Below are 211,289 nucleotides of genomic sequence, written 5' to 3'. Positions count from 1 at the left end.
GATTTAGGAAAATCAGCAGTTGACTTAAAATCTTACTAAACATGTTCACCAGCACTTCATCAGGTAGGTTGTGATCAAAAGAGTCTAGTTTTTCCTTTTACTTTAGTTTTAGTTAGCTAGCTATGCATAACAAAGAGGTGCCCTGATGCATATTCACATTAAAATATGTTCTGTTGGGAATCTGTATTCTCCTATAAACTTTGGCTCCTCTTCACAACACCTACAATTAACACTGGAGAACAATTGTCAGAGAAAGGTGAGCAAGATCTGACAAATGATATGGACTGCTGTGCCATTTGAGTAGAATGATCTCGTTGTAATGTTAAGGAAACCAGTTTGGCATGATGAGAGCTCTGTGACATGGTGCCCTACACTCCTGGAACAGCCATCAGAACATGGGTACACTGTGCTCAGTAAGAGAGGTACAGGCTCAGCAACAATTAATCAGGTAGTCTGTGGTGTTTAACAATGCTCGGTTCGGTACCTAGAGGTGTAAGGTGTACCAATCACTATCCCCTACACAATTACACCACCAGCAGCTTGAACTGTTGATACAGGACAGGATGGTTCTATGCGTTCATGCTGTTTACGTCAAAGTTTGACCCTAACATCCGAATGTTGCTGCAAAAACTGACACTCACCACACCAGGTTACATTTTTTCAGTGTTCTGTCAGGTTTTGGTGAGCCAGTGTGAGCTGTTTTCCTCAGTTTCCTGTTCTGATCTAACAGATGGAGCCCCGGTGTCGTCCTCTGCTGCTAAGCCTGATTCGGCAAGTTCGATGCCCTTCTACACACCTTTGTAATGAGTGGCTACTTGATGTACTGTTGCCTTCCTATCAGCAAATCAACAACCATGCCACATTCAAAGTCACGTACATCACATTTTATTCCCATCCTGATTCTCAGTTTGACCATGTCTAAATGCCTAAATGTATTAAATTGCTGCCATGTGAATGGCTGATTAGATGTCTGGATTAACGAGCAGCTGAGCAGGTGTACCTAATAAAGTGGTCCGTGAATGTAGGTTTATTCTTTGAATAAAACATGACTCCAAACAAAAGTATTTTCATCAGGTGTGTCTCCACTGTGGTGAATTCCTCTCACAGTGAAGTGACATCGTTACATAGAAGAGGCCAAAAGTTACATGAAAAAACAGTTTTTATTATCACATTTACAGCTCAGAAAATCAATGTTAGTGTAGAAGTTTTATTAATATCATTAAGTGAATGATAGGACTGTAATTACACTGTAATTACACTCTTTTTTTTTATATAAAGTACACATAAGCTTTATCTCCTAGCTAACAGACCCAGCTGTCCTATGCAATTTTATTTCTTTTCTTTTCTGGCCCCCTTATACTCCACCGACAACTGTCACACACTGATTTAGGATTATTTTTAAATCAGGAGCTGTCGAGGGTTGATGGGACGAGGATGGGATTTCTGTATCCCTGGAGGCCTTGTAAATCTGGACAGTTTACTACGGAGAGGGGGAGGAAATAGCCTCGCTCTCTCCTCGTACAAGCCCGTCAGTAATCCCACCACTTCCTCCTCTTCGCGGGAGGAGGCTCACGCCGTAATGCATTTTCTGTAACTAACAGCCGTTGTTTCCCGATTGTCACGCTCCCATCCCTTTCACTTGGAATGTGCGTGTATACTTGTGTGTGTAGCAGTAGGATAGGGTGTTAGGGTTTAGAGTTGGAGAAACGTAGAAAAGAAAAGAGAACGACTGTAGTGGAAGGTCTGGAAATGCAGTTAATATCAACACCAGACTCCTCCGTTAGAACCTCTTCCTCCTCCACACGGGCCTTTGCCCCATGACTGAGCCCTGCCAGCCGGGCGGGGTGCTGCAAATGTGGGCCTCCTGCTTCCGTCACGCTTGCCCCCTCTCTCTCTCTCTGTCTCAAAACACGAACACATGGGTGTCAAGTCCTCTTGTGCTGGCAGTGTCGAGCCCCTTTCAACAGCCTTTACTCCATTTAATTAGCCATGTCCCTTCATTTCTACACCGAGCACCCATTGCAGGCTGAAACACACACACACTCAGCACAGGATGGCACACTGAGCGCTTTTGGCAGCAGTCAAAGGGCAATCAATTCACAGTCATCTGTCTCAGTAACAATCTTCACAACCCTTCCTCACAGGTCTGAGTCAAGTAGCCCATGTGCTCCACAGCATTTAGAACCTGACTAGCAGCTCAAGTCCCTCACAGGAGAGCAACAGGTTTTGGGGAGCCGTGCCAGCATTAAGTGATGAGAGCATTGACTATAAAACTCACCTGCCTCTCTAATGCTGGTTTTAGCAGGACAGGCACCACTGCAGGAGAAAATAATCCATCATTTTGGAGCATCTTATAAGTCAAGCGGTTTGAGAGGGAGCTAGACCTCTTCTGGGCCCTGGTTTCAGTAAAGATCACCCATGAAGGGAGACTTTGGTCAGCCATAGGTCTTTTTAGACCACATCAGGACAGGGCTGTTTAATGGTTTAAGCAGAGCACCATTTGGGAGAACGTGGTTTAAAAATAAGGTTGAAACATCAACTTCCTCAAGAAGACAGCATCATGAATGGAGAGATTTTTTATTTCTTGGTGATTAGTCATTCATTAAGTTTTTTGCCTCTTTTTTTTTTGGCTTATGTTATAATAGATTTTTTTTAACTTGGACTTTCTAATAAAGGAACATTTTTGCAGTGCTAGAAAAGACATTGAGACACCTAGTTCAAAAGTCATAAATGACTTTGATCGCATTGGCACAGCTGGTGATTCAACGCTGAAATGTTTAATGGGTTATATCAGCTGATATATGATAGTGATGTTCATTGAGAGATCCTTTCCCCCCCTCGTGTTCACTTCCCTCCATGCACGGAGTCATTTATTAGTCTCCTGTGCGTCTGACTGTGTGACTGGTGAGCTGCGGGTGGGATTGGGAAGAGAGACATGAGCGATAAAGGAGTAACTGGAAGCTGGTGAGTGAGCGGGTGAAGGTCAGATCTCCAAGTCAAATTGGCTGCTACTCAGTGGTGACAGAATCCATGGTCACATGACTTACGGGTAATAATTAGCTTGCTGCTTAAGACTGTTTGTGCTGACAGGAAGTGAACGAGTTGGTGAACAAATCTGAAAGAACTGTTTAGATTAAACTATTTTCGCTGGGCCCCCCTTTGTTTTACAGAAAACAAACATGTTTTGCTCAATTGCGGTTTATTTCACACCATAAACATTTAGTAAACAATTAAGCAAATACAAGTAATCTGCAGGTAGTAATAAAATAAACTACTTACTCTTTTACACTACGTCCGCACCTACACGGGTATTTTTGAAAGCGCAGCTGTGTCGTCCACACGTAAACAGCGTTTCGAATCACCAAAAACAGAGATTTTTAAAACTCATTTTTTGCGTTTAGGTGTGGACAAGGAATACAGAGTTCCTCATGCAATGTTAAAGGTATGTGCCTTTTTTCACGTCAGCTGTGCACCACGTTATTGCTTACCTGAGAAGAATTGCAGAATGGCAGATAAACAGTATTTTGTCTCTATCTTCAGGTTTTACACTCTTACATATAAACACGCAGTTACTGTCCCTCTATTTAGAAAGGCAGAGGTTCACGGTTTAATTCTTTTACACGTAGTTGTTTTTTTCCTGTGTAATAATATTCAACATTGCTATCAATAATTTTTTTTTTTTAAATGCCTCTCTGTGCAAAATGGGTTTAAAAACATAAACAACTGTCTGTCCGTGATTTAGACAGGGGGAACAAATCGTGGCAGGATCAGCCTGATGTTATTTGTATCCCACTGCAACTTTACTGTATAAAGAGCTAACATCTCCAAAATGTCAGGAGTAGTTAGTCATTACAACAAGTGTTTGTGAACTAAAAATCAAGAATGTGGGATACTGTTTGTCTGTGATTTGAAGAGCCCAGCCCGTGCTCCCGACGAAGGAAAGACCAGTTCTGCAGGGGAGACCTACCTTGGCACTTGTGCAGGTGAAACCAAAGGGAAGATTTGCTTCACCATATTTTCTGGTCTTTGGCTTAGAATGAAGTTGGTTTGGAAACATATTCAGCTATGCTTCATCTCCTGCTTTGCGTTTGTGTGGGCGCCCCGTGCTAGCAGTGTCCAAGCGTTGTTTTGTTTTTTCTCTTTTCATGCCGCGCCCCCCCTGCAATGGCTCTGCGCCCCCCCAGGGGACAGGCCCCACACTTTGGGAAGGTCTGGATTCAAGGAATCATACAAACTTTATTCAGCATCACCATCATACACGGGGGGGGGGGGGGGGGGATGCTGCAGGACGAGGGCTTATCATCGTCTTAATAACAGAATCTAGCATGACTCAAAAATACAGCTTTTGCTATAAGTTATTGGTCTCATTTAAGGTGACGACATACACTTTTGTCAACTGCAAAACTTTACAATGAAACATTGGTGCAATCATTGTTTTGAATTGAATCTGGCTGTCATGCAGTAATGATAAAAATGAAAAAATAACTTCAAAATAAAGGTTGAACCGATGCTAGTTTGAGATTGTTCTTGAACACTGAAAGACTGATGTTTTCAGTTCGTTCATTTCAGTCTTTTAAACTAAATGGTGTATGACTTTACTGTTTACCGGTATATTTTGTTCCTGCAACGTCGATGTGGAGCACCCCTGATGTCGTACAATGAAACTGTAGTACTGTCTGCCAAAGCAAGACAACCAGAACACTATAAATAAATACTATATATACTGAATAAAACATACACAGTATGTGCAGAAATATATGCTCACAAGTTACTAATTAGAATAAGAGAGCCTTTTTCAGCTTTGGTTTTCAGAAGAGAATTTTTTATAGCTCACCTTTTTGAATTTTAATGAAGCTAAAAAAGATCTTTATAGCTCCACAGTCGCCTTGATTGACAGGGTGATGCCATCACATAAGACGTTGCAGCTGTTGCTTTGCTGACTGGAATTACTGAATCGTACCTCTTGACCATATTTATGTATTGAGGTAGTAAAATGTTTAGTGTTTGATGTTATTTGTTACTATCTTTTCCTTTATGCATGACAGTGAGATGCATTGCTGTTTGCTGCTAGTGCAATGCCTGTAAGCAAAGTTTTGTACAACACAGTTTGCAGATGGCCTCTAAATGCATCAAATGTAGGTAGCCATAAAGTTACTGTTCTGATAAGAAGACAGCTATAAGTGAAACACTCCTCAAACATCTGTATGTTCAAAGTGTGTGCAGAATTGGCTATACTTGATGATACAGGTCATAGGTCATTACATAATAGTTTTGAACACTGCAGTAAAAACAGCCCAGACACCCCAAAGAAAGCTTATCAACTAACTCAGCTCCTGCAATTATGTGTGATTACTAAACACGCTGTTTAACAAACACTTTTCCTTGTGCACCGCGATGAGTCATTCATCTCAAAAAGAATACACGGGTGACAATATAAAGCAAACATTTCCATCTCCACTCAGGAAAGTTTCTCTCATTTTCCTTTAATCATGACTCTAAAAGAAACAACAACAAATGCGGGGAGAATAAAAAGATAACCTCAATACTTCAAAGCTGTCTGCAATCCCATCTCCTCATAATCTCCTCACCAGTTTTGCCCAAGAGGTGATGGTTTTCAGTGTGTTTTCACTAAAATAGATCCAGGCTGACACCTGAGGAGGGGGGATCACTGCAAGTCCTCTGCAGGTTGTCGCAGGGCATCAGAGTGCCGCAGTCAGGGCTGAAGGGTAAAGGTTGAATGGTGTGAGAGGTAGCCTGTGACCCCCTGATTTGGCTCGGGTCTAACGGTCAAGCTCTCGGGGGGGAAACCCCTGCATGACCCAGCTCACCCTGTGTGCAGTGCCGCAGTGCCACCGACACACTGCCTGCACAAACACGAAGGAAGTAAAAGAGACAGAAGGCGTAAAGAGGTGAGGCAGATTTTGATGGGAGACAAAGGTTCGGCCGTGCGGGCCTACTGGGACTAATTCCGCTTTAGTTCAAGTCTAGGTTAAATGCGTTGGGAATGAGTCAATGCTGGCTGCAGAAAGTGTGACTAACAGAGCGGGTCAGTAACAGGGAGCCCTTTTCTGGCTCCTTTCTGACCAAAAAGAGGCTGAGGGGAGGGCCAGAGTGAAACAGATGAGATGAATCCATCATCGGCTCCATATTCTCACTCAGTCCTTAACGGTAACAAAGTGTACTTTGAGGGGATAGGCGAGTGGGGGAGCTGAGTGGAGCGTGGGATTGTGGAATAAACAAGAGATTTTAAAGATGTCATCCAGATTTATGGCAGACCTCTGAAATGGTAATTTTGAACATTTAGGTGGCTGCTCATTTGGGATAATTGTGCTTTTCCACAGGCATTTAAAAACGCATTACACAAAGTGAACCGATATACTCAGAAACGCTTTGCACACACCAAGTGCTTTTACTTGCGCTTGCAAAACTAACACTATTAACAGACAAATACTTAGCGGTGTTTCCACTCCAGCAAAGATCTTTTATAGAACTAGCAGGCAAATGACCCCAGGCACGATCTCATGTGCATGAAACCCTTGTTTGGTGTGTCAGTTACAACAAAATCACTAAAGTAACAGAGACAAATGTAACAAGCCGCCTCATGCATACAGATAAAAACACTCTTTTGTTATAGGTGGAGGAGTTTTAACACACAGAAGGACCCAGTAGAACCTGAATTGTTATTGGTCAAGCAGGCTAAACTATAAGCCTAAAGGATATGTTAGCTTTCTGTCAACAGTCACGTGGCTGCTACAGTTTATGAAGGCCCAGCTTGTGTCACAATCAGCTTGTCAGCTCACGGTTAGTGCAGCGTTCCAAAGAGATGTTCGTGTGCCCTCACTGTGAAACACTACACTACGATGCAAACACCCTTCCAGTGGACTACAAGCTGAAAAACATATAGCAGTAACAACTAGTCATCCATTCTATTTGCAGCTTTCAGCAAGTCGGTCCTTTCTGAGGGTTTGCAGACACATGATCACTAACCATGTGACATTAACTTGTCCTTCATTTTCGACATAAGACGATCTCTGTGACAATCTAGGATCAAGTGAATGTAGTGAAATCGTAAAAGCTTTTTCTTCAAAGTCAAAGTTTCCCTTTAAACATGTTGGTTGCATTGCTGAGGCACAGTTTCCCTAGCAACCGGTGGTTGTGTCACTTCCAGTGGACGTCTTGAGTAATGTGTGGATGACATATTTCCCTCTTTAAAAAAAGAGAACAAGAGATGACGTTTTATCAAACTCACGTTTCATATTTTATGAAATCGTAAAGTATTAGGAGTATGGCCATGGATTGGTGGTGGATACATCTTTTTAGTTGGTTCTATAGTGTAGTGGTAATCACATCTGCTTTACACGCAGAAGGTCCTGGGTTCGATCCCCAGTGGAGCCAATGACAATTTTCATAAGTCATACTAAACTATAACCAAAAAGGATTTGCTTACTTTCCTGTCGAAGGTGCTGTAGTTTCTGAATCCCAAGTGTGAAAAGTCCAACTTATACTTGTATGTGGTGCTCCACTACAAGATGCTATCCTACAGCTGTCTTCCTCTATGGAGAAATGTATAACATATATAAGAGACAACACTATTAAGGAGGTTGGCTGATTTAAGTAAGAGATGATGAATTTTGAAGAATGTTTTTGGTTGCAGGACGAGTTTCTATTGACTGATCCAAGACAGTGTTGCTAAACGTCTTTAGGGGAAACTGCATGTATAAAGTATATGCACACAGCACATCTGTTTAGTGCTGCAAGAAGTGAACTTGGTATGTGTTGTTGGCGTGTTCTGATTTTGCAGAAAGGCAAGAAGCAGATGCAATCATCACCACTTCCTTTAAAAGAAGGGAAAAGATGCAGGTTAGCCACTGTTTAAATAGAATATTAAAACACAATATGACAATATGCTCTCTCTCAATATTTTATGTATGTTGACAGTTTCTTGCATCTTTCTACACTCTGCTTAGACTGCTTTGCCTGAAGAATTGTAAAATATTATTATTTCTATAGTTGTTCTATAAATATTTACTATTACTGGTCAATGACAAATGGCAGTGGATTTTTTTAAGTGTTTTCCTTTAGTGAAAGTAGCATTACATGTCTATGTAAATGTCCTTAGGATGTACTCCAGTACATTTAACTTAAAGTGTTAAAGGTAAACATACTTAGTGTTCAATTGCTTAATATTAATGTAGATGTTTAAGGATAGTCTTATTTTAAATGTTTTATAGAATTTATTTTATCTACAGTATGAATTGCTGTAGTGAAACTGTAAAATGTGTGTCTAGCTCATTTCCTTCTTAATTAAAGGGGGGAAATGCCCTGATTCTGCTGGAGGTTTCTTCCTGTTAATAGGGAGTTTTATCTTCCCACTGTCAACAAGTGCTTGCTCATTGTTCAACAAATTGTTGGGGTTTTCTCACTATTATTAAAATGGCAAAAGCTTAGATGCTAAAAACAGGAACCGATTGGTGGTGGCCATCTTTTTATACAGTTTATGGTGCTGGCTAAGGGTGCAGACACAGAGATGGGCAGTTATAGCAAACAGCTGGTTAGCTTTGCTTATCATAAAGACTGTAAACAAGAGGACGTAGGAATCTACTGGAATTTAAAAAAAAATCACAAATTAAGACCTCTGAATGTCATTTATTTAAATGGATGTCAAAACAACAAAATGCAAATCACTTAAATTGACATTTTTTTTACAGAAGCACAAACTATGAAATAATAAAATCTACAGGATCTATCTGGGAAGCTGGGTGACTAACTCAGCGACCATCAAAACTGGTAAACCAAAAACTGCTAATTGTTTTTTGTTTTTGCACTCTTTGAGTCACAAAGGAATAAATGGGAGTTCTTTAAAAGTTTTACGCAGCATAAAAGAAATAAAACTCAAAGCAAAAAAACAGAGAAGTTTATAGCAGAATTTAAGCTGTGGTGTTACTGAATCTTTGCCTTTACATGCACCCAAACAGAGATCGGCTCCCCTCAAGGACAATGCAGCAGATAAGCACCTAGCCCCTCATTAACACTCTCAGCCCAAACAGCAGTGTGTTGCCTGGCTGGACAGCATTTCATCTAAAATGAAGCCAACATTTGTTGCTGCCTGCCACAGTCCCTGATCTTCAGCCTCTGGAACCCTCAAACAATTGTTTATTCATTTCAGGGAAGAAGACTGGACAAGGATGTGACTGCTACAGGAAGAGAAAGGAGAGCAGTGGACGAACATCCTTCACTTTTGTTTTCCATCTTTTGGCTTGCTGTTTTGTTTTTGTTTTGTTTTGTTTTTTGCATTTCCAGAAAAAATGCCAAAAACTAGGCTTGAAGCCGATTTTCTAAGCATACATTTGGGTGCATTCATATGCTTCCATGTGTTAATTGCACTGTGTGTGTGTCTGTTCATAAAAGGCGTCACGAGGAGAGGAGGGCATAAAGTGCAAGTGATGACAAAATGCATCCTGGCCTAACACCTCAGTGTTGGTGTGATTTGGAGACCTAGCGAGGCAGAGGTGTTAACAGAGGAAAAGCAGGTGGTAGGCTCCACTGTGTGTGTGTGTGTCTGTGTGCGTCAGTGCTGGGCCATGAAGGAAGAAACCCCACACGCTCAATTACACAATTTAAAAGATTCATAAAAAACTGTTGTGCAAAAATATTTCAGACGCCTGTTGTGTTCTGGATCGAATTTACTTAATTTACCATCACAGTCCTTCAGTTTTTAAATAACCGCAGAATCAGATTCACAGCAGTGTAACTGAATCAAAACAAGAGCTTGTTAAAAAGAGGGAAAACAAACCAATACAGCTGCCAACATAGTGCACATTTGCTTTATGTGATACTTTGTGTGCTAAAAATTACAATAAAGTTCACACTGTAGGAAAATTCAATTCCTTTTCTTAATTTTCTGGAACCATGCATGGATTACTTGCCTTTACACGCACCTCTACTAAAACCATTATATACCATTTTTAAATAGATAACCGTGCACAACAAAGTCATTAGCAATCCTAAACCTTTATGAAAGGTTTGGATTCTGCACGGCTAAGCGTAGACCATATAAAAAGCCAAAGCACAATACAATAAACTCACTATGTAGAAAGCTAGTCGTCACTTGATTTATGATTTGTTGTTGTGTTCATTTTGTAAGCATTCGTCCAATTTAAAGTGAAATATGTAATGAAGCTGGGCATGTTTGACAGTCTATAAAGCTCATAATACAACTCTGTTTTTCACAAGTACATAAAGCATTAGTAAATGATTTATTCCACTTTAGTAAAGCCATTTTTGACAGATTGAAGCGTATTAATACAACAAATATATGTATAGCCAGCAAAGAAAGCGTATATTTCTTGTCAATTGTCCCACTGGGGAGTGAACCCAGGACCTTCTGCATGAAAAGCAGATGTGATTACCACTCAATATAGAACCAGTACATAGAAATATCATCACCACCAAGACTTTGTATGTGAAGGCCAAAAAAAAAAGGAGAAAAACAAAAGAAAGTAGTTTGGGAGTGAATCACTAAAGGTCTGAACTTAAATCTGATTTACATGCTTTGGGGATGACCTTAAACAGTCTGTTCATGCTAGGATACTCTCAAGTATACCTGAAAGTTTTGATAGCCTTTCATTCACTTATTAAATGAAATCATCATTTAAAATCTGCTTTCTTTTTGTTTTATTTACTCAGGCTATCTTTGCCTTATATTAAAGTTGGATGATGTGAAATGTCAAAGTTCAACAAAGGACAAAAAAGAAAAACATTTTGACAGTGCTGGAAGTGAAGGATTAAAATTGAGTTTGAGAAGTAAGATGAAAGGAGTCCAGATTCAGCTTCAAGTGTTACTGAGGAGTTATTAATATTATTATTTTTTTATACATCCAACAGGCCTCTGTGAGAACAGCAGATAAAATAAGCTCGGGAACCACTCTCACAACTTACTGTATGAAAAGTAGTTTATGTTATGACAGTTTACTCTTCCCTTTGCAGTCTATTTAAACAGTTATGCACGGTATTCACATTATTGTGGAAAAACCAGAGATGGAGACCAATTTTGCCATTAGAGAGAGAGAAATCAGGTGCAAACATTGATCCCAGCCCAGCATTTTCCTCTTCCCACCTCTGTTCCCTACAGCTTTCTGCATTAACTGCATTAGGTTAGTCTGTGTTCTCAGGCATTTCAGAAAACAGCCATTTCCACAGGTGCAGTATGTCCCTGATGTAACATTATGGCCTTCAGAGGTGAGGTTGCAGGCAGGGGCAGAAAATAAACAGTAGTAAACAACAGTAGCAGTAGGGAGTGGGCTTCCCTGCTGTGTTGATTATTGGAGGGCTATAAACAGGCCTGATCCCCTCTGGGAGCTCTCCGAGTGGGAACGACTGTTGCTGACTGCCTACAGAGAGGCCAACAACATCTGGGCCTCAGCTCAGCTCATCATGCTCCCGTTGCTGTGCAAGACTCGGGTGTGCCTGTGCATCGGCGCTGGCGGGAAGGAATAAACACAGATAGCAGTAACAAGCAGTCAACACAACCTGAGGAAACAATGCTGCAGTTTTATGTAAAAATACCGTCCCGGACAAAAACTGGCTACAGAGAAGCAGGCACCATGTAAATTGACTGCGCAGGGTATTCTTATCACAGTAAATAAGACTGCAAAATTACAATAAAACCACCACCCAGGATAATGCAATCTGAAATTTTGGCACACAGAGCCGGGCTTCATTGTTCAGCATTCATCAAATCAGTGTTGGGACACACTGTGGGGTCGCAGTATCTCATTTCTAATAACAAACCAGCATGGGCCTGGAACAATAATCAACATTTGCATGAGTATTTACTTACACAGTAGAGACAAAAGGAGAGGGGGAAAGCAAATTTAGATTAAGAAGAAATACCGGAGCCTGACAATCAGTTTTCCAAGCAAGACAACATATGTGGCATCATGCTGGCAAAAACTGGTAATGTATAATCTTCTCTATGCATTCACTGATTGCATATTATCTGAGCTATATGATGCTTTCTGACCAGCTGAACACTCTCTCGGGGCTTTTAGTGGTAGAGGGGAGAAATGTGTTACTTTTCAATGCTTTTACCATTGGTTTAGTAGATGGTGCTATAGCACCATCTACTGGTGGAATGTTGCAATTCCAATACTACAATTGGAATGTTACAATTGTAGTATAAAAATTATAAACAAAAAGAACACAAACATCTTGGAATGCAGAAATAAAAACTGGCCCTTGGTTTTTTTTTGTATTTTATTGTCTCCTGGTGTCTTCATGCGTCTTCTGTTTTCTTAACGTTTTGACGGCTGAAGATTACACACAAAAAATTATCTTGCATCACACATTTGGTTGTTTCGCCTAATTAATAATGCTTTGTGTTGGTATTGTACTGCTTTAAATTATCAGTAAGGCCCAAAAAGGCGTTACATAAAGGTCCAGTTAGACATTTTTACACACCAAGTTAATCAATGAGAGATTTGGAAGCATTATGCTCTTTGTTAATATTTTTTGCTTATGGCTGGTTTTCTAGGAGAGTCCTGCAGCCATTGATACTGCACACCCATATAAAGGCTCAACCATGTCCATAGAATTTTAAATAGAGATGTGATATTGAATCAGATTTAAGACCACCAAGTCATCCCAAAAGAAAAGGGAAGCATTTCCCTGTTTTTGCCATTAACATCCATATAACCTATATGAAGAGTCGCCCCCTGCTGGATATTACAATACATGCCTGTTTTAGGCACATTTTCACTCACTTTCTACAAGTTGCATCTTTTACAGTCTGTGCACGTTATCACACAGCTAATCAGTGTGACTCTCAATATTATTTGGTGTCCTTTTCTTATATCAAAACATAAACATTTCTGCTGTTTAAACAAACAGTCTGTAACCTTTCTGAAGACCTATGTAGTGAACTTAGCACTACTAAATAGTTAAGGCCAGTGGTAAATAGCAAACGACTGGGATAAATGCAATAGTTGCAGGTAATTTCTGTGACCACATTAGCAGTAAATACTGTTGGTAGCTTCAGAGAGTTACCTAATATGAGAGCCATGGTTCAGATTGAGTAACATCACAAGTACTAGAGACTGTCAGCAAAAACAAATGCAGCTGCACATAGGTAATCGTCTGTGATATTGTTTCCCACTGATTGAATGTACTTGAGCTATTGTGAATAGAAAGTGGCTGCAGGTGCCTAGCAACCAAAACAAATCAGTGGAGCAGTTGTAAGATGACAATAACCAGGGGTGATAACCGTGGAACAGAGCAAGTCAATAAATAAAATCACAAATTTGTTTTCTTTGTTCCTCCAATTTATTATGAAAATGTACACGGGGATTAACGGTAGGACTTCTGGTAGCGAGCGCGAGCTCCAGGTCCACCGAACTTCTTGGACTCGCAGCGACGTGGATCGGCAACCAGCAGGGTCCTGTCATACTGGATCAGGATGTCCTTGATCTCCTTCTTGGAGGCCTCATCCACATCTGCAGTAAAACAAATACAGATTAGTCCAGATTAAGATTCAGAGTAATATGCAGTCTAGCCAAATGTTCTTCACTGGTTCGACTGTTTGCAGATTTCCATAACTGCAGTAACTTTTTCCTTGTGCTACGTTTCAATATTTATTATGAACTTGTTAGAACTACAGAATTTCCAGCTGTTTCATATCCACAATGCAACCCTGATCTTTCCTAGTCATCAAGAGACAGTTGTACATCAATACATACAAAAATCAGATCAATAAAAACTCATTTCTACTCTCACAGCTCCTTTATAAATGTGTGTTATGTCCAACAAAACCCATATTTAAAAAGTAGTAGTTACTGCAGAATGGACGAGTACTCAAGTATCTAAAGCAGAGAAATTTGCACACACGGGGGGAATTTTATTTTTAAAAATTTACCAGATGATAGAAGTCATCTTATTTTTGATTTCCTGCCCTGCTCATGTACTCTGTGAAGTGACTTAGAATAGATGCATATTTTTAGTGAAGTAGTGTGCCACTTCTAGATTGCTTCTGAAATACCTTCCTGTGAATCTCAAAAATAGTTCATGCTGACAATGACCTGCTCTAGTGAGCACAACACAGCAGTTCTATCTCACAGCTCAGCCCACTGCTTATGATCACGCAACAATTCCAATGCAAACAATTAAATAGTCAGTCTTAGTCCAGTTTTATGCAGCATAGAGCAAACACCAATAGCTCAGCAGTAGGCTAACCTACCATAGCATTCAAAAGCCTGGAGTTGTCAAATCAGAAAAGTTCTAATGTATTTAACTGTAACCAAATTTTCTGTACTGTGTTACGGTTTACGATTTTATTAAGAAGAAATGCACCATGGGATTATCAAATACTTTCCACTTCTCACCTATGTGTAGTACTCTGGAGTGACTCTAAACATGCCTATTTACAAAAGAGTGATGTTTGTACAAAAAAAAAAAAAAAAAAAAAAAAAACGTCATTACTTACACTTCTGATAGTATGCAACCAGGGACTTGGAGATGGCCTGGCGGATGGCTGAGAGAGAAGAACATGTCGATATTCAGAGCCTTTTTTCAACACTAATCATAAAACATCATGAGCAAAATTATAGAGAGGAAATACTTTGCTTACCATAGATCTGTGCGACGTGTCCACCACCCTTCACTCTGACTCTGATGTCCACTCCAGCAAAACGCTCCTTACCAAGCAAGAGCACTGGCTCCAAAAGCTTACAAAAAGAATCACATATTGATGTCAAATTTATGTCATTGATGTTTCTCAAAAGGAAATCCTTTCTATCGTTTTAAAACTGAATTTTAAAATTGTTGAATTCTACATATAGTATTCTAAAATATACACATGCAACTGTAAGTACCAAAAGCAACTCCAATGCAGCTAGATTTATGCTTAAATTAAAAATAAAATAAAATCAATCCCATATGTACAATGTCCAACATCAACTGCCTGAAGAAAGAGCTTTCACGCTCTACTGTGACATCATTTGATGTGCACAAAATTAAATAACGACCACTTACATCACTCATGTTCACCTCTCTTGTTAGGACTCACCTTGTACTGGAGCGTAGCAGGCTCCACCATCTCCAGGGGTCTGCCGTTCACCTTGATCAGGCCATTCCCCCTCTTGCAGTGGGCAACTGCTGTGGCAGTTTTCTGCAACAGAAAGTTCAGATGAATACCACTGAATTTAATATATTGTACTTTTGGGGGGGGGGGGGGGGGGGGGTTAATTTACAAAACTAAACTAAAACAAAGTAAGTTTCTTCAGCTTTAGTCAAATCTGTAAACATCAGGAGTTGATGCACGACTTCATCGGGTGGGGACAGGCTTCACAAACTGTTGTCGCTCAATTAAAGTAAAATATAAAAAAATAAAATGACACGAGAAAACCCACTGTGGAAAATGAACATGGCGAAGTAAATGAGTAAATCTATGGCACATACAAACGTGTTCAATCTGGTGATACACAATTGACGTAACGTTTAACTCTTAATTTCCGCTCATTTGTACGCATCGAGATTCAATTTAAAATCCAAGGTGACAGCAACTCCGCATTTCAAGGTGATGTGACGGATTAGCGATATTTAATGGTTTGGTTAAATACGTTCTATTTGACTGTATGAGGATAAACCTGAGCTAACTCTGTCATTCAGAACCCAAACTTAACACTAGCACCAGGGCTAGCGTGGTAAGCTAAAGAAAAGCAAAACCGTCCGGTGTGTAGCACCTACATCACATCGAACAGTAATTACAAGCTTCAATGAAAGTATTATTACTACTTAATGTTATAAATACCATATAAACTGGCTTATTTACTGCGGAATTGCAGTGTAAAATCAGAGGCCCACCACCTTTTAATATCAGCCATTACAGCTACGACTAGCAAGACAAGTTAGCCGCAACCCCACACGTGGATTAAATTGCACATTTTTACTCACTTTACGTCCAAACACCTGGACAGACTGCAGAGGGCCTTTAGCTGGCATGTTTCTGAAACACACAAAAGACAACACTTACATTAGAAACCGGTAAACAAGTATATTTTTCTATTATTTTGCCGGATCACTCTGAAGAACATACCGTCTTCAGCTAGGGTGCCGTACGAAGAGGCCGATGGGGTTTCACATGCGGAGGTTCAGGGGCTGCTGCACGACAATGCAAGCTGTTTTGAGATAGGGCTTGCGACAGTTGATCTCGCTTTACTACCATCTAATATTGAGCAGATCGGAGAGTTTCTGCTGTTGTTTCACAATGGCAGGGAACAGAATGTACATGTGTTTGGCGTTTGATCTCACGTGTTCCTGTGTTTGTAAATCTAAAAAAACAAAACAAAGGCAGTTTTAAATAGGGGTGGGTTTTTATAATCGATTCATCGATTAAAATCGATTCTGGCTTGGATAACGTAAAATCGATTCATTAAAATCCTGAATCGATTTTTTAATATAAATTTATTTTGTCCGAAATGCCAGAATCTCTGGTGACATCTCACAAAATTTCAAGAACCACCAAACAGTAAATGAGAGCAGGTACAGGGATTCTGCACATAGACTTAAACACACAGCGCGACCCGCGGATCAGAATCAGTTAGATGTCGCCTTTCTCACAGTCGGGGCTGAAAGCCGACAGCTCGCTGATCCGGGTCCGCGCTTTGTGTTCACGCCCTTTATGCGCTGATTCTAAAGCTGTTAGTTTGATCTCTCTCCAAACAATATTGACCGAATCAGCAGCAAAAGAAGATCCAAACGCTTCACATAAACATCGTCATGAATTCACTCTTTTACTGTTTTGCTTCCATTGCGATGCGCAGCTCTCTCTCTCTCCCTCTCTCCCCCCCCCCCCCCCCTCTCTCAACAGTTTCCCTTTCTTCATTATTCGCTTGCTTGTTACACAAGTCTACTGTTGCTTACAGCGCTGTCGGCCGCTGTTTTTTTCTCTTTTACATTCTTCCGAAAAGAAAACCTCATTTCTGCTGTTCAATACTGAACAAATTGAAACTTTTTAAAATTATTCAAAATGCAAAATGCTTAGCCATGTCTCTAATAAAACCGCTGTAACGTCAGAGGTAATGTTGATTAATTAATGGTTTTCTTTCGTTTTTGATGTACTGCAGAATATTTTTATAAAATACCAGGCCAGGAAAATCACCTTCATGTTTTTCTGTGTTTTATCTTCAGCTACTTTGACACAAAGGCATCTGCTGTGATGCTCACACCTTGGATAAAGTCTTGAGAGTGTCAGCTTCCTTTTTATAGATACAAAAATATGTAAATGTCCTGATCTGAATTATATCTCTGACTGTCAAAATTTCCCAGATTTAAATCGAATCGAATCGAATTAAATCGAATCGTGGATCGAATCGATTCGGGACCTTGTGAATCGGAATTGAATCGATTCTAGAAATCAGTGACGATACCCAGTCCTAGTTTTAAATATTGTCGCATGGACCTCTTGTATAATGCCGGGGGAAACAGGTATTCGGGGTGATATTTACTTTTCATCTTCCTTACATTTTTGTATCTCCTTCAACACTTTTCAACTTAGAAAACCCATTCAACCACCATTAGATTCATCTTCTTTTGGACATGTGTGCTTGTATTTTTCTCATTTTTAACTTTTATATATTTTTTAAATTATTCAACTTTATTCAGCAAAAATCTATAGTGTATTTCAATGGAAGAATCTTCAGATTCTCATTCGACTTACTCCTCTTTCAACTCCAACTACTTCCACATACCTTGACCGACAGATTCCATTCAAACTTTAAAATTAAGCCAAGACATTGAACTATTCAGCTTGTATTTATCTTTTATTATCCTCTTTACTTTTACTTCAGTTCCAGTTTAAGTTTCATGCTTTTTTCATCCGTTTCAGAGTCTATAATGGGTGTGTGTGGGACGGAATGTTGGAGGTTAGAATGAGACAGTTCAACTGCTAGAGTGGAAGCAGGGGAAAAATTGATCTTAAAATCTTCTCTTTCAACTGCTGCTGTGTCCACAGCATTCGGTCTATAGCCATCATTTTACCCTCAAAACGTAGCCATCATTGCCCTCTTTCATCCAATGTTGTTATTATTGTAGTAGATGTTATGGTTCTTTTATAAATGTCACCAACGCACAGCTTCCTCCATCCAACTCTTCCACAAAGTCCAATGTTAAAACGGCTCCCAAAATTTGTCTGAAAATCACAAGTACAGGCTGTCTTTACACTGTCACCACGTCCATATAATAAATCTGACAGACATGAGAACTCCTCGGGTGGGTATGGCGGATGCCCAGTCATTGCCTGTGCCTGTTCTGGTTCCCCGGGTGAGGGCAACTGTGACCTTGCTGACTCCTGCACCCATTTCAGTTCCTCGGGTGGGAGCAGCAGAGGTCCAGCTTGCTCCTGTGCTCCCAGGGTAAAGGTAGCCAGAACCCAGCAGTTTCTTTTATTGAAAAATTGCATCTCAATTTTATACTTTACAAAATCATCTCGGGGGCCAGATTAAACCTATTTGCAGGCCTGATCCGGCCCGCGGGCCATACGTTTCATACCCCTGCTTTAGCTAGAAAAGGACACTGGTTTTTCAGCAGGACTTGTAGAAACCAGAATGTAATTTAAAGGTGTAGATGGCAGCTGCAGCCAATTGACTGAATGTAAGAGCACTGGACATGAATTAGCACATTGTGGATCTCTCATCATTGCTGTGGCTTTGAAGTTGAGCAAAACTGATGGTAGAAGTTTCTTCTGAATTCTTCAATTCAGGGTTCTGAGTGCAACCCATTTGAACAAGCTACCCAGAATGCATTGCAGCGTGAGCCATGGCAGCATGTAAGTCAAATAATTAGTTTTTAAAAATACATATATAAAACAAAAACCATATGAACTATATAAAACACTGGTGCTTGTATATGTTGGTGATTGAGACTTGTATAGCGCAGAAAAAAACTATCTGAGAACCAGTCACATGGAACACATGGAATTATCATTGATTGTGGAGATTAAAATTAATGATATATTTTTATGTGGTTCAGCCACAACTCTACTAAAACCTCAGCCAGTAATAGGTAGGCCAACTTTTGGACCGTCCAGTTGTCTGTATGACTGCCGCAGTACGTACATCACAATTGCACACTATCAGAAAGTGCCAAACAGCCCTGGTGGAGTGAGGAGCTGTAAAGAGAAGCAGAGTGCTCTGTTTATATTCTAAAAGTGTTTTAAGCTTGTTTCAAAGATTCTGTACAGCAGCTTTAAATGTTTTCCAAAAGCACACATACACTTATCAGTGTTTCTCAAACTTTTTACAGTGTGATACCACCTGAGAAAATGTCAAGCTCTCCTAAGTACCACTATGAAAGCATGAAAGTCATAAATCTTACAACACAAAATTAGTATCTGCAGTAAAGATTTTTTCATACATTGTATACATTCTACCACAGGAAAAGTTGCCTCCATTTTTATATTCTTTTTTTTAATATTTTGTAATAATTTATTTGTAATAATTTATTCTGTTTTGGGAGTGTTTTTTATGTATCTGTATTATATTATACATACACATTAAAAGTGAATCTCTGTCTAAAAAATGCACTCAGTTTACTTTTTACTCACTATGAGCATCATTCATTATTCTCCCCCAGTAATTAAGGTTAGGATATGTTTTTTTTTTTTTCCAATCCATTCTTCTTTTGCAGCATTTAAATAACCTTGATCAGATTTGATGGTTTTGTTACAGACTTTTCAAAAAAAAGTGTTTTGCTTTTCTTTCACAAATGTGGGGATTAAATTGTGGGGATTAAAAGTAAAAAAGGGAAAGGGGTTCACCTTGGCACAGAAACTCCTCAGATGAAAACTGGCTCTTGTTGGCACAATCAGGGGAAGCAACGCAAAGCTACCTCCCCAGCTTGTCCAGTGTGGATGACCTAGGCAGGATGTTGGCACCTTGAGTTGTTGAAGGAAAACTAGCTGCTGGCTGCTAGCTTTTTTTCTACAATCTCCTGGATGTCTTGGAATATAATGCCTTTGTCCCATGGAAACCACTTCACAAGAGTGGGAGTCCTTTAAAATCTACAAATGAAGAGTGATCCCAGAAGAGGGGTGCATGCTGGTAACCTCAGCAGCTGCAAGATAGCTTTGTCCCCGATGCTCATCAGTCGCTTCTGCCACTGATCCCAAGATACAGTAGTCTGAATCAGAGTGTGACCCACAGCCCACCAACAAAATGAGAAAAAGGTGCAAAAGGTGCACCTTTAGGATTAGAACAGCAGCCACTTTCTCCAGCTGTGGAAGTGTGCCTACAAAGACCACGCTACTGTGGTTAGCACATCCTGCTGCTAATGAGGATGCACACACACACCGAAATACAAATTTTGCTCATCGTAGTGGTCGTTTGGTCATTAAATGGCCATTTCTGGCCACTAACACGCTATGTGTGGGAGTTTGTTTTTTTGTTTTTGTTTTTTTTATTCATCAAAAGAAGAAATAATGCCAAAAAGGCATCGTTACTGTTACTGGTGCTGACCTGCAATGATGAGTGAAAAAAATATGAATTTTTATCAATTACATGGTGAAAAAATTGGAACTTTATTGCTATTTTTCCTAAAAAGTTAGTAGTAATATGTAATTTGACTGGTATTTGAAGGCTGTAGTTTCTGAATTTGAAAAATATTTTAGTTTTCACAACAAGGACTGGTGCTAATTTAAAAAATAAAGTCGGGCAAAGTAGAAAAATTTTTGTTTTGTTTTTGCCTGTCCTGTTTGGTTCTTTAGCCATATTTGAATTTTATAACATTTTGTGAATGTAAACAACATGAACATGCTGAGAGAGTTTTTCTGTTTTTCTGTCACTGCACAAAAATATAATATCGCATAAAAATCATTGATACTGTTCATTATTCCCATACATGTAGCTGCAATGATGGTTAAAAATAAATCAGGTTGCATGTATTATTTCGGAAAACATATTATGATTTTCTCAATTTGTGAACAAACAAACAAGCTGCAAGATAGTTTGATCTATTTTGCTTTCCCTGCACAAAAATAACAATAGAAGATGATCAATGTTGACGTTAATCAATTACATGTCCCAGACTCTTCCATTAATCCAGTAGCATTTGTCTTCCAACAAGTGCAATGTACAAACAAACTGGTGTTTTAAGGGTTAAAGACGTAAAAAGTAATGACTGACAAACTCAGATGGTTAATTAATTAATTTTTGACACATTTATTTATTTATATCAAAATGTAATTACTTATTGACACATATAATTAATTCCTTAAAGGAATGAATTTATATCCTTCAAGAAAACAGATAAATAAGATCAAATAGCAAAACCATAAAATACAAAGAAGTGACACTGAGGTAATTATTGATTGATCCAATGAATGAAAAAGTCAAAGAAAAAAAACATCAAACACCAATTCAAACTGGAGCATCCCTGCAATCTATTTATCAATGTTACATTTCCCCCTTATGTGGTAGCCAGAATCCTCCAGCAGCAAAGCAGATGTAAAAGAAACTTGAAGTTAAATGCTCCTAAACTACTGCAAAAAGGAGGTCCGAATAAGTCTCCAATAAGAAATTTAAAATGACAGCATCAAGTGGGCCTTATTTGAACTTGTTTTGGTATAATGATAGATATGCTTCTGAATATTTGACAACCAGAGTAGATTAGAGCACTCTAGAGCACTAGAAATTTCTTCCTACATCGAAAGCCTCACCTTGTATTGAGAGAAATCCTCTTCAATATGGACAGTTCGGATGGTTTAAATAGTGTCAGATCTAGATTTGTTTCTGTCTTGCTGCTTTGTAGTGATGGGATTTCAACGGGGTGGCTGTAGCTCAGGTGGCAGAGCAGGTCAGCCACTAATCAGAAGGTTGGTGGTTCGATCCCAGGCTGCCTCCTGGCTGCATGCCAAATATCCTTGGGCAAGATACTAACCCCGTGTTTGCCTACTGGTGGCGCCAGTGTGTCCGGCAGCCTCGCCTCTGTCAGTGCGCCCCAGGGCAGCTGTGGCTACAATGTAGCTTGCTATCGCCAGTGTGTGAATGGGTGAATGACTGAATGTAGTGTAAAGCGCTTTGGGGTCCTATGGACTAGAAAAAGTGCTATACAAATGCAGGCCATTTACCATTTCCGGCTCTTTTTAGAGAACCGGCTCTTTCGGTTCGGCTCACTAAAAAGATGCGGCTCTTTCAGCTCCGAACCGGCTCTTCAGGTTGTTTTGTTGCTTTAATTAATTTATTATTAACAATAATATAAAATTATGCACAAAAGGAATTACTAATGTAAAAAAAAAGTGGTTTTATTTATATATGTTTATACATAAATATATGCGGTGGCCCCTAGAGACAAAACACGTACAAACTCCAAAACACATCCAAAACGCATGAACTTCCAAAACAGAGCTACCTAAATCACCTAAATTACACAATTGAAAGCATGAAAGCATATGTGTATTGTTTGTGTATTTATACACAAGCATTAATATGTAGTCAAATAATTTTTTTTTAAAAAGTTCATTTACCTGTTATTACCACACACCAAATCCAGTCGTTGGTACTTGCTGGCTTGTGTAGCCACTAGGTAACAAAAGCTCAACACTGCGCCTAGCATCCTGGAGCACTTCTGTTGTCTTTTGTACGTGTTTTGAGTTTTTACGTGCTTCTGAGTTTTTACGTGTTTTGGAGTTTGTACGTGCTTCAGAGTTTGTACGTGATTTGAAGTTTGTATGTGCTTTGTCTGTAGGGGCCACCGTAAATATACTTTTATTTACTCCACATAAAATGTAATAAATAAATCATATAATACAAAAATTAACTATTCACATTTCAACTTTTAACTATTTAGATTTTCAGCTTTTTCCTTTTACAAATTTAAAGTGAAACAACACAAAACACTACAAACCACAACACAATTAAATATAAATTATAATGTGAAAACAAAAAGAACATGCATATTCTCTGTCATATGGGCCTGCATGAATAAACTTTCTGAATCCTTTATCATCTGCAACTGAAAATAGTTGTGGATGATTACTATACCTTTCTAATGTGACGTTGTTGTCCCTGGCTCTTTCTCTCTCTCTCCCTCCTGCTCTGTTCCTGTGCTACTGAGTGTAACTACTGCCCCTCCCCCCTCTTCCCAGCGTAAAGCACAAGGCTCGCATGCGGAGTGAAGCGGGAAAAAAGTGCGAGAGAGAGGTTGAGAGAAAGAAAAGGAAAAAAAACACGGCTCGCGATAAGGAGTCGGCTCGCGTCGTTCACGTCAAAGAACCGGCTCTAAGAGCCATTTCGTTCGCGACTGACCCATCACTAATGTTCTGAGGAGTACAGCGTCTGTCTAAACAACAAAAAGCAGAAGAAGAAGAAGCACCATTTAGCTGCCAGTTAAAAAAGAAGGATCAGGACACGGTGTCAGAAAAGAAAATACAGTACTGTTCGTTTCTTCAGACGATAAGTGATAAGCTGTACCCAGTTCATAAAGCATGCAGATTGTTCATGTTGAGTCTAAGCAAGTCTCCTGATTATCTAGTAAACAACAGCACCCTCTGCTGTTCCTAAGGAAAATTGACAGAGTTTCAAGTGTAACGTCATTGCTGGTTCAGCTGGGGGCAAGGTTGCATCATTAACCACAAGCTGAAATCAGTGCAGAGCACTAAAGCATGACAGGTTACATCCAAAAACTGAAGCTTGGTGCCGCTCCTGCTTCGCTAAAACTCATTTTAAGCCTCTGATGAGTCGAACCACTGAGATCACGTGATCCAGCTTTGCTCGGGGTCGAGGAGCTAATGGGTCAGGGTATGGGAAAAAGGAAGTGGGGATCTTTTTGGACACCAAATATCCAACTGTAGTCCTTACACTAGAGACGGCTTTTGATCTGACCACAGGCTTGGACAGTGTTGACACAACCAAACTAGACCCCGCAGTTGGGGGCAGGAAACTGCGTCCCCTCTCCACTTTCTCATGATTGAACACTGATGTTGCAAAAGCACATGAAGTCTTCAATCAGGGTAAATAACTGCACTCGGATGCCTTCTCTTGAAGCCACGACAAAGAGAGAAACTTGTCAAGACACTCAAGTACACACACGCACACATCCTTTGGGGATGAAAGAAAAGTGTCAGCATCACGGCACAGTCTTACCCTTAAAGGAGGGAAGCAGTCGGGCCATTCCTGGGCCAGAGTAGGAGAGAAGACAGATAGCATCTTGGGAATCTGTATACAGTGATGTGAGTCATGTGTGCAGTGTGTAGTACCTACGTATGCCTAACATTTATCGCAGGGAGAGTGGTGTTTATAGTGTCGGACACAGGCGAGCAGGCACCTGGCTTCTTTTATTGTCAAAATGCGTACTCCCTTTGGGTCTGCTTGCTGATGAGCTGTTCAGGGGTGTCAAACATAAAGCGCAGGGGCCAGAATCGGTTCGGGAAAGACTCTAATCCAGCCCACTGGACAAAATAGTTTCAGTTTTTCTGCTATTTACTACAGAAAGTATCTATACCAAATAGAAAAAAGTGCGAAAAAAGCACTTTTTCTGTAATTTTACACATTTATCAAGTTTCACTGGTTCGGTCCACTTCAGACCAAAGTGGGCTGTATGCAGCCCGTGGTGTAAAATGACTTTGATGTGTCAGTTCTAGATGGATAATGAATTTGACTACTTTTAGTCTCTACTTCAGCGCTGCTGGCAGCATTCACAAATTCAGTCTACTGTGCTGTGTAGGAAGCTTCTTTATTCATGCATATTTCTACCTAATTTCACCTGCTTTGTTTGACAGCAGGGTTGTCACTATAGCCAGGTTTTTACTATGCTTGTGAGTTTTTTTTAAATGAGATATAAATACCCACTCATTCTTATATATGATAATATTGCAAATAATTGTGTAATTGCTTTTGTAAGCTTTTGTATAGTTTTAGTAACCTGGTGGTGGCTGTAGCTCAGGTGGCAGAGCAGATCAGCCACTAATCAGAAGGTCGGTGGTTCGATCCCAGGCTGCCTCCTAGCTGCATGCCACGTATCCTTAGGAAAGATACTAACCCCATGTTCGCCTACTGGTGGCGGTCAGAGGGCCCGGTGGCGCCAGTTTGTGAATGACTGAATGTAGTGTAAAGCGCTTTGGGGTCCTTAGGGACTGAGTAAAGCGCTATACAAATGCAGGCCATTTAACCACTTCCACAAACATGTATTTACTCCTGTTCTGTTTGAAAGGAGACGATCTTGCCATGCAATACTACGTTAAACGATTCCCTTAAACGAATCCGAGACCCTATCATTGTTGTTGTGTTTTTAGAAATCTCAGTAGAAACATAAGTGGAGAAAGTTTTGTGTGACAGATGGGTAGAATTGAATTTCCAACTGAAAGTTCAAGGCTGGAAATTAAAATATATGTTTGAAGGCTATAATTTCTAAATTAAAAAATATTTTGGTTTTCATGACAACGACTGGTGCTAGTTTAATAAATCAAGTTTGTCAATTTTATAGCCCTTTGGGAATATAAACAGGAGGTGGCCAATTTTGCCCATGAACAACCTGAGAGGGAGTTTTTCTTGTTATCTTCACTGCACAAAAATGTAATGATGCATATATAATTGTTTTGAAGGAAGGCTCAGAGGAGGTTGGAGGTTGTTACCATCATGGGTTCATCCGATCAGAATGAGAATGAACAGTCATCAATCACAGGTTTCTCCTTTTATTTGAATAATCAGTAGGGAAAGACACACATGGACTGCTGATTCACAAAGGAAACAAAGTGTGATTTAAGTCACTCTGGAACTCAAAACGTTACATGAACTCAGGAGACTCAAACAGAAACTCACCTCAGCTGCCGCCCCATGTGGGAGTGAAGAAAGAGTGAGCTATTTGCAAAAAGAAAATAGGGATTTTATGGTTTTTATCTCTTTGTAGATCATTACATTTATGTAATCTAACTGGTATTGAAAGGGTTAAAATTCTGAACTTGAATGAAATTTTGGTTTTAAGGACCAGAACTGATTCTTATTTAAAAAAATCAAGTCAATGAAAGTAGAAATATGTTTTAATATATTTGAATTTTATAGCATTTTGTGAATTTAAACAACAGGTTGGCCATTTTTGGCCACGAACAAGTCGAGTGGGAGTTTTTCTGTCACTGTGCAAAAATATATTAATGCATAAAAATCATTGATACTGTTAATTATTGATATAATTGTAGTTGCAGTGACGGTTACAAATAAATCAGGTTGCATGTATTACTTGGAAGAAAATGGGATTTTATGATTTTCTCTGTTTATGAATACTTACAAATGAACAAGCTGAGAGAAAGTTTGCTCTATTTCGCTTTCCCTGCACAAAAATAACAATAGAAAAAAAAAATCACTGTTGATGTTAATTGATTACACGTCCCAGACTCTGCTATTAATAATACAAGAAAATCCAGTAGCAATGCAAATATATGAAAGTGAGTTTTGAGGTTGTCTTCCAACAAGTGCATTGTACAAACAAACTGGTGTTTCAAGGTTTAAAAATGTAAAAAATAAAGGGTTTTTTATATTTATAAAAAGAACTGATGTTATAGTTTAAAAATGTATGCAGAAAAATAGCACAAAAACCCCACAAAAAAATTATAAAAATTACACACCTAATCTGTTGCTGGACACTTTTGGCCAAGAACAAGCTGAAAGGATAGTGATTTTGAAGAAACCCAGAGGGTTAGTTAATTAATTAAAGACACATTTATTTATTTATTTATTTATTTATTTAATTTAAAATGTAATTAATTATTGACACATATAATAAATTCCTTCAAGAAATGAATTCATGTCCTTCAAGAAGACAGACAAATACAGCAAAAAAGGAAAACCGTAAAACACAAAGGAGGCCAAATATGTAAAGAAATTCAAAGAAAGAACGATGTTACACTTTTCCCCTTCAAAAACAGGTGACACTGGTTAGCAATAGAGTCTGTGTCGGCCCTCTGACTACTTCAGCTGAGGGAACAACTCAGACCAGCTCATGTTTGCCATACCAAGTTCATCATCATCAAGACTAGACAAGCTAATATCCAACAATATCTTGTTCAGGTTGTCGTTCAAGGTATCTGAGACGAGGCCCTCTGTGATTGAGGGACTGGCTGGTGCGCCTCCTCCCCACAAAAGCTTTCTGGAGTAACTACTTGTGAAGCATCCGGTGGGTGACTCTGCTGGTCCGGTCACTCTGGACGGAGCGGATTTGAGAAGCTCAGTTGGGGAGTTAAACAGAGGCAAGTCTTTAAAGGGAGTGCTGCTGAAGCTGAAGGTGGTGTTGTCGTGTTGTGGAGTATCTGTGGGACCACCTGGTGTATGAACAGGAAAAACCATCAAACGGTAATTGAAACTGGAGCATCCCTGCAATCTATTTAACTATGTTACATTTCCCCCTCATGTGGTAGCCAGAACCCTCCAGCAGCAAAGCAAATGTAAAAGAAATTTGAAGCTAAAAGCTCCTAAACTACTGCAAAAAGGAGGTCTGAATAAGTCTCCAATAAGAAATTTAAAATGATAGTATCAAGTGGGCCTTATTTGAACTTGTTTTGGTATAATCATAGATATGCTTCTGAATAGTTGGGTAAAACAGACAACCAGAGTAAATTTCTAGAGCACTAGGAGCGTGATATTTCTTCCTACATCAACAGCCTCGCCTTCTGTTGAGAGAAATCCTCTTCAATATGGACAGTTCGGATGGTTTAAATAGTGTCAGATCTAAATTTGTTTCTGTCTTGCTGCTTTGGTGTGGGCCTAATCATGTAGTGTTTACACAAAGAAAAAAAAAAGGAAAAAGAAACAGGTGACACTGCTTAGCCATAGAATGTGTTTCGGCCCTCTGGCTATTTCAACTGAGGGATGAACTCAGACCAGCTGATGTTCGCCATACCAAGGTCGTCATCATCCAGACCAGAGAAGCTAACATCCACCAATATCTTGCTCAGGCTGTCGTTCATGGTATCCAAGACGAGGCCCTCTGTGATTGAGCGATTGGCTGCTGTGGAACTGCCTCCCTGCAGAAGCTCTCTGGAGCAGCTACTTTTGAGGCATTCGGTGGGCGACTCTGCTGGTCCGGTCACTCTGGAGGGAGCAGATGTGAGCAGCTCTCTTGGGGAGTTAAACAGAGGCAAGTCTTTAAAGGGAGTGCTGCTGAAGCTGAAGGTGGTGTAGTCGTGTTGTGGAGTATCTGTGGGACCACCTGGTGTATGACTAGGGCTGAAGTCCAGAATATTTTGACTTCCTTTGCCCACCGGGGTCACTTTAAAAGATGCAACATAAGAAGGTGGCTTGCTGGGGGTGGATGAGGTCAAATGGCTGCTACTTTTTATCGGGGTTTTGAATGAGAACTCCCTATCTGGGCTTTTCTGCCCATGCTTGTCTTCATCCAGCTCAATATGTGGATTGTCCTGGAATGTCGAAGCATCGGAGGCTACGCCAGAGTCAAAGAAATTACTTTCGTGGCAGAGGAGAACAGGCTCTTCATTCACAGAGAGAACCAAACGCTGTTTGCGCCGTGAGCTGCTGGCTTGTCTCTTTGGAGGAGCTTTGGGGGTCTCGCATTTAATTGGAACACATACCAGCTCCTCCTTCACTTCTACCTTAAAGTCCGTATTCTTCTGAGGAGATATCATCACAGCTGGGGAATCACTTTGTGTCACCTGTCAGACATGCAACCATTCCCATTAAAATCTTAGTGGTATGGGTGAAGTTCATACTCATCTCTATGCACATAATGTTGTCAATGTAAACTCTAGGGAGTTCCAAGAAATACTTGTTTTGAAAAGCAGTTTGCAACTTGCATAGCTTATGAAGTAAAACAACAACAACAACAACACATTTTAAAAAGCTGAAATATATGAGAAATTCATTACCTTCGGTGCTATGCGGACTCTCTTTGTTCCTCGTGAATTGTTCCCCTTCTGCTGGGAGCAGGGCGGAGGAAAAGGGGTAGAAGTGGATGGCAGGTAGACAGAAGGAGTGACGGGGAGCTGTATGGGCACCAAGTATGAATCGGTTCGAGGCAGAAGAGGTTTCATCTTTCTCTCTGAACACAGAAAACACAACAACATTGCACTACACATTTCCAAACTAAACAGCAGTTTGCCAACCTCTGATCTTTCTCAAGTCTCAAATTTATAAAACAACTCATACATTTCTTTTAACTCACCAGAGCTAGTTGGTGTTTTTCTTGCATCTGGAAGTGTCCTCTTTTGGTGCTGTGAAAAGTAAGATGAGACAGAAATTATATCAGTTAGGAGCCTTACTGTGCTGCCACCTAACAACACTGTAACTTGGCGTTCTGTCCAAAACTTGTCCCTTGATAGCTGACCCTACATCTTTACCCTCAGGAAAGGACTAAAAGGAAGTTTTATGATTGTATGGATACCAGACATTAGGAGAAACAAGTGCTCTTAAAGCACATTAGCCTTTCAGACTGACTTCAGCCTCTCTGCTTCCCTGCTGCTCTCGTCTCCTCCTGCAACAAAAACAGGTGTAGCTACACTGTGTAGGTTTGAAAGTCTGGTGACAAATAGATTCATGAACGTTCAGATTTTTCTGAGGTTGTGACTTGAAGATGGCTCCTGAAGAACTAAAAGAAAAGAAAAAGAAAGGGGCTAAATCAGTCTTACTTGATTAGCCAGTAAAAGCATTGGCACAGGAACAGTGGCAGTCACTGGATCACAGCCCGGCTACAGAGAGAGATGTGAAGTGAGATTAGGGGGAAAATAAGATGAAAAACAACATGAGGAATCTCAAAACACTCTCAAGGTGTCAGCCATGAAAAAAAAAATTGAAAAACAAGGATCCAAGCAAAATCATTATATAAACACAAGGTAAAACAATAAGCATTTAACAAGCATTCTTGCAACAAAACATTCAGGCCAAGTACCACAAATGTTCCCAGATATCACCAATGTAAAAGCAACGAGTCAGCTGCACTCACCTTGTACACATGATCAAGTGTGAGGCATCGATTGGCTTCAGGTCGGATAGTCCAGAAAGACTTTTTACCATCTGGAGACGTTTCACGAATGAACATGTCATGCACAGAGAGGTTATGGCGGATGGAATTCTGCAATTATAAATGAAAAAGTATTTGAAAACTGCTGCTTGCTGCAGAGCTGTGAACATATCACACTTTCAGCAGCTCTGAAGTACCTTCCAGCCTGGTTTGGCCACATCTCTATAGTAAGGGAAGTTGTCCTCAATCCACATGCAAATTTCTTTGAGGGTCATCCTCCTGTTCTTTCTGCTATTGATAGCAAACTGGATCATGACCATGTAGGAGTACGGTGGCCTCTCTGAAATGGGTTGCTGAGGAGCTTCTGCACTGGTATGTGTATCGTGTGCCTATATGACAAAAAACAAACAACAGTCAATAAATCTGACAGTGTAACTATTTTCTGTAATCAGACTACTATTGCTGTCATTATAAATCACAGTCATGACCAATTGGTTACGAAAGGGTGTTTAGGGAACATGTAGCAACATGTCTGGGGTTAATGTTGCCTTCAGACAAGTTTGTGTCGGCACATAAAAGGGGGGAAAAAGCAGGTGACAAGAAAAAGCTCTGAACCTCAAAAGTCTGTAAAGAGTTCTGGTTCTCCTTGCTGCTGAGCTGCTTTGTAGAGTTTGGCTCCAAGGCACATGTGCTCATCCTACCCAACCACTTAAGGTCGGTAAGGCTGTCGTCAAAGGGACCGCAGTTTACATCCTTATTCACTAGTAAAGTAAAAGGGGAAAAAACATTGTTGCTTAAACAGAGGAGGAGTTAAATACAGATTATCAAATCAGACAGAGAGAAAAACAAGCACTAAATTCCACACTTATACTTTAAGTATTATCCTAAACATTAATAAAAGAAATTTTTTTCCGTACATGGTTTAATTTCAGTTAGAAGTTTGTCACCTGGGAAACTGCGTGTAGTTTCAGCTTTGACTTTATGTCCTTCTGTACTCCTTGTAGCAGCCGCTTCAGCAGCAGACTGAGGATCAGCTCCATAGTCCCACTTGTTGCCACTCCCACTCAGAAGAATGAACTTGTTTGGGCCCTGGGCACCACATTCATTGCCTTTAGCTGTGAGGTCCCCAATAACGCTTTGAGCTTCTACTTTTTCGGGACTGACAACCACCTGAGTATCAGACTTGGATGGATGGTCCATGATGCGGATACCACCAGGAAAGCTCTGAACAGCAGCTGGTATTGACGGATCTTTGGAGCCTGATTCTCCAGGCTGTGAATCCGTCGCATTTTGATGAAAAGGCAGTTTTCTTCTTTTGAGAATCCGGGGTCTCGTCGGGCTCCGTCTCATGGTCAGATCATTGAAATGTGCCAAGTTGTTCAGAGGTATTCTGCACAAAAAACACAAACGAGCCTGAACAACGGAGATTAACTGTTACAACAAGAGTTAACAGTAACGGTAACGTTTAGCTGGGAGATGGAAATTATCAAGTCAGTTACTGGCGTTAGCCATCAAGTCCGTTCACAGCAATTCAGTCTAGATCAACTCGGAAAACTCACCGATTTAGCTCAAATACTGATCATAATAAAATACTAAGCATTTAACGCTAAACGGGTTAAATGTTATCTAGATAAAACTAAGGTCCGCACCTTATTTTTATATCGTCAACTCCTCACTTTAGCGGCTAATTTCCTTCGGTTAGTGACGATTTCCAGCTTGTAGAACAAAAGACGTTAGCCAATGTTTTTAACTGTATGAAACGTTGCCAGGATTATATTTATTAGCAATCAAGATGTTCGTATATAATAGCTACGACACTAGAGAATTTTTGTCTGGATAACCATTTTGACAATTAATGAAACATTACCATATAACTTACATTAAGGTTAAGTATTTTTCCCGATGTAACAAGTCAAAATATATTCTAGTGAAAACCTCAATAGACTCAAATGACAACTTCAGACATAATTTGCGGTAAAACATACAGCATCGCTGTACATTCACTCCAGACATACTGCGCTATCCTGGGAACCACAGAACCATCCTGTGACTACATTACAAACAAATAAATGTAATTAAAATATATTGATGTCGCGGTAAAATTGACAGTTTTACTACAGATTTAAAGTAACTTTTCCACACATGAAGTCTTGATTAGGTGATGAGATTAGAAATACTTTATGTATTCTATATTTAGGGAAATATTTTTGTTACACCTGTGAAAAGACTGATGATATAATAATCATAAGAAGAAGAATATTTGGCAGATGACTCTGCCAGACAGATGTATTCTATTATAGAGAGTGAAAGCATACGATATGAAAGATTTCCTGCATGTGTGTTTATGGCAGTGGAGTGAATCAGATATCCAGTTTCTAACTAATTCCAAAGCCAGCCTTCCTAATATGTTTCTTGACGCTTTCTTGATGTCACCAGGTCTCATGCTGGCCCCCCAGCAGACCACAGCAATGCTGACAGATTGGAAATCTCCAAGTTTTTGCTGCACACATTGAAGGATCTCAGCTTTCTGCGCTTCCCCATTTTATATACACTCTCTGTGCTGGTTTTCCAGTTCAGCCAGTTGTCGATGTGGGCGCTCAGGTACCTTTTACTCCCCTACCACATCACCATACTGAAGAGACAGGCCTCCCAGACGACGCCACGAAATCATCCAGGAGTGTTTTGGACATTATTTCATACATCATAGTTATTTCAGGAGTACTTTGTTCTGTTATCTCCCATTTATATTTTGTATAATAATAAAAGTGGGACCAAATGGGACCCAGTAAAATATAGCAGTGAGTGTTTTTGGTCTATGTGCTTTCCAGGAAGTTTAATGTTCTGAGGAGGACAGCGTCTGTCTAAACAACAAAAAGCAGAAGAAGAAGAAGCACCATTTAGCTGCCAGTTAAAAAAGAAGGACCAGGACACGGTGTCAGAAAAGAAAATACAGTACTGTTCGTTTCTTCAGACGATAAGTGATAAGCTGTACCCAGTTCATAAAGCATGCAGATTGTTCATGTTGAGTCTAAGCAAGTCTCCTGATTATCTAGTAAACAACGGCACCCTCTGCTGTTCCTAAAGAAAATTGACAGAGTTTCAAGTGTAACGTCATTGCTGGTTCAGCTGGGGGCAAGGTTGCATCATTAACCACAAGCTGAAATCAGTGCAGAGCACTAAAGCATGACAGGTTACATCCAAAAACTGAAGCTTGGTGCCGCTCCTGCTTCGCTAAAACTCATTTTAAGCCTCTGATGAGTCGAACCACTGAGATCACGTGATCCAGCTTTGCTCGGGGTCGAGGAGCTGATGGGTCAGGGTATGGGAAAAAGGAAGTGGGGATCTTTTTGGACACCAAATATCCAACTGTAGTCCTTACACTAGAGACGGCTTTTGATCTGACCACAGGCTTGGACAGTGTTGACACAACCAAACTAGACCCCGCAGTTGGGGGCAGGAAACTGCGTCCCCTCTCCACTTTCTCATGATTGAACACTGATGTTGCAAAAGCACATGAAGTCTTCAATCAGGGTAAATAACTGCACTCGGATGCCTTCTCTTGAAGCCACGACAAAGAGAGAAACTTGTCAAGACTCTCAAGTACACACACGCACACATCCTTTGGGGATGAAAGAAAAGTGTCAGCATCACGGCACAGTCTTACCCTTAAAGGAGGGAAGCAGTCGGGCCATTCCTGGGCCAGAGTAGGAGAGAAGACAGATAGCATCTTGGGAATCTGTATACAGTGATGTGAGTCATGTGTGCAGTGTGTAGTACCTACGTATGCCTAACATTTATCGCAGGGAGAGTGGTGTTTATAGTGTCGGACACAGGCGAGCAGGCACCTGGCTTCTTTTATTGTCAAAATGCGTACTCCCTTTGGGTCTGCTTGCTGATGAGCTGTTCAGGGGTGTCAAACATAAAGCGCAGGGGCCAGAATCGGTTCGGGAAAGACTCTAATCCAGCCCACTGGACAAAATAGTTTCAGTTTTTCTGCTATTTACTACAGAAAGTATCTATACCAAATAGAAAAAAGTGCGAAAAAAGCACTTTTTCTGTAATTTTACACATTTATCAAGTTTCACTGGTTCGGTCCACTTCAGACCAAAGTGGGCTGTATGCAGCCCGTGGTGTAAAATGACTTTGATGTGTCAGTTCTAGATGGATAATGAATTTGACTACTTTTAGTCTCTACTTCAGCGCTGCTGGCAGCATTCACAAATTCAGTCTACTGTGCTGCGTAGGAAGCTTCTTTATTCATGCATATTTCTACCTAATTTCACCTGCTTTGTTTGACAGCAGGGTTGTCACTATAGCCAGGTTTTTACTATGCTTGTGAGTTTTTTTTAAATGAGATATAAATACCCACTCATTCTTATATACGATAATATTGCAAATAATTGTGTAATTGCTATTTTTGTAATCTTTTGTATAGTTTTAGTAAACACTTCCACAAACTTATATTTTCTCCCTTTTCTAAAACAGACACCATCAAAATTGCGACGACATTATGCTGTTGTTGCTCAAACTTTAAAAATGACGTGATTCACAAACCAGTGGGTGGAGGGGCAGTGGCTAAATCATCAGCTTAAAACAAGCTTTAAAAATGACCCAAAAGGCACAGAAAACAAAGTTACAGTCCAGTGACAAATTAGGTGTGGCGAAGCCTTGCAGGCAGCTAGTGGTTGTAAGTGTTAGAGTGGGTACCGTCTGTCAGCTTAAACTATCTATCTCATTATAATGGATAAAGACTTAAGAATATTCTCAGTTTTTGTGGCCAAATGTAAACATGCTCTTTTTCTGCGGTAAATCTGTGCATTTTAATGTAAAAGTCTGTGGAGTGTGGGACCAGCCGCAGCACTTTTCTCTCCCTCTTAGACAACTAAACGCAGTAACCCTTCTTTCATTTTTTCTCAACCAAGATGTTTCTGCCATGTTTCAGTCCTGCTTCTCTAACAAAACGCATGAGAAATTAATGAGATTGTTCTCACAGCTACGAGGGTTAAAGATGGAAAAACCTATTTTAATTTAATGGTCATCAAACCACATTTTTATTTCTATATCTACCAAAGGGTCAAAACTCATCACTATGAGTGAAGATGTCTGTATGTGGCAAAGAGCTAAGGGGAAGATGACAGTCATGGTACTGCTGGGGATTGAACCCAGGACCTTCTGCGTGTAAAGCAGATGTGATAACCACTACACTACAGAACCAGATGGACTGCCAGCCATTGTTTTTACCTGATGAGTTGAATCCCATGCTGCTGATTCCTTATAAATATGTGGAAATATGTACATTCTGTGCTGCAGCTTGAAGGGGATGTTAAATGATCAAAAAAATAAAAATACTGTAAAATGCAACTTTAAATCCACCAGAAGTCATTTCAGAGCAGAATATTAAGAACAAAGTTATATGAAATGAATAAAGGCACACAGCAGGCGTTTGACACTTTCCCCCTAATGCTCTTGTGTTGACAAATTGAGCCTGCTTCTCTGAGGAGTCGTTATATGACAGACCTAGTCCAGAACCCAGTCTACCTTTCTATTTACCTTTCATTTTATGCGTGACAAGTCTGAAGACTTTATTAGCCAACAGATAAATCAAAGGGATGTAGCTATCGACTAGCAGTGCCAATATCTACAAAAGAGACAAACAGAGGAAACACTGAGTGGGAACCCGGAGCTGAATGACAAGCTTTCCGATATCCCTGTGTTTGTGTTATTGGTCTCAACAGCAACCCCCCATTACTGTCTGCATGCATGCTAAGACTCTTGAATTGTCCCTGATTTCCTGCTGTGTTCAGCAGTTCACGAAGGCAGACAGTCCTTCTGTGTTACTGTCAAATTCATTTTACAGTATCCAGACCACTCAACCATTTACATCCTGAGATTACTGCTTCGGGTAGAGATATTTTCAGCTTCGGCCAGAAAACTGAAAAACGTACACAATCACATCATAAGTTATTCTGTAAATACACAATAGATAAAAAAAAAATCACATCATAGATCTGAAGAGATCCAATCTCTTAAATCCCTCATGCACTCAGGGGTTGATTGCTTTAGAAGAGGTGCAGAGCTTGCAGAAGGAGGAGATTCTGCAGTCATCCAGTTAAAAGAGCCAGTAATAAATAAAGACCACACCATATATGTGCATTTCCTCTCCGTGGACTTATGGAAACACATCACCTGGAGGAGCAACCCCTTGACCTTGTCTTGTCACAGCACTCTGAGCATGAGACAACGTTCTCAGATTTACAGGGGAGGAGATGCTGCTCCTGGCTGGCCATAGTGTTTCATTTGACCATAATAGGCCTTGTAGTGGTTGAAAAAGTGTGTGCTGGTAATCAAAGTTTCCCTGAGCAGAAAGACAAGATTGACTAAAACCAAGTAGACGGAGAGAGGACTGGAGGGGCGCACAAAGGTTTTGTAAGGTATACAGAAGTACGGTTGTCATGGTGATGACGGGAAACTCTTTTGTGCTTACGAGGCAGAAAAGTGTCTCCCCCTGGGAAACAGATGTGAGGCCAATGAATCTGCTAGTCAAAAGAAATACAGCTAACCTTTTATATCCATAAATTGTAATTTCCCTCAGTGTTACGCTTACTCCCATATCTTCAGCTTATGTTCTGTTCCTTTCTCGCATTTCTAGGTTTACACAGAAGTTTTAATGTTATCTTGTTGCCCTGTTGCCTCATTTCGTGTCAGCACTTTCATCTGCTTTTAAATTAACCCCTAATGACTAACAAAGAGATTCTGAAATTCAAAAAATATAAAAATAAAACTGGACAAATCAAGCTTTTTTGAGCTTGTGTTTCACATGAAATTTAGCATTTCAGAGCAACATGCTGTATGCAAGAATTCTAAGAGCTGGAAAACAAGACCCTCGTTTAGTTTGGTCTGCTATTTTTAACCTTTTGCATTTTTACAGTAGGCTTGCACACGCGTCAGACTTTCCAATACACAACTAACGAATGGGCAACAGCACTTGCAGTATTTCTGTCACATTCAGACCTCTACTAAGAAACAACAATCCCAAGGTGGTGCACCAACGCACCACAAAGGGGGGATTTCCTGACAGTGGCACAAAGTCGCCCCTGTACCAAAATGGCTGCCTCCTCCTCCTTTCTGCCTCTCGTCGTGCCATGGCAGCAGTAAATATTGATGTCTGGCTGACTGGATAACAGCTCACAGCACTAAAATGTAGCCTGATATTGAACCCTGGTTTGGACTTGAGCCCCTTCTATTAATTTGGCTATTTCAGCATGCATTTACCACATAGCAGTGGGTCTCGCAGCTGTCCCATGCTCTGTCAACTTCCATCTGGCTTTGGAGTTGGAGCTGCAGTATAAGTCAGAATGCAGCCCAGCACTGTAATTTCTCCTCTCAGAATGCAATTTGTCGCCCAGCAGTAATAAGACTAGACCCAACCCAGCAACTCATTCACTTATATACATAAACGTGGCCAAGATGACCTGCTAAATTTCAAACCAAGCATCAGAATCGAAATCCAATAGAACACCTTTTAGATGTTGTGGAAGAAAAGATCCATTTGTTCAAACTGTGAGCTGTTATGTTGGGGATGTGTATTTAACCACAGTTTGTGAAATATCAGCTAAATACTACCTTCTTTTTGACATGCAGAAATTCCTCTGTATTACGCAAGACCTTTGAAATTTAGCAATTAAACGTGACTACAGACGAGGCCTGAATTTTGTGCTCTTATTCTGAAAGGGTGGAAAGTAATTGGTGATATAAATCATTTAAATCAAATAGATTTGTAGTGCTCATTTGATTATTTGTTCGGTGTTAAACTTTAATTCTAATTCTAATGCGTTCAAGTTAAAAGTTGTGACTTTTTTTCTTTCAGGAAAGGCTAAAATTTCAGAAATTTGTTGACTTCATTTAAATGAACAGCACTGTAACGTGGAATCAGATTTGGCTGATGAAAGCAAAATGTGCCCGTTCAGCTGACTCTAAAAGGCTGATCATGTATTTCAGACAGGCTTATTGTTTCCAGAGAAAGCTGAGGAGCTCACTTGAAAAGCTGAATTCACGCTGCTGATCTGGCATCAGCACGGGGACAAAACTGGCCAACATAACAACCTTTTTCATTCTCCATTTGTCTGTGCTGTCACGTAAAGCACCGGTACTTCCCCTCAATCAATCTCTCTCACTTGCACACGCTCAGTTCGCCCACACCGTCTTCACTATCACCCTCCTTCATCTCCTGCTCTTTCTCTGTGTGTGTGTGTTTGTGTCTGTCTGCGTGTGTGGGGGTGGACTTTGGTCAAGGTTCATGTGTGAGGCAGTGGGGTGAGAATGGGACCATGTGGGGTCTGGCTGACACTGGCAGTAATACATCCAGAGAGGGTCATCACAAGACAGCAAAGACTTCCTTATTCTACTTTTTCTTTTTCTTCTCCTCTCTGAAGTGTTTCTATCAGATGGGCTCTGAAACGCTGAAACAACGTCATGCAATACAATAATGAATATGATCACTGTCAGCAGCTGGGACCTCCTCATCCCTCTGTTTCTCGGCTCCCTCCAAAAGAACATGATAAGCGCTTGTTAGAACTCGTGCTTTCTTTCTGTCCAAAGCACATACAGCAGTTGCTTTCATTGCCATGCCACTGTCTTGTGTTTTGTGTATTTTTCCTTCACTATCTTAGTCTGTTTGTTGCAGTATTGTGCTCAGTCACTCCGTGTTCCAGGCTCCCAGGAGGGAAAGTAGACGAAGCTGGGAAGCTTTGATGGGAAAGTGGGCCAGCGCTCTCAGCCCTCCACTGGAGAGCTCCTTAAAAGGCCTGGAGAGATGATGTCGTGGACTCTTTCCTTTTCTCCCCTTGTGTTTTTTTTCCTCCCTCCTGCAGCAGCGGAGAAGCCCGGGAGCAGAGCGAAGGCTTTGGCCAAACTCATCATGCACATGAGTGAAACACACGACACTGATGACTTCACCGAGCTGAAATAAGGCTTCCATCCATCACAAGTCTGGAAAGGCTTGTTATGAAAGATAGGATTTCCCGGAGTGGGAGTTATTCTACCTTGTTGTACTCTGTTTGAACACTTTTTTGCTCTTTCTTTTTCTGTGTTACTAAATATTGTGGAAGTGCTGCAAAGTTCCCTTTATTTTCATGCAAAAGCAAAAATCGGGAGGAAATGATATACCATGAGAACAACGAGAGATGCAGAAGTAGGTTTTTGTAATTGGCTGTTGGTTAAGAATGAAACCTTATATTTAGACACTTTTTGCATACGTCGACTTGAACTGTTGCATCACACCAATCAGAATGCCCCAAAGACATTAAGCAGCAGATGTCTTGTCACGCAGCTGCCGGTCCTTATGTGTTTCAGCAAGCCACAGTAATTTTTTCCATCCTATCCTGTGCACTAGGGTTCAAGAACCACTTCGTGTACACAGTGCGTGGAAGGCAAAAAGCAGATCCCTGTGCCCCCGCTAACCCCTCACAGACCATCATCTCAGAGGCTTTTGCCAGGTGAGCTCGACTGAGACGCATCAGGCACGTGTGGGCGAGCTCTTCACCCTCTCCTCACAAGGCTTTAATCTACAAGCCATCTGCTGTTATCTGGGGAATGTTCTCCACACACTTCATGGACATATATGTACCAGCGCTTTGACGTCTTTGCTATTTTTAGCACCAGCCTGCCACTGGAGGTTGTTATGATGATGTCATGCAGGCTTTCAAAATAGATCTGATTGTTTATCTTGGGTTACACTTCCTGTCTTCTTTTCATGTCCTGTTTGTTTGTGTCTGTTTATCTGTCCAACTGCTCGTCTTGTTTTGCAGGGACTTGTTTTGCCGGTCTTGCGTCTTGAGTTTAATTGTACAGTCTTCTCAAAGCAAAGTTACTTTTTTCTTTGTTTTTTTTTAGATCAGATCTCCCTTGTTAATGTTAATTCTGTGTAAAATCCTATCTAGACTTCCAAAGAAATTTCGTTTAACGGAGCAGTTAAACATTTAGGGAAATACTCCTATTTGCTTTGCAGTAGGGAGGTCAATGTGAGCTAAAACACAAGATGAGATCACTGATGCCCTCACATTTGTGCAGTAGATATTGCTAATACTGTCAGCACTCACTTAGCTCCTATGCTCCAGCCAGAAGGGAGTAAGTGTAAATACGTAGCTGGAGCATAGACTGTATATAAAAGACAGATACAGCCATTCTTTCCAAAGACCAGCAGAAGACAACGTTTCCAGTTAGGAAATAAGGAAGAAAGACTCTTCCTCTTACTTTTTTTTTTTTTTTTTTTAAATTTGTGCACACATTTTGTGCTAGCTGAAAACAAAGACCTTCTAAGAAAAATTATTTGAAATGCCTTTGGGAACTTTTTTGGCAGTTATTTTACATAAATGAACATTAATTTACAGGAAATGGTCACTGTAGCATTAGCAACAGCTAATCATCTTGTATCTTTTGACGAAATATGGTCGCGATGTGTTGAATCATGGTGGCTACTTTCACCTTTTGCGTGCCTATGAGCTGAAGTTAGCCTAGACCCCAGTCACACAGGGGAAGGGAGACCAGCTGACGACCGTCTTGAGTTGCTAGGTAATCCCTTGCTCGCTATCACTCAGTGAAATCAGTTGCAAAGAGGCCAGAAACCACACTGAAATCTGTTTGGTCGCCTAGTTTCCAGCTTGTGTTGCACTCTTCATAGTTTCACTATGGCTTAGCGAGGTTTTTGTGACCAATTCGGCTAACGACAGTAAGTAACCTTCCACAACCACTCACCAACCAGTCAGGGAACACCTATTTTTTCCTAGCGACAAGTGGTTACCAGGGGAGGTGTGATTGGTTCCCCAGAGACTCCTCACAACCAGTCACAGAAAACTCATTTCTCTCCACTTCCACAGGTTGGGACCACTGACTGGTCCTTGCCTACCATAAAAACCTGTACGCCATTTATCTTCCATAAAACCAAAAGCTGACATTTTTTAATCCCAAAAAGTGAAACTATCCCTTTAATGTTCACTTCAAAGTATGGCTTAATTCAGGTGTCAGGATAAGGAGATCACCTACAGTGAACTGATAAAACCAGGCCGCACTAAAGTATGCTGATCGCATAAGGAAGTTGAATTATCCTGCTCTTTCTCCTTTGCATTTGGTGGATCCCAGTTAGGGAAAGTTACGTTGATTCTAAAAACACCACCACCATCCCCCATTTGCTCTATCCGTTCCGTGCAGTTACGACTAGATTGAGGCAGTCGAAAATACCACATGTGGTAAAAAGCATCAATCGTCACCTTGTCAGTTGCAGCACAGGCACACCTTGTGTGCGAGGCCCACGCCTAACAGATAACACAGCAGAATCGAACACTACAGAAGGTCACCACGATTGAAATGACACAGTTTCTATCAGCACAGTGCTCAGTGTATCCTGGACCTTGTACACAGCGTTCAAAATGCCTTTAATTTACATTCCTCTGGCTGCACTCTGGACTTGGGAGACTGGGACTGTGAATATTAGCACTAAAACTGCCTTAACCCAATTTATAGCTCACTCTAAATTTAAACTACATCACAGAGAGCATTTCAATCATCCGGCTCCTGCCGCTGCATCAAAAACTAAAGCCTGCCTGTATTTGCATGGTACGTAGAGGAAAACTCTCAGGGGACTTAAAATTAGATAATCTGTTCTCAAAAAAAATGTCTGATTTCTTCTTTCGCTGCTTTATTCATGAAAAAATCTTTTTTGCTGTGTTGCTGATCACATGTGGTATTTTTTTAAACTTGCCTCTTATGAGCAATAACTGATTGCACCAGCAGCTGAGCTAAAATGACAAATGCTTATCATATTTTTCTCTCCTGCAAGCTTTATTCTAGTGCCTGCAGGATGCTGCAGAACTTGGTGCTGATAATACTGTCAAATGGCTGCATAGAGGGTAATAATCATATGTGGGTGGCTTCACTGCAGCTGAGTAGCACAAGTAATACTTATCTATTTTGGGCTTCTGCTTGAGGGCTTTCTTTGTGAAGTGTGTGGATGGAGCATAAGTGAACATCATTTCTGTATTACAGGGGTGAGTTAAAAGCTAGATTTTCAGGCTGGACATATTTCTGGGCTTTAAATCATAATTATTAGATCCATTGTCTTGATTTAAAGGCCTTTACATTGTGTCTCAAGTGCAGTTTTATTCTTTGGCTGAAACATTCTGAGCAGAGGAATACCATGTTTATGTTATACTGGCCGAGTTAGATGACATTTCCAAAGTTAATTCCCTTGAAACAGCCTTTTGTCTGTGACAAATGAGACGATCTGTGACCTTTGACCTCGGAGAATGCACTCACTGGCCTTGCAAACCCTGACTGTCCACAGGGGTTGAGCTTAGTTCTCAGCGTGTAAGTGATATTTAAACCTGATAGGGCAGAGGCTTTAAAAGACTGAACGCAGCTCTCTTTTTCCGCTCATCCTGCTTCTCATCGAGGTGAATGGAAATAATGAGGGCGGTGGGTTGCTTCACAGCCTAAATCAAGAACTATACAACAGGATAACTAAAGCCCTAAAATAACTTAGTACTCCCATTGGACATAGGAACCCTTGAAGTCCTTGAAGTCATATGTAAAAGAAATAGAAACGTTAGTCTAAAGATACTTGCAAAAAAAAAAAGTTCTCTTCCTGGATTCAAACCTGCTCATCAGCCTTCCTGTTTGGAGTTTGTAGCCTTGGTTCATACGTAATTCTTATAATTATGTTGTATAATGTCTGTGAAGGTTCTCAGTCATTCAGGTCATCGTAGTCTGAGGAGCTTGAAAAGAAAAGCATCTGGACTTCTTTAAGTTGCTTGAAGACCTTTCACCTCTCATTCGAGAAGCTTCATCAGTTCTAAGGTCAAATGGTGGAGAGTCCCAGATTTAGACTGTTGCATGATCATATCATGTCGAAATGGACGAAACACAGCTTCTTAGGTCTTGGAAGATGCAGCAGGCTACTAAACAGTAAAACAGTATAAATATCTAGAATAAATACTAAAAATATATAAAAACTAAGTACTAAAATATAAATATGGATCTTAATGAATGTACAATATTGCAAAACAATGCACAACTGTCCTATGCAAGTGTATACGAACTATGACCATAGTTTTCTGTTCTTAGCTTACAGGAGCAGGACCAAGTTTTGCTGCCAAAGTCCAATTACTTCAAGGCTCAGTGTTCTGTGAATTCAGAGATGCTCTTCACCTTAGTTGTGACATGTGGTTATTTGATTTAACTTTGCCTTCCTATGTCCTATCTCTCAGAAGCCGCCTGGACAGATAAGTGCCACGCACTACAAACTAGGCTGCAGCCACCCTGGTGTTCAGTGATAACTGAACATTCAAAAAAGAATGCTAGCATCTTAAGCCAGATATTTGTCTCTGAAGGTGGTAGTTGAAGACCTGTAAAGACCTGTAGCTGAAATGAGAGTCAGTTGGATACAAACACAGATGTAAATGAATGCCAGTGTTTCATATTTACAAGAAGTGTCAGTGGGCTTGGTAACTGTTTGCTGACTGTTAGCTTTCTAAAGCTGTGTCATTGTCAACTAAAGCAACTTACACAAGAAATATAACCTAACTTTAAAGACTTTTTCAGACACTAAAGAGTCTGAAATCTGTTTTAACTGCTTCATGTGACAAATTTCAACTGCTGATGTCTCACTTTAGCTTGGCGCGCTGTCGAGCCTGACTCTGATCTCTTTCCTTGGAATTACTTCAGGAAAGAACCTCATCATGGCTAGATATGTGTGGGCATATGAGGGTTGTTATGAAAGACTTAGACTCCTTTAATACAGCTGTTGTTTGGCCTTTTTTAAAACCCTGCAGTTTGTTTCTTTACATCCTCCTCCAGATTCATCTGAATAAAGATGTAAAACATCTTCATCTTGCCGAACCATGATATGATATTTATTTCTGACAAGAGAAATTGATGGTCTCTTTTTTCCATGGTTTGCTTGGCTGGAATGATTCAAAGTAGCTTTTAGTACAAACCCATTACAGGCTTCACCACAGCTCCAGATTTTGGCCTATTATTAGCCTCTTTTCTCCAGGAAACAAGGTCACTCAAATAGCCTTGTCTTATTAGGCTGCCACTACTCATTTGGCCTTAAAGAGACATGCATTTCAGAATTACATGTGTATTCCTCACACACTAAATCTACTATTCATTTGCACATGTCTGACCTAATGCAGTCACCCTACGCTAGTTATCACAATCAAACACCCATTGTTATCATGCCAGTATAATGGTGTGGGACTGAAAGAGTGCAATCAAGTGATGTTCTGGCTGTATAGCCCCTGCTAAGTGAAAGCGACTGCCCTATTTCTGTCCAGGGTTAGTGCTCAGCTGTCGTCTGCGAGTAGATCACCTCATATACTCTCCCCAGCCCTGTACTACAATGCCCTGTACCGCAGTTTGGGGTCCAGGATGCATGTGGATGTTATTAGAGGCCATTGAAACTACAGGTGATAGCTCTCACAGTGCACTGGATCTGTGTGGCAAAAACTCTTAAGACGGCATAGAGAAGCTGCAACAAACTACTATGTACATTTCCATCTTGAGCCAGAATTGGAAATCATTAACCTTGAAGTGACTGAGTGAGGTCATCCATCACCCCAGCTGTATATGTTTATGCATGGAAGTGATTTTTTTTATATCATAAATTTAAAAATAATATATATATATATATATATATATATATATATATATATATATATATATATAGGTTTTAAACAATAATTTAATAAAAATGATTGAAACAAATGCATTTTGATAAGGTGTCAAAGGCACACTGTCTTACTAAATGTGAAAAAAAATGCACTAGAAAACTTTATATTATGTGTAATAGGCCAAGAAACAATGTAGAGTCATCTGAAAAAGAACATTTTCATAGACTCTAGACTTTGACTGAGCTTACAACACATTTTTGGTTTTGTTTTCTTAATTTTCAGCCATCTTGTTGGAGGTTTGCTGCTCTGTTTGCAATCCCAACGTTGCCCAAGCTAACAGATGGCCCCACATTTGACTCTAGAACTCCTCGGTGTATAATGGTACACAGAGGAGTTCATGGTCGACTACAAGGTGCCTAGTTTCTATGAGGTGTTTGTGCCGATGTGCTGTGTTCGGTCTTTGGCACGCAGGTCACTGCACTCCGGTCTCGTCTGTTCAAAAGACATTATTCCAGAAGTCTTGTGGTTTCTTTCAGATACAACTTTGTAAACGTAAGTCGTGTTGCTATTTTCATTTTAGAGAGAAGAGGCTTTCTCTTGGCAATGCATCCAAACAAGCCAAACTTGTTCAGTCTTTTTCTAATTGTAATGTCATGAACTTTTCCTGTTGAATGCTAACTGAGGTCTATAGAATGTGATATGTAGCTCTTGGATTTTTTTGTAGTTTCTTTTTGCATTGCCTGGCTTTGGGGGGGATTTGCAGGGATGTCCACTTCTGGGAATATTATGCTATTCTGATAACACACACACCTTAATGCTCCAGACTTGGCGCAAACTGTCAAAACCTCTGCTTTTATTGAGTTAGCCACGCTTGCTGATGTTCAGTTGATCAAGTGCATTTGGCTAGCAGCACCAGGCTGCTCCTCTTAATTAAGGGTATAACACAAACAAGCAGCATTGACAGCTGAGTATAAGGTCACACCATCTGACCACTGGCCAGTTACAGTCGCTGTAACAAGACAGTTACTGTCTTTATGAGAATGGTTTGAAATAATATGCACTCCCCCCCCGCCCCCGCCCTGTGACCCCACCTGCCTGTCACTCATCTGCCTTTTCTCTCACTTCGTTTTGCTGCCAGTTGCTTTCTGTTCATCCACTTCACTGTCTGACATGACTGGCCTTGAACTGAGCATGTGATCTCATTTTGCTCTGCCTGTAAATACTCTGACAGTTGAAGCCCCCACTGTGACACTGGATGGGAAGGTGAAGTTCTCCACATAGCTGACTTGCAGTAAAGTGTAGACCTGATCATCAGGGGTGCTGGGTCAGGTCCAGTCGTTGCCTAAAAACTTTTCAAAGAAAACTATTTTTGGATTTCAATATAATCAGACCTTTCATTGTCCACTGAGCTCGGCACTCTCTCCTTATTCCACAGGTTAGGACAAGCTTTTTCATCCACCGGTGACTAATTGCATCTGAAGAGCTGAGCAAGCACTATCAGTCTTCCTCAACATCATATTTTAGGCGTCTTAGGATAACATCAAAGCATGACTGTTTCTATCTACTCGGTAAAGCTGCTGTCTTCCCACAAGTTGGGAAAGGAGATGAGTGTGTTAGTATTGCAGGCGCCAACAACATGCTCTGGGTGACATACGAGCATAGGAGCATTATGTCTGGCTTTTCTCAGATGGGGCTGAGATGTCCGCACTTCACCAGACACCACTCAGTGAGTGCTGCTTGTCTAGGTCACTTGCACTGACATGCTGGTAGATATGACTGGTTACAGTTACTCTATGTGCAATAAAAAGAAACAGGATTTTCCATGTCTAATCTCATTAACTTATTCATTTATCAGTCACTTCTAGTCTGAACTGACACCAGTGACAAGTGGTCTTATTTTAAGTTTCTTATTACAGTTCAGTTTCCAGAAAACAATTTACTGCCACCAGCTCATTTAAAATATCTGGGACTGTGAGGAATCCTCTCTTTTGTTAGCAACACTTTGCAAGCCGTTGGAAACCGAGGCAACCAAATGATGTAAGTAGCGTTAAAAGTAAAATGTTTTCCTTTTCTTCCTTGAAGTAAGAGTTGTGGGCCGTCTCCATCATATTTTTCACTTCATAATGTGCTAAATGTTTTCAGTTAGTAACAGGTTAGAGCACCGGGCGGGTCACTTTAGCACCCAGAATCTGATTATGGCACCTGACTGTTGTAAGGCATGCAGGATGTGGTTAGGCATTGTTTTGCCAGGTGTGGCCTTTTCTGAGAAAGAAGTCTGAATACTGATCAAAAATCTTTCAGTATTAATGAGGTCTTCACAGATGTACTATGCATGCTAATGTATCTTCACATGCTATCATGGATGCTTGCACTAAAGTGAGCATATATTTAAAAAGAAAAGAAAAAAAAAGAAAAGAAACATTTGGCCTGAAATGTAAACACAAAATATCAAATAGAAGTTCACCAGAGAAGAACAAGTTTAGTTTAAGGAATAGATATCATTGTGCTTTCTTACTAACTGTATCATAGCTTTCTGCTACAGCTAGCAGCAGATTAGCTTTAGCATAAAAAAAATTCATCAGACATCGTGGGAACTAGGGACTAGGACACATAACAAATAACACATATTACATTTTCTTGCAAGCACCTCTAAGGCCTGATAGAGGCAGAGCTACTGCTGGTTGTTTCTTTGTTTTCTTTCTGTCTTTATGTTAAGCTAAGCCAACGAGGTGCTGGCTAACCTGGAATATACTCCATTACAGACACACACAGATAGCAAAAGACCTGATGGTCAAGCAGTCATTCCTGTTATACTTATTTGAAATCCACTTATGCGGCTTCATAATGTTTGATCTTGGACTGAGACACAAATCAGTCAGGAAGTGTATCTGGTATAAAAATCTGCCAAATCAAAACATGCAGACCTATTTGCCCTAGCAACCCCTTGTGAATAAGGGAGCAGCCAAAGTCCACTTGAAGTCTGCTGCCTGGGGCACAAGCATAGCTGGTGCATTGTAATGTAAATTCTTGCACAGTTATAAAAAAACAGACAGGCAGGCAGGCATCCGTACATAATCTTGCAACAATTATTTCTTTGGTTGTGAATTCTTCCTAAACCATCAGGAGTTGAACTACCTTAGCTGTATCAGATATTATGACACAATCACATTGGCTAGAAGTCAACAAGCATTTACGCACCCCAGTGCATAAATTTTCATTTTAATTTCACAGCCAGCAGCAAAAACAGGACAAACAATTATGTAGCATGAGCGTATATTTGTACATGTAAATTTAGCAGCCTGAGAGAAAGACTCAAATCAATCTTCTCCATAAATCTTTGTGTTTGTGTGTTTATATGAGCATGTTGCTCTAGTGTACACGGGAATTATTATAGGAACTGTAGGAACCTTTAGAATACCGTATGGCTGACATCAGGCTGGATAACATCCAACGCAGCCTGTCCAGTAACATATAAATACATACACACTTTTTTTGTTTTTGTTTTTTTTGGCCTGTCCCGTTTGGCTCTTTTGCCATCAGAATTGTTGTCTAAAGGCAAAGAAAGATGCCCAACGGATTTACTTTACCAAACTGACCATCCCAGCCTTGCCGTAATGGTCCATTTGATTCACCTTTTATTGTTTATTTTATTTTCACTTACTGAATACGGGACAGACTTGACTGGGGGAAAGAAGGGGAGAAAGAAAGAGGGAAAGAGAAACAGCTGAGAAGAGGGACGGGGGAAAAGGGCAAAAGACAAAAACCAACAGAACGGGCAGAGAAAAAAAATGCATATATCAATCACCTGGATCACCTGCTGAGAAAGAAAAAAGAAAGCAAGCAGAAGAGAACAAGAGTAATAGAATAAACAACATCACAATGATATATGGGAATATGACAGTAAATACTAAATATTAAACATTATTGTGCAGCACATAAGATCAACAGAACACAGTGTGCTTTGAGGTAGGAGCCAAAAAGGGTGTAGTTTGTGGGTGTGATCACCCGTGTGTACACCTGTGAGCATGGACGCGCTTGTTTTTTGTTTTTTTAAAAGGTTCCTTCATGTAATAATCTGCTAGAGGGTGTGGGGGGGCCACAGCCCCATCCTCCAGGGCGTGAAGCAGGTGTGGAGGAGATCAAAACTCCAGACATCCAGAGGCCCCCAGAACACAAGAGACCAAGGAAGACCAACAGAGGGGCAGCTGCGCCACTGTCCCGGAAAGAGCTGAGGAGAGTCCCAGATGAGGGCTCACTCAGCAGCCGCGGAGCAGAAGCCAGGGGGAGTTGCAGTGACGCGCCCGTGAGCTCCGCCGGCAGCCAGCTGCGCCTGAGTGACCGAGCCCCAGGCCGAGAGCACCCCACCTCCGAAGTGGCCCGAGCGAGCCCCAGGCTCCAGGCCCCGATAAGCGGCCGCCAAGGAGTGAGCCGGTGTGTACCTGGACGCCCATCCCCGGACACAAAGAACCACCAACGCACCGATGTCTGAGGGGGTCCGCCACTGGCAGGGGAAGTGGTGGTAGGGGGAGATAGGCCTCCAAACCTTGGAGGGCCTGAGATGTCCCCAGAGAGGTGGCGTCTGACACCCAACCTGACATATAGACACAGACATACAGGCACACACAGATACAAACATCCATTCCCACCCTCATGCTCTCATATGCACTTACTCCACACTCAACCAACGTGGAGACAGACATAAAGAGACGTTGTACACACGATCACACTCCCCAAGCGTACTCTACAAACCGGGTCTAGGTGCCCTCGCCCCTGGAGGGGGGAACTGCACCCAGACCCAGGTGGTGTTTCCCTTTTCCCTGCGGTGGGGGGAGGCAGACCGCCCCGACTCCGCAGCAGCAGGAAGGCTCCACACTCCAGACCGCAGTCGGACGGCCAACTCCTCCTCCTAGCCCCCCTGCTCCAGCAGGTCGCAGAGAACGGGGGTGAGAGAAGACTCCAAACCAAAGGTTTGGAGGTTTGGAGAAATACATACACACTTAAAGAGGCACACGCTCAGGTAAACAACCCTCGTCAACCTCTCCAGCTGTCTTTCCAGGACACTTGACTTGCACACCTCATCTGTTTCCACAAACCACAAACGGTTCACAGCGGAAATACTCAGTTAAAGCGGTAAACAAGCGCTTCCTCTCAGGGATAAGTCATAGATGCAGAGGGCCCTGACGCTGGTGTCGTGATGCTTGGAACACGCCTACACTGACACAACTTTGAGGTCCGTCGCCGGGTTTTAATCATGCACGTCTCAGTGGCCAGAGACAAACAGTGAGAGTGCACCATTGTAATTTTGTGGCATCAATACACTTGAATCACTCCCAGACAGTTTTATCCCCTCAAGGAGCAGAAACAGAAGCAAACAGTCATAGGAGATCAAAGTGAAGAGTAATGAAAGACAAGAGTTTGCCTGGCAAATATACAATGTGACAGCCCTCTTAGTCACATCTGCATGTGAAAGGTAATGCTGACAAATGATTTTTGTCTCAATAAAGGATTTACGACTCCTCTCACATCCCATTAATTATGATCAGCCGACACTGTGGCAAAAGTCATTTTACTGTTAGTCAATAAGCGCTCTGTGTCACTGGCATTACTGACATAAATACAGCTGCTGGGAGGGAGGGGGTATAGTAGGATACATAAACAGGATGCATTCAAGATATTTAGTGGTGTTAAGTGAAGGATGTGGATATACATTGAACAGTTTCCAGGCCTTCAGCGCGACATGGGGCCCCCTAACAGTGTAGCTGACGCTGTAGACTTTAAGTAGACTGTAAAAAAAAGAGACTAATGGCAAGAACATCCCTGAACGACCGACACTGGCTACAACGAAGAGCTAGCAAAGCAGCACAAAAGAGGAATCCTATTATTATTTCATCAGTTTCACACATTACATACACATTTTCAGTTCACAACACTCATTAAATACATTTCCCTACATTGAAAAAAGAAAAAAAAAAGTAGACTGTAGCAGGCAGATGCATGGCACTTATAAGAAGTTCAAATCAATTGATGCTTTTCCATTGTTTTGGTTTCAATACAAATTTAAACATGTTTGGCAAGACAAGCACAACCAAACCTACATCCATTTTGGACGTAGTAGTAAGTAGTAGCTGGAACCTAGCCCAGCTGTCATAGATTGCCATTCTATCACAGGGCTAACATAGACACAGGATGCCATCCACACCTATGACCAACTTAGAAATGCCAGTTAAGCTAACATGTATGTTTCTGACTGTGGGGGAACCTGGAGAACATGCGGACTCCACCCCGTCACATATTCAGAGCCTGGTGTTCATATGTTGACAGGGACTGGAAAAATTAATCTTACGAAACAATCTTTTCAAGCAACTGAACCAAAACCTCCAAGTAAGCACATTTTTTTGCTGTTTGTGCTGTCTGGAGCTCATAAACTCGCTGATGTATCACACAGATACACAAACACCTACACACAAGACTCTTATTACATTCAGAGCTGGAAGTGACCCACAGCGCTCGCCTTGTTCTGTCAGTCACTGTGAGGTCGGCTTTCCCTGCCAAACAGCAGCTTGCACATCACTTTCCCTGCAACCCTCCTGGTATCAGCAGACTGAAGCCAGTGGCCAGCAACTTCCTGACGCTGACGCTGTTGGTGTTCCATATCGCTCTGACTCATTAGAACCGTGCAGATTTCCCATGACATTTGTGTAACAGCTGAGCTGAGTGTCTTCTAAGTCCGGTTTACTGTGCTTTTAGGCAGTAAATGCTTCTGAAATGAAATAATATTGGGTTTACGTGTACACACTCCACACAATGGCTCACGGTGGCAGTTGTATAAATGTTTTGGTTCATGATTTTGCTTGAACAGATTGTTATTCAGGATGTCAACTTCAAGTTCAGTTGGAGGGGGGCACCTAATTACGCACAGAGATTATCTTTCTCATTTTTAATGTCTTTAAACAAAAAAAAAACATCATTAAGTGACACCTTGCTGTAAAGAAAACAAGAGCGACTGCATGCTTCATACCTACAACTTGATGGCAACACCGCACCCCCTGCTGAGTACACATGAATGTCTGCCAATAATAACACATGAGGGTGCCAAAAAAAACAAAACAAAATAAAAATCACATGCACTTTATGTACCACCCTGTTTTCACTCCAGATTGAACTGGACCACCCTGGTGCTTAAGTCTACTAACACTTCAAGTGTTCCCCATCAAATCATTGCAGGTACTCTGTAATAAGACGGCTTCCATTTCCCTTTGGGGAGCGATGTCTTTTTTATGACATGGAAACTAAACGCGTTACATCGTTGGAAAAGCCGTTTCGCGAATCTGGGTGGAAGAAAGGGGAAAATACCGCCAAATGAGAGTTTGTTTAGTTAGCATGTCAAAATTCCTTCCACTTCCTGAAATGAAAATAGCCACGTCTGTAAAAGTTCATTTGAACCACAACGTTGATAATGAAGCATAAAAAAAAAAGATCTTTGTACACAAATACATAAACTGAAGAGAGTCACAGTGTGACAGAAAGAAAAAAGTAATTAAAACTGTTTTTAAAACAGGGTAAAGGTCTTTGGCAGAGGGAAATACATATGAAGATGGAAAATGTTGTAAATCGATCCATTAAAAAATAAAGTGCAGAAGCATATGGGGAGCTGGATGGAGCACACGAAAAACTCTGAGTCGGTGTAGGTAGCAGATTTACAGGATGGCATATAGTGGGACATATAAGTGAGTGAGTGCATCTAAATGCATGCATTTGCCTTTGTAGGCTGCCTTGATTCAACAACATGATTTTCCTGTGTTTTTCCTTACTTTCCCAATTTCAAAATGTCTTTCAAAAATACGAGAATAAAGTACCTTTATTGTGCCACTTATACGCTAAAGGGCACAAATGCTTTCCACTGGGACACTACTCTCTGTTCCAGTTATATAATACTAAGGCAAGTTCCTTATCCAGCAGGGTAATTGCTGGGAGTATGTTACATTTTTTTCCTTATGTTATTATTATTAGTAGTAGTAAGCTGCTAATATATTAATATTATACTGTAATATTATAGATAAGGCTTCCCAGCAGTATATAATTACCAGCTATCAAGAGATTTTGTGTCAGCCAAATGTTATTACCACAGTTGCACAAAGAGGTAATAAATGAATGAACTGACTATATCAGTATACATACAGAAGTGATGATATTTTACATGATGTACAGATAACTGCAGATAAGAAAAGTGTGCCTTAAATCTTTCCACGCCCCTGGGATGGCTTTGGCACCAAATGTTTTGAAAGAACCACCCAGAAGAAAGGGGAAACACCTCCACCGAGACAGTCTGTTTAATTAGAACAATAAAATCATTTTACTTCCTGAAATAAAATAAAAAAACACATGACTTTGTACAATTGATGGTTCGTTTGAGTTACTGCTGATTGTAAGACAACATAAAAAGACTCAATCAACACTAATTCAGCACAAATACAGGACAAAAATAAATAACAGACCCAAGACTCTGCTATAACTTCATAGTGATGCTACTAGAATACAATGTATTTATGATATTCTTTCATTTTCATGCAACAGTCTCCATTAGGTCCGGGTATTTTGTAGCCACAGGGCAATGTCGTTACATTGTCACCGATTGGCAATGTTAAAAATGACAACTAAAATGCCATTTGCCCTCTCCATTATTGATAGATTTTGGGGGTTCAGGCCTGCCTAAAAATGTGAATTGAGCCCTCTGAGCTGATACACTTCTGCAACCATTATTTAAATCAAGTCAGAAAGTTCGGCAACGAAAAAGTAAACACCCATGATGCCATAAAGCCGCAATGTAAGTTATTGCAGCACAAGCTGAAGTTAATCATTTGGCTAGCTGTAGTTTAGCACTTCTGCAGCAATAGCAGTAACCAGCAGTAATGGAGAAGGGTACTGACGTTGGAACACATGGCTCTGTGGAGGTTACAGTTTGGAAAGTACCTTGTATGTCTTTTTGGAGCTAAAAAGAGGTCATTTATCTGGTTGTGCAACTACTCTATATGGACACATGTACTGGGCCACACCTCTTTTGAATTCAGATGCGCTCAGTCCCATTGCCACAGGTGTATAAAGCAATTCTGACTGCTTTTACGACATTTGTGCAAGAACAGGTCATTGCAAAGATTTACTGAATTTTGTGTGATCAAGTATAAGTCATATCAGTGAAAAGTTACAACTGCAGTGGCGCATAGTGCAGAGTTGCATACCTCCTGTGGCATTAATGTTAGCACAATGTGCACCAAGAAATTCATGGTATTCATAGGTTTCCAAGGATAGGCAGTTCCTGAAAGTGTAATGTGTAGGTGGCCAAGAACTTTTGCTTTCTTGTGTGGCAAAAACTAAAACTAATTAAATTCATCTGACATTAAATATTTAAATATATATTATGTATTTAAAGGAGAACTGATGGTATTTCAGATGAGATACGTGCTCTTTCCTGAGTATGAGAAGACAGGTGTGCCTGAAAGTTTTGGCTCACCTTCTGAAGTACCTTTAGTACAAAATGCTTTAAAAGAACCATCCACAAGAAGTGGAAAACATCTGCAAAGAGTATGTTTGTTTAGATAGCATAATAAAATCCTTCCTGCTTCCTCAAATGAAAAGAAAGGGTGACGTCTGTAAATCACAAGTTAATTGATATGATTGCTAGTTATAATACAACATTAAAAAAGACAGGACACACTGGAGAGATTATGTCTTATGTCTATGATGTATTGACAAAAGCAAGATGTTGTGGGTGCATGTGCCACCCCACTGAAAGAATCCTGGAAACGTCCCTGTTTCAGACCTCCTTTTCCTTTCCTTCACCAATGGCACGAAGAAGGTGGGAAGATTTGGTAGTTCTTACAGATAACACTGTTTTCTGCTGCAGGTACATTCACTGACATATGGTTTTAAGTTACTTCTGTGTTCCCAGCTATATCACAGCAAACAATAGCCTAGAGGTGGTCAAAAAATATTAGCTACTACACCTTAGAGAGCCTCTCTTTGAAACTTCTTGACACCCCGCAAAAGGTTATGCAATATTTTAAAGTAATTTTGTCTTATTTGGTGTGCACAGTCTATAAGGATTACCCTGCTTGCTCGCTCACTCACTCTGTTTTATAATCTGCTGATGATGACGTTATGCTGCAGTTCCTGGGCTTCAGTTCTCGCGAGGTTACGGGAATCCAGACGCTCTCTCTCTCTCTCTCTCTCAGTTCCCCCTCCTCCCCAGCCCTCCCTTCCCACGCCCCACTGCGCTGTGGGATAGTGGCACTATAAAGTATATCCTCTCTCGGCGAAAGATAAGAAGCCCGAGACAGGAGGGGGATGAAGATGGCGGACGCCAAGCAGAAGCGGAATGAACAGTTAAAGCGATGGCTTGGCTCGGAAACGGACCAGGAGCCTCCTGTTTTGAAAAAGAAAAAGACGAAGGTGAAGTTCGATGATGGCGCCGTGTTTCTGGCCGCCTGTTCGAGCGGCGATACCGAGGAGGTGCTCCGAATGCTTGACCGGGGCGCTGACATCAACTACGCCAATGTAGACGGTCTCACCGCCCTCCACCAGGTTTGTGTTAGCTTGCCGTGTGGGTTTATGTCAGCAGCCGGTACCATTAGACATAAATATCGACTGGCTGCTAGCAAAAGCTTACCCTGGTACACCTGTCAAATGGAAGCCATTCTCATCCCGTTGTTTACCTACCTAGCATACTCGTCCTTCTCGACGCAGAGAAGGGATGAATCCGTTGGCTTCCTCCTGAGGCTGTTTAACTGGTAAACCGCGCTAACTATGCAAACACTTGTCTGAGTATAAGTGGCAAGAAGCAGCAGAGTCAAACACCTAATTTACAGGGCTAATTCTACTTTATGCCTCCATAAACTAGCCTGAGTCTGTAGGTGCAGTCTAATTGCAGTACTGCTGCATTTTTCGATTTGAAACATTGGCTCGGTTTTATGTTGTAAATACAATCAAGCCAGACAAGTGTCTGTGTGGTCAATTTATTATTGTCGGATCCTATTTAGTGTGTTTGGAGCTTAATATAAATGGTGTTCGTGCAGAATGAACCCAGCAATAGATGGCTGCTACCTGGTTAGCAGTAAAAGTCGTTTTGTTGATAAACCCTCCTCCTTGACTGTGGCTACTCTCTGGAGAGGAAGCAGAAGCTACCTTGCTAACTAGCTTTAGATACAACGTCATTCAGATACAGGCTAATGTTACGATTGCGAAACAATGTTTGTTTGTCACTCTGACTTAAAAAATGCAGTCCCTCATTAATAGTGGGCATATTAGTTTAATTGCCAGGAAAGAATGAATGGTAACAGCGCAGTATTAGCCCAGCGGAGTGTCTGCTAACGTACTTTAGCATGCTAAGATAAATGTCGTTAGCTGTGTGGGGCTTTAGCTGAAGTTAATTCATTCATTAACTGACCTGAGAAACGGCGTCAGTGGTAAATTATGGGCCTCATAATTTTATGCTGTTTTGTGTATAGTTAATCGGAAACGCCTGTGTCGTTAGCGCTTTTGCTACACCGGGATGTTAACCGTGCCAAGCTAGTCATTTGCCCGCTAACTGGGGTAGCTACTTTCACTAGCATCTGTACTTCCACAGCCGATAAACTGAAAATGGCACCTCATCTTGATGGGTTTTAGGCTGTGTGAGGTAGTTTTAGTCCAAATGGGGTTTAAAGCCTGATTTAAAAGCTTTATAAACCACCATGGATCCAGTGATGGAAGTAGGTTGCTTGTTGGTGCAGTAAGCTTACTGAAAGTTGTGACCAGGTTAAGTCCAGTGAGGTGTGCAAAAGCTAGACTAGAATTAAAACGTAAATAACAAAGAACCTGGTCGTGTAATTTATGAATTTGTTTCTGTTGCTTCAGAGGTAGCTTTTACCATTAAAGAAGTACATTTATTTTAATATCGTTTTTCAGTTTGTGCTTATTGGATCAAGTGATTACGGGTATACTGTTAGCTTTTACAGTGACACTTTTATAAAGATATCTTGCTTATTTTGTACCAAGAACATTGTAGTTAAGTGTTTTACTTTTTGGTGGAAATAAGCAGGGTGAACGGTTTGGGGGATTTCCCCCTTCTGACTGCATGTTTCTGCCTCTGATAAATAATTTTTCATTCCCACTGGAAAATAAACTTTTATCCCCCCCTTCCAGGATTTTTGCAGTGTCTTGAAACAGTCAACAGTGCAAACATCAGTCCAATCAGAAACTGATCTCACTTTCAGTGCTTGTGAGGCTGCTGGGGTGAGATGATCAGGATCTGTTCCATTCCAGCTTTTCATTAAGCCAAACTGTAACGCTGGATATCTGGATCCAGAGAGTTGCAGAAAACATCAGAAATATTGTGTGCCAACCAGTTGGCTCTGTGTTGACATCAGAGTTCTCTCCAAAGGTGATTTGTGCAGCTTCTTCTTTCTTCTTGTTGAGTTGCGGCTCTGCACCAGGACTGTTCTCTGCAACATCCTGCAGTCGTTTGTCGCCTTTTGCGTGATGGCGCAACTGCTGTGATAGGCTGATGGAGAGGGGCAGAAGTATTTGGTTTAAAAAGATCAACCTTAACCTGACCTTCGTTCACAAGTTAGAACATGCTGTCGAACATATTACAGAGTCAGATAATTTCCACATGTTTATTAACACTCAAACTGGAAAGTCTGCTGCTGATCTCAGAAAATGAAGTCTCCTTCTTCCCTTTACAGAGACTTTATAGATTCAGGTAAAAGAGGGTGATGTGTTTTACATGATGAGCCACAGGGAAGCAGAAAAACTGTCATCAAAGCAGACCATTTCTCTTTGATTTGTAATGTACCATAGTGGAGTTTTTATTTATCCAATTTATTTTTTTTAATTGACAGCATTTTGTGCTGTTTACATTTCGGGTTATTTCATATTAAACATTGAAGCTAACATCCTCTGAAGAGGGAAACTGTGGTTGCCCCTCTATATTTTTTTATTATTTTTTTTATTTTTCTCTCCCTACGTATTGCATCCTGGAGTATTTTAATTTGAAGAAATAAAGGATAATGCTAGTGGAAACGAGCATTTGTTTATCTTGTTTGCACTAGCATGGATAGTGTTTACATGATGTAAGGATTTACAAAAATATTCACATTAAATGTTTTATACTTGCATAGATCTCCTGTGATGTCACTTCATTACTCATGTCCACATGTCTCGTCTTAGTAATTATGAGCACTGCTTTATGCACCACCTTGCTCCCATGGTGTGTTTGTTCTCCAAGACTTAGGCCACTGCACAGATTAAAAGTTTTAAAAGCAGGTTTTAAGGCATGGGTCATCAGCTTTATCTGTATGTGATTCATGCACGTTTTTGGGTTTTAGTTTTTTTGTTGTTGTTTTTTTTTTTTTTGTTTTTTTTTTCATTAATTAATCCTGCTGGTAAATTGACCTTTCTTCAAGATCGTAGTCTGCTTTAATGAAATCTGGAATTAGCATGAACCCCTCAATACAAACTCATTGGGTGGAAATGTTGCCTTTTTTTGGGCTGATGTCCAGAGATGAACTTGAGTGAGGAAAGAATTTGAAGTGCGGCTCTCCGGACATAACCATCTCTGGAGACGAGGTGTGTGTGTGTGTGTGTGTTAAAGGCCATGTGATCTCTAGGTTTGGTGTTTTACCAAGGAGCTGAGGAGGGGTGATGGAAGGTTAAACTGCTGTTAAGTTTCTTAAAGATGAGCTGAACAGTCAGTCGCCTCTTTTGTCTTAATGTCTTTGTGTGGCTTTTCTTGTTACATTTTAGATGGACCAAAAGAAAAAAATCCTTCCAGATAATAGCTATCCTCGTGAATGAGTGACCTCTCTCTTTGTTATGAAATGTGCCATGTTGCTGCATGAGGACTTGATCACTGGTGACCGGTGCAGGTTTATAAATACCACCACAGCCAACACAAGTTCTCCTAACTGGGTTTCAGTAGATGATACTAAGTTTGGGTATGACTCAGTCTGTAGCTTTGCTTTGTAGTTCAGCTCTAGTATAATCTCACATTTAGGCAAGAGGTTGTCTCTGTGAGTCATGAACCTTGTGTTTCTTTAAAAATGACCTGTTGCTGATGAACCTGTAAACACGTCAATGTCTTTTTGCAGACTTCTTAAGGTGATGCTTGAGCAGTGATGATGATGATCAATGATCTCACTATGACTGTGTACAAGCAAGAGCATCAAGGTGAAAAGTCACACTGTTGCCAGGCTCAGTCCAAAGGACTTTGAAGTTCAGTTGCAACACAAACATAAGGACCAACGTCACATATTTTCTTCTCACAAACCTCAAATATGCACATTTTGCAAGATTTAAAAATATTTACGCAACTCTTATTGCGATTACCATGCCGGACAAAGCGATATACCACCTCATGCAGATGTAAACAAATGGAGACTTTGTTGCAACAGCTTGCTGGGGTGTTGGCAATGCTTTGCACTGCAAAACAAAACAAAAATAAGAAGCTTGACTGAATCTGAGAAAATGGTTGGTGAGACAAGACCAGCATGGGTTGTTGTTCTTCAGTGAGAACTCGGTAGTATTTCTAACTACTAGTGTTCTAGATAATATTAGCCTTAAGGGCTAGAGTGTCAGTGATACTTGCTGTGGGACTTGAAGTGTATAGGCATTAACTTCATTTGAGGTTCATTCATTCATTCACTCTTCCTGAAGACACAATTGTAAATGTAAATATCAGACATGTTTGATATTATTTGGGTAAATCTTCTGAGTCTTTGAGCCATTCCAGAGATTTAAGACTGGTTCTTCAATTTATCACATTGTCAATATTTTTGTCCTGTTTCACCTCAAGGACCTTGGTGGGTACTGATATTTGGCACTCCTCTAGTCTATTAGAGAAACATTAGTGTTTCGATAGCTGATTTGAATTTGTAACGTGATTTACTGAGACAGATTGGTTCACCCAAAACACAGACTGCACGGATGCAGGTTGAGGGTAGAGAGGGGATGTTCCAGTGAACTAGGAATCCCTTAGACAAGCTGAGATTCCAGATCACATTGGCTAAATTCGTCCCAGAGCTGTCGCATTCCAAGTCCCGTCGTTCTAGCCCGTGCATTCCTCACATGACGGCCGCTGGAAACCATAGCAAAGAGGGAGCAGAGAAGACATTCCTCAGCTGTCACCTAAACCCCTCCCCTTCAGTCATTCCCTCTCTGGCTTGACTTTCCCTATACAATGCCAAAGCCCAGCTGACTGGTGCTCACTGAGCTCCACTGAAGCAATTAGAGTGGAGGGGCTTGTTGCTTCACACAACAAAATCTACCCGCTGACCTACACCTGAACTTTTTCTTTAGCGCTCAGGATCTCTGACCCCCCCCCCCCGACCAAGGTGACAGGATTCAGCTTAGCTTAACATGTCAGAGCTGGACATTACAATGCCCATGCTCTGTTGACATTACACACCCTCATTATTGCCCTAAAGTCTATGAACATTATCTTGCCTCGTCTCCATGACGACTCGAGGGTTGCTAGTCACTTGTGTTGGTGGATTTGCATGAACAGAGTGGGAGTTGCATAACAGACTGAACAGAGAGAGACTCTCTGGCGGTGCTTAGCAATTTGAAATACTCAGGCTCATGGATCTGTAATGGAACAGTTTCAGACTATGTAGTGGAAGATGATGATAATGTGAGGTGGCTGCGTTTCTTTTCATCCAGAGCAGCATCAGTCATTTTAACACATTACATAATTGCTGTGGATCTCACTGCAGTCCCAAACATGAGATTCTCAGCTGTGCCTGATGCTTGCAGTTGGCCACTGAGAGGAGGGCAAAAATGCCTTTGACACATTGCTGTCCTCCTGATAAGCACAGCATGTTATTCTGCTATAGAACCTAGGCCTTCTGTCTTTTTGGAAGAAGAAGGGACACCCCGTCATCTCATTTGGAGAGGTCTAGGATGGCTGCAATCTAAATACAGTGGGGCAAAAAAGTATTTAGTCAGCCACCGATTGTGCAAGTTCCCCCACCTAAAATGATGACAGAGGTCAGTAATTTGCACCAGAGGTACACTTCAACTGTGAGAGACAGAATGTGAAAAAAAAATCCATGAATCCACATGGTAGGATTTGTAAAGAATTTATTCGTAAATCAGGGTGGAAAATAAGTATTTGGTCAATAACAAAAATACAACTCAATACTTTGTAACATAACCTTTGTTGGCAATAACAGAGGTCAAACGTTTACTATAGGTCTCTACCAGGATTGCACACACAGTAGCTGGTATTTTGGCCCATTCCTCCATGCAGATCTTCTCGAGAGCAGTGATGTTTTGGGGCTGTCGCCGAGCAACACGGACTTTCAACTCCCGCCACAGATTTTCTATGGGGTTGAGGTCTGGAGACTGGCTAGGCCACTCCAGGACTTTCAAATGCTTCTTACGGAGCCACTCCTTTGTTGCCCGGGCGGTGTGTTTTGGATCATTGTCATGTTGGAAGACCCAGCCTCGTTTCATCTTCAAAGTTCTCACTGATGGAAGGAGGTTTTGGCTCAAAATCTCACGATACATGGCCCCATTCATTCTGTCCTTAACACGGATCAGTCGTCCTGTCCCCTTGGCAGAAAAACAGCCCCATAGCATGATGTTTCCACCCCCATGCTTCACAGTAGGTATGGTGTTCTTGGGATGCAACTCAGTATTCTTCTTCCTCCAAACACGACGAGTTGAGTTTATACCAAAAAGTTCTACTTTGGTTTCATCTGACCACATGACATTCTCCCAATCCTCTGCTGTATCATCCATGTGCTCTCTGGCAAACTTCAGACGGGCCTGGACATGCACTGGCTTCAGCAGCGGAACACGTCTGGCACTGCGGGATTTGATTCCCTGCCGTTGTAGTGTGTTACTGATGGTGACCTTTGTTACTTTGGTCCCAGCTCTCTGCAGGTCATTCACCAGGTCCCCCCGTGTGGTTCTGGGATCTTTGCTCACCGTTCTCATGATCATTTTGACCCCACGGGATGAGATCTTGCGTGGAGCCCCAGATCGAGGGAGATTATCAGTGGTCTTGTATGTCTTCCATTTTCTGATGATTGCTCCCACAGTTGATTTTTTCACACCAAGCTGCTTGCCTATTGTAGATTCACTCTTCCTAGTCTGGTGCAGGTCTACAATACTTTTTCTGGTGTCCTTCGAAAGCTCTTTGGTCTTGGCCATGGCGGAGTTTGGAGTCTGACTGTTTGAGGCTGTGGACAGGTGTCTTTTATACGGATGATGAGTTCAAACAGGTGCCATTCATACAGGTAACGAGTGGGGGACAGAAAAGCTTCTTACAGAAGACGTTACAGGTCTGTGAGAGCCAGAGATTTTCCTTGTTTGAGGTGACCAAATACTTATTTTCCACCCTGATTTACGAATAAATTCTTTACAAATCCTACCATGTGAATTCATGGATTTTTTTTTTTTTTCACATTCTGTCTCTCACAGTTGAAGTGTACCTCTGGTGCAAATTACTGACCTCTGTCATCATTTTAGGTGGGGGAACTTGCACAATCGGTGGCTGACTAAATACTTTTTTGCCCCACTGTATCTGGTCCCACATTTGACTTGTTTTTCTGTAGACTGTTTTCGATTCAAATTTATTTTAAAATGTGCTGATTTGGCTCTGATGCCGTCCCCATTCTGTGGTCTCATGTCCTACCTGCATAACTTTGCACATCACAACTGAAAGCTTATCTGCATCAAGCACAGAGCAACACATTCAGTCTCAAGCACCTATCGTGAGCTAGTGGAGCTATGCTGCTATTGATAAAGGTGCAATAAACATCATCTCTTGTTGAACTTCCATATCTAAGACAGTAGCTTCATTTCTGACAAGCATGCATAGTTTACCTGTTACACAAAAATGCCCAAATAATGCACTTTTTAAAGTGAAATCTATATTGATTATTAGTCTACTTAATTCCCGATTGTGTATCAGGCCTGTAGAAACCTTAAATGTCGATTTCTGCATTAAAGATCTTCCCTTTTCTGGTAGTCCACACGATAAAGGTCCAGGCTAGTGACTTACTAAGAGGCTCCTAATCCTCAAATACGCCCAGCTAGATGATCTGCCTGCATAATAACCTCTAGATCTGATGGCTGTTAGATAAAGACTATCTAGGATTACATATTTTGGTGATAAGCTGGAATGCACAGTGCTGTGAGTACTTCAACATATTGTGAGGTTTTGGAGGGGCTTTATAGCATGTTGTCTAAAAGCGTTAGAAAAATAAGCACAGATGACAAAGCAAAACCTTTGCATGTAATTTTAAGTAGAAGTGTGTTAAGATTTGGTACAGTATGTGAAGCGATTTTAAATGCATTGACATATACCTGACCATCAAAAGCAACACAATTGGGGTCCCTTTGAGTGCTAGGGATATCGTTTGCTGTTAGGTAGCTTTAGTGTATTATTATTATTATTATTATTATTATTTCTTGACTGGTTAAAAACTTAGCCTTCAGTGTGATTTGAATATTAAAGACAACAATCAAAATTACTTTAAAGTCCAACTGTTTGATATTTAATTCATTAATTTGTTGTGTACGACAGATGGCCTTGGGATATACAGGAAGCAGGATCTTGTGAGTGCAAACTTTGCGTGTAACACGTAACAATACATGGCACAAAGGGACTTTGATGTGTATAGGGGATGCTTGTTTGCTTAAACTCATTCACAAAACTAGTTCTAGCTAAAGAGTTACTGGGGGAATGAGAATATCATAAATAAACCCCATTCTAGAATGTTAGCTTAATTTAAACGTGTGTGTGTGTGTGTGTGTGTGTGTGTGCGCACGCCACAGTATTTAGGCTGAAACAGGTTCTTCCTACCCAGCAGTTGCAGCCCATTTTACAAGTCTGCTTTCAGGTCACTTTTCTTGTAAAAGGTTGCACAGGGCTTTGACGTTCTTTGTTATGGTTTCAGGGCAGACTTACAGGAGCTGCATAATCACTCATGCATTTCTAACATAATGCTGAATACATTAATTTAATAATTCATGGACATGAATGTAGACAGTCTAGTATTTATTTTTTTTTTTTTATTGTTCTTTGTTCAGCCCAAACAGTCTTCAGACTGTCGTTTTTGAATGTTTGACTGTGTCTTGTTGTTCCTAATCTTCATTCCTAATTGCTGCTCACTATAAGAGTTATATTTGTGTATAATTTCTAATTATACATCGCTGTTTAATATTTCAGAACATGGTCTAAAATCAAACAAGGAAACTGTACAGACCACATGAAAGACTGTATATTCTTATTTAGCCTCTGATTGCCATTTTTCGTAAATTTGATAAATGATTGTCTTCTCTGACAGCATTGCAGTCTTAGAAAGCCGACGAAATATAATTTCCTCATGAAGTTATTAACTACGTGAAGCAAAACGGGGACCGTGAGAGTAAACTGTAGCCACCCTTTGAGTCAAAGAGCTGACAAGAATTAGTGTGGTGCCTGACTACAATGAAAGGTGTTGAACTTGACACAGCAGGAACCAGCGCTTCATAACACTGTATGTTCGCGCGGGAGATAAATCTAAATTTAACCTTTGACATAGAACTGCAAGTATAAAGCTGAATTCCAGTCTGGAATGAATCACTGCAGCACCATTGTAACGAGAGCCTACTTGATTACTGAGTGTATATTGGAGTCCCGCAACATATTTTACTTGCGTATAATTGGCAGGTCTCTCCTTGTCAAGCTGGCCCTCCTTGCTGTTTCATTCAGCTTTTTTACCAACCCCATAATCATCAGCAGGAAGTCCCTGTGGTGTTTGCGCGCCAACACTTTGCAACACACCAGGTCATCTGCTGATTGTGACATGTCTATGATACTTTCATGTACACTGTATTGAGATAACATGTCTGGCTTAAAACTAAATGCCATGAATTGACATGAAAAGCATTTGTAGTTAGTAAATATATCAGGTCAGTGTATATGTTTAATTGTAATTGGTCATGTAGGGTTGCTCGAGTATGGCAAAAACTTTTGTCAATCTTTATACATTTGTTAAACTTGACTTGTCTTTTTGCAGGGGATAAATAAGGGGGTAATGGAGGGAGGCAGGGGGGTTGTCAAGTAGGGAGTTGGGCCTAGACTAGCTGGTGCTTTTTACCATAAAGCTCACTTGCAAAGACAACCGGCGACTCTAGGAGATGAAAAGCAGCTGCCAGCAACTGTTAATGATCCTTCCACAGGTTCATGTATGGAAAGCTTTTATGACTTTTATTTCCACATGGATTTTCTTGACCACGGATGGATTGATCTTCTTGACGATCTTTCCATTTGGACTTTCAGTACAGTGGCGAAGCATCTCGTTGTAAAGAGAAGAGGTGTGCTTTCTTTAAAACACAAGACAAAATGAGAGCTTTGTAGCAAAAATGAAGGCTAAAAAGTAAGTTTTATCCTGGTTATCTTGTTTTCATGATCGTTAAAGACCAACATTGTAACCTAAATGAAAATCTAATAAGGCATTACCTCACTGAGTTTGCATGAAACTGTTTGCCCTTTATAAGAACTGTAGGGCAGATGATTTATTTATTTATTTATTTGTATGCGTGTGCGGCTCTGACACTGCTGGGATGAGATGCCAGAGACCTCCCCGCCATAGGACCTGAAACAGAGAGACTTTGCTGAAGTAGTTTCGTTGAGCATCGCTGCAGGTTGCAACTGGTTCACCTGGGGTCGTAACTCAGCTGGATCGAATTCCTCAGCAGAGTAAACCTGCTGCCATGTTTGAGGATTGCTGCTTCGACCTTGCCCAAAAGTGCATTTCGTGTCAAACAAAATGTCTTATGTCACACATAAGTTTTTAGCCAGTTGTAATTATTGCATTGCTGAAAGCTGGCAGCACTGCTTTATAACAATGTAGGAAAATGAGACACTGATCTCAAACCAGAGGCTGCTATTTTTACCCATTTGCTTTTTCTAAGTGTTTTGATGAGGTCAGTGTTGCACTTTCTTTGATGGTTATTTAGCACCCTTAAAATTAGACCACATCTCCTTCACTGTATCATGAAAACATTTGAGAGGTTGATGATAAATAAAATGCAAGCTCGACTGCAGAACTGGTAAAGGATTTCGTCAGGTGCTTTAACAGATTAATGACCGCCACTTGCTTTTCTGTCTGCCCCCACTTTTTCAAACTGTGTATAGTATTTAGCTGCTGTGAAATGTTTTTGAGATGACTTCAGCTTGTGGTGTGTTTTTTTTTTTTTTTTTTTTGTTCCCACCCTGTGGCATATAGTGCTCGTTTTCTACTTAAGCCAGGTGGTCTTGGAGTGATCCCGCTGTTGTTTGCTTGGCGGCAGGCACACGTCTCATGCTGAGTGTTTTTTATGAGCTGTTGTTGAAGTGAAAACACCTGGACTCAGACACTATGAATTCCTCATTGTCTTACAGAACAGCGAGTACAATTAAGGCAGAGGCTGCATGTCCATTTGTTGTCTGTAAGGGTGAGGTTACATTCTTTCCATTTAGTCTCAAAATGGCTGCATCTTCAGCTAACAAAGGGAAAGCGGCCATTGGCCCATTAGACATCACCTGACTTTGACATGTCACCCTTGTTCTTTTATTTGGCACAATTATTACTCATTGTTGTTTTCAGGTATTACATAAAAACCTATTTCATGCCCACTAAATAGTCAAAGTTGCTGCCTTCACTTGTCTGCACCAGAAATGCTACTAGTTGTAATTGATTCATATTTTATTGATGTATGACAGCAGCTGTTTAGCATCGAGAAAGCAGCAACCTCCCTGTTTTCTGATTGGAAGGTGTAAACAAACATGTTGGGAAGTAAGACAGGTTATAGTCGAACTAATAGGCGTGCTTTTGCCTTAGTTGTAAAGAGTTGCGTGTCTGCTGTGTCAGCTGGCATATAACCACTCCATTGGAGAAATGACTACATCCTGCACCCACGCTCATCATGTAACTTCAGTGCTATATGTGCGTTAGTTCACCTGCATTAAATATACAATATGATTATTGATGAATGTGTTTTAATGGATTCAAAAATTGACAACACACACAAAGTTGAACTGAGTCTTAAATGTAACTCCATTAAGACTCCAACTCCATTGGGCTAAATTTTGGATGCTTTTTAATAAGACGGCTATTCTCAAACTTAAGAATCTGCGGACGGGCTCAAGAGCTCCTTTAATCATAACACTGATCACAAAACTTTTTTTTTTTCTCTTTTGCGTTTTCACTCATCTTAAACTCTGGAACTCACTGGACCTTAGAAATAGGTTATCAGAAATTAAACTTGGAGAATATATCGATTAAGTGTAACTGTACTCCTTTATACTTGGGTGGCATTGATTTTTCTTGTTAATGCTGATCCATGTGGCCATGAGATTGACTGAACCTGCTGTTTGCTGTGTTCTTGTGAATCAGCCCATGCAGGCCATATTTTCCCTGCAGCTAAATGTCAGTGACAGTAAATGGGCCTGGACCTTGAGAGTCTAAGTGCTTTGGCTAGTAATTTAAGTGATTCAAGATACGAGTATAGCCCCTGTGTATGCTCAGAGCTCATGCTTTGTTTTGGCATATTTCTTTCGTGTTCTTGTTTTGTCCCCCTGAAAACAAGAATTAATAGTGTGCCTGGTAAAGAAAAATGAATTGACTTTTACTGATGCAAAATACTAAATGTTGGTAAACGTGTAGCAGGATGAAATGTAATCTCTCCCTTTTGTTTTAAACTCCTTTTATTAAAGTATTTGTTTAAAATCAATTTCAGTTGATGGTGATGCAAGTGAGGGTGATACGTTGAAGTCACAAAAGTCATGCTAGCTTAACAAAAAGCCTGATTATAAAATAAGATTAGGTAAAACTTAATTAGTGCCTTCGAACTCAATTTAATTTCCTTGTTTTATGGAGCATAAATGTGAGGTCACGAAGTCCAATCAAGCTGCGATGTTAATAGACTGTAAAATTAATAATTAATGACCCAAAACCACTCAAGCTGCTGTATAGGGAACCAACAATTTATTACATTTTGGCACTACGAGCCAATAATTTCATGATCCTCTGTATAAAGATCCTGGGTCTTTTTAAGAGATCATATTCATTTGAAAAAATGTATTGCCTTTTATTTTGATGGTAAAGACCTAAGCAGTTATTTTAAATGCTCACATGTTGCGTGATGAATGTTTTCTGTTTTTAGTGAACGTGTGTAGTGTTGTCACACGTTTATCAGCTGCATGGGATGCATGTTTTTAAGAAAACTTCTCACTAACTATTAATCATTAATATGGCGACATTTAAATTAAAATTAGCATTCCTGTCCTGTTGATCTTTTTGTGTTTGAAAGAGAGTAAAAATGGATGCATCCGTTCTCTTAGAGGTGGTGATGGTCAGAGGGATCTGGGTGTTGGAGATTTCAGGCCAGAGAGGAACAGGAAGTGGCTGTTTATTTTTCTCATTTCCTCTTTGAGGCTCCGCTAGTGAGCTTGCTCCTTCCACTCCCTGTGCTTTTATCACTGACACCAGCCCATAACAGACATATGTGCGAACATGTACACTGCTACATGCACCATCGTGGTTCACAATTTCCCTTACAACAGGTTCTCAAATGGTTTCCTAGATGACTGAGGGCTTTGTTGGATCTGTGTATCAGTTTGTAATTTGGGACTCACTTGAGCAGAGATTATATAAGGAGAATGCACTGAAAGAATCTTCAGTAGAAATCAATGTCTTAGTAGAGCCAACAGGGAAACACATTAGCCCCTGTTGCACTGTGCATGTGCATAGTAGAGCTGGGCGATATGAGATTTTTTTCATATCACGATATGTTTTTTTCATTTCAGGCGATAACGATATCTATCACGATATAAGCCAAATAACTATATTTGTAAGATTTAAATGTGCCGTTGCTCACAAGTAAAATGTGAAATAATCAGCAGCTTGTTTTTATTTAAATATTTATTTCCCATAATAAGTTCAACAGGGTAGATGTACTTAAGGAACATGAGACTTTTTCAGATAAATAAAGGCAAATATTGCAAACTACACAAGGCAGCCACTAAAGCGTTTAAGTTTCAAAATAGAACAAACAAAACAGACTAAATTGTCAATTCCACTTAGAAACAAAATATTAATTCTAAAAATAAATCTTAGTTTGTTTTACAGAAGAACAGACAAAACTGACTAACTTTTGTCAATATCAAATAAACTGAGAACTAAAAGGAAATTCTCAATCTCTCCTTGTTGTATAGCTTAGCTTTTCAAACACTTTTAACAGTTACTTTAGTCTGACAAAAGCCGAATGACGAATTAGCGCTTCCAGTCAGAGACTGAGGCTACGTCCACACGTACACGGGTATTTTTGAAAACGGAGATTTTCCGTTTTCGTTTTAAAAAATAATCCCGTCCACACATAAAGGCAGAAATGAAGGAAAACGCTGCTATGAACATGCCAAAGCAGCAGGTGGAGCCAGATTCCTAACCGTGCAGAAATGTTGGCCAATCAGAAGTCTAGAAGCCTCTGTGGGAAAAAGTAAACAAAGCTGGGGCATAGAAGCAGAACCGAGTCGTATGTGTGGAGGGACAGTAACTGTGTGTATATGTAAGCATTTAAACACTGCAGAGAGTAGAATTAACAGTAACAGTATTGTAGAAATTAATTTCACCGAAACAATAACGTGGCGCACAGTGTGACGCATGCACCAGTTTATTGTATTTCCAGACTTGCTTTCGGCACAATTTACAGTGCACGCTACTCTGTTTTTTGTCAGACTTGAAATAGCCGAAATACCTTCACACTACGGAACTTCTATGGCTCTTCCGTTCGACAATCTCTCCGGCATTGGAACCATCATCTGTTTTCTCTTCAGTCACGCTCGGTTGATTTTTCTAGTCAGCACACTCATTTCCTCCATTACGCGCTGGCTCCATTACCCGCTGGCTGCTTCCCAAACAAACACACGGCTTGGCACTTGTGCTGTACGTAACAAGTCACGCGACGTGACGCTGCGGCTGTGATTGGTTCGGCTCTGCGCTACTGAATTTGGATTGGCTGACCTTTTTTTTTTTTTTTTTTTTTTTTTTTTTAAGAGGACAAGAGCGGCGAAGTCTATCGCGATAGCTTAATTTCTCTATCGAGTAAAAGTTATATCGCGATACATATCGTTATCGTTCTATCGCCCAGCTCTAGTGCATAGTAGAGGTTTCCTGGAGTTTCAGCTTTGCAGTGGTGGATGTTTCTCTCTATTCATTGTCATAAAAAGATATTTGGATTTTTTTTTAATTTTATTTCCTGGCTTGTATCCATAATGTGACTAGCATGACTTTTGCTCAGTGCTCCTGTGGGACAAGCAGAAATGCTGTTTGTGATCCCTGTAAGACCTTTTTTGTAAGGGTGCTTGCCAAAACCTTTCAAGCAGTTTTTAAATCAGATTTCATTGGAGAGACTATACGTGTACTTATTATGCGAGTTATCATTGAATTACTGATTCATTTTAAAATGGCCTTCAAAATAACTGCCTGGATCTCTTTTCAAGGTGGTTACTGGGGTGCAAGAGTTGCTTCTAGAAGGGCTTTGCCCCTTTATGAAATTTTTCTTGTGTACCTCAGTTCACCTTTTTTGTATCTTCAATAATCAAAAATGAAACTACCCACATAATATTTAGCTCATTTTGAGCCACTCCACTATAAATTTAGCCTTGCTATGTGGGATTGTGTAGTAGCTATTTTCTTTTTATTGCTACTCTGGTGATCCATATTTATACAAGTAGATTAGATGCATACAAGGCAGATGTACCCTTTCCATTTAACCTCTTAGGTTTGGAGCTTGGTGGTGTGAAGGATGACAAAGGACTGTTACATGGAAGGATGGTAATGTGGTTCAGTGCCTCTTCAGTCAACTGAGCAGTCTGTAGAGAAGCATCTACATAAAGGCTCTATTATATGGAAATATCAACAGAGGTCGCATCTCTCCATGGCTATCTGACCTCTACCTCTCCTCTCCCGTTGCCCGCTCTCGCCTTTAGACCCCTGACATGGAAACAAACTTGGCTCTCAAGTGAGGCTATTGTTGAAGCTTCTGAGCAAAAGCCCAGGCGATGCATACAGTTAGAATCTTGCGGGCATTTTTCCCCCTCTTCCACAATCCTGGTCTCTTTCCATGGGAATCCTGGGGCCATATATGGTTGTCCTCAGTAGCAGCAGCAGTTAGAGCACTGAAGGCGTGTGTGTGTGTGTGTGTGTGTGCGTGCATGTGTAGTTACAGCTCCCGACAGAGCTCATGTAGTGTAGGGACCCAGCTGGTCGCCCTGCGGTGCTTCATCCCTCCCCTTTGAACTCTCTGGCCTCCTGAACCCTGCCAATAGCACAGGAGCTGAAAGCTCTTTGTCTCAGACGTAAATACACACTGACATAAACACACACTTTCACATGTATACCGCTGTATTAAATAAAATGTCCTACTCCAATTTTCCCTAAAAATGCATATAATCTTTCTTTGCTCTCCGGTGTATTTAATTTTTAATATTCATCCCAACTCTTTGTCTGGGTTGATGCATGTTACTCTCTCACTCTCTCTTTCTCTCACACATGCAAATGCAGACACATGGGGCTCTCATACTTACATGCAGGCGGTAAGAAGGAATTCCTTTTGTGGAAGTGGATGTGTGCCTCTGAGCCGGTGACGTAGCCCATGAGGAGTGGCCAGAGTGCTGATGCCTGAACCCTCAAGGCTAGGAGTATTACTTATCTGGGAATTTCTCCACTGGTATGTTAGTCCAGGGCCTTGCTGCGTACTGGCTAGGTGGTAGCAGAGAGAAGTTGTGCTGTTCAAGGGGGAGGGAGACGAGTAAAGGAAGGAAGGCCAGCTTTGAGCTCCAGCTGAAGCCACTTTACTGTACATAGTGTTGCTTTATATAGGAGAAAGCTGATCTTTCCCTAATCAAGAAAGGAATTATATATTATTAAGCTTTTATTTTTTCCATGACTAACACAAATTTTTGAAAGCTATCAGGGCTCTTTCTCACCTGATTCATTTTATTTTGTATTTTTGTTTTTTAAAGCGTGTAGTGAGTGACTGAAGCCTTTTGTGGACTAAACCTTTTACACAGTTACCCAACCATCAGCGTAATAATCTTCTGTTTTACTGCTGTTGCAGTTCTTATTAACAGGGAAAAAGCAAATAGGGAAAAGTCCCTATGAAAACTGGCTGCAAGGTGTGTGACTTATCCTGAGCAATCTGGACATTGTTCCTAAACAGATATGCCACTGTTGCGTTGTGAAACACAATGCCATCGGCAAATAAAGGAATAGTTCTCCCTTATATGCATTGGCTAGATCAGTGTTTGATTATAGTAAAATGATCCCTTCATGGGTCATATGTATTCATATTAAATTACAAATTATGCTCATGGCAACATTATTTCATATGTTAACTGAGTGTGGATATCAGGTAATAGAGGCCTTACATTATGTCCTTAAGTGCTAATTACATGATAATACTCCTATAACAAGCAACCAAACAGCTAAGCAGTAATGTACAGTCATGCCAAGTGAATGTTATTGTTTGCATATTAACATCTACTGCCAATGTGTTTAATTATCACCCTGTAACTCATCTATAAAGATGTGGCAGGACTATATAGTCAGTAGTACAAGTGAATCAGATGTGCTGCAAGAAAACTTGCAGTATTTGGGACTTGCATTCTGTGCATTGCATGCAGCAGTCCATAAGCATTGTGAGATTAGGTGATACCAACATATGTTAAATGGCTGATGACATTTTTGTATTACTTCTACACATTTCAAATGCTGGCTAATGTTGCATCAACTGTGGAGCAGTTTTAGTGTTTTATACAGGGATGCTTTTCTTTTAATGGGTTAATTTTGTATTTGTCATACTGTGTTGTTATTTTAAGCATGACAGATATTCAAAAAGTGTTTAACTATGATTTTCAATCATTTGTTTGCAAAAAGGAATTTTGGTATCTGTTCCACCAGATATTTATGCTGTACTTGGCTGTGGGGTTGTGTGTGGGGTTTTTTTTTTTTTTTGGTGGTGTTTTTTTTTTTTTTTTTTTTTTTTTTTTAACCTGCCTTTAAAAGCTACCAACTGAACACACAAATCAGTACCTGGGAGAGAGTATTTGGGTAAGTGGTTGTTCACATTTGAAAACCCGTGTATTTCCAGATATCTCTAAGTCTTTGAGGTCTGTTAGTGTGGAAGTGGACAATTACAATAAAATCAAAGCATGTAATGTTGAAGCATATGTGTTTATGTCACATTATTCATTGCACTTGCCGCACTAATAGACCACTTTCTGTGAAAAACTATCAAAAGTTAAAGGAGAAATTGATAAAAATGTTTCCTAACCATTTATAACTTATGATTTAAAAATGCACAGTGGGGTGTTTGTTTGTTTGTAAGTATATATGCCAGTTTGCTCAAGTTGAAATGATACTCTATAGGTATTATGGTTACTTGAATTCTTCAAGTTCTCCTGTTGTAGACGTCATCTGTCTTACCACTTGATGGCTTTTCTTAACACACAGACACATCACTGTCAGTCAGAGGTCCTACCGTGGGTGTGCACCATTGATACTGTCATTCAGTATAGAATAACTGCCAACATAATAGCCTGGTAGTCTGTGCCAGTGACTTCCCTGGCACTCCAAGCAGTAAATTGTGCAGAAGGCACAACAGCAGCTTTCTGCAGGGTGCTCGAGTCGCTCATCTGAGGGTGCTACTAAAGGAAGTCAAGAAGGGGAGGGGTCTTGAAGTGTCCCCTTGATGTGGAGTGCTGCTAAACTGAGCTTGGAGCTCTCTGTAAGATGTCCCACTGGATAATGGACCTACCCTTTTTATAGACGAGCAGTGGCTATACCCTGTACCCTTTCACTGTATCAGGCCGTATACTGTTCCTTATAAAGTGTCACTATGACACTTGTCAGATGGTGAGTTTAATTAAAAATGTAAATGTGTGATCTATGAAAGGAAATGAGTTTAGGTTTGCAATTAATAAAAAATGACAGTGGACACATTTGAAATAAACCATAAGAGTACAAAAGGTTTAATCTGCACAGGTTCCTCCACTGTATTGCAAAGCAGGCAGGCCAGAGGACCTCTGACTCCACGTTGGCCAGGAATTGTAATTTAGATACTTACACAACAAAAACCAAGGTGTGTGTGTTTTTCTTTTTTCTTTTCTTTTTTTAAATAAATCTTAGTAGCCTCTCTTCATGCTGATAATAAGAAATTAAGTCCTGCCGCTTTCTTGCTTTTCCTGTGCGCAGATGTGCATAGCCCTGCATTTCTGTCTGAGTCACTGTATTGTTAGCAATTAGCGTTACAGCAGAACATCAGATTGTACTGAAGTACTCCTGCCAAGCCAGGTCTAACAACGCTTATAGTGAAAACTAGTCAGTTTCACAGAAACTCCTGAAAAAGAGAAACCAAGGACCAACTTTAATATCCATGCACAACACAATAGGGTTCTGGGTGAATGACTTCATATCACCACACCAAGTCTTTCGAGCACGATTATTGGCAGTAGGACCTGCACATATGCGTTGTTCATCCCAGAGTGTTGGGAGTCCTTTGTTACATAGTTAAAAATCAAGTTAAGCACAACAAATGCGTAATGAATAGCTTAAGCAAGAACATGTATCTCAAAATTGAATACAGTATGTCTTTAAATAGTTGAGGTAAAAAAAAAAAAAAAAAATTAATAAATTAAAATAACTAAGTAAAAATATAAATTGTTGTAATATACAACAAATTTGAACGTGTTAAAAGAAGTACTAAATGTCGTAAAAACAAAGGCATAATTGCACAACAAGCTTTTCTTGACCATAAAAGGTCCTGAGAGTTGCTTCAATAACAGTTAAGTCCTGCCTGCAAGAGGTTAAAAAAGAAGAAGGATGGCACCACAGATGCTCCTTTCAGCGTTAGTTTTTTGAGGTCTCTCTCAGCGGTTTGCTGCAAGTGCTGCCTTGAAGGGTTATCCAACTAACCCCCGCGTGCTTTAAAATGAAGTCTTTTCTCTATTTATTTATGTTTCTTACAAAAGCCCGGCAAGGCCTGAACCCACGTTCTCTCTTTGGCTTTTTTGTCATGGCAACACACCGGCCTCCTTTCTTCAATACACGTCATGGGTGCATTTTTGGCTTTTCCCATCTTGTATGCAGCACTTGTACAGAGTATGGTTTGATTCCTCCATATTATCTCAGGATTAGGCTGACACACGCAGTATTGTTGTCTCTGTCCTGATCTGCTCCATATTTATCTCTGCTGGCTCGGAATGGTTTGGTAATTTAATCTCACAACTGTACTTTTAAAAAGCCCTCCATGGTGTGGTAATTTATAAATATGGAAAGGAGAGACATGCACATTGGCAGCTACTCTTTTTTTTGAAAGTTTGTCTTAAAAAAAGCAAGTCAACAATGAAAGCAATGCTTGTATTGAGCATTTTTGATGACTCTGTTTAAGATGATAAAACCTGATGACATGTTCATGAGCTGTATCAATATCTTACTGTGGTTGAGTAAGGAGATGGGTTTAATTTTGCTGTTGCACAAACTGCCACTTGAAGTGGCAAATGCAGGCATATAACACAGGCATCTTGTGATTTAGAGCAAATTAGATGTCAAGCCGTCTGTTATGACTGATGGGTTAAAATAGGTTTGCACTGGCCTTAAAAACCATTATAGCACTGTGCATTTCAACAATATGTACATGTGCCGGTGTATAAATTACTATGAATAGCTTTATTTACTGTAGTATAATTGGAATGTTTCTGTCAAATGGTGAGAAATCACAGAAAAATTGATAGGGTTTTTTAAAAAAAAAAATTGTATAGCACACTCTTTGCCTTTGCAGTATGTGGAAAAGATGCATACTGCAAAGGCAGGTCTATTCTCAGCCAGGAAAAACCCCTGGTCACCACCACAGAAATATGAAAGGAGCATAGATGATTGTCAAACTCGTTCGTTGTTTCTGATTATTTTAAAATTGCAGCAGGGTTTTCTTGGAGAACTGCACTCTCTTCGACATTTCACTGAGAGTTCTTGCTGAGCCACATCCCACAAAACCTAATGGATTAACAGAGCTGTTTTCAGAAGCTAGCCACATAATGTACATTAACGACCAGTCAAATGGAGCATCCTGCATCCATTGATTAGTTCTTGATGTATGTGTGTACATATATTTGTTTTTCCTTCCCAGAAGTGTCATGTTCTCTTACGGAGAACCTTTTTAGTCTTAAAGAGAAGAACGAACTCAGCCCTGACGGGATGAATCATATGTTTAATGTCGTATGGCAGCTCAGCCTTCAGTGAGTTATGACTTTGTCTCAAAGGTCAATCTAGGATTTCATTTACTTCAAGGATTAATTGGAGAACATAATTCACATTGTTTTAGCTAAAATGTTTTTGGTTTTTTACCACCTTTATTTTTATGCTTCAGCACACCTTTATTTTACCTGCCTATCCAATAACTTCAGACTTCACAAGGCCTTCTTTTCTCCTCTCCTCACACTGGCCAAACAGGTTTAATTGGCTACGTGTCTGCTTCAGAGTGAGTCACTCCATGTCTGAAAGCACACTACAGCACCTATATGTTGCTCAGGGGCTGATTGAATTGTATAAACAGGATTAAGCTCAGCCGGAGTATGCCATCTCCCTTACATCAGCATTATAACCAAAGGTGCATGAATAGGCCTTTAGATTCTATGATGTGCTAGACAAGGATGTCATGGTACTTGTCTCATTCCTCCTTTTCTTTCCCTTGGGTGTGGGTTCTTTTAGCGTCATTAAGATTGGAGATGATAAAATGATTTCAGTAATTAAGTTTGTTTGAAATTGCACTCTGTAGCCCTGCATTTCTGCATGATGCAAAACAGAAACCAATGAATTTAACCTGTTCCACTTTGTATATCTGAATGACTGTCGTAAAGCAGAACAGAGCTGTCGGATCAAAGGGGAAATGGTACCATTGCTTTCCTCTTTGCATAGTTCCTGAATGGTGACGTAGATTAAAATGAGAGAGCACATGGGTATCTTCTTATTTGAATATGCTGTAATAAATCTGAGGCCTTTCATATGAAAATGTCCAGTTTTAGATTACCAACTTTGGGAATGTGTACTTCCAACTAATAATTTTAAAAAAAATAACAGAACATACCTGAACTGAACTGTAAGCCTGTTAAGAAATAACCAGCAATTATTCATTATACTTGGCTATAATTACTCTAAATCCATTTGAAGACTAACTTAAGGTTCATGTACTATATACTGTATATAGAACAGTGCAACTTGTACTTTGCACTTTGTTGTAGATTTAATGCACTATAAACCAACTCTAGAATAGTGCTATACCCCTCACTATACCTTGCCATGGACCGCGAATGTAACTACAGTTCAATTGTGATGGTCTCTGCGGTACTACTATACAGTGTAAATGGTCTGTTGATTGGCACATGGCTGATATCTCTACCCTATTTCCTGTGATTCAATGACGGTAACTGTTAGTTGAGCTTTATCAGCTCTTAAGTCCAGCATGAGTTCATTTTCAGTTTTGATGCCAGACAATGCAGACAACTAAAATGCAAAGTGGCTGCACTTTGGTAGTACATGCATAGCAGCATTATCTAGTATAATTTAATAGGCCTGGGTCAAAGATGAGCCTAGCACTGGTGCAACATCCTATTTTCTTACAAATAGAAAATTAAAAAAATGACTTACGAGTTTATTAAACTCTTATATCCACTAATTTAAGCCCATTCTTGGGGCTCCTATTCTAGCATACTTTTGATTCAGGCTGTTAGTATGGCACCTGTCAACCACAGAAAATTACAGCTATTAAGGGATTACCTTTGTTGGGCTCCTGGTGGGAGCCTGTGAAGGAAGGCTGGTGACGCACTGAAGAGGGAGGTCGCAGCCACCAGTGCATTCACCTTAAGGGGCTTGTTTCCATTCTTGGACAAAGACTTTGAAGAGATAATAAGTGTGGGGGATGACTGAGGGGAGAGGATTTAGATGAAAGTATGGGGGACAGTTTTCAGATGAGCAGCAGAAAGCTGTAAAGATGGCCGCCAAGTACATGCACATTTTGCAGCTGTGAGCGAGGAAATGAAAAGCACTAATCTATATTGGGTGGTTTATTTTTGCAATACAGATTAAAATGTCAGATTAATAAAAGGAGACTAGCAGTTGTCTGTGCTTTACATGTCTGTTATCACTCGTGGTGTTTTGCATGTGGAAGGAAAACTTGATTGGCTACTTCAATTTGAAGTACAGTCTATTGGACAGCTGACTTTACTTCCTGGCTTCCTCTAGTTGAGGAATGCAGGAACACTCAGTCAGCTGTCTGTAAGGACCACTTATCTTTATTTCCAATCCTGCAAAGCAATAGACTCCTTTATGAATCTCTGGAGGATACGCAGAGCAAAATGGCCACAGCAAGGACGGTGATTGGAAGTGACAAATTACAGCTGGTCCTCCTTATAGGGGAAAAATATGGGAGCAGTGTCTATTTGCTTTCTGTCTGTGCTGATTAGTATTATTGCGTGCATATACAAAACTGTGACACTGAGGTTTTCTGCCTTCCCCAAAAGTAAGATCACAAGATTTTGATAGAAATGCTTATCCTTTTTCTTTTTCTAATCTTATTTTTCTTTTCATTTTTTTTAAAGCAGGGTTTAATTTACTTTTACTTAATATCTTTTAATCGGGTCAATAAAACAGTAAAATGCGTAAATTTCAATAACTTTAGGTAATACAGACCAATCAGTAGTTGCGAGCAGTTGTTTTTTTGTTTTGTGTTTTTAAAACATTTTTTGATAGTGAAGTAGTTTGCGCAGCCAGAGGTTAGCTTAGCTCACGTTTTATGGATGAGTAAAGAAGGGCTGACTGCTGTTAAAGGTATTCACTTTTTGGGTGCTGCAGCTACTTCTCTCGGGAGAGAACAAACCCAAACAAAAGTTAAGACTGAGTCACTTACAGAGGTGCAGCTAAGATGTTGTTACTTCGAGTAAAGCTTGTTGAGGAATTAATTCCTAATTGTCTTCTCTCCTCCCCCACTGGTCTGTTTTCTAAATGTCAACACTAGCTCCTGTGTGTGCTTTTGTGCCTTGGGTCATGACTCGACAGTGTTTCTCCAGTTTGAGGCTCTGTAGCTGTGTAAAAGCATGTGTCATCAATGCTTTATATCAGACATCATTCAGACTAGTTAAGGAAAATGGTCTATTTAATGTTTACCTTAATAAGGAATTGTTACGGTTAAGTTAATTTTGACTGGTAGCATTATTTGTACAATTTTTATTATAGATGTTGCACTACTGATGTGAATTCTTTGAGTCCTTTTTTAGTGGTGGCTATGGCAAAGGAAGTCAGTGGTTCAATCAGTGGATCAAGTGTACCTATCCATTTACCATTTGCCTCAGTATGTGTAGTGGACACCTTGTTTCATATCAGCCTTAATGCATGCATTAGCTACCTTATTGATTATAGCTTAGTTCGTTAAAAATAAAGAAAAACTGCACATGCTTTGGTCTATTAGGGAGTAAATTGTTTCCTGGAATAACAAAACAATTTGTGGTATTACCCATTCTGTATAACCTAAACTAAATGAAGGATATTTATGTTGAGATGTATTTACCTATACAAGCAGTATGTCGTTGAAATGAACAGGATATGGTATATGTGGTTTTGATTTTTTTAAATTATTTTTTTATGTTTATGTTTTTTGATCAGTTTTGCCAGTGCAGTTCCTGCGTAGGGACCACACAGTGCTTTGTGTTGACACAGAGGGGCACATAATTCTCCCATGATGATGGCATCAAACTAATAAACCTGTTGTACTAATGATGGGAGTTACAGCCTTGGTTGTTGTTGATCTCTTTAAATCAAAGTCCATTTGCAGCTTCAGGGACTCGGTGGGGCATTAAACCCTACGACATCATCATACACAAACGCTCATTCACACGGTCAGTAAGCTCAGGGAGGCCTCTGCAGGCACTCTGTAGCTCTGGTGCTGTAAACGGCCCAAATTTGGACAAGGATTCCAGCCAGATAGCAGTTTGCCCTGAACGTGAGGACGCCGTGTGTTCATGTGTCTGTTTCCCCTGTCCACACATTTGTTGCCATAGCAACTACAGGAGATGGCCTGGCTGTGTTCAAATATGAGTTTGAGGTTGTTTTTTTTTTTGTTTTTGTTTTTTTTAATATATAAATTTCTTTAATATATTGCGCAAGTGGTAATTGTGGATTTCAAGTGTTTATCTCAAGTATTTACTACAATCATTTAACAGTTGAGCATTTTGTTAGGAAATCTACAGCTACATTTTTTATTTTTACTTTTTTGCACTCCAACTTCATGACTTTATTTATGACCCCTGCTTTACATGTCACCTCATGTTTGATGTGAGACATTATTTAACCTCAGGCCCTTTGTGTGCACTGAATGAAAAGTGCACTTTATACTCTTTTCTTCTGCTTTTATTAACTTCCTGATTTGGATTTCGACAGCTTCTTTTTCCTCTCTCAGCCTTTTGATAAATGAATTGTACACAATTTATAATATTTAGGTTATGGCCTAAAAAATCTATTATTTTGGTACTTAAACATGCCGAGAGAGCAAAAAAAGCAAAACAACTCCTTGTAGAGCTTGGACCATACTTAAATGAGTTTGAAAAGGGGGAAACTTGAATGAATATACACAGCGACAGTAATAATTCAGTTAATATGTGTGTGTAACTGATGTTACTGTAAATGGGCAATAAGGAGGCAATAGTTTGAAATTTTCAGTTCCAGCTCTTAAGGATCTCAGATGTAAGGAAGAGATGCAAAATGAAGGAAGCAAGGAAGATGCATTAGCATAATGAAAATTACATGTGGTTGTGGATTTAAACACTCATGCTTCTAGCATGCACCCCTGGAAGGGCAGTGAACAAATGAGAGTTCTGAAATTCACAAGAAAACAAACAAAATGAGCAGTATTTTACTGCTTAGAAAACTCGTGAAAGCTATCATGGATGCAGAATAAAATTGGCAGGCCTTAAACAGTAGTTTCCCTTCTAATGAAAAGGAAATTCGGCTTTCAGAAATGTAAATTTCCTTTTCTACATAAAATGAGTACTTGACTAACAAATAGAAAATGCAAATTTGTTCCTATCATGGTGCAAGTTTGCCTTCATAATCTAAGCAAAGTCACTACACCTCCCACTTCATGAGTCAGAGGATCTTAAATTAATCTCCTCTGTGTTACTTTCATTTTAATTGTGTCATTTGGGTAGTTTAGTTTGGTGGGGCCTTCCAGAGAGAGGTTCAATATTATCACTGTTGTAGAAGCATCATACTGGTCTATGATGAACACTAACTGCAAAGCCGCTCATATAAATTCTAAAGCAGTCTTTGTGCTCCTGATCTTGTTTAGGGACACTCTGTAATATGTTCTTTGTCCTCCTATTTTAGTGGGTGGTCTCCTTGTGTGCTGCACAGTAATATGCTTCATTTGGAGTGTTTGTGGTCTTTTGATGTTCAGAGTCAAACTATATTTAGGATGGGTTTGTGCACAGTCTCCCTCTGGTATCTTCACCCAGCCTAGAAAGTCTGTTCTAAGCTCGGCCTCTGAGCGGAACAGAGTTCTTTTAATGTGAAATCCTTCTGGTTTTACTTGTTGGGTTCTCCAATTTCCCCTCACCCCAACTTGCATACCTGTTAAGGACATCCTCCCTTCTGTCTGTAAACAAGAAACAGGCATCCTGTCTGTCACCAGCACTAAAGAATGGCAAAACCCTAATGATTGGATTGAGTGCTGGCAATTAGAGGCATTAAATTTTCTTTCCACACAGATGTTGATTTGAAGAATTCTTCATCTTCTTAGTATTACAAACCCCTCATCATCAGTGGCATGCCAGTGGAGAGAGTGGACAGTTTCCGATACCTGGGTGTCCACATCACTCAGGACCTGTCATGGTCCTGTCACATCAACACCCTGGTTAAGAAAGCCCGTCAGCGTCTCTTCTTCCTCAGAAAACTTAGAGACTTCCATCTGCCACTGAAGGTGCTCAAGAACTTCTACTCCTGCACCATCGAGAGCGTCCTGACGTCAAACATCTGCACCTGGTTTGGGAACAGCACCAAGCAGGACAGACGAGATCTGCAAAGGGTGGTGCGCTCGGCAGAACGCATCATTCAATCAGAGCTCCCTGACCTGCTGTCCATCTACACCAAGCGGTGCAAGTCCAAAGCTAGGAAGATTATGATGGACCTCTCCCATCCCAACAATGGACTCTTCTCACTGTTGAGGTTTGGGAAGCGCTTCCGCTCTCTTAAGGCCAAAACAGAGAGAATGAGGAGGAGCTTCTTCCCCCAGGCTATTCGGGCCCTGAACCAGGTGTAGGACTGGACTCTCCCAAACACGTCACTATAAGACTGGACTCTCACACACGTCACCACACGCACCACCACACATTTCCTATAATCCTATAATTCCTATCATTTATAATCCTTATCTTTATAATCTCTTCTGCTATTTGCACATTCTTTACTGTAAATTCCTAAGTTAATTTGTAAATTTTTGTAGTAAATTGTAAATATTGTAAAACTTTTCTTCTGTCATTTAATGGTCGGGCATTGTACAGCTACAAGCATTTCACCCCCATGTCATTGTGTGTGTGTGTGTGTGTGTGTGTGTGTGTGTGTGTGACAAATAAAATTTGAATTTGAGTATGAAGAGAATGTACTTTGTGTTTGTGCATGTGTAGTTTTTGTGGTTTCAATTACTGAGACTTACTGATTTGTCACAATACTAAACTTTCTAACTTTAGACGCTGCAAAAACAGGGCTTTCAAAAAATTAAATGAATGCCTTTTTATTTTTTTTCTCAAGGCCCTGTTTATTTGTCATAAAAACAAGACTGACATGAAGGTGGTGATAGCACTGTAAGTGGGAGGAGGTGGGAATATGTGGGCACTGCAGTTTGTCAAGTTGAGGTTTAGAGCAACAAAGCACAGCTGGTGTCTCTGTATTATTACTGCAAATAATGATAATTAAATAGTTTATGCATTCAAAATCCAATTTTTATTTATTTATTTATTTTTTGACAGCTCTGTACTTGAAGATGTATAGCACAGCTAACCTTTTTTTCAGGTTTTGCGTTTCTACACTATATAACTCTCAGGATAAAGTAGCAGCAAATGTATGCACAGCACCCCAGTGCCTCTGTCAGCAGTACTATGCTATGTGGTATTTCTAGCACCCCTGCTATGTGCGAATGTTTTGAGAATGCTTCAGCTGCCAAAATCTCCCAGCAATGCACATGGCAACCAATCGGGGGTGTAATGCCCTTTCCATGAGAGATGCAACTAGAGCACAGGCCACCCCACTGACATAAGCACTCAAGCATGTGTGCATGTACCCAAGTGCACTTAGTTCAACACAGTCAAGAAGTTGTGGCCTTACTCGTTTTCTCCCCTGTCTCAGGCATGCATAGATGACAATGTCGACATGGTGACTTTCCTGGTGGAGCATGGAGCCTGCATCAACCAGCCTGATAACGAGGGCTGGATCCCACTCCACGCTGCAGCTTCCTGTGGATACCTAGACATAGCAGAGTGAGTATCAAGAGGCCCTTTTGGCGCTAGTATCTATTTCATCAGGTTTGATTTCTGCCGACTCATCCTCACTTCCTGTTTTGTTTTGTGCTGCAGATATTTTGTAACTGCTAAACTCCTCCCTGAACCTTTTGTGCAAAGTTTTCGTTAACATTTCTGGACTGTGAGGCACAAAGTGACTTTAGGGCTGGCCTAGCAGTTTTCTTATCATGCATCGTCTCTGTACAGCTGGATACAGCATGAGATAATATAAGTGATATCTGATTACGTTAACACCAAGAGCAAAAAAAATTCCCTGACAGTGTTTAGAGCAGTCTGAAACCAGAGCTTTTAGTTTGCATGATATACTTGTGCACATCCTCATCTCGTTACTGGAAACTGTGACAAGGTTTAATATGAGCATCAAATATTGTCCCAGAGTGTATATGTGACAGACGTTAAGGAAACTCAAAATGGGTTCACTTAACATTGCATGTGTGCCTTTCTGTTGTTATATCTGACACTGTGTTGACTAATATTTGGTAGTCCTTTAAGCTGATGGAGAGTTTTCTTTATCTGAGCTGCACCTGCAGACAAAGGGTATCATTTGCTGTACAGATTCAGGGGTTTTCCTCACTCAGGGGTTGAATACACCCATAAGCACATTGCATGTCAGTTGTTTGACTGAAACCTCTAAAGTGAACCAAAAATAAAATCATCTTTATTACAATGATTGTCATTTATTTATATATTTTTTTAGTATTATTATTATTATTATTATTATTATTATTTTTGGCTCTGGTTAAAATCTCCTTGGGGGGTTGTTGACCCATGATGCCATTTCATAAGGTGTGCCAGAATCAAAATGCCAAGAACCAATCATAGCCTGTACAACAATTCTCATCACATTTGGACAGCAGCGGCAGCCCATCTGATAACTTGCACATTGTTATGAGTGTACATCTGTGATGTAATCAAATATGGAGAGATCAGGGTCACCTGTTGTATCTGGAATCAAGCTCTGAAGTTTCACTCAAGCATTTTCTTGCTCATAGTGTTTTTTTTCAACTGAGAAGACTGCCCATAGGGCAGAGATGTTATCATAGGATATTTAAACTAGCTAAAGGGGGCTGATGGAGCTCAGTCGTGCTCATTGTTCAGCTTATTGAGAGAGTGCTATGACCTGCTTTATTTGTGTTGCATTACAGGAACCTGGCTAAGAATGTATTCCTCACTGCTGGTGTTTTCCCAAAGTTTACAAACAGCCATCAGAGGAAAAACATCTTACATTAGCCATTTAACTGAACTGCCCAAATGGTCTTCTCAGAGCAGCAAAATCTGCATTCAGCTGGCCTGAACTTGACATCAGCACAGAAAACAAGAAGCTTTCTGTTGTCGCATTTTGAAGCAAAAGGTCAAGTGCCGATCCTCATACTGGTGACTAATGGAGACATCATGTCACGGAGAGAAACTCGACAACCTGATGTGGGCGGTGAGCTCTCAGTAGACCCATTTTAATCCCAGGATCTTCATTGACAACAGCGGGAACTGCAAAGCAGGGCTGGATCTGTCCCTAGAAGTGATCACAGCCTTCTAATTGTAGGCTTGGTTCAAAAGCTCCAGACCGCAAAGCCAGGAAAACTAGTAAAGCCAAGCTAAAATAGGCAGAATAGAAAGTGCAATCAAAAAGAGATAAAAACCTTGAAATGTAACTGTGTAGTAAGTCAGTAGTTGCTATTTCAGAGGGGTGGGAATTGGATTGTGCGTGTTTAAAGTCTAATGAGAAGGCCTTGAATTGTGCCGCAGTTTTAATTTGAGGCAGCTGAACTCAAGATGTAGGCTGGTTAACATATTTTGAGTGACTATTGAGAGTAGTATTTAAAATGTAACAAAGTAGACATGAATGCAGTGTTAAATTGTGTTCTTTATAGAAGGTTTCATGGCCCAAACCTTGATCTTCCTGGAGAAACATCTGCTTGAAGCGTGTCCTTTGAGATGATACTAGAGCTCAGAGATGCTGCTTATGTTGGGAGAAAGAAGAGGGAGGCGTACGGCCCAAAGAACACAGTCCCATCAGTGAAAAATGATGGTGGCAGTATTATACTGTGGGGATGCTTCAGTGCATCTCCAACTGGGAATCTTGTCGAGGTGTCTTCCAGCAGATCCGTTGCTCCTGGTGAAGAACTGCCTTCTCAGAATGGAAATGCTTCGTCATCATTGACCAGTTATTTTGCAGATTTAATTGTTACTACACATGGACTGGGGTTTTGCCACTCCTCGCCATCACTACTTTCTTAGCTTCTTAGGTGTGGTATGTTCAGTGTTTACATAGCCGGAAGAGGACCCAATACAGTTTAAACACACCATGATGTGAAGGTCATGACTGTCTAAACTGGAGACACAGGTTGTGGTGTAGCTATTGGCTAATGTTGGCACAGAACCAAGAAAAACATTGCACGTCTCATTTTGAACAGTTTACTCATTTGTTCAAGGAGGGCACTTTTGCCTTTAGCCTATTTTCAAACCCTTGAGAGCTAAAGTTGACCGCAACCTTTAATACAGCTGATACTTGCAGTTTAAAGATTGCTCTGAAAAATATTCTGTTGCCACTAGTTTAACTCTTTTTGTGGTGTTTTTTTGTTTGTTTTTGTGATGTTTTGTTTTGTAGGTATCTCATCAGCCAGGGTGCCAGTGTAGGAGTTGTAAACAGTGAGGGCGAGACGCCTCTGGACATTGCCGAAGAGGAGGCAATGGAGGAGCTCCTGCAGAATGAGATCAACCGGCAAGGTACAGTATTACAGTAATGTTGAACTTTGCTCTCCTAGTTTGTAGTAATATTATTTATGCAGAAGTGAACCCTTTTATATAGGTTTACAATAAGTCCTTTTGTTTTCGGTCTACAGTAGCTCTAATCTTACTATCCCACACCCCACGTAAATAAAACAAAAGCAAACAACCAAAACTGGATAATCTGCTTTTAGTGTCTCTTGGCAAATATTAATTATCTGGCACAGAGCTATAGAGATTAATTTAGCCCTTAGCAGGCCACTTGATAAGGCCTGAACAACTCTGTAGTCAATCTTTTGGGTTAGAGGACAAGGCTTTGCACCTCCTTTCACCACTGTTTTTAAGCAAAGTCAGCATATGGTTTGTTAATAATAATGTCCATCAAAATTTGTGGCAGACTTTACACAGATGAGTTTTGTCTCCAGGTAAAAACTCCACCAGAATACCTGCACCTCCAGTCTCCAGCCATGACAAATAAATCAGCCAACAGTTTGTAGTGTTTCCGTGATTGTAGTGATTGATGGTGCAGCGCAGGACCCAAATGTGAAAGAAAGAAAGAAATGGAGACAGATGGGTGTTGAGCTTTTGGTTGCTGTAGTTTAGTGTCTGCACACTGTAAGTGCCTCATATTTGAGCACTGTTGTTTGTTCCAACTTAATCATGTGACATGCTGAAGGTAACATAGCAGCCAGGGGCCCCATTTGTATTCATGCATGTATGAGTATGTTTTCAAATAGGATCTGAATTCTCACTGGGTGTCAGTCGCCCGCTGTTTTCCACTTGCCTGTTTGACTGAAAAACTTACATAATATAGAATTGTGATCCACTTGTGTTATGAGCACTCGTGATGATTCAAAAGCAAAACGTCAGGTGTTACTATTTTTGGTCGGGGCGCTCTTGATGAAAGGCCCTTCCCTGTGGTGAGGGGCCATGCACAGACGTGCTAACTGGCCTGAAGCCAGAGGGGGGTGCTCCTCGGCTTCACTAATAAAGCCTGGCTAGCTTGCTGTTCTCTTAGGTACACATTGTGGTTAAGGTGCATGAATATTATGTATTTTTATATTTTACTAAAGGTGGTGCTTGATCCAACTTAGAAAGGACTAACCTTTAAAGTTATTAAAGGAAGGTTTAGCATACATGTTAATAATACTGGTGGGCGTATTCTCAAGAAAATGTCTAAAATAAATCTGCCTATATACACCCTTCTTGATCCAGGGACTGAACTCATGCATGCTGTGGAGTAAATTTTTAGTCTTGGAGGACGTATGTAGTCTTGGACCACTTTAGTTAATAGTTTGCACTGAGGTTCAAAGTTGAAACCTTACACAGGTAGTCAGATTCTGCAAGTGCATAGAATTGCACAAATTTCAGGTGTTAAGTTGCCCCTATAGCAGTCTGTTGATAAAAGGCTTTCTGAGCTGTCAATCTCTGTTCTCTTTAATTCAGGATTCAAATATTTGAGAGCTTGTTGCATCCAGTGATAATTGAACCTAGAGCACTGTTTGCGCCATATTATGTAATGTCAGGGGAGTTTGCGCCCACACAGTCCTCAGGTGTCTTGGCCAGTGGCTGCTGTCAGTTTTGATTTGCCCGATGGATGATGGATGCATTGCCTGGTTCATCCTCACACTGCTTCCCCCACAATCATTGCACATTTCAGTCTTTTTTCTTCCTTTTTTTTTTTTTTTTAAACCAGATTACTGAATACATTTTCAGTATGTGGATATTATGAATTTAATTATAAACACTGTCTTGCATAAAGTGCTTGCAAGATTAAAACTCAGCTGCAAAGTGAATTTGCAAAGCTGAAGGCAGCTGCAGACAATCCACAGCTCAGCCCTTTATGCTAGAGGTAGGGCGGGCAGCATTATGCAACCAGCTGTTGTGTAACGCTTCTGTATGTTTGTAATGTGATTTTTCTCCTCGCAAAGAGATGCCAGTCATGAGGTTAAACTTGTTAGCGATTGACCGTAGTTTCGCCTTTACAGGGACAACCCTTCCATGCTCTCCTTGACCCTGATTGGGCCAATGATTTACGTGCGCTGCCATCTTCCTTGTGTTCTCCATCAGCCACAGCAAGCAAGCTGCTGCCTGTCCTTGTAATGGACTGAAAGTGGACAGCCTCACAATTGATTGAAGGTCCTGTTAGCATAAGAAGGGAGGAATGTGGATTTAGCTGGCAGCAGCTTTTCTTCAGATGAAAATGTAGCCTGATTTCTTTTGACTTGTCTTTACTTGTTTACTTGTTGGGTTTTTGGTTGCTTCGGTGTGGGCTTCTGTAAAGTTTTTCTTTTTGGGTTCACCACACAAACTCTTGGTCAAGTGGTAACGGGGCAAAGTGGGACACGATGCCTTTTTTGGTGTAGTGGACTTTCTCTTTATCTTCTTTTTGCTCAGGTAGAAGATGTGCTGTTCCCTTGTAAAAACTCAAAGTTGAACTGCTGCCAACTCTTCCACTCGCCTCTTGTTCTGTAGTCCTACTTGGCCATTTTACTCCCTGCTTTTTATAGACACAGTGCCGGCTCCTTCCCTGGAGATTATGGGTGGTTGCTTCGCCTGACCTGTCCCAATTCCCAAGATTAACACAGTGGTTTTTGGACCTTTTTTTCTTTTCAGAAGGAATAATTTTTTTTTCCAATCACTAATTAATAACTCCTGTTTTCTTTGTTTTCCATAAATAAGTCATACTTAATCAACTTGATTGAACTTCCCTGGTAGGCCATAGGACCACCATCAGTTCCCAAGCCTCAGTTGGTTCACCTCTTCATTGACCAAACCAACCTACTGAGGTTTAGATTTGTTCCAAACACTGGAAAAAGCAAAGTCTGATTAATGTTACCTTCTTGGTTCAGGACACTTCCAGGTAGATATTAAACGCACTCATAAAATTGCCTGGAAAGTTATGCACTGTTGTAGTGCGTTTTTCTTTTGACAATCAATGTTAAAGGGCTGATATTTATTTAAAGAGTAAAAACCGTGACAGCATTTTATTAGAACTGTCAGGTCAGAGAAGGACACGACAGTGAGTCAACAGGCCCAGTCTTTGTCCCAAAGCTGCTCTCTTTGACATAAAACTTTGAAATCCACTTTCTTCCTGTTTAGTTTCACTTTCTTAGAATTTAGCTTACTAATCCTCTCAATGTGCAACATAATTATCTGTGCCATGGTGGTTTTCTGTGGTACATTTAAGATTACTGAAAAAGATACGGACAGATTTGCATGCACATTTTAGCTGCGTCTACAAGGTAAGCAATCCACAATGACTTTGTGGCCAAAGATCATAGAAAGTTACTGACATGAAGTTAGGCCAGAAAGAAAAGCACTGACAATGTAGAGTGAGCAGATCCCGTGATAAACTTTGCGGTGAGAGATTGAAGGGACTATCAGTGAGAGTGCACGATACTGGTGATTGACACATCACAGATTAGAAAACACATTAGAGTGTAACCTAGACAACCGGGGCCTTAAATGTCCACCAGCGACCAGCCATCGTTTTCAAAGCGATGCAGGGTGAGCAACTTGCTCAATGTGTCATTAACCACTTGGATTTTTGGAATAATTCTTTCCCAGGTGCAAGATTTATTGGGCATTTTGTCTCATACCTTTACAAAATCTTAGGAAATTAAAATGCAAAAAAATGTTGCTCTTAATAATCCAGATGTGGGAGGGTTGTTAGAACTTCTGCAGAATGTGATTTACATTAAGTCTTTGTCAGTATGGTAAAATTTGTCAACACATTTGGCACGAGGAGATGTTTGTGCATATATGTAGTCTGAGCCTCTGATGTCGACATAAATGAGTCAGTTGCCTTTCCAAAGTGTGTGTTTGCAACAAATATTATAATCCAAAGACCCCATATGTTGTAATTATGGAAAATATGAAATTTATACTAAAAATAGTTTTTATTGTTCTCAATGTTCCTGTTTAAGTTTCATTTTTATTAGCGTGAAACGAGCAGTTGTACTCAGGGAAACGACATTAAACCACTAACAATGAGCTTTAAATATCTCGGAGATTCACATGTCCAGTATTGTGTGAAGTAAATATTCAGCCTTAGGCTTGGAAACACGCAGTCTTGGACCGCTCTTGTTTCAGCTTGTGTTGAGTGTGGGTTAATTTCTTTTCTTTCTTTCTTTTTCTTTTTTTTCTATGATATTTAATACTCATTGACCCATTATCAGAAACCTGAAAGAGTGGAAACCAATTCACTGTGTCTGTGTCTGGCGAACTTTGTTTAGGAAACAAATGTCCTTCTCATGCTCCTCTCCAGCTAGCTGAAGCTAAACCTCTGGGTAAACGTAGACTTTTCCTCTGACTGCCCTTTCCTCATGGCAGATTTGCAGACACAGATGTCCTTTCATTGCTTTAAAAAGCTTGAGGTCTTAAATCATTCTACGCTGTCAGGAAATGAGTGGTGATGTTTCCCTGAGTGCAGAACAAAATCCTAGAAGACCAGCTGAAGTTTTGGCTTCTGCCCCAGACCCTTTTTTTTGGATCATTGTTTATACAGTTCATTGTACTTATCTCTCTCAGATCGTGCAGCAGAGCATTTCAGACAGTCTTGCACTCCAACCAGGTGTCATCAAGACAGTACAGGCGTGTCAATACAGGCTGCTCTGCATGGAGCATATAGCTTCAACATATTGAGCCACTTACCGGCTGGAGTGTTCGCAGCCGCCGTTGTATTGTTACATTGACAGATTATTGGCACAAAGCTGTTCCCTAGAGCAGATGAAATGGCTGACACCAGAGCATGGCAGAACCATGTTGTGTCTAGTTCCCTCCATAGAAAGTTTCTAACAATGAAATGCAACAGTGCCTGGCTTGATAAAAGTGCAGTTTGAAAATACCTAAAAATTCATCTCATTCATCAGAGCTGAAATATTTTGTTTTGTCTTGGCTGTAATCTAGAGCAGTGCTGGCAAACTTGGTGAAAAGTTCATTCAGGCCAAGCCATTCAGATATTACATTAGGTCCTCAAAAGGACAAACCAATACAAGAGATTTAAGTGTCTGCATAGGTACATTTGTTTCTATATTGTTCTAAAATGTTTTCAATATAAAAGCAACCGGGCGGACTTCATACCTTAACTTTTTCAGCTGATATTTGTCGCTTATGTTCATCAGTTAGAGTAGGCTAATCTGAGAAATGTGAAAGCTGCACCTTTGCTACACAGCTGTGGTCCCTTTGACACACAGTATTTGCTATTGTGAATTACACTGGCTACATTATCCCTATTAAGGGGCGCGGAATTGAACAAATATTCAACATTTGCATTCTGCGCAGCTTGCGAGAGAGACAGCTGCTATTACTAATGGTCCCGTCCCCTCCAACAGAATATGAATAGGTCACTAATGCAACCTGTTCCAAACATTTGCATACCTTACTCTGGATGTAAACAAGTAGAAGTCATAAATATCTTGATCTAATTGGGTCTTGTTCTCTCTCTAGGTTCATTGCTGCAGCGGGCAGCTTGTTCCTAAGTAGCAGGTAATCCCTGGGTGTCTGTCTGTACACTATCATGCTTCTCCATTTCTCCAGGGGTTGATATCGAGGCAGCCCGGAAAGAGGAGGAGCGCATCATGCTGAGGGATGCCCGGCAGTGGCTCAACAGCGGCCAGATCCAAGACGTGCGGCATACGAAATCTGGAGGAACGGCGCTCCATGTAGCCGCCGCGAAGGGATACGTCGAGGTTTTAAAGTAAGCAGTAGCCCTCAGAGACGGTAAAACAGTTGGAGCACACTTTGGTACATAAAGTGTCTCCTGTATGTTACTTTATTTGAACACTATTTATAGTAAAGACGGTGGTGATGCCTAGCCTCATCGGTAATACAAGACATATCTCGGTCTCTGCATCTTGTCATCTTGCCTCGTTCTGACATTGTCACTGTGGGTTGTTAATACAGTTCCACTGCTCAAGGATAGAAACCGCAACGGCCTGTCCATCTGGTCTGGGAAGCCAGCCAGCACACTCTGCTGCCATAGATAGCTCTAAGATCTCTGATGTTTAGCACAACTACCGTACACGGGACAGAGATCCAAATGTTTCCCCCGTCGTGGCAGATTTATTGGCTGAAATATTTGCTAGCCTCACCGAGCTTTGCTAAGGGATGACTAAGATTTTCAGATTACGTCTCTGTTTTTTCGGGGAATCTGTATCTCATAAAAGTGACCTGGGGTTACAATACTGACGCACAACAGAGCTCGAAGCCTAGCAACACTTTGAAAAATCAGTTTACAGAATGAAATCAGTCATTCACTCCACACATTCACCCTCCCTGTGTCTTCCTTGTAGGCTTTTAATCCAAGCAGGGTATGATGTAAATATTAAGGACTATGATGGCTGGACTCCTCTACATGCAGCAGCACACTGGGGCAAAGAGGAGGCCTGTAGGATACTGGTTGAGAATCTATGTGACATGGACATCATAAATAAAATGGTGAGGAACTAGAACTAGAAGCAGTCATTAGGTTAAGTGCAGTCTTTAACTCTTACGTGTTTCCCTTCAGGGTCAGACTGCTTTTGATGTAGCAGATGAAGATGTTCTGGGATACTTAGAAGAACTACAGAAGAAACAAAATCTGGTGAGTCACTTTGGCATCTGAACAAAATTCTTGAAAGATTCCAAGAAACCTTCTCATGATGGGAAAACATGTCTTAATTTTTATAGTATAATTTCATTTCCTGTGCTGGACTCATGAGTGTCTTGTTATCATCTTAATTCCAGCTGAGAAGTGAGAAGAAAGATGTTAAGAAATCTCCTCTGATTGAAACAACCACCACTGGGGACAACAATCAATCACTGAAGCCAATCAAGAGGTAACTTTCTAATGAGAAGTAATGAGTGGAAATGGTTAACTGAATCAAAAAAGCTAAGGTACGACGATATCTTTAGGAGAACAATCTCACTTTGTCAAGTGTTCTCTCTAAAGTTTTTTTTTTTTCTTTCTTTCTTGCTTTCATGTATGAGAGTAGCGTCTTATTCTTCCTGCAATTGGCCAGAAAGTCAAACTGTCTAAAGCCAAGGGGTGAAGGAAAATGTCTTCAGTTTACCAAACTCAAAACTCTAAAAATCTAGTTCACGTTGCTTATCTGTGAGCCCTACTCTCTACTGATGCTGCAGTACTATACTAACAGTGTTACATTTGTGTTTTTTAGCAAAGAAACGCTGCTTCTGGAGCCCGAGAAGAGCGCTCCTCGCATCGAGACCTTAGAGCCAGAGAAAGTGGACGAAGAAGAGGAGGGTAAGAAGGATGAATCAAGCTGCTCTAGTGAAGAAGAGGAGGAAGAAGATTCAGAATCAGAGACTGAAGCAGGTACTGTATGATTTTTATGTTAGACTTGTGGTGTTTTGGCTCAAGTCTTGAGCCAAAACTTTAATTATGAAGTACCAATTTTATTCTGTAATTTCTGGGCCTTTTATACTTATTCTGCATGTCAAGAATATGTCAAGAAACCATATTGTGACTATTCTCGTCTTTTTTTTTTTTTTTTTTTTTTTTTTTGGGAACCTCAGCAGAAAAGAGCAAGCCCTCAGCAGCAGTGAGCAACAGCACAACACCAACCAGCGTCACGGTGTCTTCTCCAACTAGCCCAACTAACCAGGTGACGACCCCCACTTCACCAGTTAAAAAGGTACGACCGGGGAACTCTTTGCCGTCCTGCCCTGTCTGGAGAAAGGGGATGGGGATTACTTATTCTCCCTTTGCAACAAAAACCTGATTTTGCAGTCAGGTGTTTGCATATACAGTTCTATAGTTTAAATTAATGAGTAATATAAATTAATAACTCTGTCTGGCTTGAATGAGAACATAAATGTAAGTAGCTTTTAACAAACATGGCAACAGGATAGGGACGGTTGGAAAATTCTGCAGTATAGTTGTAGGTTGTTCTAAAGGTTGGAGCAAAGTGTACAGACAAATGCATTTGGGTGGTAAAAGTAAAACTAGGCCTTGAATTACAGTCATGTTCCACTTTTGAAACTGCTGCCCTCTGCTGGCAGAATAATGCCAAGCATTTTTTCTAAAGTGAACCCTCTGAGTTTCCCCAAGGGCAGGTTTTCCTCTTTGATTTAATTGAACGCATTTAAAATATTGTGAAATATAATATTTGGTGTTTACAAAAATATGTAATGTAATCATAAACTTTGTTTGTTTGTTTTTTTTTTGTTTTTTTGTCATTAGTGCTTCATGTTCTTTGTTCTAGGTTAAAAAAATTAGAACAGAAAAGCAAAAGTTGTAAAAACACAAGCAAGCAAACGATAAGGAAGCAAGATCGAAGTGTGAAACAAACATGTTGCACATGTAGGGGACCCAAGTCTGTGATATGTGATGCCACCTCCAAACCTGACTTTAGCCCTTGAATGAACCTGAAAAAAAGGGAGGTTGTCTCACCACCAGACACCCATCTAGAGCCTTTTTGGTTTCTTTTTTCTGCTTCTTCTCTTGAGATAAACTTCTTGTTCCTGTCCTTATTTGAAGCCTGATTCTCACTCAAACCACAATGTCCTCTGTCTAATAAGTTAGCAAAGTCCAAATTCCAGTGTTTGCATCTGTCACTTATTTTGAGAACATTAATGTCAGTGAGCATTGTGTGGTGTGACTAGGCTTTAAAATGCCTGTCTTTGCTCATAAAGTGTGTTTCTTTTGCTGCTGCTTCTCTTATTCTGTCTCAACCTCTCTGTTCCTCCATGCCCTCCCTCCCTCTGTCATTCTCTCTCTGCATCATTCTCACCCTGGGCTCTTGTCTTGGTTGGCTTTAGTTTGAATGTATTACTCCCCTCATGCCTGTGGCGGAGCCAGGCTGTCCTGCATTGTGGCGTCAAGGTTTGCGCAAAACTGGCATTTCTCTAGTGCCCAAAAAACTTATGGTGAGGCCTTGGTGTGCACCAGAGTTGTTCTGTAATCCTACATGCACCTGTGCACTGATAAAGCACTAAACACCCCTAACCATTCTGACCTGATCCAGGCGATATAGGGTTTTTCCACTAGTTTAACGGCATAAACTGAACATTTCATGCTTCACATTAAAAAATTTCCACTGGTGATTGAACAGGATGCTTTTATTGTGAAGAAATAAAATGTAGGAAATGCATTTAAACCACAGAACAAACAGAGGTTAACTAGCAAATTAGCAATTTACCTGCACTAAGGATTCATCCTCATATTTTGATTACATAATTAGTATCACAATAAGTACAAAGAGGCAGTTATTGTGATTTCTTGTTAAGAAGTTGTTTAAAATTTTCCAAAATTAGCAAAGTTGCCGACATAATGTGGTGAAATAACAGCTGTGGTTTAGTTTCCAAACATCGTTATATTATCAGCTGAAGATCGAGTAGGGCTCGTCCGTGCAGTAAGCTACACAGGTGACAGTGCTGCAGCGTATGAGCCTCTGCCCCTCATACACAGGCTGATAAAATGTGCAGCAATAACAAACAGGAATAGTTTTGGTACCTGTCCCCTCCTCTGTGGTGCAATGGGGGGAAACAGTTACCTAACCGTGGACGTTCATGGCATGACAAACCACGCGCAGTGGAAAAACCAAAATCGCGATTGATTGCTGCCAATAGCTGCTTTTCACCTATCCCCCTAGCATGGTGTTTCCACTTGTAATCACCAAATGCACTGTCTTGATCATGCTTTCATTTCACGTCTGTGTAACTTCTGCTGCTTGTAAACTTTGTTTTCAGACAAAACCTCCACAGGCTGTAAGAGTTATTGAAGTCATCATATTTTGAAAATGGCATATAACCAGGAGTGTATTTTACAGAGTATTGAAGTCAGGAAGAGGCATTCTGGTCATGTGTCACATCTGACATGTTTTTAAAAATAATAAAGTTTCCACCTGAAATAAAAAAAAATCTAAAATTTGCAGCCCTTATGGATTAATCCGACTTGTTTTTAACCTGTTTGACTTTTGCGTTACTTACCACGATAACTAAAAACCTCTAAACATCTTTGTCCTTCTAAATGGTCAACGAGGTCTTAATTAGACTGCTGTCCTTTCCTCACTCAGGTCACTCAGCCTGCTGGAAAGGTCTCAACTAAAGTGGAGGAGGAGAGGAAGGATGAGTCTCCAGCGTCCTGGCGTTTGGGTTTGAGGAAGACGGGCAGCTATGGAGCGCTGGCCGAGATCACTGCCACCAAGGAGGCACAGAGGGAGAAGGATACCACTGGGGTTATGCGTTCGGCCTCGAGCCCTCGCCTTTCCACATCTCTGGACAACAAAGACAAGGAGAAGGTCAGAAGGGATTGAAGCAGTTTTGGTTTGGTTTTTTTAGTAGGCGGGGTTGCGTAGATGATTCTTAATTAAAAGGTTTTGTGTTTTTTATTGTGGTAACAGAGCTTTCTTGTAGCAATACTACACAGCTCCTTTACAGCTATGTCCTGCTTGTTGTGCTGCCTGCAGGAAAAGGATAAAGGAACCCGGCTTGCCTATGTGGCTCCAACCATTCCCAGGAGACTGGCCAGTACTTCGGACATTGACGAGAAGGAAAACAGGTGAATCCCTGGAGACGCGTGGCCCTGTGCAAACATGCATTGGATTGTGTGGCTCCTGTTGCTAACTGCTGGGTGCCCCAATGCTGTGCATGGTGTGGCCTTAAGCAGCTGCTTTTTTTTTTTTTTTTTTTTTTAAATGTACAGTGATAGATTTAGTAATCAAGAAACACATTAAGGACGATTTTTAAAAATGGGAGACCTATTCCTTTAGTATACATGTTACTGTGGAAACGTGGGGTACGATTCTAGCTTGTGGTTTCCCAGGGACTCCACTGCTCTGATACGTAGCGGCTCCTACACCCGGCGACGCTGGGATGACGACCTGAAGAACAGTGAAGGAAGTGCCTCCACCATCCGAACCCCCAGCTACCAGCGCAGGTTAGCCTCGGCTGTAGTACAAACCTCTGCCACAACTTTCCACCCCAATCTCGTCGTGTCCATCATACGGGTGCCTTTCATAGCTTTGAAACCAAATTAACTGTGTAGATCATCAATAGTGAATTTATCAGTCACCTGAAGGGAAATTTGCTTTTAGTGATGTCATCAGAGATGTGTATGTACATGCTTGCATTTGCAGCAGCTGCTCTGAAAGCCATGCAAATGAGCCCAGCGCCTCTCTGTCACCGCCAAAGAGTCTTTTGCATGACTCTACTTGTCCTGTCAGGTTGCTGTGCCACTGAGATATTTTACAAGCCTCAAACAATCTAATAAATCAATTAAATAAGAAATTCTCAGGGTTGTTTGTGGCACAGAACTTGGACATGGACTTGTGCTGCATTTATATCGTATGGGAGAAATGCTGGCTGTGAGCCACTAATGAACTCAAGTTTCAAGTTGTAAAAGCTGCTTTGGAACTTGTTTCTTGCGTTTCTGAGTTTCGATGTTTCCAACCAAGACATCCTCAAATCTAATTCTGAAAAGGGGGGAAATGGTGAAGATCTCCCAACAATTGGATGATTTTAGATGTATCTCATCCTTCTTTAACTCTCTAAATACAGCAAAGTATCATCCTTCTCCCAAATGAGATGAATGCACAAACAGTGTGTCAAAGCTTTAGAGTCTTAAATATGTATGTTTCTTTGTTCTCTGCGTATATATGTCTGTATGTGTGCGCCTTCACCGCTAACATGCCTCTCTCGCCCACTTGCCTGCCAACACGCTAGCACTTCCCATACGCTAGCGCTAGGGCGGAGCGGCAGCACGCGGGACGTGCCAGCCAAGTCTTCGTCAACCTCCAACTTGGACCCTAACACCTGTAATACTAAACCTTGGCAGCCACCCACCTCCCACTACCCGTCTTACAGCATTTACCGCAGGTACACCAGCCTCACCGAGGCACCACCTGTCCTCTCTCACTTTCTGCATCTCTGCTCGGCTGGAGTGACCACCTTGTGTTTTGGGTTCCCTGTTATATTAAATGTTGGAAGGCTTTTTATTTATCTGCTGGTTACAACTTTCAGTACAGTTAGAATTGTGGTTTAAAACATGATTAATGGTAATCGACTACATTTACCACCCTATAGTTGTGCATTACTCCAGTACAAGGAGAAGAACGTATTAGCATCTTCAAGTGAGTAACTGTTTGTTGTTGGGATCAGTGGCATCCCGCGTGTATGTAAATGGTCACTGAAGTTTCTCCAGACATTCATATGAAGTGTGAATGTCCCAGGAACTGTTTAAAAACACTCGTGTAAGAGGGGATTTTATTTATTTAATTAAATAGAAACAGAAGTCATATAAAACAAAAATTTGTTTGGATGTAGCGCCATCACTGCAACTAAAAATGCCCTGGTGAGACATCATCTGTCCCTTCTTAACAACAATCACTGCTCCCACCTAATGTGCCTTCACCATCAATGCAGTGTAGTAAACTAGTTGGACACTAGTTGTTATACAGTGCAATGAAAAAGGAAAAAAACCAAAATTGATAAACTCATGTCTTCCATCCTAATTATTAAAGTAAAAGTGGAAACCACGATTGGCCACAATCAAACAGCTCTACTTGCATCTCATTCCATCTTGCCGATGATTCTTTATTCCACAGCGGCTCATTCGGCAGACGACACGAGGACTTGGGCTCCTCGACCACTTCCTCCGCCACGACCACCTCCACCTCCTCATCTGTTACCTCGCCCACGGGCCATCGTGGCCTGTACTCAAGCCTGGGCTCCTCCTCCACTCGCACTGGCTCCACCAGTCTCACCAGCAGGTACAATTTATTTCTTTTCAGGTTGAGAAATTCAGCTGCAGCTGAATGAATGAATGAATGAATCTATACAGTTATCATTTGAGGTCATGCACTCTTTCTTTAAACAAGCTAGAAGGCAGCGGTAATACTGGTCAGTTTCACCACATATTCATGTATTATATTTGTATAATAGTTTGTCTTCTAATTTAGTTGATAGCCATGTCCATGATGATAAATTTACCAATTTCCAGAAGTTCCTCAAAGTTTGAACAGTTTGCCTTTATTCTCTTTATTTTCTGTATTATTACTGTAGTGGAAATTTAAACACTTTATCATGTTACTAGGTTTTGTTTATTTTGTTAAAATTCAGCAGCATAAGTGGTGGATACCAAAAGCCAGAGAGTAGTGCTTAAAAAAAAAAGATGGTGAGCTAACTCTCGAAGTGGTTTTATAACAAACGGTCTGACACGATCATCTGGCAGGCAAGAAAATGTATAGTAATTGGCCCTGAATTGTATATACAGGCTTAGGATTGTTGCATTTGTATTACAGCAGCTGAAAGGGAATCTGTTTAAAATGTGTGTATAAACAGGTACTGGTCAGAGGAGAGTGCAGAGAGGGAGAAGGAGAAGGAGTCGGCTGCTGTCGTCCCCACTATAAACACTGGCTCTACTACGACCACCACGTCTACCACCACTACCACTGGCACTGGCACCGAAAGACGCAGGTAAACCAAACACCTACTCAAACATCGATTTCATTAGTTTTTATTAGCTCTTTAAACTTTGTGAATTTTTTTTTATCGCAATCACATCTGTCCACCAAATTTATGGTGCTGTTTAAATGTAAGGAGACTTTCAGCATTTCCATAGACTTATTTCATGAAGAAAAGCTACCATCATTTCCATTTCTGTAGGTTTGTGTTCACTCTTAGACTCTGTGCAGACATTCTGGGGAGGGAGTGAGAAAGCGGAGAGCTTGTGCTTGCATGTGTATGTTTGAGTGGGGGTCCAGTGCATGTCCTCCTGTAGCAACGCTGAAATAAGCCACCTGTCACGGTGGGAGTGGGGCCGGGCTGCTTCAGAGCCTGAACTGCTCCAGCGACTTCTCCTTATAAGGAACGTGGGCAGAAGAAGCACATTTTCCTCAAGGCCAAGACCCCATTCTGGGCTGAATGAGTTCATACTTTTGTGTGGCCAATAGAAGCGTGTTTCAGCCTGAGACGAGCGATTACTGTTTTATTTCCCAAATTGTGTTGCCTTTTGGGCATGAAGCTCGCGTACCGGAGCGTTTAAACCTAAAGGTTTATCTCATTTTACAAATATAACACACGAGGAGGACATTATTTTAAAAATCCTGGCTTAGAGGGAAAATGACCAAGATTTTTTTTTTCCCTCTTTCTCATATCTGTTCTTTGTTGCTATATTACAAATATATATCTAGCAGACAGCAGTGATTTTTACAATAGCTGTTTTTAATTTCCCCTGTGAAAGTGAAGCATGGATGTCCTTTACTCCAGCCAAGCTACACTGCAGCTGACTGCTTCCTCAGTTAATATTAACATTTTTAATAAACTACCAGAGAAAAGAAATGTACCATTAGGTAAAAACACAAGCACAGCAATATTGTGGAGGTAAACGGATGTGTAAGGAGGATTAATGGGTTCCAGTCTTGACACTGAACAAGCCCATAGTAAAAAGAGAACCTGCTACTTTAAGTTGATACAAAGTATTAAATTGTCTTTAACACTTCACTCTAGGACTTCCCAGCGCACAGTGACAGTCTTACCTCCATCTTTATATTTAGATTTTGTGATGTGACTGCGTCTTTGAAGGTTAGCAGGATCACATTAACAGGTTGACCTGTGTCACATGCATGATGATTTAGTCCAGTGTAGTCTAAATAAGAGCTGAAAACACGTCAGATGAAAGCAACGCCTGGCTCTTTACATGTAGTTTAACCGCATTTCCATTGCAAGCTTGTTTTAAGGTGGAAATAAAACACTGCTAAAGTCTTGTTTACACCTGTAAATGCCCCATGTATTTGTGTGAGCAGGTGTGTTAATACTTTATCAGCAAATCTGTACATTTGGATTAGGGCTGAACGATTATGGAAAATAATCTAATTGCGATTTTTTTTTTTTTTTTTTTTTTTTTTTTTTTTTTTTTTTTTTTTTTTTTGCCCCAATATTGCGATGCGATATGCGATTATTTTTTAAGGTCTTTGTCTTCTGTATTATTAAACAAAGACAAGCAATACATCATATAGTATGGCCAATACTATATTACATTAATTTTAAACTGTTCTTTCCTGGAAGACAGACCTCTGTTATGATGACATGAGGTGATGCATGAATTGATGACTGACATTTTTATTTAACTTCTTCAATCACAACAGTATATTTGAACATACACAATAGTTTATTTTTAGCTTACAAACATCTGAGCATAAAGTGCTGACAAGGAACCCTGGTGTAAACATTAAAATGAAAGTCAGTACAATGTGCAGATTGCAGAAATATACATAAAAAAAATCAGTGGCTTTACCGCACTCAGTTTTTCGACATCTGTGAACTACTAGACAGTCATTCAATTAAAAAATAATATTAAATAAATAAAACTAATAAATAAAAAATACACACATCTTACTGATCTCTGCAGTCAGTAACATTACACATAAAGTGCAAACATAATAGCAATTGTATAAACACACACACAAACACGCCTTTAAAATTTAAAGGCGTGAAATTGGACGGTCTAGCCTTCTGATTAGCGTCACCGCTGTCTCGGTGGAGTTTAATAAACTCGGCCGTCTGCTTCTTGCTATCTAAAATATAACCAGACACTGGCGTAAATTCTCGACTGTCTCATACTTCTGTTTAATAAGTTTTCTGTTTGACGTTTAGTCAGCTGTGTGAAAACCAAGGAGGAACCCACCCGGGGGATTAATAAAGTTTTATTTTATCTAATCTAATAACTTTAATCTCAGCCAAACCGATTTACTCACGAACAAACAAAACACTGAAAAAAGCCCAACAATAACATTTTTAGGTTGTCTAAGTGACTTATATATTACGTTTAACCCGAGCAGCGAAACTCCGCGGTGATCTGAAAATGATGTGCCGGGAGTTGTGCCGTTCTCGGCCGCATCAGTAACACTCGAGCTCCCGGCTAGCTGTCGAGCTGGTGGGTAGCAGACGCCTCTGAAAACGTCGAAGCACTTTTGCAAATATGGGATATCTTGATAAACCGAGCAGATATTTGATGTTTACACAACTACTTTCTCGCCTGAAAATATGTTAAGTTTATTTTGTGACCCAGAAAGATTAGTATGAGTAATTTTAAAACTTAGTAGCGGCCGCCATTGTTGGAAACTGGAGTTTGGCTGGGCCGCGCTATGAATTCTGGGATATGGTAGTAATTTGGACAGCCTTCGGCGCGTCGCTGTGACGTAATCGGTCTACAAATGCGGCCTCAGGAGGATGCAGCCCATGAATTTGGACATGTCCAGAGTATAATCGCAGCCTTTGCGGTTAGAAAATTGCACTTGATCATGTCGCGATATTATCGCAAATGCGATATATCGTTCAGCCCTAATTTGGATGCAATTTCTGCTGATTAGAGAGCCTATTTAGTAACCCCTGTTTCTTTAATGAATGGTAAAGCTCAATATCATGAGGGCAAGTACGAAGCATATTTAAGTAGATTCACAACTTCCCCATTCAGGTGGGGGTTTTTTTTCTTCTTTTTTTCTTTTTCTTTTTTTTAACTTCCTCTAAATATTTAACCTCTGTGTGTCTGTGTTTGTGTATTTTGCTTGTGTCTCTTTCAGATCATACTTGACTCCAAAGCGAGATGAGGAGTCGGAGTCTCAGAGGAAAGCTCGCTCCAGACAGGCTCGACAGTCAAGGAGGTCCACCCAGGTTAGTTAAACCACATCACCTTAAATATGCTGAGTCCTCATCTCTTATGTTTGCAAAGGTGTATGTTCCTTTTAATGACCCTTAACCCTGTGAGCCAAAATGTCAGGCTCAACTGTGTTTTTACTGCTCCTTGGCTCTGTATGATGTCAGTAAGAGCAGATATCCTAATATGGCCATCTCAAAAAGCTCTGTTTGTGAACTCAACCCACCTGCTGTTCTAGCCTTGTGCTTACAAGGGCTAGCCAACCAGAAGAAAGTTGGTTTACCAGCAGGGGGAAGGGAGCAAAAATGCAGTGATATAACTGCACTAAGACCCAGTAAATGAGTATAACATGCTGCCTTTAAACCATTCTTTTATGTTATCTGTAGGAAGGGTAAATAAAATGGGAATTTGGTATTCATAGGAACATGTTTAATTTAACCTACAACTAGAGCCTCAACCAAACCACAAAAACATAACTTATGTCTCTAATCTGACCTTTTTTTTTTTTTAAATCCCCATCAGTTTTTGTTCTTAAATGTTGGTCTGAGTCTTCAGTTGTAGGAAACCTGCTTTAACATGATCAGAATAGTCACTACTGCTCAAACGGCTAATAAGCCAAATAAAGGTGGATTCCCACATCAAAACAAACTGTTAACAAATGATGACCTCTGCATGTTCCTGGTTTGTATTGTATTTCTATGGCCACAGACTGTTCAAATAAGACTTGTTATTCTTGTTGAGACAGCCCAGAGTTTTATTTTTTGTTTGTGTACACAGGGCAGCTCTTGTACCAAGAGCTCATTTTACAGAATGTGAGCTTTGTCCCTGTTTTAAAAAGAAAACTTTGCTTGGATCAGTCGACCAGTTTTTTGTTTTTTTGAACTAATTAATTACCAATTTTGCAGCATGTATAGAATCTGCAAATATAAGACTTAATTTTTTAAAAATCATCCAAGAAAGAAATTTAAAAAAGACTTTCCTTCTTTCAGGGTGTGACTCTGACTGATTTACAAGAGGCTGAGAAAACAATCGGCAGGAGTCGTACCACAAAGACTCGGGAGGAGGAGAAGGAGGAGAAAGAGAAGCAGGACAAGGAAAAGCAAGAGGAGAAGAAGGAGACTGAGACGAAGGACGATGATTACCGATACAAGTACCGCACCTACGATGAGGTACATATTTTAAATGTTTATATTGTTATAATGTATTACTGAAACGACACAATATTTTATAATAATAATTTAAATATTATAGCTAGCCTGACCTCTTCATCTTACCCTCCTCTCTCCCAGCGGTCAAGGCCTTCATCTTCTTCCACCTCCACCATTTCCTCAGTCAGCACTGCCTCCACCCCTTCCTACTCTAGCACCACTTCCTCCAGTTCTAGCTCCCTCAACAGGCCTAACAGTCTGACGGGGATAACCTCCTCCTATAGCCGTTCCTCCAGAGATACAGAAAAGGGTGAGTGTTTTTCATACCCGATACAGGTATTGAGAAGTTTTTTAAGTTGTGGTTGTGTTTGATGAGGAAAAGTCTTCAAATTTAAACTGAATGCACATAAAAGCATGGCTGTATGTGTGTGGCAGCACTACACGTCTTCAGATCTTAAACAGTCATTGCACTCTGTCAGATTTGAATTGCTCTGTAGTAAACTGGGCAAATGGATGTTTATTAATGTTGCCTCAAGGGGATTGCTAATCCCTCCTGTTTAAAACTGTGCCATCTTTGGTGAGGTGTGCTCTCACATAAAGCCATATAGGCACAGCCCGTACGTGCCTGCCGCTGTAACTGTCTCCACTGTTTTCACATGGGCCATATGCCAAATGTTGATTTAGACCATTGACACAGGAGGGGTTTGGGTTGTCTTTTAAATTAAGTACCTCTTCAATTAAACAAACCAATGCATGAAGTGTCCTTGGAAAATTGAAAGCAGCTGAAGGAAACTGTGACAGACTTGTGACCAAGCTTTTCCCCAAAATAGCAGGATGCCTTCTCAACAGAAAGGCCAGAGCTAGCTGATTAAGGACTGAGCTTTCAAAATAAGAGAAGACTGCAAACTTGCAGGGTAACAGTTTCACCTCACAGCATTAAAGTCCTTGTTTTGTATGCAGGCTAGGGCATGTTTTCACACACAGATGCACACAGTTCAAAAACATGCATCCGGTTATTTATTTATTTATTTTTAATATGTTTGCAAGAGAAGAGATGAAATCCTCCATGGATGTAATTCTCTAGTTTTCTTTATGTGACACAATCATCATCTGTCCGATAATTGTTGACTTTCTTCTCAATGAAAGCAGAAGCAGACAAGAAGGAGGAGGAAAAGGAGGGGGAGGACAAGTCTCAGCCCCGCTCCATACGGGATCGCAGGCGGCCCCGCGAAAAGAGACGTTCCACTGGGGTGTCCTTCTGGAGTCAGGATGTAAGAGATTTGCACACTGTGCAAAGCTTTCTCTTTAGAGCTCAGTTTTTGAAGTGGTCATCGCACTCTTTGTGAAGTGCACGTTTCTTTGATCATTTGGATGGCCCAAAGCAGCACCTAACCTTCATATCTTTTTAAATTCCAGGGTGATGAAAATGACCCCGATCAACAGTCGGACTCGGAGGAGGGCAACGCCAAGGGAGAGCCACAGGTAACTCGGGTCATAGGAGAGAAAGTAGATTAAACTGACTAAAGGAGAAGCCCTCCAGCCTCCATCCCTCTTCTCCTTGTATCCCGTGACGTCTATTTCATCTTTTGCATTTATTTACTATTCTGGTCCTTCCTCGCCTCATCTCATGTAGTTAAGGCCAAGGAAGTGGACTAGTCTTTGATATTCATTACTCTGTGCTGTACAGCTATGATTTCCTCTCCTACCGCTTATCTTTTCTTTTTCTTTTTTTGGACTCCTGCCTTTGAATTTCTTATTGTCCTCCCCCTTTCCACCTTCCGGTGATTGTCTGGTGTATGAGGGTGACCTTGCAAACCAAAGGCTCACTCGGCAACAGATCAGTGGGCTTTTAAAACATGTAGAAGCACAAAAGGAAGGAAATGCAGGTCTTTTATAGGCAGAACACACACTTAAATGACATGCTGAGGTTTCCCAAGTTTAAATTTGAGCCCTTCCCCCCCCCCCCCCCCCCCCCCCCCCCTCCACAAATGAAGTCAGAATTTCAGCTTAAAACGAACAAGAAATAACATGTAAGAATTTTCCTAAAGGCTTCTGGTGACATAAACATAAAAAAGCAGTGGAATCCAGTGCATTCATACTGTCTTTAGAAGCCACAGAGAGGGCAGCTTTGTGAAAATATTGTTGGCTGGGTGCACTTCCTGTTTGGATGGGAGTGTCTTTTGAAGCATAATGGAGAACACACAGTTTTCCTTTGAGTACAGAGATCCTGGGGATGAGAGAGAGAGACAACAGCTATTTACCATCACTTCCTGTAGGACAGTAAACAGGGTGGACCAAATCGGAAAGGAGCCCTTATCCATAAATGTACAGGAAAAACTCTTTCATTCCAGCTCGTCTCTCTTGATTACAGGCATAAAAATGTATTTTTGAGCTGAGTTTGCAAATATTTTTTAAGTTTAAGCTCATCTAAGGTCATCCTGATAAATGTTGGTACTGAAACAAAATGCTTGGTTGATTCCTAATCAGTAGATAAGATGCTAAAGACATCATTTAAAAACAAAAAACAGCCAATTTGATTCCAGAGTCTGTCTTCAAAGTTAAGTACCTCTTCAATTAAACAAACCAATGCATGAAGTGTCCTTGGAAAATTGAAAGCAGCTGAAGGAAACTGTGACAGACTTGTGACCAAGCTTTTCCCCAAAATAGCAGGATGCCTTCTCAACAGAAAGGCCAGAGCTAGCTGAGCTAGCTGCAAAGTCTTTCTCCAGTTGCTCCTTGAATAATGTTGAGCTAGCTCTACAGCTTTTATCTCACACCACCACCACCACCAGAAGCACTCTCAGGAAAACCCAGAGTGTAGCATTGTTGTGTCACCACACTCTCTCTGCCTCCAGAAGGAGACTGCAATTTTTAAAATAGCTGGAAGACCAACCCCTCAACCTGACCTTCCCATCTGATGTCTGGCTCCATTCTCATGGCTGTGGCACTACACAAGCACAGCAGACCTAGAGGCACAGTGCAGGCACCTCAAGGCTGTAGCTGGCCTGTCAGCTGTTAGTTGTTACTGTGTCTGTATGTGCATGCAGAGCAGCTGGGAGTGAAAGTCGGGTGCTGTAGTCTAAATAACTGGTTCCATCCTACTGTTTAGTGTTTTCGTTTTTCTTTTTCTTCTTTTCTTTTGAAACCCTCTATCAGAGTTGAATCTTCTAGTATTTTAGCATTTTTTCCAAGTGTAGCGACTGAAAACATCATATGGCAGAATAAACTGCTTTCTAACTTTTTGTTTTGTTTTTCTTTCTTACAGAGTGACCGATTGTTCAGGTAGGTTTTCCCCTCCAACATGTTATGTTCCTTTTTTGTGTTTGTGTGTTTGTGTTTTAAACAAATGCCTGTCATTACTGTTGCAGGAATGAGAGCACTTCATCCTTAGAGCGTAATGACACTCTTTTTACCCGTAGCTACGGTGAAAGTCGAAGGCCGTATTCTAGCCGACTGGATAAAGATGACGCCACTGACTACAAGAAGGTATTTATTTTCAAAAGAACTCAAACTCGTAAACAAAGTATTGTACAAAAGTCTTGAGACATCCTTCATTTCTTTACATTTTGCTTCCAAGGAGTGAGGCCTAATAGTAATAATAATAATCTTAAGACTTTAGCACAGTACTGTTAAATAAATAATAAAAAATATCTATAGCACCTTTCTAGACAGAATCACAAAGTGCTGCACATGAGATGACAAATACTAAAAAAAGTAAAACGGACAATATAAAACAGGCAAAAAATTAACCAAAAACAGTTTTAAAAAGGTGAGTTTTGAGTTGTTTTTTTAAAAACAACTACAGAGTCCAGGGTTCTTAATTTATGAGGGAGAGCGTTCCAGAGTCTCGGGGCCACAGTGGCAAAAGCTCTTTCACCCTTAGTTCTCAGTCTGTTTTATAGCAAGTAAGCCCTGATCAGATAACCTCAGGGACCTGCTAGGGGCATAGGGCTGTAGTAGATCAGAGATGTAGGATGGTGCCGGTCTATGCAAGGCTTTGGATGTCAAGACCAGGATCTTAAAATGTACTCTAAATTCAACAGGAAGCCAGTGTACTGAATACTTGGCGCATTTTGTCAACAGCCTAGCTGCAGCATTTTGCACAACCTGCAGACGATCCAGAGAACCTTTGCTTAGACACATAAACAACGAGTTACAATAGTCCAAACATGAGGAAATAAATGCATGTATAGCAATCTCCAGTTCACAGCGAGATAAAATGGGGCTTAACTTAGCCACATTTCTTAAATTATAAAAACAAGACAGAACCAGAGATTTCACATGCCCATCCAATGTAAGACTTGAGTCAAAAGTGATACCTAAATTCCCGATAGAGGATTTAAGATACACTGAGAGAGGACCAAGGCTTTCACTATCTGGGATAAAAATATGTCCGGAGTGCATATGCGGACTTCAGTTTTACCAATGTTCCAACATTTGATGGAATCTAAGCAGTCATTCAGAAGCTAAAGCTTAGATAAATCCTGGGGTTTAAAAGAGATGTACAACGGAATATCATCAGCATAACGGTGATAAGGAATGTCCTCAAAAGAGCCCATTATATGCTGGGAAGAAGATGTATTAAGAACAATAAAGGCCCCAAAACCGAACCCTGAGGGACACCACAAGTGAGGGAGGTTGAGGATGACCTAAAATCGGAGACCACCACAGAAAAATATCGGTGATGTAGATATGAGGAGAATCACTCTAAGGCAGTTCCAGATACACCAACCCAGTGTTTAAGCCTTTCAAGGAGGATGTGGTGGTCAACAGTGTCAAAAATTTGTAATTGCCTAAACCGGCAGATGGTAGAGTAATAAAACCTTGCCTCAAGCCCAAATTTATTCTAATTAAAAGTAAAATGAATTATGTAAAAATGCATTTTAGTTAACTGACTAAACAAGAATAAAAATAAATGTAACACAGGTTTTTGCTTTGGAAACACAAAGGAATATTTTTAACACAGTGAGCTTTAGCAGGGTCTTTGTGCATATTTGAGTCTGGGATGTCTGCGCGTCTCTGAGGTTTGGTTTTGTAAACAAAAACTTTTTTTAAAAGCTTAAAACTAAACAGAAAAACAAGCTAAAAATGCAAACCAAAGCTTATGTATGTGCCCCATTTCTCAGTGGGTAGGCCAGTCTCAACAAATCTTTGATTATAAATAGTTTGACTGCTGCACTTTCTGACTGTTGGATCTGATTGGTCCTCTCTTCAGCTCTACGAGCAAACATTAGCTGACAACGAGAAGTTGAAGGCTCAGTTACGTGACACAGACCTGGAGCTGGCAGACTTGAAGTTACAACTAGAGAAGGCCACACAGGTATAGAGAAGCACTTCATGGGATGGCTAAACATCCTGATGGGATTGTAAAGGTTTCTGACACAGTTTTGTTTCCCATTGCAGAGGCAGGAACGCTACGCTGACCGATCACAGCTTGAGATGGAGAAAAGGGTAATGAGCTAGTGTAATAACCCACTTCTGTTGCAAATGTCCCTTTTTTATTTTATTTTAAATTAACACATTTACTAAAAACATGTATAACTTGTGTGTCTCAGACTAAATATAGTTTATTTCAGTTACTTTGGTTAAACATCCCAGTAACACTGCCCCAATGGGTTTATGTCTGAAGGTAACAAGCAGGCCCCAATATCATCTGGGTGGTGGTATGATCTTACCCTGAGTTTTTGTGTTAGTCTCCTCTTTGCTGCTGGCTGTCGTCTCTCACGTAGCTGAGGGTCAAAGGGAAGCCCGCCCTCCTTCCACGCCACCCAGAACACTGCAACCTTCTTTATTCACCTGTTTATTGAACCTCAGAGGCAGCGTGTGGTCACCACTTCTCAAGACTGCTTATTTTTGTTTTTCCAGTGTGTGAAAGTGTGTGAAATTACCTCAGTTTCTGTAGAAAGTTGAATAATTGCAGGCTGTTAAATTGCTGTTATATAAAAACGTGTGCATGTGTGTTTTCACCCTTTCTGTAATGGCTTTGGCATCTTCAGCTGCAGCTCCTGTAGCCACATCATCCATTATTTTTAAGCCCATGCTTTAATCTAAGCAACATTTTGTCATCATACAAGTCATTCTTTCCTTGTCGCCTTTTACATTATAGGATTGTCTTTTGGGTTTAAAGACATTTGACATCCTTGCCCATGAATCATTTCATTAGCTATAACCATCAAACACAACCTCTAAACATCTTCATCCCTGTTTCTCGACTCATTCCAGTCTTTAGACGGCTTTAAATGAATTGAATGTATAAGTTTGAACTGGCTGCCGCTTGCAGATGCCTCACTAGATAAGCTTGTGTTCAAGCGTGCCCTGTCACCACTACATCCCGACCATCTCCTACACCTCTCCTTCCATGCCTGCACTGGAGTGTTTATTTTGTGTCGTGGTTCAGATTTAATCTGCTTTCCTCCACCCAACAGGAAAGAAGAGCTCTAGAAAGGAAGATTTCTGAGATGGAGGAGGAACTTAAGGTACCCAGCACACACATACTGAATTTAAAAAAATTGTAAATGGCATATTATATACCTAATCAGATAATTTTGACAGACAGTAACACTGCTACACTTGCCGCTCAGAGTATTTGGGTCCAGGTACCCCTCACACAGGGGAGGTAATCTTACTCTTTTAACTAGTTTAGACTTAGCATCACTTGACAAGTAGCTAAACATTACCAAATGTGTCAGAGGACTCTTTGGTGAAGCCTTTGAGAACCACTGTAAGCTAATAGAAGTCATGAATCGAAATTGACAATTCTTTCTTGAATATATGGCAGGTAATTTAAAAAAAAAAAAAAAAAAAAAAAAAGAGTAACTTGGAGTCACCAGCTTTGTTTATCATATATAGGGATGATAAATGATGACAGACTTTGAAATAGGATACTTATTTTTTATTTCTATTTTTTATTTTTGCACAAGATTTTTTTTTTTGTATCCCTGGAAATAAAACAGGGAAAATATCAAAGTCAAACTAGACTGTTAGCTGTTACTTTAAACATTAGTCGCAGTGCATCCCTCTTTGTGTAGCTTCTTAGTCTCGCTCATACTAAAACACCTCACTCTTGGCATATTAAATGAATAATTAAAAATATATATTAATCTTAGGCACAGTTGTGTTTAGGTTTTTATATTTGGACCGGCACAGTTAACCACCTCTGTCTCCATTTGTACACCTGCTAATCTCACCTTCTGCTCTTCAGGGCACATCTGAGGTCAGCTGCTGTAATATTTGTCCACTGTTAACATTTAAGGATGATTAATTAAGTATTTCTTTTTGGGAAAATGTTTTTTAGCTAAGAAAAGAGGAAATCTATTAAACCGTAGCAAGCATGTGTTCTCCATCACTGTGATAACAAAGTGTTTATTTTTAGGGCTTAGCCAGCTGGCCGATCTTATCAGTGTCACTTTTCCATTCTGTCGACAAGCATCAAGCTGAACCTCTTAATCATTCCTTCAATTTCCAAAATCTGTCCCCATTTTCTAACAGTCTTCCTTTTCTGTTTTCCCCCTTTGTCCTTCTCTCGGCCCCTCTTCTCTATTAATTTATATTGTCCTGTCTTTCATTAATCCTTTCTCTCTTGATTTCTGTCTCCTCAAACATGTTTCCTCTCCTGCCACTCTCGCCCCGTCCCTCCTCCTCTTTCTTTGTTCTTTCTGTGTTGTGTTTGGTTTTTTCTTTTCTTTTTTCCCTCCTGCAGAACCTCCCCCAGGTAAAGCAGGTTCAGGCCCTACGCCAGGTTAAGGAGCGGCTGCAGGCTGAGAACCGGGCCCTGGCCCGTGTGGTGGCAAAGCTCTCGCAGTCGGCCTGCAGCCAGCTGCCCACCGTCGACCTCTAAGCCACGTCCGTCTGTCCACCACCATCTCCTGCTTCTTCTTCTCTCTTTTTCCTCTTCTGCTTCTTCTTCTCCTCCTTGTCCCCTCCCCCCTTGCAACCCCATTCTTCTCATGCTCCATTCGTGCTCTGCCCCGCACCCATAGACAGGCAGGTGTCCAGCCGTCCAGCAATCACTGGTTTTGAAAAACAACCCTTTCTGCCCCCCTCTGCCTCCCCAGAGCTTTTTGTTTTCAGAGTGGGGAGGGTGTCTTTCTTTGGTTTTCACAGCAGGACACTATCCTTTTGCAGTACACGCCTGTCAGGTGGTTTCCACACCTCTAAAACGCATTAAAACATTATCCTAAATATTTCAAATAACATCTGAATGATAACGGAATAAAGCAAAGCTCAGGTAAGTGTTTGCGGGTTGACAGGTCTGACTGTACTGTGAAGGAAAGTGTCCTCTTTGAAGTTTCTACTTGTGGTAATTACTTCAGGGGGAGCTCAGTAGTTCTGTTTGGCTTGTTTTGGCTTCTTTGCATGAAGTGGCTTCCTATGGCATCAACTCTTTGGACCCAAACCTTCAGAGACCAAACCCACCTTATCCTCCCCTCCTTTTCTGTTGAGTTTACCAAATGACATCAACAAATATTTAAGATTAATGCATACACGTATGGTTTTACCTTGGACTTGTACACAATATAGTGTGTTCAGTGTCATGAGTTAAACAAGCAGTCAGTCCTTATATGAAATCAAGCAGGTCTCTGGGGCAGTCTCCTCTAAACACTGTAGAACATGTCTTACGCCCTTGTACGAATATTTTTAAGTCATTTATTTAATAAGCTAATCATATTGAAAGCATGCTGCTGTCCAAATAGGAACTTTTCAAGTCTTTATTGTGCTTTTATGGGAGATATTTAAACTTTACATCTGACAGCCAGTTCCAGGATTTTATAAATTATGGGGCAAGAGAAAGTCTGGCTTACTTACTACAGCTCATTCAGCTCTGTGATCACAAAGTTTTGCATCTCTGCCTGTTGCAAATTTAAAACTTTACCTGATTTAAATTTGGCACATCCTCCTCTTCAGGGTCATCTCGTTGTGCAGCCCTGCACCGCTTGTGGAGCAGCTGCTTTTTAGATCGCTCTCTAAAAATCTCATTCTGACCACTTGCGTGTGTGTGTTCGTGGCAATGTGGAAGTTGCATTGCATTTTGAAGAAGAGTTAAAAAAGAGCCAGGCCACCAAGCTGAGTGAGCGGTGTTGGAAGATTAGCACGCGATGACACGTTCCACAGTTCAGGCTGTTTGCCAGCATGCTACAGTAGAGCTGGGCGATATGAGATTTTTTCATATCACGATATGTTTTTTTTTTTCATTTCAGGCGATAACGATATCTATCACGATATAAGCCAAATAACTATATTTGTAAGATTTAAATGTGCCGTTGCTCACAAGTAAAATGTGAAATAATCAGCAGCTTGTTTTTATTTAAATATTTATTTCCCATAATAAGGTCAACAGGGTAGATGTACTTAAGGAACATGAGACTTTTTCAGATAGATAAAGGCAAATATTGCAAACTACACAAGGCAGCCGCTAAAGCGTTTAAGTTTCAAAATAGAACAAACGAAACAGACTAAATTGTCAATTCCACTTAGAAACAAAATATTAATTCTAAAAATAAATCTTAGTTTGTTTTACAGAAGAACAGACAAAACTGACTAACTTTTGTCAATATCAAATAAACTGAGAACTAAAAGGAAATTCTCAATCTCTCCTTGTTGTATAGCTAAGCTTTTCAAACAGTTTTAACAGTTACTTTAGTCTGACAAAAGCCGAATGACGAATTAGCGCTTCCAGTCAGAGACTGAGGCTACGTCCACACGTACACGGGTATTTTTGAAAACGGAGATTTTCCGTTTTCGTTTTAAAAATAATCCCGTCCACACATAAAGGCAGAAATGAAGGAAAACGCTGCTATGAACATGCCAAAGCAGCAGGTGGCGCTAGATTCCTAACCGTGCAGAAATGTTGGCCAATCAGAAGTCTAGAAGCCTCGGTGGGAAAAAGTAAACAAAGCTGGGGCATAGAAGCAGAACCGAGTCGTATGTGTGGAGGGACAGTAACTGTGTGTATATGTAAGCATTTAAACACTGCAGAGAGTAGAATTAACAGTATTGTAGAAATTCATTTCACCGAAACAATAACGTGGCGCACAGTGTGACGCATGCACCAGTTTATTGTATTTCCAAACTTGCTTTCGGCACAATTTACAGTGCACGCTACTCTGTTTTTTGTCAGACTTGAAATAGCCGAAATACCTTCACACTACGGAACTTCTATGGCTCTTCCGTTCGACAATCTCTCCGGCATTGCAACCATCATCTGTTTTCTCTTCGGTCACGCTCGGTTGATTTTTCTAGTCGGCACACTCATTTCCTCCATTACCGCTGGCTCCATTACCCGCTAGTGATGGGTCGTTCGCGAACGAAATGGCTCTTAGAGCCGGTTCTTTGACGTGAACGACGCGAGCCGGCTCCTTATCGCGAGCCGTCACGTGTTTGTTTGTTTTTTTCTTTCTCTCAACCTCTCTCTCGCACTTTTTTTTCCGCTTCACTCTGCACGCGAGCCTTGTGCTTTACGCTGGGCAGAGGGGGGAGGGGCGGTAGTTACACTCACTAGCACAGGAACAGAGGGAGAGAGAGAGAGCCAGGGAGAACAACGTCACATTAGAAAGGTATAGTAATCATCCACAACTATTTTACGTTGCAGATGATAAAGGATTCAGAAAGTTTATTCATGCAGGCCCATATGACAGAGAATATGCATGTTCTTTTTGTTTTAATATTATAATTTATATTTAATTGTGTTGTGGTTTGCAGTGTTGTTTTCACTTTAAATTTGTAAAAGGAAAAAGCTGAAAATTTAAATAGTTAAAAGTTGAAATGTAAATAGTTGATTTTTGTATTATATGATTTATTTATTACATTTTATGTGGAGTGAATAAATAAAAGTATATTTACGGTGGCCCCTAGAGACAAAGCACATACAACCTTCAAATCACGTACGAACTCTGAAGCACGTACAAACTCCAAAACACGTACAAACTCCGAAGCACATAAAAACTCAAAACACGTACAAAAGACAACAGAATTGCTCCAGGATGCTAGGGCGCAGTGTTGAGCTTTTGTTATCTTGTGGCTACACAAGCCAGCAAGTACCAACGACCGGATTTGGTGTGTGGTAGTAACAGGTAAATGAACTTTTTTTTAAATTATTTGAATATATATGAGTGCCTGTGTATAAATACACAAACAATACACACATGCTTTCAATTGTAATTTAAGTGATCTAGTAGCTCTGCTTTGGAAGTTCAGTTCATGCTAGAAATGTGTTTTGGAGTTTGTACGTGTTTTGTCTCTAGGGGCCACCGCATATATTTATATATAAACATATATAAATAAAACCACTTTTTTTTTTTACATTAGTAATTCCTTTTGTGCATAATTTTATATTATTGTTAATAATAAATAAATTAAAGCAACAAAACAACCTGAAGAACCGGTTCGGAGCCGAAAGAGCCGGCTCTTTTTAGTGAGCCGAACCGAAAGAGCCGGGTCTCTAAAAAGAGCCGGAAATCCCATCACTATTACCCGCTGGCTGCTTCCCAAACAAACACACGTGTGGCTTGGCACTTGTGCTGTACGTAACAAGTCACGCGACGTGACGCTGCGGCTGTGATTGGTTCGGCTCTGCGCTACTTAATTTGGATTGGCTGACTTTTTTTTTTTTTTTTTGAGGACAAGAGCGGCGAAGTCTATCGCGATAGCTTAATTTCTCTATCGAGTAAAAGTTATATCGCGATACATATCGTTATCATTCTATCGCCCAGCTCTATGCTACAGTAAGAACCCATATTAAAAGTTAGACAGTGTCACAAAGAAGTAGCATCTTCAGTCGATGCAAGAAGCCCCAGCAGCTTTAACTGCCAGTGATGATCCTCTCTGTGAAAGTTTGAGACAGAAATCAGTGTTTTCTGTCTGCACAACTTTGGGGTAAAAATCTCAATAAAATCTGAGGCGTACGTTGTCAGAACAGGATCTTCATGAAGCGGTCTTAAACTGGCTGCCGTGCTGGAGATGAGGCAGAGGTGCACAAGTAGACAGCTTTGAAGGCGAGATCAGCTGGAATCTGTGCGTTTAAAGAGTGTTTTTCGACTCGCGTGTTCTTAATGCAGCCGTTCACACAGACTGCAATTTTTAAACAGATCTGACCCATCAGATCACTGCATTTGGCAACAAGTCTGCATGATTCTGAGCTAGGGAATAATTTTCTGCAGACGATGAGCATGTGTATAATGGCCTTAAGTCAGGAACATTAACGTTAAACATTTTAACAGATTTGCACTTGATCAGATGTGACTTTTTTCCCCTCTGCTGTGTGTATTTTTGAGGCTGCCTGCAGCAGCCACTTAGATTCTGCATGGCTTTCCCAGAATCTTTGGCCTGTTGTGTGCCCGCTTTTACTTTTGACTTGGAACAAAGATGTTGGGTTTCGTTTTTACCTCTTTAATCAAAGTCGGACAGCCAAAAGTTAGATGCTGTGTGTGACTCCTGAGATTGCTTTACACAGTCTGCAGTTAACGGTTTGTTTAAAAAAAAAAAAAAAAAAAAAAAAAAAAAGCGCCGTGGCTGGTTTTTAACTTGTTTACGTGGCGAGACTTGTCTAAGCCTTGTCTCTCTCTCTCTCGCTCTCTCTCGCTCTCTCTCTCACTCTCTCGCTCCTGTTTCCCTTTATCACCTTTCAGATGCTCCCAGACTTGAAAGCAGACAACCAGAGACTAAAGGACGAGAACGGAGCGCTCATTCGAGTCATTAGCAAGCTTTCCAAGTAGAACAGACCCCACCCGCCCCATCTTCTGCACCCCCCTAGTCCCCCATGGCAGTGACTAATGGAATTGCACATTTAGATATTAATTGCAACAGACATCGGAGGCAAGACTCCCTTTTTTTTTTTTTTTTTTTTTGGGTTTTTTTTCCCCTCTCCCATTGTTTTTCTCCCGACTCTTAATCGCCCTTTTGCTCCTTCACCACTGCAGCATCCACCCATCATGTTCATCCATCCCTCCCCTCCCCATGCACCTCCTCGAATTGAACCCACTAGATTGTGTGGCTGCTGTCCTGATAGAACCACTGAGTTTACAGAGCAAAAGGAAGGTGTGTGTGTGTGTGTGTGTGTGTGCGCGTGCGTGTGTGAGATCAGCATGTAAAAGCATTGTGGGCGGGGAAGCCTGAAAACTATTTAACCAGTAAGCCTTAGTTGTACATAAAGAGAAAAAGAAACACACTTGCATCGGTCTCTTCTGACTCGCTCCTCCGCCCACTCCGGGCTATCTCTGAAGAACAGATATTATCCACCACCTGATTTTATTTGTGCCACAATCTCTTATTTGATGTAACATTTCTTCCCGTGTACGTGTTGTGTGCTGTGCAGTCCCTCCACTTCCCCTCGAAACCCTCAAAGTGCCACTTCTGCCTAATATCAGCTCCTTGTGGCCCCATCATTTTTTTTTCTTTATTTACCACCCCCCTTCTCCCCTTTCCACCCACAGATCACTAATGCACACACAGTTCTCCCACCCCCTCCAAAATTTTTTTTTTTTCTTTTTCTTTTTTTGTACCTCTGCGTGTCTTCCTCCAAGAGGGAAATTTTGGATTCTCGCTTTAGCGACATGAGGCGGACCTGGTGGAATTTAAGCTTTCACTGTATGTGCAATATGCATTTTTTTCATTTTCTTTTTTTAAATGCTTTAATGATGACGAGTCCATCACAAGTAGGATTTTTCACTCTTCCACCACTCCCATCGCTCACCTTCTCCCCCTCCCCTCCCCTCCCCTCCCCTCCCCTCCTTTTTTTTTTTTTTTTTTTTTAGGTTTGTAGTGTAGTCAGTTTATACTCTGTATTTCTCACTTTGTTTTAGCAGGTACTGAGTGATGCTGTATATACCTGTATGTATTTGTTTGAGACCAGCACATGGCATGCATTTATGGTTCCCGTCTGTTACTATTAAAAATTCCAGAGGACAAACAGGTGTGTTTTAATTATTATTATTATTATAATTATTTTTTTTTCCTTTATAGACTAAAGACATTGGATACAATACAGTAGAGCCTCTCTTGTTCACGGGACGGCTGGCAGTGTTCAGTGCTTTTGTTTTCCGGTTTTAAAATAAGTGTTCGCACAATTGTAAAAGTTGAAAAAAAAAAGAAAAAAAAAAAAGAGAAATAATCGCTTCACTACATTTCACTTTCTTTGTATTCAGTTTCTTGGAAGAGTGCTGTTAATTTTGTTTCCATTTTTTTTTTTTTAAGCTCTAGTATTATAGCCAAGGTGTTGTCACTTAAAAAAGGAAAAAAAAGTATCTTAGGTATTGCTAACCCAGTCCTTTCTACAATGTCTACATGCACTGTCAATGCCATGTGAGGAGTCTTGATGTCAGGTTGAAGCAAAATTGCCACCATCAAATATTCCATTCATCTGAGAACATTTTATGCATTTCAGTGGCCTTTTAAGGATATTTTAGTCAAAGAATTTAAGACAAAGTCACTGCAGATGGACTGACCATCAACTTTTTTTTTTTCTTTTGTTTTGTTTTGGGGTTTTTTGTTTTTTGATTTTTTTCTTTTTTTTTTCTCCCATCATCTTGTAAAATAGGTGTGTGGCTTAATACATGCAAGTTGTGCTGTGACTACCAACCACTGAAGAGTTCATTAAAAATAAACTTGTACATTGTAAAGTTCCCACGTCTCTTTATTTTCCCGTGGTGTTTTTTTTTTTTTTTTTTTTTTTTTTTTTTTTTTCTCTCTCTCTCTTTTCTTCATTTTAAAGGTGTTTCAGCAGATGGGACACCCTTTTATTTACAGTGTTTCTGTTCATAAGCTACAGAGGTTGTAGCTTATAAATCTGCTCATTTGTAATTGTCTGTTTTTGTCACTCTTAACAAAATGAGTACTTTATGGTTTCAATTGCCTGGTTTTTAGCCAACGGTGGGACTGGTAAACTGTGTGCCGAATTGAAATGTACGCCTCATATTTGGTTCAATTTACTGCATTCTTAAGCCAGTGGTCTCAGAATACAGATATGCAAAAGTGCATACAAAACATTGTCGTCAGAAGTCTGCTGAGGCCAGGCTATTGGCATGCTTGATCCAATTGTTCCTGGTGGAAATCTGACTGGACAGGGGTACCAAGATGAACTGCTCCGATCTCCAGGACAGTAGCTGTTCATGCACTGCCTGAGTACTGCAGGCCTTTCTGGACCAGGAGTCTGTACAAATACTTCCTTAGCCAGCATTTAGTCTTGATAGGTTTCCATTATAGCATGTTCCAAAAATTATACCCCTTTTTGCAGTTTCTATACTTCGCAGCACCATGCAGTAAACCAGATCGAACCCTTTTGCAGGCCAGTTTTAGCACAAAAGAAAAAATACTAATTTTACTAATGTAAACAAAATTTGCCCAAGACAGAAATTGTCCATGTTATTTGCTGATGTTTGTGTGGCAGGACACATCTTTATCTACAAAACTCATGGTTTATTTAAAGTAAAAAAAAAAAAAAAAAGAACATTGAATTTGATTCATGCGTTCATTCTTTAATCTGAGGCAAAATCATTGCAGTCTTTAAATCCTGCCATTTAGTATGCATACATTATTTAATAGCTTATTTTTTTTATATACCCCTTATTCCTCCTGCCTTTCCAGGCTAGATTGAACCTCTTGAGGTTCTGTTACTACCAGTAGATGGTGCTCAAGTTTGCAGACTATCATGTGAACTATGTACCATTTAATTATTCCAAGGCAGTCTGAGCCACTCAGTTCCAGTTCTGATCAGTCTTTCTTTATATTTTGCTTCAAAGATGTAAACGTACACAGCTCACACACTCGTGACATGTAGCTCGTGTTGTGCTCAGTTTCCTTCCTGAGCTTAAAATCCCTGCAGTAGTATTCACACTCCTCAGCCTACACTGCTTCGCTGCTTTTAATGGAAACCCAGAGGATGATACTGGGTTCTGAATAAAGTGAAGAATCAGAAAACACGCATGCACATTAAGTAACTGACCTTCCACTACATACCACTGACATTTTTTGTAAAGACCATGTGAGGAAACACCTTTGCAGCAAGCCTTTTCCCTGTTTCGTCAGTAGCTGTCTGCGTCTGTGATGATTTCCAATCCTTAGATAAAGCTTTGCGATTAAGCTGTGGTATATGTTGTAATTGCCTAAAGTCATGCAAAAGTGTCTTGCTGTTCTATTTTCCATTGCCTCAGCATGTGGTTAAGAAGTGTGGTCTGCATCTTGACTGTGATATGGACATGCTTCCTCGAGCGTCTCGAGCAAAATGTCTTCATGAGGATTTTGACAGATGATTGGAAAAGAAGATTCCTGGCCTTGAGTGTGACTCCATGTAGTTATAGGGAAAAAATGGTTTGAATTAATGCTCCCTGTCTTTGATGTTTGTTTCAAACTGGAAGAAAACATCAGGACTCAGTGTATACAGGCAAGAGTTTAACCTGGAGTTATAGGAAATTTTAGACTTCGTGTGTGTTGGTGGGATGCTTTAGGAACCATGATTATCATCACTAAAACTGGGTAATTTGTAAGATGGTTTAATTGAATTCAAAAATACTTCAACCAATGTACTTCAGATTTTTAGCCTAATTAGAGTTCATCATCTGGTGACTAAATGTAGAAAATTAAATGATAATCTGTCCAATAATTACTGAGATGTTTTGGGCCAATCATCAGGGTCAATAATGGGACCATGCAAAGTGGCAATCTTCCAGGCTGGAGTACCACAACTTGCAGTTCCCCCACTGGCCACTTGGGGCGCGCTCCCCCAAAAGTCATTGACTCTAGTGATGGGATTTCCGGCTCTTTTTAGAGAACCGGCTCTTTCGGTTCGGCTCACTAAAAAGCGCTCTTTCAGCTCTGAACCGACTCTTCAGGTTGTTTTGTTGCTTTAATTAATTTATTATTAACAATAATATAAAATTATGCACAAAAGGAATTACTAATGTAAAAAAAGTGGTTTTATTTATAAATGTTTATACATAAATATATGCGGTGGCCCCTAGAGACAAGACACGTACAAACTCCAAAACACATTTCTAGCATGAACTGAACTTCCAAAACAGAGCTACCTAAATCACCTAAATTACACAATTGAAAGCATGAAAGCATATGTGTATTGTTTGTGTATTTATACACAAGCATTAAAATGTAGTCAAATAATTTTTTTAAAAAAGTTCATTTACCTGTTATTACCACACACCAAATCCAGTCGTTGGTACTTGCTGGCTTGTGTAGCCACTAGGTAACAAAAGCTCAACACTGCGCCTAGCATCCTGGAGCACTTCTGTTGTCTTTTGTACGTGTTTTGAGTTTTTACGTGTTTTGGAGTTTGTACGTGCTTCAGAGTTCGTACGTATTTTGAAGTTTGTATGTGCTTTGTCTGTAGGGGCCACCGTAAATATACTTTTATTTACTCCACATAAAATGTAATAAATAAATCATATAATACAAAAATTAACTATTCACATTTCAACTTTTAACTATTTAAATTTTCAGCTTTTTCCTTTTACAAATTTAAAGTGAAACAACACAAAACACTACAAACCACAACACAATTAAATATAAATTATAATATGAAAACAAAAAGAACATGCATATCAAATCAAATCACTTTTATTGTCACATCACATGTGCAGGTACATTGGTACAGTACATATGAGTGAAATTCTTGTGTGCGAGCTTCACAAGCAACAGAGTTGTGCAAAATACAATAACGTAAACAAGCAGAATACAAGAATGGCTACATCTGAAACTAATATATGTACAATATACAATAGTATATGCATTTCTGGATGTGTATACTAAATATTTTTCTGTGTGTGTGTGTGTGTGTATACACATATTTTACAAATTAAATAGAGTAAACAATATAAAATATATAAAAATATGCAGAGTTGAGATATTCTCTGTCATATGGGCCTGCATGAATAAACTTTCTGAATCCTTTATCATCTGCAACTGAAAATGGTTGTGGATGATTACTATACCTTTCTAATGTGACGTTGTTGTCCCTGGCTCTTTCTCTCTCTCTCTCTCCCTCCTGCTCTGTTCCTGTGCTACTGAGTGTAACTACCGCCCCTCCCCCCTCTTCCCAGCGTAAAGCACAAGGCTCGCATGCGGAGTGAAGCGGGAAAAAAGTGCGAGAGAGAGGTTTAGAGAAAGAAAAGGAAAAAAAAACACTGCTCGCGATAAGGAGCTGGCTCGAGCCATTTCGTTCGCGACCGACCCATCACTAATTGACTCAAGGTTGAGTCAGTAAGTTTTTAAGGTTATTTAATAGAAAAATCCACCGATTAGTGTCTACTTACATCTTTCAACAGCTTGATGAATTCTGCTATCATCTATCACAGCGGTCCCCAATCCCCGGGCCTCGGACCGGTACCAGTCCGTGAGTCGTTTGGTACCGGGCCGCGAGAGTTGAGGCTCAGGTGTGAAATGTATGGTTTTCAGGGTTCTTATCGGTTTTCAGCGTTATTTTGTTATCGTTTTTATCGTTAACTCTGTTTTCCTGGGTCTTTTCACGTGAGTTATGAATAAATCTTCTTTTTTTCGGTACCGGTACTAGTTTTATTTTGTTGTATTTATCCGTGACACCTTAAAGGCCGGTCCGTGAAAATATTTTCGGGCATAAACCGGTCCGTGACGCAAAAAAGTTTGGGGACCGCTGATCTATCATCTAAAAAAGGTCCCCTCTACCAAGTAAGCAAAAATGTGACAGAAGAAAGACAGAAAGAAACAACAAACATCTGGATAAAACGTCATCGTCTTCCTATTCACCTCAAGTCTGAACTGAAGTCAGGGTTCTGAGCTATGAAAACGTGTATAAAAGTACTTTTTAAAATTCATCATACTATCGTTTTATTCTCTTTTAAAAAAGTTTAAAGAGCTTAGGCTAGCAGCAGCTAATATTTAGCTGCTAGCTAGTTCAGGATATTCTCAACCACTTGTTTTCTATTGGACAGAAACAAACACTGACTCATCAACCCGTATCAGAGAGCGGAGTGACTTATTACATATGAACGCCAGGTACCGTTGTTTGTCATACAGTGGCTACTGTATCTAGAATTATAAGAAAACAGAATTCCGTTTTCAGCTACTGACATCTAGTGGTGAGATTTTCAGAATCAGAAAGGGTTTTATTGCCAAATGTTGAGCGGGTTTACAACATTAGGAAATTGCTGCGGTAACTACAAGCTGTAACTGCTACAAATTATGTTGTTATGTTGTTTTTAATTTTCCTCTTTATGATAACCATGTAGGAGTAAATGCCTATGTAACTCAACTGTTTTATATTTTATTAAGACTTAAAGTCAAAAATGTATGTTTCTGAAAAAGATGCTTTTTCAAGTCACTGAACTGAACTGGACTTCTCAATTGTGTTTGTGTTGGTGACTAATGTTAAAACTCCATAAAGCGCAAGAAATCTCAGCAGACCTAAATGGTCACGTCATGTCATCTCCACCATGACGTGACTTGCTCTGCTTTTCAAGGTTAGGAACCATCCACAACGATGGTTAAGTGAGATGCTCTCACTCATTTTTGTTACTATGATGGTCTAATCTCCCTGTATTTTCCCAACTCCATCGTTACAGTGCCTCAAACAAACCTCCTCCCAGTTTTAATTTTAAACTCCCAAGCATAATCTTAGGTTCTGAGAGATGAGCAAAACCCTCTGCTCACTCTGTGGACAAACAGCAGGGTTTTGCTAGATGACAAACGATGACTAATCGAGGTGCACGGGTGACGTGACAGCTCATGTCTGCCACACAAACAAAGATGAACACGATCAGTTAAGAAAAATTGGATTCAAGGTGGGTTGGATTGCGATGTGTGAATCTCGAAAAGAGGAGAAAAAGATGTCGGCTGGATTTACAGGAAACTAAACATCCTGCTCTGTCAAGGGAACACTGAAGAACCTATAGATGAGTGTAGTTTTGACTAGATTAATCAAGAAAAAATTGGCTTTGGTAAGTCACAGATGAAGCTGAGACTGATTCTAGCTTCATTACACTTTTGTTACAGTTTGAGGATATCAGCATGGGTTCATTTTCACACAGACTAAACAATTGTCTAGTTTAGTCAGTGGAAATGTTAAGGAAAAATATTAAACTAGAGAGTGGATTGCTAAATTATTAGCTAAAGCTAGCAAGCTTGGTTAGCAAGCTGGTAGCATTAGCTAATAATCAGCTTATTTGGTTAGCAAGCTGTTAGCATTACCTAATAACAAGCTTATTTGTTATATATCATCAACCTATACAGTTATTGTAAAATATACTCCAAATATTTTTTCCGTACCAGGCTGTAAATCTGTTATTTTCATGGCGATGATTAGCATCATCGAGTGGCCATTCCAGAAGCTGCAGGTTTATTAGAATATCTTACTATTACTGGGTTGAACCACCATTTATCTCTATTACCTCCTTAATTTTTTGAGTTATAGATTTAAAAAGGCGCTGGAGACATTCCCCAGAAATTCTGGAGTTGCTGTAGATTTGTCAGATGCACCTCTATCTGGTCTGTTGTGGTGAAGAGAGAGTGAAAACAAAGCGGTCGATTTACCGGTTGATCTACATTCCTACCCTCACCTGTGGCCACGAGCTCTGGGTAGTGACCAAAAGAATGATATCACAAATACAATGGGTGGAAAAAATTAATACTCTTAAAAGAGGGACTTATCATTTGGTCTTGAATAACCTGCTGTTTCTTGTTTTAAACTTCCTACTTGCTATAATTTGTGCCTTGCATTCAAACCGTTTCATTAGAGGGCCAAAATGAATGGATCAGCAAATGGATCACTGCTGCATTTCTTCGGTATCTTATAGGAAGTGTGTCACCTACTACCATCTGCTTTCCGTCCGGTTAACTTCCTTCCTGCTGTTGTAGCTCAGTGCTGAGCTCTGCTGACTCACAGTCCTGGACATGATGGAGGATTAAACTACAACAGGACTGTAACAGGAAGCTCAGCAGCATAAATCCAGGATCAACTTTGGGGAAAAAGAAAAAAGAAGTATTCTTTCCGGGTTTTACAAAAAGCTCTCCACCAAGAAACTTGAATCTGTACGTCCTCACATTCTTGGCCTCATTTACCAGGCTCACATAGCCTGTATTTTATATTCAGTGATTCAGTAGTTTTATTAATATATGCCCTCCTGTATTCATTTATGTGATATTGAAGTTTGGTTTAGCTTTTGAGACATTGCAATAATCAAGCTTCAGACTCTTAGATTAGCCAAGCCTCTATTATCATCATTGTGAGGTAATGCAGCGCTGACCTTTGAGAACAGCGTTAACATTTTAAAATAATTTATCTTGAAAAACCTTTCAGCAAACAAAAATGAGATATATCCAGTTTGATAAGAATTCCATCAATTGTCTTTTTAAATACATTTCTAGAGAAAGCAGTGTCAGTTTCTGAATAACACTTCCTAATGTTTGATCATGATAAGATTGGCGCACCCTTTATGTCTACATAAAATGACGCTGTTGCTTCTGCATAGGTTGACCTCAAACATCCCTTTCCCTGGGCAGCCAAAGAGCTTTGTGCAAATAGACACCAATACAGCATATTTCAAGCTATATGACAGCAAGTGACTGATCATGAAACAAGCTCTTCTTGAACTCTTGAAGCTACAGAATGAGCTGATGCCCATATTAAAATACCCAACTTGACAGAGTTGAAGAGTGTGTTTACAGTCTGGCTTCTCTAGCTAATTTCCCCCCTATTTTTAAAAACATACATTCTGTGCTGAGTGATTGGTGGGTGCTCTTTAGTCTGATTTAACAATTGTTTGTCCTAAAAGATACTCAATGTTAGCCCTGTTAGCATCTCTATTAATAACGAGTCACAGATGAGCCTCGCTAATCAAGTGTGCTCGCCAGTGCTAGCATGAACTTACAACTCCAGAGCGCTAGCCTACTATTCAAATATGGCAATACTCAACTTAAACACACAAATAGTATTAATTTATGTATTAATGCTACACTTTTTTGCCTTCATACATGCTTTAATTCTTCTGTTAGTTTGTTGGGAGCAGCCATGAGAAGATGAGTACACTGTGGGCATAAAGGAATGGACATGGTCATGTAGGCTGTAGTGTTTCAGTTGGTACTGAGGGGCCCAAAAGTGTGTCAAGAAAATCCCTCACGCCATTACAACAACACCGCCAGCCCAAACCGCTAATACCGGGCATGCTTTCATGTTATTTATTCCAAATTCTGACCCTTCGATCCAAATGACATAGTAGAAATCGAGACTCGCGAGACCAGACAGCGTTTTTTCAGTCTTCTATTGTCCAATTTAGGTGAGCCCGTGTAATTTGTAGCCTCGTAATCCTGTTCTTAGCTGACAGGTGACCACACCTGGTGTGGTCTTTAGCTGCTGTCTGCTTCAATGTGTTGTCCTCTTCAGGTTGTAACAAGCAGTTATTTGAGTTATTGCTGCCTTCCTATAATCTTGTAGCAATCTTGCCATTCTCCTCTAACCCTTGACATCAACAAAGTATTTTTACCCAGAGCTGCTCAGTTGATTTTTCTGTCAGACCATTCTCTGTAAAACTTAGAGTTGGCTGTGTGGGGAAAATCCCAGTAGATCAGCAGTTTCTGAAATACTCCAGCCTGGCTGGTACCATCAACCTGCATTCAAAGCCCCTAAAATTACCTTTCGTCCCCATTCTGATGCTCAGTTTGAACTTCACCAGATCTTTTTGACTGCGTCTTTATACCATGTCATGATCTGATGAACAGGTGTGCCAAATAAGGAAGTGGATTCATCACAGGAACACCTGATTTGTGACTCTTTTCTTCTATGAAACAACAACACATCACAATCACCAGATTCTCATTTAAAAATCAAAAAAATATTTCCAAGGCTTTCTCTTGTGAAAATCCCCTGTTCTGTGGACTCCTGGCCCACTCGACATCTGTGTGCAAACATCTGGTAGGCTTGGGAGAAACACTTCTTGAATACTTCCTTAGATTGGACAAACAATTTCATGGGGGAGCGAGCTCGGCTTGAGTCTGCTCGCTACAGAATTACCCACCTAATAGCTCCTGACTGCAGCATTACTGTCAAATAAATGAAAATGTGTGAATGCAAGAGTGGCTATTACACACTGTTATGTATAATATATTTTTACGTGCACTGCTCATTTTACAGCCTAGCGAGCGCTGCATTTTATTCCTCTTTACCATAAATGTGTTATGGGTTACAAATGCATGATAGGGCCACTTATTAAAGCTCTCAGAGTCTTCTTGGGTACTTTGAATACAAATTTAGTGTTCATTATATACAGAGCCTGAGCTTGGCTATTTCAGTAATGCATTACTGGAATGCTATTGGGCATTTAAGTTGCACAGCAGCGTTTGTGTTGGCATGAAAGGAAACACTTAGCAGCAGCCTTTAAGCACCCCCGTTCCTCATTCTTTTTTTTCTCCCCCTCCTCAAAAGCAGACAGAAATATGCTAAATATGCAGCAGAGTGACCCGAGTCCATAGATCAAGGTTTATTTTTAGGAGAGGCACCTCACTCCCATGCTCCACCCAGGTTTTCTCATTATCTGTACCAGGGTTAGCACATGCAGAGATAATGGCTGAATGCCTGGCCTCCCACTCACTCCTGAGACACGTGGATAGGTCACATTTTTTGCTCTTTATGGCAGAAAAACACCAAACTAATAACATGTAAGCCAATCTATTTCAGATATGTACATTTGAGTATCCATGGTAAACTTCCCTTAAAGTCAGTGCACCCTTGTGAGCAAGCTGGCCGCACACAAATCAAACACCAATAGGCTCATATCCTTCAGCACAGGTGAGTTATGGGGCTATTAACATAGCATGAAATTAGGTTCCTGACAGTAAGCACCTATAGCAGCTTTAAATCACTGCACGCAGAGAAACCTGTGCTTGTACAGTTGGGTAATGGCATGAACGTGGCTGGAATATCACTGGAATGCAATGCAGGGTAATGAAAACGGAGCTTTGCAACAGTCAACAGTTTGCTGCAAGGACTCGCATGATGTTGTATTAATTATACTTCCTCTAACTTCGGCTCATTATGCAGGAGAACTCCAGAACAGGTTTGAAATGATAATGTCTTTGGGACTTGTTTTTAGAAACAAAGTTATACATAGACTCGACTGAAAGCTGCAAAACCTGCTGTATTTTAATGAGCTGGTAGCTGTTGTGCGGCTTCCCATCATATTAACTCCTTGTTTTGAGTTTGTGCTTGAGCTTGAAAACAGTTTTGTCATTTGCTGACTCCCTCATAAAACTGTCACTGTGCTTCTTGTCCTCGAAGAGAGCTTCTCTGGCATTTTCTTTGTGCACTAATAGTAGAAGTAAACTGGATTTGTGAAGCATCTTTCTTGAAAGCAATGATCAGACCTCAGGATGTTTCATAAAGAAGTCCCAAGGCCTGTTTCTGTGAAGTCAGGCAGCCGTGGCTCAGGAGACAGCGTAGGTCATCCACTAATGGGAAGATCGGTGGCTTTGATTTCCAGCTCCTTCAGTATGTGTCCTAAAGTGTCATCGGGCAAGACAGTGAACACCAACAATATGTGAATATGTTACCTCACAGCAAGAAGGTCCTGAGTTCAATTCCAACATCAGGCCGGGGTCTTTCTGTGTGGAGTTTGCATGTTCTCCCCTTGTTTGCGTGGGTTCTCCCCGGTTACTCCGGCTTCCTCCCACCGTCCAAAGACTTGCAGTTTGTGGGGATAGGTTAATTGGAAACACTAGATTGTCCATAGGTGTGAATGGGGGAGTGAATGTGAGTGTGAATGGTTGTCTTTGTCTATGTGTTAGCCCTGCGACAGACTGGCAACCTGTCCAGGGAGTACCCCACCTCTCACCCTAAGACAGCTGGGATAGGCTCTAGCCCCCCCACGACCCTGAAAAGGATAAGCGGAAGCGAATGGATGGATTTTAATTGCTTTTTCACGTAAACACAGAGATAAAGTCATCATAGCAACACAGACTGATGTGTCACAGCTCATTGCGGCAATTTAAGTAACTGTAATTATGTTATTTCCAATGAATAATGGACTGGTGCTTATATAGTGCCTTTCTACTCTATTTGATCTCTCATAGCACTTTCTTACTGCAAGCCTTATTCACCCATTTGTGTTGTTTTGTTTGTTTTTCTACTATAACATTCATACACGCACTAATGCATTTGGGACAACATGCAGACCAGAGGAGCTGGGGATCAAACCACTGACCTTCTGATTAGGAAGCAACCTGCTCCACAGCCACAGCCACTCTACAATACAGACCCAGTTCAGCTTACTCACCTGAAACCAATCTTTACTCTTTGGGACTCATCTTGTTTTTTGTTTGAAACGGCTGTAATCGCATAAAAATATCCGCATCATTTACAAAAAGTGACAAACACAAATGAAGATTGCTTGTGGCTTACCTTTTCTCTCAGGTTACAAACATCTGCATTTTGCTATCTTAGAAATATTGTCCACGTATCAGGAAATTATCAGAGGGAATGGAAAACCAGCGAGCTGTCAGTAATATCATCCGCAGGACTTTTTTATGCTGTGACTGTGGATTTTTTTATTGGTCGAGCAACTACAAGATGAATATTGTCTTATTGATTTTACCCTGCCTCTAAGGGGTGTATAATCACAAACCTGTCACCTCACAAGCCCAGTTCTCGGGAGAAAAGGGAAAACAAGATGCTGCTCTCACTTGGAATGTAAGTTCAGAAGAAAATTTGAGACTCTGAGACATACTCACTTTAGTATTTAGATGAAAATCTGCTGAAGCCACATATGCAGTGTGTAACTGAAATCTTGCTCTCTTTTTTTGTAAACTAAGCTGAAATTGAATTTCTTGAGTTAGTTTGTGATGTTTAAGAAATTGCAAACAATCCTGAGACTTATTTGGGCCCAGAAATCATCAACGCAGTTTTTATGATCATAAAAAGTGTAGTTAATTTGGACACTGCATCAAAACAACTCCCTAAATACACTCACCGGCCACTTTATTAGGTGCGTGTTGCCGTTACCATTTTTCTTTTTCTTTTTTGCCTTAATTCGTTATGGAATCGATTCAACAAAACTGAGGAAGCATTCCTCAGAGATTGTTGATGGGAAAATCCTATGAAAACAGCTGCTTCTGAAATACTCAGACCAACAACAACGTGCTGCATTCAAAGTCAGCGAAATCATCTTTCTTCCCCACTCTGATGCTCGGTTTGAATTTCAGCATGTCATCGTGACCATGTGTACAGGTCTAAATGCATAGAGCTGCAGTTATGTGATTGGCTGAGTAGATATTTCTGTTAGCAAGCAGTTGAACAGTTTGTACCTAACAAAGTGGCCGTGTAAGTGCCTGAAGGCTTTTCGCTATGCTGAGGTGAAAGAATTCCTTCTAGAAGGACTGTTCCTGTCTAAGAAACACACTGAAAGTGTTCACACTAACATTTCGTTATGCCTTGTTCTCCCAAGACAAATCCCCTTAAGGCACTGTCAAATGAAACAGAACATCTTTTCACCAAATCTAAACAGAAAGGAGATGATATCCCTGTTTAAAGGCTCTTTCTGAGATCTCAGATTGAAATTTTTTGCTCTTTTTTAATGTAATGGAGGTTTATTATTGTTATCAAACATGTGTTCTGTCTGTTGAACGCATGATTCAGTACTTTGAGGACTCGGATATTTCAGAGCAACAACTGAGTACAGATATAATTGCATGTCGATTTTTAAAGTGGAGTTTCCCGCTGTCGACGAAGTTTCAACTTTGAGTAGCGCACATTTTTTGTAAACTGTCAAGTCATAACAAAAATACGATGAAATGAACTGCTCAGTCATCGAAAGTTGCCCTCACCCTACCCAGGGATCAAGTTTCCCTGAAAGCAGGTTTTTCATCTGATCAGAGCTGGTTGGGTGAGTTATCGGGTGCCTAAGGGACTCTGTGGGACCTGCGTGAGAGAAGTTGTTGAGAAATGCCCTTGTGCCGAAGTGTTGCACTGTGACTGTGCAAATATCAAAGGGCCACTGAAGACGTGAAATCAGCGACACTGTTGCTGTTGACACAAGTCAGAGCTGCAGAGGTGTACAGGGACTTTAACAATCACATTTTCAAAGTCTCAAACTTCCACTCAACTCTCAAAGCAAAATACAAAGTTTTCAGTGAATTACAGAAAGCTCTTAAAGCAAGGAGTGGATGGATTTTCAAGGACAGGTCTGGACCCACCAGAGGGTCCAATTTGACCAACTGATGGCTAAAAAAAGTATGAAAACAGCAATGAAATTGTAAAAAGTGAATTTTGATTGCTGAGTGGTGATGCAAAGCCAGCATAACTACACAGGGGTGAACAGAATTCTAGACCTAGAGACAGTGTTCAGATCATAAAGAAGTAAAATACGAATGTTTATGACAAAAGAAACTGTACATGTGAAGAGTTGTTGCTTTTGCACTGTTAAATATGCATGCACATGTTATGACAGCAGACCTTGCCCTTATTCTTGCGAAGCAGTTAATCATGCTTTTGTAACTGGGTGGCTCATCAAAGGGGAAAATGCTTCTTCTTTACACTTTTTCTTCTTACGGCAAGGTAATAAAAAGGCCCCAAAGCTAATCTAAAGAGCATAAATGCAGATCTTATACAAATGAAAATGTTTATCAAATTTCTATTCGACAATGGAACCGATCCTTTCCTTTCTTTACACTTATTAAAGAAAGGTAAGGAGGGCTTTGCAGTCATTTTACTGGTCTTGGCTAGTTTTTTGTAAAATAGATAGATAAATACTTTTCAAAATTATAGAAAATTATTGTCATATTCACAGTGAAGAAATATGTTCCCCTGTGCAATGACAACAAATGGCAAACAGAAAATATATATGTATCCACATACAAAATTAGATAAATTAGATAAATAAACCAGCTAATGATTTAAAAACAACAGAAACAATTGTAAAAAAAAAATAATAATAATAATAATAATAATATGATAATTAAAACTGAAAAAAGATATAAATATATACAAGCAGAATAAAAGAATCTGAGCTGCTTGAAACTTTGTACACTTTACACAACTTACATATAAGGAAGCATGAAAATACAGAAATGTTATGATAAAAATAATTAACTATATTAACCTTTATCTTTATGGAAATATCGCCGATAAGTATTGTAAAAGCTTTAACAAATGACCTTAAACCCGAAAGCACCTGTGGGAACAGTAAAGAGTTATTACACAGCGCCCCTCCTCTGCTTCGGCTTTAGTCGGGAGTGTTCGCCCACTTTCGGGATTCAAGCCGGTGTTTTCAGAGGGGCAGAGCGAGCTCCGCGGGTCCCAGCTCCGCAGACTACAGCAGTTCATGTGAGAGCAGCTCGGGCACACCTGGTTGGACCGTGAAGAGCAGTTCAGCGACCGAGACAGCTCCACTCAGGTGGGTTTCTACCTGAATTTATACCTTTGTTGTTCTCTCGTCAACTTCTCCACACTCTGACTTTCTTCTTTCGGGCGGAAAGTTACCTTAGAGATAAACGGACTTTGTAAACTTTCTTTTTAAACAAAACCCGTCCTGCACGCTGAGTATCGCGAGGTGGAGGTGAAAACACCTCCATAATGAACAGCTAAGTTTACTTGTCCTGACTTTTTATTTTCATTCTACCTTTCAGCAGCTCCCGAGTTAATCACTTGAGGAATGTGGTGCAATTAGGACAGCGACCGAGAGCTGAAAATTCATATCAACTTCAACTTTTAAGTTACTTTTTTTTTCCTCCCTTCGACTTTGAATTTATCAGAAAAAAGGGATCATGGCCACAGGCGGATTCAAGTCAAGCGCCGCGACGGACTTTTTGGAGGAGTGGAAGGCAAAACGGGAGAAAATGAGAGCCAAAATGCTGGGGGACATTGCCGCAGCCACTGGTACTCCCTTGGGTGCCAGTAATACAAACAGCAGCCGCAACGCCGTTCCTCCTCCATCTCCTCCTCCTCTTCCTTCGGCCACCGAGTTCACCAACAACGGCAACCCGGACCGAAGCTCCTCCGCTGGGAACTGCCACCCCTCCTCCTACGCGGTTGCTCGGTCCTCCTCTGGCACTTCTCTAAAGAGGCCCGAGGAGGAAATGCACCACCCCGTGACACCCTCAGCCACGCCGGGAAGCAACCTGAAGAAGGCCCTGCCTCAGCCGGAGAAGACTCAGGACTCTACTCCCATGGCTTGCAACGACAGTGACAAGGAAAGCCCGTCACCCAGCAGCAAGGGCAAGGAGAAGAAGAGCACCGGGCCCAGCGCCAGGAAGGGGAAAGGACAGATCGAGAAGAGGAAGTTAAGGGAAAAGAGGAGATCCACAGGTGTCGTGAACATACCATCCAATGAGGTGAGTCGGGGGGAAAAGAGGGCAGCGATTCACCTTAACATCAGAATGGGTATAATTTGGAGGCCCATTTTGGGATTGGTCATGTTTTTTCTCTATTGGGAATAAAAGTATTCCCAAAAAAGTATTAGTGAAAGTTAGCCTCTTGTATGTGGAAATAGGTGGATGCTTAATGCTTGTGCATTTTTTATTTTTTGTAAGGAAATAGTGGCTTCTGTGTGTTGCACTTGAACACCACTTGCCTTCCTACACTCCAAATTCCTCCCATACATGTGTCTGGTTTAATCGAGCCTCTGCTGGAGAGAAATGAAAGCAGTTCTCAGATGGTGGGAGAGGGTGGAGGTGTACAGTATGTGTGCTGCACATTCATTGTTATTGGATTTAAATCATCTCGCACTCCTGGCCGATTCCTGTGGTTCAGACACATGCAGGAACTCTGATATGAAGCTTGGCCAACACTGAAAAAACACTCAAATTACACAGAAATTCTCGGAATAGATGCCCACCCTTTTGTTTTTTGTTGGTTTCTTTTTTGGTAAGGGGATGGTATTCTGACCACCTTTCATTCTCCTATTTGATAGCCACCCAGAACAATATGCCCCTGGGGCAGCACAACTTGGAGTTTGACCAGCCTGTCAGTTGGAGCCTCACATCCTGTTATTAGGTGCTCAGCAGTGCCGAGCAAAGCCGTTTGAAAACTGGTCACAAGCCAGGCTGTAATGCTGGGCTTCAGCACTCTGGGCTGCGCCAGATATGCTAGATCGAGCCCATAGGCAGCTCATTATGTAGTAAAGTGGGCGAACCGTCTATTATTGGGGGAGGTAGGAGGTGATCTGATGAGGTGGTGAGCTGATTTGTGTGAGTGGGGAAGAGGGAGAAAGAAGTGGAAGTGCTGTGGTCTGAGAAAGTTTGTAGAACTTCCTGAGGCAGGTCCTTATCCCGAAAAGTATAGTGAGTATGAGTATAAAAGATGGACGTACCTGCTGGTTTTGAATTCAGCTTTAAGTGTCCAATGAAAGAAACTGCAGGTTTTCTGTGCACTAGACTTGGGTGCTATGGTGATGCTGATGTTCTTGCAGTCCAACACTGTGCCCAGTGTGCTTGTAAACTATTTACATAACCTAATTCCTGTTAATGTTTTTTTAATTGTTATTTAAAAGTTAATTATGAACAGCTGAAGGCAGATCACTACATTTGTTAAATAAAATGACAAATACTATGCAGGTTTAAAAAAAGGTTCATTGCTGAAAGCATTTGTATTCATCTGACTCCACAACTCTGATTGGTAGGTTGTGATCATCATACTTTGTCAAGCGTCGTCACCTGGAGTTGGATAACAGTGATTAAACTGGTCCGCTTATCTTCCGTTAGCGGTGATCAAATGGAGACCTAAAGCCCAGGTGACTGCAGGCAGCCAAAGATCAATCTTTGACTTTTGTCTTCAGCTGCTGAAGTACCTCTGCTGGTAAATATAATGTGACAGATTTCCTGAATGGGAAGCCAAACTTTTCCTCAAGTCGGGCAATCAGAAACCTGCGTAACATGAGATTAATGCACGTGTTTCGCGTTATAGTTATGCCGGTGATTTCGAAGGAGCATCCCCGGGGACATTTTGACACGTGTCTGATGCTTTCGCAAACCCGTGCCAGTTATTCAGAAGGTCAGCAGGGTCAGACGGTTACCAGCTTAGACGATCGTATCTGTTTGGCAGCTATGTCAGTTATGTAAATGCATTTGTTGCAGTTAAAGAAAAGCGCTCGTGCACAGATCAGAGGACGCCATGATTCTTTGTACTTTGAGGCTTTTTTGTTTATTTCTGGGTACAGTGCTCTCATCTGCCTTCATGTATTTATCACATTTCAGTCATACTGCACGGAGCAGCTCGTCTTAAGGAAGTGCAATCAAACCAGATGATTACCGCGCCTGAGTTCAGTGAACCATTCCCAATCTCATCTGTTTTAGTGGGCTGAACCGAGCACGATGAAGCATAAACGCTCATTACTGAACTGGACTTTGGTTTGAGCACACTTGCCTGGTTTGAGTTCACCATTAAAGGGTGTACTCCTATAATCAACCTCCAGCATCTTAAATTTGTCTTGAGTATTTTCAGACTTCCTAAAGTTGCAGTTTGAAGTCATTTCCTGCACTGCCTCTGGTGCAGTAACCCCTTCAGGAAAAAGTAAAGATTTTCAATTACTGTATACCTCATTAACTCAAATATAACACTCAGATTCTACAAAAAATATAAAATTAAAGTTTTTTGATGTTGTATTGTTCTGTTTATTGATGAATTAGTGACGCTAGCTCCTACTTTTTTATCTGTATTGAAAAAAAAAAAAGTAGTGCTTTTGTTGTTTTAGTTTAATATTCTTCTTAATATTCTAAGTTTTTTGGCATTGTGTCACCATTTAAAAGTAATGTTTACCCAACTGTAAGTTTTATAATCCAGCTTTAATTATGGAAGCTTTATCTCATGGTTTGAGATCCTGTGAGCTTTGCACACAGATGGAAACACAAAAATCCAGAAACCGGTTGCCCGGCAGATGGACTCCTTTTGTGAAAAGTTTTCTCTTTTCTCCTCCTGTTGGATTGGGGGGGGGGGACACACCAAACTATGCAAATGAAGACTTGCTCACACAAGCTGCCTTTGTGATGTGAATATTAGTGGACAGGTGTGAATAGAGATGCCTGGGATTATCTCCCCGCTCGTTCTGTGCAGCATAATAGCTGCTGAGCGGGATTTCATAGCATCCTGGGAACCCAATCTTCTGCCTGTTGAGGCCATAATGGCCCGATAAAAGCTCCCAGCTCTGCATTGCATCAGTCAGTACCTCGTCCAGCGAGCCGGGACGGTGTCTCCTTTCTCTCACCCTGCTCACTCCTGCGGGTCCGAGGGCATTGTTGCCGATGCTGACCTTTGACCTGCACAGCACATTGTATGTGTCTGAGGAATGCGAAAACAAGAGTTTAGATTCAGTGAGTTCTCTCATCTTAAAATGTTTTGGGTTGTGATGTAAGCACGTTTCCCATCAGGTCACGCTGCCTGCAGTCTTGTGGTGATGAGTCATGTCGCTCATTGTGCCGTTGCTTTTTAAAAAAAATGCATGACCTCTGAGAGTTATGAGGTTGTGGTCTGCCGCTCCAGCCAGTGAACTTTGTGTTTCATGTACATGACTGAGTCTGCTCCACAAACACTGCTGGGGAGCGTGGAGCTATCCGGCCCCTCGCAGCTATTTGTCTGCAGCGTCATTGAAAAGGAGGTCAACAGGTTTAAGGTGCAATGCTGGACCGAGTGCTCACGCAGTTAACACTCTGGCGATGGGATGATACAGGAGACAAGAGGGCTCCCTGTTTAACTTAGTTATTTGTGACACCACAGAGTTGTTAATACACTTTAGGCTTCGTACAAACTCATGTTAACCTGTTAACACATGAACCAGACATGACTAATTAAAATTAAACTAAACTAGGTTGTAGGAAAAATGTGTTTTCAACTGAAAATGGCTCAAAAGAACCAATTACAATGATATTATGCACTTGCAACTAGTCTTTCGATTTAATCCTAGTCAGTTTGGCCAAATTCACCTGTGCAACAATGATGAAATGATAAGGGAAGCATCTGCTTATTAAGATTGAGATTTCTTAACTCTTCCTTCACTGAAGCTAATAAATGCTAAACTAAAGATTTCTAAAGAAAGCAACTCTTCCAAACAAGCCATACTTGTTCCGTCTTTTTCTTGGCTGTCACGAAGATTAATGTTTTACATGCTGAGGCGCGTAGAGTCTGCGATGATGATGATGATTATTATTATTATTTTCTCCAGGTATTGCACAGTCTGGGTGTGACCTAGGTGTGAATTTGTGGGGACGCCCACTCCTGGGAAAGTTGTGACATCATGTTCATTCACACCTGAATGTTCCAGCTCTACAAACTGCCAAAATTTTTGCTTTTATAGAGGTGCTCACGCTTCCAGGTGATCGGTTAATTCAGGACAGTTGACTAGTAGCACCTGGTTGCTACTTAATATCTTGATTTCTATGGCAGCAGTAAGGGTGTACTTAGGTTTCCTGCACTACCAGTCAGGAGCAACTTGTGAAATGGCACCTGCAGCAAATGCAGGTTTAGCAACAGACCTGTTGTGAATATGTGGAAAAACACAGAGATATTTTGTGTTTGCATCACATGACACATTACTGAGAACTAAAAATGGTGCAGACAAAAGGACACACCTCAAACTGAGCTAATCAGCACATCAGTCACAGGCATCCAGAGCTGCACAGAGTTCACGGAGAGCGAGCTGTAGTCTATTCAAACACTTCATCTGAATTCCTTCCACATGGAAATTTCACCAAAAATCCATGTGCGTGTCAGGATACACAATAAAACTGTTTCAGGATAAAGTGTATATAACTGTATATGAAGTGCAGTGTGGTGCAACTCAAATTGGGCTCGTGCACAGTTGAGTTTTGGCATTGGTTCTTTCATCTGCTCTCACAGATACAGTCTGCACTGACATTAATCAGCAAATACCTTAAATTCAAAAACCCCTGCCTTGTTTGTTCCCAAATTAGTTTCTGCTCCATTTTGTTCTTTGGTGAAGTTCATTGAAGGGTGAAAGTTTGGAGAAGGGCCATGCTGAGGGCAGACGTTTGGTTCCTTCCAACCCAAATCCAGATGCAGAGAAAATGTTTAAAATTGGTTTCACAGAATGGATGAAGATCAGCAGATTTTTTTTTTCTTTTAACATATTTGAGGAAAAACTGAAAATAGAGCATGTGACCTTATAAAACATTACAAGGAAAATAGGCAGTTTTTGCTCAGCACAACATCGCCATCATCACCATCACCATGGTGATCAAGCCATAATTTTTATGCTAGAAAATGACATTTAACAGATTTAAAATTTCATAAAAATCAGTTAACGGATCAAGATGAGAATTGTGACAAAATATAAAGTTTCTTTCCTCTGTAGAATCAATGCATATAAAACTTTTCACTGCACGCTTCACTGCCGGACAATTTCCTTGCTCTTATTTTGAAAGTTAAAGTGACTTGGCTAGCTTTGGTCCTTATGTTTCCTTCCTTACAAGGTGGGCAGTTTACTAATGTGCCAGTCTTAAGTATTATTTAGCTGCCTCTCCAGTGAGTTGGGCAAACTCCAGGTCTATGTTCTTGTCCATGTTCTGTTTTTAAAAAAACGGTTAAGAAAATAGGTTTATAATTGCTATGCAAGTTATCTGGTCATTGCCGGCTGCAGTCCAAGACCGTTGAGTTAACTCTCGTCTGCATAACAAATGGAGTCACAGTTGGGAAAGTTGCTGATATTTCTCTTTGACTAAAGTTTTGGTTGTTTTGTGGAAATGAATGCAAACTGCCACAAACAGAATTTAAACTTTAAATTTAAAAGAATCTTTGACTTTTGGCTCTTCAAGCTCGTTATAGTTGAAGTGACCTAAAATGTGCAGTTCAGTAAATGCAAGGCACAAAAAAGTTGGCTAAAGTTTAAAGCTGCAATAAACTGACAGTAGAAATTAAAGTCTGCAGTAGTTTGCTTATTAAAGGCTCTCAGTTCACAGCTGGACAAAAGCATGCAAGAATGTAAATTTGCATGGGGTGGAGTGTGCTTCACTTGGTGTTTAAAACCTTCTCCAAACAAGGTCACATCATCACAGTAAATACCACAGGGATTTTATCATAGGCTTAGGTAAGCATTGGGCTATTTGGGCCGGGTGTTTTGTTTCCTCCTTTTCATTTGTTGGTTGAACAGCAGGAATGCTAACCTGTTTAATTAAAGCACGTGTTCGTAAAAGTGAAGTTCCTCCAAGCGAGAAGCACCAGTTTCCAAGGAGAGCATTTTGAATTGTTTACAAAAGCCCTTGTCTGTGGCCTCAGCAAAGGAAGGAAGGAGCTGATCTGCTTCCACGATGAAGTCTTTACCAACCCACCAGGCACCTATCGACACCACATAAAGCACACAGCACCCTTGTAATGGGCTGTGACACATGGGTTAGCTCAGTTTGTAAGACTGTTACATAAATGCTTGCTCCCATTAAAGTGACCTCTGACCAGGTGAGCAGCCATTATGCTGTCAGAAGGCATCAGATCAGTGTTAAACAGGCTGTGAGATGGAAATGTTACTGTGTGTGTGTGTGTGTGTGTGTGTGTGTGTGTGTGTGTGTGTGTGTGTACATTTATAACTTGGTCTTTGGTCAGAGAATTTATGACTGTTTGTACAGTTAAAATCATTGATAAATCATTAAAAGAAACCAAAAGGATTTTAAACAGAATGTTTAAAGTCCTGAAAGTAGAATGAGTGTATAAATTTGTGTACTTTCAAACAGACGGCAGTAACACTTTGCTACTGATTCATATCTGCTTACATTTAGGAGATGGGTGTAAAGAAACCACATGTGCTTTCTCGTACAACTGGCCATCAACAAATCTTCCAAATAGATTTTTTGTTTTTGTCCCCCCCCCCCCCCCCCCCCCGCCTTAGTTTGCTTAGAGCGGCGGTGTCAAACATAAGAATTGAGGGCCATTCTGGCCCACTGGCTCAACCTGGATTTGAAAAACGTGAAAGAGGACATTCATTTTACACTTTAAACTGCATTTTCTTAAGTTTTATAGCCTTTTCTACTGATAAAGATAAACACTTTTAAAATGGATAAACCATTAAATAACAAGGTTCCTGTTTTCCCACTGTCTGCTATAGAAATGTTTGATTTTTAACAGCAGGTTCACAAAAAACAGAGCTAAAAATGTCTTTGCAATTAGTAAAAAAACTATAGATTTTTAATTTCAGAACGGTGAGCTCAATGAGCTAACAGAAGTATTCTGTAAATTTACATATGTCTTAAAATTTAGGGCCAAAGCAGCATTTCTTTATCATGTGGAAAAACTGAGATGTTTTAAATTGCACTTCTTTTAATATACATATATTAAAATATCTCAGATTGATTCCATGAGATATTTTCACTGGTCCAGCCCACTTGGGATCAAAGTGGGCTGTATGTGGCCAACGATGTAAAATGAGTTTGGCGCCCCTGGTTTGGAGGGTGTAACACTCTTGTTTACCACAGGTCTGATTGCTTTATCTTGATTAGATCATTAACAAAAAGTAAACTCTGTTATTTTGGTACGTTCAGCTCAGCCGTTAACTGAATGTAAACTCTTACCAGAGAGTACATTGTGGACATTTGTTATGAGACTTTGGGCTTGGTTTCAAAAATGGGATAAAACTTCAAACTCTCTTGGCGGAATTACTTGTTGTGAGAACAAATAAAACAAAAACAAACAAATTGAGGGGAAAAAAGGTCACAAAGCAAGTAAAATTACAACCTTATATGAAACCATCCATCTATCATTACTGGTAGGAGAGCCATATTGGATTATCAAGCACTGTACGACTGCAAATTCTGCCATATATAATTACATAAATGACCATACATGACAGTTTCACTCTGCTTGAGAGGGACAAAACACAAGAATTGTGACTGACTTAAAACTGCAAGATGTCACTAAAAATTGGACCATCCCGTTAGTAGTCTGTTCATTTCAGACATTAAAAGATCACTTGCCTTTTCAGTTTGACATTTACTTTTGGAGTTTTGCTGCAATCTGCACACAAAGTTCAAACTATCTTTTATCTAGGTCACTGCTCTTTAGTTATGTGGGTTCAGGGACTTTGTAGATTATTACTGAAGAACAACATACCCCCTGCGCAGCGTGCACAGGAATGCACGGTCATGCAGAATCAGTCTAAATCTTGTGAGGTGAAAGCCACCCTGCATGTTTGCCTGGAGGCTGGCTCGGCTATAAGTCGAGACCTCACTGAACTTTCTCACAAATGTGATCAGATGTAGGTGATACAATCAGCCTGAGCACTGATGTCCATTGATGCAGATTTGTTTTTACACACAGTGAAACGTGTTGATTCTGCTTGAGAGTCTTCTGCCATCTTTCTGGCTAATCTTTAACTCTTGAGTGTGCGCATATCCAGGATGGAGAAGTTTGCGATCAATTGACGTATTGTTGTATTCGTGTCAGCCTGGAATTTCAAAACAAGCTGCTGAATAGAGCAGAAAATGATCAATGGTGTGGCGTTTGTACTGGTCAAATGTGGTAAAGGCCGTTTAACTGAGTACCCACCATCCATAAGCCATGCAAGTGTTTAACAGAATCCATCCTGACTGTTTTCTCTGCAGGCGCAAAACGATGTCAGAGTGAATAGCCTTGTCCTCATCTGACCTTCGGTTCGGGACATTGTTTTGGCTTTAAAGTTCACGTCTCTCTCTTTACTCAGTAATTTTGCACCTTTTTGTTTGACATTTATATCAGCGTATTGCAGAGCCTATGTCATAATTCATTTCCTTTATTTTTGTCTTCATTACCAGCATTTAAGCTGAGAAAACAAACAAGATCTGGTGTGTGTTACAGTAACTGGCATGCAGTTTATAAAAGTGCACTTTGTTTTTGTGTGCGTGGAGGCACGCACAGATAAACGATAATCGGTTTCATGCTTCCGCTTCTTAGAAACAAGCCTCCCTCCGTTGTGTAGTTGTTGGGGATCACTCTGTACTTTGCTGCAGGGGATCTCGCTGGTTTGACCACATGCGGACACACATACAGCGCTAACCTAGCAGGGGGTGTTAAGAAACAAAATTGGGGACCAAACGAGGAGGCGAATGTTGTGACTTGGTGCGTCTGCAGTGTGTAACCTACTTGTCGGACATTCCTGTGTGTTTGCTGACGACTGTGGGGAATTTGTGAGTCAGCCCTAATCAGGCCGCTCTGTGTAGGCATTTGGGAGCTCGTCTGTTTGTATTCATTAAAGTAGAATTACTTGGAGACCCCAGCCTCCCTTTCCCACTCTCTTCTATTTTAGAGTCTGGGTCACATTTTGTAGCTTCTGAATCCTTTGGTCTGTGCTCTACATTGACAAGATATTTCAGACTACCTTTTTCCTGTATGGTATTTGGTATTTATTTATTTATTGTCAAGAACAATGAAATTGCGTTTGGGGCTTCCATACAACCCAAAAAAAAAGAAGAAAATAATAAATACCCCTTAAAACACAAGTGTACATATTTAACCCAGTGTGACTCCAATGCAATAAGACAATCCTTAGCAATAATGTTCGTAGAAATTCAGACAAAGACCTGAGAAACATGACAAAATACAACAATGCAACCCATTCAATATTATTGTACTGTGAGATATGATATCAGATATGATAGTTATCTATTTAAGAAAGAGGGGGGGGGGGCAGGAGGGGGAAGAGAATAAAGATATGATGCACCAATGCAGACCAGTTCATTGCTATTAAGAAGTTGGATATGGTTATTGTCCGTGAGAGGGGGGCAGAGAGTTCAGGAGCCTCACAGCCTGTGGATACAGGCTGTTGGCCAGTCTGGATGTTCTGGCCTGTATAGACCTGTACCTTCTCCCTGAGGGCAGCAGATGGAAAAGGTGGCGCGCAGGGTGATGTTGGTCCCGCAGGATACTGTGCACCCTCCTCAGACAGCGAGTGGGGAAGATATTACTGATCTCTGGCAGACTTGTTCCAATAATTCTGCCAGCTTCCTTCACCACCCGCTGGAGTGCTTGCTGATCGGCCTTGGTGCAGCTGGGGAACCACACTAGAAATCCATACGTCAGAACGCTGCTGATGGCACAGTTGTAGAAGTTCAACATCAGAGATCTGGGAATGTGTGCGCTCCGCAGTCTCCTCAGGTAGTAGAGGCGCTGTTGGGCCTTCCGTACAACTGAGGTGATATGGTTGCCCCAGGACAGGTCCTTGGTCACAGTTACCCCCAAGAATTTAAAACTGCTCACCCTCTCCACCGCCTCACTGCCAATGAAGAGAGGCAGATGGTTGTTATGACCCCTCTTCCGGAAATCTACAATGATCTCCTTGGTCTTTTTGGTGTTTAAGACCAAGTTATTGTCGTGGCACCATGACTCTAGTTGTTGCACCTCTGTCCTATAGTTTGTCTCATCATTGTTGGATATAAGTCCGAGCACTGTAGTGTCATCTGCAAACTTAACAATGAGATTGGACGCGCAGGAGGAAATACAGTCATGGGTGAAGAGTATTGCACGGTTTAATGTTGCCTTAAAGTTAGGAGAGATGCAGTGTCTCTTTTTAAATGGACAGATTTTACATTTCCTCAGTTCAGTTGTGCAGCGTTGTTTGGTCTTTTTGATATTAGGTTAAAGTAGCTAGCATGATGTTTAATCACGCCATACAAACTGATGCAAGCTCCAACTGAAGTAGCAATGGAAAAATGTAAACAGGCATGTGCTATAATACTGATTGCATAATTATTTGTGCTGTTTCTTATGTACGTTAGAGAATTCAGAAAAGGCTCAGTCACAGTACAGCATCTTTGGAAAAGAGAGTTTATTACAGAGAAATGGCTCTTTCCAAAATAAAAGCTATACTATCCGCTTCTTCTGGGCTATATTCTCAGCAGCATATTAAACATATCAGGTCCCCATAAGGAGAATCATGTGCTAACGGCTGTCTAAATGACTCGGGTAAAGTTTGTAGCATGCCTGCTTGTTGTTTTTGTCTGCTTCCACTTGTCTTTGCACTAGGATGATGTCGGTGTAAATGTGCAGTCATATTTGTTGTGTTCCCACTAGTGCTGTCAGCGTAAATCTCGTTGAAATGACGTTAACGCCACAACACGGCAAATCTCCGTTAACGAGCTACCGCCGATCGCCCCGTGCGTGGGGCTGGACGGCTAACACACTAGCTCCCACCCATGTAATTGAGCATTGCGTGGCACATCCAACATACAGTTTTACTTTAGTCCATGACGCGCTTACCTTCAGGGTCATACGTCACATGAAAACCAAAATAATTCCAAACGCCACATCTGAATGAGGGTGGGGGAGGTTCAATTTGCCATGTTGCAAGGAGAGCTTAACTTCTGTCTGGCTAGCTTGCCCTGCGCTCAGTGAATCTGCGTTCGACTACTCCGCCTAGGCTGCACTGTCGAGCGCAGATCCACTGAGCGCTCAACACAGACAGCATCGTCCGAAGGAAAGTTGATAAAATAAATTAAAAATTTTGTATTGTTCGATACATATGCGTACCGAACCGAAAGCACTGTATCGAACGGTTCAATATCGATACGAGTATCTGTGCACCCCTACTTATTAGTGTAGCTAGGTATTTACAGAAAATGCCTAAACAGCACAGACTCCGACATAAAAGCAGAGAGGAAATACTGCACATAGTTTCTAAAAGTTCAGCTCAATCTTCAACAAACTTTCCGGTTTTTTATAGTTTGAGAAAAGTCCAATCAAGTTCATGTTTTCAAAACTTCCCAGAACAGAACAGTTCTTGGATGTTAAAAGCACTTCCAGGATTGTTAGCAGCTTTGCTGTGAATGTGGAAGTAAGGAAGCAGTGGATCTCAAAGTTAAAGATTTAACTGCAAGTGTAAAGTTGCACCTCTGTTAGTTTTCAGATGCCAAAGACTCAACTAGTAATGTATCCTTTCAGCAGGTTTTGTTATCATCTCATCACTTAAGTCTCAAAAGTATTTAAAATTTAAAATATCAAAGTACACTTTGGCTGAAATGAGCCCAGCCTCATTCATGATTCGACCAGAGACAGCCATAGCTCTGCTCACACTGTGGTTTTATTGCATTGGGGACAATAAGCCTCAGTTATATTTGCATGAGTGAATGCACACTAACAGGCAGATTTTTGTCTGCAGTCTAACAGGTTTCACGCACTGCCTCTGGGTTATGTCACCACGGGACTCACTCAAACTGCTCTGTGAACATCGCTGCTATCAGAGGAGCTGGTTTAACACGTGTGGCCGAACCTCCACTCGACAAATGATGGACAAACATGATTACGGTTTGCAGAGCTTAAGAGGGAAAGTTGAGGAGTTAGACGGGGAAATGCTGCTGAACAGGATGATGTTTTCAAGTCTTACCAGTGCTTTGTTTGGCAGGTTTTCTCGTCTTTTCTCACCGCAAAGAGGACAAACTTAATTTTCATAAACAGAACTGCAAAAATGCATATTTTAATATGAAACTTCAGTGGTGCTCTTGGCACATGGGTTGCCCTTGAATGAAAACAAATAATATTTATTAGAACAAGTTGTGTGAGGATTTATGTGGTAATTTTGGCTGCAGTAGAAATACCAACGGATTGAATTAATTTTCAACTTTCTACTGAAAGTCAGATAGCTGCGAAGGATATTCTCCCGACGCATGGCTGTTTGAAAAGATGCACACGGGCCACAGAAAGTCACACTTCAAAAGGACACAGTATTGAAAACATGGCTCAGTGAAAGGGGCAAGGAATGCACGCAGTTGAACCCTTGAAATTGAACAAATATGTGGCTCTAAACTGCCAAACGCATGAAGCCTTGATCTTTAAGCTTTCCTCCACAAGAGAGAAGCCAGAAACTGGCTTCAGTTGAAAGAAGGCCTTACCTGCTCTCATGCATCTGCCTTGAAGCTCGAGTGTCTTTGTGTGTCAACATCCTCTTGAACGTGTGTGTACAGTTGTGTTTACCAAGGCAGTGTGCCACTTTGGGACACAATGCTACTTACAAAAGGCTCTCCTCTTGTTGACTTGGAAAATATACATTTGAGGGTCTGTTGTGTAGTGCAGACGTGGAGTGTGCATTCTTTTTCTTCATTTTGAGCCCTCAGAGTTAAAGTATGCGGTGCAGTTTGTAAGACCAGCCAGTTAATAGCTGGATGCATTGCTTTAGTGAGTAATGAGCAAATATTTTCAAGATTTTCACCACAGTGAACTTGAGCACAGCTCGGCCACCAAAGTGTTCTGCTACCATCGTAAAAAACTAATAAACTTTTATGAACTGAAGGGGACTATTGTGCATTTGTTTTTACACAGTAGAATGCCTCATATTTAACAGCCTAAGCTGCAGTATAGGCATTTATCCAGTTAACAAAATTATCATAAAATGAGAAGCATAATCAGGAAGACTGGAGAGTTTCCAGATGGAGGAAACGCTCTGCCACACAATTTATAAAATGCATATTTTGTTAGAGCAATAAATACATTAGTTTTAAAGGTAGTAAAAGTAAAGAAGGGGTTATGACTATTCCAATTATATATTGATCAACTTCCATACAGTGGAGTGACATGCAAACAAACATTTGCATTTTCAACTACAGTTTCTGGAATAAAGCATCATGACTTCTTAGCAATACTTTGACAAATGCATCTGGACTGGCCGACATGAATGCAGGTCCACTAACCAAAAAGAAAGACTGATCAGAGGTCGGTCTTTGCCTAACAGAAGAGAGAAATCCTCTCGATCCTTTTCAGTTTACATACAGCACTCTTTAATTGATTGTGAAGTCGTTTGACCAACAAGCAGAGGATTCATGTGTTTTATGAGATGACTTAGCCATAATTGGCTTAATGACATTTTCCTACTGCCGACGTGTCATCTTTTGTTGCCAATGTTCTGACCCAGCCTGCCTCACCCACCATCACCAGAAGAGGTTGAAGCATCTTGCTACTGTTTCTAGATGAGTAATGATTCAGCAGCTGTTTCGGTGTGACTTTTTTCAGCTGTCTTTGGTTTTAGGTGGATAAACGCTTGGTGGAAACTTGTGCTGTACTTTCGGTAATGTAGCAAGATGTAGAACCCAAGTGTCCACTCTGAGACATGCAGAATAACTCAGAGGACTATCAGCAGCACACAGCAGAGAGACTCACAGTTACACCATGGACAGGCTAACAGTCAAACTGATGCTAAAGCTAATTTAGAGCTGCCAGTTAACCTAACATACATGTCTTTGGACTGTGGGAAGAAGCTGGATTACCTATAGAGACTCCATGCAGCATGATTTGAACCCAGGATCTCCTTGCTGTGAGACGGCTGTGCTGACCTCGTCACCTTTGGTTTCTTGGTAGAGTGCAGAGGTCCGATTCTGTGGCGTTGGCAATATTTGGTGGGAAAAACAGATTTTTGTCATATCCATTCTCCTTGTGTTTTGAACTTTGGACTTGGGATGAGACTCGCTCTTTTTTTTTTATTTTTTATTTTTTTTAGTAGAACCAACACGTTGTCAGACGCGCTCAACAACTGTTTAAAAAGGAGGAAAAAGATTTGCGTCACTTCTTGGCCTTTCTGCTCTCTTTTAAACATAATGTCAGCATGAATCATCAGAGCTATGTCGGATTCATATCGACCCTTGCTGTGTTTTTCTTTGACGTTGCTCAAGCTGTTTTGTCCGAGGTGCTTTTAACCCTGCCTCGATAACTACGTCATCTGTGCTTATTGGGCAAGATTCTCCTTGATGTTGATTTTGTAACCTGTTTTCAAGTCAGACTGATCATAAATATTTTTTCTGTTTGTCTGTTTCCCCGCTTTCTATGACAAACAGGCTTCATATTGCAGCTGAAACATCTGTTTGCCACTGTTAAATTGTGTCTGTGTTATACAAACGTACTCTCTGAATTCACACATAAAGCATGTCGGGTAAATTCATTTAAGATGCCTGTCATTATCGGACAGGAAGGTCACGGCACAGAGTGGGATGTAGACGCCGTGATTTGTTCTCTGATCTCCGATCTTCACAGACCGGGACCAATCATCTTTCTCTTTTCTCGTCTAATCAGGCTGATGAGTTGTCACGATGCTTTAAAGCATAAAGTGAATATTTTAAAAATATGAAAACAAAATTTAAAACCTTTTTAAGGTGATACTTTCAAAAAAGTATCAACAAATCGGGGCTTTTCACTCTATTCCCAGTAACTGAGGACGGCTGGCAAACATGATTTGCAATGCACTAGAAGACAACCACTTGTTATGAGACACTCAGTAAAGTGCAGACAGACCATGTAATTTCTTCCATGTTATTTTCCTCAGGGGTCTGTGCGCTCACCCCTTTAATTTTGCATCACCAGGCTCGGTGATGTAAACTATGAGCCAAGCCGATTCCAGCAGTGGAATAATTGAGACCGCTATGTTTGTTCTTTAAAAGCTATATCTTTATTTATCTTTATTGATTTAAAAAGTGTAGCTTTATTTGGTGGTTTCTACTTGTTGGCGTCTGGTCGTAACACCTCTGAGTGAAAGTTGAATGGACGGCTGCAGACGCGTTTCAGTCGTTCTTTTAGTTGAAGCCTGTCAGAGTGGCAGATTTTAGCATCGAGGTGTCTTCGAGGCTTCTCTCCTTCTCTAGGTATTAACCTTTGCCTGTGGCGCTGATGGAGTCCTAAAAGATTCATAGCCAATGAAACTTCTCATCAGTGTGACAGATTGGATTTTCATCACAAGCCATGATTGTATGCTTTTGCTTTTTACAGCCAATCCCGCTTTTCCACCAGCAGCTCCTTGTTTTGCTTTCTGTCTGGTCCTTTTCTTTTCTGCATTTCATTTTTCTTCTGGTATTTGGTCTCTGTACCCTTTAGGTTTATTTTCCTATTTCTGTTTGCTCTCGCTTCTTCTCCAGTTCTAATAAAAACCCCACTGTCCTCTGCTATCTCCTCAAACAGCTCATTAGCAAATCAGTCCTCGAGCCTGCATGGATGCACCGCCATTTGTTTGCGTCTAACGATTTCAGGCTTCAAGCTCATAAGTAAACATGAGGTATAACTGTGTGTGTGGCCCATGTGCCCTCTCTTTCTCCTCATCTTTATTTTTTCGCTCTCCCTCCCCGTTTTTTACCGCTGGTCCAGTAGCTAAATGTGGAGCTGTCCGGGACACGATGAATGGGTCTGTGTCACCAGCGCTCTCTGTCCACAGGGCTGGATTTATCTTCCTCGTGTCAGCCTCAAAGGTCACCCAATCAAGTGCAAACAGTTGCCTCAATATTATCCAGAGAGAGAGGGAGCGAGAGCCTGGCATGTTCTCTTGGAAATTATTTGAGAAATTCCTGAATGTAAACTCAGCGTTTTGTGTAGGAGCTTCATGATTCTCACAATAGGCATGATGTTTGCATCCAAGTGCACCTGCCTTATCACAAAATTGAGCTGTAGGCAGGAACGTCACATTTTTAGGCGAATGCAGATTGGAGCTGTAAGGTATCCTGGAGTATTTTAGTGACCTTTGTGGTTCAAAGTAACAGAATTAAAGCAGCTTTTACCAAACAAAAAAATGGAAAGAAAATACTGGGTAGGTGTTTTTGGTGGTGCTTTGTTAGCTACAAAGTTGAGCATAGTTATATATCCAAAAGGCTGTAAATGTAACATAAGTGCCTCTAACAATGCAGAAGTGAAGACGTCAAAACTTAATAGATCTATATTTCTTGCATTAAAAGACACAGACACATGTGATTCCCATAGTGACGCAAGTCTTGAGCCTGTTTAACTTGCTACACGTGTTTCCTGTTTTTTGTTTTTAAGTCTTAGGTTAGGTATGCTTAACACTAGCTAAGAAACATACATTTACAGTAATATAGTGAGTTCAAATTCTCTAGTTCAGCACTGAATTATATTGAGTGAGCTCAGTGTTGGTCCTCCCTTTTAACGTTCCCCCAATAAAGATTACATTTGATGACCTCCCCTCCACCGATCATGATGAATTTTGTCACCTCACTATATTTCAATAAATTTAGCTGTTTTGCCAAGGGTAGATGCATAAGTAGAGACCACACTCACTAACCTCTCGTGCAAACCCAGTAATTTTGTTCTGGGAGCAAGTCCGAAAAATGACACAAGCCCCTCTTTTTAGAAAAGAGCTTCAAGGGTTACCACTAGTGGGCCTTTAAGGGGTAAAGAGTTAAAGTGAGGTTTCTGAGAATCTGAGAAGAATTGTTCCCCATCCCTGCTCCAAAAGAACAGGAGGTGATATTAATGTAAAAAACACCTAACCTTAAAATTCAATCATGTCTGCGGGCTTGAAGTGGGAACCCATCTCATGTAGCTGATGTAGCTAGCTTGACATGTGAAATTGAATTTCTTTTTCTTCTTTTTTTCTTTTTTAGTCTTAGAGGTTTTTTTGTTTTGTTTTCCCTCTTCACAGTGGCATGATCTCATCGCGGACCACTTTTCAACAAACTGCAGTCTATTGTCCTAACAGCCAGTTTTTAATTTCCAGGCTCATGTACTTCTTCTGTCTTGGTAGTCAGGTGTAAAGGTGAACCAAGCTTGAATTTTGAGCTGATTTAAAGTCTGTGTGGTGAACGAGCCATAACCTTTCCCAGCCTGCGCTTTTAGCTGCTGGTGGGGAGTTCAGACTTTGCTTAGCATGACTCACGGTCTGGTGTGGTGTCTGCCAGCAGACAAACACAATGGCCCCTGTACACAATGGTCCTGCCTCGCTTCTGCTGGAATGCAAAACATGCCTTAACGGTTTCCAATACTGTATATCTGAGGATTATGTTACCCGGCAAGCAAGCAAGGTGCACTCAACAATATGCCCCCGGCCTAGAAATGCACTTAATTATCATGACTTTGCTGCTGTTTGTGATCCAAAGGGAAAAACCCTGTATATGCTGTCTGTCTGTGTTGGAAATGTATGACTCTGTAAAAGAAAGGATGATTAGCGTGCACAGTTATCGGCTACAATTTTCTATTTTTTTTTATTTATATTTTTCCTACAAAGTAAAATCTTTCTTAAAACTACTTTTGAATAGGAAGGAAATGTTCTTTTAAACAGGAAGTTTTGACGCGAGAAAATATGGCTTCTGATGTCAGTGCTTGGAAGTTGAGCTCCACCGGGACCTGTGGCAAATCCAAGAACATTAGTGTGATGATTGTGGCGACGTAGCCTCGAGAAATTCACCATTTCAGCCGTTCACATACCGGCTGTCAGGCTTACGCTTGTGTGTTCCAAACTATTTTTTAATTTTAATTTTTAATTTTTTTAATTTTTCTTTCTTTCCTTTTTTTACTCACTGGGAAAAGGGGGGGGGTAACTGGAACTGCCGCTGTTTCTGAGACTTGAGATCCAAATTACACAACAAGTAACAAACTTGCCTCTCGTTTTGCCAGCCAGCTTTATCGGTCATTCGCTCTCCTTCCACTGTTGAGATGTTAACCGTCCACTTTGAGGCGCTCTGTTTAAGTAGGGGTCTGCCATGTGCGTGCATGCGTGCAGAAAGGAGGAGGTTAAACTGTGGTCTTGAGCGCCTTCAGAGGAAAGTGATTTATAATGGTGATTGATGTCCCTCTGGAGATCTCTTACATAATATTACATCGCTTGTGCTGTTATGCAACCTTGCACAGAAGCCATCGTGACACCTCCGGCAGTGTTTGATCAGAAAGACTATTTTGGATGTGTGGAAAAGGCTAATTTTCAAGGCTCTGGCTGTCCAATTTTATGTTTGATTTATAACTTCCAGCAGGACTCACAGACATTAATGGGCAAGTCTCGAGAGTTAGTTCGGAACTCGCCGTGTGCTGTCTGGACCGACGTGCTTTCCATTAATCTGGCTGTGTTTTCTAGCCGCTTTCTTCATTTGCATGCAAAGCCCTGCCACTCTCATTCTCTTTAAGCATTAGAACTGCCCTTCTCTCCTCAAGTGACACTTCAAAGAGCAGATAAGGAGCTCTAGCCTTGAAAAATTAAGAGGTTTCAATCAGTTGTCTGTGCTTGTGTTTTTATGTGGCAGGCGCTGAAACTGAATACCTAAGCTGTATAAAGTACTGGATTCGCCTTTTAAAAACTTGGATGAATGTTTTGTGCGACAGGGTTAAAATATGTAATCATGCTGATATTAAATGCAGATAAACAAGTAATTATTTTAAATCTGTTTGTGTAGTTACATTTAGCCTCTCTGAGCTTCGGTTTGGCTTCAGGGCATGCCTGAATGCACTTACCCCGCTCCCCCCTCCCCAAACCGATGAGCAGTTGGGTTTATTCCAAGGATATCTATTATTGAAAATACTGAACTAATTCACCCGCTCGCTGTCCTTCGCCCTTCTCGTCCTCTTCCTCCTCGTGCACGCACCAAATCCAGCCCTCTTTTCTCTTTACTCTGCTGAACAAGATAAGCCTCATCAGGGCGCAGGGTCGTGGAAGAACTGCCGACGGACATCGCCCGTTTCTGTCATGCGCCGGAGAGGACCAGTTCATTTGTCCGAGCACACAGTATAATTTTCCCAGAGCCTCACGAGCAGAGCCAGCATTCTCATGAATAACAAACAGGGCTCGGCTCAGGGGAGTGAGTTCACACCAGGCTCTCGCTCCCTCTCTTTCTCAACTCAGACCTCCAGGCTGCTGCTGAAAGCCCCGCAGACTTTATTGCAAATTTCTTGGGTGATCCTCTCCACGGGCAAAGGCTTGAGCTGAAAAAGAAGCAGGGTGAGAATGTAGTAAATCTACCTGCTACCGTGGAGGAAGAACAGGACACAAGATCAGGTCTCGTTGCCTGAGGGCCAGTGTAGTATAGAGCCCTAATTAATGCTTCTCAGCAGAGGAAGTTGACAAGCCAGCGTGGAATGCACAAACCGTTATTTAAAAGACTGTTATCCCCCTTCTGTCAATACACGCCTGTGTATTCTCTAAGGCACTGTTGCTAGCTGATATCTGCAGTCTTCAGTCACGTTTGTTATTCATATCCCCCTTTGTGTTGCCTTATCCAGGTTAAGGGAGGTTCCACAGCTCTAATAGCCCTCGGCGAATTGAGTGGCTTTTCTAATCTGACATCCCTGCAGGTTTTTAAGGAAAAGAAGGGGAAAGAAAACTGGCAAGTAACCACAAACACGCAGGCACACGGAGAGGAGGGCAGCGATAACTATCAACATCCTCTCTCTTATTTGTATGTAAATATGGGGATGCAGTGACGCATTGAATCAGCCTTGTAGAGACAGCTAGCAGGGAACAGAGAAGAGAAATTTTACTGTCGCCCAGAACTCGTCAGCGTGCTGCGCCTGTGCCATCGCATTGCACCGGGTGGGGTGGAGTAGTGAGGAATGTGGTAATCATGCTCTTGCCCTGCCCTGCTCTGCCTTTTTGTCTGCACTTTGAAACTGAAACAAAAACTACAAAGGCTTCAGCTATTTGTCTTTCTCTGAACAGCACGCTGTGACATAAAGATCTCAAATAGTGGAAAGTGTTTGTCTCGTTCTTCCAGAACAAGCTCAGCCCCCCTAAATCTTCTCTCTTATTCCTGCTATGACGGGAATGTGGTGACACAATTGGTAATCTGGGTTGAATCGTACCACACAGAACAATAAGCTGTGTTCAGTGTCTTCTCTCAGCCTTCACACGTCACAGACGTCTTCAGATTTCAAGACTCTTCATAATATTTTGGCTCGGGTTTGATGTATGGCTTTCCTTTTGCAGTACGTACACAGAAGCTGTGTGTTTCGTAAGTCCTTGGTGTTTACATAAAAAAAAAAAAAACTATTTACGAGACAAAGTCCAACTAAGCGCAGCCAAAAACTGTCTGCATGCTTTGCATAGCAAGATTTATTCTGAGCTGAAGCATAAAACTTATTGTTTCCTGGAGCATGTTGTGCTCCACTTCGCTGTTGTAAAACTATACCACTGCTCTGGTCTTGTGATGTAATGTTGTAACCAATCACATTTGTACAAAAATAAATGTCAGGCTCCGCACGCTTTGACGTTTGGCCTCCAGCACCAGTGCATTTTTCATTAAGCTTACCTTTATTTGCCTTCAGTGAATTTTTCCGATTATTTTCTATTTTGGGAATGAACGATTGGCAGAGCGTTTGAAGCACCTGAAATTTCAGAATTTCTTGCTTAAGGCATTGTCATCAAATCGAATTATTACTTTTTTTGTATTAAGTTAATTATATTTGGTTTGTTTTGCATATTTATTTTTTCTTGACAAAGTGACTCATCCGCTGATGGATTTTACTTCATTCTTATCAGTTGAAATATTATTATTGCATATGCATTTGCCTTCCCTTCTGATTTTCCTGCGAGTTTGCAGCACATGAAAAGTTTAATATGATTAAACATTAAAGGCGCAATTTGTCCTCCATCTGCTATCCGAAGTGCTGCCTTCGCTAAGATTTGGAAACCCGCTGTCACTCAAAGTTTGACTGACTGCTGAAAATGAAGTTGCAGATGATATACTGACTAACACGGAGCGGAAAACGAAATTTCACATTCAAGTTTTTTTTTTTTGTTTTTCATGCCTTTAAATTATTGTTGACACCACATTGTGTGATAACACATGAATATAATTGGACATTGTTTCCCATTTAGAGATGGCAAGTGGTTTTCTCACTCATCAGCACCTGATTATGGCTGATCCGGCTGCTTGTTTCTAATTTTGTTATTGTGCAAAAAGTTCTACAAAAGGGGGGAAAAAGTGAGGAAGTACAAATATAATCCTACTGCTGTTGTATTAGGATCTTGAAATGTTTTGCACCATTTCAGTTCCACGATGCTTTAATATTAACCCTAATCCATATTTGAGTTGGTAACTGTTAACCTCTTAAATCTGTGGGTGTACCCTGGACTGGTGACCTGTCCAGGGTGTACCCTGGCTCTCGCCCTAAGACTACTGGGATAGCCCCCCCACGCAACCCTGAAAAGGATAAGCCGAAGCGAATGGATCAATGCTTATTTTGTATGTGACACAGTCGTCTTGGGTTTTCAGTCCTTGGGTCAGATCCGTGTTGTCCTTGCATCTCCATGGTTATGTCTAGGAACTTCATGGTTGTGTCTTCCTGTGTGAACCCTGCAATAGACTAGTGACCTGTTATGCTTGTACCCCTCCAATCATTGAAGGGGCTGAATTGGATAAGGATGGGTGGATGCTGTCATTAAAAATCAGTGCTGTTTTTGCACAAAAACTTGTGACAATTTCAGGATAATATTTTAAAAAAGCTGTGCTTTTCTCACATGTAGCGCAAGGGGAGGCAAGCCGCCTATAGAGAGAGCAGATTGTCCGACTATTACAGGTACTTTTCACACATTGGTACAATCTGAAATCACACATGCTTTACATCAGGGAGCTGGCAGGTTAGAGACCATTAATATCCCACAGCACTGGAGCATTTTTGTTCCCAGATATCGGGAATATCTAAGAAAGTTCAGAGCTGCAGTGAGTGTGTAAAAACAGCCTGATAAACTCCTCCTCCTGTCATGGCTTGTAGGGCTGGGCCATATTATACCGTTCACGGTAATACCGGTATAATGTTAGGCAACGATAGGAAAATGAAATATCGCGATAGAATGGGAGTAAAACACGCATGCGCAGTGCCTTTGTTTTCATACGCACATGGCCGATTGTTGAGTGAAACAGATGAACCAGAATTGGTTTGTAAAAATGGTGCAACTTCCGTGATGTGGAACTGGTTTGGTGTTTGTCCGTCAGATACACGACAAAGCACATTTTTTTTGCAGAACATGCAAGCGGCCGTTGTTATTGTCATATTTGTCGGACTAAGATGCTCTTAAATCTGGGAGTAATCTGGGTCCTAAACTCCGTATCTTCAGGTCAAACAACACTGCAGCATCACTTAGAGTTAAAAACTGTCTAAATTCTTTCATCTTTAATAAAACGATCAGCATTGCTGCTTTACCAGGTGTAACTATGAAGTTTAACTTCCAGGCATCCATGAAAACTAAAGTTATTACATTTAACGGAGTTAGACGTTAGCAGGAAGCTAGCGGAAGTTAGCTCGCTAGTTTCGCTAGTTACCTAAGCATGATATTGCATGTTCTGACTGAGAGATTTCTGAAAAAAATCAAACGTACAGTTCTGCTATCACTTCCAACATAAATGAAGACGGGAAACTAAACAGCAGTGACGTTTGTAGGGTTACTGAAGTTGGGCTAGCTGGTATATAATGATGTGCTACGTGATCGCTAGCGACACAGCTATGTTAGCATAACATAAACAGTGAAGCTGGAGGACGAACACTAACACTTTTCCACTTATAAAAGTTAACGTGAAGGTTCTTCATGGTTAGAGACAAATGCAATCGCATGGCAGGATGCTGTAAACGGACCAAACTTCAGTCAGGAGAACAACTGAGATAATCCATCCACAATATGAGGTTAGTCATTAATATACTGCAACAACATGGGAATAGAGCAGCTGCCAGAGAATTCAACATTAATGAATCAATGGTACAGAAGTGGAGGAAGCAAGAAGAATGAGTTTAATAAAGTTTGATTTATCTGACTGCTTTGTTTCGCTTAATGTGCCTTATAATCCCGTGCACCTTATGGTCCGAAAAATACATACTGCACACTGCAGTTTAATGTTGCAAAGCACCTCTTTTTAACTTCAGTGGATATTATACATGGTTATGCTCAGGATATGTCAGCCCATTTCTACTGGAAATGCCTTTTGGTTAAACTTTCAGCAAGGAATTTGCATTTGCACTGTTACATTTTTATAAAGCTTTAATGTACATAAAAACCAGCTTCTTGTTTAAGTGAAAATAAATGGAAGGTTGTCTTTTTGCGCTAGTAATGTTGTGGAGTTGTATTTTGTCTCGCATCAATTATATCGTCGGTTATATCGTTATCGCAAATTTTCAAATATATATATCGTGATAAATATTTTTGGCCATATCGCCCTGCTCTAATGGCTTGTATCTAAAGTAACCCTTGCCTCTGAAACCACTCAGTGTGTTAAATGGATAAGGAGATGTCAAGGTTGGCGGTGCCAACAGTCAAAACATAAAAGCTGTGGGATTGTTTTAAATGTCAAAGCAAACTGACGGCCTCTGAGCTGCTCGTACGATGATCAAAGCTCCGTCTGTCACATGCTGCACCGGGTCCAGTTCACTCTTCTCCTTTGAACAGATTGTTATCAAGACGTATTAGATTACCGCTGGAACAGTGTCGGGTAACTGAGAATTCACTCCGGCCTGGACCCAGATTGAAGATGCTGAGGGGATTAAAAATTCTGCTGCTCTTAGAAATACATTTCTGAAGTGAAACTGCAAAACGAATGCACCAAAAGGTTTGATTTTCTAAAAAAAAGGACACTGTTTCAATTTAACTTTTCTCTTTTTCGCTGACCAACAACAAAACGAGCAGTAGTCATCCACAGACCGGTTGTACCACATAATTTGGTCACTGTCCCCATCTGGCAACACATCCTCTCGGCAGGTAGACGGGCAGCTAAACATGCCTCCCTACGGTATGCCGATGCTCCTAATGATGGTGCTACTGCCATTACGTCTGTACCACCACCTCCACAACTGCGTCTGAAACAAAGGCCTCCATTCACTCAAGTTAAATTGAATGGCGGGCTCATATAACTCCTGATTATCCAGAGATGAATTTAATTATTTGTCGTTTTAGAGTTCAGAGAACATTTAAACTGGCTGCGGCTTGCTATCACTTTCAAATTACGTATCGCAGGGTTTTAACCAGCACCTTGGTTTCAGGCTTCAAATCAAAGCACTTCTCTTAATTTTGGGTTAATGCGAGTTAATTGGTTTGTGCTGCTGGAGCACAACATGCAGGAAGACTATAATGATGGTGTCAAATTCAGAGAGATCTCCCTCCGAACATTTGCAGTGGTTGATGACCAACCAGTGTCATGTACAGAGGCACAAACAAGTTTCACTTCTTTTAACTTTGAGTAAAAAGGGTGAGAGTGATGGTCCTCGCTCACAAATCTGCTAGGTGTGTCGAAATATTCTCACTCTTTTGGACCACCCGATTCACGATAAAGGAAACCGGTTTCTTTTTACCACAGTATGCATGTTGGTGGATGAATCGACAGGTGGATCATGCTGTTGAGTAATCGAATGGCAGCTTTAACTAAATAACGTGAGCAGAACAGGGCTTTTCAGTCGCCATCGAGCACAGGTAGAAGTCGGATCATAAAATCTGCAACTTTTGTAAGTATTGTGATCTCAGCATGGACCAGAATAATTGTGGTAATGGTCAAGTGGTGCTAATGCAGCCTGCACAGATTCATGAGTATGAAATTTTTGAATGGAGCCAATCTGATTAACTGGAATGTAGTTCCTGGAAAAGCATGTTAATCAACTTTTTCTCCTCACAGTATCACATTGATGACAAAGATTTATTCATGTGGAACTTTTCCAAAACAAAGTGCTTTCAGATAAGCCTTAAAACACAAAATATGCAAGAGCAATGAAGATAAATGCAGCACAAGTTCATGACTAAAACCAGACTTCTTTTTCACACAGTGCCCAAAATTTCTTTTGGTATTTAAGAGTTGAAGTGGCAGAAGAGACACAAGAAAAGACTGTGAATAGGGGGGAGGCTCCACTCCCAGAGACGAGGAAGGCCAGTACGATTGTTTGTCTTTCTGCTTTGCTGAGGAGCTCGCGATCGCCTCCTGTTACAAGGGCAAATTAATTTATTTTTTTACAGCCTCTATAAATACATGTGGCTAAACACAGCATGTCATTATGTAATCCAAAACACAACCGCATTAAACACATGAAAACAGGATACACTGCCCTAACCAAAACTTGCCCTAGCTATTGCAGTGCCACATGTTTTTATTTCCTGAATGTGCACACGCACCACAGAAACACAAAAAACCTGGTCAGAGAACAATGCAGCAGAGTTTAAGGTATTTATTTATCTTGAAAGTCTCTCTCAGATCTGTTGGAGATCTGTGAGAGTGAAACAGTGTAAGAATCGTGCATTGACTGAGTATTAGCTGCTAAAAGCTCATAAATGTCAAGGCCAGTTTCCTATTTATGAGTGCCTATATGCACTTGATGACGTCAGCATGATTCTGGGAAAGTGCTGATTGTTTGCTTTCATTACATGCTTTGCTACATGTAAGCACCCGTCAGAGCACTTTGTTTGTAACCCGTTTAGTTGGAAGTACTCATTAGTAAGTAATTATTTTGAAACCATTGTAATTTGTGCGGCTGAATCAACTTTTCCCCCTGTTTATAGATTAAGTTGCTGCTTGTTTTAGCACCAAGAGTAGAGGTGGGTGTAGTCAGTTATAATGCTTGCTTCAGTTTGCCGGTCCAAATTCCAGATTGTCCACAGGGAAATCCATTTAACCACTGTTTTATGGTGGAAATTGCAGCGTTGATTGCTCCGGAGAGTTGAGGAGAGCAGATGGCAGTATATAGTTTACTCTGTGTGTTTTGGCACTTGAGGGTTAGAGAAGGGAGGGCATCTGTGAAGTTGGCCTGCTTGGAAGAAAACTGAGCCGTGCCCCCAAAAAGATAAGGGTCCCGTCTCGACCCCATTAGTGGTGGAAAGGATGTAATCGCTAAGAAAAGGGCTGCTGGTGTACAACTGTAAGAGGCAAGCAATTGTAACCTCCAGTGAGCTACGTAACCTAATAATCAGTCTGCTGCATAATTCTTCTTCTTTTCCTGCCTTTATCAAACCCCCCCCCCCCCCCCCCCCCTCTCTGTGGAAGAGCTTCCAGTAATTCTGTGCCATGTGTTTATTTTGGGTATAAAGCTTTTGCAGTGCCCTATTTTCAGACCAGAGACCAAAATTTAGGCACCGTTTGGGTCCACAAACGTAAATTTGAAGAAGCAAGCCCACTAAAGTAACTAAATGTTTATTTTTTTGGAGAATAAAATAAAATTATAGTTATATTCAAAAAGCCGTGCCTTGAAACAACAGGCTATCCTGCATTTATCCTGCATCATTTTGATTATTAAACTGAAAATCCTTTAGTGACTGTGTTTGCAGAACCTTGAATATAGACTGTACATAAAAGATGAATGCATACACTGAGCCTTGTTTTGGAAATGAACGATGAACGAGATCATTACCTCATCAGGAAAACACTTCCTGATGTAAATAAAATCTTTAGGGTCTTTTACTTGCAGATGTTTGTGCAATCAGATTTCAGTCTGTGATCAACAGAGACTCCCCCTGGTGGCCATTATGAAGATGCATGTGAAATATGGCTTTGAGTCTGCATCCATCTTTTTTTTTTTTTTTCTTTTTTTTTTTGCCCTACTTACATTTACTTAAAAAAAACAAAACGTTTTTCTTTATTCTTTTTTTGCCCAGATAAAAAGATGAGATCTTTTTATATTTTTATGTATCACTTTTTTCATTATTTTAGTGTTAAATTTAATACAGAACTGATGTGTCGGTGCAAACAAAATTGAAATCTTGGAAATTTCTTTAATGTGGTGCGCTCCTTTGTTTTAAAAGTAGGAAACACTCAGGAGGCTGACATCTGCCCTGAAAATAGTGATGAATCATATGAAGTTTTTCTTTTTAAGTAAATTTAAAATAAATAACAGCAGGAAATTAACTTTTTTTGGATTTACACAGCAATGCTATTGGCTAAATAAAATAAAAATATTGAAGAAGAGAGACCGCTGGTATGAGCTGGACTGCAAAAGCACTGATGCCTGGAAAGAAGGCAGACTACACAAATCCACAAGAGGCCCACAGAGAGAATAGATGAGAGCAGCTAAGAGAGGATAAGAGAGATGTTATCAACTTAATGCAAAAAATAAATAAATATGAAGCCAAAGCTTTCTGGAATCCAGTCTTGGAAAAACAAGTCAGTTTTTAGTGTGTAGTTTGGAATTTAGACACCCTTTTAACCCATCTGCACCACCTACCACAGAGCATCAAAACACAGCATGCAGACAAGAGAAGAAGAGGAGGTAGCATCTTTGTTGTGTGCTTATATCTGAAGTTGGTTAAATGCCAATCTTTGCAAAAAACATCCTTTTGTTTGTCCTCTGCCTGAGGGTATAGCATGCAGAGGAAGCCCACCGATGCACAAGCTGAGTAACTCACTTTCATCTTCTCTGCTGTATCTTTGTTGTCTCGTGTTTTGATATGTGTCTGTAGAAGTCAGATAAGACCGTACCTGCCAGTAAAATGAGACAGTCTGTTTATTGTTTAGCCTCAGATAATATCTGCTCACTTATTGAACACTGGTTCTATTCAGGCAGCCTGTCTTGTCATATTAATCTCACACCGTGCGTTCTTCTCAGTGGAGAGTCAACAATATCTCCAAAGTTTGGATCTATGCTTCGGCCTGGAAGAATCACTGTTCTATTTTTTCTCCATTCACACGGACCTCTGCAATGAGATGGCAGGTCTGGTTCGACCGAAGTGGTCATTGACCACACAGGTTTACTCATTCCGCCAGATGTAATTTTCATGTTCAGCAGCTGCAGAAGGGGGGGGGGGAAATCCCTTTTTTATAAGTGTCTGCTTCTCTTCTCTGCTGGTGAGAAGAGTCGAGTCTGGAGAGAGTGTGGTGTAACCTGCCAAAGCAAACCCGCAGAAACCCGATGAGTGTCCCACTGCCGTCGCTCTGGGGATCAACTCGCAGTTCATTGAAATTCCTCTGATACACCTGGCTCGCCGCTCACTGTTAAGTCTGATTACTCTTTGGTTCAAAATGAGAGACTCTCAGGCCTGAGCGCTAAACCCTGACAGACTAAACTGACGTCACCTGCAAGTGATTGAGTGCAAGAGTGTTTAACGTCACGATGTAAGGTAATTCCCTCAGGCAAAGTCTGGAGAAATGCAGACTTACGGAGAGTGGGCAGAAAGGGCTCAGAATGTCTGTGAAGGAGCCCTTGCGCGATTGACGATTTGACAGCGGGACAGCCGTAAGCCCCTGTGGTCTTAGCAGAACAGAACTATAAAGTCTGCGAGTGTGAAGTCTGGGATTGGGCAGCACACTCATTGCTACTGTGGTGCTTAATTTTCATATTGAAAAACTAAACTTCTGCTTTTTTTTTTTTTGTTGAACTCTTATTTCTTTATTTTAGCTTTTCCTCTCCAGACAATTATTCCCAGCTGACAGAATCCTGTCACAGTCCTGTTGCTCTTAGTGTTGGTTATTGAACTGTCACGGTTTATTCAGCTGCTTCACTTAGACATGGGGGGGTCTTTATCAGATAAGGGGGGTAGACACATGCAAAATGTGATTTCTTACCCTGTTGGAGCATAACTGGGCCTGTAACAAAGTTTTTATGAGAGCTCATAAACATGAAAAAGGTGATGAGGGAAATAGCAGTGAAGTAAGTATCCAGAAAGCTGCATCTGAATGATTTAATAAAGCAGAAGTGAGATGTATTGCAAGCAAAATGTGGTAGTGATGCGTCTCAGGTATTAAAGGCATTTGTAATGAGAATTTGACCTTATGAGTATGTGTCTAAAAATGACTATAAAACTGAGAGATGGTATCGCTGTGGTTGCAATACAGGGTATTTGATACGGAAATGTAACACAGCGCATGTTAAAGGAAACAAAAGTAAAGATTTGTATAATGCATGCATTTAAAGTAATATAAGCAAGTGTGTACAGTTGAGGGTAGTGGGGAAGTTATGTTGTTTACTTGACCGCAGTGATAGTCAAATAATGGTTGTCAGACTGATGGGAGCTTGTTAGAAAAGCTTAGTCTTGTTGGAGCAGTACTGTACATCATTTGCTTATGTTTTTATTTAAAGATCAGCAACTTGGCCAGGACTCCCTTGCAAAAGAGGTTTTTAATCTCAATGGGACTTTTCCTGGTTAAATAAAGGTTAATAATAAAAACATCTCATCTAATTGTTGCACATCTGTTGAATTAAGCCCATTATTCTTCCAAATTCCCAAATGGCTCGTGTCACACGTCACCTGCCTCTAGCTCATGCTTACACCTCTTTTACAAGCAGAGTAAATTAGTCAAATCTTTGTTAACAGCCTGTAATTGTCTTGGTTTACAAAGAGAGGAGAGAAACGCACAAAGGCCTACAGAAAACACACGTTCATCTTAAATGGCACCAAATGGTTTAGGCGTTTGTTTCTGAAGTGACGTCATTGCCTGTCGTGCCTCACAACAAGACATCTTGGTTCATTTTTTTTAAACATTGATGCCGACAGACGCATCCCTCTAAAGCCTCTTATTTCGCCACTCCATTATTTTCACCGTTTGTGAATGTGAACTCTGAGGGTATCGCCTCACTTTTTATTTTGATTATAAATAATTTTTTTGGTGTATCCGCCAGCCAGCTTCCCATCTCTTTCACCTGGAATGGTCCATCTCTCAACAGGAGTCATCATGAATAGAAATGAAAATGGGGAATGGTATTGCATGGAGAACAGGTTGGCAGATGTAGGCTTTAAATAGAAGTGTTTTCTCTGTGTTCCACTCATTGTTTTTCTTCCTAAGCCATGTCAATCACAGCTACCAGAGTCCCAGAGGCCCCCGTCCTGCTGTGCTGCGCGGTAGGTAGGTAGATGGTACTACGTTTGCTGTTTGTTGGGGGAAAAGCTGCTCCTATAGGCTGTAACTTGTGAATTCCACCCATGAATTCAACCACGGAGGTTGGCAAGCAATGAGTCACGAATGACAGCTGAAGACCGATTAATAACAGGCACTTCATTAGTCTTTCACTGAACCCTTTTCATTGCCATTTATTATAGATTTGATGTGTTTTGAGGGGTTATTGCACTCCCAAATCAACCTGTGTCATTCTAGTGATGAGCTAAAGCTGACAAAAAACATGAAACATGACGCAGCAGAAGCCTGAAGGTAGGGCCAGTAATGCTCTGCACTACTTTAGAACCTAAACAGGATATTTCTATTGTTAGCCTACCTGTTGTCATAACAAAATATCAAGTTACAGTCTACCTGAGTATTGCTGCTGACCCATAATCCTTTTACGGTCCAGCAGGCTAACATCACGAAGCAGTAATCCTCTCAAACTGGTTTCTTGAACGTGTCAATGAGTTCACATAAATGGCCTCCATAGTCACCAGATCTCAATCAAACACCTTGACATGCGGTGGAACCGGAGCATGCAACTGAGAAGTTTGCAGCAGCTGTGTGATGCTTTGTGTCAATATGGACTAAAATCTTTGAGGAATGATTTCAGCACATTGTTCAATCTGTGCTGTGAAGATTTAAGGCAAGTCTGAAGGTAAAACTAGCAAACTTTAAAAAAAAAAAAAAAAAAGGTCTGAGTGTATATACAGTCTGTCAACATGTAGGGTTCTCATGACGTAGACAGGCCCAATTCTTCCATCTTGGACTATAGCTGGTGAAGATGTTCCCATAAGCCTCTACAGCCTGAACGAGCTTCTGCATAGCCGTGTCAGCTTTCCCCCTGCTTCTGGTTCTTTTTAGCATGGCTCCTCAGCTTGCAGTAGACCTCCAGAGCAAGAACATCCAGAATCTTGGACTGATGCAGTCCAAGATTTTAAAGCTGGAAGGCCCAGAGCCTGAGCTGAACTTTTAAAAATAATAGTGCTAGGATTTTTCAGTACTAAATTAGTCATGTTGTGGATCATATGGATGGAAAAATGGAAGTACATTTCATAAATATACTTTGGCAGGCATCAATATAACAAGATCCCCTGCCTGTCCAAGTAAGCCGTATATCTGGGAAACTGTAACTATTCAGCGTAAATCATCTGTGCTTTTGCATTTCATCAACAAACATTGAAGAATGTGAAATTGCTCAATATGGATGGAATTACGTTCGGTATTGATATAGCTACACACACAGCCAATAATCCATAGAAATGCCATATCTGTGAATGCTTAAATTTTGTCTTGTGATAATTTCCCAACACAATAAAGGGCTCTAATAACAACAAACAAAACGAGGGGAACAAAATGAGTTGAAACAGATGGATACAGTTGTATGGTACACTGGGACCTCACAATGGGTCCCAGGGTTGTTTACCAGATGGTAGCCTTGTGTAGACTACTGTGCATGTGAGTGTGAGATATTGTGTGAGTCTGATGGTGTTTCAGCAAAAATGATTCCATGAAGAAAAATATGAGCCTTTTTATTTATTTATTTATTTTGAAAAGCAGCCAGACGTGGTGAAAAATGCAGAATGATCCGGAGCTAACAAGACAAAGAAGGCAATTTATTTTCTGTAAAGCAGCCTAATCCCACTGCTAAATCTGATTTTTAAGAGACAGCAAGATGCTCTGTCTAAAATAATTGAATTGTGACCTGCTCTGAAGCTGCAGGGTGCGCTGGTTGCCAGAGGTACTTGTTATTTTTTTTCCCTACGAGACATTATCTCCTTAATTAGGCTGTGATTTAGACTCAGAAATTCCTCTTCGACGAGCCAAACCTTTTAAAATGCCAAAAAGCGGACATTCTCAGGAGGAAATCTTTGCTTTCCAGACCATTCTTCACTAATGACAAGATCAAGACTCTAAGCAAATACCCCAGCCTCTCTGGCATCTTTTGGGGGGGACCACAGTTTTTGTGTGGTGCTTGATTGAATGCTAATTTATTCCTTTGTTTTGTAAGTGAAAGAATTTCCCTGTGGCGCAAGTATGAACTTTTTTTTCACTAAAGAATTTTAAATTTTCTCTTTATCTGAAAGTGAAATGAGCATGGACGGTGCTAATCTTACTTTTTAATCTAATAAATGTAGTTTTGGATTACTTTGGGGACAATTTTGGGTTTGGTTTTTGCATGATAACAGCACTCTAGGGCAGATGGACGCTGCCAAGAGACATTGTGGCAGCAAATGTACTTTTCAGCTGATCTTCTAGTGCATTCTCTTGAGAAGAAGTGCATATAAATAGTTAGTTTCGGTGCTTTCTATCACAAGAAACCCAGGAAATACCTACAAAGTGTCTACTGAGGTTGTTTTTTCTAATTTCCCAATCGTCAAAACCAAAAATAGACTGGGGGGAAAGCAACAGAACTCACCCAGATACTCAGAGATAAATTTAGCTCAACATAATGCTTGCAAAATAACACCTGCACACACCTACTGACTGTTCAGCTACGCCAGACTTTTTCAGGACTGTGTTTTGGTCTTTCGCCTCTGTGACTCCATGACAGCAACAGCTGTGTTTGCCCAGAGATGTGACACAACCACAAACCTTTCTATAGCCAGGTGTGTTGTTCAGGTGTCGGTCGGGAAACCGGATGGTTAAGAACTGCCATCAGGTGCCCTCGGGCTGCTACTGCTCTCCAGCTGCCCAGCAGACACTCGGCAAACTGAGGGCTCATCTGACTTGCTGCTTCTTCTCTTACTCTTCATAATCACTTGGCAAGCGCAGGCCATCTCAGGTGCAGTCTTCTGCACTGTGCAAGAACAGTTTCACAAAATATATTTACTACCTTACAGTACTTCTCCCTGAATATTGTTCCCACGCTGACTTTTTACTTGTTTCTCTGAAGTTTCAATAAAAACAGAGGGCGGCAGAAAGCAGGGCAGATGAGCATTGTGCTGTGAAGTTAAAACATCCATGTCAAACTGGTTTGCATGATACACTTTCTGTGTAAGAGTACTTGAGCAGTCTTTGCACACTAAAGACTGTATATGAAAGATGGTTGTTGGCATTTGCTTTTGAAGTCTCAAATTCACCAATTATGCTGTCACCATCTTGGTTTTCTTGGAGGTAGAAGTGTACAAGATTGTGAAGAGCTAAAGTAAAATTCATTTGTGCATGCATGTTTAGCCCAGAGCAGGTGACTACATACTATGCTTTTCTGTTGTTGTTGTTGAAGTTGAAACCACAAGATTAGGAAATGCATTCAGCATATTTGTTATGATAAGCTAGGGTAATGGCAATTCAGTGTGATCTTAGGTATAGCCTGCTCCCTGTTTATGCTAGATCAATCCCCACCTTTCTCATTATTGGATTAAATCAGAATAGATGCCAAATTTGAATGAAAAGTAATTTGAAATCAAGCCAAAGAAACAAGAACGTGTACTGCAGTAGTCTGCAGCAGGATATGAAACCACCTTACTCTGGAATGCAAATACAGAAAATCAGGAAGCAATTATTCAGCCTGTTGTAATTTTACCCTGTTAAGACATTAACGTGCAAAAGTGCAATCCAAATTTAGCCGTGTGGAATTACTCTAATTTTGTTTTGCTGTGCTTGTAAAGATGAGTCACGTGGTTAATAAGGAAATTCATTTTATACAAATCTGTTTGAGTCTCAAAACAAAGGCAAACGTTTGAAATTGTACATATAATTGCTTGTTAAGCCTTCTGAAACACGCTGCATAATTAGAGCTTTTTTTGGCTCATATAAAATAGACTTAGAAGTTGTTATTATTATAATGTTGAACTCTGAAAATGACTGTATTGTATATATGCTTGTGAAAAATGACTTTCTGCTATAGTGTCATCAATCTGGCAGTGTGTGTGTGTGGAAAGCTGTATGCTCTTCAGTTGCTGCTAGCACTTCTGCAGCTTCCTGGATGTAGTGGATCTGGCTTAACTCCTGCACAGAATATCTGTGGTTCTTTTTGATAGGTCTATGAAACCTGGATAGTCCCAGAGTCGTTAGAGCTCTGAATAAGCCTGAGCCCTGAGCCAAGAAAACACCGTAGCGGTGGCCAAGAAACACGATGGCCGAGCAGAAAGGCAGCAAGGACTGAATGGCACTTGGCTCTCTGACTGCTTCGGTCATTACATAAACCCTGTGAACAGAGAGGCAGGACAGATTTCTGCTCTTCAAGTGTCAGTGCTCCACACCGGCACAGTGCATCCCTTTTCTTTGTGAGAAGTCCATCACGAGAAGGGTCTGCTGACACAAAACCGCTCTGTCTGAAAGCGCCACTTGTTTATCTTCTGCCAAATGGATGAGCTCAATCTACGGCAGGTTGCAAAACATACCAATGTCTAGCTACTCGGGAGGCTTTATTGGTAAAACAGAATGGCCAGGGATAGCAGATGTTAAGCAAACCATTTGGCATTGTGTTACCTGCAATAGTAGAGATGCTGTACATGTGAGGAGATAGCAGACATTCCACGGAGCACATTGGTGGAGAATAAGAGGCTTTCAACTGCAGCTTGGGGTCAGGGGGTCACATTGTAGTCTTCTGATATAATGGCCACAAGATAAGCGGCTGTAAACTCTTAGCTCTGTACAAGATATCCTTCCTATCTATCTATATCACAGGCAGAATGTCATATACACAGTATATTCTCACCACGGAAAGCTAACTGTGTTTTCCGTATTTCTTAAAAGAGGTAAAATGGACTTTTATGCTTTCATATATACTCTTGCACATTTTTTTTCTATTTATACTATCAAATAATGAGCTTAGTGTATGTGCAAGAAATGCCTGAGGGCTAGCAGGTGGGCTAAGCCCCGCCCACCTGCTGGTAGAATCTTTTGTTTGCAAAGTTCAGTTCGATTTTATTTATACAGCTCCTAATCAAAACAACAGAAGCCTTAATGTGATTTATATTGTAAAGAGTCCACAGGATGAACTGAGGGTCTGCACCATCACCAAGTATGAACTAAATGAGGATAATGCTGAACTGCCAATCATGCAAAGCTACTCTACTAGATCCAAGAAGAAAAGCATAGAGCTTGCAGTCACTGTAATGGGTCCCCTTAAAATCAGCATGCAACAGAGGCCCTGGCTGTAACTAATCCAGAGAAGTCGCAGCCTCTGGTGAGCACGTTATCCTGTTCTGTTGTAATATTTAAAGAGAAACTAAAAATCCACAGGCTGTGGAAGAACAAAATCCAGCTTGTTGGGTAAAAGGCTTAACTGCGCAATCAGAAAGCTGCAGGATGTTTGATGCTGTCTCAGTGCTCTCTTGTCCTCTGGCTCCTCTCTTCTTCCTTTGTATGTTTTTCAGCAGCTTGTGTGGTTTTCCAGATCCCGCTTGTATTTGGACAACGGGACGTAAGATGGAAAACAACAGGGTAACGCTGAGGTTCTGCTCAACTATAAACGGTGAACGTGTTGGAACACAATTATCATGATTCAGCTTGGTACAAGTTTGCTGTGAAATTTCAAAAAAAAAAAAAAAAAAATTCAGGACAGGAAGGAAGGCCCACGGATGCCAGCACTGGGGCGAAAACAAGATTAGGGGTTAGACAAAACACAGGATCACTTCCCCCCGCTGTTTCGGCACTTCGAGCAGAAGGTACCCCATTATTACTGCTGGCCTGCAGGAACGGGATTCATTACTGGGAAACGGGACTCAGGAGAGGCTGCTGGGATAAACGCTGTAGCAGCCCTCACCACCAGCCTGCCCCCGCCGTCTCTATCTGGCTTTTGTAACAAGCATCTCAGTCTGCGGTTGGGACATGCAGATGTTTAAACTATCTTACTGCACTTCAAGAAAAGCAGTTATTACTCAAAATCATGTATTGGGAGGATGAGTGTCTGTATGGGCTTGTCAGGATGGCTGAGTATTTGTTAGTCTGCGGGTTCTAAATAAAAGTGCTTATTTCATTAAACATTGTAGACTTAAAGCTTTAGATGAACTGGCTCTTAAGACCAGTTTGACAGTTGCATCACTGCTGTACACTACGATAGATTCATTTGAGACACTTAAAATTTGTTTGAGCTGCATCATTCAGTACACTACGTTATGTGTTTTCATTTTTCTCTTGCCGGCTTGGTAATGCAGTTTAACTGCAGATCACTTTAAAAAGTCCCTACTCTGACAAAGTGAATGTAGGCTACAAGTTCACTGTGATGGATTACATAATTAAAGATTTAGCTTTCGGTGACTAGATGAAATAAAAACCACTTTACGGCTAAACTACAGAGCAAGTCAGCACAATTTTGCTAACATATGAGACCTGCTATGACGCATGTTTAATGTGGAGATATTTGCAAAGAATGGAAAAGAGCCACCTCGTTATTCAAGAAGACCACAGCGAAAATGAATGATGAATACCTAATTTATGTACCGCTATTTTATTTTGGCGTACTGCGAGAATCCAGTCTTTATACTTTTCCTCTAATGTGGTGCTGGTCCTGAGAAAGGTCTGCTTTTGAAAACCAGCTGACATTTAATCAGGTTTGAGTACTGATCATTACTTAACATTAATAGCAGATGTTTGGGAAATATTGTGGAAGAAAGTCATGATGGATGAAAGCTGAGGGCTCCATCTTCTAGTCACTGGTGAAATCTTTGCGGTTCCGACTTCGACCTAGCAATTTTGTGATGTTCTTTGTGTAGTTAGGGTAACTAGTCATTGGCACCACATTGATGGAAAGGGGGCAACAATCTCTGCATATGCTGGCCTAAATAACTGCAAAGAGAACCAGTTGAACACACACATACTGCTGACCTGGCTCCTGAGCAGAGGTTCTGATTATAGTCTGGATACCATGCAGTGTTTGTCCTTCATATCAGCATTTTCAAGCACAGTCTGTCTGCCTGAAGGCCATGTGCATAACTGTGGGGCGTTCGAGTGTATTGGAAGATGCACAGACATCCGCATGTTTGTGTGTTCACCTTTGACTAAATGAATAGACCCTCATGTATTTGATTGTGGAAAGTATAGCATTCAGCCTGCTGCAGGTTTTTCATCAGGGTTGGTGTTTCCACTGTACACCATCCACTCCCACAGAGCAGTTAACCTAGCAGAAAGACTGTAACCTTGATTAAAGCTCAAAAAGTGCACTTCTTTCAGCGCCTTCCTTTAGGGGTCACCACAGCAGATCATCCACCTCAATCATGTGCAGAAGAGGGCAGAGTTTACATATAGCATGTTTTAAACGACCTCTGTTGACTTCTGAGCTGAGATGTGGATCATCAATATGTGTGATACTAGAGAAAACCAAAAGAGCTGATTTGCTGAAGGTGCTCTTACTTTAAGAGGCATCTCCTTCCCTCTGATCCGGGTCAGCGTTGTTAATGAGGCAGAGGGCCTGTCTGCGCTCTAGTTTCCTGAGATAACAATGTTTATGCCTGGGAAGAAACAAAGAACAGGTATTGGTTAGGTTTCAGAATAATAATAAAAACAAACAAAAATAATAAATGCATGTAGCATGGACGCATGAAGTGGATTAGGTGCTTTAGAATATGATTGATACAGGAGTGAGAATTTTTAATTTTCTCTAATTGAGCAAATCTAATCAAATGTAAACAAAATTCAACTTTGGATCAATGGATCCAAAGAACAACTGTAATTACACAATTTCATGGCATTTGACAAGACTGGTTAATGTCAGCCATTAGCAAGACCAAATAGTTTTGCACAGCCTGTCATACAATTTGTATTCCATTGACACAGAATGTCACTTGCTTCATATAACTCCTAATTTCACCTTGATGTCATGCTTAGAATGAGCAGTTTAGAACTCACCCACAGCTGGATCTGAATTGATAATAACTGTTTTGTGCCAGAGTTTGACAGGTGAAACACGTCTGTTTTTCTCATTGATGCAGTGAGTCAGCTGGACTGATATTCAGCTGAGGAGGCTCATGTTGATAAAATACGGCTAATCTGCTGTGCAGCTACTGTTAAAGCCTTCCGAGTTTTGCATGCAGAGGGGTTACTGTCGCAAACATTTTATGGTCAGCTGAGGGTCAGAGATGCAGCGTGAGAGTCGAGTAAGACTACTTAAACCAGGGGAAAACAAGTTATCTGTAGTCTTCCCTTGACCTCCCATGTGCTTCTCTCAATCCACGTTGAAGAGCTGCCTTTGAAGGCATCGTGCATTACGATAGGTTGTTACTTATGTAATGTAATGGGGAAAAATGTCTTACTAAAACATGTGGCACTGTGCGTAACATGCACACACACTATATCAGCTTTACAGACTGGGGCTGAAATGATCAGCGTTAGCACCAGCAGCCTTCTTTTCCATCAGAAAGCAGTTAGACATCGTTCCAGCCGAGTGATTATAAACCTTAAAGCCTTAAACCTTTTACTTTGTGCACCAGAGTACTGCAGAACTGAGCTTGTTAGTGCAGCTGTCGTGACGGGGCTACAGCGCTGACGTAACAGCCTAGAACCAGCAGTTAACTGGCGCTGTCTATTGTTTCAAATGGTAATAAGTAGTGTAACAAACTAGTATTTTGGGGTGTCAAATAGCAAATGGGATAATGTTTAATTGTCTGGTGGACTAGTCATGAACATAACTAAGGAAAAAATGTGAATCCAAATAGATTTGGACCAGGAATCTGTTTTTTTTTTTTTTGTTTTTTTTCCAAGAGATTCTACAGAAAATTGTAAATTCAGATGCAAACTTATTGTCATGATGGGATTTAGCTTCACTTTTTTCCTTTTTTTAATAGAGTGCGAGGTTTTAGGGAAGTAAAAAATTGTACTGCTTCCTCATTAATTTTGCTGTAAATTACCAGTAATTGCTTACTTTGGTAAAAGCAGTTCTCTCTTTGGCTGCTGTTACTGTTAGTGGCCGAGCACATGATTAGATTGTCTAACACTCTTTTACGTGCCTCCAGTCCAGTCTAGTCCGGCGGGGTCCACTGTAACTCGCTCTGTAACAGCAGTTGCACAGCAGTAGTCTTCTGTTTGATAAACTCCAATTATTTGTTCTCTCAGTTGTACAGTTCCATGGTTTTGTGTTGCCCACCAAGGATGGAAAAAAAATACAATTCCTTTGGGGAACTGATGTGAACAGGTGAACTCTATATATGAAAACTTTTAACTCCCCATAATAAACCTGGTTTTAGTCTAACTGATGCTATTTTTAGGGCCAATAATAATATCAGGGCTCAAGATTAATGAAAATTAGAACCAGACTCTGCAATACAATTCTTTGGGACTAACATTTTAAATATTTATGCAAATGTATCCAATTTGACTTTGTGGCTTCTCTCTGCATGTCTACCACATGCATGGAGACACGGACATCTCTGCAATCGTGTTGTCTCTGGTTTCAGACTTCTCACTGAGTACCACATCACTGAGCCGAGGGCTGAGCAGGGGCCATGTGGTTGTTGGTGGAGGTCTGCGGTGTTGGAGTTTAACGTGCCATTTAAACAGTGACCCTCCTCCCCAAAACTGTAAATATTCCTCTATCCTCTCAACCCTGCCAGCGCATACTTAAAACGGACACGCGGCCAGTCTGTTTACAAGCCCGGTCGAAGTTGGTGCTCTGTTCCAACCTACTGTGGAGGTTATAGACAGGAGAACAACAAGTTTGGCAAACTTAAAAGCATGAATAGAGTTGTTTCCCACACATGTATTAAAGCTTTTGCAGACTGTCAGAGATCTTTGCCCAGACCTGCTGAGCCCAACTGGCCTGCCCTCAGGCCTTCATCCCAGGCTAACGCATCCCGAGGAAGCTGATGCTGCTCTCTCTCTCTCCGTAATAACAGCCGTGCCCCTGTTTGTTTGCAGAAAGTATTTTTTCTCTCTCTTTCTTTCGTCTTCCTCTCCAGAACCCCCCGTGTAGAGGGAACTCATTTTGAGGTCTGGCGAAGTGCTGATTAAAATATTATATTCTCACTTGGAGTGAAAATGAGGGTCAAGACTCAGAATTCAAAGCTGAAGAGTGAAAGATTTTGCTCGATAAACAAACTGTTTTAAAGAAAGCAGCCCGGGGCTTTGAGGCCAATGAAAGCTTTTGATTCTTGGGAAAGTCATGTACGCTGTTTGACTCGACTCTGTCCCTAAACAACCCTATCTTTAAAAAAAAGGCCCTCTTGTACAGTTTTGAGACTTGAACCAAATGCAAAGGCATCTGATTTTGGAAAGGATAGATATAGCGGGACTGGGTTTGTGAACTGTGATAAATCATAAATGAAGTGGTGGTAGACCTTTTTTAAAATATACAGCTTTAGTGTTTTGAGAAGTGGTGCTTTTATGTGCCTTTTATGTCCTTTCCTCTGTATAAATGTTGGTTATGTGTCGGCATGTGGAAATATAACAAACCACAGAAGCAGAGCACCCAAATGCAATCCACCAAAAGAAACCAGGAGAGCAGCAAAAATCTGAAAAATAAACAAGACTTAATACACAAGAAAATACAAGGAAAAAATAAAATCAAGGAACATAGGCGATGGATGGAAAGGTAAGATTCTGGAAGAGCAAAGGTGATCTGGCCACTTGTGGTGGTACACTGGAAGCTGATTGGCTACTTGGACATGAGTGAGACAATTGGTATGGGCAGAAAGTAGTAAACACAATAGACGTAAGAAACAAAAGGATATCAGATCATAACCCTAATAACAACTCAGCAAATACTTAAGAAACCAAAATCATGATTCATTTGATCTTGGACATATTCAAGCTTCAGTTGCTTGAGTTCTGGACGCACACATTCACCCTGTTTTCACACTAAAACCCCCACATTGGTTATCTAGTGTCTTCTACTTCTCAGCCTTTTTTCAGACATACCAGTAGCTGATTAAAGAAAACATTATTTTTTTGGTTGGAGGCCACAGGCAGCAATAGAAAATATTTTCTTTGGAGAATTAAATGTAATATTTTTCCTGGCGATGATCCAGTCGTATTTTGGGGGGGATGTCAAATGATGTCTCACTCTTGCTCAGAGTTGGCATACCTCTGCCGCACCTAACGGCGACCTTGGCAAGTCGGTGGTGTCACATTAATCAGCCTGCAGCTCCGGGGCAGATGTCCTCTCTTTGATCTCTGCCATACCTGAGCGCAGCGCAGTGCTGTGCCTGTCTGTGCCCGTTACCTGAGCTTGACTGGCAGTCTTGATTAAAAGACAGTGGGCATCGGTGTGCCAGTTTACCTCTTCCCTAATAGATCATCTTAATGAAGTCACTGTGCTGTGGCGAGTGGCAGGTGATTAATACACAGAAGTCATTAAGTCTGCTGTATACGAGCGTGCCTTTGTTGGAGCTGCCCTTTGCTTGTTTGGAGGTAAATCTGAGGACTAAGTGGTCGAGCTGTTGGCAGTTTGACAGAATGTATGTTTAGACTGGATCTGCACAGAGTATGAGAAAGTGGAAGTAAAAGGGACAGGCTATCTCGTGCCAAAACAAAACGGTTAAAAGGTGAACATGCAGTGAAGCCAAAACGTGTAAAGGGGTCATCCTGGGACCCTCCTATCCAGGCCCTCCTGCAGCTCAGACATTTTGTGGTGCAGTCTCCAAAAGTTGATTCTGTTCATCCGGACGTAGCGTTTTGTGCTACGTCTGGATGAACAGTTTGTTTCAGATCAAACTAATTTAAATATTAGACAAAGATAAGTAAAAACAGAAAGTGAAGTTTCTTATTGAAGGTGTTTATTACTAAAGGGGAAAAAATCCAAACCAACATTGCCCTTTGTGGACTAGTGATTGAACCCAAACCTGATAACTGGTTGGTCCACCCTTTTAGCAGCAACAACTCCAATCAAGTGTTTGTGATAACTCGCAAAAAGTCTCATTACGGCACTGTGGAGAAATTGTGGTTCACTCATCTTTGTAGACCTGTTGTAATTCAGCCACATTGGAAGGTTTTCGAGCATGAACCACCCTTTTAAGGTCATGCCACAGCATCTCAATTGGATTCAGGTCAGGAATTTGACTAATCCACATATCTATCTTTTTTTCCTCAATCAATGAAATCATCATTTAAAAACTGCTTTTTTTAAAAATTTTCTTGGGTTATCTTTGTCTCAAGGTGTTTTTTATTGTAAAATAAAGACCCTACAATGCTACAGAGAACCCCCAACAATCAAACAACCCCCTTTATGAAGTTTGCGACAGTGGGAAGGGAGAACTCCCTTTTAACAGGATGAAACCTCCAGCAGAACCAGGCTCAGGGAAGAACAGCCATGGGGGGCTAAGGGGAGGAAGACGGGACGAGTGACACACTGTACACATTTCTCCCTTGAATACAGATTGTGAGTTTGTACAGATTGTTTGCCATGGAAGTCACTGCAGCTGTAGCTACCTCTGCTGAGCTGTTGCTGAGCAGCTTTTTGTGGACACTTGGTTTGAAACTTGAATCATGTGTTCAACCAACTAAAATGATCTCAGTTTGAGGCTTTATTTTTTGTGCATTTTAAAATAAGACATTTATCTTAATATGTCTTAAGTAGATTTGAAAGTAGCCACTTTAGTTTGGGAACCCATCACCTCTCCCATCACACAGCATCCCTTTGACCAACATTTAAAAGCTAAAGAGCAGGGAAGTAAAGCACACAGCCTGCTGTTCTGCAGACAAAGACTGTAGCCTTTGCATTGTTGCTGCCAGAGATGGAGTTTCAGAATAGATGAGTGATCATTTTCCTCCCTGCGGAGAAACTTTCCAACCACAACACACATTCCAGTAGACCGTGAAGCTCTGCTCCAGATGTAGCTTCTTTTATTCTTCATGTGGAGAGTGACGGTCAGAGGCCTGGAGGCTGAAGCGGAGCAGGATATGTGCTTTTCTTAAGTAAACACGCCCTGACACTTGGTCCTGTTGTAAACAGGAAGCAGAGAGGATTCTGGAGAGATGTCCTCTAACACTGAAGTTTGTAATGATCTTTTTAATATCATCAGTACACAAACTGATACCTCTGTTTACTGTATGTGCCTTGACTTTTGGTACATTTAAATTTTGGCTCAACATTTAATGATCTTAGAACATTCAGTGTATTTTTAATTAATCTTAATTAGGGTTTAGTATTGTGTAAAAAGTGCTTCTCCCGCAGATAATCGGTCCCAGCTGGGCAGCATTCACTCGACTCTCCAAAACTGTTTGGGGGAGGACACGTGTCTTTGCTCTTCACTTCTTAACTTCTTAACTTATTTAGATTATGTTATAAATGAACTTTAGCCTCAGTGAAGTGTGCACAAAATTGTCTGCAAAATGGTAAATGCACGCCAGATTATATCATTTGTATACAGAGAAATATAAAGTGTTTTTAAAATATGCAAAGAATAGGCCAACAGTGGCTGCTATAAGTGTGTCCTTGTATGTACAAACTTGTGGAGAGTGATGCGTTTCAGAGGGGGACTCTCGAGGCCCCTACAGTGGTGCTACAGAACATTGCATTACTTCTGTGACACTATTTGGGCTGAAGAAATTATGTGTAATGTTGAAATGCAAATACATTGCTCAAGGCATTCAGTCAATGCCCTGGACGCTCATCCTTCAGCACTTTCAGTGCTTTGCCCAGCTGGCCCAAGGTAAGAAACTGGCCAGAAAAATAAACACTATGATGATGTCAGGAGCAGAAACACCCCTTATATGGACTCGCACAGATACCCTTTTCCTTTAGCTGAAATAAAAAGAAGCACAGCAATTTGGAATACTAGAGAGCAAAGTGGGCTCCATCTCTTTCCAAAACAAACTTTGAGATTCCCAACTCCACATTTTAGGAAAGTTTGTGCATAGCAGAGTGGTTAGTCATTGCGCAATCCACTCTGCGTTGACACAGACAGAACTCTGTTTTATGGCATTTTCCATATATCATTGCTCTTAATCTCCTAATTATGCCCCATCGTGGGATACCTCCATAGGTGTCTGTGTGGGAGATGATGAGAGCACCGGTGAGGTGGAGGAGAGTGCTAGCATTAAGCTCTGAGTGAGACTCAAAAGGAACTGGCATTTCCCCCAAGGACAACTGATAAACAGTTTGGCAGGAAAAGCCTTGCAAATGACTGCATTCCTCTTTAACCTTGTAAGGCTATTTTTACCGATGAAGGGTCTGCTGGGCAGCCATCTTTTGTTCACCCTGCGGTGTAAAACAGGAAAGCCTGGTTTGCATTGTCCCCTCTGGGAGTTTGTCCCCCGTTCTGTCTCGTGTCACGATCGGGCCGTCAGTGTTGAGATGTGTTTGTGCAATGCATCTCCGCCGCTCCTGACAGATGAACCCAGTAACTCTGTCGTACTCCATCTCAGTGTGAAGTTTGGGCTGTGCAGATATTTTAAGATAAAAAATTAAGATTATCAGAAGTAAAGTTGGTTTTCCGAGACTATTCGAAAGCTCTCTGCTTTGATTATGAAAGCTGCTAGCCTCTGTCAAAGGGATGTTTGCACTCCGTATGTTTATATTGTGTCTTTTATTGTGTTTTCAAGGGACATTCCAGTGGTCAAAAATCCCCCCTGACTTGTCCTCAAGAGGTGAAAGGTCGAGTGCAGACTGTTTTCCTGTTGCCGTACTAGAGTCCATCTGGCATTAGGGTAGTGTTTGAGCTGTAGCTCCTGGGGGATTCCTGGAAGTGAATGTGACCATGTCTGAAGAGGATTAAGAGGAGACCCTGGTTGTGTTGAGCCAGAGGTCAATATTGCTGTTACTGTGGGAATGACCTTGCTTGTCACCACGCATCTGTCAGTGCACTCAAATGCAATAAAATGAGGAAGTTACTGTTGGATTTGTCTGGGGGACTGACTCTAGCAACCCGTTAAGCACTGGAGGGTGGGGTTGGTTTGATTGTACACTTATCTTGAAGAGTAAACAAAGTTTCAGATGAGAATAAAGAATTCATAGAAGCAGATTGTATAAAAAGTAACAAGCTGAGCATATTTTTATACAAAATAATAAAAAGTCAGACAGAATCTGTCCCAAAGCCTTTTTCACAGAGGAATTCTTGACATTATTGTGATAATTAGGTCAGTCATTTTCTGAACTTTTCAGTTTGCACATGCTGCACACAGCTGGAAATGGTTCACTTCAAACTACTGGATTAATGTGAGGGAGCTTCTGTTGTGCAACAAGCAGAGGCAGGACAAAAGACGCCCACCTGCTACTAGTGAATGCACCAGGGATGCACCAGTTGTGAAGTTCTGGTCTGATACCTACACCTAGAGCTGGGCGATATGAGATTTTTTCATATCACGATATGTTTTTTTCATTTCAGGCGATAACGATATCTATCACGATATAAGCCAAATAACTATATTTGTAAGATTTAAATGTGCCGTTGCTCACAAGTAAAATGTGGAATAATCAGCAGCTTGTTTTTATTTAAATATTTATTTCCCATAATAAGTTCAACAGGGTAGATGTATTTAAGGAACATGAGACTTTTTCAGATAGATAAAGGCAAATATTGCAAACTACACAAAAGGCAGCCGCTAAAGCGTTTAAGTTTCAAAATAGAACAAACGAAACAGACTAAATTGTCAATTCCACTTAGAAACAAAATATTAATTCTAAAAATAAATCTTAGTTTGTTTTACAGAAGAACAGACAAAACTAACTTTTGTCAATATCAAATAAACTGAGAACTAAAAGGAAATTCTCAATCTCTCCTTGTTGTATAGCTGAGCTTTTCAAACAGTTTTAACAGTTACTTTAGTCTGACAAAAGCCGAATGACGAATTAGCGCTTCCAGTCAGAGACTGAGGCTACGTCCACACGTACACGGGTATTTTTGAAAACGGAGATTTTCCGTTTTCGTTTTAAAAATAATCCCGTCCACACATAAAGGCAGAAATGAAGGAAAACACTGCTATGAACATGCCAAAGCAGCAGGTGGCGCTAGATTCCTAACCGTGCAGAAATGTTGGCCAATCAGAAGTCTAGAAGCCTCGGTGGGAAAAAGTAAACAAAGCTGGGGCACAGAAGCAGAACCGAGTCGTATGTGTGGAGGGACAGTAACTGTGTGTATATGTAAGCATTTAAACACTGCAGAGAGTAGAATTAACAGTAACAGTATTGTAGAAATTCATTTCACCGAAACAATAACGTGGCGCACAGTGTGACGCATGCACCAGTTTATTGTATTTCCAGACTTGCTTTCGGCACAATTTACAGTGCACGCTACTCTGTTTTTTGTCAGACTTGAAATAGCCGAAATACCTTCACACTACGGAACTTCTATGGCTCTTCCGTTCGACAATCTCTCCGGCATTGCAACCATCATCTGTTTTCTCTTCGGTCACGCTCGGTTGATTTTTCTAGTCGGCACACTCATTTCCTCCATTACCCGCTGGCTCCATTACCCGCTGGCTGCTTCCCAAACAAACACACGGCTTGGCACTTGTGCTGTACGTAACAAGTCACGCGACGTGACGCTGCGGCTGTGATTGGTTCGGCTCTGCGCTACTTAATTTGGATTGACTGACCTTTTTTTTTTTTTTTTTTTTTTTTTTTTTTTTTTTGAGGACAAGAGCGGCGAAGTCTATCGCGATAGCTTAATTTCTCTATCGAGTAAAAGTTATATCGCGATACATATCGTTATCGTTCTATCGCCCAGCTCTACCTACACCTGTGGCTAACAGTTGATGCTGACACCAATAATTGACTCTCTGCTTATGTTTGTCCCCAATTTTGCTTCAGAAAAAACAAGTAAACCTGTAAATGCCATTTTATTTGCTGACACACAGCAAATAATGTGAGTCGACAAGGCCAACATCAGGAGGCTGTCCTGCGGTGTGTCACTCAGCATTTTGTTTTTGGACAAGTTAAGGCCTGATTTGGCTTTATAGGAGATTTGTTCTCACATGCATCTCTCTTGGGTGAATATTTAGAGTGTGGTGAACACTTGAAGCTGTTGTTTTTGTCTCTCACTGTTAAGATGCTTAGATAAAACAATATATTTATCATCTGTATACTGTAAAAAAAAAAAAAAAAAAAACATACCTTGGCTTAGAGAAGAGGTTTGGCTGCTGACAAGCTGCCTGTTGAAAACACAAATGCACAAATGATTCCTCATTCCTCAACCCTCGTGCAATATACGGTTATGCAACCAACAAGGAAGTTGTTTATATGATGCAAATTTGGTAAAATGGGACCAATGTTAGATCTGTGTGCATGAAGTTTTCTTTAATTTACCAACCTTGACACAGATGGCGCATGTAAACATAGTTTGTGTCCACTTCACTTCCTAATTTCATCTGTCATCACCTTATCACAGAGCCTGGATGAGCTGGATGATGATGATGGCGGAGAGAAGGACAGGAGGGAGGAGGAGGAGCTGGTTCAGGCCAACACGTTTCAGAATGAGTCGATGACAGCTGACCCTGACACTGGCTACTTACTGGTAAGAAGTGACATGACATAAAAAGGAGTTTTGTTTTTTTATTTTGCAAATCCGCCTCAGCACAGGATGTCCACAGAGTACAGCCAGCATTTTTTCCACTTGTTATGTCTTTGAGCAGAGTATCTTACATATTGTAACATCAGTGCGGCCAAACGGAGACACTCAGAGCTCAGGGAGGCACGGGGAATGCTTAGTTTGTGCAAAAAAGCTGCAAAACACAAAGGTGTCATGGTGTTTCATCATCAATGGAAAAAGAGGTTAAAGGCAAAATGTAACAAACAAAGCAGCTGGTGCAACAGTTCCTCATAAGTCTGGGTTTTTTAGTGGTCTAATTAACTTCTTTTTTTCTTTTTCTTTTCTTTTTTCTTCTTTTTTTTTTTTAAACACTTGAGATGCAAGGTGTAATCAGAAAGTTCTTTTTTTTGGAAATCAGTCCCCTCTTTATTGTGCTCCTGCTGTTTTCTCTGGAAGTCCTGTTCAGACCAGTTGCACTTGGACTTTAGAGAGACAAACATCTTCTGTGTCAAACCAGCCTGACTTTCAGGTCAGGGAGCACTGTAATGAGAACTGGGCCTCCCAGAAAATCAATGAATTTTCAGCAGAAGAGCTCACAGTCCTGCTGTTAACACCCTGCAACACTAGAGGAAGGAAGAACTGGCACAAACAGTTTAGACCACAGTCTTTGCTTAAAACTAGCTCTTCCCAGTAGCTGTGCCTCCCTGACGGTTTGTTTTCCTCTGAAATAAGTTAGAGGCGTTGGATTGAAACACCGGAGCAGATCCAGCACACATCACTGAACTTCAAGTGGTTAAAAGTGTACCACCCAGGAAGTGGTACAGCGCTGACCAAGAGGATGACTTACATGGCCAAGTTAAATCTGTGAGATTTTTGGTTAGTATGGCTGGAATCCTTCCTAATCGTGCACCTTTTTACTTTTCCATTTGCGCAAAATTAAATATCTTTGAGTGTCCAGGGAAAAAATAGCAGTGTATAGACTTTATCTTGGCCTGTGAATACTTGTAGAGCGCTATTTTATAGACTAAACAAAAATAAAAGATAACTGATAATGATTAGCTTTTGTCCTGAACGTGAGTGGAAACGCAACAGGATCATCACATCCCGCCACCGCTTAGCGTTAGCACAGTGGAGCTCGGGCCAACAAAGTGAAGAGCCACATTCATCAAATTTCAGAATCTGGTTTGTGTAGAAGGCGTCTGGTTCTTGAGAGTGTGAACCTGACACTGTTGATGTCTACAAACTGAATCTTTTAATCTTGGCAAGTGAATCTGTGTTTATTTAATAGAAGTGAGCTCTTGCAGAGGCCGTCTGGTCTTTGTCTGAGTCCAGCAGGTGTTCTGTACAATGAGGATGTAAATGAACGAGTAAAAACAGAGCCTTAATAAATAATGGCACATTGGTAATTTGACTTCTGTCTTTCACCAGAACAGTAGTTCATATTCCAGTGTATGTAATTTCAAACTCTCTTCTAATGGACATGCATTGATTTTCAATATAACCTCGAGTGCAGAGAGGATATGAAAGCATCCAGCTGTGTACCGACGACTCAGACATCCTGTACGAAAATCATCTGACTGACATGATAATCGGCTTTTGAACGAAATAAAAAATAAATAGGAATATCTAATGGCTCTGCCGCTGTGTGACAGCTCGTGTGCATGTAGCGAGGAGACGCATTCCAGATGGATTGGCTGTTATGCATCAGCAGGCTTATTTTGTTTTGGGCTGGAACTGTCTGAGGCTATTTACGCGAAGCAAAGGCTTGTGCATGAAATATGTACACAAACAACCACACTAACAGGAAGACTGTGACAGCACCTGCTGAGATGTGGCCTCAATAAAAAAAATAATAATAAAAAGGATTCGACTGTTTACATAAAGTGTTCTACATGTAAACAAACAGCAGGGAGTTCAGTAGAATCAGCTCTTTGCCACGCATCCAGTTTTGTAGAGGGGAGGACCCTCGGTTTATAATTTGGAGCAGAATATGCCCGATCATGCATGGGCTGAATCTAATCTCACCATCTCCGTATTAGCTCTAACTCAGAGCAGATGTGGCTATGCAGGAACTAACCATTAGATGTCTCACTGTCACTCATCTAAAATTGATATTTCTATTCTCATGGGGCTCCGGTGCCAGCTTGTTCAGAAGAAGTCAGACTTGGAGGAAAAACAACAGGAGGGATACAATTCGATCAGCAGATTTATAGCAGAGCTCTCAGTTAGACATCTGCAAAGATGGAGCATGTTTAAAAAAAAATAAAAAATAGTGCCGTTCCCCTTGGGCGCCATTGATCAAATTCTGTGTCAGTTCCATGATGATATACAACATCAGGCCAGGCCTCTTAGCTTGTTTCAAGATATGTGGACAAAAAGCTTTGAAAAGAAGCTCCGTTCACCTTCTGTTCAGAGCTGTTTTGCTGCTAACTGCCTTCCCAGGTCTCAGAGCATTTTCCAACCAAAACAAGCTGTATTTCTTTGCTGCTCGAGATGCTCAGATGTTTCAAATTCAGCAATGCCTCTGTTTATAAAAGGGACCCATGATGCATTTAAATTAGTCTGAGATGTGTTCACTGTGTGTGCATTAGAGCTCAGACCCACACGGTTCTTCTCCTGCACATGTATCTGATAAGTATGATAATCAGAGAGACCCAGTGCAGGCAAGTGCTCCTTGTTATCAGGGCTTACCTCCCTCTGGTATGCAGGTCCTACAAGGAAACCTGTTCTAGTGATCTAGCAGCCCAGAACCACGTGGAACATTCCTCTGGATCCTCTGCTTTTATTAAGGAGCCAGGTTCACGGCAGACAAGTTCAGCTCTCTCTCACTTTCTCTCTCTCTCTTTTACCTGGAGAAAGCATATCCCCGGCAATCTCCATCCAGCACTCTTTAAGGACCACATTTGCATTTTTCATTATCACCTTTCAACACCAAGAAGCAGTGCTGATGCAGAGCATCATGTCTGAGCAGCAGGGAAGTGTTCACAACCCGTCACATGGCGTTTCCAGCAGGAGCTGTGTTAGCAGCAAAGTGCAATTCACTGTAGAGCCTAAAATAGTATTTGATAACATTCACACCTTTGTTTGTTCAAGATTATGGCTATATGGGCCAACCACCAGTGCTTATCTCTGACAGGCAAGCTCCCAGCAACAACTATGGGGGAGTTAAATTTGAAAGATCCTTAAATTTAACTTCTAATTCAGGCACTTTAGGGGGTAAGAAAAGGTCTTTTAGGAATCTGAAAGGGAGGACAAGAGGTTAACATGACTTTCTGCTACTGTTTACAGCGCTGCTTATAGGTTAGCCTTGTTTTCATCTCCAGCCTTCAATTTATGTTCCAGGTTGGCATTTTGACATCTATTTCTTCAGCTGGCATCAAAGACCCAGACAGCCAGGTGTGGTTAGCATCTTAATAAAATGTGTAAGAGGACTGCAAAACAGCTTGAGTATAACAATAGAGCGGTAAGATAAAAAATGTTAGCTTGTAATTGCAGCCAGAACCTGCAAATATCTCAACACATTGAGTACTTGCTGCTGTTTACTCAGGATCCCTTAAAATGCCAATCATGCATCTTATTTGAGCATCTCTCTCCCTCTCTCTCTCTGTCAGATTTATTGAATGCCCCAAGTAAAATTGTGATTTTTATCAGCTTTGTGCAGAGAAACCGACTGAGCCCTGCGCTGTTTGGCGACTGGCTGGAATGCCAGAGATCAGCTTTTCATGGGCAGAGATGCTGATCCTTGAGAAATGTTCTCATTTTCTTTTTTCTTTTGAATTTAATGAGCTGCCAAAACATAAATCTGTGACCACAGCAGCTCATAAATGTCCAAACCAAGACTTTTGAATGCGTTTCATCACAAATTCCAACTGGTGTTGAGTGTTGTGGAGAAGGAGCAGGTTACAAAAGCACAGAAATAAGTAGAGTGCTCGATTCTAGTGATAAAATGCTCATTTCTACTGTAGATGTTTGTCTCGGTGTATTCTTGGTAAGCGTTGCGATGTGGGTTGTAGGAGCTGACGCTGGTGCTTGAACATTCTAAATAAAGTTACACAGGCTTGTGTTGTGCGCAGTGAAGTAGTTGTACATTTACACTGTCTTGCAGACTCGTATCCCAAGCAGGTGGTTCACAATGCTCGGTGTGGTTGCGGTAAAGTCAAAGACAAATACTGCATCAGTGCAGAAATACTATACATGATTAAAGTTTAATTTTAAAAGCAACCCTTTATTCCAACATCACAGAGTAAAACTTACCAACAGTATTAAAGGTCCTGGAGTCGTGTTATTGTAATGTACTGTTATTTTAATCTGATCATCTCCCGCACTGCTGTGATTACTCATTAAATATTCATATTCTTGCAGATAATTAATGGTGACATTTAAATTGAATATGTTTACCAAACTTGTTGATCATCCACCAAAAAGACGGAAGATATTTATTTATTTTCTACTATAGCAGGCATAAAGAAGAATATTGGTAGAAATAAATAACTTGTTCCCTCTGTGTTACTGACTAAAGCTGTCTGGAGTACTTAGACTGTGGTGCAGGATCGCGAAGCAGTGCAAGGTTCTGACAAAAGAGCAAATGATTTTAAAAAAAAAAAAAGCAACAAGCAAAACAGTTTAATATATTTATAACCTATAGCTCTCTGCAAAAAATGAAATTCAAACCTCATATTCATACTGATAAGGCTCGCAGGGTCTCACTAAAAGTGTCGTCATTCCTGGGTTCATCTTCTTGTACACGCCTAAACTTGTGAATGGGATAACTTGAGAAGGAGGCCACGTAGGAGCCTTAAATTGATACCATAGACGTATCTACTAAAAAACATTTGGACGAGTTTGACTCTCACTGACCTTAACCTTGAGGTCAGAGGTCACATTTCCTGAAGTTTTGTGAGTGCGATAACAAGGTGACGTAGGATTTTGAAACTGATGCCATAGGTGTGTCTGAGGAGTCTGAGCGATACCATTGGCAGCTGCCACAATTTCTTTTATTTTTTCTTTACTCGGGCCATTCAATAAGGTGTCGCTTTGGCATGCTTTGCATTAATCACTACAAAGTTACAGAGGGTGTCACCTGCATCGAGTTTTGAAAAGCCACACCTGAGACTGCATTACCCTGTGTGTTTGCTGCTCTTCAACAAACTGCAGGAGTGATGTCACATGGTCTCGCTTTTTCTCTAACCCAGATGTGCCCTGGTACAGTGTAGAGTTTATTTGTACGCCAGCGGACCTGATGTATGAAACTCGTGCCGCATCGCCGGATTGGATGAGCTGAATTTCTAGGAAAATGGAAAAGCAAATGTTCTTTACTAAAATCAACATTCGTTGGACACCATCAAACTGTTTCTAGGAGGGTTGCATATTGTGGACATCTAGAGTTTGGAAGTCAGAGTGTAAACTCACATTTACATTTAGGTGTGTGTGTGTGTGTGTGTGTGTGTGTGTGTGTGTGTGTGTGTGTGTGTGTGTGCTTGGCTGACAGAAAAATAAATGGTTTTTCCAGAGTTGAAGTAAAGAATAATGGCGATTATAGCTCCATAAACAGCGATGGATAATTTGTCTTCTGACCATATTCAGATCAAACAGAAGTATAAAAAATGAAGTTAAACTAAACTTTCTATAACACTGTTTTCTGAGGCTTGTGTATTATAGTTAGAAGGTACAGCAGTAGAATAGCATCTGTCTGCCTTAGAGTCAACTATTAATGAAGAAGGAAGAAGATCAAACAGCTACTGTAGACTTGGCCTTTTAGGAGCAGCTGTGGCTGCTGTTGGCTTACACACAATCCTACAAAAAGACAACCTCCTATTTTAATTTGCTCTTAATTCCAGGTGCCACTTCAACCAGGCCTCATGCTAAGATGTGCTTTTATTTAGTTAAAGGCCGATTGTTGCTACATTTTGCCCTCTTACTCTTTTCTATCTTTGTAAATCGATCCAGGGAAGAGATAAGTTGAGGGATTTCATCCACAGGTAATGGATGATTTGTCAGTGAGGCACAGAGGCTGCTGTATGCTGAGAGTCAGACAAAAGCCGAGCTCTGACTGATAGATTGCAGCAAAGCCAAGGCTCCTCAATCAAATACGGGACCCTTCACTGCACAGGACCTTAGGAAAGAGGAGATGTGTATTCATCTCACACACACTTCATTTTTTCCAGGGAATCGCTTCTTTACCAAAAGCGTTTTTTATGGGGAGCATCACTGCTGCAAAGATCTAAACAACCTTTAGATCACACAATAATTGAAGCAATAAGATAAATATACAACTACATGTTCCAAAAATGAGATTGCCTTCCACCTCTTGGGGCTATGGGGCTCCTCCTGAACTATTAAATGCAACAAAGCCTATCTATATATCAGCTCTGCAGTTGCAATTCACAAAGGTTCACAGACAACCTAAAGGCTTTCTATAAATGCCACCCCTGATAAATTTCTCTCATCCTGTAGATGCCTTTTTTTCTTTTGGTGAACCAATACAACCCAAAGGCAGATGAACAAAGCATAATGATGACACCAAAATCACCCAGATGTCTTGCCGTTTCTCTCTGAAATCATTATTACTGTAGAAAAGTCAACTTCTTTTCTTAAAGCAACTCTTGAGTTATAGTTTTTGGACTAGCAGCATTTATCTTTCCTTTGTTTGTTTGTTTCAGGAGACTCCAAGATCTGGAAGCGGCCGCTACAAGAGGTGAGGCTCATATTTTCTAACCCCGACTGAGAGTGGAGTTTATCTGCCATAACATCACTAGTGATATGTCAAGGGAAGCACCAAAGGCCAGGATGAGAAAGAGCAGTTTGAGTAATTAATTACGAGAGCAGATTTCCTCCGAAATAGTCCGAGGGCCTTTTTCCTCATGTGTCACTGTTGTTGTTGTTTGTTTGTTTTTCCTGCTCTTCAGTGCTGCTACTGTCTTGCTATTATGGTTCAAGAAAGATGATGCGTTTGAACTCTGGTTGACAGGACACCATCTGGACCCTGGACACTTTGTCCGGGCCATCACTTCCCTGCTGTGGCTGGCAGGGAGTGCTCAGAGTAAATGATTTGCTTTGAAAGGTTTTGGTTCTAAAATGAGAGGTGCTGTTTGGTCAAGTTTGCTTTGGCATTTGATAAATGGCTTTCAACCTTTCCTTCTCAAACAGCCTAAAAAAACTCTTTCAGTTTCAGTTTGGACTGAAACCTCCTGGGAATAGCTCTACTTTGAGTTTTCATTCATCTTACTGGTTTTTGATGTTCTTTCTAAACAGGTCATCAAAATTAGTATTCTTTTAAGGGAGGGGCTCTTGAAACGATGCATTTTCCCTTCATTTTCCATGATAATGAAGTACATCACAGAAAATTGTATCATTTAGAGTTGACGTCCCTCAGCGTGAGTCCGCCATGCATTTATTTTTCATTATTTGCAACTAAAGTGAGCGGTTGTGGCCAACCCTGACAGTCAGGTTCACCAGCTGACATTCAATCTGGCCATGTAATTATGGCTGCTGCTCTCATCAGCTGGGTTAGCCTCACTTGGACACTCAGCTGTTCCGCTACGGATAACCCACCAGGTGGGCTGGGCAACACAAGATGGCTGAATGAACAATTTAAAAACACATGTGGCGCTCTGATTTACTTCCCTCTCAGACCATTTGGTTTTTTCTTTTTAAAAACTCATAGTAACATGACACTAAATTTAAATCTGATTTGCAATCCAATTAGCTGCATCTCATTTATCATATTAATTTGCCTACTAAGATAAACAATATAACAAAAAATGCACGTCAGAGCATTCTAACCTACCATGCATCTACATTTTAAATGTAATGATTTTACCTTTTACTGTCTAAAATCCAAAAACCAGCATTATCTTTCCTCGTCAGTGTTTTTGGAGCTTCCAGATGCTTCTTCCGAATTTGAATCAGAGCCCTTTTGCAGCTGACACACATCTATGAAAATAATGTGAGAAACAGCCACCAGGTCAAGGCTGTGTTTGCTAAAATTAACTTGTGGAGTGACACAAATGCCTCCCTCTGGTATGCACCCACCTGCTGAGAAGTCGGAGAGAAACACAGAGCAGTCTGAATGCACCAGGGGTTTTATTTTATTTGGGTGCAACTAAAAGAAAAATGGAAATGTGTTTACATTTAAGCATAAAAGAGAAAAACTAAGTAACTTTTTTTGAGTTGCAAAACTAAAACACTATCAGTCACTAAGAGTTTTCAGTGGAAAAATCTCCACAGAAGACGATGATTCAGGTCAGTTGGGACCATGCTTTTGACTTGTGTTTCATAAACTGACAAAAATCCTGTCTGGCAGGGCAGGTCTGCTCCAGGTGCTGTGTGTTATGAATGAGGGGCAGTACTCTGGTGGTGACAAATCTTCACTGTCTAAAGTGCTGTCTTTCCAAAGGGGGGAAAAGAATGAAACTACATAAGCAGGGGACCTGAAAGATTGAAGATTTAGAAACCAAAGCACAACCAAGCTGCCTCTGCCTGCCTGTAAACCCAGCAGCCACTGAGATGACTGAGGAGTGACTGCATCTGTAAACTAGCAGCTCAAAGCAGCTCTGCATGGAAGCTGGCTTTATACTGTCTTGCTTTAAAGTAATGAGAGCATTAAACAGACGACTGAATCCAGTGTGCTGTTGCCTCCAGTGAAGTTTTGACTCATTCCACACATTGACACTTTTGTTTGTGGGGAGATGTTATTATACCTGTGACTGTTGCTGTTATTGGTGCTCTTGTCTGTGCTTTCTCCTTCCCACCTGCTGAGGCTCACAAGAATGTGCGATTGGCTTAGCCTCTCTCTCTAACTCCCCCAGACCTCAGCCTGTGGGGTGCTAAAGTGCCACGGTGTGATATTTAGTGAAGAGGCTTTGGATGTTTAGGCTTGGATTCAACACCCACTGTGCATCTTGGGGAGTCCGTGTATTTGCGATGATTGTGTGTGACTCTCGTGGATCTTTTTTCCGGGACATCATAGCAAAGGCACGAATTGCACAATATCCGCGCCTGTGTGCTCGTGTGCACTCACGCTGATAAAGTTGCCTTGAAGAGCCACAATGAGAGAGACAAATGAAGTGACCTTTATCTTGCAGACGAGCGTCAGCAAGAGCATTTCAAGGACTCCTCTTGATCAAAAGCGCTGGCCGCTGCAATGTTGGCTCTGGGAGAATGAAGGAAAATAAGATGCTTGTTCTGTAAATGTCAAGGTACACAAAAATACTGCCTGTGCGTGTGTATGAGAAATGGCACTGCTGCTTCAATAGAGGAAAGAAGAATTTATATGTATGAGCAGGATTTTAAGCCATTTATGTCATGAGACCTGTTTTTGTTGTACCTTTATTCAGTTCCAGTTCATGCCAAAATAATCTTTGATCTATCTAGAGGAAGTAAAACCCTCAAGGACTTCTTTGTGAACTGGGAGAGGATTATGTAGGGTAGACTTTGGTTTATTTGGTCCATATCTCTTTTGCTTACACCGTGGCTACTTTGGAGATCTCCCGAGGAAATCAGTTCAACTGCTCCCTGGACTTCACTTCACACCAGTCTGCAAAATGCAGCCTGGTAGCAATGGAGGCAGGTCAGCAGTTGCCCTTGCAAGAAAGGCTTTGCAGTCAGAAACATCTGCTACCCTTGTAGCAGATGTTGTGTCACCCTCTTTTTATTTTTTTCATTTAGATGGAACTATATCAACTCCCGGCCCCAGCACAAGAACTATTTAAAGAAAATGCTAAAAAGCCTCATATCCTGAGAAATCTCCCAATATCATCCAGCAATATCATGTTGCTGGATGCACTGGTACCTATGAAACAATTGGACCAAACATAGTGGAATTATTCTGATATGTTTAGACTCAAAAACAAGAACATTGTAGGAAAAGTTGGGAGGACATCCTTATGCAGAAAACTCAAGACTGCTGTTTTTAGACCTGCCAGCCAGTGAGTGCTGAGACTACAGCCTTATTACTTTCAGATATGTACTAAACATGCCAAAAGGAAAAACAAAAACAAGAAAGCCGATCTTGTCTGGTTACTATTACTTTTTTTTTTTTTTTTAAATATTGGCATTCCATGAAACTGAGCACTGGAGAAAAATAAACAAATTTAACAGTTTATACTCAGTTTCCACTGCTGCTTCTACGATTTCAGAGTTAAAAGTACTTGTTAAAGTTGTCTAATCATGCGGACTTCATATCTGGCGGGTCTTAAAGAGTACAGATGGTACAAAGGAGGTATTGGTCCTGTGTCTTGCCAGCAGCTTTCCTGTCTGTTTCAGCTGTAGAAATCTGCCAACCAGCCCCTTCAGACAACACACTGAATCCTACAATCTAAGTTTTTTTTATTTCCAGGGAGATTATATAAACCTGTCATAGTCTCTTGCTACTGGGGAGTGGGAGTAGTTGTAGTTATGAGGTATAGAGCCAGCATTTCATTCCCAGTTTCCACTTCAATAATTATTGGATTAAGGTCAGTAAGGAAATTGACTGCACATGAATATTCTATTCCCAGCCGCCCCAGACTCTGTCTCTAAGCACTGAAAAAATGAAAACGAGATAAGTTTAATGTTCTGTTTGAGCTGCATACAAAACTTCAACCCCCCACCCCCCCACCAGCTTAACAGCAGGGACGCACAACTTGCCACTGCCATTCCTGAGCCTATTTGAAGTTGTAATATATAAATTGTTTCTTAATCAGAATCCTTTTTATACCAAAGTTGCACATCCTTGATGGCCTTCTCCATTAAAGGAATAAAAAGGGAGAGGGGCTTTAATAGTGCATGCCTAATTGAAAGAGCAAACACGCAGAAGGTATTCCCCACCTGCTCTTTTGATGATGGCTGTGTCATCCCTATTGAAGTTTTACAATGTGGGTATGATTCATACCTTCAAACGGCCTCAGTGTGAATACACTACTGGACACTTTGAAAAGTAGAAATCAAGCACAAATGGTACTCTTTTTCTAACTTTCCTTTTCTTTTGAAGTGTGGCCATGTATAATGTGAAGTATAAAATATTTCGATGCATTCAACTTACAGGCTCAGCAATATTGTGTTTGTTACTAACAGCTTTCCACAAATGGGGTTGGAGGAGGACACCGGCGGTAACAGCCGACAGCGACACAACCGCCACGGCCGAGATGGAGGAGCTTCAGCACCTGGAAGTCTGGAGAAAAGGATAGAAGACCTGGAGAGGGTAAATAGACTGACCTTTTAACAAGTCATATTACTAGTCGAACCTCGTCCACATAAACATAACCCAAATAATATTATCATTTAATTAAATGCTGCATTTCTTGATTTATTGGAGTTGACTTTAGAAAAAAAAAGTTAACATTTGCTTTAAAACTTAGATGTTTTTATTTCTTAAAGACACAAAAGTGAGTAAATGTAAGCGTCTGCTCTGATTCAGATGAGTCAGAATACATGTGTTGGCAGATTTTATAGCTTCCCTGCAGTGATAAGGTCAACACCTGTTGTTCTTGGCAGTCCTTACCTATCAAATGAGCTTAATATTTACTGACAATCTGCTGATTTTTTTTGCTGTGGATTACTAGAGTTGATCTAATTCTTGAGTATTTAAAAAAACATTTTTTTAAATTAGTTTTAGTTAGTTTTTTCAGTCCTTCAATTTATTTCTTCTTATTGTAGATGGGGGGGGGGGGGAGGAGTAAACTTGCTTGTGGTCATGGTTGGTTGCCAGGTGGTTATTGACCAATCTTTAGGCTTACATGGCTAGGGCTTTACCAGATGGTTGCCAAGTAGTTTCAAAGCCTGAAGATGGCATATCTGCCACAAGGCTAGGAAGCCTAAGTGCGATGTCCGAATTATATTTGGAAATGCAGCTGTTTAAAGCTTGATTGGTCTAACACAAAAGTTGATGCACAGGTTAGATGCATTACAACAGGACTTGTAATTGTTTGTTTAAAAAAAAAAAGAAAAGATCAAAGATCAGCGATTGAGAGTAAAGCTGAGCTTCTAGACTTTTCTGGGTGTTACTAAAACTACGTTCATCCCCACAGAACACCATGGAGATCTAAAATTGCTGAGGTAATATCAGTTATTGACATCTATCAAAATTCTATAGCGTCTCAGTGAACCGTGAGTCAAGGCTGTATCTTTTGGCCAACTTGAAAGCCTCTATCAGTAGCACTTTGTTAAGATGAAATTCCACTTTGAGTCCTTTGTGCAGCTGCCCAGGTTCTACATTTTCTGGCTGGAAACTGTGGCTCTGCACTTACAGAAATTCTCCTCAGTGTTGTTGAATAGATGACCTTTCTCAGTACAGATATGTCTTTTCTTCCTGCACAGCTCCCATCAGCCACTCAGCCTCTCTCTGCTCCCACTGTAGAAACTCAACTTGGAATCAAATGTCACTTGGGTGGCCTTATGAAAAGTCATACCTTCTGTGACTTCAGCATGAAGTGGTTTTGTCAAATGTCCAGAAATCATATTTCACACATATTTTTGTCATTGTTGTTTATCTCACTTTTCATTCCAGATGCAGGTCTGCTCATATAAGACAGCTGCACCTAAATCTCAGACTTCACTGAGACTTCAAGCTCTCAGTGGGTAGCTGCGGGTGAACTGTGGGGCTGTGGGGGCAGGGCACGCAGACACTTACCCCACAAAGGGCCTACAGCTGTTTTGCCCTTTAGGGCCCAAAATGAGTATTCAGTGAACCATTCCACAGTGGGTTTACTCACAGAAATCCCATGCGGGCACTATTTAGGCTTGTTATTGTGGAGCCCATAGCAATTTTGCCTTTTTGGCTCAGTGTGGGTACCCACTGTAGGTAGCCCACTGAAAACCCATGTGGGGCCCATTTGGGGTCACCATAAAAATTTTCTTTGGGCAACTAGTGTGTGTACCTGCTGTGGTAGCTTTTTGGTCTAAGTAGCTCTTTTTTGTTTTGTTTTTGTTGATCTTTGAAGAACATTCTGGTCAACGCTTCCTACCAGTTGGTGGCAGTAATGTACCATGGGGCACATGTGGGCCCTGGATGGGGCACCACTAGGGCAGCCAAAGCCTAGAGTGTTGATATACAGTGGGCCTAAAGTAGGGGCCTCCTTTTACGGCCCCTCTCTGCTTAGTCTGGACAGCCCACAGTCAGCTCACACTATGGACTGCCCCACAGTCCGGGGCCCAGATGTGCCACATTTTACTCTGGTGCAAGGCCCACTGTAGGCCATGTGGGTCTGCCCACAGTGGCTGCAAACAGGCCCTAAAGGGGTTGGTCATTAGATCGCAGGTCCTTGCTTAAAAATAAGAGATGTTTGTTAAAGACTGTATATATCTTTTCACAGAAAAGTTAGAACTTTGATGATTAAGGACAACCAATCTCACTGACGTCTTTCAGAGCATTTTAGGATTATTTATATATGCTGTCCTAGAAAATAGAAAAAACATTGTCCACTTTAAATAATTCACTGAATGATTCTTACATAAAAATGAGCAACTTAGAAAGCAGAACCAACATCATCCTTTTTGGTCCCCATAATGCTTTGAGCAGATGTAATATTAGCAAGCAAGAAACATCCTGGGGAAGTGAAAATACAATGAAAATTCCATATTCAACCCATATTTACAGATTTTTTTTGATACCCATACTTTACAATGTTCTGGGGCACAGTGTATTTTGTGCATTATGGTTTTTTAATGTTTGCACAATGGACAGTATTCCCAAACGCTGTTATTGTCAGATGACAGACATTCAGAATAAAAGAAAAGGAATTTCAGCTGGTATTGTTGTATTTTATGAAAGAAATAAGACAAATGTTTGTTCAGGTGTCTTTGAGAGGAGATACAATGCTGCACTTATCTATGGTAGCTTTAAAAGTCATATTATGCCAGCTTTGACTATTGCCATCTACTGTAGCTGCATAATACATTTTTTTAATTTAAGCAATTTCATGATTATCTGGAAGAGCCAGAAAGTGAAACTACAAAGTCCTGGTTTAATCTTCATTTCCATGATAAAATAGCAGCAGTTTGAAAATGTGTGCACATTAACTTTCGGTTTATGATGTGCATACAATCGTCTCTCTCAGGAAGGCACAATATCCATTATTTCACTGTGGCTGTTAGAGGAGGCGGACAAGAACACACTGGCTTTTAAGTACAATTTGAAAATAACACAAAAGTACTATATAAAAGAAACTATTAATGCATTGTTCACTGACAGTCTGCGTGGATTTATTATTGTGGGTTTTTGAAGAGTCTGTGGAAGTGGGAAATAGAAAATTACATACATTATTGGAAAAATGTCATCTTACAAAAAGTCAATGCAGTTGACTGTTCTTGACGCCTTTTTAATACCAAATGTTTCTGCTAGTAAAAATATGGTTTGAATAAAGTAATCTCTTTCAGTAGACCAGTGCAGAGGCTCGTTTCGTTTCCTTTTTTTATAACTGGTAAATGTAGCTGCTTCACTTTTACTTTTACTCTACACTTTTGCCTTTGTAAGATCCAAATAAAAAGCAGTCGCATGTTTTTCAGAAACTGATTTTAAAAATACAATTTAAAAAAAAAAGAGAGAAAAAAAAAAGCTGAGAGTTGTGCAACATCTGGCAACAAATAAAGTTAATTAGTAATGTGATTAGGTATAAAAGGAGCATCCCTGGGAGTTTTTCATGAGTGGAAGGAATTCAGTTTTATGAGTGGCTCTGATGAAATAGTTCATCAACTTTAAAAAAAAATCCACCCCTCTGTTTTATTCTTTGCCCGTGCAGTTCAGGATTGCAGGTGTGCTGGAGCCCGATCCAAGCTGTATGACAGGGCAAGAGGCATGGTGCAATCTGGCTGGTAGCCAGAGCTGACAGAGAGACAATCATTCGTACTCTCATTCGCTCCCGACACCCAATTTAGAATCACTAATTAACCTTTGGAGTGTGAGGGTAAGCTTGAATACCCAGAGAGAACTCACCCAGGCGCAGGGAGAACATGCAAAGGGTGCTAAGAGAGTTTCATAATATCATTAAAGTCTGAGTCTAAGAATCCAGAGTAATCTCTGTATGCATTGGCCATAAACTGTGAGTCCGCAGGTGCTGCTGCTTTAAAAATAGCCATGCAAAATCGCTGCATGGGCTCAGAATCACCTATGAAAACCTATGTTAGTGAACCTAGGTCCCCACTGCACCAAAAGAAAGCAGTTTCATTTTAGCAACCCTTAGTTTTCCAGCCTTTTGGTGCCCCTGTCCTAACTTTTTTTTTTTTTTTTTTAAAGATCATTTTCATCATCAAAATGAACTAATATATTTCTGGAAACACTAAAATGTCTCGTTTTTAATCACTTGATATGTTTTCTATGTTCTACTGTGAATAAATATGAGTTTAGAGATTTGCATCATTGCAATCTTTCCCAATTTACTGGATTCGGGTTGTATTTATCTTGATTAACTTCATTTTGTTTTCCCCTTCAGACAGCAATGCTCCAGGGCAACTGTTTCGATGTATGAAATTCCAAATCTTGTGTAGCTAAACTAATTACAGGGCAGATTTCCTGGTACACCTTAATGCAGATTCCACGCACTGTTTCTTTGTGAAAATATTTGCCTTTCATGTAGCTATGTGTGCAATCTGTGTGCATTTTCAGGAGCTGGCCAGAGAGCGTCAGGAGAACGCCAGGTTGCTGAAAGCCTACCAGGACAAAGATGATCTCATTGGGAAGCTGAAGGAGGAAATCGACTTGCTGAACCAAGTGAGCACAGCCTACATAATTTTCTGCTCTGATGTCTGATATTTTGAGTGTTCCTTTGTGTTTGCATGCGTGGGCGTCTTGTGGGGGCTGTAATCATCATCTGGCATTTTACTGGCCTTGCGTGTAATAGCTATGTGTTTTTCTACACTGATTATTCTTGCAGTCTATCAGAAGCTGGACATAAACATACTTTTTTAGTTTTGAATTTATATAACTTGAAACACAATGGGGGGAACTTACTGTAATTTGCAATTTAAACACTCTGAAACACAAGTAGTTGAAAGTATTAAAATTTGTTGCTCCGTGTGGCAGGTAGGTTCATATGTAACTGATTCGTCAATCATGGTGTCACCACTGAGCTGTTTTTTTGTCAGCCTAAATTTGAGTCGTCTTGGATGAACAGTGAAGGATAAGCAGTCCTCTTTGGCTTCTTTCATTCGGTTTATGCAAGTAGTTTTTGTTGAATACAGCAAAAAAGAAAGAAATGATGAAGTCCACTGAAAATTACTTTTAACAGCTGTGTTCACGCTCTTTATCTGCATCATGGGTTTTTTTTGGACCTTTCTGGAGAACGAGTCTGAACTGGGCCTTTGCAGTTCAAACCCCTTTGAATTGAAACTTCCAAAGTGATTTTTTTTTACTGTGTCATTTAACAGTCAAATCAAAACAGTAAAATGCAGCCATGGGCCAAACTAGATGAACAGTAAATTACAACCTAGCCAATTTCAGCCAATCACTGTGGTATTACAATCAGCAACCATTTATTATAAAGTGACTTTCACAGTTGGGCTCCACATTCAAAAATGAAATTGAAGTTCACCTTACACCTCTGGGTTAACTTTGTTGATTACAGATTTATCTTAATTATTGAGTTGCTTTTCATGTTGCTTGATAACCAGTCTACTACATAGACACCACACAGGAATGTATAAGGCTTAATTATGTTTGGATAACAGTCCATTGGTTGATAATATAATTAATATTATGGCATGCTGTTTAGTTGTTTGGAACAATCTTTCCAAATACACTTCTAGTATTTTATTTCACTCTTACTTTGACCTTATTAGTAGGTGTATGTCTGTGTTTTGCATCTAGGCAGTTTACAAAGGTAGCTTGCTAACTAAGCTCACTAACTTTAGTAACCTTAGGCAATCCACAGCTTCTCATCTCATTAAGGTAACATCTGGCTCTAAAAAATAAACAGCATAGCAGTGACTGTCTATTAACTTTGAGAGTTCATAAGAATAAGACCCAGTGGGTGATCTTACTATATCCAATGTACACTCTGGAATCACTCTTCTTTAGCTGCAACACTGTGTGACGAGCAAAGCAGAAGAAATAATAATGACTACTACTTTCACTCCCAACTTTTCAGATTTGGAAGCTTGGTCTTCCTTCATGGAGCATTTTGATGTCACATGTTAACAAACTCTGAAATGGTCTTATGTTTTGTGAGAATATTTGCTTACGGAGACTGATATTGCTGTAGCGTACATGTGTGTGTCATGGTGTCATTGCCAAGATGCATTATGGTTACATCAGAAATCCCAGTAGCATTGACAAAGTGGTAGTATTTGAATGACTATGAATGAGAATGGGTTTAGTTAAAAGAATTTCATTGTAACTTCATAAACTAAGGCCCATTTCGAAATAACAATGAAGAGATGCATGCTGTTTTTGGTAAAATCTTCATGGCAAAAATAATCAAAGTCAATAAAATATGAACTCTTATATAGGCTGAACGGTTATTAAGAGGAGATTCAAATCGGGTTAAAACACATTTGTAGATGAGGTGATAATATTGAGTGTTTACAAAGACAAAAAACACCCATTTCTCACTGAAAAAAGGAACTAAACAGTTCTCCCTCAGGAAGATCAGTTAAGACATGAGAATGGCAAGACGAGCGATAATAAGTGCTGCTGCTGCAATTATCGTGAGAAGAGCTTTTGACAGATCTCATAACTATAACAGTCTGATCATTTCACACTAAAGTGAACCCAATAGCAGGGGTCAGGTGTGCTTTCACATTTGGCTTGATGGGTTGGAGTGTGTTTTTTGTTTTTTTTTTCTCTCCCCCTTCTTTCACCTCATGCTGCACGCAGGGTGAGAAACATGTTGGCTGATGGCTTTATATCCGTAGTGAAACCTCTCCAAACCTTCTGTACTTGCAGCTTTTTACTGTGTTTTCTGGATCACGAGTCTGGTGGGTGGAAAATGGTGTACATTTTTCTTGCTTGCTTATTATCTAAATGCTTTTGTCATTATCAAACACACTGCAAACCCCAAAAAGAGCGCAATATACAGGAAGCATCATACTGATAGCATCACATATAGGAGAGGTTGGCCATAAGAGAAGTGATTTATCCAAGGATGGTTAATGCAGGCAGCGAGCCATCAGAAACGTCCCTGAGAGAGGCTCCTGCAGGGCCTGATGTTATAGCAGGAGATAAGAGTTGATCCAGTCGGCGTCTCTGCAGAGTAAAATTGAACCCTCAGTCACTGTAGAAGTTTATTTGGGAGAGAAAGAAAAGATAAAGCTCAACTGCTGGACGTCTTTCTCCCCACTGATATGGTTTGAAAAGAGAGTCTTGCAGAGTGTTCGGTGAAAGCTTACACAGTAAATACTGATGGGCTCATCTAATGAGAAAGCAAAAGAGCTTTTATATTTCCTAAAGGTTAAATCTGCAATAATTGTCCTTTTTTTCTTTTTCTAAGTTGATACAATATTCTTAGCAAACAGCTTTTTACTTGCTTATCACTATTACTCAGTATAGAGTTGTTACTTAATGCAGCACTAGATTCTTTAGGTGAACTTTTGAAGATTTTTCTCTGGAAGCAGCTATGTGTTACAGGCATCTGACAGACAGGTGACAGCTATCATGTTTTTGAGTCTTTAAAGTCTTCAAATGTCTTAAATTTGCTAATAAAATTGAAATCAACTGTATCTATGTGACGCCAATTCACAACAACAGTCACCCCTCCCACCCCGTTTGTGAGCGGCAGATCAAGTTATCTGCATCTTGGTGCAAAAGAAGGGAACCAAACCCCACCTCTCTCTTGTTAGTGTCTCACCTTACGTTAGTCTTTACGTCCCTTTTTTGCCGCAGAGACAGCAAGCTGTGTTGTAAACCTGTGACCTGCTTAATTTGACTTTTTAAGTCCCTCCAAGTGTTGTTCAGCTCATTCCCAACAGTCATGCAATCATGGCCGGTGATGGAAGAAACCGAAAATGAGGAGTGTCACTTTGATGAGACAGCGCTGTGGCAACTTAGAGCTTCTCTCATTTGCAACTAATTGAAGCTGTTAATGTCTAATTTGTTGCTATCAAGGCAGCCCAAATGGAAGGGGAGGGGAGGGGGGGGGGGGACCTGGCAGCAAGCAATGCTCATTTTAACTCTCAGACGAACACTCCACAACCTGATCAGGCCTCTCAGCGGTATAGAGGCAGGGTCTTGAATATTTATGTGGTTAAATGGGTCCTGATGGAACTAAACAGAGAGATATGTGTGTGTTGTGCCCTTTTCACAGGACCTGGATGACATCGAAGATGAGAACGAGCAACTCAAACAAGAGAACAAGACTCTGCTGAAAGTGGTAGGCCAGCTGACGAGGTAGAACCAGATCCGGCACAACAGCCCAGCAACTCTGTCGTCTCCCCTCTCCAAACCAGCCTCCTGCTCTGGGTCAAGTCCAGCAGGGTCACCTTTTATGTGTTTGAATCTGTGTCTTTTGTCTGTTAGAGTGAGACTGTAAATCAGCTGTCATCTGAGGCGCACAGCCTTAAAATGCATCCCTCCTATCTGAGGAGGATTATTCCAATTGTTGTGAAAGCTGAACTGAGTGGTGGGGATTTTCGGTTATCCTATACATATTATATGTAAATGTATTGTATATAGGCCATTTAGATTGTTAATTTTTTTCATTTCTGATAAGGACATTAAAAAAAAAAAGATGCTAAAATACATTGAATGTATGTGCTACAAAAACAAGCGCACACAAAGTCTTTTCAAACATCTCCACAAACTACACCCAATACTCACACAGGTAAACTGAAAAAGATTTCCATTGTTGCAATGTTTGAATTGTGTCTGAAGTCAGTGCAGTGCTGCTGTTTAGGACCAAATCCAATATAATTAGTGCTACAGTATCAGCAGCCAAAGTGGGCATAGTGCCTTGCAATGCATGTGAGATTTTTTTTTTTTTTTTAATGGTTAAAGCCTGGTGCTTTATTAATGGACACTGGTGCCAGATTTACTTTCTTCCAATAACTTTTTGGTACATCTTAATCCCACAAGTGCTAATCTGCAAAAAATTTGCATTTTGAATATATCCCATTTAAACAATCAGTTTAAAAATAATATCAATAAAATGCTTTACTCATTTCAGTGTCGACATCTTGAGTATTATAGCTGACACTTATGAAACGTCTTTGGGTAAAATCCTTGTCTATCATATATGTGGATTCATTTTCTTAAAAAATATTTTGCTCTTGTTTACAAGTTCAGCCTTTGTGATATTTAATAGATGTTTAGTACTGAGTGTTCTGGGCCTTTAATATGCGGTTTAAACAGAATTAATTGGCAGTTTTGAAAATTGTGAGAGCAAAACTGAAGACACTGTGATCAAAATGTTTTCTTGCAAGAAAAACGTCTTTGTAAATCCAACGTTTTTGGAAATCTAAAAGTTGTTTATGAATTCAAAAGTTTTGCTTATTCAAAAGTTTCATAGCAAAGATGCTACATCTGACCTGTTCCATGTAGACTGCTGTTTTATAATGAGCTGTATGAATTGGCAGCAATTGATATTGAATGCTAAGATTGAAGTACTGAAGTTGAGACGATACAAATGTTCACTGATTTTCTATTTTTTGGAAAACAGAGTATCAGTGCTCTTTACCAGGGATGTTCCCGGCATCTAATTTTACTCGTCACTTAAATATGAGGGGGGAAAAATCAGAATAATAAAGTATTTGAAGATGCATTTGAAAATCTTTATATTCTCCAGCAATCTGACTATATTTTAAAAATGTGCTAAATGTAACACTTTCTGGCTTGACTTCAACATATTAGATCAGTTAGCTGAGTGTGGCTAAAGCTAGCACCAGCAATCGTTTCTCCTTTAAAGTCCACAAACCTGTCTAAATGAATATAGCCATGTAATGTTCTGGCTATGTGTCACTTTCATCTGATAGAGTGGATGTAAAACCATTAATTTTCTAGGTCCAAGTACTGCGTGATTAATGCAGTGAGATCGAGATCTTATTTTCCACCTTACTCTTCACAACTTCCTGTCATAGAGACGAAGAGGGTTGCTGCTATATGTGAATGCTGACCGGGTGTGTAACCTTTTTAGACGCAACGATTGGCTGGCACTGTACATTAATAAAATGTGGAAAAAATAGGCTCTCATATATTTTGGTTGCCACTTAGTAGGGCAGCATTATTTAGGCCCCAGTCACACAGGCCTAGAGACCAGTCGATGAACGGCTAGTAACTAGAGAAAAATTGGTATTTCCTGACTGGTTGGCAAGTGGTTGTGGGAGGTTGCCTGTTAGGTCTTGTGAAATTTGTCACAAGGAATTATGTTGCTACACTAAAAAAAAAAACCTTGCAATTGCTTCGGTCACTAGCAGAATTCTGTAGTTCCCTGTAGTTTGCTTGGAAGAGGAGTTATCTGCAAATATTTGCTAGCTACTCGCAGAGCGGTTGTGAAACAAACTGGAAATGGAGACCGTTTGCCTTAGAATAAAAGTTAAGCCTTTTGAAACATGTCGATTTCGGCAATAAGGCACAACAGTCTGTCGGAGATCGACAGACGGATTGGGGCTGCAGCTGCAGTAATGCGGACGCTGCACCGGTCCGTCGTGGTGAAGAGGGAGCTGAGTGTAAAAGCGAAGCTCTCAATTTACCGGTCGATCTACGTCCCTACCCTCACCTATGGCCACGAGCTGTGGGTAGTGACCGAAAGAACGAGATCGCGGATACAAGCGGCAGAAATGAGCTTCCTCCGAAGGGTGGCTGGCCTCTCCCTTAGAGATAGGGTGAGAAGTTCGGCCATCCGGGAGGGGCTCAGAGTAGAGCAGCTGCTGCTCCACATCGAAAGGAGCCAGCTGAGGTGGTTCGGGCATCTGACAAGGATGCCTCCTGGGCGCCTCCTGGGTGAGGTGTTCCAGGTATGTCCCACCGGGAGGAGGCCCCGGGGCAGACCCAGGACACGCTGGAGAGATTATATCTCTCGGCTGGCCTGGGAACGCCTTGGTATTCCCCCGGATAAGCTGGAGGAGGTGGCTGGGGAGAGGGAGGTCTGGGCCTCTTTGCTTAGGCTGCTGCCCCCGCGACCCGGCCCCGGACAAAGCGGATGAAAATGGATGGATGGATGGCACAACTTTTACTTTGAAAGTGTCTTGCATATTTCTTTGTAGCTCAGACCCGTGAGATTCAGGTCAACGGTAAGCAAAGCTTCTGCTTTTGTAAACAGTACATTTGGAATAATATTTTAAATGATAAATTTTACTTGCACCTAAACTATTTTAGGTCTAATATTTACAGTTTCTTTATTTATAAACCTGCTGTTTAATAACACAGAAGTAACTCCATATTTTACTTCTGTTTTTCTGCCTTCTAGAATGCATGGAGTGAGTTATAGTGCATTTTCTTTTTGTATGATAACCAAATGAACTGAAGGAGCATACTGTTTGAAATGCATCTCTTTTGTTTACTCAAGGGAACAGGCTTTGATGGTAGCATAATTTTACTTTCTTATTTTATTTAGCCGCTCCTCTCCCAGCGAGGAGGTGCACGGTGATCTCATGCGCTGTGGCAAATGATCTTTAGGCTCACTGCTTCCACATACATTCACATGTTTTGGGGTAAAGATCATCCCCACGTAGACAGACACCACAGACCCATCTCTCTTTCCACTGCATTATGCATGTACAGAAGATTAAGTCATTTAATAAAAGTTTGATTATCTCTCTCCTCAGTCGACTCGCTTGTGTTCATTAAGACTAATTTGATGTGATGATACCGTGCCACTGAGTCGGTAATGCAATGTGACGGTGGTGGGGAGTTCAGTTCCTCTGCTTTTAGCGCACACACACACACACACACACACACACACACACACACACACAGGGCTGATGATGATTCAACATGCCAATCATCAACCTAGATGTGGCTGGAACACGAAAACCGCCATCAACCACACACAACTTATTATACTGTTGAAACGCTGTTACCGTTGAAATTCCCTCACCTACTGACAGTTTAAGAGGGAAAAAAAATCTATACAGGAACCATATTAGGACTAATGTCAACTAAATTTCCAGATAATAGCCTCTTTCAGCTGACGGAAAGTACTGGAGGCTCTCTTTATAATCCATATTAGCATTTATATGGAAACTTTTAGGGTTTGTCGTTTGGAATAGTCACAGAGGGCACAGACAATTCATAACTGCCTTTGGTTTGTCACAATAAGCTTTTAGTCTGCTCTCAGCAGTACTGTCAGACCTCCACTAGAGTTCAGACAGCATCAGAATTCTTTCTGTCTTATTGTCACTCAGTAAATTACACGGGGGGGGGGGGGGGAATGGCTTGTCAGCAGGTCTTTGTATAGATCTTGTTTTTTGTTTTGGAGTTTTGCAAGGAAATGTTGTTACGTCAGCAACATTTGGAGAAAGGCAATGTGGCTATCTTGTAGAATGGCTAAAAATGAATAAATGCCTGGGATGTTGCCATTATACAAACCTACTGTAGTAACCAGGTAACTCTAGGTGTTAAATTGTGGCCATATTGCTTTCCTGGTATTAAAGAAGGTAAATAACAGTATATTCAAAACAACATTTAAAGACTTATCAAAATGCGCTCCAGCTTTTGCCTTCATCACTTAATAGTGCCTGAGGTATGAGAAAATCAGTGATGTTAGAGCAACAGCTCACTTCAGCCTACTGAAAAAATACAGTGCACATTTTAAGGGAAACACTGCTTTTTAATTGCATTGAATCCTATCCAGGTGTCTCCTTTTCTATAACACGGGGAATAAGTTGAGCATAGCAAAAACTCTGTAGTACACTTCTGCAACCTGCTGAACTGAGTCTTTAAGAACAAAAGTGGATACAGACAATAATGCATGAGCTAGTATAGCATCTGCAAGATGCTATTACTGCACTTTTGGTCACCATTTAAAAAAAAATGGTCTAGCCTATAACTGATATTTGAATATGGAAGTTAGCTAAAACAGACACCAAAAAATATAGTGTTTATATTGGCTATATGTCAATGCTGTATTGTTCTAAATGCCTTACCTCACTACAGTAGCTTGCTAACGCATAGCTAACAATCAAGCTAGCTAAACATGGCGTTCTCTGACATAAAAGCCATGCTCAAAACGAATAGCGTTACTGTTTCAGCCCTCAGTTTTCTCCTCTGGTTGGTGCAGTTTTTAAAAGTATGATGGCCTGCGCTACTTCTTTATGTGATTCCACATAAGTTCTTGTTCTGTGGCCAGGGTGTAGCATTTCATACAACCTACAAGCATGACAAGGAAAGATGAAGAAGATATAAAGAGTTTATATCATTCAAATAGAGAAACGCATTATCAGTTTTGACTCTAATGTCCAGAAATGACCATTGCCAGCTTTCTAAATCCACCCATGGTCATAGAAACTATGGGAACCCCAGCTCTATTGGTAATGGAACATGTTCTTCATTCCAGTGCAGTATATACTGCCATTTGGTCAGATGCTGCATGACTCACACTGTTAAGCAAAATGTATCTGCTGCAACACTAGCCACAAAAGGTACCACTTTTATTTTAAAGATGCATAAAGTCATTTTCAGGTCATTGGAATGGTAGCACTGACATAAGTTACAGGTTAATCAACCAAAAGACAATGATTCACATTGATTCACATTGTTGAAATGACAGCTGGCTTGAATTGTGTATGTTTTTAGATTCACAACTTTAGATGCAACTTTCCATGTATCATGTTAATAATCATACGTTCATGTGCTTGTATTGTATGTACGGCTTTAAATAGGCACATCCTCTTCCACGGATCGCATTAGATCTTGAGAGGCTGATAGCGGGGACAGAGATGAGAAGCAGGCCTTATCTTGTTCTTGAAGAAACCCAGCCATATTTCATTATCAGTTGGTTTCATGCTCTGGGTTCTCTGGCCAATCTCCTCAATCTCCAGGGTCCACAGTGTAAGGAAGCATTCATCCGCACAGAGGATGGCAGGGGTCAGGATGCCAGAAAAAAGTGAGAACGGACAGATAAAATGATACAGGACATATTTTTGCAATTTCCTCTTGCTATCCCTCCTAGTCCGCTTTATCACAGCAACCCATTTTCTCAACCAGCAGCCTGAAAGTGACTTGTGCCTACCCATGCACCTTTTACACCTCATTATCTCCAAACTAAGTGATGTCTGATGTGACACCTTAAAGCCAGTATTCAAATTGAAGTGTCCTTGTTGAAATTATTGCATCCAGACTGTCCGTCCAAATCTAACGTCAGTCTGCACTTCCAGCTGAAGGCACAGTCTCTCACTGCCCCTTTCAAGCCGGTTTCACCATCACGCCTCTGTGAAAGCGCGTCTTTGAAGTCACGCGGCACGGCAAATAGCAGGAAAACTGCAAGAACTAAAATTCAGACGTCTCGCATGCACGTCTCCTAATACCTGGAGTGCATGTGGAGATGCCCTTTGTTGAAATCCCCTGTAAAAAGTCAATGAGATACAAACACAGTTCACAAATGCAAAGAAATCAACTAATGACAGTCCAAAGGCATGACATTTACCAAATGGCATAATTTAGCTCATCAGGCCTTGAAAAATTACATTACTTTGGATGTTTTATTTTAGTCTTTAATTATCTGAGGAAATGTTGTCTTAGTAGAGGACAAATTAGATTTTTTTTTCTGTCGATGAGTCACCATAATAGATTTTTATCAACCAATAGAGTGGGCCCAGCTGAATAATGTGGGGCAATTAGAGTAATCAGAAATTAAGAAAATGATTGTTATTAGCGTGAAATAATTATATAACACTATTATGATAATGCAATATATTATCAGCTATATTACTATTGAATAGCTATATTCTATATTCAGGTCGTTGTATTAAATTTTGACAAATTATTTTTACTTTTTCCGGCACCAATTACATTATCAGCTGCTATAAAGCCAATCCGTGCGGCCTATTTTATCACTGCAGCCGTCATCTAAATCAGTCTCTTACCAAAATGACTTCTGTCTACCCCTCGAAGCCCATTATCCTAAAAACAGATGTCTTTTTGAGATGGCACTACAAACCCATATTCTGCCCTGTCCTTTGCTCTCTCAGCTTACATTTCAGTTGGTTTGCCTTCTATAATTTTGTCTCATCTTCTGTCCTACACTTCTCTCCTTATACAAAGCTGTTCAGTTGGCTTTAACGTTGGTATTTCTTCCTGAACTACTGTCTTTACGGAACAAAGTAATCTGAATATAGTTAACTACAACTTACTTGTTATCGAATATCTGATATCAGTTGACCTGCCACGATGATTGGTGTATGTATCATCCATCTTTCTTTTAGTCCACAGCTACTAACCATGGATACATTAGCAAAGCCCCAAGCGATTAAATGTAAGTTCTGATTAACAGAGTAGTAATTTATATGTATACTTCTTATAGTACATACTTCTGGTCACTGATGTTGTGTGGATAGTCATGATACATAACTTATGTAAGATTCATTTTAGACTTTTTGACGTTATTTGGTAGTTGAGTGAAGCAGTGAAGGGTAGGAAGGAAAGAGGGGAAGACACACAGCAAACAACCACAGATCAGACTGGCATTTTGGCATATAGTTGCCTGGTCAACCAGTGAGATAAACTTGCACCCAGGCAGCCTGTTTTGTAGCGAATACTTTAAAGTAAGCATGGGTGAACCTCAGGAGAAATTTTCCCCATCCATATATGAGGCATTTCATTCATTGTCCATCTGTTAGTAGCAGACAGCTAGTTGCTCTGGTTGTGCAGCAACCGTCTTCTATGTTTCCTAGAGATAGAAAGCTCACATTCCCATGCTTACAGACTACAGGACCACCAAACCCTCCCCCGCATCCTCTGATGTCTCCTTCCTCAACGAGCTCAACAACTTTTATGCTCGTTTTGAGCGAGAGAACCCCACAACCACAACCAAAGCAGACATGACGCCAGACCACCAACCTCTGACTCTCTCCCCCACCGATGTAGGAGCGGTGCTGAGCAGGATCAATGTCCACAAGGCTGCAGGCCCTGATGGCATCCCCGGGCGTGTTCTCAGAGCGTGTTCTGGGGAGCTTGCAGGAGTGCTCACAGACATATTCAATCTGTCCTTGGCCCACGCTGTGGTACCGGCCTGCTTCAAATCCACCTCCATCGTCCCGATACCCAAAAACTCCAACCCATCTTGCCTCAATGATTACCGCCCAGTAGCACTCACCCCCATCATCACTAAGTGCTTAGAGCAGCTGGTCCTAGCACACTTCAAATCCTGTCTCCCCCCCACCCTGGACCCCCACCAATTCGCATACCGCCAGAACAGGAGCACAGAGGATGCAGTCTCCATCGCAATGCACTCTGTCCTCTCACACCTGGACAACAACAACACCTACGCCAGAATGCTGTTTATAGACTTCAGTTCAGCATTCAATACAATCCACCCCTCACAACTCATCAGGAAACTGACAGACCTGGGTATCAGTTCCCTCATCTGCAAATGGTTACTGGACTTCCTGACCAACCGCCCCCAACATGTCCGGCTGGATAACCGCTGCTCATCTACCATCACAATGAACACCGGTGTACCACAAGGCTGTGTGATGAGCCCTTTCCTCTACTCCCTCTTCACCCACGACTGCAGACCTGCTGATGGTTCCAACACCATCATTAAGTTTGCAGATGACACCACGGTGATTGGCCTCATCAGTGACAACGATGAGGCCGCCTACAGGGAGGAGGTGGATCGTCTGGCTGAGTGGTGCGACAGAAACAACCTGCTGCTTAACACCGAGAAGACCAAGGAGCTCATCGTGGACTACAGGAGGAATGCTGACCCACATCCACCCATCCACATTAAGGGGACGGCTGTGGAGCGTGTGAGCAGCTTCAAGTTCCTGGGAGTCCACATCTCCGAGGATCTCACCTGGACGACCAACTGCTCCAAGCTGGTCAAGAAGGCTCACCAGCGCCTCTTCTTCTTGAGGACTCTGAGGAAGAACCACCTGTCCTCAGACATCCTGGTGAACTTCTATCGCTGCACCATCGAGAGCATCCTGACCAACTGTATAACAGTCTGGTACGGGAACTGCTCTGCCTCGGACCGGAAGGCGTTGCAGAGGGTCGTGAAAACTGCCCAGCGCCTCGCCGGAGCACCACTTCCTGCCATAAAGGACATCTACAGGAAGCGGTGTCTGAAAAGGGCTGGGAAAATCATCAAAGACCCCAGTCACCCATCACATGGACTCTTCACCCTCCTGCCCTCTGGGAGGCGCCACAGGAGCCTCCGGACTAAGACCACCAGGTACCGGAACAGCTTCTTCCCCACAGCTGTCAGACTCCTGAACTCTGCCTCCTGACATCTGACCCACGTTAACACATGGACTGAACATACACACACCCACAATGGACAACTGTACCCTCAAACACACAATAATAACATGGACTGAACCACCACTCACAACCACTAGCACTTTATATAGCCTCTGTAGAAACTATCTACACCCTCACTTATCTTAACTGCACTACTGTATAGCTCTGTGTAAATAATCATTCTGTACATTCGATAATCTTTAACCCTACAACTGTTTACAACTTGCATAGTTCCCATTTCTGTATAGCTGTATATCTCAAATTCTGTAAAGTTATTTATTTCATATTCTGTATAGTTTTTCATATTTATATCCTGTTCATAGCCTGTACATAGCTTGTACTCACTACAGCCTGTACATACTTATAGTTATAGAATATTCACAACATACTTCATACCGTGTACATTATAACATACCATAATAGACCCATTTCTGTAATATACTCACATATCTATATTATTGCTAATATATATTGTAATATATCTATATCACTAAAGCACTTCTGGATGGATGCAAACTGCATTTCGTTGCCCTGTACCTGTGCATGTGCAATGACAATAAAGTTGAATTCTATTCTATTCTATTCTAAAGGTAATTTAACAGGGGTTTACACATGTGAGGAGGATGGATAGTGGATATATTGATGTAGCGAAGGGGAACATGCAGATGATTAGTCTGACAGAAGAGGATGCTAGGTATAGGCTGAGATGGAGACAGAGGCTGAGATGAAACCTTAAGGTTGAAATTAGTTTAAAGTCCATTTGAAAGCAAGCCTCACTACTTGGCAGCTCTCTTGGTAATTTATCTGGGCACTTATTTTGAAGCCCATGTCCAAAGCAATGCTAATTAATTGGTGACTTAAAAACGTCATGTATGGAGTTATCTGCCTAGTCTTATGGAAAAATGCTAAAAAAGTTAACTGACTTTGCCCCAGAATCAGGTTTTTATAAAGCCGGGATATACTTTTACTACTAATTTGACTGTTGCTGAATTCTTTCATAGATGCCAGTTAAGAATTCCTTCAGTCCCATATCTTTGTCTCATAAAGTCTCTGGTTTAACTAAAGTCTGCTTTGTCAGCTCCTGTGACTATTGCAAGCTGCCACATTTCGTTGACACATGGTCTCCGGTTGTCACATTGAAAGTTTCTTTTTATGTGTGTCAGCATAAAGAGAGTGATGTTATTGCGTTTTACATATTTGAACTTTCCAAATTATGTGACCTGCTGAACTAAAAGCTGTTGGTAATTGTACTGGCTTTTAAACGATGGAACATTTCCACAGGCTAAACAGTTTCCATCCATGTGTGCTGCAATCAGAAGTAAAAGAGTGAACAATTTACATAAAGAACACCAAATTCTTTTTTCCTTGGTCCGAGGGGAAATAAATCACATTATCACCTTGAGCCTTCAGCACATAGAGGCAGAGAAAATAGAAAAAAGAGAGAAAATTTAGTTTCCCAGATATCAAGCTGATTAGCACGGGCACCTTCCAAGCAGATGCATAAACACTTACCAACACGTGAAGTGACGAGACCGCTCTGAGCAGAGGCTGAGAATGACTTGAGTGGCTTATTTCTCCTTTGGGAATTAAGTCATCGGCTTCAGGGATATCTTCCTGGCCACGGGGGTTGCCATAGCAACGGGATATGACATGTGTATTGCCTATTCAAGTTTTTTTTCTTTCTTTTCCATTTCCTTTTTTTTTTTTTTTTGTGGTTGTCACAACCTTCTTAAAGAAATCCTGTGAAGATCTCTGTCTCTCTTTGACCCACAAGCACACCTCCTGGACCTGAAAACTAACATCCACATAGAAATAACATAAACCATCACACTGAGCACAAAATGCCAATGTAGTAACTTCCAGATAAATTACTATATTAAGTGCTGCTCTACATTTGCCACCCACACGCTCCTTAATGGTTCCTAGAACCATTATCAACGCTTTATTATTTGAATGCATCTTTTATATGAACTACACAATAAAAAAACAACCTCCTGAAGCCAAATCAGCCATCCAGAAGATAGTCTTCCATCATGCCTCACTTCTTGTTCTCCTCCAGTGGGTGGCAGTGTTCCCAGCCAGTGTGTGATATAGGAAGGCAGCCTATCATGGCTGTCTTGTGTGCTTTTCTAAAGGCTTATGTGTTCAGTGATCCTTGGTGACTGGCCCTTCTGGTGGAACACCTTTTGAATATATTGGCTTGGAAGAGGTTAGTGTGGGAATCCTGCACCGAACCCTTAAGCTGGAAAAGTGTAATTTCAGTCTCCACCTTTGAGACTATGAGTTCCTTCCCAATAAATAATAACAGAAATGTAATTGAAGTTACACAGCAGCCTGATAATGTATGTAAATACTGCTGGATAACTGGCAGAGCTTAACATCCTTTAATCTCAAATGTGCTACCATCTCATTTTTGACAGATCTTTGTTTTGGTAGACTTGTTTTTGGTCATCGGGTAGCACAACTTTAAACTGCCATTAGTTTAGTTGTTGCCATTTCCATCATTTTCCCCATTTGCTCATCCATTTTAATAAGCCCAAACCTCCAGAGAGACGGAGAGCATG

General features: G+C 40.8%; 4 protein-coding genes, 1 long non-coding RNA gene and 2 other non-coding genes across 24 annotated transcripts; 4 read left to right on the top strand and 3 right to left on the bottom strand.

Annotated features, from left to right (window-relative positions):
* The first annotated feature begins 7,322 nt into the window (after nucleotides 1-7,322).
* On the top strand, nucleotides 7,323-7,395 carry trnav-uac (transfer RNA valine (anticodon UAC)). Its single transcript has one exon. It is a non-coding gene; the product is annotated as a tRNA-Val (tRNA).
* A 5,902-nt stretch (nucleotides 7,396-13,297) lies between these two features.
* On the bottom strand, nucleotides 13,298-16,170 carry rps16 (ribosomal protein S16). Its single transcript, XM_085436767.1, has 6 exons — nucleotides 16,088-16,170; nucleotides 15,946-15,997; nucleotides 15,059-15,160; nucleotides 14,621-14,717; nucleotides 14,477-14,524; nucleotides 13,298-13,490 (listed from the first exon to the last, which is right to left on the bottom strand). Exons 2-6 carry the CDS (start codon nucleotides 15,991-15,993, stop codon nucleotides 13,345-13,347), a joined length of 441 nt encoding a protein of 146 aa, XP_085292893.1. The 5' UTR covers nucleotides 15,994-15,997; nucleotides 16,088-16,170; the 3' UTR covers nucleotides 13,298-13,344.
* A 10,532-nt stretch (nucleotides 16,171-26,702) lies between these two features.
* On the bottom strand, nucleotides 26,703-32,018 carry LOC146689492 (forkhead box protein M1-like). Of its 5 annotated transcripts, none has more exons than XM_085436796.1 (10): nucleotides 31,826-32,018; nucleotides 30,864-31,336; nucleotides 30,562-30,707; nucleotides 30,144-30,335; nucleotides 29,929-30,057; nucleotides 29,615-29,674; nucleotides 29,152-29,200; nucleotides 28,856-29,028; nucleotides 27,874-28,642; nucleotides 26,703-27,295 (listed from the first exon to the last, which is right to left on the bottom strand). In XM_085436796.1, the coding sequence occupies exons 1-10, from the start codon at nucleotides 31,957-31,959 to the stop codon at nucleotides 26,943-26,945; spliced, it is 2,478 nt and encodes an 825-aa protein (XP_085292922.1). In that variant the 5' UTR covers nucleotides 31,960-32,018; the 3' UTR covers nucleotides 26,703-26,942. The 5 variants fall into 5 exon arrangements, with proteins under 5 accessions (XP_085292922.1, XP_085292923.1, XP_085292924.1 ...); XM_085436797.1 differs by having other exon boundaries at nucleotides 30,894-31,336; nucleotides 31,826-32,016; XM_085436798.1 differs by lacking the exon at nucleotides 29,615-29,674 and having other exon boundaries at nucleotides 31,826-32,015.
* On the top strand, nucleotides 31,268-32,741 carry LOC146689491 (uncharacterized). Its single transcript, XR_014915997.1, has 2 exons — nucleotides 31,268-31,331; nucleotides 32,383-32,741. It is a non-coding gene; the product is annotated as an uncharacterized LOC146689491 (long non-coding RNA).
* Nucleotides 32,742-35,087: 2,346 nt separating this feature from the next.
* Nucleotides 35,088-35,160, bottom strand: trnav-uac (transfer RNA valine (anticodon UAC)). The gene has a single exon. It is a non-coding gene; the product is annotated as a tRNA-Val (tRNA).
* A 19,700-nt stretch (nucleotides 35,161-54,860) lies between these two features.
* On the top strand, nucleotides 54,861-117,426 carry ppp1r12a (protein phosphatase 1, regulatory subunit 12A). Of its 12 annotated transcripts, XM_085437463.1 has the most exons (28): nucleotides 54,861-55,190; nucleotides 83,066-83,196; nucleotides 85,844-85,962; nucleotides 91,504-91,663; nucleotides 92,259-92,403; nucleotides 92,474-92,548; nucleotides 92,692-92,783; nucleotides 93,123-93,280; nucleotides 93,481-93,599; nucleotides 94,726-94,833; nucleotides 95,982-96,206; nucleotides 96,375-96,466; nucleotides 96,731-96,844; nucleotides 97,630-97,782; nucleotides 98,511-98,675; nucleotides 99,247-99,381; nucleotides 102,486-102,576; nucleotides 103,549-103,728; nucleotides 103,849-104,017; nucleotides 104,854-104,978; nucleotides 105,124-105,189; nucleotides 106,973-106,989; nucleotides 107,076-107,193; nucleotides 108,923-109,027; nucleotides 109,111-109,158; nucleotides 110,133-110,183; nucleotides 111,407-111,690; nucleotides 116,331-116,386. In XM_085437463.1, exons 1-27 carry the CDS (start codon nucleotides 54,954-54,956, stop codon nucleotides 111,542-111,544), a joined length of 3,336 nt encoding a protein of 1,111 aa, XP_085293589.1. In that variant the 5' UTR covers nucleotides 54,861-54,953; the 3' UTR covers nucleotides 111,545-111,690; nucleotides 116,331-116,386. The 12 variants fall into 12 exon arrangements, with proteins under 12 accessions (XP_085293589.1, XP_085293580.1, XP_085293579.1 ...); XM_085437454.1 differs by lacking the exon at nucleotides 94,726-94,833 and having other exon boundaries at nucleotides 93,484-93,599; nucleotides 104,857-104,978; XM_085437453.1 differs by lacking the exon at nucleotides 94,726-94,833 and having other exon boundaries at nucleotides 93,484-93,599.
* Nucleotides 117,427-123,581: 6,155 nt separating this feature from the next.
* Nucleotides 123,582-203,089, top strand: pawr (PRKC, apoptosis, WT1, regulator). 3 transcript variants are annotated; one of them, XM_085437265.1, is made up of 8 exons: nucleotides 123,582-123,620; nucleotides 131,893-132,059; nucleotides 132,418-132,996; nucleotides 180,285-180,410; nucleotides 187,085-187,119; nucleotides 191,478-191,604; nucleotides 196,003-196,107; nucleotides 199,637-203,089. In XM_085437265.1, exons 3-8 carry the CDS (start codon nucleotides 132,430-132,432, stop codon nucleotides 199,721-199,723), a joined length of 1,047 nt encoding a protein of 348 aa, XP_085293391.1. In that variant the 5' UTR covers nucleotides 123,582-123,620; nucleotides 131,893-132,059; nucleotides 132,418-132,429; the 3' UTR covers nucleotides 199,724-203,089. The 3 variants fall into 3 exon arrangements, with proteins under 3 accessions (XP_085293391.1, XP_085293390.1, XP_085293389.1); XM_085437264.1 differs by having other exon boundaries at nucleotides 123,583-123,620; nucleotides 132,295-132,996; XM_085437263.1 differs by having other exon boundaries at nucleotides 123,583-123,620; nucleotides 132,292-132,996.
* The last annotated feature ends 8,200 nt before the right edge of the window (nucleotides 203,090-211,289 follow it).

Source organism: Copadichromis virginalis, linkage group LG17 (assembly GCF_057382275.1).
Source record: "Copadichromis virginalis isolate Kocher_CV1m ecotype Utaka linkage group LG17, C_Virginalis_male_GT1.1, whole genome shotgun sequence".
Taxonomy (NCBI): domain Eukaryota; kingdom Metazoa; phylum Chordata; class Actinopteri; order Cichliformes; family Cichlidae; genus Copadichromis; species Copadichromis virginalis.
This window is presented reverse-complemented; position numbering and strand designations above follow the sequence as displayed.

Coding starts and splice junctions, on each gene's coding strand:
- pawr (XM_085437265.1), top strand. CDS start 132,430: ATGGCCACAGGCGGATTCAAGTCAAGCGCCGCGACGGACTTTTTGGAG. Junction 132,997..180,284: donor TGAACATACCATCCAATGAG/GTGAGTCGGGGG, acceptor ACCTTATCACAG/AGCCTGGATGAGCTGGATGA. Junction 187,120..191,477: donor GGAAGCGGCCGCTACAAGAG/GTGAGGCTCATA, acceptor TGTTACTAACAG/CTTTCCACAAATGGGGTTGG.
- ppp1r12a (XM_085437463.1), top strand. CDS start 54,954: ATGAAGATGGCGGACGCCAAGCAGAAGCGGAATGAACAGTTAAAGCGA. Junction 104,979..105,123: donor TGTCCTTCTGGAGTCAGGAT/GTAAGAGATTTG, acceptor TTTAAATTCCAG/GGTGATGAAAATGACCCCGA. Junction 107,194..108,922: donor ACGCCACTGACTACAAGAAG/GTATTTATTTTC, acceptor TCCTCTCTTCAG/CTCTACGAGCAAACATTAGC.
- LOC146689492 (XM_085436796.1), bottom strand. CDS start 31,959: ATGTCTGGAGTGAATGTACAGCGATGCTGTATGTTTTACCGCAAATTA. Junction 30,708..30,863: donor TCTAACTGAAATTAAACCAT/GTACGGAAAAAA, acceptor TTACTTTACTAG/TGAATAAGGATGTAAACTGC. Junction 29,029..29,151: donor AAAAACACCAACTAGCTCTG/GTGAGTTAAAAG, acceptor TTCTGTGTTCAG/AGAGAAAGATGAAACCTCTT.
- rps16 (XM_085436767.1), bottom strand. CDS start 15,993: ATGCCAGCTAAAGGCCCTCTGCAGTCTGTCCAGGTGTTTGGACGTAAA. Junction 15,161..15,945: donor TCCAGGTGTTTGGACGTAAA/GTGAGTAAAAAT, acceptor TTTCTGTTGCAG/AAAACTGCCACAGCAGTTGC. Junction 13,491..14,476: donor GGTTGCATACTATCAGAAGT/GTAAGTAATGAC, acceptor GTTTTACTGCAG/ATGTGGATGAGGCCTCCAAG.